The sequence below is a fragment of the Enoplosus armatus genome, chromosome 19 (assembly GCF_043641665.1).
Source record: "Enoplosus armatus isolate fEnoArm2 chromosome 19, fEnoArm2.hap1, whole genome shotgun sequence".
In the NCBI taxonomy this organism is placed as follows: domain Eukaryota; kingdom Metazoa; phylum Chordata; class Actinopteri; order Centrarchiformes; family Enoplosidae; genus Enoplosus; species Enoplosus armatus.
The window spans coordinates 4,781,737-5,070,094 of NC_092198.1; the positions used below are offsets into that span (position 1 = coordinate 4,781,737).

General features: G+C 40.1%; 25 protein-coding genes, 1 non-coding gene and 5 pseudogenes across 27 annotated transcripts in view; 9 read left to right on the forward strand and 22 right to left on the reverse strand.

The window, feature by feature from the left end:
- Positions 1-593: 593 nt before the first annotated feature.
- Positions 594-38,060, forward strand: tnfrsf21 (tumor necrosis factor receptor superfamily, member 21). Its single transcript, XM_070926078.1, has 6 exons — positions 594-620; positions 10,585-11,290; positions 14,358-14,924; positions 25,869-26,134; positions 35,306-35,570; positions 37,831-38,060. Exons 1-6 carry the CDS (start codon positions 594-596, stop codon positions 38,058-38,060), a joined length of 2,061 nt encoding a protein of 686 aa, XP_070782179.1.
- Positions 38,061-52,424: 14,364 nt separating this feature from the next.
- Positions 52,425-75,564, forward strand: LOC139302598 (uncharacterized). The gene is made up of 44 exons (XM_070926301.1): positions 52,425-52,526; positions 52,644-52,695; positions 52,873-53,025; positions 53,657-53,821; positions 53,942-54,097; positions 54,433-54,576; positions 54,660-54,830; positions 55,120-55,272; positions 55,612-55,782; positions 56,089-56,133; positions 56,259-56,411; positions 57,108-57,278; positions 57,383-57,427; positions 57,521-57,673; positions 58,236-58,400; positions 58,502-58,537; positions 58,788-58,856; positions 59,982-60,041; positions 62,507-62,578; positions 62,798-62,860; positions 63,197-63,250; positions 63,720-63,791; positions 63,911-63,979; positions 64,113-64,184; positions 65,244-65,312; positions 65,572-65,643; positions 65,752-65,820; positions 65,946-66,011; positions 66,534-66,602; positions 66,702-66,764; positions 67,317-67,544; positions 68,495-68,611; positions 68,706-68,760; positions 68,844-68,983; positions 69,067-69,282; positions 69,755-69,959; positions 70,068-70,225; positions 70,322-70,497; positions 71,438-71,602; positions 71,725-73,125; positions 73,255-73,296; positions 74,098-74,157; positions 74,340-74,406; positions 74,481-75,564. Exons 1-44 carry the CDS (start codon positions 52,425-52,427, stop codon positions 74,549-74,551), a joined length of 6,075 nt encoding a protein of 2,024 aa, XP_070782402.1. The 3' UTR covers positions 74,552-75,564.
- A 1,330-nt stretch (positions 75,565-76,894) lies between these two features.
- Positions 76,895-77,746, reverse strand: LOC139302213 (trace amine-associated receptor 1-like). Its single transcript, XM_070925835.1, has one exon. It carries the CDS (start codon positions 77,744-77,746, stop codon positions 76,895-76,897), a length of 852 nt encoding a protein of 283 aa, XP_070781936.1.
- A 4,637-nt stretch (positions 77,747-82,383) lies between these two features.
- LOC139302336 (trace amine-associated receptor 1-like) lies at positions 82,384-83,388 on the reverse strand. The gene has a single exon (XM_070926007.1). The coding sequence runs from the start codon at positions 83,386-83,388 to the stop codon at positions 82,384-82,386; it is 1,005 nt and encodes a 334-aa protein (XP_070782108.1).
- A 5,418-nt stretch (positions 83,389-88,806) lies between these two features.
- Positions 88,807-89,658, reverse strand: LOC139302214 (trace amine-associated receptor 1-like). The gene has a single exon (XM_070925836.1). It carries the CDS (start codon positions 89,656-89,658, stop codon positions 88,807-88,809), a length of 852 nt encoding a protein of 283 aa, XP_070781937.1.
- A 6,947-nt stretch (positions 89,659-96,605) lies between these two features.
- LOC139302411 (trace amine-associated receptor 1-like) lies at positions 96,606-97,550 on the forward strand. The gene has a single exon (XM_070926089.1). The coding sequence runs from the start codon at positions 96,606-96,608 to the stop codon at positions 97,548-97,550; it is 945 nt and encodes a 314-aa protein (XP_070782190.1).
- A 1,658-nt stretch (positions 97,551-99,208) lies between these two features.
- On the reverse strand, positions 99,209-100,219 carry LOC139302599 (trace amine-associated receptor 1-like). The gene has a single exon (XM_070926302.1). It carries the CDS (start codon positions 100,217-100,219, stop codon positions 99,209-99,211), a length of 1,011 nt encoding a protein of 336 aa, XP_070782403.1.
- A 4,231-nt stretch (positions 100,220-104,450) lies between these two features.
- LOC139302265 (trace amine-associated receptor 1-like) lies at positions 104,451-105,659 on the reverse strand. The gene is made up of 2 exons (XM_070925913.1): positions 105,618-105,659; positions 104,451-105,464 (listed from the first exon to the last, which is right to left on the reverse strand). Exons 1-2 carry the CDS (start codon positions 105,651-105,653, stop codon positions 104,451-104,453), a joined length of 1,050 nt encoding a protein of 349 aa, XP_070782014.1. The 5' UTR covers positions 105,654-105,659.
- A 1,975-nt stretch (positions 105,660-107,634) lies between these two features.
- LOC139302298 (trace amine-associated receptor 1-like) lies at positions 107,635-108,648 on the reverse strand. Its single transcript, XM_070925956.1, has one exon. The coding sequence runs from the start codon at positions 108,631-108,633 to the stop codon at positions 107,635-107,637; it is 999 nt and encodes a 332-aa protein (XP_070782057.1). The 5' UTR covers positions 108,634-108,648.
- Positions 108,649-112,414: 3,766 nt separating this feature from the next.
- On the reverse strand, positions 112,415-113,407 carry LOC139302363 (trace amine-associated receptor 1-like). Its single transcript, XM_070926044.1, has one exon. It carries the CDS (start codon positions 113,405-113,407, stop codon positions 112,415-112,417), a length of 993 nt encoding a protein of 330 aa, XP_070782145.1.
- A 2,116-nt stretch (positions 113,408-115,523) lies between these two features.
- Positions 115,524-116,516, reverse strand: LOC139302327 (trace amine-associated receptor 1-like). The gene has a single exon (XM_070925995.1). It carries the CDS (start codon positions 116,511-116,513, stop codon positions 115,524-115,526), a length of 990 nt encoding a protein of 329 aa, XP_070782096.1. The 5' UTR covers positions 116,514-116,516.
- Positions 116,517-119,410: 2,894 nt separating this feature from the next.
- Positions 119,411-120,440, reverse strand: LOC139302372 (trace amine-associated receptor 1-like; annotated as a pseudogene).
- A 2,193-nt stretch (positions 120,441-122,633) lies between these two features.
- LOC139302409 (trace amine-associated receptor 1-like) lies at positions 122,634-123,660 on the reverse strand (annotated as a pseudogene).
- A 3,550-nt stretch (positions 123,661-127,210) lies between these two features.
- Positions 127,211-128,224, reverse strand: LOC139302420 (trace amine-associated receptor 1-like). The gene has a single exon (XM_070926104.1). The coding sequence runs from the start codon at positions 128,207-128,209 to the stop codon at positions 127,211-127,213; it is 999 nt and encodes a 332-aa protein (XP_070782205.1). The 5' UTR covers positions 128,210-128,224.
- A 2,184-nt stretch (positions 128,225-130,408) lies between these two features.
- LOC139302379 (trace amine-associated receptor 1-like) lies at positions 130,409-131,438 on the reverse strand (annotated as a pseudogene).
- A 2,849-nt stretch (positions 131,439-134,287) lies between these two features.
- On the reverse strand, positions 134,288-135,317 carry LOC139302365 (trace amine-associated receptor 1-like; annotated as a pseudogene).
- Positions 135,318-138,863: 3,546 nt separating this feature from the next.
- Positions 138,864-139,893, reverse strand: LOC139302380 (trace amine-associated receptor 1-like; annotated as a pseudogene).
- Positions 139,894-142,960: 3,067 nt separating this feature from the next.
- Positions 142,961-143,947, reverse strand: LOC139302317 (trace amine-associated receptor 1-like). Its single transcript, XM_070925977.1, has one exon. The coding sequence runs from the start codon at positions 143,945-143,947 to the stop codon at positions 142,961-142,963; it is 987 nt and encodes a 328-aa protein (XP_070782078.1).
- Positions 143,948-146,820: 2,873 nt separating this feature from the next.
- On the reverse strand, positions 146,821-158,669 carry LOC139302600 (trace amine-associated receptor 1-like). The gene is made up of 3 exons (XM_070926303.1): positions 158,654-158,669; positions 152,999-153,067; positions 146,821-147,680 (listed from the first exon to the last, which is right to left on the reverse strand). The coding sequence occupies exons 1-3, from the start codon at positions 158,667-158,669 to the stop codon at positions 146,821-146,823; spliced, it is 945 nt and encodes a 314-aa protein (XP_070782404.1).
- A 1,618-nt stretch (positions 158,670-160,287) lies between these two features.
- On the forward strand, positions 160,288-171,077 carry LOC139302601 (adhesion G protein-coupled receptor F4-like; the record flags this gene model as incomplete). The annotated part of the gene is made up of 15 exons (XM_070926304.1): positions 160,288-160,417; positions 160,514-160,543; positions 160,688-161,422; positions 161,500-161,588; positions 161,722-161,783; positions 162,830-162,951; positions 164,094-164,312; positions 164,483-164,602; positions 164,702-164,880; positions 166,438-166,614; positions 166,714-168,081; positions 168,235-168,276; positions 169,187-169,237; positions 169,330-169,396; positions 169,823-171,077. Coding segments are annotated over 15 exons (3,450 nt in total), but the record flags the coding sequence as incomplete, so codon positions are not given.
- A 4,681-nt stretch (positions 171,078-175,758) lies between these two features.
- adgrf3b (adhesion G protein-coupled receptor F3b) lies at positions 175,759-188,476 on the forward strand. Its single transcript, XM_070926198.1, has 17 exons — positions 175,759-175,812; positions 176,066-176,078; positions 176,803-176,937; positions 177,962-178,114; positions 178,330-178,391; positions 178,493-178,551; positions 179,401-179,525; positions 179,827-180,051; positions 181,500-181,739; positions 181,910-182,050; positions 182,227-182,426; positions 183,821-184,006; positions 184,501-185,805; positions 186,144-186,185; positions 186,485-186,514; positions 186,600-186,680; positions 187,844-188,476. The coding sequence occupies exons 1-16, from the start codon at positions 175,759-175,761 to the stop codon at positions 186,666-186,668; spliced, it is 3,039 nt and encodes a 1,012-aa protein (XP_070782299.1). The 3' UTR covers positions 186,669-186,680; positions 187,844-188,476.
- A 175-nt stretch (positions 188,477-188,651) lies between these two features.
- Positions 188,652-194,632, reverse strand: mep1a.2 (meprin A, alpha (PABA peptide hydrolase), tandem duplicate 2). The gene is given in 15 exon segments (XM_070925415.1): positions 188,652-188,802; positions 189,520-189,724; positions 189,881-190,054; positions 190,618-191,064; positions 191,275-191,490; positions 192,041-192,187; positions 192,886-193,107; positions 193,421-193,596; positions 193,759-193,876; positions 193,959-194,034; positions 194,119-194,156; positions 194,255-194,308; positions 194,397-194,421; positions 194,517-194,602; positions 194,605-194,632. Coding segments are annotated over 15 exon segments (2,163 nt in total).
- A 1,964-nt stretch (positions 194,633-196,596) lies between these two features.
- Positions 196,597-201,935, reverse strand: mep1a.1 (meprin A, alpha (PABA peptide hydrolase), tandem duplicate 1). Its single transcript, XM_070925533.1, has 14 exons — positions 201,842-201,935; positions 201,728-201,752; positions 201,591-201,635; positions 201,398-201,438; positions 201,077-201,152; positions 200,823-200,940; positions 199,708-199,883; positions 199,304-199,525; positions 198,962-199,108; positions 198,635-198,850; positions 197,640-198,104; positions 197,071-197,244; positions 196,906-196,990; positions 196,597-196,815 (listed from the first exon to the last, which is right to left on the reverse strand). Exons 1-13 carry the CDS (start codon positions 201,899-201,901, stop codon positions 196,941-196,943), a joined length of 1,815 nt encoding a protein of 604 aa, XP_070781634.1. The 5' UTR covers positions 201,902-201,935; the 3' UTR covers positions 196,597-196,815; positions 196,906-196,940.
- A 1,434-nt stretch (positions 201,936-203,369) lies between these two features.
- On the forward strand, positions 203,370-203,451 carry trnas-gcu (transfer RNA serine (anticodon GCU)). Its single transcript has one exon. It is a non-coding gene; the product is annotated as a tRNA-Ser (tRNA).
- A 134-nt stretch (positions 203,452-203,585) lies between these two features.
- Positions 203,586-205,188, reverse strand: LOC139302366 (protein FAM177A1). 2 transcript variants are annotated; one of them, XM_070926047.1, is made up of 5 exons: positions 204,985-205,188; positions 204,556-204,717; positions 204,412-204,466; positions 204,206-204,300; positions 203,586-204,069 (listed from the first exon to the last, which is right to left on the reverse strand). In XM_070926047.1, the coding sequence occupies exons 1-5, from the start codon at positions 205,003-205,005 to the stop codon at positions 203,857-203,859; spliced, it is 546 nt and encodes a 181-aa protein (XP_070782148.1). In that variant the 5' UTR covers positions 205,006-205,188; the 3' UTR covers positions 203,586-203,856. The 2 variants fall into 2 exon arrangements, with proteins under 2 accessions (XP_070782148.1, XP_070782147.1); XM_070926046.1 differs by having other exon boundaries at positions 204,979-205,188.
- A 1,357-nt stretch (positions 205,189-206,545) lies between these two features.
- On the reverse strand, positions 206,546-214,871 carry brox (BRO1 domain and CAAX motif containing). Its single transcript, XM_070925542.1, has 13 exons — positions 214,795-214,871; positions 214,159-214,278; positions 213,810-213,916; positions 213,123-213,219; positions 211,889-211,984; positions 211,677-211,749; positions 210,915-211,020; positions 209,940-210,029; positions 209,710-209,795; positions 209,483-209,564; positions 208,786-208,936; positions 208,117-208,276; positions 206,546-207,981 (listed from the first exon to the last, which is right to left on the reverse strand). Exons 2-13 carry the CDS (start codon positions 214,257-214,259, stop codon positions 207,898-207,900), a joined length of 1,233 nt encoding a protein of 410 aa, XP_070781643.1. The 5' UTR covers positions 214,260-214,278; positions 214,795-214,871; the 3' UTR covers positions 206,546-207,897.
- A 2,130-nt stretch (positions 214,872-217,001) lies between these two features.
- On the reverse strand, positions 217,002-218,704 carry LOC139302529 (alpha-1,6-mannosyl-glycoprotein 2-beta-N-acetylglucosaminyltransferase). The gene has a single exon (XM_070926236.1). The coding sequence runs from the start codon at positions 218,540-218,542 to the stop codon at positions 217,226-217,228; it is 1,317 nt and encodes a 438-aa protein (XP_070782337.1). The 5' UTR covers positions 218,543-218,704; the 3' UTR covers positions 217,002-217,225.
- A 40,269-nt stretch (positions 218,705-258,973) lies between these two features.
- On the forward strand, positions 258,974-260,622 carry LOC139302671 (thrombomodulin-like). Its single transcript, XM_070926375.1, has one exon. It carries the CDS (start codon positions 259,018-259,020, stop codon positions 260,620-260,622), a length of 1,605 nt encoding a protein of 534 aa, XP_070782476.1. The 5' UTR covers positions 258,974-259,017.
- A 2,381-nt stretch (positions 260,623-263,003) lies between these two features.
- Positions 263,004-265,118, forward strand: LOC139302352 (thrombomodulin-like). The gene has a single exon (XM_070926030.1). It carries the CDS (start codon positions 263,099-263,101, stop codon positions 264,758-264,760), a length of 1,662 nt encoding a protein of 553 aa, XP_070782131.1. The 5' UTR covers positions 263,004-263,098; the 3' UTR covers positions 264,761-265,118.
- A 2,997-nt stretch (positions 265,119-268,115) lies between these two features.
- On the forward strand, positions 268,116-272,684 carry LOC139301887 (toll-like receptor 5). Its single transcript, XM_070925379.1, has 4 exons — positions 268,116-268,163; positions 268,441-270,733; positions 271,109-271,197; positions 271,938-272,684. Exons 1-4 carry the CDS (start codon positions 268,116-268,118, stop codon positions 272,181-272,183), a joined length of 2,676 nt encoding a protein of 891 aa, XP_070781480.1. The 3' UTR covers positions 272,184-272,684.
- Positions 272,685-276,830: 4,146 nt separating this feature from the next.
- disp1 (dispatched homolog 1 (Drosophila)) overlaps positions 276,831-288,358 on the reverse strand; it is a 24,936-nt gene continuing 13,408 nt past the window's right edge. The window contains exons 2-9 of the mRNA XM_070926006.1: positions 285,534-285,563; positions 284,688-284,811; positions 284,060-284,187; positions 282,065-282,159; positions 281,557-281,654; positions 279,855-281,444; positions 279,404-279,667; positions 276,831-279,244 (exon numbers count right to left, since the gene is read on the reverse strand). Coding sequence (XP_070782107.1) covers positions 277,409-279,244; positions 279,404-279,667; positions 279,855-281,444; positions 281,557-281,654; positions 282,065-282,159; positions 284,060-284,187; positions 284,688-284,811; positions 285,534-285,563 — 4,165 coding nt within the window. The 3' untranslated portion in view covers positions 276,831-277,408. The remainder of the gene's footprint in view (positions 279,245-279,403; positions 279,668-279,854; positions 281,445-281,556; positions 281,655-282,064; positions 282,160-284,059; positions 284,188-284,687; positions 284,812-285,533; positions 285,564-288,358) is intronic.

Here is a 288,358-nt window from a genome sequence, read left to right on the forward strand (position 1 = left end):
TGGCTGTGGATCTGTGACTGTGAATAAAATCATAGTGTTGTCCTGTAGTTCCACACAGCACACCGAGGGCAAGTCATTCTGGGCTTCGACCCGGGTTCACCTGCAGGACACATCCCAGTATCTCCAGTCTGAGAGGGCCCGACACACGTGCATTGCCTTTGAGGGGCTGCGATTGGCCGAGACGTGTCGCCAACTCCCGCCCCCTCTGTCCCTACGTCACCACGGCAGTGTCCGCGGATGCTCTGCAGCGCTGAAGGAGAGCCGCACTGCACACTGAACGAGCCTGGACGGGGCGAGGCGGCGATCCCGGTGTGGCCCTCATCCATCATCGCTATGGGAATTACCACTGCGTTCTTCCTGAACCAAGCCCTGATCCCGTACTATCTGAAACCGGTTCACCTGGAGACACGGACTATAAAACACTGCAGTTGAGAGTGCCGCTGCACCACAGCCCGGCTCAGCTTCTCTCCTCCAGTAAAGCTGAGGAGGAGGAGGATGATGATGATGAGCAACATCTAGAGATGAGAAGTGCTTCTCCAGCAGACAACTCGGACGTTCGCTCGAGCCTCATCTGTATTTTCTAAACCAGGACGATGCCTGCCATGTGTGTGTCCGCAGTGGTGAGTAGCCCACATTACATTTGCTTGTTTGTATTCTTTATTCTAAGGACTCCTCCAGCAGGTTCTCCATTTAAAGGGCCAGTGCCTGTTTTTCTTCGTCCCAGACTGAACTTCAAATCAAGTATCCAAAAATCGTTTCCAAGTTTGACTGTTAAATAAAGTCCAGAGAGCCATTTCTTTTTCCTTTTAGATTTAACATCTCAGCAGTGTGTCATTCATTCCTCTGTGGGTGAACAACACAAAAGAGTCTCCAGTGGAGGGATGGAGAAAGAAAGGGCTCTCAGCAGTCCATTGTTTACCCCGTTGCACTCCCGTTGTCGGCCAAACAACTGGAAATGTCAGCTGACTCTCGTCTGTTGACTGTCAGACATAAATTGGTTTTAGAAATAAACAAAGAGAAAGGAAGTGGAATTAATACATTTACACAGGCCTATTTAGCAACATGTCAAGGCTGGATGGAGGGATGTTTCTGTGCCAGTAATCATGATGTCAGACAGGATTTCCCGTGTTCACATGCTGGAGGTGTCCTTTTGTTATGTGTTGGATATAGCTGGGTGAGTGGTTGGCCCGAGCTCGAGGTCTCATCATCCTCAGTGAGTCACTCCAGCACAAAGACTTTGCCTTTGTCTCCTCTCGCAGAGCAGGAAGGCTGCAGATGAGCTGGGGTTGCCATGTGTGTCAAGCAGACGTCCGGTTCACTTTCAGTGACGTTTTTCATAAAATTCAGTTTCAGTTTTGTTTTGGTGTTAAGATACACATACATACATAATGTTGACATAATCAAAAATTTGTTTTTATTCATTATCTTTTCAAGTGAAGAAATGGATGTGAGTTCGTTGCCAAACTGTTGCTGCATCAACAAGTGTGCAAAAACCATTTGGGAATTATTTAAACTTTTTGTTTTGTGATCATTTTTACAAACTTTTAAGAACTTTTTTTAAACCCTTAAAAATACAGAATAAGACATACTTTAGTACAATGTAGAATGCAGATTGTTTGATCACGTATGTCTATGCAAATACCACAATGTAGTATAAACTAAACTGTGTCCGCTGTCTGCATCTGTTTTTGGACTATATCTGCGCCTTAATGCGTTGAGCTCTGCTGCCGGACCCAATACCCAAACCCAAAGGGTCCAAACAAAGTATGGACTTTCAGGTCAGGTTTGGGCCGTTGTGTTGTTGGATAAAGCTTTGGGCTTGTGGCCGGCTTCTGGTTTGTGTATAATAGGAATTGCAAAGATGTTTTTGTACTTTCTCTCTTTGACTGTGCCAAATGCTCATGCCTGTCATGTGTTGCAATGACCAGAGGGAGCAGAGAACAAGACAACAGGCAATCCATTGCATTTGCCTGCCAAGATAACGAATGATTATAGATAAAATAAAGGTAAAAATATAGCCTTACGTCTGGGGTCGGGTTTGGGCAGTACAGGTGTTAAAGATGCAGGTATATGGTCCGGGTTTGGGTCTTAGATTTAGGCCTGCGCAGACCTCCAAAGGCTTGTTCCATGAAAGACAGACTAGTTATTTCAGAGTTCACAAATGTATTTGTGGCAAAGCTATAAAACTACTTAATAGATTTTGATACTCCTGGATCACTGATCTTAATATGAAGCTGCAGTCCGTCAGAAACACTTTCATACACTTCAAAGGAAATTAGGAATCAAAGTGAAAGTTGGTTGTCCAAGCAACCCATTTCAGTAATGAGACATAGTTCACACTGCAACGTTAAAAACCCAAGTAACGTCAGTGGCACCACTTAAATCGATGCCTGCATGTAACCTGTTTCATCTATCTGGTTAATACATTTTAAGTGACATAAAACCTCCTGTATTGCCACTGAACACTAGAACTAAATGAGTTGTGTAATTTTTGTTTCAAATAATCTTTAAAATGTACTATTTTGTCCATACACATTTATCGCTCAGTTCACTTGACAAATGCGCAACAAAGAGAATCTGTCCAAACCAAGACTACAGAGACCAATGTTTGCAGGTTATATTATCACAAAGGGTGAGCTCAGTCCTTCCCAGTGCTCCCTGCTTCACCCATTATTAGTAGCCTCAAACATCCACACAAATAATCATAGCTGGCTATTGTCAGTGATAAATTCAGCGCGACTGAATTCAAACAGAGTCTCTTTCTCTGGGCTGAAATGTGCTGCGACCGCACTGCTGGAGGACACGAGGACACACAGCAACAGGTGCTGCTTGGCTGCCCGGTGTGTGTGTGTGTGTGTGTGTGTGTGTGTGTTCGGGGGAGGGGAAGTGCATGTAGGAGTGCACGTGTGTGTTTTTTGTGCCAGTGTGTGCGTGTACTTGAGGTGCGCCCTGCTTTAATTGGATAGTAATTACAGTAACATATTCTGCCACACACTCACCAACGCAAACATCCCACCCACACCAAGTGTTTGTATGCACACACCTCATTATGTAACACACGTGGTCCAACACACACACACACACACACACACACACACACACACACACACACACACACTCAGCCCCAACAGTGGCTTGATTGTTTTCTGCCATGACCCACTGCGTACAGTAAATTAAGTTATTCCTGAAAACCTACAAAATGTTCTAAAAGAATAACGATACTGAGCCATCTGAAACTCCTCTCAGACCTCAGTCCACTATCTGCCCTGTGGTGAAGTTTGTTGCTACTGAGCACGAATCACACGTCTTGTCACATGCGACACAGGTTGTGTAGCGACACTGTGATGCCTCGCTGACAGACGGCTCTTCCTTGATGTTGACAGGATGTGTACGGTAGCATGTGCACGTTAACTGCTTATTTTAGGATGTTGCTCAGAAATGTGAAAACACTCGAAGGTGCCTCTGTCTGTTGTCCATATCAAGTTTTAGGTGGGGGGTTTCGTTTGCCCTTTGTGTGGTAGTCATGAGGCTTACATACCAAATTTTAGGCAGTGGTTAAAAGTGCTGCAAATGGTATTATAAAATCAATTACAACAGTGTTTTTCAGTAAGTACGGTAGGGGTCGACACACATCACTGCCTTTCCAATACAAACAGAGCTGCAGGTGTCAGAACGTCTCACAGTAGCAGATACCAGAACGAATGAATCAACCCTGGTGAAAAAAAGTCATGATTCAGCAGTTGTGATAGCAGCATGCACAATAGCATTTTCCCATAAAACACATCCGGCATCCTCTTTTGAAAGGTTCAAGAGAAAACCTTGAACAAATAGACAGCACTCGCTTTGTTAGAAGAGGGTTTTTTTTGATTTCGCAGAAAAACAACAGCTGCAGAGGTTTAGCATTGCGTTTCCATAAAGTTGAAGGACTTGCAACAGTTAAAAAAAAAGAATGGTCAAAATCAAAGCGGCAGAGGCCGTGATATCCTTTTTAGTCCCTAATGGGGTTCAAGTTCCAAAAACATTGGATCCTACATTTCCCATAATGCAACTTGATGGTGTATTTTGTCTCGAGTCTCCCTGCCTGGTAAAGGCCCATGTCTTTCAAAGTCCACAACCCCAGTTTGTAGCACTTTCTGTTTTTTTTGTACCTGACACACAAAAGACATTACACATTGGCCCCTACTTCATCAGTTGGATTAAGATTATATAAAACACACCCTTCAGCATCTGTATCACCATTACTTTTTGTGCTTTTCATAGAACCATGACATCATTTCAGGCATTAAAACCAATCCACCCCATCAGGAGCTTCAGGTTTAGCCGGCTGTCACCTAAAATAAAGATTTGACCTATCAGCTGTACTTCTGCTCTGATGCCTACAAAGAAACTGGGTCCTGGGCGTGTCTCTGGATGGCCTGTAGCTACTGCTGGAGGTAGAATTACAGGGTGTTCTGCTCAACCTGTCAACCAGCAGGCAGGGAGTCACAAAGTTGGGGGGGTTGAGATGTTTGTTTCAGTGAGTGATTGTGTGTGTGTGTGTGTGTGTGTGTGTGTTGCGGGTGGGTGTGTTTAGCAGGAACCTGCTCTGCAGTGGTGCAGTGGTGCCACACTGGTGCCTATATGATGTAAACAAGAGCTGCCTGACTGACGGCTCCACCCTCAGATCTCTCCCCCTCCACCCTGTGTTCTGTCCTTTTCTCTGTCAGTGAGTCACAGAGGCATCAGCTGAAAAGTCCCACTGTGATCCCCTCCACATTTTCCACTAACAGATTAAACACTGGGATACAGAAAAAATCAAAGTCCTTGGGATTGAGTTCCACCAGCTATTCATAAATAGATTGTAAAAATGATAGATTCAGACTGGAGATTATGGCATTAGTTTGCATCATTCACAATACAGGGACTACTTAGTAAAGAAATTGGTAATGTGTAAATCAGTTACTAAACAACATCTTTAGCTGCGTACGCTCATAAGGCTGCCCTCCAAACGACAACAGCAAACAATGCACATGTGGCATAGTCGGAAGATTTAAAGAAAAAACTATTTTTTTTCCACCCATCTGTTTGCTTTAAGGGGCACTGCAGCAATTTAGTGTTGCACTTCCTTAACATTGTGGTACTCACGATAAAAGAAATTCATAGCAGCAGAGGCAAAGATATCCTGACTTTTCTGCTGTGCTCACGTCATATGGGACGGATGGAAGAGATTCCCATGTTAATGACTTACACGTTCACTTCATCAGACAGATGTGTGTTACAGAGTTGGTCGTGTGCGGGTTAAAAACACTATGCTAATATAAGAATATATCCATTCAATTTGGGTTTAATTCTCCTGAAAAACACACTTGGGCTAATGGGCACATATTATTAAGTCAAGTCTGACATATTATTTATGACTTGGATGTTGATGTGAACGCTAATTACAAGTCGAAAACTTGTAATTGTGATCATTCTTATATGACACGGCATTAGCAACTTAATAGCATGTCTTTATTGGGCCCTTTCTTCCTGGTAAACGCCCATGTCCGTTAAACTCAGGCTTTCTGTCTCTGTAAATTTGTAGTCTCCAAAACCAAGATAACCCAGATGATATCACTATGACGTCGTTATTCATTTAAGAGCCACAGAAGACATTATATGTAAGAGTTTCACAGGCTGATCTTCATTTGTAAAAGAATGGAGACCCCCTTTAACCATACAGTGAGAATAGGCGAAGCAGGTGTAAAGTAAAGTTTTGGTCACGCCTTCCAACAAACGCGATTGGTCGTGTCTGCTGGGGATTAGCCATAATGAGGGGTCTCATCCTTTTTTCTGCGCCAGTGGTTCAGGTTCCTGCACTGTGGGTGGTAGAACTGAACCAGGGGAAGTTCTTATAGCAAAGCACATCATCTGACAGGTGATAGCATGTATCAGGTTGGTAGCACATGGGTCTGTATACATCCCCCAGGCCATCAGTAGCGATAGCTGTGACAAAGACTGCAGTACATAAGGAGCTGGACATACCAGAGTGGGAGTAAAGAGGGGATAACGATAGCCCAGTCATTGTCCACCTTGTGTCTGGCTGTCTGATTGGCCGGCCTGTGCACCAGGCACATGATGTAGTTTATGGGCAGTGCGGCAAGACATAGAGACAAAGTTGGCATAATGAGAGGAAGGCTGGCAGCGCTTAGATTGAAATTGATTCATGCATTGCTGAGCTGCAGAAGTAGCTGTGTAGAGAGGCTCTAGACAGTGTCTGTCGTCTGTGCGTGCGTGTGTGTGTGTGTGTGTGTGCATACGTGTGTGTGCAAGCAGGAAAGTACTGACAAAGTGCCAGCACTGCACTTTGTCTCCTCCTTCTGCTTTTTGTGTTTTATCTTCCTAATGGCAAACAGGAAATGCAGTGACACAAGATTGGTTGTTTGTGTCTGATTGCGAGGGAGGAATGCTCACAGAGCTGGTCAAGACACAACCACAGAGCGACACACACCGACCAAATGCATCTATTTTGCTGCCATTAGATTACTGCACTCTTTCCCTGACATTTTGAATAGCAGCCGTCTCAGTAATTATCCTCATTGGCTTAAAACCATCGCTGCAGATGGAGCTGGGACGGTGTGTGTTCGGTTTTCACTCACCTTCCATCGGCTGTCCTGTCTTTCTTTGGTTTCAAATATTATAATGCCTTATGAGCTATGGTATAGTGGAGAGGGAATACATGTCGACTCAGCGTAGACAGCTCTTTATTTGCTGTAAAATATTTCCAGGGTGACATAGATCATCATGGCATGTAAACACCTTGCAAGGTAACAGCAAAGGGGTGTAACTTCAATATAAACAAGGGACTGTATAGAAAATAACTGATTAATAATTAACATCTATGTGTAGGGTTACAGTGAATGGCTTTCTTGGTTACTATAGCTAAGCTGCTTAAAATACCAGTCCAGCTGGTCAATATGTAACTTTAAACTAACTTTCTTTCAATGCAGACTGTACTGGGTAAACAAAAAAAAAACAACTCCCACCTTTGAATACCTTTGAACATTGAATTGTTTACCCTTTACCTAGCCGAGCTAGCTGTTTCCCCCTGCTTCCAGTCTTAATGCTAAGCTAAGCTAACCACCTGCTGACTGTAGCTTCATTTTTAGTGTACAAACATGAGAGTGGTATCAATCTTCTCATCTAATTCTTGGCAAGAAAGCAAATACATGTATGTCCCCTGGTCTAAACAATTGCCTTACTCAAAAGAACAAGTCGCCCTGTTTTAGCTTGAACACTGTTTTGATGTGAGATTTCCAGTCACAGGCTATTGTTGTCTAACTGTCCAGTAACATCCACACAACTCTGTTAATACTCAGCTATCACTCTAACTAGTCATGTCATGTCGTCAGTGTTCATGAAGTGCATCACAACATTCAACATTTGGAAGGACCCATTGTGCTGTTAAGTTTGTATTTCAGTCAGAAATAGCCTAGCTTGCTAACATTAGCACTGATTTCCACTAGACGCTACTTTTCGTTGATGTTATTGCAACACTTGTTGAGTCCTATGTACTGTACGGTGTCATGGAGTTAAGTTAAATAAAAATCCTTCTTTTTGGCCAATTGTTTTGACCAAATGCATACACAAGTCAAAACAAACACCAATGATATATATATATATATATATATATATATATATATATATATATATATATATATATATATATATGTTGATTTTCAAGCAAAAAGTAATGTTAATGTTAATAATGTAGCATCTCTGCTCTTTCTCCCTGAAGATTAATGTTATATTTCAGGGTGATCACTTCTTGTGTTAGCGGAGGTATCACCATAACACACTGTGGGAAACCCTGACATGCACATATGTTGGAAGACACTGATGGTAACATGTATGCATTATGACTAGCCGACGTACAGCACTCTGTTCATGAACAAGCTTAAGTATGTTTCAGGCTTTAGATTGAGCAATAGAGGGATCATGCAATTTTCTCTGACAGTGTTTGCCTAAACAAAATTAGTTATTAAGCTCTTTTCTCATGACTAGGAGATGCCTGGTATTTTTTAATGAGCCTGCTTCCCCAAACTAAACACAATCTGCACAGTGGGGGGAATGGCATGAAAAACATGAGCGTCCTATAAGAAAGTTCCTGTTTAATACCGCAGCATGCCTTCTCTTCCACAGCCTCACATTAAATTGTGAGTGATACACCTCAAATATGGTAATGTTCAGGACATGCAGTTCCAATAATAACGTTCTACAAACAAGCGGAAAGAGCAACAAGGGGATGACCCATTGTCCTGTAACAAGCAGAATGTTCCCATTTACCGCGTTCTCCACAAGCGCCTCACTTTGAACGTTGTGTGAATGAACGCATTGATGTTACTGACGCAACTGAGTTATGAGCAGCATGTCGAGAACATGCTCTGATGTTTATTGATGAGGTTCTGGGAATGAACACAATGGGTGGGGCGGTGAAAGGGCAATGGAGGGTTGAAAGAAAGGACAGCTTTATTCTTATTAGCCCGAATCATAAAATGAGTTTTTCCTTTTTGACTGTTTAATTAAGAGAAGTTTGAAGGAAAATGTATTTCTGCATGCTGCTGTCCTACTTCATGTCTCGAAAAAACCTAATTGAGTTTTCTCAGGAGTTGCTTGCATTCAAACCAAGATATCCAAAAAATTTGAATACATCAAAACACAATTCATGATTTATATGTGCGGTCAGTCCGAAGGAAACCTGATTGGTATGACACTAAACTGAAGATTGTCTTTCTTTCTGTGGAAGATTTGGATCGGTCCTCATGGGTGACCAACATTTACGTGCGTCATCAGCAAAATTCCCCCCTCAGTGCATCACTTCAAACCCACCAGCCCTGTTTGTTCTGTATACACACACACACACACACACACATGAGCTGCTAATCTTCTTTCACATTTGCCTGAATACACACACTCGGCAGGGAAGAACACACTTAAACACACATATTTGCACACAGATCCACATTTTGTCTGACCTTTGTTGCCACCGTGCTTGTCGTTGTGTGTCTCCTTCTTCCTCTTCTCTCAACCCTTCTCCCCCTGCTTTTTATTTATTTTAAACCATTATAGTGGGTGATCCTACGCTAAGTTACAGTTTAGACTTCTCCAGGCCTTACTGATATTGTTTGTCTGTGATACTTATGTCCCAGATCAGACTGACAGATCAGTGCCAGGGTCTGACTTTACTGTCAAGCTGGAACCCTTCATCTTCCCTCGGTGGCCTTTCTTTTTTCCTTTCCGTTTGGTAGACAGAGGGTTAGTTTGTAGGTAGCAGCATTCATATTGGGTGTAGAGGATGACATCACACCCAAGGGTGATCAAATGATTACAGGTTCACGCAAATGAAAGAAAACATCATTCCTTTTTGGCCTCGCCATGTTTACAGTTGAGCACGGAGGAGTGTACTGTGCTGCTATTGGTCAAGATTGTGGAACACGTCGTAGAAGTTGTCAAACTAGGCGAGAGAAGGCAAAAAGGAGAAGTTTTGTGTGCTGGTCTCATACACAATACACAAGGCGCGTGAGCAATTGTCCCTCCCAACGCTCATTGTTTGTTCGCGTCACCACACGTCTGAGGGGTCTGACGAGATCGTGTAGGATGAACTACAGACTCAGAGATTGAGATTACATAAAGAAAAGGATAAACAGAGCACAGGTATAGAGTTAAAGCCACTATCTAGATACAATGCACATATACTGTCAATTACACTGAAGTTCCCATAATAAGTAATAAGTAAAACAAAGTGGTAACACCAAAAAAGAAAGTGTGGCAGAGAGCAATGCATGCTGCTACCAAATGCCCTCATGTTCAAATGTTTCTACAAGCAAAAACGTAGTTAAGCACTTCACCAGTCAGGATTCCTGATGTTATTGCTCCGACATGTGGAGTTATTCCCCTAAACTTAGTGAGCTGTCGGCTTCCCAGCAGAGGTGAGGGGGAGCCTGAAAAAACACTACACAAAACAAAAAAAAACACAGAGTCATATGTGGTTGCAAAGTGAATATGCACTCAACTTATGATGCCCATGATGAGTCGGGGGGGGGGGGGGGGTAAATGACATGACGTTCGATTAAATGGGTTTCTGAAAGGGATATTTCCCTGGAAATCTCATCAAAGCAGCTTCATACGTACCTAAATGGCAGCATCGGAAATTGGACTTTCCAGAATCCATGTAACCTGACACACAGCACACTCATGTCCGTCTGGCCTGTGATGTTTCATACCAACTGAATCAGTGAGTAATCAGAAATTGGTGACAGATTGGTCTGGGTATGTAAGGTTTGCTCACTGCTGGTCAGGAAACAGCTTTGATTTCATGCTTTAGTTTTGTGGGTCTTTTGCAAACTGATTATGAGACAAACAAAAGAAAACAAAAATGAACTTGAACAAACATAGTGAACAGTAGTCTCAGTTAGGTTGCGATGGGGCACTTTTGGTCCTTCTGTCTATTCCTCCATCTAGCCAGCTGTCCATCTGTCTGTCCATCTGTCCAGCCCCTTTGATTAAGAACTTTAAATACGATTGATTAGATGTCTATTTAACTTCCACTCTTTCTTCTCTTCTCAGCTCTTATGTACAGTGGTGGTTGACATCTCAGCTCGGGTTTTGACCACAACCAGCCCAGCTGATCAGCCCCTCCTCTCTCCCCGTCACTATCAGCACACCGACCCCGGCTCGGGCACCCAGCTGGTCTGCGACAAGTGCCCGGCAGGCACCTATGTGTCCGTCCACTGCTCCCAGGCAGCTGTGAGGGAGTGCAGCCCCTGCCCTGAAGGCACCTTCACACGGGGCGAGAACGGGGTCCAGCAATGTCATCGGTGTCGGGCTCCGTGTCCTGCGGGCTTCACTGAGAAAGCTCCCTGCACGGCCACCCAAGACCGAGTGTGCAAATGTCCCCCCAACAGCTTCTTGTCGGTGGATGGCGGCACAGAGTGTAAGCCCCATTCGCTGTGCCCTCCAGGGACCAGGGCGAAAAAGCGGGGCAGTGAGACAGAGGATGTGGTCTGTAAGCCGTGCACCAAGGGGACTTTCTCAGACGTGGAGTCAAGTGTGGTGAAGTGCCGAACCCACACGGACTGCCAAGCTCAGGGGCTGGTGCTGCTCACGCCAGGGACTAGAGAGACAGATAATGTCTGCGGACCCCCTTCTACAGCCCTCACTTCCTCTTCATCTGTCTCCACAACCACCCTACTGGGGCCTGGACAGGCTGTGCTTGTACAGGAACCCATGACTTCATCCTCTCCATCATCACTGACTGGGCGTGTACATAAAGGTGAGACCAAAGGCCGCTGCTTCTTCTGTTGTTAATTAATGGTAATTACTGTCAATATCTGTTTTATTTGGCTTTTCAGGTAGCTCAATATCAAATAGCGTGGGTTGCTAGTCAGAGTTTGTGGAGAAATAGTTACAACACATAACTACTCCTAAAACCTGTACAGAACTGCCTCCCTGCTCCACTCCATACATAACGTTAATTTATACTTTTCTGACATGATATTTATTGTTGTATGATTTTTGTGTGTGTGGACAGTAACATAGCATTATTGCTGAAGATGCTGTTGCAGCATCATTACATCAATGACACGTTTTTTTCCTGTGGTAATTCCTAAAAGGAAGGACATTCGTAGGCATGGAAACAAACTGGTGGCAGCTCCCTATCTCAGGAATGTTACTATTTGTGGTCAGGAGGAGTTATGGGTATTTCTGTCTTCCTCCTTCACCCTCCTTTTTCCCTGCTCCCTCCCTCCTTACCTGTAGATCAGAGAATGTGAAAAATCCTTCCCTTAACCGTTTGTCTTCCTGTTCTCTGTCTTCATCCCTCCCTGTCCATCTCACTTACTGTTTTTACTTAAGTCTCAGCCGGCCAGCCAGTGATTTCTCAGAATCAACCATCCATAGCCAGCATATCCCTCCTCCCCACATAGACCCCCACACCTATAATACTGTCACCATTGTTTGTGTTGGGATGGGATCGATGGCTTCTCGGCCAGTTAATTTGACCCTGTCTGTGCTGTAAGAGGGGAAAGCGGGGGTGGGGGTGGGCGGGGGTGGGTGTTACGCACTCATGACTCTCATTTTTCACCCGTCCTTTACTGTCAGTAGAGAGGATGGGAAGGACCACCTCCGAAAAGGAGCAGAGAATGAGTTGTAGAACAGCAAAATGTCTTTAACCACTTTACACAGCAATAAAAGCCAAACTGTATTCACTGCATTTCACTTCATATAAATCACTGGATATAAAGAGCCTTTGACATAACATCACAAATCTCCTAGCAACCGTGGATGTCCGGCAGAGAATTTGCTGTGAATGTTTAAATATATATCAACTGGGTCCAAGGAAGGGAGATACCAGTACCTGGAAAACAATGACCATAACTGGACTGGACACAGCACCATACCAGTATATACACACTTATAATGGCAGAAGGTGGAGAAAGTAGTGTGTTGTTTTCAACATAGACAGAAAAATGTATCCTAAAAATCTGTGAAAACTTTTAAAGAGTAAAAGCCTTGTGTTAATGACATATCTACATAACCCTCATCATGGACTAGAGTAAGTTTTTATCCATTGGAAATGTATTTTAACACAGTTTCAATAATTACCAAGAAAATGTCATATATTTTTTGTCAACATAATCATATTGAAATGTATTACATTTAATATTGGCACATGCCCAGTAGAGTGGCATATCATAAGACCCAGAAAACCGCATATTTTATTTATTTATCATGGTTGGTTACACACTTTACTATTCTGGACAACTGAAACACTGAAAAAATACATTTATTGCTGGAAGTAACCATCTGTAAGAAATATTTTTTCCTGCACTCAAACTGTATTGTGTTGTGATAAAATGCCCTTTGATTTATTTACGAAATCAGTCGGCCATCTGCCACTCCACTGTGTCATGCCATGTTATATGCTGTCCATGTCAGCAAATCGCCAACAAATTGGAAGATTGAAATTTAGATGTATTCACCTTTATGTTACTGATGGCCACTTTTCCTTGATATTTGCTATGGATACTCTTGTTTCCCAAAAGGATAAACCTGTGTGACTTTGGCCTTCAGGCATATTAACACCATGCTCTAAGCATTCTTGCTCCCTAAAGGAAGAACCATTTGGAAATAGAAGTTGTTTTACACTTATGCGGTCTCATTTTGACCTTACGTTGTTCAAGATATTTAGATAAAGGCATTCAACATGACAATTTCATTAGTGTGAATACATATTACATGTAGAATCACATATATCCACAATCACTGTTACTTAAAAGCTGAGGACTTCCACTATGGCTGCAGAGGGCGCATTATATCCCCTGAAATTCTGCCATCCAAAACATCAGCCTTAATTTGGGGATTAGACCTGCACCTGTCTGTGTACCTGTCTGCTGATAAGAGGATGAGAGGGATTAACACGCATCTGGGCGACAATCCTAAAAAGCAGCAGCCCATTTATGGTCTAACGTCATTAGCGGCCACATCCATAATCAATAGCTCAATGACGCACTAACATCGACTGACCATTACAGTTTGTTCCCATGTCTGAAAAACACTGTCTCTGCTGTTGTTTATGTCAACTGGGACAATCTTGCTTGTTCTTTTCCCATTTTAACAGATTACAGAGATTTGTTTGGCTGTAAAGTGTTAGCTCATTGACCAATCTCTTTTTTTCTGAACTATTCCTGCCATTGAAGCCTAAGTCTGATTAGATTTGCCCTCGCTCGAGCTTAATCAAGGCGCAGACTGTGGGGTGAGCAATTCGGAGCTCATCTGCCGTGAGATTACGAGGCGGAGCACAGCTGGCGGTGGAAGGGAGTAGGGGCAGATTGTACTTTATCTGCAGTTTAGGGAATAACCCCAGATTTCAATCCTGTGTCACCTCTTTAACATAATTGTACGCTATATTGACCAATCAAGTCATCAAAAAAAGGGGCTGATAGAAACAATTGTTTTCGGACTTTTTAACAAACATCAATGTCAAACATCAATATTGTCCCCAAAGATCCAGTATCGGTTGGGCCCCAGTTTGAAACACACTGGATGGAGGAAGTCAGCAGGGGAAGCTGAGAGTGAAAAAGAGAAGAGGGAGATTTTTGTGTGCCATATTGCTTGCGTGGATTAAAGTGTTAGGATTTCCTTCCGTGACGCCTTCTGTTTTCATTGTCTGGGTTAAGAAAATCTCTCAAGTGAGTGGATTTAATTCCCTCTCTCTCTCTCTGTGTTGTCTCTCATCTCTTACGTCTGTACTATCTCGTCTCTTTGCTCACTTTGTTCTCTCTTCTTCTTGCCTGCTCTTATCTTTGTCTCCCATCAATCCCCCTTGTCTCTCATTACAGGTGCCTACAGCCAGTCAGCAGCTTCAATTCAACTGAGGGAAAACCTGGGTGGGGAAGACTACCTTGCAGAGGGGCTGCTCCTCAGCCGGCCTGGTGCTCCCACCCCACCGAATCGCCATCCCCCGCGAACTCCGCCACAACTGATGGACCGCGAGCACCAGCGGGGGCAACCCAATTCCGACCCAGTGCCTGGCCCCAACAAGAGGGCGATAGAGGGTCTGGAGGGTGCAGAGGGAGTCAGGGTCGGGACAGGTATCGGCAAGGTAGCCGGGCAGGGGAGTGGAGGTGGGGTCTCCAGCTACTACAGGCCCACTCGAAGGGGGTCCCCAAGGCCGAGCACCCGTAATCACTTTGACATCAACGAGCATCTCCCCTGGATGATAGTGCTGCTGCTCCTGCTGGTGCTGGTGGTGATCGTGGTCTGCAGCGTGAAGCGGAGCTCTCGCGTGCTGAAGAAGGGCCCCATGCAGGACCCTAGCAGCATCATGGAGAAGGCGATTCAGAAGAAACCATCTGTGCCTCCAATGCAGGTCAAAGAGAAGTGGATCTACTACTCCAACGGACAGGGTAAGCCCGCTGTATCTTTGATTTGGGTGATAAATTCAAGGAAAAACCAACATAAAGTGTGTTGGGCCACCACAGGCCTCCAGAACAGCTTCAGTGGTTCTTGGCACGGATTCTCAAAGTCTCTAGAACTCTGCTTGGGGGAAGAACAGCATTCTTCCATAAGATTTTCTCTCTTTTTTCGTGTTGTTTTCGAAGCTGTTATGTGTTAGCCAGGTTTCAAACGCTGCCTACATCCCTGATGTGTTCAGCGATTCGAATGGAACTGGTGTTGGGCCAACTGACGGCTGTTTCACCCATCAGAGTGTAGTAAGTGGAATTAAGAATACATAGACAGTCAGGCTAATGAAGAAAGTAAAAAATAAATGGAAATTCAGTCGGATTATCAGGTAATTATGTGTGCAATTTGAAAATTCTTGACTCAGACTACCATCTTTATGACACCTCTACACATTTAAATACTGCATAAAGAGTGCCACGCCCCCTCAATAAACACTCATTATGGGGTCTTTAGATTGTAAAATGTCCATTATCGAACCTCCTACAGAGCTCCACTGAAGATTACATACAGTATATGGCGTCAGTGTGACGTCCTCAGCAACATGCAAGACATATATTCCCTTAGAGAAAGTGTCAGCTCTGCCATGGTGTTTTTGTAATCTCAGGACTGGCAGCTCTACATGGCCTACATCTGCAGCCAACATGGGAGGTCATGGACTTTCAGCTGCATACTGGATGTCCCAGTCTGGTGTAATGACATGCGTTAGTCCTGCTCCTGAGCTGTGTAGAACCATCTGTTGATGTGATCGCACCACTGTGGGTATCCGATCCAATCAATTCTGCCCCACAGCACATAGCATAGAGGGCAGTGGTTACACAAGCAAGGACGTGACCCTGTTGTAGTACCACCCCGCTGTCTATATCCACCCCCAACACACACTCAGGTTGCCTTACTGCTCTTAGTTCTCCAATTTCTTCTTGGTGTCTCCTTCCTTTCCTCATGTCTCTTGTCCTCAGTTGTTTCCCTCTTCCTTTGTCACTTCTCTGTACCTTTATTTTCTCTTCTCGTTTTGTTCTTTCACTCAGTCTTTTTGTTTCTTCCTCTTCTGTTTCACTCACTGTGCCTTCTTTTTGTTTTACCTCTTCCTATCTACAACTTTCTTATCTCCTTTGTATACCTCCTCTCTTTTTTGCCTTTCTTGAGCTTCATCTCTACCCTCTTTTGTAGTGCTGCTACACTTTATTTTATTTCCTCTGATGCTTGTTGTTTAAACTTTGGATTTCACTCCTCTCTCTATTACCACTGGTACCTCCACACTCCTCTTAAGCTCCCGTCTGTTGACACTGTGGCTATCAACAGGTACATTTTGCACCACAGTCGGGCTCGATTTCACACTTAATAGAGAAACAGACCCAAACCCAGGGGGCACCTGCTGCCTGTGGCACTCGACTCTCCCCTTAAAAACTGTGTGTGTGTGTGTGTGTGTGTGTGTGTGTGTAGGTGCGTGCACGCTGTGATGAAGCTGAGCCACCCGCCACCCTCTCTCTCTGCTCCCTGAGTGCCTGACCACAGAGAACTGGAATAATCTGGTTTCAGCTGCATCAGGGTTGTTGTTTGGTTGGCAAGGCACATTAGTGGGTCAGTTGGGTCTCTTACAGGGTGACAAAGACAGACATAGACAGAAGGAAATGAAGAGAGAGAGAGTAAGATGGAGCAGGGGTTGTGTGTGTATGGGGGGGGGGGACAGGGGAAAGTGTTGTATTGTACTGTTGTTGGCTAACCACACAGGGGTTTCCCTGCCGTTACCTAGCAGCCCTTGTCAGCCCAGATACTTCAGATGCCTGACAAAGAGCGGTATGGAGATAGAGGGAGACATATAGCTTTTAAGCAACTTCTTTGACGTAATAAACGATAACTTCAGGCTTTCACCAACCCTTGAACTGTATGTCGTTACACAAAAGAATCTGCTAGGTTAGCAAAAGTTCACACTGTAATCGCTGTATGTTAAATGCAAATGCCTAATCAAAACAAGTTTCCTTAAAGCTGCACTAATGAATATTCTTTCATTAACAATTGATCAAATTACTATAAGTAATGTGAAACGGGTCTCTTGAACTCACATAGAATTATCACCCACCTCTGCAGTTCCTCTCAGCTCTACAGAGCGCTTTAGCATCTCTCAGCTCAATGTTTTTTTGGGTTTTTTTTTACAGCTCCCAACTTTACTGTTTTGGTTCACTCTCACTGCTCTCATCAAACTCTTTTTCAGCAGCTGGCAGCTATTTTCAACTGAAATTTGAACATGCAACGATACCCCTGACAACTACAGCTGTGCATCGTATGATCTGCTGAAAGAACCTTTAAAGCATTAGCATTATTGATTAGCTCAAACACACAGATAAAGATTATGATGCTCGGGCTGATCACCTATGCTTAGTACTGTTGCCATTTCCAGAAATATAGAAAGACTAACACTCAGTTTTTTATGTGGCAGAGGATATTTCCTGGGAAAGGCTGGGTAAATCATTGTGGAAACATGCCTAGATGAAACCCTATATGATGATCAGTGTTCTAAGACTTTAAGGCATTTAAAGACTGATTTTTAAACTGACCTTTTTATATTTGAGTGTGTGTGTGTGTGTATAGGGTGCACGTGTGTTCTCCCAGTTGGATGAGTAATCCTGCGCCCATGTGTATGTATTTACGTGAAGATGTATGTATGCACATGCAACCCAAATAGCCATTTTACACTGCTATTTACTCTGGAACATAAAACAAAACAGCTTCTTAATCCTTCCAAGGTGCGTGGCTGGCTCCCCTTGAAGGTTGTAATGCTCCTTTACTAGAGCAGTTAAAACACTCGGGCAATAATGGAAACAAGAGAAGGGAAACGTCAAAGCACAGATCACACACATACAGTACTTGGCATTTGCTCAGAGCCGGTCAGGAAGTAGTGAAAACTGCTACTCCTCCACAGCAGGGCTGAATGGAGCTTTCCAGGGCCACCGGCCAGATTGTTATTGCGCAGGATCTGAACAACTTATTTGTTTATCTGAAACAAGGGTGCAGCAGTCAAATTAAATAAAAGAGAATCACAAAAATGTCATAAAAAGGTTAGCTTGAGGCTGCAGTCTATAACAGGCATTGCTGTTATACCCACCTTTGCTCTAAATTTTTGACCTCAGCACAAACAACTGTGTCGTTTACAGTGTTTGTTATGTAGCTAGCTGTTTAGTGGTACACGGGTTCTGTCATGTAATATTTATTTTATAACTTTGCTCTAGATTCAATGCTTTCAGTGTTTGAAATGACCTTTCAGATGTTGAAATTGGGGGTGGGCCGAAGTTCAAGTTTGGTAACTTTACCAAACAGACAGGTGTGCAGGGTGAAAAAGCAGGCGGGGTTTGAACGTCTCTCTCAAGCTCTCTCTCTGGTTTTGTTTTCAACACATCTACTTCCGTTTCTTTTTGTTTATATTTAGTTCGACCAGGTATGATACCTCCAGGGAGAGACTGTCCCAGAGCGTGCTTCCTTATCCCCATTTATTCATCGTGTCAAGATACAAAGACAAATCCACCACAAAGCAAAAAACAGAGAATTGTTGGAGAGAGATCAAAAAGGCAATAAGATGCAGCCAAGAGGAGGCTATGACTACGAGCTTTTTGCACAGCCTGTAACCATTCGGAACAAATATAAACAGAGTTGCCTGAAGCATACTGAAGCCTTAATGGACCATGCTGGTGGTTTTATATATCTCAGCCTATACTGCATAAACATGACTAAGTTCTGTATTAAAACAGCACAGAGAGCTGAGTTGGTGGGGGCGTATTGTTTAATGTACCGGTGAGACATGAAATATAATCCAGGAAGTCCAGATCCATGAGTCTTAAATGCTTATCAGGTGCCACAACACTGCACAGTGGTTTGTAATACTCACAGAGAGGTTTTATAACTCTGTAAAATCATCATGGCAGCAGGTATTTTATCTTTCGTCGCCGAATGATGTTGCGTTACAGCAAAAATTCAAGATTTCTGCCGGGGGCCCCCTGCATTGGCACCCCGCTGCGTCAACAGACTGGTCTTTTCATGCATCTTTCACCATGGTATGAAAATCAACTTGCAGAGACTTGAAACTTGGTTGAGATCAGAATCCATCAGAGTGAGCATTTTATTGGCTACATTTTTTGTCAAAGTCACTTTTTGTGGCTTGGTAATACTGTTTTCATAGCCCTTGTTGATGGGGTGTTCAGAGACACTGGGAAATCAGACAATTGGGAATGGGCTGCCAAAAAGCATTGCATTTAGGAGCCATGCCATCCAAAAATAAAACCTGGAAAGTAAACAGTAAGCAAAGGTGGACATAATGGGAATTTGGTTCTATTTGGTTTTCAAAAGGAAGCTTATTGGCAGCTCACTAAAATCTCAGATTTCGGATCATCCTTCAGCTGTCTCATTAACACAAGGTAAACACACAGGGATGGCGCACTGTGCACCCTCATTGCTGATGCGCTACCGTCCTATTTCCCAGCATCCATACATGTTGACGCTCCAGTAAAGCAGCAGTTTTGTCTCATTCACTCTCCCGGATCAGCACTTCAGAGTTAACATACCTTGACTTCTTCTTCATTGTGTATCGTGTGGCCGGACTGTGACATGTCAAGTGATGCGACCGTGTGTTGTCTTTTACACCAAATTACTTATCAACACACTTATGACAATGAGCAGTAGAAATCTGTAGTTAAAGACATAAAATCAATATAAAACATAGAAAACAAACTAAGGATTACCTTTGAAATGAAATGAAATGAAATCTTATCTAAGTTTTAAAATGTCACTAAGTTGACTTTCACTCCTCAGTGAAATTAATAAAAAGACTGGCAGCCTTGAAGGAAGCAAATCAATCCAAAACCTTATGGCATACTTGGGAAATGTTCAGCAGTTATGTAGAGTGTATGCAGTTTGTAGTTAATGGTTATAAACATGGAAAAACACCATAATGGTCCTTTAAGAGAACATCAGATAGAGGCGCTTGGTGTGGTCACCAGCCATATTATTTACAACATATATTTCCAAAGTAAGATGCAGATTGTAGAGGAAAACATGAAGGAAAACAACATTCCACCTGCCCACCATCCTCCCTCGTTAAACATCCACACCGTTAATAATGCCAAGTTCCACATCTAAGCCCAGCGGGGAGCCACGTGTTAGAATATACTGCGCTGTGCAGTACCAGGGTGGGCCGAGGTAGCCTGCTCTCAGTTCAGCCTGGGTTTGATTGTGAAGAGCAGAGTTTTGGGGGGTTGTTGCCTGGTTGGAGGTATATAGTGCTTGTTGTGCTCCCACAAATCCACACACACACATTTCACCAATTTGTGTTCCCAAATTGTGATTAACAGAATGGTATTTTTTATGGTATTTTTAAAGATGCTGACGCACACAGCACCCTGCTTCACATCATGTTGCACACAATAACAGGGTGCTGAGTTGAGACCACTTGTTGGATCCATGTTTTTTCCCTCACTTTAAAATTTCTAATTTGGGTGTTTAATTTTAACACAACTTCATTGTGTCTCAGATAATGTAGCAATACAAAAGGGTCCGACTGTGGTCAGTAATTAGTGTTATTAGTGTAATTTCTGTTGCAGACAAATCACATTAAAGAAAGGAGCATTTTTCCTTGTAGCATGTGAGATCCACACTGACCTGCGATATCTTATTCAGCTTTGCTCTGATGTTGTGGACTCCAGTTAACTATTGGTAATTATGAGGAGGGAGTAGGAGAGTTTAGAGGATCTTAATCAAGTGGCACCTGTTCGGCTGGTTTGGTGGCTCACTGTTGCTCTATACTGAAACTATAACCAGCTTAATTCTCATCACACTTGACAACTGTCAAACGAAAAGAAAATGCCCATCACAGGTTCTAAAACCCAAAAATATTCACTATGATATAAGACATGAGATAAGAAACGCAGCAAATCCTCACATTTGAGAAGCTGGGCAAATGTTTGCATGGCACGAGGGATGGCAATGCTGGTTGATCCAGACTGAAGTATCTCGACAAATAGCTATTGAATGGATTGCCATGAAAGTGTGTACAGACATTTGTAGTACTGGTAAAACTAAGATGGCAACTATAGCAAACATGACCTGCTATGTGTTAGCTTAACGGAGCTGCTAGTGTGGTTGTAGATGTTGTCTAGTCTTGACCTGTGCCACTTATCTACAAAGATATACAGTATTCAGTAACCTGTCTTTTGAGTACTGGCTTCCCTTTCTTTAATAGGAAGAAATTTCCTGATTACAATGTTTAGCACCCTGAATTCAGAGCACCAGAAACTTTCGATAGTTACTTTGCAACAAAAGTGGCCAAGACAATTGCCTGCCTCTGTTTGGTGCAGTAAACTAAAAAGAGTCATAGCTCTTAAGTTTTTCACGGTTGAAGGAAAATACAAAGCAATTAGCGTCACAACAGAAGCCATTATCACCTGCACTGCCAAATAGGATGAGTCAGTTTCCAACACGTAATGAGTCTAGGATAGGACATGGCACTTTTGTGCTACTTTCCAACACAACAAATGTTAACAAAAACAGTGTCTCATTATGTGCTGTAATACAGGCAAAAACTGTTTGTCATATAAAGCACGATACAGCTACCTCGGGGGGACAGTCTGACAAAACACGTCAGTTTGGATTAATACAAGCAACTAACAGCAAGTAGCTGCTGTTTGACATTTCAGTTATTTATAGTGTGGAGAGCTTACAAGTCCACATATAATGCAGGGGCAAGTACACACAAATAAACACACTCCATCCTACTACTTCCCCATGCAAACTCATCTGCAGGCTGACATACTGAATCATCACGAGACTTATATAGGTCATTTAAACGTGGTCAGCTAGCAGTAGCAGTGAGGCATGCAGAGGAGGGGGATTTCTCTTCTGTCGTTGTGTGTTATGGGGAGCAGAGTGGATGAGAGTCGACAGGCTCTCAGTCCAGAAGGCCAGCACGCGAGGTCCCCTGGATCCCTCCAGGATTCGCAAGTTTATTAATCTTGAGCAGGAGGATTGTGTGTGTGTGTGTGTGTGTTTGTGTTTGTCTTGTCCTTTGAGTTTTTAAGCCATTTTGAGTGAGAACACTTTGCGAAATGAGGTCAAATGAAGCTGGTTTTCACTTCTACAGTGGAAATGGTCAGTTTAGGATTAGGTCTCTGGTTTTGGGTCATTTAGTTTAGTTTTAGGGTAAGAGTCAATGGTAAGGTTAGTTTAGATTTAGGACTTGGGCTGAGGGTTAGAATAAGAATTAGGTTTAGGTTTAAGTAAAGGTTAAGGTTAACCATGTAGTGGTTAGGGTTCATGTAAGGGTTCGGAAGAGGAGGAGGGGAGGGTGCTGTTGCATGCACGAAGTGTATGTGGCATGTCAGGGTGTCTGCAAAAGCCTGTGTGCATGCTTCATATGTCTATTTATACATACCCTCTCGGCTTATGTGTGCTTGCATTTCTCTGTGTGTTGAATTCATGTACACGTGAGTGTGTATATGTGTGTGTCGAGTCATGAATTACTACCACTGGCTTACATCCATTTTATCTGTCTGGTCCAAGCTCTCTGAATAATCCGGATTTATGCACTTAGCATGTTTGCTACACTAAACATTAATCAGGGATCAACCTGATGCTGATCAAAAGTGCTAGAATAAATTCTGTGTTGATGTTCTGGAAGTGTAACGGCCATGTAGTACAGGAAGCTTCAGTGGGTAAAACAGGGTTTGGTGAAGATCAATTTCACCATTTTTATTCAAATTTGATGGAAGATTTGTTTAAAGATTTCAACTAAGCCATCATACTGGTGACTAGAAACTTGGTGACATAGTGACTACTCACAGGGCTATTTGGTGAACTGCTCTAGCTGGCAAGCTAACCCTTAAATTGCTAGTCGGCTCGGCCGGGCTAGCACTAGTCAGTCACAAAAGCTCCTGAAGCTTCTCTCTATTTCCTCTCTATTGTTCTGTTTACCAGTATTTTGTTCACCATTGCATGCCATTTCTTTCAAAGAAAAAGAGTTATTGAAGAGAAAGCTATAACAGGATGCTAAAACAAAAACTCATTCAGGTAATTAGGTTAAGAGATGCCTCTTGACCTAATTGTTCATATACAACACCACCATCCTACTTCCTAAATCCTCCAGAACCATAAGCACCATTTCCTGTCATGCCAAACCTTCTGTTGACATGTACTCATTTCATGCTGACGTGCGTATCAGTCACTAATTGTTGTCAGGTTTCTGTTTCGTGTGTGGCTCAGTGGACGATGTGACATCAAGCATTTGTATGATAAAAGCATTGATAATGCATACACACACACACACACACACACACACACACACGTCAGCCTCGCCTTTCCTGTGCCACGCAAACCAACTCAGATACTTTAGTTTTGCTTACCAGACTGATGAGTCAGCACTGATATTTCCAGCCAAGTCACTGTCAAGTCACATAACAGTCAGTGAGGAAGTGGAGCACAGAGTGTGTGAACAGGCAGCAGAACGTCTGAGGGGAAGAGCTGCTCGGGAAAAATCAGTATTCATGGCAGAAGAGAAACGCCAAGTGGTGATTGTGTGTTTCATGAGAGAGATTGTGAAGTGTGAGGCTATTTGAGATGCATGCTCTTACTGTGACACACTCACAGTTAAAAGCATAGACGAGTAATTTCTTAAAGCCATTCTGTACCGATAACTTGAAAAGGCATCTTAGCTTTCCATGGCAACTGGCTCCAGTAATCAGATACAACCCTGACAGCTGACGGCACAACTGTGACTAGTTGACTAAACAAAACCAATCCAGGTCACGTGTGCGTCTTCTATAAACCACAGCTGTTCCTAACTTTAGAAAGGTGCCGTCCCTCAAAGGCCACTTTCTGTCCACTTTGTTATAAAAGTGCTGGCATTTAACAAAACACGCAGAACACAGTCAACGTACGCTAACAAGTTACAGTAGTCAGCAGTTAATGTCTGCAGGTCAGAAGAAATATGCATCCATAACAGACACTTGCATTTTGGCCCCGTTTACACTCAAGTGTTTCAAATGCAAATAAAATCCTGATGAAATTTACTTATGACTCTCATTTACACTTAACAACATATATCTGTCTCTATTAGCTAGATCGCAAATGTGATTGCAATCCATCTTTGTTTTCCCGGCTTACATGCAAATCAGGGTCAGGATTAGGCTGTAAAAGCGTAGATGTTGTGAAAGAAATAAGTCAACCAGCTGCAAAGTCTTTTTGAGTTTACGCAACTTTAGGAATAAACTTGTTGTCAGATCTTAATCCGTTTCTAATGGGTCTTGGTCATGTTTACACATAGCTTTTTTTTTTTTTTTTTACTGTGGATGGCTTGTACATGGAGTATGAAACCCCTATAAATAGTTGCCTTGCTCTTTCAAAGGAAATGTGACCCATAACAGAAATGTGTAGTTTTGACTGCTGTCGATTTATCAGCATAACTAGATATATATGTATCATCTTCATAGAGAGACTATCACAGCAAAATGACTCAATGTCTTCCCTGATTTTCATGTTCTGGTATTTCTTAAGTTATACTGGTAACCCGGTATGAGCACCAGATAAGTAACAAGTGTAGACAGGTCCACCAGTCCATCATGCTTAGCAGGGACTGGTAAAGAATTTTTTTGACCACTCCCCATACAATCTTTGACCTCCTGTACTGGTTAGACAACAAAACACTTGGTGAGTCCACCTGACCCTGGTTTTCTCTGAAGGACAGCGGTAGGAACAAAATGTCACAAAAAAGGTATTAATCACAAAAGCTTTTAAGAATCTGATACTTCTGTTACCACGGCAGCACTGGCTCAACAGCTGTCTGTCTTCAAGATACATGACTCTGTGTATTCACAGCAGGTGTGTCTGCATACTAAAATAAGAGATTACTCCAACTGATCCAGGGAGATCCAAGACTAATGGCATGACATGCCACCTCTTGCATCACTCTGTGAGTTTGTATGTGTGTGTGTACGCAATCCTTGGCATGTGTGTGGAAAGTTGAGGTGTTGGCTAAGAGGTGGATCTGTTGCACTGTGTGGATTCTTTGAGCTCCTCGAGTGCCACTGACCTCATGACTTATGTCGTGGTGCAGCAGAGCTTTATGTCTGAAAGAGTCTTGTGATTTCAATCATCCAAATAATTCACATTACAGTTTGAAAAGTAGTAGTTCAGTGTGTTAGCATGCTAACATTTGCTAATTAGCACTAAACACAAAGTACAGCCGGGGCTGATGGGAATGTCAATATTTTTGCAGGTATTTGGTCACAAACCAAAGTTTATCATAACCTCATTATGGCTGTCGATAAAAAAGATCCCCAAAGTTATTCTCACCCTGCGGGGGGGCATGACCAAATCTTCCAGGACATATTACTTTCCAAGGGTCTTGGTCAAAATCACACATTTAAAAGAAAGCCTACAGACTTCAGGACTATGAATGTTCTTCATAACAACTTCTAATAACATAGTTAAGAGGCCCGACGAATTTTGAGATGGAGGTCACAACTGTGTTCTAAACAGACTTAACTTACACAGTTACTAGATACGCAAGCTGAAATAATATTATTCCAGACACACTCTCAAACACACACCATAGACTGCAGATGTTCAGTGTAACTGACAGAAAGAGAACAATGGTGTATTGTGTGGAGCAAAGCATGGTGGCTTCATCAGGTAGAAATAAGGCAATTGTTTGCTGCTGCATTCGGTTAGTTAGCACAGCTTACAGCTACTGGCCTACATTCTTCAATTTAGAGGAAGTCCAGCAATCATCTCAGTCTCATTTTCTGTCCCTTTTTGTGTTGAATGGCTGGTTAAACACATGATCACAAGCCCTTTTCTTTCACCTTTAAGCTTGGGGTCTCTAACTTGTCTTTCACTCTCTCTCTGCTCAGGGGTGGATATCCTGAAGCTGGTGGCCGCCCATGTGGGCACCCAGTGGATAGACATTTATCAGTCGCTGGCCAACGCTACGGAGAGGGAGGTGGCCGCCTTCTCCAATGGCTACTCGTCAGATCACGAGCGAGCGTATGCAGCGCTGCAGCACTGGACCATCCGGGACAGCGACGCCAACCTGGCCAAGCTGATCAACGCCCTGCACAGGCAGCGCCGCATTGACGTGGTGGAGAAGATCCGCTGTGTCATGGAGGACAACCCACAGGTAGGCTGGATGGACCGGTGGAACGAGGCATTCAACTGCCGCTTTGCCTTGTTTTGAATCAGTGCATATCGATGGAAATATCTCTGACCTTTCCTTTCTTCACATCTTTTCCATCGTCAGCTCTGTCAACATCATTGGCACAAGCTGTAGTACACACTGTTCTTCGCATCTCTCTCCCACTGAAATCTAATCTGTGAGGAAAACTGTCTGCTGCGTTCCTCTGGAGCCAGTCCCTGTGGTTTAGCTGCATTCCTCACATTGAAGCGACAGTTCACTTTGGGAGAATGATTTGCTGTTTAAACAGTAATTACTCTGTTGCAGCCTCTGTCTGCATACTACAGAGGTTTGGGAAGTGCTTGTTGGGATGAGTGAGTTAGTGAGGGAGGAAGTGGTGTTACTTTGATACCAGATGTTTGTCTGTTTGAGGCCAGAGTGAATCTCCAAAGAGGTACTACGACATCACCGAGGCGGGGACAAAGTGGGCAGCAGAAGGCAAACTTCAAACCCTAGATGGCAGCATAGTGAGGCTATTTTACCTGTTTATTCTGTCGATTGGGATATATTAAAATTGAACTAATATTTTGATATATTGAAGTATTAGTGGGACATTTTTTTAGACATATATCATGGTGTAGAACATTTTCTGGAAAATCATTTGAGTCACTGCTTATGGATAAAAACACAGACAGGAATGTTTGTTTTGGAAAATCCAGTGAATTAAATCTGACAAGTCAAGGTACTTCATCACATTGATGCAAAAATGTAAAAATCCAATGCTACCACAGAACTAGCCTGATAATCATACTGAATAGCCATTTTCATACTGAATTAGTATTTCTTTTTAGAATTTCTTGTTGGGAGGGAGGGGTATTTTGTTTGGTTTGGTTTTGTCCTAACCAGTAGCGAGTGATGAATCTGTCCAGCCATCGCCATTTTCAGTCGACATGGAAGCTGTGGTAGCTGTTGCTAAGAGTTAACAGTTCTCACATTGATTAAAGAAATACGTCAATGTACGAGTTGTTATTTCTGTGTGTCAACTTGTCTGTACAGCTTTCTGTTGCTCTTTTTCATGGATGTAGTTAGGTAGCTAGCTATAGGAAGATGACCATCCCCGTTCTTAATCCCACCTTCTAAACTCTGATTGGTCATTTTCTAACCAGCGGACACATCCATCATTAAGCACGACACCCAACTTTTTTTGAATCACGGAACAAATCTGTGATGTGGGTGGCGATTCAGTGCTCTGGAACCAGGCCGAAAACAATGACAACATTCGCTTCACACCTTTAAAATGGTAGCTGTTAGTGGTCCTGCAAAATGCCTCATATGGAAGAAATCCAACCTCATTACATGTTACTTGTTACATGTTAGCTTGAATTCACAATCTAGATTGTAATTAATTTTTAATAAATATTCAGTATCCCAAATCAGCTTCATGGGGCGTTGCGGTTATCAAGAATATTTGCTCATAAGATAGCAGCACTGATATTTGCCAGATATTTTGTTGTACATGTGATCTTACTGATACATGATACAGTTTGCGTCCCATTAAGAGTTCGAATTCGTAAGGCAGAGACCACCTTATTCAATTTTGTAACATGTTATATTCTGACATAATGTGACTATTTTTACTACAAATAGCCAAACAGTTAATAGCATGTTTTCCACATGTAAACATTTTGTTTCCCTTTGAATGCATGGCTTGATATTTGACTTGATTTGTTGTCTCCTTTGATAAAAGGTGAAAAGTAACATTTTACATTTTGCATCTTTGAAGGAAAGAGATACAGGAGGTAGAATGAAATTAAAATAATGTTGCGTCTCCTTGACATGTATGATGACTTTGGTTGATCAGCAATAGTGGTTGACCACAAGCCACTAACCTTTATTTATGTGCAGTACTGCATGTTCTCTAAAAGCAGTCTAGTCTCTGTGCTTCTATAAATGGCCCGTACAGGGACCAAGCTATTTTTATTGCACAGTGCAGTTTCACAAACACAGATGAGATACTTCGTCTCTTTTCTTCCTCTCAAACCTGCACACATATATTGACATGATGCAGCATGATGCATGCATGCAGCAGGATGATTGTTATTCAGTAAACAACTCACATGTCCAACCTAACTCATGGACCCCTCGTGAGCAGCCTCATGCTGTAATCTCCTTGGAGCACACACACACACACACACACACACACACACACACACACACACAAACCGAAAGCCATAAAAACACGGGACACAGGGGACACACAGAATCCTTCATCACCATTTACTTTCTTCCGTCTTACTCTCTTTTAACTTTCGAGAGATTCGTATCAAGTTAGTGCCCTTGACTGCATTCTCCAAGGTCAGCGCTGCACAGTTGCAGCCTTGTTCTGGTTTAAAGTCGTCTGAGCTCAGTGTCTCGGCTCTTTAGTTGTCTTTTGTAATTTGGCCTTTCATAACAGCTTAATAACGAGCAGATCATCTCCGGCAATAGTTTTATGTCGGTCTTACTGGATTGATCGAATTACTTGGGTTTTTTTTTGGCTTTGCTACAGTTTGCTCACCTTTCAGAGCATTTCAACCTGTCCACTATAACTACAGTCCACAGAATATAAACATAACCACGATGTAGTCATGTAATGGCACTGAACACATACGTCATTATTAACAAACACCTCCACATAGGGGAAAAGTTGATTTAACAGTAGGCAAACTGAAAATGCCTGACGAATGGTGTTCAGGTACTGACAGCAGTACTGACTGTAGGAGGTTATCAGTATTGCGGTTCTGACCAATCAGGAGCCAGTACCAATCTAAGAGTAGACCTCAATACCCATCCTTATTTGTAGATCCAAATCACATCTCGGAAAACGTGCCTAATTCAGATCTACCAGTACCTGGACAACATGAAGAAGTTTCATAAGTTCCCTCACTGTGGAGGGAAGCTTCAGTACAGGCAGAATGGCGAAAGCTGACCAAGGCTATAGCTCGAGGCAAGACGGGAGACAAACGGAGAGAAACAAAAGGAGAGCGTGAAAAACAGAAAAAGAAAGTTGTGTGCAAGACATACAGAGTATAAAACTTTAAAAAGGTCAGGTTCAGTCGATGTACTGTGTGTTTTCACACCAGATCAATGCAACTCACTTCTGGGAAGAATGTCAATGCATCTGTTACATCAGAATCAGAATCAGAAATACTTTATTGATCCCCGGGGGGAATTATACATGATGACATAACAGCATTGTATGACATTGATGTGTGAAGACTCAGTCGAACAAAAACATTCACTGTGTCAATGGTATTCCCATCAGAACAACTGAGTGTCAGATGTCTGATGGATGTTTCTATTTTTATCTCTGCTGCTGCATGAGAGTTGAAACCAGACAGAAGAGTGACGGAAATGGTTCCTTTTCTCTTTACTCTCATTTCTGTTCCTCCTCACTGTGAACTACGAGGAAGTGAATTTGCAAAGCGCAAAAATATGACCTTGAATAGGTGTAATCGCCACAGTGCAAAATATTTACTCAGTACAAAAACAATTGCTAACATATGTAGTGTCTGTGACAAGAAGTGTCTTATTTTGCACTTAGACAGCAAGTGAACTTAACTCCTGAGATTATAGTCAACTTCAGTAAAGTCAAAACATACATGTTTTATTCATGCATTGAATGAATGTTAATAGAGATACCGCTGTGCCTGCTTGCTTTTCTGGCCCGGACGTCTGTACATACAACTAAGTGATTAAAGAGCAGCCATGCTGTTTCATTTCGATAAGTCTCCTGTGTGTGGCTAATGAATGCATCATGTCAGAGACTGCAGCAGACGGAGCTGCTGTCCTCGGGGAGGGAGTGAAAACAGAACAGATTTTTTTGCTGTTCTGTCTTTTCTGTTTATCAACACAAAGCAGAGTCAAGTATAATAAAATAAATAATAAACCACCACAAGAGCAGCTCTAGGAAAAATCATATTTGCTGTTGGTGAGAATGGGTCAATCATGATTCTTCTCCATACCTCATGTGGAATTAAGTATTATGTGAATGTAGAAAATGTACAGTGTTGATTTTTGGCGTCTCGACTCCAAAGGAAGCGCCAAGCTCAGCTCAGCAGGGTGACGATAATACCTTTTCCCTAGAATATAGACTCTACAGGTGGATGCTGGGAGGTGGGGCTTTTGCGGGTTTGTGGTGACTTCCTGAACTGGCTTGTAGGCTTTGTTCATATGTTTGTGTTGGACTTTGGTATAAAAGGAGGGAACATGGGTTACTATCGTAACTATAGTGCTAAAATGTAATTACCAATGTAAACCATTAGTATAAAGTGAATGTACTCTAAGCCTTCTAAGCTCTCTGCCTTGAACAAATACTTGCATATGTAAATAGGAAGTTGCTGCCTTAACTTTATAAAAGGTGACCAAATAATAAGTCATATAAAGATACACATGATTGCTCCTGCTGTCGGCCATGTTGGGATTCTGACACTGCAGCCAGCACTGACTGTACAATGATATCTGTCCTGGATATAGGCTCTGCAGTAGCTGACGTTAGGGCTTTCTCAAGTATGCATTCTTGTCTGTACTTGTGTTCTTGTGGACATTAGTCATGGCCCCAGTACTGCTCCAATTCAAAGTCTACATTGAGCCAAGTATGGTTTACTTAGAAGGGTCCCCTAGAAGTGTTCTTGTTCCACCAATTGCATCCAGGATGCTTTGGGAGCTGACCTGAGTGGATTTGGGAGTTCTGGCAGGTTTGGACACCCAAGTTCAACTTCAAACTGCCAAAATGCAAGTTCAAACTTGGTGTACTCTGTATTGAGAAAGGCCTCTTGACTTGTGTTGACCAAGTATTTCCCTTTGTGGGATAATTGCGGTCAAACATGGGTTGAAACTGTTCAGTGTCCTTTGTATTTTAAAGTGGCCTAATACTCTTACGGGTCTAAAGCACAAAGAAACAAAAAACACTGCTGCAGTCTGTTGATGGGATTGTTGATCAATACCAATGACTCAACGATTACTTGGCCAAGTGCTGAGAATTCTGGCTCTAACAATGTAATTTCACTCTGTTTTGAAACAAGATGTGCCCGGCTAATTGGAATTTGAAGATGGCCCATGACCAACAGCTGTCTGCTCCTGAGTTATGTGTCTATGTTGCAGTGTGAGGGGAAACACTGAAGAGGCATGCCCAATCTTTGCAGTTGAAATACAATAGATAGAAACACTATTAATTGTATGGAAGCCTGTGTTGATGTGCTTTTCCTGCTGTGACAGATTAAAGAATCATTTCTTACTACTTGGTTTTGTAGTTTTGTTGATCATTTCTATCCACCAAGTTGATTTTTAAGAAGGTAAAGTAGCAACATGGCAAAAAAGAAGTCAAGCAGCAAATATGAACAGTAGTTATGCACACAGTTTTGCTGTGTAGTGCCACATCATTACCAACATTTCGGATGTGCTCACTTTCAGTTGTACATCCAACTAAAAAGATAAAAGATAATGTCTTAACGGCAGGCTTGTTTACAACAGCTGCTCATCTGACGTTCTGACATTTGATTGATGATGTTTAGCAGGTATAATGTTGTCATGTTCACCATATTAGTTTAGAATGTTAGCATGCCAACATTAGCTAATTAGCACTTAATACAAAGTACAGCTGAAGCTGATGGGAATGTCAATAGTTTTGCAGGTATTTGGTCATAAACCAAAGTATTGGACAAATTGAAACTTTGACCAGATGATGGCGCTGGGTGAAAATTTAAGGGATTGCCAAAGTTATTACAGTTCATCCTGAGGGGACTGTGAATGTCTGTACCAAATTTTGGGCCAATCCATTTAGTTGATGTTGAGATATTTCACTGAGTACATGAAAACATTGTCCTTCTGGTGGTGCTAGAATAAAAGTCAGAGGATATCCCATATCAGTAGAATTCATCCTCTGGGGACCATGAACGTTTTTACCAAATGTCATGGCAATCCATCTAATAGCTATTTGTGGAGATAGTTCAGTCTAGACCAAAGTGGTGGACCGACAGACCCCCAGCCACGCTGGTAGCATGGCTAAAAACAGGAAAAAGGCCAGATGAGTCAGGAAGACATAGGTGAATGTAGATGATTTGTTTGGAGAAATACACTGTACCAATACATATGTTATTATATTAAACACAAATTCACTCAGTGTATTTCCTCCATGAGATTTGAAGGTTACTGTCTGACTGAGATGATTCTTAATGGGTTCCATTTTGAAAAACAGGTAGGTTAGCAAAAAAGGCAAATCACATATCTGAGTAGTGCTTTTAAGGACACCTTGCATTGAGATTCAATGTAGTCTACCATGTGAGCAGCCCAAGAATCAACTTTTTGTTGTGTGCATTACACAGTATTTTTAAGAAGAGTCTGGTTTTTCAGTGATTAGATTATTCAATGGAGGCACACAAGGCAAGAGACAGATACATACAGACAGACATAATCTTTCATCTTCTCTCTTTGTTTGTCCTCTTCCCTCTTCTTCCTCTTCTTGACTTTCTGAATGCACAAAAAAACTGCAACATAGTCTTCTTCCCTTCCTGCCACAATGATGCACAATCAAGCGCAATTTCTTCCCTAATTGGGTGTTAATGACTCAGGTCCCATTAGACGCCTTTCAGTCCCTTCCACAAACGAGCCCCTTAAGATGATAAAATGAAACCACATCCATTACTTTAAGGGGGAAAAGGACAAAAAATTCCCAGAAACGGCATTGATTCTTTTAAAAGTAATTGAAAGAGATTGCCTGCATATGTTTGAGTGTATTTGACATTAAGTATGTCTGGGAGCAGGCTTAGCCATTGAACTTACCATGACATCATAGGGTTTCTAACAGTGGGATTGAAGCTGGGCGGACGAGTTCCTGTCTTAGAGGCATCTTAGTTAATAGCTCATCTGTTTCGGGAGTAATTACAGCTCGGTGAAACTCTTTGCTGTGACATTTTTGATGTAATTAATCAAAATATCCCCAGTGTGTGTGTGTCCCCTGTGCCCTTCACACTGCAGCAATCTGCCAACTCTGCCAGTAATGCATGCTAGCTCAGTCTCTATGTGTGTGCACATATGAGTGTTGGACTGTGTGCCCAATGTGTGTGTGTGTGTGTGTGTCTAAGTCGCTGTCCCTAGCAGGGCCTTGTGCTATGCTGACAGGAGTAGTCAGCAACTCAGCCTGATCCTTTTCTCTCTCCCTCTCACACACACACTCACACACACATTTCTGGAACAGCAGTGCTGTTCTTTCTCACAATGACCCCTGAGCCCGGAGCTGTTCAAGGCTGCCAGCATAAGGAAATCAGACTCCATGTGGCTTGAGGAGCAAAGAGCTCTACCTGGCTGGGCAGAAGGGACAGAGCTTTTGTCACTGACAGTGTAATCTACTGTATGGTAATGATTACAGTGTCAGTGTAATCACAGCCATGTCAAAAACATGATGTTAAAGGTTCAGGTAGGTCAAAAAAAGACAAAAACTCTAGTAGTACAGATATCTGTCTTTGAGGTTTCTACCCCCACCCTAAGACAGTGAAGGTGTCAACACTGAAAAGTGACAAAAAACAACAACTTGTCTTTACAAGAAACAACGTTCAGGCTAATTTGGACAATCCACTGAACACATAAGGTAACCAAAGAGGTAAATTTGAAAAAAAAAGAATTGAATTGAAAGTTCTTTTTGAGCCAAAATGACTTTTTGTCCCCTGAGGCCGCTAAATTTGTCATCCCTCGTGGGTCTCTGTGTTGTTTGTTAAACGCATCTGCTCTTAAAGAATATTTGTTCCAGTTACATCTGCTGCTGTGTGAAAGTCAGTGTGCCGTTGTCACGTTGTGTAAACGTGTCTGTGTGCTTCTGTGCATGTATGTATTCACGCCATTGTGGGAGAGACAGAGCGTGTTTGTTCAGTCAGAATCACGTAAGTTGTGTCACGCTGCAGCCCAGTGACCCAGACATTATGGAATAGAGAAAGAAATCACAAGAGAACAGCGCTGGTGTTTCTGTGCCACGTCCTGTTGGAGCTCATTCATCACGCCTGATAGTGAACTGAAACAGATTGAATCCTCCACTGCATGAAAATAGATTTTCATCAAAAGAAATGTTTTTAGCCCAGTTGAATTTACTTTTTTTCGTTTATGTGTTTGCTGTTCTGTCCAGTTCTCCCCCAGCTCCATTTTCCATTTCCAGTGTGTGTGGTGAATGAAATGACCTCTCTGCTGCTGCGACCTTTAGGCCCGGCTGTGAAAAACAAGACGTACTCTCATGATCTCATCCTCAAACCAGTCACTACTGGTTCCAACCACAGGTTCATTACCACACCAAAGAGAGAGAGGGGGTGAGAGGAGGGGGGGGGGTTGAAACGATCGAGGACGGAGAAAGAGAAAGAAGAGGCAGATGAAGCGATAGGGAGAGACACTGAAATGAAATGAAAAGAGATGAATCTTTAAAGAGGGAACAAGAGAGGATGAAAAGATGAGGGAGAAAGAATAAAAAGGTGAAGACGGAGATGGCGAAAAAAAGCAAGGATTGGGGATTGAGGAGACAAAGATGTCAGAGAAGGACTGAAACCGATAGGGTTGAAGGGGTAAAGAGAGAGGACAAAGAGTAAAATGGAAGCACAGTGAACAACGGATGAGGAGACAAATATGAAAGGACGTGGAGCTAAACAGATGACAACATACAGAAAGAAACAAAGATGAAAGAAAGAAGAAAATGACATAAAGAAGAAAGGATGGGAGCTGTTAAATGCAAAAAAAGTGACAGAATCTAATATGTACAATATGTGCACAAATACAGGTATTTAATAGCAGAAAAAACACAAAAAGGCTCGGACTGGCAGCTCCTCTGAATCGTGCGTATTTGTATATAGTTCTCTGTATAATGAGAGTCCTGACTGAAAGAGAAATCTGATACAATCAGGAGAGGAAGAAAAAAAAAAGGATGGCGAGAAAGAATGAGGTGGACAGAGTGGAGAGAATGAGAGAGATGGAGATATAAGTTGATGATGATGATGTTGAATTCAGTGTTCAGTCCTAGATGGGGGACAGGAGTACATGTGGAAATATCAGCCTGTGTGTGAGTATTGGTTTGTCACATTGGTTTGTATTGGTTTGTTTTCCTCCTCTTCTTGCTCCCCTTCCTCATCTTCTTCCTCTATTTTGTCTCTCTGCTTCTATGTACAGTTCGACATCAACCAGCTGATGACCTCAGTGAATGTAAGCCAAAGCCTCAGTCCCATCCACAAGCCGCTGGAGTCCCCCAGCAGCGTCGGCAGCGGCAGCAACAGTGGCGGTAACGTTGGCGGGGCCGGCGGCGTGGGCGTGGAGCAGTCGCCTGTGGACCGTACCAAAGGCTTCTTCCCCGACGAATCGGAGCCCCTGCTTCGCTGTGACTCCACCTCCAGCAAAGACTCCGCCCTCAGCAGGAACGGCTCCTTCATTACCAAAGGTGATCGAGTTAGCCGCAAAACTTAGCGTATCGGTATCAGTACCCAGAAACGACAGTGTGCCACCAAAGATGTTCTGTTAAAATGACTCCATTCTCTGTCATGATAGACTGAGTATTTGGTATTATTGTACTGTTAGCAGTTTAAAAAGTAGACCTTTATTAGTGTTAATAAACATGAGCCAAGGCAACCATAACTACAATTATAACCGAGATCATAACATCCATAGAGAATCCTCCATCATACATCAAAATCAGTGAGGAGGAATGGAGCATGTTTTACCTCTACATATCTGAGCGGCAGGCGTTTGGCGACTCCCTGCTCTTTATGAAAGTTTTATTATGATAGAATACTACCTGGCCCCAGATTTGCTGTGTGGCAAAATGCCTTAATTTATGAATATGCTGAAAAAACTAAAATAGTGAAAGTCTTAAAACAAGATTGTGACACAGGGCCCTTTTTCAGGGTAGCGCTTCAAGATCAGGTAATAAAGAAGGACCCACCTTCATGTCATTTGATATGTCCGTGGTGATGGATTCCCAAACAAAATTTCTGTAAAATTCGCTAAACAGCTGACCTACAGGACGTTTTGGGGCTGTCAGGGCACCTGGAGTTCAGGAGCATTTTCCTAGTTGACGGCAGGAGCTCTGATTAAAAATATATAAATTATAATTAGTTTTCAGTTATAGATCAGTGTATATTTATGTAAAGCAGGCTTTCAAAATTAAGTCCACAGTTAAGAAAACATTTAAGCAACACCTGTATTTGTTACTCTATAGTATGCTTCATGTTGTCAATATTAAATGTGCAATTTTTGTATGTTGGTGCCCCCAACTGGTAACTGACTGAAACTATCTGACTAACACAGACAACCATATATCTTATAACATGGCATCAATAGACTACACACAGTATGACCATGTTCACCAACCAGGCCAGTCTGTGTTTTTATACCTGAGGGAACCGAAAAGGTGACACAGGGATAATATGAACAGGGATTTTATGCTACTCCATCATAGTACCACAGTACTTATGACATTCAATGCTTTTCAAAGTTAAAAGAGACACATTTAATAACTAATCCCCAAAGTAAAAAAGCATCCTTAGACTCGCTCCCACATGTCCCACATTTTTATCTGATAAGGTATTTTGTGGGAACCAGACAGGTCGCTGTTCTCAGAGCAGTTTCACATTCTTCACACCCCTAGCAAATGATTCAGACACTCTCTAATGTGTCTCGCACTTATTGAAAATTATGTGACAACAGTGCACTCAGTTCAAACACGGATGTTTGGATGCTGACTGCCCCCATGTGGTCTGTGTGGGTATTGCTGGGTGTTTCTGCATTTCCTTCCATCTAATAGCATATTAGCAATAATGCTATATTTTAATCCACAGCCACAATTCATAGGACAGTTATTTAGAAACATTTCTACACATTTTAATTTTAACATGTACTCCTTTGAAGATTTGTTTTACCTGTGTGACGGTTGAGTGGGGTTTATTGGGGCTGATGATTGATTGATTTACTAATACTATTGCTGTTCATTATTGTCTGTTCTACATAAGCTGCTAACAATGATAATGAACTTTGCACACATTTCTTAACTGTTTGTACTCTACAAACAATAAAACCGGACTAATATTGAAAGCAGTTACATGTGCAATTAAATTAAACTCAAAACAAGTTAAAAAATAGAAATACAATGAGCACAATTACAGAATCATTTATTATTATTGTCATTTATTCCTCTCATATCCTTCTGAGATTAGTATGTTTGGCCTGTTCATGTTAACAAATATGGTTGTTAAATACAATTACTTTGTATTGTCCTTAAACCTGCATCAACTGTTTCTGGCAACTTGCCGGCAGCAGAAACAAGATGTAAACACAACATATTATCTCAGCTGACAATAGTAAACAGTAAACAATTGCTTATTTATACATCCAGCAGACACAGAGCACCATCGGTATTCATTTTGAGTTGTGTTTCTGTCCACTTGATGAATGTAAGTCAAATATTCACTCACCCTTTTAGCTCTGCTTTGGTTTTCAACAACTCTTGAGGGAAATATCTGGCGGGCCAGAAAACCAAAACAAAGAGCCGAAAGTTGCTAAAACGCTCCATAGAGCTGAGATGAACTACATAATAATATTTCTACATGGGTTTGTCACCACAAACGAACCGCCATTTGATCCATTGTTAATGTAAATATATTAGAGTAGGTTTAAGATAATCACAATAACTGTTTCCCCTCCAGAAAAGAAAGACACTGTGCTCCGGCAAGTGCGCCTGGACCCGTGTGACCTGCAGCCCATCTTCGACGACATGCTGCACATCCTGAACCCAGAGGAGCTGCACGTCATCGAGGAGATCCCGGCTGCAGAGGACAAGCTGGACCGCCTGTTTGAGATCGCGGGAGTCAAGAGCCAGGAGGCCAGCCAGACGCTGCTCGACTCGGTCTACAGCCACCTCCCTGACCTGTTATAGTGGAAGGAAGGAGGAAGAGACCACACGGACGAGAATCGGCACAGGGATAAAAAGGAATGTCTCAATGGGAGGGATGAGTAAGATCTGGTATTGTTCAGATTAAGCCTGGGTTGATATTTGATCTGATAGAGTCTGACTCGTCATGTCGCTTTGTGATTCGAGCCAGGTGTTGTAGATATGGTGGCTATCTACTCCCTCCAATGACTTTCAAATCTGTACTGGTACTTTACACCTCTTTACCCTCCTATCTCCCTCTGTTGTCTTGTGTGTACACACTATTACTCCTTCAAAACACCTCCATCCTCTATCATGATACAGGGTCAACGCTCATTGTAATTACAGCATTCTGAGTGTCACAACGAGGAGTACTTTTTTCACTTTTCGTAAGTATGTTTAGCCTTGTTTAAGATGGTATTACACGAGTATTGTGACCTTAACAACGAGGCTAAAGAGCCTCCAAACTTGGCTGACTACATGGAAAAACATAAAAAGCAGCTTTATCTTAACTGGCCAATGCCTTCACTTTTAAAGGATAATACTGGTGTTTTGTTAGTTGTGTCAATCATCCAGGCTTCCCTTGCCTTCAACACGATTTCATTATTAAAAGAAATCAAATTTAACATGGTGGTTATTGTTAAATGATTGCAAGAAAGGAAGCTACACATAGATAATAGTCAATAAGCTATAACTCTAAATGACACTGATTATTCTTATGGTTTTAAGGTTCTTGTAAACCACATTAGCAGATATTTTGTCCAGGTAAGAAGTGACCCTTAAGTCAGGTGCCTGAGCATGTTATATGTCCCTTTTCTCAGCCTGATGAGCCTCCTTTTTTTTCTTCCAGTTGCACCTAGACCAGCAGGGGGCAGTGTTAGATTAGAGGGCGGACCTGCTGCTCTGGAACCAAAGCCATAAATGAGAAATACTGGATTACACATCAAAATAATCCAATATTACAATACTGGAGGGATATTTACCGTATCTAATATTACGATATATGGCTTTTAACTGTTTGCTTTTGAGTAAAGGCTTCAGCACCAACAACTGAACAGGACAGGCGCAGTGTTGAACGCCCCTGCCTGCTTCTCCGGAACCAAAGCCATATATCTAAAATGGTTTAGATATGTCGCTTTGGAAGCTCTCTCACTGTTGGACTCATCGACAGTATATTTGTTAATAAATACTTCTACTAGTACGCACATTCAGATCTCTGCTAGCTAGCCCTGTTCGCCTCAACAAATGTAGCGTTGATCAAGTGTTCTTGATACATCTTGGAGCTTCATGTCGGTGTGGTGGGTGTTTCACTACTATAGTAAAAATAACAGAATACAAGTGATTCTTTTTCATGCAGTTGTATGTTGCTACATGCCAGATGTAGTTGATATTAAAATGTAATACTGATGCACTAATTCTATTTTCTATTGGAGAGGCAGACAAGTATTTTATGTGTCCATCATTTTCTCTTTCTTTTATTCTGAAAATGCCGTTAACTAACATTTTGATTTTCTTGTAATGTTTTCTACATTTACTTTGATTTATTATGTTATTGTAGCATCTCTTTGTTAGAATTTTGACTTCTTTTGTATCTCATGTCATTTCATGGGCATTCACATGTATTTCCCCCTGCTTGGCGCGACGAGATGACCTGGCTGGGATGTAAGATATGCATACTCCATACTCTACTTGAAGTACTTGTGTTACTTGATTTAAATGAGGAAGAAATAATGTGCTCTTTCAGTTCCTTCCAAGTTCAACGTTCTTAAAAATAATAATATAACTGAAAAGCACCACCAAAAACTCATCAACGTTTGGAGAGGATTTTGCAGGCGTCATGAGGGCAGCGAATGATGGACTCTGTTTTCACCAAGCCAGTTACTGTACTATCAAAGCTCCTGTGGTGCTAGATGTGAACTCTCACCAGTTGGCCTGACACAGGGGGTCTTAACCCTGGACTAATGACTTTTTAAAATATTCCAGACTGAGTGAAGAAGAGTGTAGGTTGTGCTGCTGTGGACTGTGGGATGTTGACAATGATAATGATGATGATGATGGTGATGATGAGAATGTGTGAGCTTGCTCTCTACGCTGCTGTGGAGACTCAAACTGCAGGCTGTGTGCTTTTTATTTTCTAAGGAAGGTGCGAAGTGAAACGCACATGCGGCTTGAGTGGATGATTTCATCAAATTTCACGCGTGTAACCAGTATGTTTACTACTATGTAACCTCTTAAAATCAACCAATTAAAGCTCAAAACATTTGTCATAACTTTGTGTGTAGTTGTCACTTATTCAGATTGAATAAATTCTTTGTTTGGATATTAACATCAATCTGCACACAGACTGTAAATGAAGACTAGCCATTTGTTTAAAAGTGGCACATTTCTGTCACAATTAGGCCAGTTAGTTTGTATTGTCCTAGAATAAATAAATCAGATAAAATAGAGTTAAGAAGAGATTACAGTATCTGTTCAAACTTTGGGGCACAGTGCTGATCAGAAAATAGTTAGGATAAGTCTTTTAGTATGTGAGTTTGGAGAGTCAGCACTGACATGATGGGTCTGACTTTGGAACCTTGCCATCCACCTTTTTAGGCATAAAATAGACATAAAGAGAGGAGTGGACCAGTCAAAGCTATGTGAGTGAATCACAGAGAAACGTCTGGAGAATACATTCATTTATGTCAGACAAACAATAATTTCCTGTTTTTTTCAATATCCAGCTTTTATACTGGATGTGCACTCTGGCCTTTTCTATATAGCTAATGCCTAGTGGTTCCAATTATCAGTTTTACAAGGTGTTAAGCATGGAAATACCTCTATGAAATGCATAGTTACAAATCTCTAACATTAATAACAAGGCACATACAAAATAAATACAGTTTAAAAGTAAAAAATACAGCTCAACAAACTTTTTTGCATGTTGACAGAAATACTGGCACATTTCAGACATTGTTACTCATGTCTACCATGAAAAAGGCCAATTGCATATTTATGTCTCACAACTTACATAATGTGCTACCTACATTTTGTCTTTATTCTTTACTTCTCTACCTCATTCCTGGCAGTGAGTCACGCTTTCTTACAAATGCACATACACACACATACAAGTTCAGTCTCCAGTGTGTCCTCATTCTTGTAAATCCCTCACTTTGGCCCTGTTCACACCTGACATTAGCATGCGTCTTTGGTGATCATTTCCCCTCACTTCCCTGCTCTATGTGCAATTAAACACGGACATCATTTCCGTTTGTAAAGACCAAATGTGTTGTCTAAGAAGAAGAAATTTGCAAAGACCTTGGTGCGCGGGCAAAATCAATCAATACAGACTGGCAAACCAAATCACCCAAGATATTTGACGCACTTGTAATATATGTCCCTTCAAATGAGTATGTACTTCTGCAATATGCGGCCTCCAAATGTGGTCATAGCAATGGGATCTCAATGTGTCTTGGGTGCATTCACATCTGTACTTAGAGCTGTCCACTTGGGACCAGATCACCAAAGACGCATTTTAATACCAGGTGTAAACAGGTTTCTCATTTAACTGCCAACAATGGGCAGCAGAGAAGGTCAGTGTGGGTGGGTGCAGTTTTTGAATAAGATTCTTGTACGTGTTTTTGTGGGGGTGTGTGTGTGTGTGTGTGTGTGGGTGTGTGAGTTCACTGTATGTGTGTGAGTTCACTGTACCAGGCCAACGACCTGCCAGTTTGAGTCACAAACATGTCTCTGATCTCCACCACACCACAAAGGACATTATTCTCGGACGTTATTCAGAGCAAAAAAGAAGGCAGGCAGCTGATGTAACGTATCCTCTGGCAGCCATATTGGAGGTCTTACAGTGGCTGAGGACAAAAACCATCTGTCCTCAGCCATTGACTTGTCTGTCTCAACTGAATTAAACAAACATAAATAATTTATTTGCTTCTCTTTGATAGTTAATTGACTTAGCTAACATTAGCTAAGTACAGGCAATGATCACTTTGCTGCTGTTACTTACATATAGATAAAATAGAATAGAATAGTCAAAGGTAAAAGCTAGTAATAAATGTGAGCAATGCTAAAATTACTATTTATAATGTTGTTTCTGTGTGTACATCTTGTCTGTTTTAACTGAATTATATAGACATGATTCATTTCTTTGCTTCTCTTTGATGGAAATCTGTGTAACGTTAGCCAAGTACAGTCGATGACAATCACTTTGCTTTTGTTATTTGCATACTAGATAATATATATTATAGAAGGTAATGCAAAAATTATAACATTAGCAATTCATAATGTTCCTTAATTAGGCTATTAGGGTTGTAGCTACCTAACAAATCCGAAAGCCAATGCTTTTGACTGCGCTCACTTAATCCTCAGCATCTGAAGTCAGAGAGGGATATCTTTGCAGCTCAAATTGCAAAAGAATGAAGAGTCTGAGGAGTATAACTCTCAGCAGGCTACAAGCTGTGGGTGGGCATCAGAAGGAAACATATTAAGAACATTAGAACAATTTTGATTACATCGTCGCAGATGGTTTCAAGTCTTCTTCAACACAGCATTATGTTCATTTTGTAAATTATGGTCCCATTCAGTGTAAAATACACAAAGCAGGGTATGCTTTAGGGTGTTGCTACCCTGTGATTGACAAGTCACTACCACGGTGATCAATCAGGATAGAGACGTTAAGTAGAACTAAAAGACACTCTTGAACTCTTAGCAGTGACTTTGCATGGTGTAGCCAGGAGCCAGGTGCAGTAAGGTCACCAGTATAGGTAGGCGTGCATAGTGTCCTCGGGTTCTCAGATTCCCCCAGCTCCACCCTCTTGTCCAAATATGGTAATTTCTGGCTTCAAAAAAACAAGATGGCGGCGGCCAAAATACCAAACTCGAGGCTTCAGAATGGAGGTCCACAAACCAATGAGTGCAGTCATGGCGGCTATGTCCACTTCTTTTATACAGTCTGTGGGTGTGATCGATGTGCCCAAAGCCTTTTCATTACAGTCAAACAACTATATTATCTTAGTTTCTTTACTTCCTCATGTCTCAAACTGCTAACAGCTTTGCTGCTAACATGGCTCTCATTAGCAACAGGTGTAGGTGTGTCACATACACCCATGAACTGTTCTGATCTGAGCCTGGTTTTAACCAACCAAACAAATTCCAGTGATTTAGAGCATGCCAAAAATGTAACCTGACACATATTTATTTTCCTACCATCATTCTTCTTCCTACAAAAAAAGAGTAAAAGCACCGTCTCATATCTTGTTTCCTTGTGCTGCAGCTGTAATCACAGAAATAAATTTCCTGTTTGCTTTCTGCTTCTTTAAGTCAGGGAAGCAATTGTCACAGTCACCACAAGTTCAAAAGTGATTTTACTCTATCTATATAGTTTGTATGGTTAAAATTGCCGTGGTGATGTGTCTTATAATACAATTAGATATGTAATTTGTTTCTGTGAGTTATACTCTCAAATGAATGAAGTGTTTCACCTGCTTAAATTACTGACAAACTGACCTCATGTCCGTCTTGCAGACACTGGACGTGTGCTGCTGCATTAGTCCATTCATTGTTGCTACCTGTTGACCTCTTTTTGCTTTTAGTCTTTTGTTATGAGAGACTAACACTGAGCAACAAAAGCATTAATTTCAGGGATTAATTAATTTGTGGTAGGTTGCTTTAAGCATTAGTCTCATTTACGCTAGTCATAAAGAAGTCTAATGCTTAATGCACACTAACTCAGCTGTACAATCCACAGCATAAGTCCAGCATAACTATAACTTTAAATTGTCATATTGAATGCTCAATATAACCTCGAAACACTAACCTTGTATGCACAAAAAACAATTAGACAGTAGACATTTAGCAGTACATTGAAATGCTGCTGCTGCAATGTGTCTTGCATGTTTTAGATTCTTGTTTTTCTTGTTGGCTTCTCAAAGCAACACCTCTTTGTTCCAACTTGTTATGTAACTGACTTTAATGAATCCCTTCAGCGACAGATAGAATCATAGAATAGAATCAAGCCAACCAGCAGAGATTGTGGAATAAATTAACACCCAAATGTTACACTCTGTCTTCAAGCTCCAGTGGTGGAGGAAGTATTCAGATCCTTTACTTAAGTAAAAGTACTAATACTGTGAAAATACCTTACTACAAGTAAATGTCCTGCATTCAAAAACTTACTTAAGTAAATAAGTATGATCAGCAGAATGTACTTAAAGTATCAAAAGTAAAAGCACTCATTCTGCAGAAAAATGGTCCCTGTCAGTGTTACTATATATATCATGTTTTTGGATTTAATATTACTGTGGCATTAATGTGTATGTTGCATTTTTACGGCTGTAGTTGTTTAAGGTTGTGCTAATTTTAACTACTTTATATACTGTTATTTTATAATCTGAGAAATAACTAGTAACTGAAGTTGTGAAATAAACCTAGTGGAGTAGAAAGTATAATATTGTAGTGGAGTAGTATAAAGTTGCATAAAATGGAAACAAGTACCCTGAATGTGTACTGTTGTCGAGCTTGACACCTGAATGCCGTAAATGTAAATATAAATACAGTCTTTATCAAAACACTGTGTGTGCATGTTCTTTGCTTCAATATGAAATACAATATATTTCCCTTGGAAGTTTGCTTGCTTGCTTTTTATGAAGCTTCCTATATTACATTAAATTCTCCTATGTTTACTTTACTATTATACTAAATTCGTCCTATATTATAAAAAAAACTGATGCTAAGTGAGATATCAACCAAGCAGACTACTCAGTTTTTACCATGTGTATACAAGATTCCACCACTGTTTAAACTACTGTCCCAAGCTGTAGTAGCAGTAGGATCACCAGTAGACCTGTAGTAGTTCTGGTTTTAAATTGCACTGAATGACAGACGTGAGAAGAATGTCCTGAGCGGCATCAAGTCTCAGATTCTTACTGGAAGAGCTGTGAAACCTGCAGAGCAAGTACTCCAGCCTTGGTGCTGATTGGCATTGACACATGGCAAAAGGAAACACAGCCACCACAGTGTACAGCGTCATTGCAGCTATAGAGTCTGTTGCTGTGATTGACCAAACACTATAGGGGATGAGGTGGGGGCTAGGTGTCCTGCCTTAGGGCATTTTTACAGACACAAGGCAGATTAAGGGATTAAACTTGCAGGCTACCTGCCACAGGACTATCTATAACCTCTAAACCACATGTAAATAATGCAGCTCTACTCAATATATAGCCAATTGTAGATAACAGACAGCCATTTCACACTGAAGATGGTTTACTATTCTGCCAGGTTGTGTAACGTAATCTGAAGCCTCACATTCAAAATAAACTCTATAGAGAGTTAGAGAATAGCGCTGAACATCCCTTGGAAAATGATAATTGAGGAAATTGGTGTCGTATTTCTGATTTCCCAGTTCAGTGATCATATCTCTAACTAAAGAAAAAAACATTGAAATATCACTGTAACATTATACATATCATTCTCATCTTTTATAGTCTGGTTGCACTTTTGATTATTTGATTTATTCTGTTTTTTACAGTCTTCTGCAGTATCAGTAATCTGCAAAATATGAGTTTACATTCAAATTGCAGTGGGGATATGTCTTATAATACAATTACATATGTAATTTGTTTCTGTGAGTTATGCTCTCAGGTGAATTAATACTTAAAGTGTCTCACCTGCTTATATTACTGACAAACTGACCTCATGTCCTTCTTGCAGACACGGGATGTGTGCTGCTGCATTAGTCCATTCATTGTTGTTATCTGTTGACCTCCTCACAACCCCTCAAAAATAATGCTAGGCAGATGTAAAACCTAAACAATATTGCATTTGTGTGACACTAATTGTTGTTGGCTTCATAAATTCTTAAAATTATTTGAGCTACAGAAATCTAACCTTATACGGAAGTCGATGACTTTAAGGTGACCAGGCCTTTGCTGTCTGGGGATCAGCTGGGGATCTCAGGCAGGCAAACTCAGTTACTTTAAAATCTCTTCATAAAATTAATTTTTTCTTATGGCTTTTTCTTAACTGTTGGTATTTGTTGTAATCATTTAAATTATTTTATTTTGTTTTATATTTTCGTTTTGGGTTGTATTTGCTTTTATTATTTAATAAATTATATTATACAGAGTACGGTCGAGACCAGCTGTATATTTAAAGTGTCATGATATAACTGTTGTTGTGATTTGGTGCTATATAAATTAAAACTGAATTGAATTGAATTTATTTTTATTACAATGCACTTATTATAATGTAAATTTGTTTGGAGGGACTATATAAATAAAGTTAATACTATTCAACCATTGTTGAATGTGTACATAGTCGTTCAACTTGCGTTCACGTCCTTGTGTTAGTTGTGAACAGCAAAGCACACAAGATGGCCACTCTTGTAGAAGGAGAAAGCAGGCCAATTAGCACGTGATGTCTGTTTGATAAAACCTTAACAATAGCTGCACGTTGCCATTGTACAATATTGTGTTGTTGCTTACTTGTTCTTCTTGACATTAAAAGTATGCTGGCTATCTGTTAACTGGACTGGTGTGGATGGTACCCCATACTCTGGGGCCATAACCAAAGTGAGACCTGTGCCCGTATCCTCAGCAATTCGAACATTATTTGGGTGGGTGTTGGACTACGCCAGGATTCTCCCTAGTCACCGATTCTGTTTGTGATATTAAACCACAGCTCAGCTAATGACAACCCCAGGTTTTACCCAGTTTCACTTTCCCTGCACTGTTTATAGATAAACAAGGTGATGCCAGCAACAGCAAGGGTTGTATACCTAGAACCAGTTCTGAGTTGGAACATGTTCCAAGATGTAAGGAGAAGAGCTCCTCCTCCTGAAATTGCTATCTACAGCAGTGGAGCTAGCACGAAAAAGAGTGGCTAAGCATCACAAAAGATGATACAATAAAATGTAATCAGTGTGCAAAGATACGCAATGCAGTTTTGTTGATAACCTCAGCTGTGGTCATCATGCCCCCGAATTAGTTAATGCAAGTGTGTCCAATTCAAACAATGACAAGTACAAAAGAGTGAACATTCAACATGTGCTTTTTCTCATTTCCATCCTCTCTCACACTCAAACAAACAATAACAGTAGCTGTGTCCAAAATCACTCCATATTTCCCACCTGGTCTTTAGTTTCTGCTGTTTTATTTGAGTGTCTGCATTCTCAGTGTAAAATTCATGCACCGTATTGTAAATTCCCACAATGGCACGAAAAAAGTAGTGTCCATGGCATGTACACCATCCTTTATTGCAATATGTCACCTCTACACCTGTCAGTGAAGACACAAACTGATGCCAACAGTTAGAAATGTCAATGTACTGCACACTATGAAGGAAACTATTGAGGGTCTGCTACCTAGGGAACACTGAATGATTTCGGTCAGTCAGTGTCTAGCTTCAGTCATCAGACTTGAGCATGCTTATCTGGGCTGCGTGCAAGTTAGATGAGCTTGTTTGACATACACTGTTAAGATTTGGCAGGTGTGGTGCCTGCTGTTGACTGTTAAGCGTCTTGCTGAAGGGCGCTGAATGTTTGGGCTTGGCTTTGTTTGTTTCCCAGAGGCCTTAAATTAGGTGTCATTTATTGCACAGTTTTGTGATCGCTCGGCTACACCTAAATCGTTCCCAGATGGCATTAAATTAACAATGTACTTTCTGTTAGTTAATTTAGGTAACACATTTTACCCTCAGTCGCCTGTGCATTATCTGTCAGTATGTCTGCTACACCTTACAGTGGAGTTATCTGGATCTAAATCTGGCTGCCGCTGTGTTTCACACTGAGTCACTGCCTCCCTGGAGCTTTGTGTTATCGTCTTACCCTCGAACTGTGTTTTCAGGTTTTCTCTAAGAATCTTGTCCAGTGAATTATTAAGGAGGAAATCAATACTTTGTTCTTTGATATTCTTCTCATCTATCTTCTTTCTTGTGAGATTATGATCTTTGTTTCACACATACCTGCAGGTACAAAGACAAAATACAGGTGAAATCAGACAAGGAAGCTGAGGAAATAATTAAACCTGTTGAGCCACTGCCCGCAGTGTGTCTCCCTTACTATATTTCAGGAAGCAGCATGTTTCCCATAGTTCCACTTACGAGTTGTCAGCCTCTAAAAAACACACTTCATTACAGAAGTCTACAGAGTGTAAACACAGATGGGACAATTACAGCAGAAGACAGATGAAAAGAGAGCTAAGGTAAGGAAGTTGGCTGATTTATATGTCTGTGAAAGTGCTTATTTGTGGGGACTTTATTGAATAGGTTTTTTTAGAGTTGGTGTTTTTCAGGAATGGGCTCACTGAGGGAGCCGGTTGTTTACAGAGTGACCTCTTTTCTCAGAAATCATTTACTATGGCGCCTTTTCAACAAACCATAGCTTTGTACATGTCTGTGTGTGAGTGTGTGAAATTGTTGATTAATAGTTTTCCCTGATAGTCAATCTGTTTGCTTTGACTCATCTGCATTTTGGTTGCAGATGAGTCAACAGTATTTGTTGTGTGCTTTGTGCAAAATTATGTTGTTGTCTTAGTGTGGTTACCAATGCCTTTGTGGACTGACAAAGGCAGTAACCATACACAATTACTCCTTGACATTGAAGTGGGTCAAAAGAAATCATGTTTATTTGTCCTCTGGGATAAACGTGTGTTTCTGAAAGTTAGAATATACTAATTTAGAGTGTGCAATATATGTGATATTTCAGCAGGTTGATACTGTTTATCATTACCGGTTCAGTTTTTCACAGTTTAGTTCAATCATTAATCTAGCAAAAATAAAGGCGCCATTTCTATTGACACTTCTATTCTCAATACTTGGCTGCAAAAACATTATAGTAAAACATTTGGGTCACCAAACATTACAAGTGGTAAATAATGACATTTATACTGATATTCATCTGAAGCTATACCGTATGTTTGTAACAGATTTTCAGATCATAGTACATGTGAAATATATATGTGCATATGAAATAATGTGAAAATAAATAAACATATAGATATAATAAAACTATAGATCAACAATAGTTGAATATTCTTTAAAGCTCCCAGTTTCTAAGTCACCAACATTATAAATGACTAAAGATTAGAGCATTAGACACTGATATGGTTTTGATTTTAACATATCGACACCATCTTAAAATAATGGCCTAAGTCATTTTTTCAGGTTTTTCAGAAAACACAAAAAATTGAACCAAATATTGAATATATGATATTTATTAATAATTTCACTCAAAAAGGTTATGACAATAGATGACTATTGACATACTAATAACAATGTCTGTCAATTATATAACATAAGAGGAATAAATGACTTAGGTTAAATTTTTGAACATGCCTTTGTGACTTAAGCAATTTCAAACCTTCAACTCTGATTACTAATATTGTGTTCAAGTGAGATTTTCATTAAATAAATACACAAAAGTAAAGAGGATCCTTTGTAATGTTTTTGTAATACACATAATTTCTAGCTGTTAGATTACAATACGGTATTCAAATCTTTCTTAATTAGATCATGTAATGTGGAAAAAACTGTAGATGAAATATTGTTTGAAAAGACAGAAAATAGTTAACAGAAAGCCTTTCACTTGTAACAGCCACAGATCCTGGAGCCTTTCCACTCTTTGCTAAATGCTAGCTTCATGGACTTAGTTATTTTGCTGACTAAAAAGACTGAATAAAAAGACTAAATAACTACGCAATATTTATAGCCTAGCCTATATTATAGTAAACCTCATCACTTACCAATAGGGGACGAGCCCTGAATCATTGAAATAACTTCAGTGGCTAGGTAGATTTTCGTTCTTCTTGAAGCAGCCGCCATCTTGAAAAGCTTGTAAAATTGCCTAAGTCACATTGTCTTTTGAATTAGGCAAAATAAAATGGCTTAAGTCACACTCTTGACACTCAGGCCATTATACTACAGGGGTAGACTCGCATGATCTGTTCAACTGAGGATGCAGGCGATTTTACCAGAGGTGGCCAGCATCATGAGGAGGTGATTTAGGCAAAAAAATCATTTTTGTCAAAAAATGACATAGGCCATTATTTTAGGAAGGTGACGATATATATCTCTCTGATGGATGGATGGATGGATGGAAGCATATGTCCAGTGAGAAAGGCAGAACTTTTATATTCCCAGGGACTTCATCTAATACCAAGACTATATTTTTCAAGGGAAACTTAGCGAGGAAGGCAGCAACATGACCAACAAGTTGGCAGAGAATATCAAACAACTATTGTTAAAGCCTAACTCCATGATGATTTGGGTTCTCTATATCACACCTGTGACCTGTTCTCCTACAAAACTTCTTCTCCTACTTCACTTACTGAAAATGTTTATATATAATGAGCAAATCTCATCTTTAAAACTTTTGCTTACGAATATCTGATATGCAGCCCCAAAACTGACAAAATGTCAGTAATAATAATTAATTAATTGATAATAATAATTAAAATGGAGCGTAAAAAGAAATATAAAGCGGTGGTAATCTTTTATTTTTATTATTAAAACTAATTTCCAATTTCCCTAATGCTTATATGATAACGAGAGAAGTGTGTCCATGTATGACTAGGCAGGAATTGTTGCAGGCCAGGGTGTGTGTGTGTGTGTGTGTGTGTGTGTGAGTGTGTGTAAGCGTGCAAATCAAGAGTATTGCTGTGTCCAAAATAACTCCTTATTTACTAAATAGGTCACTATATTTGCTTTCCACCATTTCATTTCAGTGTCTGAGTTCTGAATGTGTAAGCAGTGTCCGTGGCACATTACTTTCACTGTACAGTTTGTAAAAGTAGCTAAATCATTTTAGCTAGCAAGCTAACACTAACAAAGTTAGCTAGTTAACACTAATCAAAACATTGTAGTTTCTGATAACCTTTCACTGCTTTTTGCCAGTTTCTGGGTTCCATAATCTGCTAAATATATCTCAGTCCTGACAAAAGTGAGGTGGAGGTTGTTGTGACTGGCGGACGTAAAATGCCGGAAGTCTTGAAGATATTTTTTTATCTCACAACAGAGAGAGACTAATCAGACTTTAAATCATGTGACAACAGGTCCTTTGTTAAGCACTGCACCTGTGAACCAACTGGTGTTCCCTCACACTAATGCCTTCTAATGGCTGTCACTGCCATTAATGTCCTCTCTGCCATGACAATGCTGACAGTACACATCATGTCTTTGAGCCTTGTTAAATCATTCATTTTTACATACATTTCTAAGTATCGTCATTGAAGTACCTCCATGCATCTCACACTCACTTCTAATTCTGAACAGGTCTACATTCTGGCATCTTAAAGAATGATAAATCTTCTGCTGTTGTGCCGTCCAGCAACACACCATCTTGTTGACTCACAGCCAACAGTATGTGGAAGCTTCTCTGTCCAGTGCAATTAAAAGTTACCTTGAAGGGGACACGTCTCTAAAGGTGTGTATAGACGAAAACAATGTGAGGTTTGTGTTTATTGTGTCCAAATTAAAATCTACGTCACAGATATCTACGTCACACTATGGGCCAGGAGCACAAACAGGCCTGACGTCTGTGTGGCCTGCGTTTACCCAAACAACAAAAAAAAATGTACTCTCACTCTCTGGCCATGCAGACAGTTATGGTTTTATCTTTCTTGGTTTTTCGGATCTCTGTCTCTGCCACCAGCCCCAGTACAACAGTTGAATGAAATTTCTATTTACTACAGAAGAATTAGTTCTGGGGAAACTGTCAACAGTTTGTATTTGTATGGCTTGCAAATGTTAGCACTTCCCACTTGACATTACTTTTTGTTTTCAACACTTGCTGAGTCATCGGCAGCTCCCACACACTGTTGTGATTGACTCACATTACACAAAGCATTGGGGTCTAGCTAGCGTTAGTCTGTTCATTTGCTATCACCACAAATGGAGAGACAACTGTCAGGACTCACAGGTAGTGCTGCAACCTCAACACCCCGTATGTTACCTTGTAAGTCACGACAGAGTAACTAAAATCACAGATGCAGCAAAGTTGCCTGTCGATGTGTTTTAAGTGACACAAGGAACTATTTTAAGTCGCCAATACAGATGTTGCACATTGTCAGGCAGAAACCAAAAATTCACACCACTTATTTCCCCTTAGTGTCACGTTTCAAAGCCCATAGAGATTTCGACGAGCCCAAAGTTTGGAATTTTGATAACAAAGCTGGTAAATGATTAACATGTAATGATATACTAATTAAGAAATCCTACATGCATTAATAATTTGCTTGACTGATTGTTAAGTAGTAGATGACGGAGTTATGACTAATGTGAGAAGTTCCACACCCATTGTCTGTGTAAGTTTGAATGTAAAGTTGGCTGGAATCACTATATAATTACTTGTTTTTTTTCTGTCCCTCTCCACCTTTCTTGAAAGGAATGGCAATATCTAAGAATGGCTTGACCATCTTTGCCCTTCTATTGACATTTATTATTTCGGAAACAGGGAACTTCATTGAATTTTCAAGTCCGGCTTTACCGGTAAGTCCGCTGTGTTTACGATACTGAACAGAAAATATGGGACTTGAGCCAGATCACAGGTTTTGATAAATAACACAAAGCAATTATTTGAACCTGATACCATTATTTTTATCTCAGGTGCACTTTGACGAAGAACAACTTCTACCTCACACCAGGGAGAAAAGAAATGGTTAGTACGATTAATTAATATTATTGAAAAGTAAAGTACTATCAGCCCTCACAGGAAACACATTTAAGATTTACCTTCAGCACCACATCTAAACTATATGCACAGTGATCTCTCTACAGTGATAAGTCCTGAAACCAAAAAAAAGAGACCCTAAATCATGTTGTATTTTTCCCACAGCACCACTAGCTCAGAATGAGTACACAGTAGATGTGGAGCTGAATGTTACAGATCTTGAGACAGTGCACTACCTGAGGAGTCTCCTAGACAATGGCAGCTTTTCCCTGGCCTTGGGTCCCGCTGTGAATTTCACACACATTGGCATCACCACAGGTAAGAATGGAGCTTCCTCTGGTCTGAACACCATGGACGTATAAAGAAGTATGAAGTAACATAAAAACTTTTAGTAGTACTGTAGTAGGACAGTAGTGCAGGCTGTACCCACTTGGACATTCACACAGTGTTTTGGCTTTCTGGTCCAGCACATTATATCTGTTACCAGGTTAAAGTGCTGGCTTTCACATTTAATTTGAGGAGGTTTACTTTCAGACTGGGTAAACAGTGTAGGAACTGTAGCTAATTCATTGTCCTTCTGCATGTTTAAATACCTTCAAAGATAATCTGCTCTCGAACCTCAGTCATTGTTTCAGTTGAAATCAGGTGAACTGGATTACAGAACCAACAGCGCTGTATGTCAACAGAAGCACAGACAGGATACTATCAAGGCCTGTGAACAATATAAAAACCTGCATCACTGGGCAGAGTAGGAGAACTTACCCAGGCCAGTGACTGCAGTGACCAAACATAGGTGGCCTATCAATGATTAATCTAATAATTGTGTTTCATTTTACTCATAGTTCTCAGCCAAGTGTGCAGTGCATGTCAAGTAGCCTGTGAATGTATTAAACTACTGCATATATCTTAAGACCTTTAATCACTGACTAGTTTGCTTTTGTTTTTTTAGTGTGCTACCCAAACGGTACCAACTTCCAGTGCGTATGTGAGGATCAGTATGTTTGGTCATATCAAAACTGTATTACATACGGAGCCTGTGATGAGATCATTGACGACACATGTGGGTGCATCAACAGCATTCCATCTAATGGGCAATACTGTCAGCCAAAGACAGGTGATGGAGACTTATTTAAGGCTTATTATTAAAGGTGTACTTAAACATTTCAACAGCATCTTGATGCATATTTGAAATATATAATTAAATGCTTTTTCTTGTTTTTCTTTTGCCTGCTAGAAGCTGTCCAGCAGTATGAATACAAACTTGAAGTTGAAGTCATCGTCAGTGACATTGCACTCATAGAACAATTAAGGGACATTGTGGAGAACATTAGTTTCCCTGTTAGACTCAACGACACAATCAACATCACACAAATTGACATAATATTTACTGGTAAGAAGATAATTCCTGGCCCTGTAATCTCTGTGGGATTATCAGAAAAATAAATGAATGATGTGATTTTAACTGAAGATGACCTCATATTCTACATGTGAGACTACATACATGAAGAAATGCAAAAAAAACTACAAGCATGGCAGTTCATTCTTGACCGGCATATCCAAAAAAAAAAAAAAGATCATAGGTCCACTAGCATTCAGAGCTTTCAACTGCATCTCACAGTCTTCATTCAGCAAATGGAGTTAACTCATGTGTCATCACTTAACCTAGATTTGGATCAAAATGATGACCAAAAAATTGTTTCTAATTACACCTTCTTTCTCAAACAGTGCCTCCAGTTGTTTATGAATACCAGATCTTCATTGAAGTGAACACTACAGGCGCAGATCAACTGAGAAACACCTTGAAAAATATCCCTTTCCCCGTCCGAATCAGCACGCAAATAAACATTTCAGATGCTGATATCACTACAGGTAAGCCCTCAGAGACTACGAGTTATTGTGGTGTCTATCTTTGACCTTTTTACAGGAGAAATGTGTTGTTGTTCTTTTTAAAGTTTGCAGTCAAGATGGCACTGGGTTCCAGTGCCGCTGTGAGGATGACTACCTTTGGCCTTGTGACAAGTGTGCCACCTATGGGAAATGTGATGGTGATACAAACACCACATGTGGGTGCATCGAAGCTGTTCCCACAGATGGACAGTACTGTCAGTCAATACACCAACAAAGTGAGTACTATGGTCACACAGTCATTTTTTAGGTTTTTAAAATATTTTCTACTATTTTAAACTTTGACAACTTTTCACCAACAAATCTTTGTTTCTGTCTACAGACTTTTCAGTGTGTCCTCTGACAACAACTTCACCAACAACAGGTAAAACTAAAAAGATGCTGCTGGTTTTAATCAGGAAAAAAACACACATAAACAAGAATCAATTTGATTTCTGTCACACTTTTCTTTTCTGTTAATGTGATCAAACTGAGTTAAGGTGTCCACTTTATTTTCTGCCTCTGCAGCTCCTCCAGTTGTTTATGAATACCTGATTTCTGTTGAGTTGAACGTCTCAGATGTTGCAGCAATAAATTACCTGAGGACCATTCTGAGCAACATCAGTTACCCCATCACCATCAACAACCACATACAAGTCTCAGATGTCAACATTTCTACAGGTACAGCTAATTTTTCATTTTGGGTTACTTGATTCAGAGCTTTTGTACAGTAAATATGTCAAATACATTTTTATTCTATATTGTAACCCGGACATATGATATTTTGAAGCTATAGTCTCATTTCCAGTGTGGTCTTTGACTAAAAACAAATTACATCTGCTTTTACTTTGTTCATGCACAGTCATTTCTGGCTTATTATTCAAATTAACAGCCAGATATCAATATGTCACAGTTAGAAAAACTCATAAACAGCTACACACATCATGCTTGATTTTACAGCTTTATATTGAACATGAAGTTTCTTCATTAATTAAATTCATTATGTGTTTTCATCTCCAGTTTGCTCTCCGAGCAGTGGTGGGTTCCAGTGCAGATGTGAGGATCAGTATCGGTGGTCATGTGACCAGTGTTTCCTGTACGGATCCTGTGACAACATCACTGATGACACGTGTGGATGCATCAATGCCATTCCTCCTGTTGGACAATACTGTCAGCCTGTGGATCAGCACAGTAAGCTGTGCTCCATCAAATATATTGTTTTGTAAAAGAAATGGCCTGTGAGCAAAAAAAAGTATTATGACAGTTCTTTTTTTTCACAAATAATTCTTCACTATACATGACTATTTGAGGCCTGATAAGAAGGTAAAGGGTATTATTGATTTAATTACAAGTATCTTTTGAGGCCTTTTCTTTTGAGATGGAGAATGAGATGAACACACATGGTTGTTTTTCGCCCAACGTAACCCCAGAAAATAAAAGTGTGTCGACATGTGTTCACATTCAGCAACTACTTTTCAACTCTCTTTTTCCTTACAGACTTCACCTCTTGTCCTGCTACAACACCCTCTCCATCACCAACAAGTAAGACTAAGAATACAGCATTTAATATATGAAGAACATTAAAATTATCGTCAAAATCAATACTTTTGTGTTTTTAACACCCACACATTTTATTATGCCATGTTTCTTTTAATGTCTCCCTGCAGCTCCTCCCGTAGTTTATGAATACATCATTTCTGTTGAGTTGAACATCTCAGATGTTACAGCAGTAAATCAACTGAGGACCATTCTGAGCAACATCAGTTACCCCGTCAGCATCAACAACCACATACAACTCTCTGATGTCAACATTTCTACAGGTGAAAATAATAACTGAATCAATTATAATTTCAGTGTTGGAAGGTATGAAAACAATTCTCTACCCAGTGTAAGCAAAGCAAAGTTTATTTTGCATGCACACAAACAATACACAGTACACTGAGTGACCAGAAGAATGGGACCAGAATGTATATGCCAAGTTCCTTTGTGTAAATATTTTGCTTTAAAAAACAATTAAAGCAAAACAACAACTTTTTTCTTAATTTCAAATTCGCGGAGACACATCATTCAATGAGAATCACTGTTGACTCTGATGAAAAAGAATATTTCATAGAGGTTGAATACACTGGTTTGCCTTAATCGCTCATTTGTGTGTTAGCCATCTTCTGCACCTTTTGTCATCTTCCGATGGTGTCTAATCTAAGATCCACTCTGGTCTAATGGACCAACCAGTACGGGTATGGGCGGGTTCATTTCCCATTGATAGGGAACTTTGCTTGATAACAATGCAGCACTTGCCATCTGTTGTATATTTCACATTCTACATAAAGCCTAGAATTTACATTTGCAAGCATGAAATCAGTCTCAAATGTTAGTGTTTTCACTAAGATTACTACATTTGGTGATCACATTTATATACCATGCATAATTTTATGCATAAGTTCAAGTTTCTTTGTGCAAAAACAATACAAGATTTCTTTATAGATAATCCTCATATGTTCAATCACTATCCCCAGTTTGCTCTCCGAGCAGTGGTGGGTTCCAGTGCAGATGTGAGGATCAATATCGTTGGTCATGTGACCAGTGTTTCCTGTACGGATCCTGTGACAACATCACTGATGACACGTGTGGATGCATCAATGCCATTCCTCCTGATGGACAATACTGTCAGCCTGTGGATCAGCACAGTAAGCAAGTTTTGAACTAGTCATGTGGAAATAAGCATAAAGTGGTAGAAGTGTCTCAAAATGTGTTCTTTTTCAGCTATGATACTTTTCTCCTTTTCCTCCAGACTTTACAACTTGTCCTGTTACAACACCCTCTCCATCACCAACAAGTAAGACTAAGACAGTGCTAAATCAATTATTGTAACATAAATACCAAACATCTAGCTACATTATCTCATATTCCTTTTAATATATCCCCACAGGTCCACCCATTGTTTATGAATACCTCATTTCTGTTGAGTTGAACGTCTCAGATGTTGCAGTAATAAATCAACTGAGGACCATTCTGAACAACATCAGTTACCCCGTCACCATCAACAATCACATACAGATCTCTGATGTCAACATTTCTACAGGTAAGAATAGTAACGCATCCATTTTGTCAAGGTTGGGAGTGCGGGCAAGGGATTGGACCCAAATGCAGACACAGTAGGCGAATTCGGTTCAGTGAATTCATTAACAAGAGACACAAAGGCTTACGGGATAGTAAGACAGGCAGGGGTCAAAACTGGGAAAGCAGTCCAAGCAGGCAAACAAGACCGACAAGGAGCAGGTAAGAATCAAAAAGTCCGATAAACTGTTAAAAAGTCCCAAACGTAAGATCCAAAACAGGAAATGCAGGAAGAAAATAGGAAACAGGGAGCCAAGACATAAAACGCACAGCACCATAACATACAACGAACTGGCAAAGGAATGACGGGAAGACCCAGACTATATACTAAACAAGGGAGGGAAAACAAGACCCAAGACACAAATAAAAACAGGAAACATGAAACACAAATGACTGAATGGACTAAACACATAACTAAGAAAGCAAACTGTGACCGAATTAATTAGCACACAATGAAAATCATTGCCAAGTATGCCATCTTACATTTATGTACTAATGTTTCTGTTTAATTATCATTTTCTGTGTAGTCTGTTACCCAAATGGTACAACATTCCAATGCAGATGTGAAGAACAGTATCGTTGGCCTTGTCATATGTGCTCCACTTTTGGCAAATGCGATGATATATTGGACAACACTTGTGGATGCATCAATGCCATTCCTCCAGATGGGGTTTATTGCCAGACATTGTCAGGTAGGAGATGCAAGCCTCTTTTGAATTACTTTCATACATCTGTTACATTTAAGATATGCGCACTTGCTGTTTGTTTTCAGAAATTACTCTTTTCCAAACAGATCTCTTCGTTTGCCCATCACCAACTCCTCCAAATGGTATGAAATACCAATATATTTTCATAGCTGTATTAATTGTAAGGTATTTATTTTATGCTAAACTAAGTGTAAATACCAAGTTTTTGGCTATAGCCCCACTAATTTTTCTACCTCTTTACTCAACTTACTCTCTCTGATACACTATTTTTTACAATTGTTCTTGTTGTCATGTGCTGTTGGTATTTCAGCAAACAACAGTCTTTGTTTTGTTTGTTTGTTTGTTTGTTGTATTGCATTTTTAAAATCGCAGACACCACAACTGTTGCAACAACACAGAACACTACAGCAATCGTAACACCAACCCCTACTGTCATAACTGGTTTGTTATGTTATGTTTATTTCACATAGAATATTGACTTTGACTTTACTTCTTCATGTAATGTTTAAATGTTAAACAATCTACAACCACCACAACAGCTAATGTGATAAATAGATAACACTGGCTTAGTTTATGTCTATATTGCTATCATCAACTCCCATGCATGGCATTGCAAATAATAGTGTAATCAATTGTGTATGGTTACTCCACTAAATTGATTTTAACAAGCTGATATTTAAAGACTCAACACATGTTGCAACATATCTTAAAGGCCCTATATTATAAAAAGCGATATTTCCATGACTTTCTTTTATTAAAAAGCAGGTCTAGGTGCTATATAATTAGTGTGAAAGTATCAAAACGCTCAATCCACAGAGAAATGCACACTGCCCACAGCTAAGCTAATAGGACAGCTAAGCTGTATGGCTAACTAGCTAATGGCAGCTACAGTTAGCAGCAGTTGGTTACTTAAAAGCTATCTGTACATCAGGAAACTCTAAATCACAGAGAGTTGAGGCAGAGTAGCCGGAGGAGATCAGAGGGAAAACCAGAAAATATTTTCTCCATAAAATATGATCCAGTTTCACCAAAATCAGTGAATACAGTTAAATGTGTGTGTTTTTGTACAGTAATCAGTGAGGCTGGCCCCCAGAAACATATAATTTTTCCAAACTAATTCTTGTCTAATTTGTGGTCTGATATACAGTCAATACATTTAATTCATCAAAGTTACTGTAGCTGTCTTGTGCCATGTCATCTGCCCCTCTGTAGGCTTCTGTAAATTTGTCAATTAGAACAAAGTGAGCTTTTAGGGAGGGGGGCCTTAAAGAGACAGGAGCTATAACAGCTTTTTTCAGACAGAGGGTGAACTGAAGGGCAGCATAAAGGGCAAGATAAATAAGGACTTTTTTGAACTGTGAATCATGCAAAGCTACTCTAGTGGAGTCCCAGAATAAAAATGTAGAGATGGAAATTAGCATAATATGGGACCTTTAACATTATGAGTAAGTAATTGCTTATAATTAATTGTTGTGATGCCATTCATAGTTGGAACAAAAAAATGTAGGGTTAAAGGTAGGATTAATGTTGTCAGTAATAACACGTGATTATAAATTGTCTTTTCAGACACAACACCTGTTACTACAACAGATCTGAACACAACAACACCCACAACTGTAGTGACCAGTAAGTATTTACAAATAAGGGATAAGTAACACTCCTCTGATCCTCTGATGAATATTTAAAAATGGTCTTTTCAGCTTCAACACCTGTTGCTACAACAAATGTGAACACTAAAATAGCTGTAACAACACCAACAATAACCAGCAAATCCTTAAAAATGTTTGATATAGCGCTAGATATAATACAGCGGATTGTTTTTAGGTTTTATTTATGTGACAGATTTGTGTAGTAAACATGTCGTAAAATGTAATAAGTGATATAGGCTTAAATAATATGGTTTCTTTTGTCAACACTAACACATTATTAGAAAATGTTTTTGCAGATTCAACAACAATTGATACAACAAAACTTAACACCACAACAGCCACAACTTCACCAACACAAGACTTACTCAGTAATTGAATTGTTTAAATGTCTAAATGCTAATGCTTAATAACAAGAGCAGTTTATTTGAGATTTAATCCCAGTTGAGTGTTGTGCTAAACCTGTGCAGTCAAAATACTACAACATTACATTGGGCTTGACTAATTTTGCATTCCATTTACACATGATGACAAAATCTTCTTTACAGACACATCGATTGTTACAACAGACCTCAACACTACAACACCCACAACTACACCTCCAACTGTAGTTACCAGTAAGCATATAGCAATAAGGGATGGGTTACAGTCCTGAGGTTAATATTTAAACATAGCACCCACAACTAAACCAGCAACATTTTAGGATAATGGTGTGGATGAAAAGTGTACATCGCATTAAATGTATGCATCGTGATCTTTACCGTATTACTTGCAGAAAAGTATGTTTAAATATGTACTGTAAATTACTTTTAATTTAATCATTTTATTGTTTATGTCACAAATAAATAACTGTAAAATGGTCATTCTAGACTTAACATATGATAAATAATTATGAAATATTCCACTTAGATTCTACACCTGATGCTACAACAGATCTAAACACCACTACATCTGCAACAACACTTATGACAATTGTAACAAATAAGAGTAATTGTAGCAGTATAGTACTATTACCTTTTTAAGTGGACTTTTTTTACTGTAATATGTAAAACATGCACAGTAGAAATGCTAAATAATTACTGTTTGGGCTCGAATGATTTTGCATGAACATTGACACATTACTACCAAATGTTCTTTACAGATACAACACCTATTGCTACAACATATCTGAACACTACAACACCCAAAGCTATTCCACCAACCATTGTAAACAGTAAGAAGTCAATAATAATAGTAAAATAAAGTAAATTTAGTTTTGTTATCACCCTCGTATTTCTAAAAGTTATACCACTAGATGTAATGTGTGTTAAATGAAAAAAAAACATTAAGTTAATATTGTTATCATTCTAGATTCAACACTCAACACTACTACACCCACACCAACTTCAGTTAACAGTAAGTTTTTTAGAAATAAGAGATGGACACAAGTAAGAAATCTACACATGAGACATATTATTTTATCATTTTAAAACGTTCTTTTCGGATTCAACACATATTGCTACAACAGACATGAACACTACAACAGTTGAAACACCAATAACATTTGTAACAAATAAGTGCTAAAAACAACTGTTACACAACTTTATTGTTGAAACTAGGGTAAGAGTCATAGAACTGTATCCTAAAACATGTAGTAAGTTTACAGTATGTAACATATGGGCATGAATCATTTTGGTTTGTATTGTCAGCAATAACAGATGATATGTCAAATAATGATCAAATTGAGACTTCGTAGACTCAACACCTTACAGCAAATCTGAACACTACAACATCCACAATTTCAAAATCAGTCATTGTCGTGAGTAAGTTTTTTAATTAAACGATAATTGCAAAAAATTCTGTTGTTTTTCCGATTCAACACCTGTTGCTACTACAGATATGAACACTACAACTGCTGCAACACCAATGCTTCTAACAACTGCTTGGAAACAATTGTTCCTTCTTATAATTGCAGTTACAGTTATTCATCTTCAACATGTTCAAAATGCATAACTACAAAATAATTTTTTCAGTGGCTACAACATATGTAAACACAACAGCAGTTCCCACACCAACAACTATAACAAGTGCTTAAAAATATAACATAAAATGTACCTACAATATAATTATTTGAGTAATTTTAATTAATTAATTATTAATTAATTTTGTCTGTATTCATACATGATTACAAAATGACAGCTATTATTGAGCACTACAACACACACAACTACATCATGAAATGTTACAGTGGCCTTCCTTATACCAAGGCAGTTAGTGTTTAAGTTAAGGTCATGTGGCATACTTCTGCAGAAACATTTTGTAAATTGTTAGAGTAAATGATCTGAGCTTGAATCATTTTGCTTTGTATTGTCAACTGTAATACATGATTTTAAAATTGTCTTTGCAAACTGATTTTACTTTTCAGTTATTCAATCATGTATAATTTACAAAAAATGGTCTTTTCAGATTCAACACCTATTGCTACAACATATCCAAACATCACAACACCAACAATGTCACCAACAACTGTAGTTACCAGTAAGTATTTAGATAAAGGGATGGTGTAACATTCCCAGAGTAAACACTTGTTATAAATACAACAGCTGCAACTCCAACAGCAAGTATAACAAGTCAGTGCTTGAAAATACTAGCACTTACACTACATTAGCTTTTCTAAATGTACTTGAAATATGTCTATAATTTCATTTCATTTCTCAGATCAGTTTAACATACAGAATTATACATTCTTCTTTCCAGATTCAACAACAGATGCAACAACGGGTGTGAATACAACCACAACACCGACAACAATTGTAACAAGTGCGTAAAAAGAATTATTATAGTCTAAAATGTAAAAATAACCAACGGAAGATTCTAAAAAACACTAACTGATTTTACCTTGAGCTAATTTTTCTGTTGTAAGCTGTAACTCTTGGTTATATAATGGTCTTTGCAGACTCAACACATACTGTTACAACACATATGAACACTACAACACTAACAACTATACCAACAACTGCATTTACCAGTAAGTTTTCAAAATAAATGGGAGGGGCAACTCTTAAGATTAATTTAGAATTGTGTCTATAATTTAGCTTCACTTTTCAAATTTTACATCTCAGTTTAGCATGCAGAATTACTAAATATTATTTTCAGATTCAACAACATCAACAGATGTGAACACTACAACACCTACAACAACTGTAACAAGTAAGTGCTTAAAATAATGAAGTATAAAAAAGTAAAGTACATAAAGTAATTGATCTGGGCTTCAATCATTTTGTTTTTTTATTTTCTGCTATAAGACACCATGATAACAACATTGTTGCTGAATCAACAACTATAGTATTGTTACAACACATCTGAACACCACAACACCTATAATTACTATGATTTGTTCCAATGACCTTTGTTATTATACCAAGGCAGTTAGTGTTTAAGTTATGGTTAAGTGACATACTTTTGCAGTAAAATTTAGTAAATCTTTAGAGTTAGTGATCTGAGCTTGAATCATTCTGGCTTTGTATTGTCAACTGCAATACATTTTAAAATTGTCTTTGCATACTGTAAACAATTCAACAACCTAAATAGTCTTTTGAATTGTGTTGGTACCTTTTCTTAATTTGTAAGATTTTACTTTTCAGTTTAAAATGCATAATTATAAAAATGTTTTTTCCAGATTTAACATCTATTGCTACAACATACCCAAACACAACATCACCCACAATGTCTCCAACAACTGTAGTTACCAGTAAGTTTTTATAGATAAGGGATGGTGTAACATTCCCTTAGTTAACATTTGTTTTGAATTTCTTAACAATTTTATCTTCCCTTGAAGGATTTTATTTTACGCATTATGTTTTTTTGTAGATTCAACACCTGTTGCTACAACAAACATCAACACTACAACAGCTGCAACTCCAACAGCAAATATAACAGGTTAGTGCTTGAAAATGATTCTTACACCACTTTTGCTTTTCCATATGTCTTTGAAATTTGTCTGTAATTTATTTTCATATATCAGATTTTACCTTTCAGTTTAACATACAGAATTATACATTCTTCTTTCCAGATTCAATAACAGTTGCAACATCGGGTGTGAACACAACCACAGTTACCATAACACCAACAACAATTGTAACAAGTAAGTGCCTAAAAAGAATTATTATAGTCTAAAAATGTAAAAAAACAAAAACAAACGGAAGATTCTAAAAAACATTAACTGATTTTACCTTGAACTAATTTTTATGTTGTAAGCTGTAACTCTTGGTCATATAATGGTCTTTGCAGACTCAACATATACTGTGACAACACATATGAGCACTACAACACCAACAACTATACCAACAACTGTATTTATCAGTAGGTTTTCAAAATAAATAGGAGGGGTAACTCTTAAGATTTGTTTAGAATTGTGTCTATAATTTAGCTTCAATTTTCAAATTTTACATCTCAGTTTAACATGCAGAATTACAAAATATTCTTTTTAGATTCAACAAAACCAAAAGATGTGAACACTACAAAAGCAACAACAACTGTAACAAATAAGTGCTTAAAATAATTATTAGGTGTAAAAATGTAAAGTAAATTAATTAATTTCTCTGAGGTTCAAGCATTTTGTTTTTTATTGTCTGCTATAATACATGATGAGAATATCATTATTGCCAAATCAACAATTGTAGTATTGTTACAACACATCTGAACAACACACCTGTAATTACTATGATTTGTTACAATGACCTTTGTTGCTATACCAAGGCATTTAGTGTTTAAGTTATGGTTAAGTGACATACTTCTGCAGTAAAATTTAGTAAATCTTTAGAGTAAAGTGATTTGAGCTTGAATTATTTTGCTTTGCATTGTCCACTGTAATACATGATTTTAGAATTGTCTTTGCATACTGTAAACAATTCAACAACCTAAACAGTCTTTTGAATTGTCAGTACTTTTTCTTCATTTGTAAGATTTTACTTTTCAGTTTAAAATGCATAATTATAAAAATGTTTTTTTTCCAAATTTAACATCTATTGCTACAGCATACCCAAACACAACATCACCCACAATGTCTCCAACAACTGTAGTTACCAGTAAGGTTTTGTAAATAAGGGATGGTGTAACATTCCCTTAGTTAACATTTGTTTTGAATTTCTTAACAATTTTATCTCCCCTTGAAGGATTTTATTTTACGCATTGTTTTTTGTAGATTCAACACCTGTTGCTACAACAAACATGAACACTACAACAGCTGCAACTCCAACAGCAAATATAACAGGTTAGTGCTTGAAAATGATTCTTACACCTCTTTTGCTTCTCCATGTCTTTGAAATGTGTCTGTAATTTATTTTCATATATCAGGTTTTACCTCTCAGTTATAGTGTATTGTCAACTGTAATATGTGATATTAAAATTGTCTTTGTATACTGTAAACAATTTAACAATGTAAACAGTCTTACATTTTGCAAGTACTTTTTCTTCACTTACGATTTTATTTTTCAGTTTAAATTGCATAATTATAAAAATGGTCTTTTCAGATATAACACCTATTGCTACAACACATCCAAACACCACATCACCCACAAAGTCATCAACAACTGTAGTGACCAGTACGTTTTTAGAAATAACAAATGGTGTAACATTCCCTTAGTTTACATTTGGTTTAAATTTGTCAGCAATTTTATCTTCACTTTTTTTTCACAAAATTTTTTTTGTAGATTCAACACCCGTTGCTACAACAAACATGAACACTACAGAAGCTGCAACTCCAACAGCAAATATAACAGGTTAGTGCTTGAAAACTATTCTTCCTCTACTTTTGCCTTTGCAAATTTCCTTTAAATGTGTGTGTAATTTGTTTTTCATTCATCAAATTTTACTAATGTACAGAATTATACATTTTTCTTTCCAGATTCAACAACAGTTGCTACGAGTGTGAACACAACAGTTACCACAACATTAACAACAATTGTAACAAGTGAGTGCTCAAAAATAATTGTTTAAGTCTAAAAGTGTACAAAACACACACACAAAAAAACAGGAATTGATCTGAGTTTGAACTCATTTTTAAGTTGTAAGCAATAACTCTTGGTCATATAATTATCTTTGTAGACTCGACATCTATTGTTAAAACACATATGAACACTACAACACTCACAATTACCATGACTTGTTACTATGGCCTTGAATCGTTTTGTTTTGCATTGTCAACTGTAATACTAGTAATATGAAATTCGCAAACAAATTGTTCTTCATGAACAACTCTTGAAGAGGAATGAGTTAACTCGATTCGCAAGCAGGAGTGAATACATCGGCGACATGCCTGAGTTCAGCAAGCTACCCAACATGAAGCGTGTACCCATTGAGCCAAAGAACGAGTCATTCATGAACACACACCAACTGAGCCAAAGAATGAGTGAGAGTTGGGGCTCAGTTTTGAATTTCTCAGCAATTTTATCATCACTTGAAGAATTTAACTCTACGCATTGTTTTTTTGTAGATTCAACACCTGTTGTTACAACAAATATGAACGCTACAACAGCGGCAACTCCAACAGCAGTTATAACAAGTTAGTGCTTTTGCTTTTCCAAATTTCCTTAAAATGTATCTGTAATTTATTTTCATATATCAGATTTTACCTCTCAGTTTAACATAAATTTTCTTTCAGAGTCAACAACAGTTGCGACAACAGGTGTGAACACAGCAACAGTTGCCACAACAACTGTAACAAGTAAGTCTTATACAGTCTAAAAATGTAAAAATAAAAGAAACGGTAGTTGATCTGGGCTTCAAAATTACATACATTAAAATTACAAAGCTTGAATTGAATTTTCTGTTGTAAGCAGTAACTCTTGGTCATATAATGGTATTTGCAGACTCATACTGTAGTGATTGTTAGATTTATTTTGCTCTCAAAGAGGAACAAGTTAACTCTATTCGCAAGCGGGAGTGAATCCGAAACCTGCTTCTCTATGGTGAATGCGCAGTTGCGCATAAGAGCCTCGTTCATTCTGCATGCACCCTGTGAACTGAAGAACATGTCGTTCATGAGCAAAACAAGTACGAATACAATATGTTTACATGCTATAACCAGGCATTTATTGTTATAATTAAAGTAATGCGAAATATGTATGTTATAACAAAACCCACTGCTGTGTCTTGTAGTATTTACAAATTGTTGAGAAATTAATTCATTAATTTATTAAACTTTGTACACCTTTCATATATATTTACTTATATTGTATATAAGTAAATTTACTTACGTTTAAACTGTCATTTTCAGCTACTAGTGTGACCAGCCAAAAAACCACAGTTGTTTCCACAACATCAGAAGTTGCCTCTACCCCAGCTCCAACCACAGCCCTTACAACAACTACTAGTACCAAGGCTACCACCACTATCCCCACCACGACCACTGCCAGCACAACTGCTACCAGTACCCTTTCAACAACCAGGGCAACTACTACTACATCTTCAGTTACAATACTGCCTACTTCTACAAATGTTATAGGTATTGTTTTATTGACAAAAAGGGCTTGCCCTATGAGCCATCACAAACTCTATCTTGTATTATGGATTATAGTTTACCTTATATCAGCTACACACCACTGTTCCCGTTGTGCCATTTGGTGGCTATTATTATTCTAACATTTCAAACTTAAATGTGATGTTAATTGCACCACAGAGGATTGCTACATTGGGTTAAGGAAGAAGCAATGGAATCCCAGTTGCTCTTCAGTATAGGTACAGAAGAGGACAGAAAGAGTTTAGAATTTCAGGCACTAGAAAGTCAGACGTATGTTAAAAATCCTCATTCATGGCTCCAGAGTTCATTGATTTCTTGAGCATGGTATCTGTGGAGCTCAAAATGTCAAAATCTTACCATATAGTTGACATGCCAAATTACACTGCCCTGTGTTATTTGGGGCACTAAAAGTAAAGACATTTCATATTCTATAATGTCTTATATATCTTTTTAATCACTGCCCCAAGAAGCACCAACTTAATTTTATCATGCAGGCCTGCAAAACATTTTGACTTACCGAAAGTTGTATGGCTCCAAATATGAAGGAATGAGCATATGATGCTCAATTAACATCTGTCAAAATTTAACAGATAGTGCTCAGTTGATAGAGACACGAGATACTGTATGTGTTATGGTCTGCCAACTTGGTTCTACACATTGGAATTAACTGCTGATATGAGACTTAGAAGAAGAAGAAGAATAAAAAAGGGGGGCATAGCTACCAGAGTACTATCAAAGCTGTAGTAACAAAATAGTTTAAAAGGATATTAGCAGTTTTCAGAGTAATACACCAATGATCTGCACTGGCAATGCAAAATTCTTGTATATTCTTTTGTGTCCTGTCTACCTCACCTTTTTTGTGTGTGTTACTTTACATCACAAAAAATGGAGATGTTTACTCACAGCTTTGCTCATGTTTTTCATCTTTTTTAAAGAAACAGGATTCGAAGTGGAAATTTTAGTCAGATTAGACAAGGAATACACAGCAGAGTTAAATGATGCAGCAAGTTCTACATACAAGGAGCTTGAATCAAGGATTCAACCAGTGGTAAGTTCATTGTTAACACCATATCCAATTCTAACTTGTATTTTCAGTTCTTGGTGTACTAATGTTGATATCATTAACCATATCTCTCCCACAGTTAGAGGAGCAGTATAAAGGAATCACAGGGTTTATCAGTGTTTTTGTGAGGGGATTCAGGTATGATAATTCTGGCTTTAAAAACATTTGGAGGCAGGAATACACATTTTACATCACAACTATGGCTTTTTTTGTTTTTACAGCGAAGGAAGCATAATTACAAACTTTGTTGTTCAGACAACACAAGTTATTCCGGATGAAGTGGCCGAGGCAAATCAAAAACTCCCAGAAGCAATGCAGCCTATTGCCAAAGTCATTGGCTCGGTTTCTGCATTTTACAGCAGTAAGTTCAATAAAGCTAGTAGTGTATTACTTTTTGTTTAACTTGATTGAATTCCTAACTGATCTCTTTTACTTTCTTCAAAGGTTCAACTTCAATCAGCATTCCAAGCCTCACTTATACTGGCAACAACATGATTTTGACGTGTGGGCCCCCTCCTAAAAACATTAATGTGGGAGAAATTTCTGGTTTTGAGTGGATATTTAAAGACCATACAATTAAAGACAGTGAAAGGATTAAAATAACTTTTTCTAACAGTAAGTCTGTGCTTACAGTTAGCAACGTCATCCTTCTTGATATTGGTAAGTCAAAGCTAGCTTATTTTGTTAATTAATAAGAAAACAGTAATCAAGAAATCATTATCAATTTGAAAACAGTAGTTACCCAATTATACACGATATAAAGCTGGGTTCTACATTTCATGATACTGTGAAATGAGTTTGGGATTTGAATTATCAGAATATTGTGAAAAAGCTTGAATGTTGTCTTTTCCTGTGTAAAATGACAGTTCTCTGAATTGATTTTGAAGCTAACAGAAATGAATTCTTCTGCCTGCTTAACCTTCATAAGCATAAAACAAATAAGAGACCATATCACTCACTGCTACTGCATCTTACATTCAACGTTGTACTGAAAGCACCAACAGTCATACAAATATTGTCAGTCTATCAGTATCAAAATATGTACAGCTATAGCTATAGTGAAGTATCTGTTTTCCTTTATTTTATTCAGTAAACCAATGCAATCATTAATATTGACTTCTCTTAATCGCAGGACGTTACAAATGTACTCTGAGGGGCAGAGTAATGAACTTCCTCCAAGAAGGAGTTGTAACAGGAGAAGAAATCAAACAAGCTCCCATTTTGCGACTGCAGAGTAAAGTTAACATTGAATGCAAAGAGGGAAAGATACAATCACTACAGTGTTGTGTGCAGTCCTCCTATAAAGTGAGGTGGTTTCAAGAAAAACCTCTTATACCATTAGGTAAGTATGAACTGATGTTGAAAACTCCTCAATCTGATCATGCTGAGAAACAGGACACAGCTATTAACAGTTTATTTTATTAACAATGCTGTTAAGTGTCCACAGATTTTACCACTGACAATGAAGAAACCTACTGCATCAAGCACGATTACGAGATAGAAAGCTGCAGCGGATCAGAGCCAGAAACAAAAAAAATTATATGTAAGGTGGATGAACCAAAGGGTTATGAAATGACAACAGAAATGACCATTTTTAGAGATGGTAAGAGCAACATCTGAAATGTGACCCTATTGTTCCTATGCTGTTTTTACTATCTATTTGTGTAACACTATTGACTATTGACTATATACTCTTAAGGTGTTACATGTGACGATCCTCAGTATGGGGTTGGACGAGAAGGTGACGTATCAAGCACAGGATGTGATAAAGGTCAAGAAGGGAGCAAGACTGCGGTCTGTCAGGAAACACAGTGGAAACTTATCGAGGACACTTGCATCATAATACAAATCAAGGAATTATTAATTGATTCACAGGTAGGTGGTCTGGGGATAACAAATCAACCCCATTAGAAACATTACATTGGCCATTACCAAATTAACTACCCGGTTTACAGCTGTTTGGTGCTGGAGAGAGTACACGCATTTGTTGTTGATGGTGTTCACGTCAATTCACCGTTTGTATGGGCCAAGACTAAAGATTTCCAACAATATTAAACAAGTTTTTAAAATTAAATTTTATTGAAACGTCAAGACGAGAAAAAGACATAAGACATCCTGAAGATAGCTCGGACTGAGTTTTAAGATCACCTTACATCAAACGATTGAGATGATGCAGCGCGTCCCAACTCCAGCAAAACTCTCATGATTTTACTCTGACATTGGAAATTTGTCTGCGACTGTGAAATCGTTTGGTGTAAGGCAGGCATAACTTGACAACAGGCCAACGACTCGTCCGTTGTCTGATTAAAGGACAGTTGGTGTCTGTACTTAGACAAAGATAATTTGTGAGGGAAGAAGTGTTTTTGTAGTTCCTAAAATTCCTCCAGGGTGATACGTCATCTCTCTAGATGATCACGTCACGTCAATTTCAGCAGTCACAGTCTCCCAGTTAAACTTTTATTCATATCATATCAATAATTTAAGCTTATTAACTTTATAGTTCAGCTCAGAACCTTCAGTATTTGGAAGAAGAAGCTTGTGAAAAATAAGGTGTGTCAGATTTAGTAGCTGCAGCTGTTATGCCAATGTGTCAGATACATATTTAATCAACATTTAAGTAAATATTAGATTGGCATCAGGGCCCAAAAAAACTTAATCGGCACATCCCTAATACCAGAACTTTTAGCCTGGTGCACAGCTTTTTTCTGTTGCTTCTAGTAGTCAGATAGAAACATCTCTGCATGTGCCATGAATAGTTTGCAATATTTTTAATTTTGTCATACATTTTTATGTTTTTAATGTTTCATTCTTTCAGGATTTGGTTGAGGCGGAAGTGCCAGAATTTGTGGGGAATCTAAGTACAACTGTCCAAGAAGACCAAACAGAAATTGCAAATTCATCTGCAACCATATCAGCTATTGTTGACATCCTAAACACCATTGCAAATGTTTCCACTGATGTCGATCAATCTGTCATGGAGGTAGGTTAAACCTTCGCCTCGGTAGCCTCTTGGTAAAGGATATATATGTTATGTCAACAAATGTTCTTTTTGACTTTCTGATGAGGTTGTACCCTCACAATGAAATGTCTCTTCATATGCAGGATGTTCTTCTAACAGTTGACGTCATTATTGGCAATGATGCAAGAGAGTCCTGGGTAGTTCTCAATGCAAATGAAACCCGCAATGCAAGCTCAGAATTACTGGGTTCACTGGAGATTCTCTCTAATGGGTTGGTCGGAGAGTTTTTTATTGCAACTCAACGGATCCTGCTCAACAAAACCACATTTAACAATTCCTTCAAGGCAGATTTGAACTCCAGTATTGTCATAGACATTCCAAACACCAACATTAACAACGTCTCTATCACCACCATCACCTTCTCCACCCTCAACAATGTTATGCCAGCACGGAACTCCAGCTTTAACGTCAGCCTCTTCAACGCCACCAGCAATGAAACTGTCAACGATAATGCCATCAATGCTGCTGTGGTGCTAGTCCAAGTAAATCCAATAATTCAGAATGTCACTCTGAGCTATGACAAGCTAAACAACAACCTGTCACTACACCCACAGTGCGTCTTCTGGAACTTCACACTCTTTGATGATCTGGGTGCTTGGGATGATGAGGGGTGTACGTTTATTTCGGACATAAACAACACGGTAACCTGCAGCTGCAACCATCTCACCTCCTTCTCAATTCTGATGGCAACGGACATTCCTCCAGAACTGAGAGAAGCCTTGGATATAATCACTTATATTGGAGTTGGGATATCTCTGGCAAGCTTAGTTATATGTCTCATTATTGAAGGATATGTTTGGAAAGCCATTACCAGAAATAGCACTGCTTTTATGCGTCATGTTTCAATCATTAACACTGCCCTGTCTCTGTTGATCGCTGACATCTGTTTCATCATTGGTGCCTCTATTGCTAAGAACCCCCTTGAAAACCCAGGGGAGGACTATGAAGTTCCAGTTAACTCATGCAGCACAGCAACATTTTTTATGCACTTTTTTTACCTTGCCTTGTTCTTTTGGATGCTTGTGTCAGGCCTTCTGCTCTTTTACCGGACAGTCATGGTCTTCTCCCACATGTCGAAGTCAACCATGTTGGCCATTGGCTTCAGTTTAGGCTACGGGTGTCCTCTGATTATAGCCGTGATTACTGTTGCTGTCACAGCACCAGGAAATGGATACATCAGGAGATACGATGCTTGTTGGCTCAACTGGATTGAGACAAAGGCCCTGCTGGCCTTGGTGATACCTGCCTTGACCATAGTTTTCATTAACATTGTAATTGTAATTGTGGTGTTGTTCAAAATGCTGAGAAGAGGTGTGGGAGACACAGCCCAAACAGATGAAAAGCATACGTTAGTGGTCATTACAAGGTGTGTTGTCATTTTGACTCCTTTATTTGGACTGACGTGGTCTTTGGGAGTGGGAACCATGATATCGTCAACAGATAGAGGAGTCCACATTGCCTTTGCATTCTTCAATTCACTACAGGTATTTGCATCCATTGAAATACAAGGTTGTAATTTAATGCTTACAAGACAATATTTTTGTTTAATAAAACATTTTGTGTTCTTTCCTTCCGATGATAAAGAAATGTGCATGTCATCTGTCTTTCCTCAGGGTTTCTTCATTTTAGTGTTTGGGACACTGTTCGATTCAAAGGTATGTTGACTTCAAAAAAATATTTTTACTTTTTTGAAATACACTTGATTTGTTGCTGAGAATTAGATGAGAAAATCGATATCACTCTGACAGTAGTGGAGGAAGTATTAAGATCCTTTAGTAGTAGTAAAGGTAGCAATACCACAATGTAAAATGCTCCATTAAATGTCCTGCATACAAATTTGTTTTCTTGTAGAAGTATTATCAGCAAAATGCACTTAAAGTATCAAAAATAAAACTACTGTAGTTGGCTTAGGTGGAGATCATTCTAACTACTTTATACACTGTTGGGTGGTGTGACCATAGCAATCCATCATATTTTCATACGTTTTGAATGAAATCTGCAAAGTAAGTGGTAACTATAACTATTAATAAGTGGTACTATAAAATGTACTGTACTTGAGTAAATGTACTTTCCACCACTGTCACTCTCATGTCTGTGCGCTAAGTGTGATGCTCGAGACAGGAGGCAGGGGAAGCAGCTAGCCTGGCTCTGTTGTTCAAAAATTTGCCAACAAGATCCTAAGCTCACTAAATAACATATTAAAGTTTTATAGAGATTTCTTGGCGTCACACAAGATACAATATGTGCATTAGTAGCTTGATAGTGTAATTGCCTCCTGGCTTTAGCTTCATACATGAGAGTGGTATCAATCTTCTCATTTAACTCTTGCCAAGAAAGCAAATAAGCGTATTTCTCAAAATGTCAAACTATGAAGTTCTTTTAAAGAGCCGATATTTCCCAAATTGCACAGTAGTTGAGTACTATTATATTTGACATAAACTTGATTGTGCCTGTAGATCCGTTCTATCCTCTCAAGGAAGTTACCTACATTAAGCACAGGCTCCAATCCAACAAGAGTAAGTCATTGTTTTTATATCCCAAAACTATTCAATAAACTTTTACAGGAATACTCCATTAATGTGTCCTACCTGTAGTTGAATCTACAGATCTGTTAAATGCTACAAACATTATTGCATTAAATCTCAATGAAAAAATGGAATCACTTAATTTTACACTTATGTATTTGTTTATACTATAGAGTACAAGTGGTGGCATTTCCTCTCTCAGTGGACAAAACTGGATAAGTCGACTGCGCGGAAGAAGATGTAAGCTGTTGTCTCAAATTAGCAGATTCTCAGTTCATTTGAATCAGCTTATTAACAATCTATTTTTCTTTCAGATATCTACCGTGTGTCAGAAGCCGCAAACTCAAGCAGCACTGGTGCATCTGAGTCATTTGTTAATATATGAATAGTACATCGTACAACAATCCTGTACACATACAATTTATGTCATTACTGATTCAAAAGACAGGCCAATTATTGTAAGAGTTTTCAGTACATAATCTGAAACTGTTTTGTATGACAAGCTTAAATTCCCTGGGTTGATTGTAAACGCTGATGCCCCAAACATTGTCAATTTTGATGACAGGAAGAAAATGGTGTGTTACCAAACAGCAGCATTATAAGGTGTTTGCATGGTAATGTTACTGTGCCCATTTCTATAACAAGAAGCCCTAGGAAGGCCAGTTTGACATATCCAAAATGTAAAGTTCAGTGAAACAATATTGTAAATGAAACTGTGACATGGTATTTTTGAAACAGTTGCCTCTAAGTATAATTGCTAAAGTGTGACGGAAGCAACTTGTAATTAATGAATGTCTCATGAGTCGATCCTGAATAACTCCATCAATGACTACGCAAGTAATGATACATTTTCTTATGTACAGACAAGTAGGCCTTCACACTCATAAAAACATCAAATAATTAAAATAATTCACTTTTGGATTGGTAATGTTTTTGCCAATAATAAAAACTGTACCGGTGTAGATAAATGACTCTTATCTTGTGAATAAATTCTCCATGTATGTATGTACACTGTTTGGAAAACATTGTCAGCTAAATGCTAGCCTCTTAGCTTGCCACTTGTATTTACACCCAATAAGTTACATTTTGTTAAATCACTACATTTAAGTTTAAGTCCTGTAATAAAAATCACAGTCTGTAGGCTTTGTGTCAGGAAATCTCTAATGCACATTGGTGTGGAAAGGCAAATTGAGATTTTGTAGTGGTCAATGCAAACACATACAAAGGTCTGCCATCTTTGTTGTAGTTCACACATAATTCCAATGCTCTCCCTCCCCCACAGATGGCTGTAATGTATTTACATTGTTGTGTTGTTGTTTTAATTGCTCATTCGACGTTTGGTTGAGGGCTAATGTGCATTGTGCTGGTAAAAAAATAAAATTAAAGAATGAAAATGCATCAATATTTTATTACTTGAATTTGATTGTACCCTGCAAACAAATTTAGAACTGCTTCAGGCCAATGTGTACGCACAAATGATGACGGCCAGGCTGTCTTAGAAGATGTACACACACCTTTTAACTAAATGCAAAGCATATTAAAACCGCATTCATTTAAAAAGGCTTGAATAGACAATAGACAATATTTCAAACTATGAATTTACTAATGCATTGGCGAAAAGTATTAAATAACTATGACATTTCATCCTCATCAATTATTGTCATAATGAAAATAGTCAACTATAAATACTGAGTGTCCCGGTCCTAGCTTTTGTGGAGTATGAGAATGTCCATACCCAAATGTAACAGTTTTAGTTTTCATTGTTTTAATTGACTTGGCCTGTAATGATCAGCTACTCCCACCAATTTCTAGTGCCATGATATCATCACTTTCACCCTCACTTCTTGGAAATATCCCACTTATGGATGTTTGTCCAAAAAGTGTCTCAAAATAGTCTCCCATCTTGGACTGACAGATCAGGTGGTCATTTTCTTCTGGTCTGTTATTCTTTTTTTCGCATCAACTTTAATGTCAAACCATTTCATTTTTACCTGAGCCACAGTCTGTATTTCTGGGGACACAACATTCACTGCCTCAGTTATTGCAGAAGAATTATTCTGATTCACAAAATTGGCTGGTGCGCACGTGTCGTGAATCCCACGGTAACTTAATGCCCAACGTAAGAACTATGCACATATTAGTGAATGAGGCCCAATGTATCTCACCTTGGAGGGACGAACCAATTAATATATATAGTGTTACGCATTTAACTATTGTATGGAATGAAATGACAGTAAAGATGTCAACTATGGCAGAACACAAGTAAAATGAATTGGTTAAAGGGATTCCAGATACATCTTCATTTAAAAATACTATTTGAAACATTTGAATATTTGAGGGTGAGGATCTTTTAACACCCATACTTTCAACAATCCTTGAGGAACTCATTCTTCCAAAAAGGACTCTTTGGATGAAAAGGGTTCTTAATGGAACCCTTAGTCCTACAAATAACCCTTAAAAAATCTTTGTTTCAAAAAGGGCTCTTAATGGAACCAAATAAATGAGACACACAATGAGATATATAGACCCTACATTTATTAACAGACATTCACATTGTAATTGAGATTACATACTGTTTAAGTGCACTGAGTTGTACATACACACACTGTATGCATAGTATAGTGATAATGTTTATATAAATATATGACATGCTGTGAAAAAGGGATGTTAATCTTAAGTGTCAAACTTCATTGTTCATTAGTGACATGACAGCACCTCAAATAATGATTCAGAAGAGCTTTAAATTAGTAAAATCACCTTGAAATATTTTCCCAGAAATGATCATTCTGAAAGCCGATCGAAACCAGCTGTAAAAGAAAGCATAGACAAATGGATTGAGCATTGAATTTGACCATCCAAGCCACTTAAATGTTTCAATCACAGGAACTGGTATTGCGTAATTACTCAAAGGATGAAAGGTGATACAAAGAAAGAAAGGAGTCCAACAGATGAGAAAAACTCCCATAACGACAGCCAGAGTTTTGGTGGCCTTTCTTTCCATCTTACTGACAGCTGCTCCAGGCTTTGTTTTTTGACAGGTTGTGTTGTGGATGCTGAGTGCCTGTCTCTGTGCCACCATTAAAATCTTTAGGTAGATAGTGAACATTATGATAGCTGGGAGGTAAAATGCAAAAACAGCTCCCGTAATTGTTGAACTTGTATTTTGAAAAAAAACGCACCTCCTGTTAGATTGTCCTTGGTTCACCCCCCGAATTGTGATGCCAATTCCAATTAGAGCAGAAACAGTCCAGCTTACCAGTATCATGATCCCAATAACACAAACATTCATTTTACTCCTGTACTTCAGAGGCTGACAGACTGCGTAATATCTGTCAACAGAAATAAAGCACAAGTTTAAAATAGAAGATGTGCACAGTAACATATCAAAGCTGCCTCGTACCTTACAGAGTAAATCTTCAAGATACCAACATGAGCTTACAGCCAGTATTGTGCTAAAAGGCAAAATTAAAACCCCAACAAGCAAGTCAGCCACAGCCAGAGAGAGGATGAGGTAGTTTGTAGGAGTGTGGAGCTGTTTGAAGTAAATGATGGAGATTATTACCAGAAGGTTTCCACACATTATAAGAACCGAAAAAGAGCCAACAAATATACATAATAAATATGTAGTGGTGACTGTTTTTATGCCAGGCACATTTGCTGATTCATTACAGAGATGTTTGTCCTCAAAAACATCATCAGACCTGTTGACAAAGAATTTAGGTTCCATGCATAAATTATCATTAATGCTGACCAAACATTTGGAATAACGTGCCTTAAATCAAGAAAATATAACACAACAGTATCCAGTTTGCTGTAGCTCAATTTTCACAACATTTTAGTTCTCTGTATGTTTCTCGCCATGCCCATTAACCCTGGTGCATCTGTACTGATGGGGGTATTTGGTGTCTATGTATCTTTAGATTAGCCTCATTATTCTGGGCTCATTAGCATGTCATGTTCGTCATATCATGTAGGTCAATATGACGTAAGTAATCATACTCCTAATATCTCCTTGTGTGTGTTCCTTAAAAAAGTAAAAAGAGAATTAAAGTTTGGGGCTTTGTACTTTAGACACCTTTACAGACCTGTTTGACAACTGCTGAAAATATATATATTTTTTGACTTAGTGTGGTTTAACTTTTGCAGTGATGCAAAGTGTACTCTAAGGTGAGTCAGTACACTGTGACCTCACTGTTGGGTATGGTTACAGGTGCAACAGAGCAGACATCTGAACACCATCAACAGAATTTTTAACCAGACAGGGCTCTGCTTTTCCACCTGCTGTTAACTTAGGGCTTATGTCCACATAGCGTTTTTTTCTATCAGAAAAGCACTGGGGTGGTGCTGGGGAGCTCGAGATGAAGCGCTTGTGCGGTGAGAGAAAAAAAAAACTGTATGTGGGTTTTGTTTCTATGACAACGATCTCTTAACGCTACGTTGGGGGGGGGGGGTTGACCCAGCTAACAACAAGTTTGCAATGCATACGGTGATTAAAACACCACACTCACCAGCAACATTCAGTGTCAGACCGATCTGCTCCCACAAATGGGATTTTCTGTCTGTTATGATGGTTTGGGACATCAAAGTTTCTGACATAAAACTCGGGATAGACAGACATGGCCAGGGTAAGCTTAACCTCCATTGTCATGGTTACCAGGGTGACGAATCCCACCCTATATAATAGGCCTATATGATTGGTTGCCTGAAAAGGAGCACTAGCGCCTTCCTGAAAAGTTCAGAGATTTTCAGATAAGAAACTAGCACTCAGCTGTACAAAAAAGTCGGAGCGCTCTGAAAAAAGATGCTGGTGCTATATGGACACAAGCCCTTACTCTTTAAAGTGGCAATAGACAAGTTTTTTGCGTTAACATGTTGATTGCACAATGTAATGGGGCCCTGAAAGCCTCGCTTTCACTGTGCAATTCTGTCTGCCACCGGGTACATTCTCCGGGGAAAATTAAGGCTTGATTCAGGCCACAAAAGAGGTGCGTCAACCATTGTGCAACCAAAACAGAAAAAGGATAGCGCTTACCATTCTCTTTATCCATCCATGGCTTTTACATAAGTTGTTGTAAACTTGTTGTATAATTGTTTCAGTTCTTATGTTTTCCCCAATAGCTATGGTAGCCATGTAGCAGATATTGTGGACATAGGAACAACTGGAGTGACTGTGGAAACCACCCGGCAAAAGAAGAAGAGCCCTGTTGACGGAGGAGGCAAAGAAGGCCAAGAGTGAGAGTGATAAGAACAGAGGTACAACGAGTGAACCTCGGACGGGCATTCACTTGATGGAGAGAGCTGCGGGACATGAGAGGCTTCCAAACCAACATTCAGTTGTCATTCTTTCTACTAGATCGGTGAGTAACGAAACCAGCCTACTTATTAATAATACCGAGATCGGAGTTTCTAGTTCAAATTGGGATTCTTATGGTTCCTGCTCTGGACAGTAGCTAGGCTTCTAATGGTAGTTACTATGGCAATACTCAAACTATGTTATTACTCAATATAAAATTTATGAAAGTTCAACTTTACCTCTTCAGTGAATATGCTTCTTTATCTGTTATTTTCAAAGTGGTAATGATAGTTTCTTCACGGAAATTTGGAAACAAATGCAGTGTGTCCCGTGTTGTTGGTAGTTGCTAGGCTCTAAGGAAGACGGGAAGGAAAGTCGGCCCTGGCATTTTTCTCCCAGACTGGCCCCCCACAATTGGTCAAACACCACCCTCCAGGACACCATCCTTGCGGTCTCCTTGAATATGCATACTGTACTATTCCCCCAAACCACCACAAATCTGAGTATTAAGTGCCGTGGACCAGTGCACTCAATCACTCCCTGGTGATCATGGTGGCATGGAGAACACAATATCCATACTCAAGTAGAAGTACAAGTACATGTCATAAAACAGCTCTGCTAGAAGTCAAAGTGTCATTTCAAATTCATACATTAGGGAACTATACTAGGCAACAAAAACAATGCCAAACAGCTTATGCTATGCTATTGCCCCTCTCTGCTCTTGTTAATTCGGTAGCGAACCAGAGCTTCATCTACAGTGAAGTGGTCCTGCAAATGGGAATCAAAACAGGGGCTGGGTGGATCACAAGACTGTTGACCCGTGACACTCTTAGGTTGCATTCAGACCAAATCAGGCGTGGCAGCAATTAGCACGGAGTTGTGCGACCACGCGGGAGCTCTGGAGCGCCGACGTCGGGTTGCGTCCCTCCAAAAGTTGTCCAATCCATTTAAACTTTTCTCTGCAGCGGTGCTGCGTTTTTTTCCACTGGTTGGAGGGCACTACCAACCCTTCATCGTGTGTGGGCTGATCATAAGAACCTCTCCTACATTCAGTCAGCTAAGCAGCTCAATTTACACCAGGCAAGGGGGCTTTGTTCTTTGGAAAGTTTAAATTCACTCTCACTAACCAATTTCATTTGTCACATGCAATCATGTAAAGTACACTAACCTCAAAATACAATCCCCCTAGTTCCTTCAAAAAGAGTTTAAAAAGAGTGATAATAATAATAATCTATATGTACTGGGGGCAGTCTTCGGCAGTGACTTAATTTAGGGTCCTAGTGGCCTGAGGGTGGAAGCTTCTCAGTGCTGGCTTTGTGTCCCCGGTATGTTCTTCCTACGCTCTCGATGGTACAGGAGTATAAGTTCCTCAATGTTTGAGGTGAAACAGTCTCTGCCTTGCTTTTCTCACCACTGAGTCTGTATGCAGGTCAAGTCCTCTATGATGTGGACACCAAGGTAATTGAAGCTGTCCACACTCTCCACCGAGGACTCGTTGATATTAAGGGGGGCGTAGTTCCTTCCCTGCTTCTTCCCAAAGTCCACTATCAGCTCCTTAGTCTTCTTGGCGTTCAGGAGTAGGTTGGAGAGACAGAGTCAGACTGTCTGATGTCAGCAGGAAGATTATTTCAGAGAGGAAGGGCATGATGATTTCTAAGTTACCAGAAGCAACTTGAAGTCTGATCTGACATGGATAGGGAGCCAATGAAGTGACGCTAAAATACGTGAACAATAAAAATATATACAGTAACACTGTATATGTATGTGGTTGTGTGTGTGTGTGTATATATATAGATATATATCTATATATATCTATATAGATATATATCTGCATATATACACACACATATGTAGTGCATTCGTTGGTGAAAAGATGTTTTCCCTGACCAGGAATCGAACCCGGGCCGCGGCGATGAGATGGTGATCAACAAGAACAAACTGTTTGTTTCAGAGTTTCACCGTGGCATTACCTTTTTTGTGCCACTATGTGGTAGTTAATGTGACACTAATGACTCTACTGTGCATGCATTATGGTAATGGTAATGGTAATAAGCAGGGGCAGCATTCAGTATATTTGCTGAGCAGCTTTCATGTAAAAAAAAATGTCCACCATGTTTGGATTCCTCATCAAAGTTTTAATACATCGACGGGATACTTTTGTCTTCCAAATTCAGACAAAAGACGGCCATATTTGTTTGTAATGAAGGTACAACAATGATAAATGTCTAGCTTTTAATATCACCTTTCTAAATCTGACAGGAGGTGTGCTGCTGGAATATAATAACTTCTCACATTTTAATCATGTCATCACACACCATTTCTATGGAGAACTTTGCTCATACTTCTCTGATATATTGTAGTTTATTTTGACCAAACATGTACTTCAAGTGGGTGTACTTGCAAGTAATATACTGTCACAATACCTTAAAAAGAGATTCACATTTTAAAAGTTATAATTTCCATTAAGTTTATTATTTAGATTATTTTCGTTGTCAGTTCCTTGTATAATGCAGACTCTGTTATATACCAAAGTAAAATATTAGATCTATTTAAAATTAAAATGAGTGAAAGTTTTTCATCAAAAATTACAACTCAGCTGAATTTAAAGCAGATGAGCAATGCATTTACTATGCCAATTACATACTGTAAAGTAAGAGTGTTCCTTAGTGAACAAGAAGTGCCATACCCAATGTCCAGAGAATAATGTTATGTGAGAGCTGTTACCGCAACAAACCCAATAACCAGCTTCCTGCACATTGCTGCAATTTCTCCTTGTTTCCAGGTTTATAGTTTACAGTCTGAATAAACTAATTAATTTAAAATCTCTCAATACACTCACCATACTCCTTTCATTAAGTTATTGGTGTTTACAATTTAACTGTGTGAAACTGTTAAAAATGTACTACATTTGAGCTACTCAGTCATTACAGTTTTGAGTGTGAGAAATTGTCGTTAAATATTTTTCCAGAAATTATGATTCTGAAAGCTGCCCGAAACCAGCTGTAAAAGAATCCATAAACAAATGGATTAAGCATTGAATTTGACCATCCCAGCCAAACAAGAGTTTCAGTCAGAGGTGAGGGGACTGAATAATTAGCCACAGGATTAAAGGTTATAGAAAGAAAGAAAGGAGTCCAACAGAAAAGGAAAACTCCCATTACTATAGCCAGAGTTTTGGTGGCCTTCCTCTCCATCTTACTGACAGCTGCTCCAGACTTTGTGCTTTGACAGGTCGCGTTCTGGATGCTTCGTGCCTGTCTCTGTGCAACAACGAAAATCTTTAGGTAGATAATGAGCATTATGATCACTGGTAGATAAAATGAGAAAACAGAGCCAATTATATTTGAATTTGGAATATTAAATATGAAACACCTTCCTTCACAGACAGTATGTTTAAGTCCTACAAATACGATGCCAAATCCAGATAGAGCAGAAACACTCCAGCTCACCAGGATCATGATCACAACAACACATCCATTTATCTTAGTTCTATACGTCAGTGGCTGGCACACTGCATAATATCTGTCAATAGATATACAACATAAGTTGAGTATTGATGTTGTCATTAGTGAAATATCAAAGCTGCGTCGCAATTTACAAACTAAATCCCCAAAATAGAAACATGACTTTACTGACAGTGCCATGTTGAACAGCAAAACTAAAGCCCCTACAAGCAGGTCAGCCACAGCCAGAGACAGAACAAGGTAGTTTGTAGGAGTGTGGAGCTGTTTGAAGTAAATGACTGAGGTGATTACCAGAAGGTTTCCACTAATTGTGAGAATAGATACTGTACTGCCAATGAACATGTATAAAAATACACGTATTGTCGATGGGGTTATTGTCATTAGGCAAGAGGTATTTCCTGATTCATAACAGAGATGCATGAATTTGACATTATCAGTCTTGTTGATGATGATTTCAGATTCCATGCTTTCTGGATCCAGAAATTTTGTTAAACAATTCACTTTTCTCTAAATTATTTTTGATGCAGCTATATCTGAAGCACATTTACAATCATGTATCTTTAAGCACAGATGAAATAAATACTTTCTGGGAAAATAAGTGGTAGAGATAGTAATCTGGAGCTTCATGTTTCATTCATACCTGTTAACCATGATAAAATTGCTATTGCACGTACAGTATGTTTATGCCATTATCTCTGACTATGTAGATCCTCTGAACTCCTCACATACCTAAATATCTCTAGCCTGTCACCCCTTCCCTGAACAGCAATTGTCCAATCATAGCTTAGCAACCATAACTAGGCACAACAGGCAATGAGAAGCTTTGGATTTCTCAACATGTTGAAGCAGTGTGCATGGGGCTCTAGAGAATTTCTTGGCATCTAAAGAGTTTCAAGGGTTGCATGTTTTTATTGAGCCTTTCCAAATCCTAAAACACAAGTATTTGGAATAAATTCAACTGTACTACCTTCGGGAGAGCCAGGACAGTAACTTTGGCTCTGGCATTGAAAACTAAACCTGAACTGAAAAAGGAAACATTGACATTGAAACATTTGCATAGGAAAAAAATAGTATTGGCACTGAAACAAGGTTCACTGAAAAATAAAACACACGCATTAAAAATGATTCATATTCATGGCATTCTAATGTGTTTTTCAATGACAATGTTGTTTTCAGTCTCAACTCAAGTAGGGGTTTGAGGAGAGGGGGCAAGGAGAGTGTGATTTACGTACAATCTGCATACTTAAGAGAGAACGTCGCTCTTCCTGAACCATACATCGCAGAGGTGGTCGGAGATTTGCGCCCTGGGCGAACCATCCCTTGCCCCCCCCCCGGCCCCACAAAAAAAGGACTTACCCCCAAACCCCGCCACCAACACAACAATATATTATATTATTTGTATTATTTTATTACATATAATCTTAAATACAAAAACGTAACTAGAACAAAGAAAAAACAAGATCAATAAATAAAATACAGTATATAAATTGCACATGCTTGAAAAATCCCTGAAGAAAGCAAAAAAAAGGCAACTCTATGGAGCATAAAAAAAAGATTCCTGCAGTAAACTATTTTTCAACCTGGGTTTTTCACCCTGTTTAGAACTGGCATTAACAACAAAACAAATTTACGTAGATGATTTTTTTTTTTTACATTTTTCACATAACCCAATCAATTACGTGTAGGCATATGGGTCTATGTTAATTATGAAATACAATTTATTTGGAAGCAGTTTGTGTTGTGTGGCCAGGCATCAGTCTATCCCTCGCCCCCCTCCCCCTTGCCAACCTCTGCAGTCGCAAGTTGATCCCCCGCCCCCCTCCCCCTTGCCTCTTCGGACACACACAACCTGTATGACTCTCAGCAGCAAGTTGATGTGACAATGAGGGCGCCCCAGCGCTCACTCCACTAACTTGACATGGAAATGAGCGGTAGTCTAGAAAACTTTTTGAATTTAGTTTTTTCTTTTGTTTTGTTTTTTCGCCCTCACATAGATTGCGCCCTGGGCGGTCGCCCACATTGCCCATAGCAAAAACCGGCCCTGATCCATCGTCTCGTCCGCTCCAAAGCCTCTGGCATCTTGCTTGCTTGCAGTTTGGGAGTTCCAGGTGAACTCGTGGAAGTCATCGCTGTAGGTGTGCGGTCATGTCAGAGGATTACCAGGTCACTGAAAAAAGAGTGACATGAAGGAAAAAATCTGAACATCAGTAGTAAAAAAATTAAATCATTTTCAATGCCAATGTTTCCTTTTTTAGTTCTGGTTTTGTATTCGGTGCCAAACATTAAAGTCACTGTCCTGGCTCCATATATAATTTAAGTGTTCTGCACCACTGCAAAACTGAGCTGTATTTGTCAGTATATGGGTCAAGCACCAGTAGTCTGCGCTGTCAGAACAGTGTATTGTAGTAAGAATAGAAATGAATGATGCTGTCAGTGTTTGGTATCAACATACACAGTCACCTGTCAATTTTCAGGTTACAAAAGTAATAGTTAATTCTTTCTCAGCACAATAATGAGTCCTGTCTCATATCACTGTTTGTTGTTTTCCACATGTAACCAAAACCATGATCTTTCCCTAACCTTAACCGAGTGGTTTGAGTTGCCAAAACATAACCCTAAAAGTGTTAATCAGGCCTTAGTTGCTATGAGCGGATATTGTAGAGAACATTGTCAGAAAACATTTTGCTGATGGATATTGATATCTCGAAACTTTGCAAAATAACCTTCCGTTTATTCAGCGTGTTTCCGTACATAGTTGTGACCTTGCAGCAAAACATTTACGTATATTCTGTAAATTTCCGTATGTAATTCACATACGTATATATATTTGTAATATATATATAACACATTTCCTGTTGTAAAGTTTTGGGGAGTCAGGGTTGACTCTGGAGTTATCAGAGTCAGTTAGTACACTGTCTATCAAGTCTTTATAGTGGAACCGCACTCAGGACTAACAAGTTCGTAACAATTCCATTCTCTGTTTCATTCATACATGAAACTGTGCAAAAGGTTTTAGTTGTATTACTGGCACTAAATATTTTGTCATAAAGTCTTAAGTCTTAACTTACAGTACATTTAGTTTGGCCTTCACAGTTTGTTTACAGTCTGATGCAACAATATGACGCAAACTCTCCTCTCAGAGGTGTGAATGACTGTTGAGTCTTTGGTCCCTGAGCTGCTCTGGTGGTTCACAGAGCTCTGCTTGTCCCGAAGGTGTGTTGTATAAGCAAACTAACTAATTATCACTAGACACTTACGTAATGTTTGTATGTGAAATGTTTCCAACAAAGTTACAAGCTGCAACAAAACAAGAACAGCTAAGTAACAAGCAGTCACATGACATGGTGACAGCAAAATTGTAATTATGATGTAATGTAGGGTCAGGGTCATGTCAGGTATGTCAGGCATGTTCTACTAGCTTACGCTGCAGACAAGAAGGCAGAAGTAGTCGGCCTTATGTTTGAAAGCTGAGTATCAAATACACACGATACTTAATGGAGATAACAATGATGTTTTGTATAGTTGCTGACAGGTGGCTCTGAAAAACCTTGAGCTTTCTCTTCTGTGAAGGAGTACAGTTGTAGACAGCTCAGATTTACAATAGTAACAAAAGATTTCAATGCTGACCCTGTTTCACAGCAAAAAACTAATGTCCTACAATATGATGTACGGCAGATTTTCTTTTTTAAATAGCTGGCAATTGTGTTATGTGGAGATGGGTAGGCCTATAGTTCTCTGAGATAACTTTCTTGCCTTTCTTCTCAGAGAAACCTGCCATGCTATTCATTCTGCTTTGTCTGTCGTACAACCTTACAACTTGGGGGGGTATTTTCTGGAGGAAACATCAATAACAACACCAACTCATATCAAATTGTTCATTCTCTGAAAACAGGCATAGATGTATATTAAACCTTTTATTCTGTTGAAGGAAGTAACACAACATTCAGAGACATCTAGCCAACGGTCTTAGCAGTCGTCAGTCACCAGATTCACTGAAGACACAACTCGCATGCTACTGAAATGCTACAGCGATGGAATCTGGGAAGCGTTGTCTAATAGCAAGTACAGGTATCAGGATGAAGTAAACCGTTAACTTAATTTCCCATTCCCACTTAGTTTAGTATAGGCGCTGGTTCAGACCCCTGAGCAGGATACATAAGAGGGACATAAACAAATCCTTCAAAAAGTATTGTGTTTATGTGTGAATTATTTCAACAGTGGTGTCAGCTTCTATTACATATATATTTTTAATTACATAATTTTTTTTGTGTGTGTGGGGGGGGGGGGGACTGTGCCTAAGAAATCACCAAAATCATCAGGATTCATAGTCTGAGAACCATGAATATCTGAACCAAATTTTGTACCCATCCATCTAGTTGATGCCGAGATATTTCACAGGATAAGTGAATATTTTGACCTGATGGTGGTGTTAGAGTCAGAGGATCGCCAAAACCATTAGCATTTTATTCTTTGGGGACTGTTGGATATCTATACTAAATTCCATGGCAATCCAGCAGTTGTAGAAACATTTTCACAGCCTACCACTAGGAAATATAGATTACTCATTTACACCAACTTTTCTAAATGTTTTAAACATAACTACAGCTGTCTGATTGCTCCCCTCAATGCTCTCACCTCTCACCTAGTTTCCCTCAAATAAGCTGACCAGCCTTCTACATGCTAAAGCACTGGTTCATCTCGGCTTTTATTGTGTTGTTGAAATTGTTACGTGTTAAGCTGCTTTTTCCTCAGTGCAGTTTAAAAGAACCGGTTTGAACCAAAATGCTGTACCAACACCTTGCCTCACACTACACCATTAGAGTAGGTTGCTTGCACTAGTCTTTGTTGCCATGACAAAAGGTCTATAAACCCCCTGTCTGTATGATTTGAAAGTTTCTGACATGGTGATCTTTTGTGATAGAATCAAGCAGACAGTGGCAAACAGCAATCTATGTAATGTCGAGACCTCTAGTTAAAAACCTGGCTTTGGCCTTAAAGCCCTGTCATGGCCCAGCTGTCAATTTTAGATGGCTGCTACTGCACCTCATCTTGATCTCACATATTTCTAAATACATTTTTGCTTAATCAAGTTGCCACAAACTGATTAGTAACTAATCACACAATGTACAGAGACTGGGAAATTGTGGGGTCAATAGGAGCATATAGCCCCAGGAACTCCTAAAGGGCTAATTTGGTGCTGCCTAAACTGACAAATAAAAGTTTTGAGATAGTAGTTTTTGATGGAAACTTCCTGTTCCCCAGATTTTTCCATTACATTAAAATGTCAGCACTCAACCAATAAGGTGTTGTGTAATATCTTGAAATTCCATTCCACCATAAACAAGAAAGAATAATCGTAATGCATGGATACGGATGAGTAAAAATCAGTGACGACTGAAGACTGATAATTGTGAGTACGCATAAAATGGAAACATGCATCTGCATCTTTGTGAAACTGTGCTCACAAAGGCAAGCTGAGTCCACTCATGACTCAATGTTGTTAAGATACACATATTGCACTATGGATTCAGTAACTGGCCATTATCATAACGGACCATAAAAGCAGACATTTTCTCTGCTTAGTCTTCACAAATGTTATAGCTTCTTAAGTGTAAATGCAGAGACAGAGTGAGATCTTTTTGCTCAAAAACGTCATATGATGAAGGTAGTTAATGTATTTTACTGTACTTTTATTTTAGCATTTTTGTGCTGTGAAAACTAGGAGTTATCCTTCTTCAATGTAATGAGACACACAATGAGATATATGGATCCAATATTTATTTAATTTCACACAGTTTACATACTGGTTATGTAGCTATCTGTGCACTGAGTTGTACATACAGATACTGTGTGCGTGTACATGTCAACAATTCAAATAATGAGTCAAAAGAGCTTAGAATTACTAAAATCACCTTGAAATATTCTCCCAGAAATGATCATTCTGAAAGCCGATCGAAACCAGCTGTAAAAGAAAGCATAGACAAATGGATTGAGCATTGAATTTGACCATCCAAGCCACTTGAATGTTTCAATCACAGGAACTGGTATTGTGTTATTACTCAAAGGGTTAAAGGTGATACAAAGAAAGAAAGGAGTCCAACAGATGAGAAAAACTCCCATAACGATAGCCAGAGTTTTGGTGGCCTTTCTTTCCATCTTACTGACAGCTGCTCCAGGCTTTGTTTTTTGACAGGTTGTGTTGTGGATGCTGAGTGCCTGTCTCTGTGCCACCATTAAAATCTTTAGGTAGATAGTGAACATTATGATAGCTGGGAGGTAAAATGCAAAAACAGCTCCCATAATTGTTGAACTTGAACTTTGAAATAAAACGCACCTCCTGTTAGATTGTCCTTGGTTCACCCCCCGAATTGTGATGCCAATTCCAATTAGAGCAGAAACAGTCCAGCTTACCAGGATCATGATCCCAATAACACAAACATTCATTTTACTCCTGTACTTCAGAGGCTGACAGACTGCGTAATATCTGTCAACAGAAATAAAGCACAAGTTAAAAATAGAAGAAGCACACAGAAACATATCAAAGCTGCCTCGTACCTTACAGAGTAAATCTTCACGATACCAACATGAGCTTACAGCCAGTATTGTGCTAAAAGGCAAAACAAAAACCCCAACAAGCAAGTCAGCCACAGCCAGAGAGAGGATGAGGTAGTTTGTAGGAGTGTGGAGCTGTTTGAAGTAAATGATGGAGATTATTACCAGAAGGTTTCCACACATTATAAGAACCGAAAAAGAGCCAACAAATATACATAATAAATATGTAGTGGTGACTGTTCTTATGCCAGGCACATTTGCTGATTCATTACAGAGATGTTTGTCCTCAAAAACATCATCAGACCTGTTGACAAAGAATGTAGGTTCCATGCATAAATGATCATTAATACTGACCAAACATTTGGAATAACATGCCTTAAATCAAGAAAATATAACACAACAGTATCCAGTTTTCTGTAGAGATAAATTTTCAGTTATTTTTAGTTCTCTGTATGTTTCACACCATGCCTATTATCAAAACTGGTGTGTGCATCTGTACTGATAGGGATTTTTGGTGTCTGTGCGGCTGAGCAGTATCTTTGGACTAGATTTATTATTACGGGCTCATTAGCATGTCAAGTTCAAGGGAGTGGCATTTAATGTAGGTCAATATGATGAGTAATCAAACAACTCCTTGTGTATTTGTGTGTGTTTAATCTCTCACACCCATACACAATTTTAAGTTAGTAGAACCTATGAATGGAAATTCACAGACAGGGCTCATCTTAACTTAATCTTGATTTTCTCCTTGAATTCTCAACCCCTTTCATTGATTACTTACCTGAAATTGTGGTCTTTGACAATTCAGGATATTTATTCATGTTTGTGTTTAAATTATCAAGACCATAGCCTTTTAAAGGAATACTCTTACAATTAAGTATTGCACGTAAATAAAGTTGGGGGACTCACAAGAGACAGATTGAAACAAGAAATCAAAGCAGCAAAGGTACATATATACAGATATCCTGACTTTTAGTCCTTAGTATGGGTCAAGCTCTAAAAATGCTGGATCCTACAATTCCTATAATACAACTCAGTACTGTCTTTATTTTACTACTTTATTCTAGAAGGTGAGAAATATGACTAATAATAGCAATGACAACTATACTAACAATAGAAATATGACTAATAATAATGGAAGCCTGCGAAACGCAGCCAGGCAAGATGAGAAAGCACAAAGAAACTCCAGGGAAGATGCAAAGTTAGCAACATACATTAATGGGTCAGGCGTACAGATAATTGCAGTTCATTCAGGTTTTTATGTCCTTAAGGCATGCTTGAAGTTTAACTAACTGATTGGTTTCATCTTGATTGATAGATATAATTGTGTATCATCTGCATAACAATGAAAGTTTATGGAATGTTTCTTCATAATATTGCCTGAAGGAAGCATATATAAGGTGAATAGTATCTGTCAGAATCAGAATCAGAATCAGAATCAGAAATACTTTATTGATCCCCGGGGGGAAATTGTACAGTACCGGTGCTCCCATTCAAGAGTAGAAAGTAGCATAATTTAGAACTAAAAGTTTGTACAAAATATAAAAATAAGAAATACAAAATACAAAATATACACATTTACAGTATTTAAGTGAAATGAGGTGAAATGAAAAATGAAATGAAAATACAAAATATACACATTTACAGTATTTAAGTGAAATGAGGTAAAAATATATACAATAACAATGTATATGTATGTATGTGTTGCACTAAAGTGTGTGACTATATATGTATTGCACTTAAACATTTTGAATAAATAGTGAGGTGGTGTATGAACAGGTGAGGTAGATACAGATACGGATTCCAGTCTCTTCCTGAGTGTCTGACATTCAGAGAGAGGAGTTAAACAGTCTGATGGCCACAGGCAGGAATGATTTCCTGTGTCGCTCAGTTGTGCATTTGGGAGCAATGAGTCTGCCACTGAAGGTGCTCTTGTGTCCGACCAGTACGTCATGGAGAGGATGTGAAACATTGTCCAAGATGCCCCGCAGCTTAGACAGCATCCTCCTCTCTGACACCACCGTCAGAGAGTCCAGCTGCACCCCCACAACGTCACTGGCCTTGCGGATCAGTTTGTTTAGTCTGTTGGAGTCCGCCACCCTCAGCCTGCTGCCCCAGCATGCAACAGCATAGAGGATAGCACTGGCCACCACAGACTCATAAAACATCCTCAGCATAGTCCGGCAGATGTTGAAGGACCTCAGCCGCCTCAGAAAGTAGAGACGGCTCTGGCCCTTCCTGTAGAGGGCATTAGTGTTCTTTACCCAGTCCAGTTTATTGTCTATGTGAACTCCCAGATACTTGTAATCCTCTACAATGTCCACACTGGCCCCCTGGATGGAAACAGGGGTCATCGGCGCCTTGGTCCTCCTCAGATCCACAGTCAGTTCCTTTGTCTTTGTCACGTTGAGCTGTAGATGGTTCTGCTCGCACCATGTGACAAAGTTGTCCACAGCAGCCCTGTACTCCTCTTCATCACCCTTACTGATACATCCAACTATTGCTGAGTCGTCAGAAAACTTCTGAAGATGGCAGGTCTCAGTGCAGTAGCTGAAGTCCGTGGTGTAGACGGTGAAGAGGAAGGGAGAGAGGACAGTCCCCTGCGGGGCCCCGGTGTTGCTGACCACTCTGTCTGACACACAGTGTTGTAAGCGCACATACTGTGGTCTGCCAGTCAGGTAGTTGACAATCCAGGACACAAGGGGGGCATCCACCTGCATCTCCGTCAGCTTCTCACCCAGTAGAGCCGGACGGATGGTGTTGAACGCACTGGAGAAGTCAAAGAACATGACTCTCACAGTGCTCGCCGGCTTGTCCAGGTGGGCGTAGACGCGGTTGAGCAGGTAGATGATGGCATCCTCCACTCCAAGTCGGGGCTGATAGGCGAACTGAAGGGGGTCCAAGTGTGTCTTGACCAAGGGCCGGAGCTGCTCTAGGACGAGTCTCTCCAGGGTCTTCATGATGTGGGAGGTCAGTGCCACGGGTCTGTAGTCCTTGGAGCCACTGGGTCGCGGCGTCTTTGGAACAGGAACGAGGCAGGACGTCTTCCACAGCACGGGGACCCTCTGAAGACTCAGGCTCATGTTGAAGACGTGGTGAAGTACTCCACATAGCTGGGGGGCACAGGCTTTAAGCACCCTGGGGCTGACACCATCGGGGCCTGCAGCCTTGCTGGAGTGGAGTCTCCTCAGCTGTCTTCTAACATGGTCGGCAGTGAAGCACACTGTAGAGGTGACCGGTGGGGGAGGGGTGGTGTCGTCAGGTTGAAGAGTGCCGTCAGCCTGGGGACTGGGGGACGAGGTGTGAGGAAAGCTCTCACAGGGGGGTGGGGGGCTGTGAGGAGCAGGAGGGGGAGGGGGGAGTGGAATAGGTGAAGGTTGGAGGCAGACAGCAGAAGAGTCATGGGGGGGTTGAGCAGGGCCCACAGAGTCAAATCTGTTGAAAAACAGATTAAGTTCGTTGGCCCGGTCCACACTGCCTTCAGCTCCTCTGTTGTTGCTCGGCCTGTAACCCGTGATGGTCCTCATTCCACTCCAGACCTCTCTGGTGTTGTTCTGCTGGAGTTTCCACTCCAGCTTCCTCCTGTACTTCTCCTTGGCCTCCCTGATCTTTACCTTCAGTTCCCCCTGGATCGTTCTCACCTCGTCTCTGTTGCCAGCTCTGAAGGCCCTCTTCTTTTTGTTCAGTATGGCCTTGATGTCCTTTGTCACCCATGGCTTGTTGTTAGAATAACAATGGACAGTCCTTGCTGGTACAGTGGAGTCCACACAGAAGTTGATGTAGTCTGTGATGCACTCTGTGAGCCCATCAATGTCCTCTCCATGCGGCTCACAGAGCGCCTGCCAGTCAGTCACCTCAAAACATCCCTGAAGTGTCTCATAAGCCTCCTCTGACCATCTCCTCACTGTCCTCGTGGTTGCAGGCTGGCTCTTGACTAGAGGCACATAACAGGGGTTGAGGTGCACTAGGTTGTGGTCTGACCTACCCAGAGGGGGGAGGGGAGAGGAGCTGTATGCATCCTTAACGTTAGCATACAGCAAGTCCAGGGTCCTCTCCTCTCTAGTGGGACAGCTCACATACTGTGTGAAGGTGGGAAGTGTCCTAGCCATGGTGACGTGGTTGAAGTCACCCGAAATAGCAATGAGTGCATTCGGGTGTTGAGTCTGTAAACGGGCTATGGCGGAGTGAATGACGTCACACGCCGACTTCGGGTTGGCAGAGGGGGGGATGTAAACAGTCACAACAATGGCATGTGAGAATTCCCTGGGCAAATAATACGGCCTGAGTCCAACAGCCAACAGTTCAATGTCCGGGCAACATACACTATCCTTGATGGTGATGTGGGAAGGATTGCACCACCGGTTGTTAACGAGAACGGCAAGTCCCCCTCCTTTACGCTTACCGCTCCCGGTGCAATCCCTGTCGGCCCGGACGGTCTGAAAGCCGTCGATGGAAACGTTGTCGTCGGGAATGTCCTGGTGCAGCCATGTCTCCGTAAAGCACATTAAACTACACTCCCGGTACTCCCTCTGACTCCTGGCCAGCGCCGTCAGCTCGTCCATCTTGTTTGCCAGCGATCTCACGTTGCCCATGACGAGAGAGGGGAGACACGGTTTATATCTCCTTTTCTCCATAAACCTCTGCTGTCTCGACCCACCTCTCTTCCCTCGTCGCTTCGTTCCCCCTCTGCATCCTCTGCGTGTTTTTCTCCAGATTTCAGCGGGGATCTCCGATGATCTGGTCTCCAAGCCGGCCGGCTTCAGAGCGATCAGCTGATCTCCGGAGTAAACAAAGCGGCCCAGAAGTTGCTGCGCGACTGTCCGATGTTTGAATGAAAGTAATTCCAGAGTGAAAAAAAGTACCAGAACTCTCTCCACCAGCATGTTTGAAGAGGGCACAACTTCAAAAGTCAGTACTTAAAAAAGTTCTGAGTTAAATAAAGAAATAAAGGAGAAAAAGTAAGAGAAAGACGAAAACAAACAGGAGCGACTGTAACAGGCTGCATGCACGTCGGCGCATGCGCACTAGTGCAATGCCACCTGGATCTGGACTTGAGTCCCATTGATGCAGCCCACAATGCCAGGAATGCCGAAAGCCTGGCAGAATCATTGTTTTATTACTGCCGACTTTGCTTCAGTAAGCATACAGTGTAATGTGACCAGTGACACCCAGGCGGTGGACTTGTGGATGCTGATCATGTTTTTTTACTTTACACAAGCATAAGATTAGAGAGAAGGTTTAAGCCCATATGGTGCAACAATCTTAACTATTAGCTTGGACTTAAAACAGCAAGTTAGCACTTAGCTTAAGACCAGGCATAAGCCCTGTTGTGTTTTCCCAGTTGAGAGAACTTTAAAGGCAGATTGTACATGTCTCAAGTGTCTCCTTTTTATTCTAGGATGGGTAGAGATATGTCATTAAAAAAGATATCCATATCCTCATTTTTGGATAGCATTCAGATTTATACAAATTAGAGGAAACCTCTTGAAAGGCTAGATTACTTTGTTTTGGTTCACATGTCATGGACCCATTACAGTTGTATATCGCTGGAATATAATATTTATTTATTTTTATGATATAATTTTCCAGCCTTGTCTCCAGATTCAAAATGTTTCTTGCATAGAGAAATGATGTCTCCTCATGTAGGATTGCTTTCATGTTGGATCTTATCAGTAATAGTGAATTCCTGAGTTTTTTGGGCTGAGCATATGTTGCATATCTAAAATCTAAAGTTCAGTCATTAGATTTCTTTTTTGTCAAACAGCGGTCACCATTGGTGTTATTATTTCTCCTTGGTTCCAGTGCACAGCTTCACAATGCTTGACAACAGTGTTAGTCCCGCCTGTGGCACTGATTGGCTAATCTTTTGTCCCAGCTGCGCTGGATAATCGCTTTTTCAATTGAGTCTCATGCCATGATGCCAGACCAGAATCAGTCAACTTGGTTGAGTGGGTGGATTCAAAGATCTGGAACCAGGCAACTTCATCTGTATAAATATATGTTCTAAATATACAGTATATATAAATAGAACTTAATACCCAACAGCCATTGGTTTTTGTCACATTCAGCTGTTTCAGCTATGCAGTTTCAGCCCTCTTTCACAAAACCGTAAAGCTACTTTGTTGCAACTGGACCAAACTTTTCCCTGTAATGTGAAATGGGTGCCAGTCCTACCCAAAGCTGCAGCTCTGTGGCGCTTTCAGCCACATGCCAGCTCATATTGACTAAGGGAATGGGTGCACCCTAGACAGGCTGCCAGTCTATCAAGCAGACACATTCATACTCACATTCATTTGCATTTTCAACTTTCAACTTTTGTCCGACCGGGGGGGACAAGTTTGACCTGGTATGACCTGTTCCAATTCAAATTTACAGTCTAGCTCAACAAACCATTTGAAGTAGTTTGCCGTGTGGTCCAGTTGTGGGTTCTTAAAATTCCTTATCAGCTCACTATTGAGTGCCCCATAGACCCTATATACTAAACAGTAACTAATTTTGGGTTCTACTACCCAGATAGCAAAAATGCCAACAAAGACCTACTAGATTACCACGCCAGAAACGAGTGCAGCAACATCAACTATACAACTTCTTCTGATTGTCTACTTTTTGCCCTACTCATCGTCAGGACTCTTGCCAGAAGCTCATAAAAATGCTGTCACTGTTACTGTCACTGATAACAAGATTTCTATGAAAGGATATATGACCCATTGGCATTGTTTCAGGAGGTTTTCAGTACCTAATGACAGCACTTGAGCCACGATGTAAAATTCCAAGTCGCACTATAATTGTGGGGGAAAGTATAAAGATTACAATGAAGGGTAATACACTATCTCTGACCATCTACAGATGGACATTGCTGACCACACATTCTTATGGGACAGTCACAGCTCACGCTCACACCCAAGCATTACGTTCATTAATTAATTCAAAAGATACAGCCCTATTGGAAACCGACAGTGTTACGCCTGCTCCTAACTTCCCAAACCAAGAGCCAGGAGAAAATGGTATAAAACTACAGGTGTGTAGACTACCTGGAGGACTTCATGATGTGTAAGAAATGGGTGAACATGAACTGAAATTATTTGCATGTCTTTCTTTCTTGTGTGTTTGAATTTCAGGAGCATAGAAGCATGGAGCATTTCAACATTACTGATGTTATGAGCATGCATCTCTGTTATGAATCAGAACATTTGTCTTATATATTATGTATGTTTTTATATGTTTTTCTTGGTTCATTAACTATTGTCACAATATGTGGAAACCTTCTGGTGATAATCTCCATCATTTACTTCAAACAGCTCCACACTCCCACTAACTACCTTATTCTCTCCCTGGCTGTGGCTGACCTGCTAGTGGGGACTTTTATCTGTCCTTTCAATATGGCATTCTCTCTAACCTCATGCTTGTATCATACCAGTTTAATTTGCAAAATACGCGGCAGCTTTGATATAGTGATAAGCACATCTTCCATTCTGAACTTGTGCTGTATTTCTGTTGACAGATATTACGCAGTGTGCCTTCCTCTGATGTATAGAACTAAAATAAATGAGCATGTCGCTGTGATCATGAGCCTGGGGAGCTGGGGTGTTTCTATCCTAACTGGAATTGTTCTCTTAATAAGATTGCTTAATCTAGATACATGTGAAGAAGAGTGTTTTTTCATGATAATTATGGCATCTATTTTAGCATTTTACCTCCCAGCAATACTTTTGCTTAGTATCTACTTTAAAATTTTCCTTGTGGCACAGAAACAGGCACGAAGCATCCAGAACACAACCTGCAAAAAGTCTGGAGCAGCTGTCAGTAAGATGGAGAAAAAGGCCACCAAAACTCTAGCTATAGTTATGGGAGCTTTTCTGATTTGCTGGACTCCAATCTTTCTTTGTTACGCCTTTCAGCCTTTGAGCACTACAACATTAACTTGGATTGAACCACTCAACTGGCTCGCGCTGTCAAATTCAACGCTCAATCCATTTATTTATGCTTTCTTTTACAGCTGGTTCAGATCGGCTTTCAGAATGATAATTTCTGGAAAAATATTTCAAGGTGATTTTGCAAACTCAAAACTGTACTGACTGTCAATAATGATAGCAATAAAGAAACAGTAAAGAAGCAAATCTTTGTTTTGCTCTTTCTTGTTCGTTTCTGGCTTGTACTGTATAACTAAATTGTCACTGTTTGGTACTCTGTTTAGGAAGTCTATGTACACAGAACCTGTATCCAGTGTCTGAGGTCAACAGTACACATTCTGTCAAATCATGACCTTATTACTGTAAATAAAAAGGTTATATAAGATATGAGCCAAGAAGATGAAATCAAAAACAGAAAAACAAAACTAATTTGACAACAGAAAGCAATTATCTGCAGCTTAGGACAGATAAAGAAAAACTTTCAGTATGTATGAAACTTCTAGTCAGTTATATAATGTTAACAGTGTTGAAATTTTTATATATTATTGTTACATTTTATGAAACTGGGTGAGGTAACAAACACGATATGCTTATGTAATATCAGCCCATATACTGTACAAAGGTTATAATGTCTGTTGTAATAGTCAATAGTGAATATCTAATTTGGTGGAATACTACAAGCAAATATGGTCTTTACCAAAACAACACATTAAACAAAAGGCTAGGAAATAGACCCAGATGAGGAGAAAGAAGAGAAAGAATGAAAATATCAGGGATTCACAGGTTTATTTTCACACATATGTATGTGTAGTGAAAGCCAATGTTGCATGCCACGAATGTTGTGCTAACAGACTAAAAAAATAAAATACAAATGAATTATATAATATATATATATATATATATATATATATATATATTGATGATAAGAAATTTGTAGAATATTGCCAGCCTTGATTTTCTTCTTTTTTTAGATTTTGATTATTTTTTGGCATTTCTGCTATATTATGACAGGGATAGCAGTAGAGAGAAAGGAAAGGCAGGGGAGAGAGAGAAGGAATCAGAATCAGAAATACTTTATTGATCCCCGGGGGGAAATTACACAATTAATGAATGACACAATATGAATCGAACCGGGCCAGTAAGGACTCAGCCTTAATATAGTACGCGCTCTACCATATAAGCTACCCCTACTGATTTTCATAATATATATCAATACGTATTTCCATAAACAACAGTTGGACTTCATACAACATCTATCAACCCCTATCTCATTAGCTAAATTAAATGGCTGTAAGACCCAAATGCAGACAGCACTCAGCAGGATGACTTCAAAGATTTAATGGCAGGCAGGCAAGAATATAGCCAGGTCCAGGAAAACAAAAATACCATAAAGCAAACGAGAACACAGCCACTAGGAATGAGCTGGCACTGGAACAAAGGAAATGGACCAGTATATGTAGGAAGTAGCTGATAAGGGGATTTAGAACAGGTAAACAGATGAACGGGCAAAAGGTCAGGTGACTGTGGGGCTGATGAGGGAAGTGCGAACAGGTGAGCAGGTGAATGAGGAAGTATAGTGGAAAAGTCAGAGGGCATCTGGTGCCTAGCTCGAGGATGGCAGGTCTGGGGAGTTAGAGGAAAGTACATGGTCTGGGAGAAGTGAGCAAGGGCTGGAAACAGGGACCGATAGAGGTGTGGCTGCAGGAAGGGACTGAGAAACAAACTGTAACAATAATTCATTTTGCCAACAGAACTGGAATAAGATATATTGTATATCTTATTTTGTACATCATCAATCACAAAAAACAAACGTTTACAAGAATTTATGCTGTACACAACAGTTTTGAGTTAGCAAAATCACCTTGGAATATTTTTCCAGAAATGATCATTCTGAAAGCCGATCTGAACCAGCTGTAAAAGAAAGCATAAATAAAGGGATTGAGCATTGAATTTGACAGTGTAAGCCAGTTAAGTGTTTCAATCACAGGGACTGGTGGGGGATTATAGGCGTATGGCTGAAAGATGACACAAAGAAAGTAAGGAGTCAAACATAAAAGAAAAACTCCCATCACAATAGCCAGAGTTTTGGTGGCCTTTCTCTCCGTCTTGCTGACAGCTGCTCCAGACTTTGTGCTCTGACAGGTTGTGTTCTGGATGCTGCGTGCCTGTCTCTGAGCAACAAGGAAAACCTTCAGGTAGATAGAGAGCATTATGATCGCTGGGAGGTAAAAGGAGAAAACAGGTCCCATAGTGTTTGCCATTACAACATCAACTGAGCACATTTCCTCACATGTTCCTTGGCTGAATCCTGCAATTATGATGCAAATTCCGATCAGAGCAGAAACACCCCAGCTCACCAGGATCATAATCAGAGTAACGTGAACATTTATCTTAGTTCTATATGTCAGAGGCTGACACACCGCATAATATCTGTCTATGGAAATACAACATAAGTTCAGAATTGAAGATGTGCACAGTGATACATCAAAGCTGTCTCTTATTTTACAAAATAGATCTTCATGATACAGACATGAGGTTACAGTGAATGCCATGCTGAAAGGAAAGACTAAAACTCCAACAAGCAGGTCAGCCACAGCCAGAGACAGGATGAGGTAGTTAGTAGGGGTGTGGAGCTGTTTGAAGTAAATGATGGAGATTATTACAAGAAGGTTTCCACATATTGTGGCAACAGATAATAAGCCGAGGAAAATATATACTAAAACACACAATATAGAAGGGTTGCTTGTAAATACGTAAGTTGTATTATCTGATTCATAGCAGGGATGGATGTCATTGATGGTGTAAGTCCCGTTGACAGTCAATTCTGGCTGCATGCTTCTTGATTTCTGCAATAATAATTTATAATATTAAGAACATTTAAAAGATATTTAGTTCACCATGAATGTACAACAACAGCAATATTCTAAAGGAAAGACTTCCCATTAAACACCTGGTGACACCTCAATATAGTCCATGCAAGATCAGTGTTGTGTGTCCTTAGTCACAATGCCACTGTGAAGAACCTTTGGACGTGGTACAGTATTTATCAACCCCTTTCTCATTACCTAAATTAACACAAACCATGGTAATCCAATCAGATGTGGGTACATCCTGTTTGCATAAAACACAAAGATACAAAATGATACACCAATTGCGGGTGTGTGCGCAAGTGTTTTAAAAATCTCCAAAAGCTTTTCAAATGGATAATTTTATAAGACTGAAATAAGTTGAAATACAAAGCACATATCTATGAACGTTCTCCTTGGAAATTAACCAAAAAGGCCAGAGCCAAAAGGATCCTCCTATTAGAAACACCTCTCAGTAGGAGGCAACACCTGTCCAAAACACTTACAAAAAAAATAAAGATCATAACCTTCATGAAGGTTGGGTATATTGCAGGAGTGGCTGCATTAGAAGTCATTAATTGTAGTTATGTGTACTGAAAATGCTGGCATAAAATGAGCAATTACAGTTTTAGAAATGACCAACAGAGGTCAACAGGCACATGCAGAGAGGTACTGGTGGACGCAAATGGCTAAAAAAACATAAATAAAAGGAGGAGGAAAAAACTGAAGAAAATTTGTTTGGTTTGGTTGTAAAATGTAAGTTACAATTAAGAGTAAAGCTTGCTATATATCTGTCTTGCTATATCTGATGTTGACATAAGTTCTGGTAGTTAAATCTGCAGTTATGTCTTACGTGTTGGACACTAACAGTGATAGAAAATTATAAGTCCAAGATCTATAATGCATTTAGTCATTTAATTTCTATATATTAAATAAATAGCCTTATAGTATGCACTATCCAAGTTGTTTTTTATAGTCAAACTGACAGAGACTGACAGAGGCTTCAGTGAGAGGGACACAAGACGGCCACCGCTTACCAAGATTTGGATTTGGATGCGTTGGATTCTTTTTAAGGTTTAATAACTATAAGGGGTCCCTAACTGAGCTAAGCAGCAAATATATTATAAAACATTTTTGTTTCAAACTGCTACATTTGTTTTAACTTGTGGTCTTTTTACCTTTATTCGTGAAGCCCGTACTACCTGTGGAAGGACTTATTACTGTGACAGAGATACACTCATTAACGTCGGAAAAGGAAGCGCAGGGACTGGATTGAGTGCAGTGGACCTTGAGATGATCACTGCCCATGGCATCTTACGATCATCCAACCAGATCAGCCGGACCACCGCTGCAGCCGGGAGAGCAAGCTTGGACCTGCGGCTATTCTACTACCCAGTGGATAAAACGGATGAAAGGAGACTCAAGCTAAATCAGAGACTGCTGTGCTCACATCTTTATAGATACCTGGCTTCATCACAACATCCCGAATCAAGCTATTTCACTCGATGGGCGGACAGTTTTCCGCGCCGTCAGAACACAAGATTCCGGTAAGATGAGGGGAGGCGGACTCTGTGTTTACATCAATGATACTTGGTGCTCAAACATAATCAAAAAGTGGATGGACAATGTTCCCCCGACTTTTTTAATATTAATAATAAATAATACATTTTATTTATAGAGCGCTTTACATGGTACTCAAAGACACTTTACATAAGTTAAAAAGGTGATAAAAGCAACATATTAAAGGGGGAAAAGGAGTGTGGTGGGGGAGCAGATCAGTGAGCTAGGAGAGGGCCTGGTTATGGAGGGCTTTGTGAGTGAGGAGAAGGACTTTGAATTGGATCCGTTGTTGGACAGGGAGCCAGTGGAGGTTGTGGAGGACAGGGGTGATGTGGTCGCGGGAGCGGGAGTGGGTAAGCAGGCGACCAGCAGAGTTCTGAATATACTGGAGTTTATTTAGGACTTTGGATGATGTGTCATAAAGGATGCTGTTGCAGAAGTCAATTCTGGATGTGATGAATGCATGAATCAAAGTTTCAGCGGCCAAGAAGTTTACGGACGACACCACCGTCATCGGTGGTCATGGCCGTCTCACATCTCTACCCTGGTTGAGAGCACATTTGCATGTGCACGGCCGGTGGGTGAAAACGGCCCAGAACACCTATTTAGCATCAGTGATATTGGTGAGATGAGGTGTCTGCATAGAGCCCGAAGGATACTAAGAGACTATACCCACCCCTGCCACAGCCTCTTCACCCTGCCGGGATTGTAGCAAGGCACGACCACAGCGTAGCCAACCTGACAGACACAGGAGGTGACTGAGAAAGAAGAGGGACTTTTTTGACAAGAATGGACCAGTTAAAAATATGCTTAGGGTCATGTTTATATGAGTGTAGCGAAGTGAAACACCAGCTGTTACGCAGGCTATGTAGACAGCTCTATTGATTAAAACAGGAGCGTATCTGTTTCGTCAGATGAGCATGAGACGGACAGCTGAAAACCACGGCTGAAACTCCTCCTGGGTAGACAAGCTGTGAGACTTTACAGCAATGGCTCCAGAGCTAAGATATTACCATGAGATGTTGTTTTTGTGTGACTTCTGTGGCAATAATTTTGATGTGTTGTGGATAAAAAAACTGTGTTAATCCTTTTAGGCCTGTGTCCCAAATTGTACCCCTTTTACTATAATGAGTAAATGGCTTACTTTATCAGACAACACTATGTTTCTAAACCAGGTTTAACTGAGTTATTCCCTTAGGTCTGATTAGGTCAACATCCAAAATCAGACACTTTTTGCAGTCTACAAATGATTAATAACAGCACAAATGCTTCTTCTACATAATGTTTGTTGTGTTGCTATGTTTGATTGTGTACGCAGGGTAGCAGGACACACAGGGAATAGGACCCAAATTCAGACACTGAGGCAGAGCTGAATGAAGGTAAAAGGTTTATTATAAAAACCAGGGGGACAAAGACTTGCAGGATGGTGAGGCAGGCAAGGGTCAAAACTGGGAAAGCAGTCTAAAAAGGCGAACAAAACCATCAGGGAGCAGGAAAGTATCAAAGTCCAATAAACAATCCAAAAGTCCAAAAAGTAAGGGGGAACACTGGGAAAACAAAGAGCCAAGGCAAGTAACATACAACTATAATATACAATAAACTGGCACTGGAGAGAGGGACGCACACAGACTAAATACAGAGGCAAAGTGGGGATAATGAGGGGCAGATGAAACTGATCAGGCCTGGTGCAGACAATCACACAGGCGGGACACACACAAAGGCAGGAAGTGAAGTAGACAGAAATGAGAGGAGAGGTAAGTCAAAAAATAAAACAGGAAACATGAAACACAAATGACCAAATGAACCAAACACACAATCCAGGAAGCACACTGTGACAGTAACCACCAATGGAGGTGGTGCACGAGGCTTGAGGCATCTCTGTATTTGGATATTCATGCGTTCTGATATTCCCAGTGTGCTGTTTTGAAAGGATAGGTTCATATGTTTTCAAGTTGTCTTAAAACCATACTATTATTCTCCAATAAGATATAAAAATATTTACTGGTCCCTCACTTTTGAAGATACCAACTTGATTTGACTAACTAAGACACATAACCTACAGCTGAAATTTAGAGTGCATTTGTGCCCTTTTTTTGTTGGTGTGTGTGTTTCTTTTTTTGACCCCCACCACTTACAGTGTAGTTGCTCTATGTAGAAACCATCTCACAGACAGTGCAGAGATGAGGAATGATTACAGCAACCAATAACTGTTTCGAAATACATTTGGGTATTTGATTTTGAAAATAAATTGTGGAGGTGTGGAAGGGATATTTTATGTTTTTCTGTTGGCCAGTACAAAGTCAAGCATAATGGCTTCAGGGAAACACGTCTAGTGAAATAATGACATTGTCTTACCTGATTCCCTGTCAGAACATATACATATACCCTGAATACCCTGCCTGAGTAATTTAGGCTGGTGAAATAAACTCCTTTTGTAAAATAGCTTTACAAAACGTTCTTTTACACTACATTGCATTATAACTTTAGTAGATTACAATTTTATCTGTTATCTGTTGCGTTATTGTTTTGTAAATAATGCCAAATAATGTTTTTATTTTACTAAGTATTGTTAAATAAGAAATACCAGTGTATATACAGTAAATTTGCTCAGACAGTGAACAGTATATATTATAGTGGTTTGATCATTCAAATCAACAAGTCAAAGGAGTTTTGTGTTAGCGAAATCACCTTGAAATATTTTTCCAGATATTATCATTCTGAAAGCCGACCTGAACCAGCTGTAAAAGAAAGCATAAATGAATGGATTGAGCATTGAATTTGACAATGTAAACCAGTTAAGTGTTTCAATCACAGCAATTGGTGTTGCACTATATGTTAAAGGCTGAAAGATGATACAAAGAAAGTAAGGAGTCCAACATAGGAGAAAAACTCCCATAACGATAGCCAGAGTTTTTGTGGCCTTTCTTTCCGTCTTACTGACAGCTGCTCCAGACTTTGTGCTCTGACAGGTTGCGTTCTGGATGCTGTTTGCCTGTCTCTGTGCAACAAGGAAAATCTTCAGGTAGATACAGAGCATTATGATGACTGGGATATAAAAGGAGAAAATACATGCCAGAGTGGTCGATATAAGAGCATCAATTAAGCAACTTCCTTCACATTTTCCTTGATTAAAACCTGCAATTATGATGCCAATTCCAATCAGAGCAGAAACTCCCCAACTCACCAGGATCATGATCCCAATAACACGATTATTTATTTTACTTTTATAAGCGAGAGGCTGACACACCGCATAATATCTGTCTATAGAAATACAACACAAGTTCAAAATAGAGGCTGTGCTCAGTGTAACATCAAAGCTTCCTCGTACTTTACACATTAAACCTTCATGATACCAACATGAGGTTACAGTGAATGCCATGCTGAAAGGAAAGACTAAAACTCCAACAAGCAGGTCAGCCACAGCCAGAGACAGGATGAGGTAGTTAGTAGGGATGTGGAGCTGTTTGAAGTAAATGATGGAGATTATTACAAGAAGGTTTCCACATATTGTGGCAACAGATAATAAGCCAAGGAAAATATATAATAACACACATATTATAGAAGGGTTGCTTGTAAATACATAAGTTGTATTATCTGATTCATAGCAGGGATGTGTGTCATAAACGGTGGAAGTCCAGTTGACAGTCACTTCTGGTTCCATGCCTCTAGATTCCTGCAATCCAATTTTCAAATATTAACCAATTACAATTATATTAACCATTACAATTTTTACTTCAGCATATGTAACCACAACAACAATGTTCTTAAGGAACAAAGACATTAAGTTAAAATAACTTGTAGACTTGTAGTTTATTAAGTTTCATACCATATGCCTCAAGCTAGCCGACACATCAGTGTTCATGTGTGTCTGTATCCACTGTGCCACTGTGCAGAACCTTTACGCTTGATGGTTACATAATCAGCTCCCACCTAATTACCATAATTAATTCAAAGGTCTGTTGTCCAATTAGATACACAACATTCAAGTTTGCATGTGATATGAGTAGTAAGAAACTAACAGTGTGCGTGTTTCAAAGTAACTTTTTATCTTTTCTTTACTAGAAAGCTAATATAAGATATACTGCACTGCATACAGATGCAATGCAAAGCACTACTAAGCTCTCATTTCTCTTCATATCACACCTTACTTATAGATCCACTTTATTATAAACATTAAAACCAGCAGTGTTACTCGTGCTTGTGCTAGTGAGCCATAACTATTCCATAAGCATCTTTCAATTGTAAAAGATACAAGCCATCTCAAATCCCAAATCAAATTCCGTTCAATATTTCATCAGCGCCTTCTCACCATAACATTCTCCACTCCCAAAGCGCAGAGGAGAGGTTGCTGTATACTACTGACACTCGTGGTCAGTTTCAGAAATAATCTCTGTCCATACTACACGCATGAAAGGGCATATCACACATCGTGACCATGGGCTTGCGCAAAAAGTAAGACCAGAGATTTCTTTGCTTGGAACGACCATGAGGTGGAACTGTTACTGAAAGTAACACGACGAGTATAAGGCGGTCAACATGGCAAAAAAACATTGTTTGGGAGTCGTCATGAAGCAAATATGACGACGTAGTAGAGCAGTACTGAGAGCATTATCCATCGCCGGAGGAAGCCATGGCAATGGGAAAAGAGTACCCACACAAGACGGATGAAATCACAAAGGATATGTAGGCCTAGCTATAATGTTTTGGCTTGTGCCAAATCCATTATAACTCGTTCAGCTATAATGGATGATAATGTGTGCACTTGACTGCGATCTGTGCTGGGTTCACTCATTGTCTTACACAGTATGTAAGAGTTTGACACATGGAATAGCAGCTTGTTTTGTATTTCTAAAATGTATGTAATTTTAAATATTATAGCGTCCTGGGGGGGCATGTAGGGACAGCCTCCTGGTTTCCTGCAATGTTAATGAAGTTAGTGTGTTCAACAGTGTACTGTGCTATGTTCCCGTAGTTTCACATGCATTTATTACTAGCAGAGGTGTTACACCATGAGTGTGGTTAGGCGCACTATCTGTGACATTCCTTCTCGTGTGAGTGTACAGTGATTTTGTGCTTGTTGCTTTTAAAAGAGTCTGTTCAAAAAAAGAGAAAATTGCCTTGCTGATTTCATCATGAGTGAACCACAGTTCGCCACAATATAAAGATTTAATGCTGCGTTTACAAGAACTACTTATGTAACAGTACAAGAAAATAATTTGCTGTTTGTCTAGTTAGGGGTTAAAAGACAAAGTGGGTCAGTCATTACAAACTACTTTTGTGTGGACAATATTTGTTAAAACCCACAGAAATATATATATATAAAAAAGATCAATTATAGTGCCAAAGTTTCCAAAGATACCAAATATTTCAGGATGAATTTTATGGAAAGATTACAAAAATGTGTACAAGACACACAGAATATTTCATATTCATATTTGACATGATGGTATAAATGTTTGCCTGAGGAGTTATCTTACATTTACTCACCTTTACAAATATATATTGTCAAGTTCTGCAGTAGCTCTACAGTACTGTGTAAATGTATATTGCATAAATATTTTGCAAAAATCCCAAACATTTGGCATTATATACTATACTATATACATCATTGTTAATAGTTGATCAAACATATTGTGACGTGTTTTTCACTTTGCAATGAAGATTTTATTGTTCATAAAAACTTATAAAACTCTAATAATCTGAAGTTGAGCACAGTGTAAAGTACAGTAGCAGTAGAAATATACATGTATGACAGAAAGCAAAGACCTTTATTATGCCAACCTTTATCATTACATATAATCATTGACAAGTTTATATTCAAATTCAGCTTTCGAAACAAGAAGTCAAAAGAGCCTTGTGTTAGCAAAATCACCTTGAAACAGTTTTCCAGAAATGATCATTCTGAAAGCCGATCTGAACCAGCTGTAAAAGAAAGCATAAATAAAAGGATTGAGCATTGAATTTGACAGTGCAAGCCAATTGAGTGTTTCAAACACAGGTACTGACACAGAATCATAACTAAAAGAAAGAAATGTCATACAAAGAAAGAAAGGAGTCCAACAGATCAGAAAAACTCCCATAATGATAGCCAACGTTGTTGTGGCCTTTCTCTCCGTCTTACTGACAGCTGCTCCAGACTTTGTGCTCTGACAGGTTGTGTTCTGGATGCTGCGTGCCTGTCTCTGCGCAACAAGGAAAATCTTCAGGTAGATAGAGAGCATTACGATCACTGGGAGGTAAAATGACAAAATAAGACCCATAATGTTTGCTAATAGAACATTATTTGAACAGTTTTCTTCACATGTATCTTGGTTTAATCCTGACATTATGACACCAAGTCCAATTAGAGCAGAAACACTCCAGCTCACCAGGATCATGATCACAACAACATGATCATTTATTTTAGTTCTGTATGTCAGCGGCTGACACACTGCATGATATCTGTCAATGGAAATACAACACAAGTTCAGGATAGAGCACATGCACAGTGATATGTCAAAGCTGTCTCGTACTTTGCAAAATAGGCTTTCATTCCAACATGAACTTACAGAGAATGCCATGCTGAAAGGAAAGATTAAAACCCCAACAAGCAGGTCAGCCACAGCCAGAGAGAGAATAAGGTAGTTAGTAGGAGTGTGGAGCTGTTTGAAGTAAATGATCGAGATTATTACAAGAAGGTTTCCACATATGGTGACTGCAGATAAAGAGCCAAGTACAACAAATAATAAAACACAGAGAGAAGAAGTACTGCTTAGCAATATATAAGACGTATTACCTAATTCATAGCAAGAATGTATGTCATTAACAACATGGGTTATGTTGAAGATGGACTCTGGTTCCATGCTTCTGGGCTCCTGCAAGTTATCAATAATACTGAGAATGTGTTTCAAGCATTTAAGAAATTCTTCATTACAAGCTACAAGCTTTCTAGGATAAGAAGCACAACTTTCAGTTCATCTCCATTAGATTTCATATAATACCTATATAGTTGCACAGTGTTTGATGGGTCACTGTGCAGAACCCGTGGATTTGCCTGACTGGTTATCAAGTTCTATCTCATTACCATAATTAATATTGATGTTATGAAAAGTTAACTCCTAATTTTCCACACCAGAAGAAGTCACAGGAGGAACCACTCAACCTGTGAAGAAGACTATGTAATGTCTTATTTGGCACCAAATTAGAGGGGTGGAAAAACAGAATTGGTCCTCGGGTTTATCTTGGCTTACTGGAGACTAAAGGTTTGAAGTGGAAAAGCCTAACTTACAAACTTTGTTAGAGGGTTTGAAAGCGTTTATACATGCTGGCAATGATGATTTTTTTGTAGAAGCCATTCATCAGAATCAGAAATACCATTCATTCAATGTTAGCAGATGCGTTGACACATTCACATAGACCCTCAATACTGTGCCTGTCTGAGTAGGGTTCATGATTACTGAAAGAAATTTAGTTTTTCCATGAATATCTAACTTTCGAGTGACAAATGCAGTGCAGAGGAAAAGGCAAGAAAAGAGAACAGTCAGTCAACGCTACAGACGAGACTTGCTTCAGCAAAATAATCTTTTTTGACCTTGTGACAATGGAAAAAAAACAAAACAAGGATGAAACAGTCCTTTAAATGGAAAATTGGGGGGTAGAGCAGAGGCAGAGCAGGAGACCTCAGGCAGGCAACCGGGAGGCAAAGCAGCTCTGGACGACAGCCTGGATGCTGCCGATGCAGACAGAGCCAGTCAGGAGGAAGACCAAACAGGCTGTGCCACTCTGGAAGCCAGCGACAAGGCTGGAGTCAGGAAAAGCAGCTGGCACCAGAAGACTTGGCAATGGCAGAGCAGGCTGCTGGATAAGCATCCGGCATTGGGAGTGCAGGGCCAGAGACCAGTGGCTTGAGTGCAGAGCAGGAGGCCGGTGACCGCTGCGAGAAGCCAGGGAAGCAGGAGACTGCTGCAGCTCAGAAACAGCTGATTGTTGCAGCACAGGAACAGGAGACGGGCAGTTGTACATTCATTATAATATGAAAATATGATTACACTTGGGTTTGGATGTCTCTAGCAATCCAGGAAACAGTATTTCACAATGTGTGACACAAAACTAATGCTATGAAAAACAAATTGGGTTAATTTTGGGTTAATAGTAGTTTTCTGTGAAGCGTAAGTTAGTCTCTCACCAGACCACCATTCTTGCTCACAGGTAATGAGAAAGATCTAAGTTTTCTGAATTTCTGTTACTATAATGTAATGTATGATGGATAATGGGATGAGCTCTACTCTAGCTGACACAGTTAGATCCCGCGTAACCCCTGTTCAGGCGGTACTGGAACAGGTCTCTGTTTAAAGGGTCCAAGTTCACAGCCCTACCGGTATCACCAGGTTAGGGTGGCTGAAAACTATTCAAGTTGGTGGCGAGGAGACACACCTAGCTGCTCACTGCCTTCATCCGAACGTCCACCCTGCTTACTCCGGTGTTGCACCAGGCTGAGTAGCCCTGTGCCTGATACTGCCACCACATTATACCTTTAAGACCACAGTCCTTAAGACAGGATAAAGCCAATGTCCACAAATTAGGCTTTAATTGCAGTTTAGGAATTCATTGCAAAAATAGGCAGGGCAAAACATACAACTCAAAAATAAATGTATAACAAATGATTGGAAAAGACTGGTAAAATAGTAACATTTTGTAATTCTGAGAACATACAAAAACCTGATCAAATGAGTTTATGCTGAACAGTCCAGTGTCCGTTTTGGGAGAGAGGGAGGGAAAGACAGCCAGGCCTTGCGATCCTTCCTTTATTGCCAAACTGAGGAACTTGTAGAAAACCTTATGATCTTATCCAAAATCCACCAAGTATTTCAAAGTCCACAGTTCATGTTGGCAGAGTGAGCATAAGAACTCTGATAATCCCAAATTGTAATCCACAACTGGTTGGAAAATGGTTAATCCTCCTGATGCTCGATCTTCTCTATTTTACAGCTATAGATTTTTATCAAAGTCCTTTTTGGTGCTCACCAGCTCCGTCTCGTGAAATGAACCAAGTCTGGTAAAATAATCCTCTGAAATGGTCAATCCAGTAAAGTAATCCAAACTTGCTCGAAGATTTCCGAGAGACAAAGAACAAGGACCACTCCCGGACTCGATCTTTTATACTATACATCGTCAACAAGATTTACCTAGTTGTTTCTAGAACATTCTATGTGTATTTGTGTGTTACAGTTACTTTGGCCGATTTGTCCTCCCGGACTTTCCAGCCGTACGAAATCATGTACAGCTCAGCATACACTCTTGGTCACAGGTCATGATAAACTCTTGGTCACAGGTCACGATAAACTTGTGATTCTGATCTAATCACTTTCACCCATAAGTTCAACTTCTTGTTTTTATACTTTTTATATTATAACTTCAACAATACAATCGGTCAGTAAATCAGTGAACATATAATCACATCAATGAATCATTACAGTTAAGTTTTACTCTTGATACAACGACTTGTGCTTAATCATCTCATACACTTGTTTTGTGGTTACATGTTCTGTGTGGACACTATCTTATGCAGTAGGAAATCACCTTGTACCCCCAGTTACAGGGCGAGTGTCCCTTAGGCCTTTTCATGGAAAGTCCCAAGAGTTTTTATGTGTGTTTTTATCATAAACAGGCTTTTTGTGCTGTTAGGGTAGGGAGAGATCTCAACTCACTTGACAACAGTCACACACTAGATTCCAGACAATCATTATGGATGATATAATGTGGTAAGAGCTTCAGATGAGTTCACACTCAAAGGGTTCCCAATTTGAGACACCCATTCATGCTACTAATAGAACTGTGGTTAGAAACCAATAGAGTGGTACTGGTTGTCAGGAAATGTTCAGCCCTATTTACTTCATAGCTATAGTTTTATTTTTAGAGTAGTCAACACGCAGTGCCCATTCAGTCATCCAAAACTCATGACAAATAGTTTGATTAGCATTTTATTTGTATTTATTAATTTCTTTAGTTTTGAACCTTTATTCATGTGTGACTTTTTTGTTACATACTCTGAGCTACTTTGTGATAAATGATGGACAAGCACATACCAAATAAATATACATATATGATACAGTTGTTGTAAGCATCATTTCCTCTAAGCATCATTTCTTCTATGCAACAAATTCATAATTCAAGGGGTTACAAGTATTTCATTCTGCACAATATTTCCTATGAAATCAAGTGTGTTTAAGCCCTTTACATGATTTAGTAAAATGTTGGTTCACTTTAATGCACCTCTTTTTCACTGCATAGAGTATTGCTGAAACAGATGCTGTCACATTCAGGCTTTGGAATGCCCTACTTGCCCTACTTCCTTACAATAACTTTCCAAAGTAAACTTTACAGGCAGGATTTTTGATAAATTTGATAGATTTTGTGTTTTTACAAGTTACAATAAATAATTTCTAGCATTTTTTGTTTGCAAATATTGACAGAATTATAAAAAAAAAAACATAATGTTGGATTATAAAAACATATCTGGTGTCAGGTAGAACACAGTATACAGAGGCAAATGGCAGCCTAGATATAACATAGAGAATCTTTATTTTGCAGCCTTTTCTCAATATTGGTACATCCACAAGCTATTTCAGCACTCCACATATGATGTTAAAATAAGTTTGAGTTAGCAAAATCACCTTGAAATATTTTTCCAGAAATGATCATTCTGAAAGCCGATCTGAACCAGCTGTAAAAGAAAGCATAAATGAATGGATTGAGCAGTGAATTTGACAGTGTAAACCAGTTGAGTGTTTCAATAACAGGAACTGACACCGCATCACTACGAACAAAATTAAATGTCATGCATAGAAAGAAAGGAGTCCAACAAATCAGAAAAACTCCCATAACAATAGCCAGAGTTTTGGTGGCCTTTCTCTCCGTCTTGCTGACAGCTGCTCCAGACTTTGTGCTCTGACAGGTTGTGTTCTGGATGCTGCGTGCCTGTCTCTGAGCAACAAGGAAAATCTTCAGGTAGATAATGAGCATTATGATCACTGGGAGGTAAAATGAGATAATAATTCCTAAAGTATTTGCTAGTACAACATCAATTAAACACTTTTCTCTACATGTATCTTGGTTTAATCCTGCAATTACGAGGCCAATTGCAACAACAGCAGAAGCACTCCAGCTGACCAGAATCATGATCATAACAACACGACCATTTATTTTAGTTGTATATGTCAGAGGCTGACACACTGCATAATATCTGTCAATAGAAATACAACATAAATTCAAAATAGAAGCTGTGCTCAGTGTTACATCAAAGCTTTCTCGTACTTTGCAAAATACATCTTTATAATATAAACATGAACTAAGAGAGAATGCCATGCTGGAAGGAAAGACTAAAACACCAACAAGCAGGTCAGCCACAGCCAGAGAGAGAATGAGAGAGTTAGTAGGAGTGTGGAGCTTTTGGAAGTAAATGATTGAGATTATTACAAGAAGGTTTCCACATACTGTGCCAACAGACAATGAGCCAAGGAAAATATATAATAAAACACATACTGGAGAAGTGGTGCTTGTCAGCATGTAAGAAAGATTATGCATTTTACGGCAGGGATGCATATCATAAACAATGTAAACAGTAGATTCTGGTTCCATGCTCCTATGGGTCATTAAAATTAGATTATCATTTAAGATTAATAATATTGACAAACAAAAAATGTGTATTTAGTTCAGCAGATTAAAGATAATTTCATGTTAACGCTCCCAGAAGTTTCATACCATCTTTAGTATAGACATATATGATGGGTTTCTCTGTTCACTGTGCCACTGCAGGACTTTGACTTGATATTTATCAATGTCACACTACAAACTTTGTCCAATCAGATGTGAAAAACTGCAGAACAACAAAGATGAACAAAGATTCACCAAGCCTGTGTGTGTGTGTGTGTGTGTGTGTGTGTGTGTGTGTGTGTGTGTGTGTACAGTGCAAAGTACATTATGAAAACCCTGTTTCTCCCTTTTGTCCAAGACACTGAAATCTTTCCCGACACATTGACCAGCACCAACGCTGGTTGGGACCAAGTGAGGTTGTGCTGTAATTTCTTGTCATTTAGTCTGGTTTCATTGGGTGTCATTTTATTTCTAATTTCATTTTGTCAGGTTACTGATTTATATTTCCCTACATTAGAACGAAACAATGCAAGGCCTTTCCCCGCATACTTAAATCTATTTTGTTTTTAAAAATTTGAAGTTTTAAAAAATTGAACTGGAAACCCTGTTATTCATATTTAACAAGACTAAGGGTATACATCTGTGCTGGTGGCTCTGTGAGGCTGTACTTTGAGCTAAATGCTAATGTCAGCATGCTAACATGCCAACAGTGACAATGCTAACATGCTAATGTTTAGCAAGTACAATGTTTACCACCATTATAAAGCAGTTCATGTTGTTAAGATTCTGCATTCAAACATGTTATTGCAAAGGTTTCCTGGCTTCATCCCCATCTGGATAGGCATTTTTTATGGAAAGCCAGCAGTTTGGAGCTTGCAGGGAACAGACCCCTTATAACCAGCATCAATTACTTCCTGTTGAGCGCATTGCTGGAAGATGTGTGGTAAACATATCCACTGTGTATTTAAGTCAGACAAGAGAAAGGGTGACTATAGTGATGCCACTCTGCATGGTGGTTGAGATTTAGGATAGTGTACTAAGCTCTGTATGTAAGACTGGAGAGGTGAGTTTTCAGTTCTCAGTATTGTAGCCCAGTCCATGGAAATAGACATTTTAGCCCTTCAACCCCCTGTATGTATGAACAACTGTAAAAAAAGATTTTGAACAAAATAAATGGAGAAAAAAACAAACAGTTGAAGAGGTTATATTGGTGCGTCCACTGCTGCTTACTCACGAAAATCCCTCTTTTCATGCAGTATCCTCTTAAAGCCCTCCACATCCACAGTATTGCAAATGAAAGGCAGCAATGATGTCAGAGGCAGGCCACCACCAGACAATTTGCATCCATGTGCTTTAGTATGTGTAGGAGCACAGCTTTTTCTTGCAACCATCTTGGTGGGTCAATGTTGGACAATTATGGTGTTTCTGCAAACAATTTTGTCTCTTCATTATCCAAAATTAGGTTTGTAGGGCCTGAATGATCAATTCTTGGTCAAATTGTAATTTCCATGTAAATATTTTTTCTGGGGCATATTTTTCACCACCATGGCATCTCATTTATTGCCTGACACACTGTCCAATTATCTGGACTGACTGTGCTTAGTTCACTAAGACTTCATTACTGCAATGTTCCTTTTACTTGCCTTAAACAAAAAGCCTTAGATAGGTTACAGGCTTTTTAAAACTCCACCTTACAGATTTTAACCATACACCTGTTTTAGCCTTTTTACACTGGCTGCCTGTTCATTCTAGTATTATTTGTTAGATTTTACAGCAAAAGGAAGACAGCAAAAATGACGCTAGATGTGTATGAGCGCTTCGGCTCTTACAGCAGCACTCAGTAAATTGATGCCAACATTGCATATCCTCAACTGTGCCACTTCACTCACTTTTGTGTAACACAAACCTTACTGTCAGATCGAAGACCTTTTGTATGTCATGTTGTACCAGTAATTAATCGTTCACATATTCTTTTTATTATCATTATACACATGTAGCTTTTAAAGGATTTTTTCAACATGTGGTTTTGATATTTTTTCTAAGGTGTACAGTATTGTGTATATACTGTTTATACATATTTGTGTGTGTGTGTGACAGTAAATCAGAGCAGTTTTGAGTTTGTAAAATCACCTTGAATTATTTTTCCAGAAATTATCATTCTGAAAGCTGATCTGAACCAGCTGTAAAAGAAAGCATAAATAAAGGGATTGAGCATTGAATTTGACAGTGCGAGCCAATTAAGTAATTCAATCAAAGGAAGTGGCATATGAACATGACTGAAAGAAAGAACGGTGGTGCAAAGAAAGAATGGAAGCCAACATATCAAAAAAACTCCCATCACAATAGCCAGAGTTTTGGTGGCCTTTCTCTCCGTCTTACTGACAGCTGCTCCAGACTTTGTGCTCTGACAGGTTGTGTTCTGGATGCTGCGTGCCTGTCTCTGAGCAACAAGGAAAATCTTCAGGTAGATGCAGAGCATTACAATCACTGGGAGATAAAATGAGAAAACAAGTCCCAAAATGTTTGCCAATACAACATCAATTAAACATGTAGCACATTTTTCTTGGTTTAGTCCTGCAATTATGAAGCCAATTCCAATCAGGACAGAAACCCCCCAACTCACCAGGATCATGATCACAACAACATGATCATTTATTTTAGTTCTGTATGCCAGAGGCTGACACACTGCATAATATCTGTCAACGGAAATACAACACAAGTTTAGAATAGAAGATGTGCACAGTGACACATCAAAGGTGCCCCTTACTTTGCAAAACAACACATTGTAGTAAAGACATGAGCTTATAGAGAATTCCATGGTGAGAGGAAAGACTAAAGCCCCAACAAGCAGGTCAGCCACAGCCAGAGAGAGAATGAGAGAGTTAGTAGGAGTGTGGAGCTGTTTGAAGTAAATGATCGAGATTATTACAAGAAGGTTTCCACACACAGTTACAGCAGATAATAAACCAAGGAAAATATGAAACAATACACATATTGCAGAAGGGTTGCTTGTCAGTACGTAAGAGACATCTATTTTATAGCAGGGATGTATCTCAGTAAGAACAGCACTCCTGTTGACGCTGATCTCCATTTCTTGTGCGTTCCTGCAATTCAGTTGTCCATACATACAGTATGAAAAATACAATTAAAAAATCAGTTCTACTGGATTTACAAAATGTTATGTTGTATATAGTATGTATTATTAATGCACAATTCGAACATTTGTTTTCTTTTATCCTAGCTCTTCTTACATTATCATACCTCTCTGCAGGACTTAGACTTAAATATTTATTAATTGCTATCTCATTACCATAATTAATGCAAACCTCCCTTGTCCAATCAGATGTAGGATACTGCATCCCCTGGTGTATGAACCAAAAAGGTCCTCAGATACTGAATATCTACATTTTTACAACCAACTGACTGATTCAAACCAGTTGACGTCATTTATTTCTTTCCTTCCAGCCATGACAAGGTGCTGACGCAGCTGAATTCCACTATGATCATCAGACCATCAGTATCCCTAAATGTTCTGCTTTCATTAGGTCAAAGTGCTGATAGTATGATGGTCCAGCAAAGCTTTGACCAAATAGGAAATAAAATAGAGTCACAACCTTACTTGTCTTGTTGTTAGCAATGCTAGCAATGTTGGTCAGTTGGATCCGTCTGTTGGTCAGACCACCAATTTGGTCCAGACTACTTTAACCAAATCCAAACATGTTATTTAAGATATATTTAACTCAACCTACAGATTATAGCTTTTGTGTGTTTATTTAAGTTTGAAACACAGTTTCAGACCTGATCCTATCTTGGTTGGGCTATACACCCAGGATAATATGTTTTTTTAACTTTTTTTTAGCAATGCTGGCGGCGTGGCTCTAGGGGCGGTAATGTCGGTCTGTCCAGACTGAAATATCTCAACAACTATTACGAGAATTTTCTACATGCATTAGTGGTTCCCAGAGGATGAATCCTACGGACTTTTGGGACCCAAAGATCTTTTATCTAGCGCAAACATGAGGTTGACATTTTTGGTTTTGAGTGTCATTTTTCAATTGGACACGTGAAATTCTGTGCGTAAAGGATGAATCCCAATTATTTTGGTGATCCTCTGACTTTTCATGTAGGACCACTAGTAGCTCAAATGTTTCATTTATTCTGAGAAGTATCTGAACATCTACTAGATGGACTGGCACAGAAGTTCAGACATTCATGGTTCCCAGAAGATAAATCCTACTAGCTTCCTCTAGCACTACCATGAGGTCAAAATTAATGGTTTTGATTTAAATATCTCGCCAGAAGTATATCATTCTTGTGAAAGAGGTTCAGAAAGGGGCCAACAATTACATATAGAGTACATTTAATTGGCATCAAAGGAACCGCACTAAGCTGGTTAAAGTCGTATTTATCAGATCGATCTCAGTTTGTACATGTTAATGATGAATCCTTCATGTACGCCAAAGTCAGTCATGGAGTTCCACAAGGTTCTGTGCTTGGACCAATACTATTCACCTTATATATGCTTCCTTTAGGAGATATCATTAGAAAACACTCATTCATTTCATTGCTATTCGGATGATACCCAGCTATATTTAGCGATCAAGCCAGAAGAACCTCATCAGTTAGCCAAGCTCCAAGCATGCCTTAAGGACATAAAGACCTGGATGACCTGTAATTATCTGATGTTGAACTCGGACAAGACAGAAGTTATTGTTCTTGGCCCTGAACACCTCAGAAACACAGTATCTAAGGATATTGTTACCCTAGATGGCATTGCCCTGGCCTCCAGCGCCACCGTGAGGAATCTCGGAGTTGTCTTTGATCAGGACATGTCCTTTAACTCCCACGTAAAACAAACTTCAAGGACTGCCTTCTTTCACCTCCGTAACATTGCAAAAATCAGGAAGATCCTGTCTCAAACAGATGCAGAAAAATTTGTCCATGCATTTGTTACGTCTAGGCTGGATTATTGCAATTCCTTATTATCAGGGTGTCCCAATAAGTCCCTGAGGACTCTCCAGCTGATCCAGAATGCTGCGGCACGTGTACTGACAGGAACCAGGAAAAGAGATCATATTTCTCCTGTGTTAGCTTCGCTGCACTGGCTCCCTGTAAAATCTAGAATAGAGTTTAAAATCCTTCTCCTGACTTACATAGCTCTTACTGGTCAGGCACCATCATATCTTAAAGAGCTCATAGTACCCTATTACCCCACTAGAGCACTCCGCTCCCAGAGTGCAGGGTTGCTTGTGGTTCCTAGAGTCTCCAAAAGCAGAACAGGAGCCAGAGCCTTCAGCTATCAAGCTCCTCTCCTGTGGAATCGGCTCCCAGTTTTGGTCTGGGAGGCAGACACACTCTCTACTTTTAAGAGTAGCCTTAAAACTTTGCTTTTTGATAACGCTTATACTTAGGGCTGGCTCAGTCTGTCTGTCTGTCTGTCTGTTGGTCTGTGTCTTTCTTCTGTCTATCTGTCTCGGCCCGAGGCTTAGAAGCACCAGTATCAGTCCTGCTGGGGGAATGCCCTCATCCTGCAAGTGTTTGTAGATGCTTTTGAAAAATCAACCATTGATCTAATTCAGAACACTTGATTTTATTACAGACGATTATTTTTGCTGTGCATTTATAGCATTGATACATGTACTAAATTAAATATTTTTCATGAAAAAATCATTATCTTGACGAGTTTACTGTAAGCTGTTTAATGTGAATGTCATATACCTCCATTAAAAGTTAGAATAAGCACAAACAGAATATACAAATACGTTTCTACACAGCATCTTTAACTTGCTTACAGGATCACATTAACTGACAGCTCATTATGATGCACCTCTACACGTGTCTCAGTCAGTGTTTCACCTTAATGTGTATTTTTTATAGCATAATTATAATAAAACAGGTTGCCGAGTTTAATGACACACAATCTTTATTGTGCCAAATTTGATCAGTACTGACTCATCCGTTGAATATTTCAGCACTCCAAAGAATATGTCAAAGCAGTTTTGTGTTAGCAAAATCACCTTGAAATATTTTCCCAGAAATGATCATTCTGAAAGCCGATCTGAACCAGCTGTAAAAGAAAGCATAAATAAATGGATTGAGCATTGAATTTGACAGTGCAAGCCAGTTAAGTGTTTCAATCACAGCGATTGGCACTGACACATGATTCAAAAGCTGAAAGGTAAAACAGAGAAAGAAAGGAGTCCAACAAATTAGGAAAACTCCCATCACAATCGCAAGAGTTTTGGTGGCCTTTCTCTCTGTCTTACTGACAGCTGCTCCAGACTTTGTGCTCTGACAGGTTGTGTTCTGGATGCTGTGTGCCTGTCTCTGAGCAACAAGGAAAATCTTCAGGTAGATAGAGAGCATTATGATCACTGGGAGGTAAAATGAGAAAACAAGTCCCAAAATGTTTGCCAGTAAAACATAGATAAAACACTTTTCTTCACATTTTTCATAATTTAATCCTGCAATTATAAAACCAAGTGCTACAAGAACAGAAACACTCCAGCTCACCAGGATCATGACCGCAACAACGTGAACATTTATCTTAGTTCTATATGTCAGAGGCTGGCACACTGCATAATATCTGTCTATGGAAATACAACATAAATTCAAAATAGAAGCTGTGCTCAGTGTTACGTCAAAGCTGTCTCGTACTTTGCATAATAACTCTTCATAATAAAAACATAAGCTTACAGTGAATTCCATGTTTAAAGGAAAGACTAAAACACCAACAAGCAGGTCAGCCACAGCCAAAGAAAGGATGAGAGAGTTAGTAGGAGTGTGGAGCTGTCTGAAGTAAATGATGGACATTATTACAAGAAGGTTTCCACATATTGTGGTAACAGATAATGATCCAAGGAAAATATATAATAAAACACATATCATGGAAGGGTTTTTTTTCAGTATGTAAGAAACATTATCTATTTCATAACAGGGATGTATGTTATGAACATAAGTGCGGTTGACAGTCACTTCTGGTGCCATGTTTCTGGGTTCCTGCAAATCAGTTTTCCATTAATGATTAACAATATACAAAATACAAAAACATATGTGTTGATTTTAAAATATTATGCCTTGCATGAATGCAAAGCTACAATAATAGTTCTCGAGATGAAGAAGATTTTCAGTTCATGTCATACCTTTTAAAGGCTCAAGATAGTCCACGCATCAGTGTTCATTACTGTGCCACTGTGCACGATCTTGATTTTTATCAACACCTGCCTCATTACCATAATGAATAAATTCTGTAACTGTCCAATCAGATGTGGGGCTTTTCATCTTGATGACATTAGATACCAGAGCAAAATACTACACTGTAGATGAGAACTGTAGAAGTTCTGTTTTTTTTAGCAAAGCTAGCGGTGTGGCTCTAGGGATGGTGATGTCGGTCTGTCAGTCCGGACTGAAATATCTCAACGTCTATTAAAAGGATTTCCATGAAATATTCTACAGACATTAGTGGTCCCCAGAGGATGAATCCTACGGACTTTTGGGATCCCATGACCTTTTCTCTCGCGCCAACATGAGGTTGACATTTTTGGTTTTCAGTGACATTTCTCCAATGGGTGCGTGAAATTTTGTACCAAGAGGATGAATCTCAATTAATTTGGTGATGCTCTGATTTTTGGTGTAACACCACCAGCAGCTCAGATGTTTCACTTATTCTCAGAAATATCTCAACATCTACGACATTGCTGATCCCTTAACTTTTCCTCTGGTGCCAACAGGCCATCATCAGGTCCAAAACTTTGATTTATGACGAAATACCTACAAAACTATTGACATTTCCATCAGCCTTAGCTGTATTTTGTGTTCGGTGCTGATGAGCAAATGTTAGCATGCTAACAAGCTAAGCCAAAATGGTGAAAATGGTAAGCATTAAACCTGCTAATATCGACATGTTAGCATTGTCACTGTGAGCGTGTTAGCATGCTGAGAACAGCATTTAGCTAAGAGCACCACTGTGCCTAAGTACAGCCTCACAGAGCCACTAGCATGGCTGTAGACTCTTAGTCTCATTTTGCTTGTAGACGATAAACTAGGCAGCCAAATTCTATACATTCTATCTAATAAATGATGACATTTGAAACTAAAATGTTATGGGCTTAGGGTTGATAAGACTACAGAGAAATGGGGTTGAGCGTCCTCCACAAGCAGGAAAGTTACTAATTAGGTCATGGGCTTAAACAGTCATTAAACTGTAACTTAAGTTTTAGACTCCATCACTTGATATTATTTTCAATTTCACCATTGTTCTTCAGCTGTTCTGCCACTGTGTTGGGAACAAAGGAGGGTTTTGGCTCCCCCTTACACACTATGTGCATCTATATTCATAATATCGCAGCTCTATGGTTCTGTCATGTTTGAATAGGGCCACTAAAGAATATTTACATTAAGGAAACCTATGCTTTGCCTCCTCAAGCTGTTTGACACATGAATGTAGAGATGATGACACAGTGTCACGCCTAAAGTTCAGGTTACGTGTCCAGCACTAAAGTATTGATTGTGGTGATGAAGCATAATTTCTTCTTCTTCCTGCTTGTTTCTTACCTTTTTAAATGAAAGTGTTCATGAAATGGCCCCATAGTGCAGACCAACTTCTCTCAGTAGAAGTAAATCATTCTTGTCAAAGAGGTTCAGAAAGGGGCCAACAATTACATATACAGTGCAACTCTCGACAGGACCGGACAGTTTGAGGCCCGAGGCTTAGAAGCACCAGTATTGATCCTGCAGAGGGAATGCCCTCATCCTGCAAGTGTTTGTAGATGTTTTGGAAAAGTAAACCACTGATCTAATTCAGTACACTTAATTTTGTTAAAGATTATTAGTTTTGCTGTGCATTTAAACATGTACTAGATTAAACATTTGTAATAAAAGATAATCAATTTTATATTGAATGTTCCATCGTAAGCATCTTAATGTCAGCGTCATATAACTCCAATAAAAGTTGGAACAAGCACAAACAGAATATGCCTGTACATCTGTACATAGTGTGTTTGAGCTACTTTCAAGACTGCATTTAACTGACAGCTCATTATGATGCACCTCTACACGTGTCTCAGTCAGTGTTTCACCTTAATGTGTATTTTTTATAGCATAATTATAATAAAAAACAGGTTGCCGAGTTTAATGACACACAATCTTTATTGTGCCAAATTTGATCAGTACTGACTCGTCCGTTGAATATTTCAGCACTCCAAAGAATATGTCAAAGCAGTTTTGTGTTAGCAAAATCACCTTGAAATATTTTCCCAGAAATGATCATTCTGAAAGCCGATCTGAACCAGCTGTAAAAGAAAGCATAAATAAATGGATTGAGCATTGAATTTGACAATGTAAGCCAACCAGTTGTTTCAATCACAGCAGCTGGCACTGACACATGATTCAAAAGCTGAAAGGTAAAACAGAGAAAGAAAGGAGTCCAACAAATGAGGAAAACTCCCATCACAATCGCAAGAGTTTTGGTGGCCTTTCTCTCCATCTTACTGACAGCTGCTCCAGACTTTGTGCTCTGACAGGTTGTGTTCTGGATGCTGCGTGCCTGTCTCTGAGCAACAAGGAAAATCTTCAGGTAGATACAGAGCATTATGATCGCTGGGACGTAAAATGACAAAATAGGTCCCAAAATGTTTGCCATTAAAACATCAATAACGCATTTTTCTTCACATTTTTCATGGTTTAATCCTACAATCGTAAAACCAATTGCTAGAAGAACAGAAACACTCCAGCTCACCAGGATCATGACCGCAGCAACGTGAACATTTATCTTAGTTCTATATGTCAGAGGCTGACACACTGCATAATATCTGTCTATGGAAATACAACATAAATTCAAAATAGAAGCTGTGCTCAGTGTTACATTAAAGCTTTCTAGTACTTTGCAAATTAAATATTCATAATAAACACAATATATGGCGAATTCCATGTTTAAAGGAAAGACTGAAACACCAACAAGCAGGTCAGCCACAGCCAAAGAAAGGATGAGAGAGTTAGTAGGAGTGTGGAGCTGTCTGAAGTAAATGATGGACATTATTACAAGAAGGTTTCCACATATTGTGGTAACAGATAATGATCCAAGGAAAATATATAATAAAACACAAATCATGGAAGGGTTTTTTTTCAGTATGTAAGAAACATTATCTATTTCATAACAGGGATGTATGTTATGAACATAAGTGCGGTTGACAGTCACTTCTGGTGCCATGTTTCTGGGTTCCTGCAAATCAGTTTTCCATTAATGATTAACAATATACAAAGTACAAAAACATATGTGTTGATTTTAAAATATTATGCCTTGCATGAATGCAAAGCTACAATAATAGTTCTCGAGATGAAGAAGATTTTCAGTTCATGTCATACCTTTTAAAGGCTCAAGATAGTCCACGCATCAGTGTCCATTACTGTGCCACTGTGCACGATCTTGATTTTTATCAACACCTGTCTCATTACCATAATGAATAAATTCTATAACTGTCCAATCAGATGTGGGGCTTTTCATCTTGATGACATTAGATACCAGAGCAAAATACTACACTGTAGATGAGAACTGTAGAAGTCCTGTTCTTTTTTAGCAAAGCTAGCGGTGTGGCTCTAGGGATGGTGATGTCGGTCTGTCAGTCCGGACTGAAATATCTCAACGTCTATTAAAAGAATTTCCATGAAATATTCTACAGACATTAGTGGTCCCCAGAGGATGAATCCTACGGACTTTTGGGATCCCATGACCTTTTCTCTCGCGCCAACATGAGGTTGACATTTTTGGTTTTCAGTGACATTTCTCCAATGGGTGCCTGAAATTTTGTACCAAGAGGATGAATCTCAATTAATTTGGTGATCCTCTGACTTTTGGTGTAACACCACCAGCAGCTCAGATGTTTCACTTATTCTCAGAAATATCTCAACATCTACTACATTGCTGATCCCTTAACTTTTCCTCTGGTGCCAACAGGCCATCATCAGGTCCAAAACTTTGATTTATGACTAAATACCTACAAAACTATTGACATTTCCATCCGCCTCAGCTGTACTTTGTGTTCGGTGCTGATGAGTTCGCCTACAGAGCCAACAGGTCTGTAGACGACGCCGTCAACCTGGCTCTACACTTCATCCTCCAGCACCTGGACTCCGCAGGATCCTATGCCAGGATCCTGTTTGTGGACTTCAGCTCTGCCTTCAACACGATCGTCCCGGCTCTTCTTCAGGACAAGCTCTCCCAGCTGAACGTGCCTGACCCCACCTGCAGGGGGATCACAGATTTCCTGTCTGACAGGAAGCAGCACGTGAAGCTGGGGAAACACGTCTCAGACTCGCGGACGATCAGCACCGGCTCCCCTCAAGGCTGTGTTCTTTCTCCTCTACTCTTCTCCCTGTACACCAGCAGCTGCACCTCCCGTCACCAGTCCGTCAAGCTCCTGAAGTTCGCGGACGACACCACCCTCATCGGAGTCATCTCTGGAGAGGATGAGTCTGCCTACAGGTGGGAGATTGACCATCTGGTGACCTGGTGCAACAGCAACAACCTGGAGCTTAACGCTTCAAAGACAGTGGAGATGGTTGTAGACTTCAGGAAGAGCGCAGCCCCACCCGCCCCCATCACCCTGTGTGACTCTCCAGTGGACACTGTGGAGTCCTTCTGTTTCCTGGGCTCCATCATCAGCCAGGACCTCCGGTGGGAGCTGAACATCAGCTCCCTCATCAAGAAAGCCCAACAGAGGATGTACTTCCTGAGGCAGCTGAGGAAGTTTAACCTGCCACAAACAATGCTGGTTCACTTCTACACTGCCATCATAGAGTCCATCCTCACCTCCTCCATCACCGTCTGGTACGCTGCTGCCTCCACCAAGGACAGACGCAGACTGCAGCGTATCATCCGCTCTGCAGAGAGGGTGATCGGCTGCAACCTTCCATCTCTTCAGGACCTGTACTCCTCCAGGACCCTGAGGAGAGCAGGGAAGATCGCTGCTGACCCCTCCCACCCCGGACACCATCTGTTCGACCCCCTCCCCTCTGGCAAGAGGCTGCGGTCCATCACGACCAAAACCTCCCGCCACAAAAACAGTTTCTTCCCCTCTGCAGTCAACCTGACGAACTTACATTGACCCCCCCCCCCCGAACACAAACACTACTTATACGTTATATTAACGTACATCACCCCTGTCCCCCCTGCGTTACATTAACGCACCCACCCCCTACTGGACACTTTACCTGGACACTTTACTTTATTCTGGTCACTGCACTGTTGTTATTTATCTTATCTTATTTTTATTTTTATTCTTATTCTTATTTTAGCTTTTATATTCTCCTTATTTGTTATCAAAACAATAGCACTTCAGACCACAGCAAATTCCTTGTAATGTATGTTACTTGGCAATAAACAGTTTCTGGTTCTGATTCTGATTCTGATGAGCAAATGTTAGCATGCTAACATGCTAAGCCAAAATGGTGAAAATGGTAAGCATTATACCTGCTAATATCAACATGTTAGCATTGTCACTGTTAGCATGTTAGCATGCTGAGAATAGCATTCAGTTAAGAGCACCACTGTGCCTAAGTACAGCCTCACAGAGCCACTAGCATGGCTGTAGACTCTTAGTCTCATTTTGCTTGTAGACGATAAACTAGGCAGCCAAATTCTATACATTCTATCTAATAAATGATGACATTTGAAACTAAAATATTATGGGCTTAGGGTTGATAAAACTAGAGAGAAATGGGGTTGAGCGTCCTCCACAAGCAGGAAAGTTACTAATTAGGTCATGGGCTTAAACAGTCATTAAACTGTAAATTAAGTTTTAGACTCCATCACTTGATATTTTCAATTTCACCATTGTTCTTCAGCTGTTCTGCCACTGTGTTGGGAACAAAGGAGGGTTTTGGCTCCCCCTTACACACTATGTGCATCTATATTCATAATATCGCAGCTCTATGCTTCTGTCATGTTTGAATAGGGCCACTAAAGAATATTTACATTAAGGAAACCTATGCTTTGCCTCCTCAAGCTGTTTGACACATGAATGTAGAGATGATGACACAGTGTCACGCCTAAAGTTCAGGTTACGTGTCCAGCACTAAAGTATTGATTGTGGTGATGAAGCATAATCTCTTCTTCTTCCTGCTTGTTTCTTACCTTCTTAAATGAAAGTGTTCATGAAATGGCCCCATAGTGCAGACCAACATCTCTCAGTAGAAGTAAATCATTCTTGTCAAAGAGGTTCAGAAAGGGGCCAACAATTACATATAGAGTGCAACTCTCGACAGGGCCGGACAGTTTGAGGCCCGAGGCTTAGAAGCACCAGTATTGATCCTGCAGAGGGAATGCCCTCATCCTGCAAGTGTTTGTAGGTGTTTTGGAAAAGTAAACCACTGATCTAATTCAATACACTTCATTTTGTTAAAAATTATTAGTTTTGCTGTGCATTTAAACATGTACTAGATTAAACATTTGTAATAAAAGATAATCAATTTGATATTGAATATTTCACTGTAAGCAGCTTAATGTCAGCGTCATATAACTCCAATAAATCTTGGAACAAGCACAAACAGAATATGCCTGTACATCTGTACATAGTGTGTTTGAGCTACTTTCAATACTGCATTTAACTGACAGCTCATTATGATGCACCTGTACACGTGTTTCAGTCATTGTTTCACCTTAATGTGCATTTTTTATAGCATAATTATGATAAAAAAACAGGTTGCCGAGTTTAATGACACACAATCTTTATTGTGCCAAATCTGATCAGTACTGACTCGTCCGTTGAATATTTCAGCACTCCAAAGAATATGTCAAAGCAGTTTTGTGTTAGCAAAATCACCTTGAAATATTTTCCCAGAAATGATCATTCTGAAAGCCGATCTGAACCAGCTGTAAAAGAAAGCATAAATAAATGGATTGAGCATTGAATTTGACAGTTCAAGCCAGCCAAGTGTTTCAATCACAGCAGCTGGCACTGACACATGATACAAAAGCTGAAAGGTAAAACAGAGAAAGAAAGGAGTCCAACAAATGAGGAAAACCCCCATCACAATCGCAAGAGTTTTGGTGGCCTTTCTCTCCGTTTTACTGCCAGCTGCTCCAGACTTTGTGCTCTGACAGGTTGTGTTCTGGATGCTGCGTGCCTGTCTCTGAGCAACAAGGAAAATCTTCAGGTAGATACAGAGCATTATGATCGCTGGGACGTAAAATGAGAAAACAGGTCCCAAAATGTTTGCCAGTAAAACATTGATAAAACACTTTTCTTCACATTTTTCATCATTTAATCCTGCAATTATATAACCAAGTGCTAGAAGAACAGAAACACTCCAGCTCACCAGGATCATGACCGCAACAACGTGAACATTTATCTTAGTTCTATATGTCAGAGGCTGACACACTGCATAATATCTGTCTATGGAAATACAACATAAATTCAAAATAGAAGCTGTGCTCAGTGTTATATTAAAGCTTTCTAGTACTTTGCAAATTAAATATTCATAATAAAAACATAAGCTTACAGTGAATTCCATGTTTAAAGAAAAGATTAAAACACCAACAAGCAGGTCAGCCACAGCCAAAGAAAGGATGAGAGAGTTAGTAGGAGTGTGGAGCTGTCTGAAGTAAATGATGGACATTATTACCAGAAGGTTTCCACATATTGTGGTAACAGATAATGATCCAAGGAAAATATATAATAAAACACAAATCATGGAAGGTTTTTTTTTCAGTATGTAAGAAACATTATCTATTTCATAACAGGGATGTATGTTATAAACATAAGTGCGGTTGACAGTCACTTCTGGTGCCATGTTTCTGGGTTCCTGCAAATCAGTTTTCAATTAATGATTAACATTATATAAAATATAAAATATTATGCCTTGCATGAATGCAAAGCTACAATAATAGTTCTCGAGATGAAGAAGATTTTCAGTTCATGTCATACCTTTAAAGGCTCAAGATAGTCCACGCATCAGTGTCCATTACTGTGCCACTGTGCACGATCTTGATTTTTATCAACACCTGCCTCATTACCATAATGAATAAATTCTATAACTGTCCAATCAGATGTGGGGCTTTTCATCTTGATGACATTAGATACCAGAGCAACATACTACACTGTAGATGAGAACTGTAGAAGTCCTGTTTTTTTTAGCAAAGCTAGCGGTGTGGCTCTAGGGATGGTGATGTCGGTCTGTCAGTCCGGACTGAAATATCTCAACGTCTATTAAAAGGATTTCCATGAAATATTCTACTGACATTAGTGGTCCCCAGAGGATGAATCCTACGGACTTTTGGGATCCCATGACCTTTTCTCTCGCGCCAACATGAGGTTGACATTTTTGGTTTTCAGTGACATTTCTCCAATGGGTGTGTGAAATTTTTTACCAAGAGGATGAATCTCAATTAATTTGGTGATCCTCTGACTTTTGGTGTAACACCACCAGCAGCTCAGATGTTTCACTTATTCTCAGAAATATCTCAACATCTACTACATTGGTCATCCCTTAACTTTTCCTCTGGTGCCAGCAGGCCATCATTAGGTCCAAAACTTTGATTTATGACTAAATACCTACAAATTATTGACATTTCCATCAGCCTCAGCTGTATTTTGTGTTCGGTGCTGATGAGCAAATGTTAGCATGCTAACATGCTAAGCCAAAATGGTGAAAATGGTAAGCATTATACCTGCTAATATCGACATGTTAGCATTGTCACTGTTAGCATGTTAGCATGCTGAGAATAGCATTCAGTTAAGAGCACCACTGTGCCTAAGTACAGCCTCACAGAGCCACTAGCATGGCTGTAGACTCTTAGTCTCATTTTGCTTGTAGACGATAAACTAGGCAGCCAAATTCTATACATTCTATCTAATAAATTATGACATTTGAAACTAAAATGTTATGGGCTTAGGGTTGATAAGACTAGAGAGAAATGGGGTTGAGCGTCCTCCACAAGCAGGAGAATTACTAATTAGGTCATGGGCTTAAACAGTCATTAAACTGTAAATTAAGTTTTAGACTCCATCACTTGATATTTTCAATTTCACCATTGTTCTTCAGCTGTTCTGCCACTGTGTTGGGAACAAAGGAGGGTTTTGGCTCCCCCTTACACACTATGTGCATCTATATTCATAATATCGCAGCTCTATGCTTCTGTCATGTTTGAATAGGGCCACTAAAGAATATTTACATTAAGGAAACCTATGCTTTGCCTCCTCAAGCTGTTTGACACATGAATGTAGAGATGATGACACAGTGTCACGCCTAAAGTTCAGGTTACGTGTCCAGCACTAAAGTATTGATTGTGGTGATGAAGCATAATTTCTTCTTCTTCCTGCTTGTTTCTTACCTTCTTAAATGAAAGTGTTCATGAAATGGCCCCATAGTGCAGACCAACATCTCTCAGTAGAAGTAAATCATTCTTGTCAAAGAGGTTCAGAAAGGGGCCAACAATTACATATAGAGTGCAACTCTCGACAGGGCCGGACAGTTTGAGGCCCGAGGCTTAGAAGCACCAGTATTGATCCTGCAGAGGGAATGCCCTCATCCTGCAAGTGTTTGTAGGTGTTTTGGAAAAGTAAACCACTGATCTAATTCAATACACTTCATTTTGTTAAAGATTATTAGTTTTGCTGTGCATTTAAACATGTACTAGATTAAACATTTGCAATAAAAGATAATCAATTTGATATTGAATATTTCACTGTAAGCAGCTTAATGTCAGCGTCATATAACTCCAATAAAAGTTGGAACAAGCACAAACAGAATATGCCTGTACGTCTGTACATAGTGTGTTTGAGCTACTTTCAATACTGCATTTAACTGACAGCTCATTATGATGTACCTCTACACGTGTTTCAGTCAGTGTTTCACCTTAATATGTATTTTTTATAGCATAATTATGATAAAAAAACAGGTTGCCGAGTTTAATGAGCCACAATCTTTATTGTGCCAAATTTGATCAGTACTGACTCGTCCGTTGAATATTTCAGCACTCCAAAGAATATGTCAAAGCAGTTTTGTGTTAGCAAAATCACCTTGAAATATTTTCCCAGAAATGATCATTCTGAAAGCCGATCTGAACCAGCTGTAAAAGAAAGCATAAATAAATGGATTGAGCATTGAATTTGACAGTTCAAGCCAGCCAAGTGTTTCAATCACAGCAGCTGGCACTGACACATGATTCAAAAGCTGAAAGGTAAAACAGAGAAAGAAAGGAGTCCAACAAATTAGGAAAACTCCCATCACAATCGCAAGAGTTTTGGTGGCCTTTCTCTCCGTTTTACTGCCAGCTGCTCCAGACTTTGTGCTCTGACAGGTTGTGTTCTGGATGATGCGTGCCTGTCTCTGAGCAACAAGGAAAATCTTCAGGTAGATACAGAGCATTATGATCGCTGGGACGTAAAATGAGAAAACAGGTCCCAAAATGTTTGCCAGTAAAACATTGATAAAACACTTTTCTTCACATTTTTCATCATTTAATCCTGCAATTATAAAACCAAGTGCTACAAGAACAGAAACACTCCAGCTCACCAGGATCATGACCGCAGCAACGTGAACATTTATCTTAGTTCTATATGTCAGAGGCTGACACACTGCATAATATCTGTCTATGGAAATACAACATAAATTCAAAATAGAAGCTGTGCTCAGTGTTACATTAAAGCTTTCTAGTACTTTGCAAATTAAATATTCATAATAAAAACATAAGCTTACAGTGAATTCCATGTTTAAAGGAAAGACTAAAACACCAACAAGCAGGTCAGCCACAGCCAAAGAAAGGATGAGAGAGTTAGTAGGAGTGTGGAGCTGTCTGAAGTAAATGATGGACATTATTACCAGAAGGTTTCCACATATTGTGGTAACAGATAATGATCCAAGGAAAATATATAATAAAACACATATCATGGAAGGTTTTTTTTTCAGTATGTAAGAAAGATTATCTATTTCATAACAGGAATGTATGCTATAAACATAAGTGCGGTTGACAGTCACTTCTGGTGCCATGTTTCTGGGTTCCTGCAAATCAGTTTTCCATTAATGATTAACAATATACAAAGTACAAAAACATATGTGTTGATTTTAAAATATTATGCCTTGCATGAATGCAAATCTACAATAATAGTTCTCGAGATGAAGAAGATTTTCAGTTCATGTCATACCTTTTAAAGGCTCAAGATAGTCCACGCATCAGTGTCCATTACTGTGCCACTGTGCACGATCTTGATTTTTATCAACACCTGTCTCATTACCATAATGAAAACATTCTGTAACTGTCCAATCAGATGTGGGGCTTTTCATCTTGATGACATTAGATACCAGAGCAAAATACTACACTGTAGATGAGAACTGTAGAAGTTCTGTTTTTTTTAGCAATGCTAGTGGTGTGGCTCTAGGGATGGTGATGTCGGTCTGTCAGTCCGGACTGAAATATCTCAACGTCTATTAAAAGGATTTCCATGAAATATTCTACAGACATTAGTGGTCCCCAGAGGATGAATCCTACGGACTTTTGGGATCCCATGACCTTTTCTCTCGCGCCAACATGAGGTTGACATTTTTGGTTTTCAGTGACATTTCTCCAATGGGTGCGTGAAATTTTGTACCAAGAGGATTAATCTCAATTAATTTGGTGATCCTCTGATTTTTGGTGTAACACCACCAGCAGCTCAGATGTTTCACTTATTCTCAGAAATATCTCAACATCTACTACATTGGTGATCCCTTAACTTTTCCTCTGGTGCCAACAGGCCATCAACAGGTCCAAAGCTTTGATTAATGACTAAATACCTACAAAACTATTGACATTTCCATCAGCCTCAGCTGTACTTTGTGTTCGGTGCTGATGAGCAAATGTTAGCATGCTAACATGCTAAGCCAAAATGGTGAAAATGGTAAGCATTATACCTGCTAATATCGACATGTTAGCATTGTCACTGTGAGCGTGTTAGCATGCTGAGAACAGCATTTAGCTAAGAGCACCACTGTGCCTAAGTACAGCCTCACAGAGCCACTAGCATGGCTGTAGACTCTTAGTCTCATTTTGCTTGTAGACGATAAACTAGGCAGCCAAATTCTATACATTCTATCTAATAAATTATGACATTTGAAACTAAAATGTTATGGGCTTAGGGTTGATAAGACTAGAGAGAAATGGGGTTGAGCGTCCTCCACAAGCAGGAAAGTTACTAATTAGGTCATGGGCTTAAACAGTCATTAAACTGTAACTTAAGTTTTAGACTCCATCACTTGATATTATTTTCAATTTCACCATTGTTCTTCAGCTGTTCTGCCACTGTGTTGGGAACAAAGGAGGGTTTTGGCTCCCCCTTACACACTATGTGCATCTATATTCATAATATCGCAGCTCTATGGTTCTGTCATGTTTGAATAGGGCCACTAAAGAATATTTACATTAAGGAAACCTATGCTTTGCCTCCTCAAGCTGTTTGACACATGAATGTAGAGATGATGACACAGTGTCACGCCTAAAGTTCAGGTTACGTGTTGTGAGGAAGCACCAACTCCCTCACCAACTATTTGCTAAACCCCCTCTTTGGTTAAAGGTGGAAAGAATTCTCATACCATTTTCTTTCTTTTCTTTATTTAATTTATGGTTTCAACATTCATTTAGAAATACAAACAATTTAACTCAGTATTAAAATCTCATATCATTAAGATTTTCTTAGGAATATATTAAGGCATGCTGGCAAAGCCATAACCTGTTTGAGTCCTTTGTGGAGGCCATCTTGTGCTGGTGCTTAAGAGGAAGCACGCCTCAACTATAGCCCTTTTTATGTGGTGTATGAAGTGGGCGGGTTCTCCACTTTAATTGGTCAAAGGATATGTGATAAATGACAGTGCTGACCTGATAGGCCAGTTTGAACGGGCAAGGCGGCCCTAAAAGTATAAATGTGAGTGCAATGAGAGAGAGAGAGTGACTGGTTGAGGAAGAGCAGCACCAGAATTGTTTGAGCAGAAAATGAGTAAGAAGTGTTTTTTTCTAACTCTCTTTTGTGTCATTTTTGTTTGTTTTTCTTTTGTTTGTTTTTTGGAGACTGAGAATAAAAGTCTACCGAATCTTTTCAGCATAACTCCCTGCCTGTGTGATGTTTTTTTGTCCTCCATGAGTCTCACCATGCTTCCCTGCACTTCACCTTGCAACACGTGTCAAGCACTAAAGTATTGATTGTGGTGATGAAGCATAATTTCTTCTTCTTCCTGCTTGTTTCTTACCTTTTTAAATGAAAGTGTTCATGAAATGGCCCCATAGTGCAGACCAACTTCTCTCAGTAGAAGTAAATCATTCTTGTCAAAGAGGTTCAGAAAGGGGCCAACAATTACATATAGAGTTCAACTCTCGACAGGGCCGGACAGTTTGAGGCCCGAGGCTTAGAAGCACCAGTATTGATCCTGCAGAGGGAATGCCCTCATCCTGCAAGTGTTTGTAGATGTTTTGGAAAAGTAAACCACTGATCTAATTCAATACACTTCATTTTGTAAAAGATTATTAGTTTTAATGTGCATTTAAACATGTACTAGATTAAACATTTGTAATAAAAGATAATCAATTTTATATTGAATATTTCACCGTAAACAGCTTAATGTCAGCGTCATATAACTCCAATAAAAGTTGGAACAAGCACAAACAGATTATGCCTGTACATAGTGTGTTTGAGCCACTTTCAAGACTACATTAAACTGACAGCTCATTATGATGCACCTCTACACGTGTCTCAGTCAGTGTTTCACCTTAATATGTATTTTTTATAGCATAATTATAATAAAAAAACAGGTTGCCGAGTTTAATGACACACAATCTTTATTGTGCCAAATTTGATCAGTACTGACTCATCCGTTGAATATTTCAGCACTCCAAAGAATATGTCAAAGCAGTTTTGTGTTAGCAAAATCACCTTGAAATATTTTCCCAGAAATGATCATTCTGAAAGCCGATCTGAACCAGCTGTAAAAGACAGCATAAATAAATGGATTGAGCATTGAATTTGTCAGTGCAAGCCAGTTAAGTGTTTCAATCACAGTGAGTGGCACTGACACATGATTCAAAAGCTGAAAGGTAAAACAGAGAAAGAAAGGAGTCCAACAAATTAGGAAAACTCCCATCACAATCGCAAGAGTTTTGGTGGCCTTTCTCTCCATCTTACTGACAGCTGCTCCAGACTTTGTGCTCTGACAGGTTGTGTTCTGGATGCTGCGTGCCTGTCTCTGAGCAACAAGGAAAATCTTCAGGTAGATACAGAGCATTATGATCGCTGGGACGTAAAATGAGAAAACAGGTCCCAAAATGTTTGCCAGTAAAACATGGATAAAACAATTTTCTTCACATTTTTCATAATTTAATCCTGCAATTATAAAACCAAGTGCTACAAGAACAGAAACACTCCAGGTCACCAGGATCATGACCGCAACAACGTGAACATTTATCTTAGTTCTATATGTCAGAGGCTGACACACTGCATAATATCTGTCTATGGAAATACAACATAAATTCAAAATCGAAGCTGTGCTCAGTGTTACATTAAAGATTTGTAGTACTTTGCAAATTAAATATTCATAATAAAAACATAAGCTTGCACCGAATTCCATGTTTAAAGGAAAGACTGAAACACCAACAAGCAGGTCAGCCACAGCCAAAGAAAGGATGAGAGAGTTAGTAGGAGTGTGGAGCTGTCTGAAGTAAATGATGGACATTATTACAAGAAGGTTTCCACATATTGTGGTAACAGATAATGATCCAAGGAAAATATATAATAAAACACAAATCATGGAAGGGTTTTTTTTCAGTATGTAAGAAACATTATCTATTTCATAACAGGGATGTATTCTATGAACATGAGTGCGGTTGACAGTCACTTCTGGTGCCATGTTTCTGGGTTCCTGCAAATCAGTTTTCCATTAATGATTAACAATATACAAAATACAAAAACATATGTGTTGATTTTAAAATATTATGCCTTGCATGAATGCAAAGCTACAATAATAGTTCTCGAGATGAAGAAGATTTTCAGTTCATGTCATACCTTTAAAGGCTCAAGATAGTCCACGCATCAGTGTTCATTACTGTGCCACTGTGCACGATCTTGATTTTTATCAACACCTGCCTCATTACCATAATGAATAAATTCTATAACTGTCCAATCAGATGTGGGGCTTTTCATCTTGATGACATTAGATACCAGAGCAAAATACTACACTGTAGATGAGAACTGTAGAAGTCCTGTTCTTTTTTAGCAAAGCTAGCGGTGTGGCTCTAGGGATGGTGATGTCGGTCTGTCAGTCCGGACTGAAATATCTCAACGTCTATTGAAAGAATTTCCATGAAATATTCTACTGACATTAGTGGTCCCCAGAGGATGAATCCTACGGACTTTTGGGATCCCATGACCTTTTCTCTCGCGCCAACATGAGGTTGACATTTTTGGTTTTCAGTGACATTTCTCCAATGGGTGTGTGAAATTTTGTACCAAGAGGATGAATCCCAGTTAATTTGGTGATCCTCTGACTTTTGGTGTAACACCACCAGCAGCTCAGATGTTTCACTTATTCTCAGAAATATCTCAACATCTACTAGATTGATGATCCCTTAACTTTTCCTCTGGTGCCAACAGGCCATCAACAGGTCCAAAACTTTTATTCATGACTAAATACCTACAAAACTATTGACATTTCCATCAGCCTCAGCTGTACTTTGTGTTCGGTGCTGATGAGTTCGCCTACAGAGCCAACAGGTCTGTAGACGACGACGTCAACCTGGCTCTACACTTCATCCTCCAGCACCTGGACTCCGCAGGATCCTATGCCAGGATCCTGTTTGTGGACTTCAGCTCTGCCTTCAACACGATCGTCCCGGCTCTTCTTCAGGACAAGCTCTCCCAGCTGAACGTGCCTGACCCCACCTGCAGGGGGATCACAGATTTCCTGTCTGACAGGAAGCAGCACGTGAAGCTGGGGAAACACGTCTCAGACTCGCGGACGATCAGCACCGGCTCCCCTCAAGGCTGTGTTCTTTCTCCTCTACTCTTCTCCCTGTACACCAACAGCTGCACCTCCCGTCACCAGTCCGTCAAGCTCCTGAAGTTCGCGGACGACACCACCCTCATCGGACTCATCTCTGGAGAGGATGAGTCTGCCTACAGGTGGGAGATTGACCATCTGGTGACCTGGTGCAACAGCAACAACCTGGAGCTTAACGCTTCAAAGACAGTGGAGATGGTTGTAGACTTCAGGAAGAGCGCAGCCCCACCCGCCCCCATCACCCTGTGTGACTCTCCAGTGGACACTGTGGAGTCCTTCTGTTTCCTGGGCTCCATCATCAGCCAGGACCTCCGGTGGGAGCTGAACATCAGCTCCCTCATCAAGAAAGCCCAACAGAGGATGTACTTCCTGAGGCAGCTGAGGAAGTTTAACCTGCCACAAACAATGCTGGTTCACTTCTACACTGCCATCATAGAGTCCATCCTCACCTCCTCCATCACCGTCTGGTACGCTGCTGCCTCCACCAAGGACAGACGCAGACTGCAGCGTATCATCCGCTCTGCAGAGAGGGTGATCGGCTGCAACCTTCCATCTCTTCAGGACCTGTACTCCTCCAGGACCCTGAGGAGAGCAGGGAAGATCGCTGCTGACCCCTCCCACCCCGGACACCATCTGTTCGACCCCCTCCCCTCTGGCAAGAGGCTGCGGTCCATCACGACCAAAACCTCCCGCCACAAAAACAGTTTCTTCCCCTCTGCAGTCAACCTGACGAACTTACATTGACCCCCCCCGAACACAAACACTACTTATACGTTATATTAACGTACATCACCCCTGTCCCCCCTGCGTTACATTAACGCACCCACCCCCTACTGGACACTTTACCTGGACACTTTACTTTATTCTGGTCACTGCACTGTTGTTATTTATCTTATCTTATTTTTATTTTTATTCTTATTCTTATTTTAGCTTTTATATTCTACTTATTTGTTATCAAAACAATAGCACTTCAGACCACAGCAAATTCCTTATAATGTATGTTACTTGGCAATAAACAGTTTCTGGTTCTGATTCTGATTCTGATGAGCAAATGTTAGCATGCTAACATGCTAAGCCAAAATGGTGAAAATGGTAAGCATTATACCTGCTAATATCAACATGTTAGCATTGTCACTGTTAGCATGTTAGCATGCTGAGAATAGCATTCAGTTAAAAGCACCACTGTGCCTAAGTACAGCCTCACAGAGCCACTAGCATGGCTGTAGACTCTTAGTCTCATTTTGCTTGTAGACGATAAACTAGGCAGCCAAATTCTATACATTCTATCTAATAAATTATGACATTTGAAACTAAAATGTTATGGGCTTAGGGTTGATAAAACTAGAGAGAAATGGGGTTGAGCGTCCTCCACAAGCAGGAAAGTTACTAATTAGGTCATGGGCTTAAACAGTCATTAAACTGTAACTTAAGTTTTAGACTCCATCACTTGATATTATTTTCAATTTCACCATTGTTCTTCAGCTGTTCTGCCACTGTGTTGGGAACAAAGGAGGGTTTTGGCTCCCCCTTACACACTATGTGCATCTATATTCATAATATCGCAGCTCTATGGTTCTGTCATGTTTGAATAGGGCCACTAAAGAATATTTACATTAAGGAAACCTATGCTTTGCCTCCTCAAGCTGTTTGACACATGAATGTAGAGATGATGACACAGTGTCACGCCTAAAGTTCAGGTTACGTGTCCAGCACTAAAGTATTGATTGTGGTGATGAAGCATAATTTCTTCTTCTTCCTGCTTGTTTCTTACCTTCTTAAATGAAAGTGTTCATGAAATGGCCCCATAGTGCAGACCAACATCTCTCAGTAGAAGTAAATCATTCTTGTCAAAGAGGTTCAGAAAGGGGCCAACAATTACATATAGAGTGCAACTCTCGACAGGGCCGGACAGTTTGAGGCCCGAGGCTTAGAAGCACCAGTATTGATCCTGCAGAGGGAATGCCCTCATCCTGCAAGTGTTTGTAGATGTTTTGGAAAAGTAAACCACTGATCTAATTCAGTACACTTCATTTTGTTAAAGATTATTAGTTTTGCTGTGCATTTAAACATGTACTAGATTAAACATTTGTAATAAAAGATAATCAATTTTATATTGAATATTCCATCGTAAGCATCTTAATGTCAGCATCATATAACTCCAATAAAAGTTGGAACAAGCACAAACAGAATATGCCTGTACATCTGTACATAGTGTGTTTGAGCTACTTTCAAGACTACATTAACTGACAGCTCATTATGATGCACCTCTACTCGTGTCTCAGTCAGTGTTTCACCTTAATGTGTATTTTTTATAGCATAATTATAATAAAAAACAGGTTGCCGAGTTTAATGACACACAATCTTTATTGTGCCAAATTTGATCAGTACTGACTCGTCCGTTGAATATTTCAGCACTCCAAAGAATATGTCAAAGCAGTTTTGTGTTAGCAAAATCACCTTGAAATATTTTCCCAGAAATGATCATTCTGAAAGCCGATCTGAACCAGCTGTAAAAGAAAGCATAAATAAATGGATTGAGCATTGAATTTGACAGTGCAAGACAGTTAAGTGTTTCAATCACAGCGATTGGCACTGAGACATGATTCAAAAGCTGAAAGGTAAAACAGAGAAAGAAAGGAGTCCAACAAATTAGGAAAACTCCCATCACAATCACAAGAGTTTTGGTGGCCTTTCTCTCCGTCTTACTGACAGCTGCTCCAGACTTTGTGCTCTGACAGGTTGTGTTCTGGATGCTGCGTGCCTGTCTCTGAGCAACAAGGAAAATCTTCAGGTAGATACAGAGCATTATGATCGCTGGGACGTAAAATGAGAAAACAGGTCCCAAAATGTTTGCCAGTAAAACATGGATAAAACACTTTTCTTCACATTTTTCATCATTTAATCCTGCAATTATAAAACCAAGTGCTAGAAGAACAGAAACACTCCAGCTCACCAGGATCATGACGGCAACAACGTGAACATTTATCTTAGTTCTATATGTCAGAGGCTGACACACTGCATAATATCTGTCTATGGAAATACAACATAAATTCAAAATAGAAGCTGTGCTCAGTGTTACATTTAAGCTTTCCAGTACTTTGCATATTAAATATTCATAATAAAAACATAAGCTTACAGCGAATTCCATGTTTAAAGGAAAGACTGAAACACCAACAAGCAGGTCAGCCACAGCCAAAGAAAGGATGAGAGAGTTAGTAGGAGTGTGGAGCTGTCTGAAGTAAATGATGGACATTATTACAAGAAGGTTTCCACATATTGTGGTAACAGATAATGATCCAAGGAAGATATATAATAAAACACAAATCATGGAAGGGTTTTTTTTCAGTATGTAAGAAACATTATCTATTTCATAACAGGGATGTATGTTATGAACATAAGTGCGATTGACAGTCACTTCTGGTGCCATGTTTCTGGGTTCCTGCAAATCAGTTTTCCATTAATGATTAACAATATTCAAAATACAAAAACATATGTGTTGATTTTAAAATATTATGCCTTGCATGAATGCAAAGCTACAATAATAGTTCTCGAGATGAAGAAGATTTTCAGTTCATGTCATACCTTTAAAGGCTCAAGATAGTCCACGCATCAGTGTCCATTACTGTGCCACTGTGCACGACCTTGATTTTTATCAACACCTGCCTCATTACCATAATGAATAAATTCTATAACTGTCCAATCAGATGTGGGGCTTTTCATCTTGATGACATTAGATACCAGAGCAACATACTGCACTGTAGATGAGATTAACTTTTTAAATCCTTTTTTGGAACCAGACCAATTCGCAAATGCAAATTAGTCTTGAACCTCTTGAACCTAATCTTCAATTTCCAAGGAACGTTATCAACAGGCTCAGACCAAAATGCCTGTGCCTTCTGGTTCAACATGATACACAGACGTTTGACATGACATGATTTAAACGACCAACACTTACCATTTGTATGTTACGTGAACTACCGTCCAGTTCGTGAAATAATAATTAATAACATGCTGAACGTTTCACATCAGCAGTAGCCATCTTGGTTGTTTAAGAAAATGCCACAAAGGCGCTTGAGGACGGAAATCTGCCTGAACGGTTGGGGGGCCAGAGCAAATAAAAGATGAGCTTGCAGATTAATTCCCAGGCTAACAAAATATATGATATCCTCTGGGCACCATGAATATCTGTACAAGGTGTCATGGTAATCAGTCCAGTCATAGTATTAGCAGATATTTCAGTCTGGACCAGTCGTGGACTTCCCAGCAGAACAACATTGCCATCCACAGAGCCATGCCACTCGCATGGCTGAAAATAGACTGATTTAACTTCAACCTTGATAACAACCCATTGATACATTTTTCTTTTACAATTTCTGTTTATTTTGCATAAAGCGTCAACCTTGGTGATCATATGATTTTTGTTAAAGGGAAAACATTGTTCTCTGTAACAGCTGAAAGAGCTTTGGGTGGAGCCACAGATAAAACATCATATACAGTAACCTCAGCCTAAGCCTATGTTTGTCCCTTGTTGGACTACGCTGCTGGAGTATGGTGATTTAAAACCTGCAATAGATGTGAACATGTTCAAATAACCTTCTATGAGAAGTTTTCATGGTGTAAAGAAATTTGCTCCAACCACAGCTGTAACAGGAGACATGGGGTGGGATCTCTTTGAAGAATGAGTTGAGTGTGGTGGTGGTTATGAGCAGTGGTAGACTACGTAAGAATCTACTCATGTGGGACACACAAGCGGTCCTTTCAGAGCGTACAGGGGTGCCTCCAGAGATTTTGGACCCCATGAAAGAATATAATATGGGCTCCCATAGATCACCCATGTGGGCTACATTGCTGTAACAAACCACACCTGCAAAACCCATTTGACGACCCCAAATATTAGCAATAAATGTATCTTTGCAGGCTGGAATCTCTACTGTAGTCCAACGTTAATTACCTCATACATAGTGATAATAATATAATATACATAATATACCAGCATTGAGCACTGGTGTTAGTGGCCACAAACCTGGGTCATGAAACCAATGTGCATGCCTCAGTATCTGAAGCATCCTCAAGCTGAGCCTCACTTTGTCCCTTGCATGACTTGCTCCTCATTGCTTCATTGTGATCTTCTATACTGCTACTACTAGCACTGTCCTTCCTCCATTTCCTCTCTTGCTTCATGGCTTGAGAAAGCCTGGCTCTAGAGTATGATATATAGTGTATCCTATAATAGTATCAACATCATAATTTCAACTTTTTCAACATTTTCTCATGACTGACTTACAACACTGTACAGGTCTGCACATACTACTTATACATACTAATACTATCATTTTGTACATGGTATACTATAATATAGTAATATATATAATATCTGAGGAACTACTTTATGTTATTCGATGCCATTGTCATTCTGACTATTCGGTTGGCAGTAGCCTACTGCAATGTATTGACAGCAATGTGATTATCCAGTCAGGGAAAATCTCACTTGGAGTTAAAAGCCCTTATCTGCCCATCTTCCCATTTCCGGCACCCTGATTTTGGTTTTGAGTTTGCCATTCTGTACAAACATCTCTACACACAGACAGACTGTCAGCTAGTTTCCACTGTTCCTAACTCAGCTGTATAGCTAGGTAGGACTGAACCATTCAATGTTTGTACTGAGGGGTTAGAAATTAAATAAATCCAATGAATGAAATAATGTACAATTGAATATTGATTGTTGATTACTTAGCCATAATGATTTTCAGATTCTAGCTGCAAATTGTGAACATTAAGTAAGCTACCATTCAAAGCCTCCTCGGCCAACAAAAAGTGATTACAGAGCTCTTTTGAAGTTAATTCTGTTTAACCTGTAGTTACTTTCAATTATTAAGCTAAACCTCAGTAGAAATTATTGGGGATTCAAAATGTTTTAAATTCAAAACTGGATTCAGATTTGATTAAATATTTTTGCACCCCAACCCTATTCAGCCAACAATCTCCTACCCAGAGCAATAAGACTAAAATGTAGACATCAAGCCCAATGACAGCAAATGCATCAGTTAAAATGTCGGACTGATGTGTCACCTGCACGGTGGACTAAGAAAAACGTTACAGGTTTCTGATTTAAGCCATCTGCATCATCGCATATGCTAACATCTCCCCATGATGTATCTACATTTCAGTTTCCACTAGTGTTGAATCTAAAATACAGACAGGCCTTTGGTATGCCCTGCCTGAGGAGTTAGAGCCTTAAATGTGCTTTTCAAAGTATCAACAGAAAGGATTTGGTTAAATTAGTTTGGTCCTTGCTCAGTTTTATTTATATGTAGCCATGTTGAATAAAAGACTGCCCTCAGAAGCAGTGATTTTTACAGGATTTTATACATAGCTTACACTTCCATTACCAATAGCTATGTGATGCTTCAGAAGAATCCAGTAAACTGTGGCAATTTCTGTGTAAATACAGTCACTTTTGTTGTGTTTACATTTACTGTACCATTATTGACATTTCCATAGCCTAAGCCATAGTCAAAGAATAAGTCAATGCAAATTTGAATTAGCAAAATCACCTTGAAATATTTTCCCAGAAATGATCATTCTGAAAGCCGATCTGAACCAGCTGTAAAAGAAAGAATAAATAAAGGGATTGAGCATTGAATTTGACAATGTAAGCCAGTTAAGTGTTTCAACCACAGAAACCGGTACAGAATTATTACTAAAAGGCATAAAGGTGATACAAAGAAAGAAAGGAGTCCAACATAAAAGAAAAACTCCCAAAACAATAGCAAGAGTTTTGGTGGCCTTTCTCTCCGTCTTGCTGACAGCTGCTCCAGACTTTGTGCTCTGGATGCTGCGTGCCTGTCTCTGAGCAACAAGGAAAATCTTCAGGTAGATACAGAGCATTATGATCACTGGGAAGTAAAATGACAAAATAGGTCCGATAGTGTTTTCAATTAGAACATCAATTATACACCTCTCCTCACATTTTTCATTGTTTAATCCAGCAATTATGACACTAATTCCAATTAGAACAGAAACACTCCAGCTCACCAGGATCATGACCACAACAACACGATGGGTGATTTTAGTTCTATATGTTAGAGGCTGACACACCGCATAATATCTGTCTATGGAGATACAGCATAGGTTCAGAATAGAACATGTGCTCAGTGATATATCAAAACTGCCTCGTACTTTGCAAAATAAGTCCTCATGATACAGACATGAGCTGAGAGAGAATGCCATGCTGAAAGGAAAGACTATAATCCCAACAAGCAGGTCAGCCACAGCCAGAGAGAGAATTAGGTAGTTTGTTGGAGTGTGGAGCTGTTTGAAGTAAGTGATGGAGATTATTACAAGAAGGTTTCCACATATGGTGACAACAGACAACAATATAAGGAGAATATATAACAATACACATAAAACGGAGGGGGTGTTTGTCAGTGTGTAATTGAAATTATCTATTTCATAGCAGGGATGTATGTCAGCCCCAACGGCAGTCCTGTTGACAGTGACTTTTGGTTTCATGTTTTAGGGTTCCTACAATTAATATATATAATATAATACAATAATTACGATATAATTATTAATAATTAGCAATATAGAGAACATTGAATTGAAAAGAAACCATATACAGTGTCAACAATGTAATAAAAAAACTGAAATTAATCTGTTTATTTTTCATATAAAACCTGTGAGACCCTCAAGATTGTCCATGCATTAGTGCCGATGGGTGTTCTGTACCACTGTGCAGAACCTTAATACTTATCAACATCTATCTCATTACCATAATTATCGTCCAATCAGGAATGAGGAACTGAATCCTGTTGGTATGTGATGAACATACAGCAAAAGAACAAAGTTGAACAATGATGCACTGTGTGTGTGTGTGCCAAACTTTGACTCTCAAACCAACCTAAATGACCTCACAAATTTGTTTCAATTCAGTGTTGCCAGATTGGGCAGGAAACTGCCTGATTGGGCTAGTTTTTATCAGTTTGGGCTGGAAAAAGTGTCTTGGGCGGGTTTTGAAAAATGGTTTTTTTTGCGCCACTTTTTTTTACTGATAGTAAGTAAACACAACGATCATTTTTAGGGTCATTAAACACAACACTGTGCCGTTCCTTGATTCACCTCAACTTGATTAGTTACTCTAGGTTGTGGCTAGCCTATCCATTTAGGGTAAGAAAACTGTATCATAGCAAGCACTATAGTGGTGCTTTCAGGCGTGCTGTCTGCAGAAATTCACGTGTGCTACAGTTGATGACACCACTGACAGCTAAAGTCTGTACAATGCCAACAAGGGGAAAATATAAGAAAAACACACACATGGAGTGTTAAGGCCATTACCGTAGCCACTACAAGCCAAGCTGGACAGGACTCCATCCAAGACAACCATTTAAAATAAGGATAGTTGCATATGTGACATGCCACACAACAATTAATGCTGTTGACAACTTGTCAGACATTTGCAAGATGAAATTGGACTGTCATTGCCCCCTCTTGATGAATCTGAAGACATAACAATAAACAAACTACTGTGTATGTGCGTCAAATACTGGTTAAAGGGTGAGTACAAAAATATGTGAGAAAAAAATAATGGAGGCCTCTCAAAATGATATAACCAAGTTCAACCTGTTGGCTACAGCAGACTGCACTGAACAGATTGCTGAGCAAGAGGATGTGTTCAGACGGCACTTAACACTGTTTTTCAGGCTTTTAAAAGACTTCTTGTTCATGCATTTTCTCTGGTCTATTCTTGTGGAGATAAAATCTGTAAACAAATACTTTTAATTAGAAACGGGAGACTCTCTAAGAGTTTTAAACTATCTGGAGAGACTGAGGAGAGATGTGAAGCTGAGCATCCATTTTTATTCTTATTATAAATAAGAATCATTAGTTTCAGAGGCACAGTGTGCACAATGTGTGTTGTAATTTAGAGATTTAAAATCACACCCATTGGTAGAGTAATATCCTATAAAATGATTTATAAGTTGTAGTACCAGTAGCAACCAGTAGCCCACTTATGTTCAATGTGGACTCATGGTAAATGGTAAAATGGTAAATGATCTCACTTATATAGTGTTTTTCAACCTTCACAGTTCACAAAGCGCTTTACAGCTAAGTCTCATTCACCCATTCACTCACACATTCACACACCGATGGTGACCGAGCTGCCATGCAAGGTGCTGGTCTCCATCGGGAGCAACTTAGGGTTCAGTGTCTTGCTCAAGGACAGTTCGACATGACGGGGGCAGCCAGGGATCAAACCCCCAACCTGCTTTAACCAGCTTTACCTCCCGTGTGACAGTGCTAACCACTGCGCCACCATGCTGCTTAAACTGTTTACTATCCATTCCTTTTTGTTAGCACTTGTTCTTCCTTTGGGACAGGACAGCTTTCCATATTTTGTAGTCAGAGAGAGGCAGCTGTGATTTGGACCTGTCTATTCCAGAAGAACTAATCTCTATATATCCATGCAATTTCCATAGAGGAGATTCTCAAAATATATATGCACTATGATTCCTGCTGAGTGGTATGCTAGTTTCATGCAGGCAGCAGACGACAGGTAGCTAGTTAGATATTAAAGTTGCTGAAGTCCCTCCACTCTTTCTTACCCACACTGTAGGTCTTTTTTATGGTACTTCCTGAAGGAAACATTGAAGGCAAGCGCATTCTCCACTGTTCATGACGCTGTGGTGTCACTGCACTGCTTCTGTCATTTCCAGTCATGGGTTTAGTTCCATTCAGCTCAATACAGAATTCTATCAGCACTGTTCGTAAAGGAATAGTTCAAAAAATTTTAAAATATCACTTCTTAGAGTTTGGTGAGACTTTCTCCAAAGTGTAGAGATAGGTCTGGCTATGCGAGACTAGTCCAAAGGTAACAAAATCCAACGACCAGCATCTCTGAAGTGAACTAATTAAAATCTTTAATCCATACAAAATTGTAAAAAAAAAAAAAAAAAAAACAATTTATGGTTTCACAGGGGCTTATTTTTTGGGACACATCATTGTGGTAAATGTGGTCAACTTTTAACCTGGAAGTTACATGTTACAGGTAACAGTTAAATGTCAGACATTCACATTCACCACTGACAGCAGCTCCATTGCAAAAAAGCTTCTCATTCAGTCAGTGACTCTATATGATTCAGTTGTTTAATTTTCAAGGATTGGTGTTTGTTTACAGATTTGTTTGTTTATGTGCAGAACACCTCGACTTACTACAGTTTAATCAATATCATGATTTTTATGATGAATATGCAAACACGTTAAGTACAATGTATAGTATAGTAATATGTACAATGTACATGTATAGTATAGTAATATGAGTGTAAAAAAGAATCATCTTCATTGTGCCAACCTTTATCATAGGCAATTTCAGTGATTCAAAGTCAAAGTCAAGACAGTTTTGAGTTAGTAAAATCCCCCTGAAACACCTTTCCAGAAATGATCATTCTAAACGCTGATCTGAACCAGCTGTAAAAGAACGCATAAATAAATGGATTGAGCATTGAATTTGCTAGTGTAACCCAGTTCAGTGTTTCAATCACAGGTACTGGTACTGACTCGTTACTAAACGGCACAAAGGTGATACAAAGAAAGAGAGGGGCCCAACAGATCAAAAAAACTCCCATCACAATAGCCAGAGTTTTGGTGGCCTTTCTCTCCGTCTTGCTGACAGCTGCTCCAGACTTTGTGCTCTGACAGGTTGTGTTCTGGATGCTGCGTGCCTGTCTCTGAGCAACAAGGAAAATCTTCAGGTAGATACTAAGCAGCACAATTGCTGGTAAATAAAATGAAAAGGTAGGTCCCAAAGTGCTTGGTAGCAGGACATCCATAGAACAGCTTTCTTCACATTTTTCATGGTTTAATCCTGAAATGATTATACCAATTCCAGTTAAAACAGAAATAATCCAGTTTACCAGGATCATGATCACAACAACATGATCATTTATCTTAGTTCTATATGTCAGAGGCTGACACACCGCATAATATCTGTCTATGGAGATACAACATAGGTTCAGAATAGAACATGTGCTCAGTGATACATCAAAACTGCCTCGAACTTTGCAAAATAAGTCCTCATGATACAGACATGAGCTGAGAGAGAATGCCATGCTGAAAGGAAAGACTATAATCCCAACAAGCAGGTCGGTCACAGCCAGAGAGAGAATAAGGTAGTTAGTAGGAGTGTGGAGCTGTTTGAAGTAAATGATGGAGATTAGAACGAGAAGGTTTCCACATATGGTGACAACAGCTAATAAACCAAGGAAAATATACATTAAAGTACATACAACAGAAGGGTTGCTTGTCAGTACATAAGAAAAATTGCGTATTTCATAGCAGGGATGTATGTCAGTCATAACTACAGACCTGTTGACATTGGCCTCTGGCTCCATGCTTCTAGGTTCCTGCAAATCCTGGACTCTTCCTCAGTTAATTATTAAATAATGGAAAAACATAATTTGAAATAATATTCACCACAAATGTACAATCTCAAAATCAGTTTTGTTGAGAAAAACAAGATTAAAAGAGCTTAAAAGAGGGGGTCTAGTTTCATACTATGATAATACAGCATTGGTGTTCGTCCTTGGTCACTGTGTCACTGAACAGTAGCTTTGGACTTTCTCAACCCCTGTCTCATTACCATAATTAATCATCTCTATTATTATGCTCCAGTCATCCAATAAGATATTACAAACAATTTATACATGTTTCATGAGACGCCCAAACAACAACGCCATGATGGTGTGATGACAAACTAACTCTGTGTGTGTGTGTGTGTGTGTGTGTGTGTGTGTGTGTGTGTGTGTGTGTGTGTGTGTATGTGTGTTATTGGCTCTGTGCATTTGCATGAACAAAAATATAACTTACATACAAACCTCTAAAGTAAACAGATTCATTGTGAAGTGATTCATCCGTCAGTCGACATAAAATAAATCACCCACTTCTCTGATGAATGAATGGTCAGGAAAGCAAAAATGTTAAATATTTTCAGTCTCCAGTTTATTTAATGGGAGGTTTTGCTGATTTTCTTGTGGTCCATTTTATATTGTAAATTGAACACATTTGGGTATTGGACTGTTGTAAAACAAGTAATAAGTAATAAAGCTTCAGAAGCTTCTTCGGTGGATGCAGTTAGAAGAGACAATCCATATTCACCATTTGTTTGAGGATATACCTACAGTGAAAATGCCGGTCCTCCCATTCATTTTGAATGAGTATAGTGGGTTCAGGGTGCGGCGGTGGTAACCGCTGGGGGTTACGAAAAAAACGCAGTTGAGATGAAAAGTTGAGACTGATTCAACTTTTGGAGAAACGCAACCCGACGTTGGGCCATGGGCCACCAATCAGACTGGAAGACGCCCATGAGAAGAAGAACCATGTTTACCTTTTACCGAAAGTAAATGAGTGTTTTTAATGTGTTGATGCAGACAGACGATCACTGAAAATCAGGCAAAACAATACTAGTGTCAGTGTTAGTGCCAATTCAGCAGTCTCACTGTGAATGACAGGAATGCTTAAAATGCTGTAGTGGCAAGTTTTATGCGGACGTCCCACTAAATAGTCACAGAGTGTCTTCCCTGCTGCATCTGAACAAGACATGAACACTACTACAACAGGAACCTTGGTCACTGTCATAGTGATTTTGTCAAAGAAATGTATCTTTGTCTGGCTACTTTATGTAGTAAGGTAAATCTGGTCAAGTTATGTTTGCTAAGGTCACCTGAATCTTAACACCTGATAACAATTGATACCTTACCAGCGTGCTTTAATGTGTTTCTCAATCTCAGACTGCATGAAAAGTGTCAAATTAAGGTGTCATGGAAAATATCTAGTGCAAGAATCTGTGACCTGAGAGTGAAGTTCAGTTTTAACAGAGAATTAGATCTGTTTCTTCTCATTGAGATGTGGCTTTGTGTCCTCACTGTCACCTCTCCATCTGCTGTTCCTGACACAGCGTAGGTGTAGGAAAAAACACTGACTTAGGAGTTGAACCCAGAATAAACTCCGAGTTAATTTTTTAAATAGAACATGTGGCAATAGGTTTGTAAATCCCCATAAAGGCTACCATTTTGGGGTACACCAGTGCAGCTAAAGTTCCAAGTCCTTCATTCACCCAAATGTAAATTTCCAAGGGTTTCGCCGTATTAGCAACTTGTATTAGTTAGCCAGGGCACCTCGCGATTAAGCTGTCATGTTACGCTCACCTGTCGAAGCTTCCAGTGGCTTCATGGTCCAGACTTTAGAGTACAAACTAAGCAGATCTAACAATCTGAATCATCAGTGTGACCAAATCTGTCGTTTTTTGCACTGAAAGCTGACTGAAAGCACTGTTATCAGCTCAGCCATTATATACAGTATGTTACTTAAAGCTTACTGTGGGAATGCAAAAGCCACAGTAATACTCCTTGCATGGGCCCAGTTTTGCACAACAAGTCCTCCAAATTAAATGACAAAATACGTTGTATCTGCAAAATCCTTTGACTGTGGTTCATAAAAAATCTGTTTTATGACGTGACAACGCACTGGTTAGGTTAGGTTTGGTTACGTTTAGGCACAAAAACCACTTGGTTTGGTTCCTTAACCCTCCCTACATGGACTTGTCGCTCTGTAACAACATCACCTTGACTTCCTCCTTTGCTCCCGTCATAATTACTACGCCACTGGAGGGCTTTGTCACTTGAACCTAAACATATGTCGTTTTTGGGCACTTGCTGAAATGACTGATGCTGTCACTCATCTTGGAAGGACAGTCAGGTTTTGTAATGAACTAAACAAAAACAGTTTGAACCAGCAGAAGACTTCACTACTAAACTGAACACAGTGAGAAAAAGCACTGTAGCATTTTGAACGATGATGCCAGCTAGCTCAGAAAAAATGAAGGAAGTGATTATGAATCTTTGAACTTCCTTTCTAAAATGACTTTGCAGAATAGAGCACCAGACCGCTTCTACAAAAACTTCTTTTCATTCTATTCTTGTTTGTTTTATTTGTATTAAACTGTAACTGTATTTGTAGGTTATGGCTTTACAGTTTGTTTCCCTTAACTACTTTTATCACTGAAATGTTTATTTTTTTCCTGATATTGCTATCAGTGGTGTCTGTTATTAGTATGTTGTGTTTTATGACCATTTTAACTTAGGTAAAGTGTCTTTGAGTACCCTGAAAAGCGCTATATAAATAAAATGTATTATTATTATTTCTATCATGGTTTGAAATACAAAGCGCTCTTATGACATACTTTTTAAATCAAAAGTTTAAAGCAAGTTGATGCAGATGCTCACTTGTGTGTTCATAATTATGTCTCCAGTTAGATGATGTGATGCAACAACCTTCAATTAGAGGTGTGAATGTATGTTGTGGTTGCTGGTCCCTGGGCTACCTTTGTCACACACACACACACACACACACACACACACACACACACACACACACACTCTTCCTGCCTCCATCATCACACCTCTTCAACCTGGGGCCTTACTGTTTTCTAGCAATAACAAAACTAATAGAGCAAAACAAATGCATGGCCACTTAATGATGTGAATAATGACGTAATGCACCCACAGAGTCCAATTTAATGAGGAACAAGGAACAAACAAGAAATGTGACAATAGCCCTCCTTAGAGTCCAGGGAATACATTCTGTTTATTCACTGAATATCAAGACAGAAGTTTTCTTAGGTGTAAACTTCACTTAAAGGATGATTCAGTCCGCATGGAATTCTTCCATTTGCATCATGGTGTTATGTGACTGCACAGAAAAAAAAACAGTCCAATTGATAGTTTCCAGAATGTCGATGAACTTTGATAGTCCACTGGTTAGAAACACTCAAAGCACCATCATCCTTTACTGACCAGTTGACAGCCGGTGGCAAAATAGTTAACACTAGCTCAACTTTAGAATCTATGTAGCATCTATAAGACTTTCTCACAGAAAGGCAAACAGATAATATTGTTATAGTGTTGATTGTGCATACTGTATAGTTAATATGTACTGTAAATATGTGCAATGAGAAGGCCCAGTGTTCTGGGTTATTCTTCTTAATAACTAATGATTGTAAATCCACACCAGATCACATCACAGGTGTTTTCCATCAGCTGTCAAGGGTTTTGGGTGTGTCTAGAAGAGCAACATGCCAGAGGGTTTTTATTTTTGAGGGACAGGGACGTTTCCTTGATATTACATAATATTAACTTCTCGAAGGGAACTTGAATATTTTGATTGACTTTCTGATCCACCACCTCTACCGTAAAATACTGCTTAGGCTTAAGAAACTAAAACTGCCTGGTGAAGGGTAGGGGAAAGATTGCCTTTATGAAACCAACATTAGTCAAGTTTCCATCCAACAACAGGTCCTCGTGGCGAGGGTGGATACATCAAGCCAGCACTGAGAGACTCAGGAAGAGCTTCTACCCTCAGGTCACTAGGATCCTGAATGAAGTCACTACATTTCACTGTGCCTTATATGATTACATGTGACAAATAAACTTGATTGATTGATTGAAACAGTGTGTTTATCAGCTCTAACGTAAGTTGCGATCATTAGCATTTCCAGCTAACTAGCTTAGTAACTGAGCGTGACTTTCAAGGCCCACAGCATCAACTGTGTAGTGCTTCCCCACTGTCTGGAAACCAGTCCTGGATACTATCAGAGTTGAGGGTAATGTCAGCAGCTCTGTCCTGCTCTTCATTGGATTTACGGAAGTTTACGTTACAGATACCCTTGCCAACGTTACCCGAGATAGTTTTACATTTGCAGATAGTCCTCATCCTAGAATAGAGTGACCATATTTTCAAAACCCCAAACCGGGACCCTCAAGTGTACTGCATGTCCATGCACACGCTTATACATGGGTAAGGTAGCTCATTCTGTCAGGTAGGAAATATCTATCAGAACGGATTACTATGTATTTCCTACCTGACAGAATGAACTACCCTACTTTTAATCCTATTTGTCAGGGTTGTATGTCTGCTTCTTACACATATATGACCTCAGTAGCTACTAAACAATGGTTTTGCTAGGATAGGTCATTACGAGTGAGATGCTTAGTTCATCACCCTAGAAGGCCTCTCTCTTATAATGTTGAAAGTGAAAACGTGTTTACAAACAGTATGTAAGTATGTCAGCTCAGCTATGCAGCCAGACAGGGTTGTGTTGGAATGAAATAATCAGCGTGATCTTACATTTTTCCTTATCATGCTTACATGTGTCTTCAATAGACCAGCACACACAGAAAACGACACAGCTCTCCATTGCTCAATGTTATACACAGCACTCCTTTTACACAAGCACATCCCATTGTCTGCACAATTACCTCAAAGTGGTTCAGTGGTTCTCAAAGTTTTTTTTTTCAGTGATAAAACAACGTCACCCTACTTCTGACTTTCATCTGCAACACAGTGCTTTGTTGTTTCTGGAGAGGATACTATGACCACAAGAGGTGACATGTCTGGTATCTGTTGAAACAAATGACTAATGCTGTCGATTACTGCCACAAGAGGCAAGCATGGGTCCCGTTCTTTGACTCATGAGTCACTGGTGAAGCTGGAAAAAATCCAACTGTGGCTGACTGATGCTCAGTACCCAAGTACTGAATGAGTAAAAGGAAATCCTAAGCTCCTCTTTAAAACTAGTCTGGTCTGTAGTCAAGCGTAGTCAAGACACTGAATGTGGCGAGTTTTTGATAAATTCTTGTATTGATGAACTGTCTGTTTTTGATGATGTTGGGATTGCTGATGGTCTGCTCCCTAGTGGGAATTTAGTATTGTTCTTCTGTTATTTGTTTCAGGGTGGTCGTTATTTTTTGTTCGTTTTCTTGTTTTTTTGTATGGTGTTGTATTGTGTCTGTGTAATGTTTTGATTTACTATAACTGATTATCTCTGTAACATGCCGGTCACTCTTGGCCTCCGCCCAGGGACTACAGCTTCTAGCTATATCTTCTACAATACATGTAATGTGCATCGTCCCTGCTAAATAAACAATAAATTGATTAAAAAAAAAAAAATGTTTCCGTTCACCGTATGGCCCAAAGTAAAATGCATGGTTTTGCTTCGTAGGTCATCCCAGGAAAAACATTTAAGATATGTGTGCACTTCATTAACTGAAAAAAAGAAATGGTTGTGGTTGACCTCTTTTGTGTAATTCAGAAATACATTGTTGATTCTTAATTCCTCCCTTTAAATTGGCAGCTGTCCAAAGGCTTTTAAAACTGCCATGCCTCAAACAGTAGCTGTTCCTTTCTCAAGTGGTTTTGGACCACAACATAGAAGAAGAAAGAGCAGTATGTAAGAGGAACCATTGTCTTTATTATTGTTTTTTGTAACACTTATTCTCGAAAAACAGTGTCAAGGAGGGTTGTGTGCTGTGTGATATCAAATTGAAAAAAAGCTACCTGGAAAAATTCCAGTCTAACTTTAGATCACATCATATTGTAGACACAGCCCGGGTCAGAGTACACCATGATCTGAGACAATGTTCATCTGTACTGGTCCTACGTGCTACTTGAGAAATGATTTGGATGCTAACATGGCTCTAAACTGTTTACAGTCACACTGAAAGAAAACTGTATAGTATACTATGACCAAGTGGGGGCCCTGTACAAAATGTTGTTTGGGGGCCCCTATTTTGCTCACAAGACGCAGCTCCCCTATACATAAAAAAAAGGCTAAGATGGCAGCTTGGGTCCCCCATAGGGCCCCCTGGTGGCTTCGGGCGTCCTATGCAACCACATACTCCGCATATAGCAAGAAACAACCCTGATGGGAGTATAAATGATGAATGCAGATGAATAAATGACCTAAAACAAAATCATGATCGGGACTGTTTGAATGCAAAAATGGGATTTTAAACATTTGAAATGTCTTCCCGCCCCACCACAACCTTCTGTCAGCCACCTTTGGATGCTGAACAAAAACATAAAACTGTATACACATAAAATAAATATCATCACGCTCACAGTGCTCTGCCATACAATATTCACTTATGCCGAGGATCAGATCACTTAACTTGCCAGACAGGTGTGTGACTCAGACAAAGCATTCCAGGAAGTCGACTTTCTCGTGTTTCTCTCATGTTTGATTATTGGTCAATGTATCTGAAGACGGTACAATAAAATGATCGTTCCCTTTTTGGAAGCCAGAAGACAATGAGAGGTAAACAAATACAATTAACATTTTAAAATGTCTCTCTTATTTTTTATCGGTGGTTAATTATCATGCTGTCAGGCAAACTGTAGAGGAGTAAAAGAATTTAACACTAAACCAATTTTACTTTGAACCCATTTTACTAAACAGGCGAAAGTATTTGGTGAAGGTGAACAGATACTATGAATGGAACATAACGATTTTTATATTTTATTTATAAATACTACATTTGTATGCCCTTTGGGTAGATTTTATAAGAGGAAAAAAAAAAAGTATTTGCTTATAAAAAGTTGTTCTATCTTGGTTAGAATGTTGAGGTGATCAAATTATATTATCTTTCAAATGGACATTGAATGTAGAATATTAAAGGAAAACCTAAGTATCATGTTTTAGCCTGTTAGGAAGACTGGCAAAAGAATCCTTAATGGGAAACACATCATGTAGCCAGGGAAAGTAAAACAACGACTATCTTAAAAACGTAAAGCTGACCAGGTATTCACATTTTGCTTTTCTTACTTAAAGTTGACGTTGAAGTTCTCCAACTAAATTCACATTAATGTGTGAATGTGTGAATCTTTTCTGTAACTGGAAACAAAAGAACTTGAACTCTCTGTTGTGTAGGTTTAGCAGCATTAGGCGTTGTTCGTGCATAAACTAATGCTTTGAATAGTGAATCCTGTTTTTAAAAGTAGCTTTCTCAAACACATTTAAATTTGTTTAGAGCATCTACTCCTTGACCATAGAGTCCTGGAAAATGACATTCCACTAGCGAAGTTAGTCCTCATACACACAGTGCTGACATGAGGCTGCTCATAAATTATGGAAAGGTTCACAAAAAAAACCCTAATTTGGTTGGATTGCAACATTGGAAAAAAAAATGGTAAAAAAGCACATTCACAAAAACAGAAATTTCAAATTGTGTTGATATGTAACAAATGTGAAAGTGACTAAACTAATTAAAAATGAGTATTATCAACCATTCTAACATGATATCATAAGCTGTTTTCTCAAAAGAACCTTAAGTCTAAGATGATCATCACAAAAACGGTTTGAACATTGGATTTGCGTAAATGAACGGTTTCTGTCGCCATCGTCCTCCTCTCCCGCCTCTCGCGCCTGTTATTATGTATTATATATTATCTTAGTTTTTTTTACGGTGAGTATGATGTTTGTCACATGCTTACACAGTAGTCTAATACATACATGATGACAGAGTGACACCTATAGGAACCGTCACGTTTTGATTTTTTTTCAGTTTAATATGAGCTCAAAGAGTAGTGTCAGTCAGAGTTTCCTCCATCCAGTAACATGAATCATAAAAGGAAAAAGGGTGAAATATGTAGACTGTTGATCGTGTGTTAAGCTACATTTTCAACAGTTCCAAGTATAAAACAGTTCTTGGCGTCATTTCCAACATTTACACTTTTATGTATTTTTGATGTATAGCACAGCTTCCAAACAGTCAATTGCACAACGTTAATTTAAAGTGTCCGCTGTCTGTTCTACATGCATGTTCTAATGCAGGGTAGGTAATTAGAAGAACTTCTAAATAATTCTTCTAAAATGAACTGGGCGCCGGCATAATGAAACTAAAATTGTAATGTAGAGTAATGTAAGCAGACCGTTTTAAACAAGATGGAGCCAGAGAAAAGTCAGAAACAGTGGTCTGACGGGGAATTCATGAAGACTTGGATGACTTTCTCACTATGACGAGGTAAAAGGAAGCAGGACTGAAGCAGTTTTGTAATGTGACTAAAACATAGACATAACAGAATCCTATACTCCTGCAAACTGGCATCACATGGCTAAATAAGGAGTTAAATAAGAACTGATAGTCTGCCGCGATTGTTAGGATTAAAAGCGTGCCAAAGTCTGGGAGGTAAATCCTCGTCTTGTCAACAGCGGAGATCTGGAATACCGGCCCTGAAACATTGGCTCACATACTTCAACATTCTGGGAAATATGTTTATTTGCTTTCTTCCTGAGAGTTAGATGGTAAGATTGATACCACTCATGTCTGTAGGCTGAAGCTGGAGCCAGTTAGCATAGCTTAACATAAAGATTGGAAACAGGAAGAAACAGCTAGCCTGGCTCTGTCCAAAGGTAAAAAAATATAACTTGTTATCACTTTTTATATCTTGTTTGTTTAATCCCCACAAGGACTAAACTGTAAAAACAGCGGTTTTACTACTCTTGAGACACGTGAGGCAAAAATACCGCTTGAGGTGAAAGGGACAGGTGCATGCAGGTGTTCAAAAAAAACCCCAGAAAGTTAGTCATTGTCATTTGGCCCGTGTACCAACACAGTCAGCAGCAAGTTGCAGGCAGCAGCAGCAGTGGCAGTGGCAGACTTTGAAAACCCCAGCTTTAGGGGAAGCTTTTGCTTGTGTGCTGACACGTTGAACAATAAACACTCACCAAAGTTATGTGAATGGCAGCATGCCCTCAAACTTGACTAACAACTAGTTATCAGGAAGGTGCTACATGTTTTAAATTGTTGGCTTCCTGGTAGCATTTCGAATAAAGCTTGTGTGCCCGCAGAGCCTCAGCTGCAAGCAGCTACAAGTTGATGTCATCAGCTGTCAGTTTATGCCGCAAGGAATAAATGTATATATTTCTTCTATATATTTCTTCTTCTGGTAATGAGAAATCATTGTGTTTCTTGCATTCTCTCTCCAGTCGGGATGGCATTACCAAAGGCAGCAGGATTCACGGTTGTTCTTCTGGTTATAGGCTACAGTCTGGAGAATCAGGGATACTCACCTTCTCTGAATGTGTTCTTTGGGGTAAGAATATGAATAAGTAATAGCAGTCAAGCTTGTAGCGCTATACCATGAGATACTGCAACTGCGGTAACTCCACTAAACATATGAAACACTGTATATTATTGCAGTATGACTGTTCAATAGTGTGGTTTTGTGTGTAATTAGTATTTAGTTACAGTTATTGTCTTATGTAGACAAACTGTACAAGTGAACTCATCAGATGGAAATGGGGTTTTTTTTCCAGGCATTGATGGGTGCAAAAGCGTCACACATTCATACCAGAGAGAAAAGGGCGAGTAAGTTCCATTTTGATGATATCAACAGGATGTGTCAACTGTATCAGCAATGCTGTTAATTATGTCTGTGTGATCATTAGAGTGAAATGACAATCTCCCCTTTTCTTGTCATTGAAGTATTGACTGTCACTTCCCCATGGACACCGTATCTGATCATGTCTGTTTCATACCTTCCCAGCTACCTTAAATTCCTCTGAATATGTGCTCCAAGCTGTTATAAGAGCCGCTGACCTAAAGAGTCTCCAAACACTTTTGGACACATTCAGTCCTTTGCTGATCAACAGCACTGCTGAAATTACCAGCATTGACGCCACAACAGGTACAACAGCATGCTTTCATTTTGTGGCCCCATTGTCTTGCCAAAATATGTTGTGACTTTACCAGTAAACATGTCATTAAGCCTTGGTTTTGTGTGCTGCTGCTTCTTCTTCACATAGTGTGTTCACCAAATATGACTGGATACCAGTGCAGATGTGAGGAGAGCTTTGCTTGGTCATACAACAGCTGCATTAACCATGGAGCCTGTGATGCCATTATTGGTGACACATGTGGATGCATCAATGCCCTACCAGCTGACGGCCAGTACTGCCAGCTGAACACCAGTCAAACAGGTAGGACCAGCGCAGCCACAAGAGACGATTCTTCACTCAGTACGTATTGTCATCACACACTGGCATGAGTATCATCTGGGGGGGGGGGACCACATGTTCATCAGAGAAACATTATTGAGTACATCAGTGATGGAAAGTAACTAAGTACATTTACTCAAGTATTGTACTTGAGTTCACAGTACTTTACTTTACTCCATTTAGTGTAGTTACTTTGTAGATGAAGATAAAAAAAAAAACCTATAATAAGTGTGTAAAATACAATGCATTGTTATACATTACATCAAACCATCCAACAGTATATAAAATGAGTAAAATAAGCTCTGCTGCCGCCGGCTACAATATTAAAATGCTACTTACATGCATCAATAATAATAAGCCAATAGTATAATACATAATAATGTAACACCGACCACTGACTGAGCCCATTTTCGCTGCATAGTGAGTACCTTTACTTGCTACTTTCACTTAAATAAAAGAGTACTTCTTCCACTTGTTCCCCAAATACTATGCATAAGAAGAGTATTACCATCTGATGATACTTTATACTTCCACTCCACCATTTAAAAAAAATAATGAATCCATTAGTAGTAATATCAATTTGATCATAAAGACACTGACACTGATCTATCTAATGAGGACTTATAATACTAAATATAATAATAATAAAAGTACAGAATTATTAGTTAGGCATTTTAAATGCTGGATTTTGTGGTATTGCTCTTCATTCCTCCACCAGTGGTGTTCATTAATTGTTTGTAATCCTGCTGCATTGAAACGACAGTATGGGCTTCCTCGTTTACTCTTTTGACTCCTGCTTTAGCATGTCAGCTGAAGATCTAACCGTTCATTATACATTTGTTAGTGGTATCTTATTCTGGATACTGTTGAAAAAAAATGTGAATGACCATAAATCTGGAGCATTTGTGTGTGGGTGTTTACAGTCTTCTATCAATTTGGCATTTTTGGGCAACTACCTCTTTTGGCCAGTAGATGGTGCTTTTTATTCATCAAATCTCCAACCGAAATGCTCCATTTATGGCTGTTGTAGTGTATTGAACAAATGCCTTTATAGTTTATTTTGTTTTAATGGGAAGCTGCTACCAGTGTTGGACACGCTAGTTTTTGTTTCCCTGAACCACAAAACAAGGAACCACCTGTGACAGAAAAATAAATGCTTCCTCATGGTCTTTTGCATGAACTTAATCAACTTTAATCAGATACTTGGTTTCAGCAATGCCTGAGGAAAAATAATCTGTCACATGCAAACCTCTACTGGGTTTCCTTGTTATGTGATACCACAGATTTGATTGAAAAGATAACAGCTGTTCTGCTCCATGACCTCAAAGAAAAATTGGGTTTTTCTTTGTATGGAAAAAGAAGAATAGATTATTTAGTTGTAGTAGAAACTTTCGTTAACATATAACAGACATCTAGAATATGTGCTGATGTTTGTTGTTATTTTTCTATTTTTACAGCGCCAACACCATCTACACCATCGCCTTCAACGCCAAACGGTATGACACATGAAATGTTCCATATGTTTTCCTCTAGGCTCATACAACTTACATAAACCATGTAAAGTTTCAATTTAAGCAAAAGGGTCAGCTAAAAGGTTTGATAAACAGGAAACATTTGCATAAACATAATTCATGTCCTGATGACTGCACATAGTGAAAAGTGTTGTGTATGATGGTGATAGACTTCTATGATGGATTTTCCCCTGTTCTCCTCCACAGACCTGGTGGACATTGATGTAGTCCTTGACTTGCGCATCCCAGTCTCCAGTGTGCCATCAAATTTCACTGATCTATTCAGGGACACTCTGAGACATTTTCCGCTCCCCTACATCATCAGTCAGTCTTTAAATGTAACAAGCTTACATTTCACCACAGGTAAGAGCTTTTTCTTGCTTATTTGTTTCCTTATGTCATTTCTTTGGCTGATTTAATGCTGTTTTATTGAACAGTGTATGATTTGTATAATATGGCTTGAAATGTCTTTAAAAGGGTGCTATCCAAACTCCACTGGAGGACTGCAGTGTCACTGTGAGGAGCAGTTTGCTTGGTCATGTGACAAGTGCAACATCTACGGTGTGTGCAGCAATGCCACCAACCAAACCTGTGGGTGCATAAATGGACTTCCTTCTGGTGGAGAGTTCTGTGAACCAATCACAAGTGAGCGTTTCTGTTTTGTAGCTGTTCCAATGAAAGTGAAAGTTTTCCTAAGCAGAAAAGTGGTTTAATGATTTAATCTCCAATGTTGCTCCACAGATATCACGCAATGTCCAACCTCAACTCCTGGTACGGGAAACATTTTCCTTTTGTTTTGCATGGATCAAGTTGAACAGTCTGTAGTAAAATTTGCATTTATTGATTTATTGAGATTAAAATGTATTTTATTGTTTTTAACTGGGATGACAACCACAATGGCAATGACGAACATAGCACCATATTCAACAACTACGCCAATGATGACAACAACTACACCAATGATGACAACAGCACCAAATACAACAACTACAGCTATGACGACCACAACACCAAATGCAACAACTACACCAATGATGACAACAGCACCAAATACAACAACTACAGCTATGACGACCACAACACCAAATACAACAACTACGCCAATGATGACAACAACTACACCAATGATGACAACAACACCAAATGCAACAACTACGCCAATGATGACAACAGCACCAAATACAACAACTACGCCAATGATGACAACAACTACACCAATGATGACAACAACACCAAATACAACAACTACGTCAATGATGACAACAACTACGCCAATGATGACAACAACACCAAATGCAACAACTACGCCAATGATGACAACAGCACCAAATGCAACAACTACGCCAATGACGACCACAACACCAAATGCAACAACTACGCCAATGATGACAACAACACCAAATGCAACAACTACGCCAATGACGACCACAACACCAAATGCAACAACTACGCCAATGACGACCACAACACCAAATGCAACAACTACACCAGTGATGACGACAACAACACCAATGATGACAACAGCACCAACTACAACAACTACGCCAGTGATGACGACTACAACACCAATAATGACAACAGCACCAAGTACAACAACTACGCCAGTGATGACGACAACAACACCAATGATGACGACAACAACAACAGAGGGTATTGCACTTAAAATGTAGAGAATTAAGTTATATCATAAAATTGCGTCTTTGTAACAACAACTATTTGTATTGTAGAGCGGAGCTTGACGTTAACCATGGATATGGATTTTGACTCTTCATACAATGATGAAACCAGTCAAGTTTACAAAGACACTTATGACTCTGTAAGTCCTGATGTGTCTTCTGTCTGTCTCATTCATTTTTGTCACAATGTTGATGCGATGAATTTATGTGATATTTGATCATGATGTAATTGTAGAACCGATAACAAGCAGGCTATGTCACTATCTCAAACAGATCAAAAAACAATGTGATCAGCACATCTTAACTCTACAAACAGTAAAGTTAAATGAGTTCCGGTAAGTCAAACTTTATTCTTTTGATTTTTCTTTTTTTAAATCAAAGATTATATACTTTTCAGTTTTCAGACAGTTTTCAGGTTTGTAGCATACTATATTACCATAGTGCCAGGGTAATGTTGCACAAAAAGTTGCACAGACATTCATGGTTCCAGCATGATGTATCCTAATGACTTTGGGGAACCCCTGACTTTTCCTCTTGTGCCACCATGAGGTCAAATTCTTCACTTTTTCCATTGAAATATTTCAGCATTTACTTGATGGATTGGCACTACATGTGTTCCAGACAGTCATGGTGCCCAGACAATGTATCTTAATGACTTTGTTGACCCCTTGACTTTTCTTTCAGTGCCACCATGATGTTGATAGTTGTGGTTTTGAATGAAACGTCTCAACAACTATTGGATGGATTGACATTAATTCCAGTTTGCCTAAATTTCAGTTTGCCCAATAGTTTGGTTTAATAATACCAAATACCTAATGGCATTCCCATCAGCCTCAGCTGGACGTTGTGTTTAGTGCTAATTAGCAATTGTTAAGATCCTGGATTAAGTTTGCACCTGCCTGGATTTAGCATGTTAGTGTTGTCATTGTGAGCATGTCAGCATCATGGATGCCGTTAGCATGGTGAAGTTAGCATTTATCTCATCTGTGCAGCCTCACAGAGCCACTGGTATGGCTGTAAAATCTTAGACATGTTTTTGGATTAATCACAGTATTGATACAGTTTACAAAGATACAGCTAATTTTAATATGCCCAGTCAAATATGGCACCATATAAAAGTTTGCAGTCTCCCTTTGGCCTGGTATTGTTCACTTACTTGGCCTACTCAGTAAGGTGTGTGAAGCTTCAGTACCTAACTGGTGAACTGAACTAAAGTTGGTGCAAAACAAGTAACCATACAGTGTTAAAGACCTTTTTGTAGGTGGTTAATAGTGGTTAAAATCGAGTTTCCAGAGCAGATATAATACGGTCTTGAATGGAATTCATTATACCTGCTTGTGATTGGATTTTTATTGGGATTCAAATCAATTTTGTATTACAGGAGCGGAAGCACCATCGCCGATTATACTATAAGAGCAACCTCTTTTCAAGAAACGGAAATTGAAGCAGTAAAAACAGGGATATTTAAACAGCTGGCAGAAAAATACCCTATGCTGTATGACAGTAAGACAGTTTTACTCATTTCTGAACTATTTTGAGACACAAAATCTTATGTGATTTTTATCAGCAATGTTTGTCATGTCAGGAATATCTGATCATTTTGTACAGATGTTTTTATAATAACTGTCTGACCTTTTTGTCCATTTTTTTAAAGGCTCAGAACACTTAACGTTTGATCCACCTCAAGTATTTTTTGGGAAAAGTGTGACAGTGATATGTCGTCCTCCAAACAATTTTAGTACCGACTGGATTGCAGAGTGGAGACGTAACGACAAGTTAATTCTCAAAGATAATTTACACGACTTTTCAGAAGAGGGTGGAGCAGCAAGATTAACTGTGTCAAAATTTTTCAACACTGACAATGGTAAGAAATAGACAACATAACAACATGGTGCAGTAAATAAATTTTTTTTTCCTGTCTCAGCTGACATTTATAAATCATACACATTTACAATGCAAATGCAGTCTTGGACTTTTCTCCTTGTTCTCTGACCTTGGTGGGTGCAGAACTCTGATTGGTTAGAGGGTATGTCTTAAAATGTGAAACCAACACCTACACTGTGTCCATTGTTTAGCCTGACCCACCAATGCCAAATTTTGACCGAAAATGTTAAAACATTTAGACATGGTTTTACTCCATATAGCTATAGTGAAGTATAAGGCTGAAATTATTCTGGTGGTAACCACTAGTTTTTTGCATCAGTTTAACTTGAAACTCCAAGTTAAAGATAAAACATTCTCCAGATTGAAATAAATCACAGAAGAGGCAGAGAAATGATTTTCCTGCTGACAGAAGCCTTGATATGCATTCTGAATAATGGCGAACAGCCATAACTAGACATGCCCCAGTTTTTTTCTCTCAAAGGAGAACACAAGACATGTGATTTACAGAGCAGATATGTATCCTGTAGCAGCAAAAAAAAGCAATTTAATTTCAAGTCTCCTGAATCAAAGCTTACAGCACAAAATATTTGGAAACTGTAGAAGAATGCTTCCGCTACATCTAAATCTCTGTCTGTATACATAAATACTGATTTAGGTTGTTGCGCCCCTTGTAACCTGATGATGGTGTCATCCCATATATTTGTTGGTAACAACAGCTTCACATTGATTCAACGTAAATTGATGATCCCCTTTAATTTCAGGACTTTATGAATGCAAGCTGAAAAACCAACAACAAACTGACAAATCAGTTTTCAGACAGAAATCCAAAGGATCATTCTTTCTCAAAGAGACACCCTCGATCCGAGTGACACCAGTCAGAAAAAACGTCAAATGTGAGGAAGGACAGCAAGTGCAAGTGCAACTGCAGTGCTCTGTCAACGGGCCCTATGAGGTGAAGTTTGAAGGCAACACTGCTGAAGGTAAATCTGAAACAAAAAAAGCACCAAAAAGCAGCCATTGGGAAATCTTTAATATATTAACATAGTTCTCAAATAACTATTTGAAATATGTATATGTATACATATACTGTATATTAGTGAATGTTGATACTCTTTGTCCAAGCTCAGTGTTGTTTTTTGTATTTGTACAGATGTTAATATCATTTATCCGTTTAATGCCACCTGTGAAAGGGGGGAAAAGAAGTTCACTTGTCATGAGAAAACCTATAAAGAATTTAAAGAAGAAATAACACTGATGTTATTCACAGAGAGTAAGTATGGCTCCAGACATTAGAGCAGTTAATACAATTCAGGCCAATATATTTTTTCCTGTGAGTAAAAATATAAAAAAAATATTTCTTTCTCTCCAGCACCTGATTGTGAAGATCCTGACTTTGGTGATGGAATTGTTGGTGACAAGGCTATAGCTCCCTGCGAGCCAGATGAGGTGGGAAACAAGACAGCAATTTGTAAGACAAGTCGTAAATGGGAAGATCGACAAGACAACTGTATCCTCCAAGTGGTTCAGGAGCTGCTCGAGCGGTCTGAGGTGAGCTACTTCTTCAGCTGTTTCTAACACCAAATGATGGCATGGACAGGGGTGGATTTTAGGAGTCTTAGGCAGTTATACCACGCTGAAAAAATAAAAGTAAAGTAAAATACTGCATTATCAACAAAATGTACTTACATTTACTTAAAGTCTCTTAAAAGTGGGGCTCATTTGAACTAGTCTTGTTTAATCTATATTAATGAATTGGTTGGTCATATATTTTGTGTACGCTATCAGATAAAAGACATAAAAGGGATTGAATCCCTGCTAGTAGGAGTGGAAAATAAGTTGCATAAACTGGGGGCACATTGCGCATTGACCATGACAAAAGAAGCACTTTGAGGTTATTTTTAAGTTATAACTTATATGAATTAGAATAGTAACATCATTTCTTATATCTAAACATAATAATCAATCTATAGCTGTTAGGGGCCCCTTTTAGTTGGGGGCCTCAGATAAAGTCCTGGGCCTCTGGTAAAGTCCTGGGCATCAACATCTACAGAAGAACCTGTGTCAACTATGGGCAAGGAGAGAGAGATATTTCCACGGGGAAATATGTAGATGTCAGAAAGGCAAACGTTAAAGAGTACCCTAACACCAAGATAAAAAGCAGTGTTTCACTGCACAAACGGCTGGTTGCAAGTTTCAAGCAGCTTTTCACACAGAATCACTGCTGGGTGTAGTTGGCTGTGGTCAAAAGTGTGCTTTGTTGCACCTGAAACTAAACCCAACAGTGAGGTCACAGGGTGGAGTACACCTGTACATCACTGCAGCGGAGGCACTGGAGATCAGCATGATTAGCGAGCTAATACAGTAATCCAAAGACATTCTTGGGGCTTTAAAGGTATTCCAGGGAGGCAAGCAAAATTACAAAACTGACAAAATAATCTTAACTCAATGTCCACCCACTGTATATAAGTGGACCTTAGGTTTTGATTATTATTAAGTGTGTATGCATTAGTATATTGATATTTGTGAATCTTTAGGGTTAGGGTGATCATGTTCAAAGGATGATTCATTTACTCACTCATTTTTTCCTACTTTCATTTGGAGTGAAATAGTCGCAGTGTAGTGGCTGGCTGTCATGAAGCAGAGCTACGCTGCAACATTAGCTGGCTGAGGTGGACAAAACACATTTATTTTAACCAATACCAATCCATGAAAATATGCCCAGATACTGATCCTCTGGACTGGCTAGGGACATCTTTAATGTTAATATTTGGGGTGATGTATATTTGTATACAGTATATAATATACCTCAACTCCACCAGCTGGTACTGTAATAATGTATTTAGCCTCACTTCCACATGGTGCCATACTGCGCCAGGACTGCGCTACCGCCAAAAACTAGCCATGTCCACATTGCAGTGTGAGTGTTCAGCAGTGTACAGGTGAGAGATCGGACCAATTTCACCACGATTGTTTGATTTTTCTACAAACAAAAAAATCATTCGATGAGAATCATTTCAAAGGTGCTAAAAGTGAATAAAATGACCTTTTTATCTTGAGATGCTGTTTAATGCTACTGCTTTTTCGTTTTTCTTTTAAATCTCACAGAACTTGAATAACAATTCATTGCCAGACTTCTTGGAAGACCTCAGAAATGTCACCATCAGCTTGACAGAGAAAGTGGTTAACTCCTCTGCAAACATTAATGCCATTGTTGAAATACTCAACAATATAGCCAACAGTTCATTGTCATTAAATATCCCGATAACTGAAACTTCAATGAAGGTATGTAAATTAGCCTGCTGAGGTTTACACATGTCCTACACAATGTACACTTTCAACACAATTTCACGTGATCTAATATCTTCTTTCCTTTCAATTTAGGATATCCTATTAACTGCGGGTGTCCTCACCACAGATGGGGCAAGGAAATCATGGGACACTCTAAACACCAACGACGCCATCTCAGAAACAAGAAGTGACAGCACCACAGCTGAAAGTGTCAGCTCAACATTATTGCTAGCCCTTGAGAATATAGCAGATGGCCTTACCAGTGACTCTTTTGACATTGTCACACCTTCTATTCTCTTGAACAAAACTAGATTCACAGACACTTTCAATGGTGACTTCAACTCTTCAGTGGAGATAGACATACCAGAGTCTGATGGAAGACAAAAGTCGATCACTGTGATAACATTTGCCTCAATGGATAATGTACTCCCTGCAAGAGACGAAGACAATTCAACCTTGAAAGTCATCAATGGGAGAGTCGTACTTGTTAAGTCCAGTGGCACCATCAATAACGTTTCGTTGACATTTGATACTCTAAACAATACTCTGAGGAACCCTCAGTGTGTTTTCTGGAACTTCAGCCTTTTCGATGGTCTCGGGGGATGGGACAACGAGGGCTGTACGTTGTCATACAACAACACCGTCACCTGCAACTGCAACCACCTGACGTCGTTCTCTATCCTTATGTCACCCTACAGCCCAAATGACCATGTGTTGGATATTATAAGCTACACCGGGGTTTCCATATCCATGGCTTCCTTGGTCATATGCCTCATCATTGAAGCTGTCATATGGAGAAAAATAAGAAAGAACAACACATCTTACTTGCGTCATGTTTCCATTGTTAACATCGCTGTGTCTCTCCTGATTGCGAACATTTGGTTTATTATTGGGGCAGCCATATCAGATCCAGAGAAGCAAAACCCACCAGAATGCTCTGCAGCAACATTTTTTATCCATTTTTTCTACCTAGCCCTGTTCTTCTGGATGTTAGCCTCGGCTCTGCTGTTGTTCTACCGCACAGTCAGTGTCTTTGACGGGGGTTTGTCTAAAAAATCCATGTTGGCTATTGGATTCTCTCTAGGTTACGGGGCACCTCTCATCATTGCAATTATAACAATAGCTGTAACTGAACCCAGAAAAGAGTACATCCGAGGAACTGGGGTCTGCTGGCTCAACTGGCATGAGTCCAAAGCTCTACTGGCATTTGTGATCCCTGCGCTGTTGATAGTCTTGATAAACCTTGTAATTCTGCTTGTGGTGATATACAAAATGCTAAGGAGAAGGGCAGTGGGAGACGCTGCACAAGCAGCTGAGAGGCATGTTCTTGTGGTTATTGCTAGGAGTTTGGCTGTCCTCACACCATTTTTTGGATTAACTTGGGGTCTGGGAGTTGGAACCATGACCACACCAGGTGAAAGAGGAATCCATATTTCATTTGCATTCTTCAATTCACTGCAGGTACAAATACAGTAGTTAATAATACTGATCTATATGTTACCGTATATTGTGGTGCCTAAATTCTATCCTTATTCTATGGATTCTGAATAATGAGTTTGCCTTTTGTCATTGAAGCCCTCTTATCTGATGCTACTCTGTGTGTCTTTCTTAAAGGGCTTCTTCATATTGGTGTTTGGAACGCTGTTGGACAAAAAGGTGTGTATGTCTCAATATTCAAAATTGTAACCAACTGCTCACTTAATTAATGGGAACATCCACTCTGAAGTAGAATTCACATTTGTTATTTTTATAATATTGTTTTGCTAATGTGTAATATATGTTGCTGCACGATCCTGAGTAGCAGACATGATCAATCTCAAGAGACAGTGAACAATGAAACAAATTCTAGGACATTGTTATACCAACCATTGTGATTTTAGTGAGATTTCGAGACATTATCTAAATTCAACATCTCAAATAAAAATTCTTACAGGGTTAGAAAAGGGCACTGCATTTAAAAAACAACATGCAAATTTGGATGTGTTGTTACTGGTGCTAGTGGGAAAGGGATATATGATTCAGCAAGTCGAGTTTGAATATTCCATCCAGTTTTGGACGGCTTATCAGACACAAAAGGTTTTATCCTTTGTCTTTACAATTAGAAGTAAATAGTAGAATCACAGTGTGAAATGTGTACTTGCACATATTTGATTAGCCAATGCAGAGCTTCTAACTGCTCACTAAACGTGTTAACAGGACATTTAGTACATCCGTTAATAACCTCTACTGACAGCATGAATTGCAACAATACTGCTGCACCTACTCAAGTCAAACAACACCTTTTAGTCGCACTTGCCTGTTATAAACACGGATAATATAATGGCAGATGAAAAGGTACTACAGTATGCAGTAATACTACTGTTTTGGCAGCTAGCATATTAGCTCTTGTCGCTAGCCGTCCTCAGCTTTCCATAAGAAATCCAGAACACTTATAACACTCTACCTCTTCGAACTAAACAAAATCCTACTTGTTACCCCTAATAACCCTATAAAAACACATTTTCACTGAAACAAACTTGTTTGAGTTTTGTAGCAGTGTGCTCATTTTTGAAAATGTACTTCTCAGGTGCGGTCAGAAATAGCAATGAAGTCACAAACTTCCGGAAGTGGGACAAGGGTAAGGACAGTTTTCTTAATTGTGTCATTATTTTTTGTTAGCAGATTCAAATATTGTGGTGATTAATGTCTTTGCTTATATTCTTGTTTCAGAGCACCAGCGCTGGAATCTCATTTTCAAGTGGATTGGGCTTTTTCCGGAACTGGAGAAAAGGAAAAGGTATAACAACAATTAAGAAAAGAAAGAAACAAAAAGAAACAAAAAGATGTCGTGTTGATTCATAAAAAATCTCCAGTATGCATTGGACCAGTCTACCTTGCTTACTGTGTCCCACAATGCAAAGGTGGACTGCCATTAACGTTATGTAAACTTTCACTTATTTCACCTTAGCAGTCCTTTGCCGATCCCAGCTGACAGCTGCATGATTATTACTAAACCAGCTAAGCCTGGCCGGGCGTACTGCAAAGTACATTAATTTGACAGTTTCATACTGCATACTGATATGAAAAGCAGTATGTAGTACATACTGGAGACTCGGTAGTGTGTAGTAGGCGGTTTTAAATACAGTTTTGTCTTGTTTTAGTATGAGTTGATGTATTGTTTTGCCACAGACTGAATCACTTTGTCTTGTTGCTGTTTTTTCAGATGGTTACAATATGTCATCTAGTGCCTCCGGTGAATCTCACTCCTTCACCAACACTTGATGATCTCTGGTCAGTCGGAATGACAACCAACCAAGCAACCCAGCTGTCTTCTTTTTGTTTTCTTTCTTCAACGTAGCTATAACAAGTTAAATGTATCAAGGTTAGACTTGAAGTATAATGTAACATCCACGAAGAGTCAGGCTTGTTATTTGGAAAGCATTAATACAGTTATATATTGAAAGTTGTGTTTCGTCAAAGCACAGCTCGCAACAACACTATGTAATACACACCAGCAAAAATATGTATTAGTGTTACATAATGTATGTTGGATGTATAGTAATAATTGTATTGTAGTAGTAACTGCCTTTAACGATTGTTCATCAGATCACAGTTGTTTTTGACAAAAAGACAGGATAGATTTTATATGGGAAGTTCTGTAAAAGTAGATGTAGTTGCATGTGTGTGTGCGTGTGTTCATGTGTTGACATGAAAAGTATTCATCAAATCCTTTTCAAACGAAATGTCCACAAAGTAGATGCAAAATATCTGCAGTTTTGGTTTACTTTGCCAATCAAATCAGTTAGACAAGGCAAGGCCGCCTTACACAGATCAGTGAACTTGTTTACTCAGGGTGGCGTCACAATGACAAATTGACTTGGACAGGACTACCAGTCAAATAATATTCCTTAGCCACTCTCCACTCTACCTTACCCTACCAGATCTCAGCATAGTCCTGTCAAAGAGCCCCTCAACGCAGTATTGTTTTCGCACATCCATAATGTCAGTACTACATAACAAATAATAATATTATGTAAAAAAATAAAATAAAATAAACTACGCATCCATTCATGTTTGTATTAGAAACATGTTAACATTTGTATGTGTGTGTGTGTGTGTGTGTGTGTGTGTGTGTGTGTGTGTGTGTGTGTGCGTTCATGCGTGTACAACAAATGCTACTTATTATATTGTGTATTTTGTGCACTAATCCTGTATAGCAATGCGTGATATGGATGTTAAAGTGACTCAAACCGCTCGGCAGTCTTTATTAAAGCTCCATCATATACATGTAAAACAAGTTTCCCACTAATCTTCCAGGCAACCACAGGCTCCGCTGTCAATGTTGTGTATTATGCATGTTGCATTATACTATACTTTCTATTTAGAAAGAAATGACGTGTTGAATTTGTAATACAGCAGATGTATCATTTCTATAGATTATGTGTTTGTGAATAAAATTGAACCCTTTCAAAAAGCCATCTAACCTTGTCTGTCAGTTCGTGCTTCACACAACCTGTTACCTGCACTATTCTAAAAGAGGTTTGTCTACCTGTTAACAGTATCACTATGCCTTTAAATCAGCAGTTTTAAAATATGATCAGTATCTAGGTGTGATTGAAATGTTTCTGAGGTCGCATGAATGAAGGTGTATGATCAGGTAACGGCGGATAGTGGCATGTGATATCACATACACATTGATATCACACATGTTCTACATGTTAGTCAAAATAGACGTGTAGGAGCTTAAACACAGTTCAACTCGACACTTACAGACATACTCCTCTATATAAATGTACATAATGTTATTGGTTCTTTCTCTACTCTCTCTCAGACAGTAACACACTGTGTTTATTTGTTTGTAGCTTGTCTTTATAAGGCTGTTGTATGATTTGCATAGCCTGATATTTGTTTCTCGTTCCCAACAACAATGCACACCAATGTATCCAGCTGCACTAATGTGGCCACAAAATGTTGACTGAGATGAATCCGTTTTGGTGAGCTACTGTAATGTTCTCTACACTCACAGTCTGGATCTCCGTGGGGCCTCATATAAAGTACATCTTCTTAAAGATAATGTTTAAGTTCTCAAACCCAAAATGCAACAGCAGATTTACTCAGAGGAGCCGCCTCTAAAACAGGAGTTCCTATTACTTTACATTGCCTACACCCAGGCTGTGACGGCCCGATCGATGGCCGACACCATACATTGTTGGTAATTTACTTGTTTTTCATTTCAGTACATAAGGTATAAACAAACAAATGATAAACAGTTTTTGGTGAAGCAGGTGCATTTTTATTCTGGTCTACATTGTGACATTATGTTTCCAATTTGAGTGCATGCATTTTAGTTAACAGTAAATGGTCATAGGTTTATCAAAGTGGTTTGGAATCTGTTTCTCCACATGCTGCTGCGTCGTCTGTCCAAACGATGAGCTGGAGTTTGAGGCAGCCTTTTATGCTAAAACAGGAAAAACAAATCAGGTCACAGTATTTCTGAAGACAGTATTTCTGAAGAATTGCCTTCTTTCAAATGAATGCCACTACTGTTTTATTGGACAGTGAAAAGAAACAAAAACAGTACAGGCCTACCTAGCGACACAGCTGTTTGTAGCAGAGCTACAAGTCTACAAGGATCATTAAATTATGTTTGCTGCTATGCAAATACCCAACATGTGTTAGTTTGCTAACCTAAAGTAAAGAAGGGATCATATTAAAAATAGACACGGTGAATGGTTGTTGTGTTTGCTCTTGACACAGAGGATGAGTTATTCCAGGGTCAAATGCATTATCAACAGTCAATGTTACTGCCCTCCAGTCAACTCCGTCTGACCATGACTTCACGAGTGGCGTGACTTAAGTTAAGACATTTAAATGAGAAAATGCAAAGACCAGAGTTTGCAGGAGATGTTGTCATTTTCCCTCTGGTTGGATTTGTTCCCCTAAATCAGGAAGTTGTTCAGCTAATTTTGCTCATGTCATGTACTGTTGGGTGGTTTAATTTACTGTACAACAATACTTGTATTTCATATGTTCATTACAGGTGTTTACACAGCTGTCAGATAAACGTAGTGACATCTGTCAATGTGGCATGATTTGACTTGTTTGTTGGCAAAGCACCATTTCTTCATCGCTGGATTGGAACATCTTAAATTAGGGAATAAACAGCTGTGTGTTTATCAAGGATCTTCGGTGCAAGGTTTTATGAGACTCAAATGGAGTTGAACCAACTGAAACTGGTTTCAGGGGACTGGCTGCTGCTCTGTGACCTCCTGAAGGAGAATGCTTGATTTGGTAAACAAATGTCCATGGAAAGCTATGTGGATATGTTGTCTAGTCCAGCTGGCATAGAGACATGCCATCCATGCAAATGGTCTTTCATCACAAAGTCAGGACTTCACAACCATACCACCCCAACACACACCCTGTCCAGCCTTACCCAGTCTTTCTGACAGATGTGCTCACTCACTTTGACTCTAATTCTGATGTGTACCTGATAGATATGGAGTACAGACGGATTTTTGATTGCTAATTGCAGCAATGCTGACGGTTGAATCATCTGCTTTCTGTACAATGTAAAGCCAAGGTAAGAGCTTTTTATTAATGTATTTTTATCTTCGTGAGAGCTCTTAAGAGAGGATAGATCTTAGGCACTTAAGCACGTAACACTTAACTGTATTATAGACAGTATTATCCCGAATACTGTTATTAGTGTATTCGTTTTAGTGTAAATAGCATCTTAAAAGCATATATATTATAACATTTGTCTGACTTGATGAATGTTGTAACAACTGCCCCTGAACTTCCTCCACACAGTACTTTCACACTTTAGATAAATTTTGCTACTTACGTACTTTTACTTAAATAAGATTTTGAATGCAGAACCTTTACTTACTAACCGAGTATCTGTAATTTGTGGTATTGCCTATAATGAGCATATGAAATACAAGGCATTGTTGTACAGTAAATGAAACCACCCAACAGTACATAACGTGAGAAGAAATGTGCCTTTCAAAGTCAAAATGAAACGGTTTGCCAGTGTAAAAATGTACATGCAATTCATGCGACAAGGAGCTGTCCAGCTTGTATACTGTTAACAGGAGAACAGAGAGCTAACACAATATTTTGTGATATCCTCAAGGTGGACTGCATGGATATTTCTCTACTTAGATAAATAAGTGACTGGCCGCAAAGAATCAGAGTAAGTGAGTGGGCAGTTTACTCTTACTTTAACGGGGGAAATGGTTCTTACACAAAGTTGTACATGGGGGGTGAAGACTTTTCTCTTTCCTGGGAACACCCACACTGAAAGGAAGCAGATTTAACGTATATCTTCAATCATTGAGGTAATGTGTTGAATGATGAATGATCTACAGATTTAAACACCACAAATACATCAATTCTGAGCTTGGACCTCTACTTCTGTGAAGTTTGTGAAGCTTATAATGTTTAGTTTGGTTGAAACCATGTTTATAGTCTATATGCAATTCAAAATAAGAAAACCACTTGAGGTTGAAAAAACACCACATCAACACTTTTGACGATCTCAACAAAAATGCAAAGCAATTATTATCATTATTACTGGGGTATTTTATAATAAGTATTATGGGTATGGCTATTGAGCAGGTATTCCTGTTATTGTGTCCAACCCTTGTGAAAGAACATGCACGCCTTTCATGTGCTGGCTGGCAGTGCTGTTGTTCCAGTGTTACATTACCACAGCAGAACAATAGCCAAAAGACAGCCATGTCCTACCTCAACAAGGAAATGAGGTGGGCACGAGCTGTACCACAGCAGACATACTGGGCGTATACCGCCATTGATGTGTGCAGAAGTGACCAGCGCACTGTTACGAGAAGCAGGGAAAACCACCAACTCGTTGTTTGTCCACAGTCAAAGTGATGCAAACAAGTTGTGGAGCTAAAATATGAGCCACCCATACTTTGGAAGGCAAATCAGATAGCTGCTGAAAAGAGTGCCGCTGAAAAGAGTGTCATGAAAGCATTAGTATAAACATGTTATAATAGGGTAGATGCAGCACTGTACTCATAGTCAAATGTAGACTGGCTGATGTTGAAACAGATGACACACAAGTCAAATAAACCTATATGACCAAGAGATTATGTGAAAGTAAATACTGAGTGGCTCTATTAGGCCCTATGTTGTTGTTTAACCATGCTGTTAACCATACCAACAATGATAAAACATATTGCGAAAGGTGTTGCTCATAGTGACAAACCCGCAGAAATAAACTAAATTATCACTTTGCAGTTAATCCGCAGCTCAGCTCAGGGGATTTAGCGTCTTTCAGGTCATTGTTTTGGTTTTACACCTTTATTGGTTTGATCTACTCTTGCCACTCTCCTCAGCCCGGTGAAATAGCTCTGATAAACCAACTGTGCACAACCTGCCCAGCACCAAACAGCAGGCAGACAAAGTTAGCAACTAGCTAATTAACATAGCGGAGCACTTAACAGCCAGAGAGCCAGATATTTTTCCTCAGGAGTTGGCAAAGATCAAAACAGAGCTAGAATGACTGTTGGACTTTGTTTGGAGTTTGGTGACCAGAAACACAACTCCAAATGAATGCTAATTTTTGGTAATAGACAACTGTATGCTAACATGTTCACCAAGTGGAAAACTTCGCCTGATGAAGGCATTAGAAGAAGGGTCAGGGGGTCAATCCACAGAAGTTTTGATGTGCATGGTGATGTTTTAATGATTCAACTTATGTCATTGTCTTTTCTGTCTGAAACCTCTGTCTTGTCTGTCCAAACCTCATCAGCAGCATTGAGTGCTTTTGTTGACGTCAGTGCAGAGGATAGTTCATTTGTTTTTCCATTTGCTTAGCTCAAGTGAGCACTGGCTTAATGGCTGCTCTGTGCTTCCATGAAGGTAAAGTGCACCATTTCAGTTCTTATAGGTGTATAAAAGCACTTACCCTTCACTACACCCCTGCTTGTGATGCACCATAGTGCTGGTCAAGGGTAAAATTGGTCTAAAGCGAAAGATCAGATCACTCACATCCAGTTTTGTCTAGAGAGGGTATATGTGTGTGTGTGTGTGTGTGTGTGTGTGTGTGTGTGTGTGCATTTGTGAGAGTGTGCATTTTCAGTCTCATTGTTCCTTAATTGGTGTGTTTTTCCCCCCACCAGAGTAAAAATGTATTCCAGGGTGTTCATGTTTCTGATTGGAGCTGTGTACATCTACTATCAGGTACAGATGCTTCTCACTCTAATGCCTTATATATCTTTGGATAGGACTATAACCAAGTGAATCTTGTTTAAATTTCTACTTTAATTGAATTTTTATATTCTAATAGTCTATTTTAGTGCACACAATTTAGAGTGTTACAAGTATATAAACTGACTAAAAATGAAAATGACAAAATCCAACTTTGTATGATGTATATCCATGTTTATTTGACAGAAAGGCTAATTCTGTTGTTTGCCTGTTCTTGCCATTGCAGGTCCTTGCCTCAGGTGAGTTGCTTGGCTACATTGTCATATAGGACACTTCCGTAAATACCTCCGAAAACATCCACAAATTGGGTTAGAATTAAAGGCCTGGTCTCACCAGCACTGAGTTTAACTTTGGTAACCCACAAATTTGCAACGTTGACCAATAAAAAGTTGTCGTGACAGTGCTGACCTTTGAGGGGACAGAGAGTCCAAAATCAAGGAAAGCTAGCGTAGCCTATTAGGTGCGTTGCACGATCTATTTTTATTTAACATCCTCTGTCGGAGTAAAAACTGTCCCACAGAGAAATTGTTTGCAGGCAGCTGTGAGACAGGCAATAATAGGAGAGTGTTGTAATGTAATGTAATGTATTTGTTGTATGTGTATGCATATAATGGGGCTAATAAATACAGTGGGGATTCTGACCTAATGTAAGTGAAATTGGTGAGCACAATAATAATAATTAAAATAATAATAATGAGGGCAGCAACACCATATCAAAATCACATAAAAAAGAGTAACACTGTCTTGCTATGAGATGAGATTTAAAAGAACTAGATGAGGAAAAAAGAAGAAGAAATTATAAAAAAAAAAGGGAGAAAAGGCCGTTATTCGGGTGATTGGGATCCTTAATGATTCTCCGAGCTTTATTCTTGCTGGTGTAAATATCCTTTAGGCAGGGTAGAGCACCACCTATTGTATGTTCAGCTGAACGAACCACTCTTTGCACAAATGTTGTTGTAGAAGATGTCTACACTGCTGAGCTGATGGTGGAGAGTAATGTAACGCTGGACGCCCAGACCATCCTGTCAGCTTTGGAAGGAATTGTCCTTAATGTGAACGATATCACGGTGACCCTCTTAAACAATACACTGATAGCAGGTAACATGCTGGAGCACTTTCTTCTTTCTTTGGTTATTATTCCAAACAGTTCTTCTTTAATACAGTGAGGGGGGAATGGATGGAGGTAGGAGGCATGCGACACTCCTCATCATGCACTGCACAGTTATTGTAACGTGAAAGAAATCCATATTTCAGCAACAAAAGGCACAGTGCGTATTCCATATCTTAGAGTTTCGAAATGCCAGGAATCTCAGATAATAAATGATTGCTATTGATCAGCATACCTATCAAGCCTAAGATGTGAAGTTAAGGTTGAAATGAAATACGCCCTACACAAAGTTTCACACAATCATCTTTGTCGGACGGAGATTCAGGAATTCTAGGTAGCATGTAGAGGCTTATTGGAGCTACACACATACTGGGGGAAGGATAGCCAGTAGCCATGGGTTTGGCCCAACACCTAACACAGAAGTAAAACAAAGAACCAAGAGTCTACAGTACTAATTAACATGGTAACTGAACTCAAGACCCAAAAGCCAGAGTTAACCCCAAAGCTAGCTGGCTAACCCACTAGTTCTACTTTGCCAGGTTTGTTTTTTCTTTGCTGTAGTTTCTGGTTTAGTAACAGCTTCCTGTTAAACACTTATTTTTGAGAAATTAGCAATAGCTGTTTGTATGCAGATACAGTTTCTTTTTTCCTTTGGTATTATCAAAGTTCATGATAGTAAATCAAACGATGGTCCTCCATGAAAGATGATTTATGATTTCTGTGCTCTTTGCTCTGGTTGGAAGTGGGTAGGACTCTGTTAGAAAAAGGTGATGTCATGTCTTTCCATGCTCCAATCAGAGTTTTGCAACATTTGAAAATGTGCAGTAAGTTGTAGGGTTGTTTGCGTATTTTGCCACGTAACTGTCTTTCAAATGTGATCACACGGTCCCGATGAAGCTTTTGAATGTTCTCATATTCTCTCTCTGACTAAATAATATAACTTTGATTGTTGAATAGTTAGTAATTATATTCATTGTTATAGAGAAAACCAATTTGTTGTGGTTCTCTTTCTAGAGTGCCTGATTGTTGGAGAAGAATCCACTTGCAACTGCTCTGACGGGTACATTTGGAGCAACGAAGTGTGCTATGATTACGGCTGTTGCCGTGACTCTACTTGCACAAAAAATGTGTCCCACATCGCACCCCTCTGCATTGCCAAAGTCAACGGTAACAGTCCTAATGCGGGTCAAATTTTCCTCCTTTTTTGTAGTATTTGTACCATTATATTACTCCTTTAATTTAATATAATTTAATATAATGGAACGAGAGTCACTCTAATCTGAAAGTGCTGCATACTACTGTGTTGTGTCTTTTCCCGTATGGACAAATATGCTTGTTGATATCACAACTGAAACTAATGATAATGTTTGCAATCAACACAGTTCAAATCAATGGATCAGTTATATTGAGTGCATACACCTGGGATACCACCAAAACTGAAATGGTACGTTATCCTCTCATCACAAATGTATACTTAAATATTTCTTAAAGACGTTTGCCACTGTAAGTCAGATATAAATTATTTAATGCTCTTTCTTTTCAAAGCTTGTAAATGCCTTTGGACAACTGAATGGCTTTGAGTACCTGAATGTAACCGGTCAGAGGTATTGTACTTTAAAAGATATCAATCTATTCATTTGACGTGTCATTTCTTTTTTTAACAAAGAAGACCTTTGACTGAAGTGAATGGTGTGGCGGCACCTTTAACCATATGTGACCTAAATAATTTAATAGGTACAGTTTTTTACTCGATGCGGTGCATTTGTCTCTGGTATATTTACCTTCTATTCCATTATTCTTTATTAAACAGTGACCAAGAGTTTACTGCCCTCACGTTTCCAGGCCTCTTGTCAAATCCTGTAAAAACAAGACCTTAGAAATGGACAATGGACAAAAAGCATATAAAGTCCATGCAGATACAAGTGGACGCCCGGACGGGAATTCCAGTTCAGGAAATGTTACATTCATGTGCCACACTGAAGTTGCAGGGAGGTAGTTGGGAGGACAGTGGGTATACAAAGCACAGGACTTTGACACTGTGGTTCCGCGTCCTGCATGTTCCTCCAGGTTTTAAACACACCAATTTCTCAACCAGCTTCTTCCCATGAGTGATGGGTAATTATATGAACTACATTTGCTTGTGTCTTATTAGTGGTATATAAATGTCATTTTTAGGACACTCAGTGACCCAGCCGTCATTTGACATCAGATAAAGGGACTTGGCGAAACCAGTGCTCGCAAATAAAGTTCAGTATATTCACTATAATAATTTAAAAAAAAACACCTCTTTCTCAAATAAGTGAATTGAAACCATTTAAACACAAATTAAATTCAAGATTTGACAGCCGTCACACCTTGGTTTTAAGCATTCCAGTTGCAAATCTCATGTTACTTTTATCACAAACACACTTTCTGTCCCACTGACCAATGATCTTTCATTGATCCCCTTAAAGGCAAGAGGACAGCATTGCTGACTTTGAGGCAGCAGTCAGCGTCAAATTTGCCACATATAAACTTCAAGGCATAGTGACTGGCCTGGAAACCAACCTTTCAGCTACACTTTTGGTCGACACTACAGGTCAGTCAAAATATAGTTTATTGTCATTCATTTAGATCATGACGACTGTAACTGTTTCTTAGCTGTTACAGTGCATGCTCTCAATAGACCACTATCTGCTGTATTTTTTGTTCTGCACTCTGACTATGTAATGTGGCCATGATGCATCAGAATTAGGATTAGTTTTTATTTAAAAGAAATCCAGGAATCTATATGGGTTTCTTTTGAATATTAGAAATAACAATTAATCAATGAAAGGGTATACCTCCTACTAATCATAAGTACTGCATTGCCGTGACTATATGTTGCCTTCTTCACACAGGATTGGTCACCATAGAGTCCCCGGCGGTAGTGTGCTATGAGTCCTCTCCACAACTGAATTGCACATTTGAGGAGGCGACGGACAGCTCTGGCTGGAACATGAGCAGGACGTATGAGCGCTTTGAACTCAACACAGGCATGGTGGTGAAAATGTACAACTGTCCCACAGAGGTATACAAGTCCTGTGCTGGAATTACACTCCAGGGGGTGACGGGCATCTGGGCAGGCAAGTACAAATGTTTCACGTGATTCTTGCTTAAATTTAAGTGAAACTAAAATTAAAATTTTGCTAAGATATGTGTAGCCTACGTATTTGGTTGAAATTGTAAAAGACGAAATTTATATTGTTTTATTTATCTTTTTTATTTATATTCCTGCCATGATAGCGCACCCTACATTAATGTTCTCCAGGTGACAATTACCGTACTGGAAATGTGATTGGTGTAATATCTCTGTGGGCATGGCACAAAAAATTGTTTGGAATATCACTTCGTTGTTAGCTGTTGCTTAGTCCCATCTTTGAACTGAATACTTCCTACATTCTTCCGCAACTTCGTACGTCAGTTACTGTGTGCACCAAATAGTACTTAGTAGTATAAGCACAAGTCTTGCACTTAACTATCATTTAGAGGTACTTGTACTTGAGTATTTCCATTTGATGCTATTTTCTACTTCACTACATTTAAGAGGGAAATATTCCACTTTTTACTCCACTACACATATTGACAGCTGTAGTTGCTTTTCACGTTAATATTTTACATAAAACAATTAGTGATAAGCTTATAAAACACAATCCGTTTAGATTAAACCAGCTGTTCTCAGCCTTTTTGGCTTGTGACTTCTTACAGAACAGCACTTAGGGCAGGTTGGGGCCCTTTGTCACATTTCAAATGAGTTGTTAGCAGTTCCACCAACAAGACATTTCCCTTCTAAATGTCTCAGAAAGTTTCATTTCAATAACTGTTTGAGGTCTAAACAAGTAAAACTATCCAAGATGTTGCTAAAAAAAAGACAAGTTTATAGAAAGGTTTTTTGAAAATTAATACAGATTTATGATGCAGAACTTTTGTTGTTGGGTTTTTTTTTCTTTCTCTTTCCTACCCCGTTTGTCACATCACAACCCTTCAGATTTATCTTGTTTATTAATCTTTATGTTGGGAACCACTGGACTAAATAGCTAACTGTATAAAGTAGTTATGAGAGTAAAATGCTGCTTACACATTGCTGCATCGATATTAACATTATATCAATATTAACATAATATAATATCATATACAATAATAGGTCAGTCATGGGACATTTTTCTGCAAAATGAACTTACTTTTACTTTTGATACTTTAAATTACTTTAAATTAACATTTTTGCTGTACTTCTGTACTTTTACTTAAGTAGGAATTTGAATGCAGGACTGTAATGGAGTTTTTTAGATTCTTGAATTGATAATTTTACTAAAGTAATGGATTTAAATACTACTTCCACCACTGCCAACACGTAAGTTGACAGTGCATTTCTATAAAAATTAAAAAAACATACCCAAAAAGTAAGGATAATTCAAATTTGAGTTTGACTTTAAGGGTGTTTAATTCCAAGACAGGTCAGCTGGTGACACTTCTGATCTGAGTCATCTGTGAGAGAAAGAGCTGTTTACTATATTTACTTAAATGTTCCCTACAGGCATATACGAGTGTGGATTCACTCATGGGTCAGTCAGGCACACAGCCAAGACACAACTACGGGTGGCACTCCTCCCTGATGAGATCAGCCTGACGATCAACCCTCTTACTGTTGACTGTTCGGGAAAGCAGAGCACTGATAGCGTTGAAATTGCCATCACTGCCACCATCTTAAAAAGCATAGAAAGCTTTGAGGTTTACTCGATCTACAAGGGTGAAAAGAAAAGTCTGTCCAACACGTGTAAGACAAACCTACAGTATCTCTCAAATCTGTCCTCTTTCCTTCTTTCTGTTAGCTACAGCATAAAACACTACTTTGACAAAATCTAATTTAAATTCACATTGTACCTTCAAACTGCAGGTAAAATCCACAAACCTAACCCTGAAACTAATATTGATCTTTCTTTACAGCTGATGGAGAGCACCTGGTCTATGAATTCAATGTTCCTGTTAGCTGCATGTACACCACCGAAGCACAAGCTGTTAATGTCACTTTTAAAAACTCAAAGGGGCAAGTCAAAAGTGCACAAGTGCTTATCCCAGTAATTTATGGTAACTGATTCTTTAAAATTTGTAAATTCTGTATATTCAATTTAGCCTGCCTTATTTTCAACTTAGTCTATGATATAATATGATATTCTCATATACTGTAGAATAATATGTTACTTTGTTGATTACAATTTATTTGCATTGTCATCAACTAATGATTTCCTGTATTTTTCTCCAAGGTGGTAAAGCATTTTGCAGTGCCGAAGTACTAGATGGAGATTATTGGCCTAACACCCCATCTAAAGACACAGTGATTAATCGAACATGTGCAGAGGGACGGAGTGGCTTTAAATCACGCACTTGTGACGGCACTACCTGGCAGAATGTGTACTCCTACTGCGTCAACGAAGAGTTGAACAAAGTTTTAAATGCAGCAGATGTGAGTGTGGTTTCACGGCTCATAATAACCTTAATTATAAGGTTCTATCTGACTTTTTGTCAAGAATTACTTATTCAAATGGTAATATAGGTTTTTAACATTTTGTGTAAGTTTATTTTGACTTTTATGCAATAATGGCCCTAAAATATGACAAGAGAAAAGAGTCCAAAGTTATTCTAACTTGCCTCTATAGCATCCTACCAGCAGACCACCTATCTACCTTAGTGCTCAGAATGTACACAAGATGACCAATTAAGTTTTGTCTCTTCGCTGTGTTACCTCTCTGCTCTGAGATTTGGGTTGAATTAGCTTACAAGATCATTAAAATGTTGCTCAAAATTATACATTTATTGTTTCAACTAGTGAATATTTTTACCATTAGGTACCATGCTAGACAGCTAGTTTGCTAATGTTAATTACAAAGCTCACACTGTTTGTTAGTAAGATTTAATGTTATTGGTAAATTAATTTACTGTGACTACTTCAGAGAATACTGCAATGGAGGCCAACATTTTGATATGTAAGAATCAGAGATGAATTCAGGTTTCCGGCTAGCTAATTACTGAATATTTTAGCGATCTGATGCTAACTCTACCGTCTCCATGGCACGGATTTGTGCCTGTTTAAGACTTGCGTACTGCAGCACAGTGATGACAATGACTAAATTCAGTGTTCAGACTCTGATAGTGATAGATAGGCAAAAATAGAAGTAAATCTGGAAGCAGAAAAGTGACAGAAGTTAGCAAATTAGCTAACGTGCACTACATAAAGTAAATACGCAGAGAACATTTTTGAATGTTTTTTCATTGTTTTCATTTGCTTTGACAGTAAAACTTAACTTCAAATCTGTCAGTGAAAGTCTTTGATGTGACTAAATGTGTTCAAATTTAAAACATGTATCTCTGTGAATATTCTCAGTCATTCGTGTCATAGTATATCCAGAAGTCAGGAATCTAAAGCAAGTTCAGTTTCCCTCAACTAAACCCCTCTGGATGTAAATTGTTGTCTGAGCCCAAATATCTTATACTGTAACTTTTTTCAGGAATCAATATATTGATGTGATGTATCGAAACAAAGAGATTAAACTATTAATTCGGTCATTGATTAGTTTAAAGCCTTAGCAGACCGAACCTTATTCCAAGAGGAAAATTAGTTCTCAGAATTAGAAAGTTCTATTTGTCCACCTGACCATTTAAAATGTGATAGAATTATATGTGTGCCTTTAGGATGCCTGTTATTGCCTGTTAGAACTTTATATTATATCAGTTTTGCTGTCTGGGATGTGAAACCTTTGAACCTCAGTCTCAAAACCTAACTGTTTAGACCCTGTTAGACTGTTTAGATGTATTATTTGCGCTATTGTACACACATGGAGAATTTTCTTTTGTTTCTAGAACTTCCTGAATGGACTAGGGGCTACCCAGGAGGTGGCCAGGGATATATTTGGAGGACTTAAGAACAGCTCTACACTCAATACTGACTCCAGTGACACTCTGGCTGACATCAGCGCTTCCATCAACATTCTCAACGTGATGGCCAGTGCATCAGAAAATGTTGTCTTACAGGAGGATGTCTTTCCTGTAAGTCCCTGTTGATTATTATTACCTTTACTGTAACACATGTAGAGTTTTGAGCTTGAAGGTTCATGCTTGACCTCGGAAACAGCAGTTTGAACAAAAATTCTCAACACCAGGTCCTATGTAGGCTTTTTGTTTTTAACCAAATCTCGAGTTGCTCAGTTGTCACGGAGGTGGTTTAGTTGTTTTCGGTCATCTGAATTTCCTTACATATATCATAACAACTAAACCATGTCCATGACAAGGTCCCAAGATGTGTTTAAAAGCTTCACTTCACTAACGCACACTAATTTTCATTCACATATGCAGTGAAATGCTCGCAGTGTAGGCTGTGGTAAAGGAGAGCAAGACTAGCAGGCTGAGGTGGACAAAACACAGCACAGTAAAGAAAGGATGTGTCGTTAAATTATGTTCAGATCAGCACCAATACAGATTCTCAGGATCAACTTGGGATGTCACTACATAAAATATGTATTTTTTAAATTCTTCTGTTTCAGGATTTTGTTGACGCAGCTAGCAATATGTTGAACAAGACCTGGGATGCTGTCAACGACTCTGCAGTTCATGAGATGTCAGCAAATTACCTTCAGTCTGTGGAGCTTCTGGTGAAGAATATCAAGGTCAACCAGAGCAATGGATTAGAAAGTCAAAACTTAGATCTCAAATTCTGCTCAAGTATTGACTGTAATGTGTCTGTGTTTGACATCAATGTGAATATCAACAAGAGCGCTGGAATGATAAAAACCGTTGCTATGAAAAATCTAATGAATAGATTAAGAAACAACTACCGCAAGACGGTGATTACCAGTCTCTTACTATCGGCCACACTAGAGGACAACAATAATTCGTCCGTAGTAATTACACTGAACTTCCCCAACGAGCAGCTGGAACACACTGAACCTTTCTGCGTCTTCTGGAGCACCACAGCAAAGGACTGGGCAGATACAGGATGCATTGTCAAAATGAGTGATGGAAACCACACACTCTGTGAGTGCACCCATCTGACTGCATTTTCTGTCCTCATGGCCAAGGGTGATATATCTACTGATGACCTGGATATCATTACCAGTGTGGGCCTGGGTGTGTCCGTCTGCTCCTTGCTGATCTTCCTCATCATTGAGTCTCTAGTGTGGTCAGCTGTGGTCAAGTCCAACCTTTCACATTTCCGTCACACAGCCCTGGTGAATATCGCCGTGTTCCTCTTGCTCGCCGACTGCAGTTTCTTGGCTTCCACCTCTCCTGAGACTCTCAGCGACACCTGGTGCCTAACTTTGACCGTATGCAAACACCTGTTTTACCTAGCCATGTTCAGCTGGATGCTGTGCATGAGTGTCATGCTCGTCCACCAGCTCATCTTTGTCTTCAGCCCGCTGAGGAAAAGAGTCTTCATGTTCTTCTCCAGCATTGTAGGCTATGTTTGCCCAATCCTTATAGTGGGATCCAGCTATGTGTTTTGCAAATACACCAACAAGTCCTACCACAATCCAAAAACATGCTGGCTGGTTTTTGAGAGACTCTTGGAGGGCTCTGTGCATGCTTTCCTCCTCCCTGTGGGAACTGTAATTTTGACAAATCTCTTCTCCATGGTGGTTGTCATTGTCACTCTGGTGAAGTCCTCAGTCCCTGACGGCAGCAAGGCAGATGACAAGGAGACAGCCAAAAGCATCATTAAAGTGGTGGTTTTTCTAACGCCTGTCTTTGGAGTAACATGGATTATTGGCTTCGCTCTGCTCATATTGGATGAACACAATCCCTTCTTTGTTATTGCTAACTACAGTTTCACCATCCTCAATTCATTTCAGGTAATTTGAAATTAACCATGTTTTAAAATGAGTATGGAAATAAAAACCAATCTGGGGGGGTGGGGTTATAAAGAAGTGACCTTACCAGACCTCTGTAGCCCGCTGCTTATCTCTGCTTGAGGCAAGCAAGCAAACCCAAACTCCACACCCTTACTGTAGTTTTTATTGCCCTGTATGAACATCAGATTACTTCCTGGTGCAAAATCTTGTCATTGGACACAAACAGCTAATGCCGATCGAATGTGAATGAAGTTCAGAAGAGAAATGCTATGAAATGTATGAAAAAATATCTGCATAAAAACACAGAAACCTGTTACACTTCACCTCTTCTCTTGCAGGGCCTTCTCATTTTGATAACAGGGTGTATTGCAGAGCAGAAGGTAGGTTTATCTTTTTATCAATGATAATATCCATCATGTTCAATCAATGATTTATTGCTAATCTCTCAAATGTCCAGTTGTCATAAGCAGGGAAATACTTTGAAACAGCTTAAATGACTGAATCAAGCCAAATAATACACCAACATACTGCACTAATGCCTTGTGTGTTGTAATTCCATAGGATGCATGAGTTTGATGCCCGGGGGCCCAACTAAAACTAAAACCAAAAATGTCGCCAATAATTATGTTGCTTAGTATTTACACGACCATAAGCAATCTACTGTTTTTATTATCATCAGGTTCGAGAGGAACTGTTAAAGCTCATAATGGTAAGTTTACCAATAAGGTCTGTCTAGAATTACACCACAAAATGATGGAAACATGCATCATAGCTCTGTTTGCTTCCACCCTCAGGCAAAATCAAAAGGAAAGAGTGAGAGCACGAAGAATTTGACTTCAACCACTTACACAAAAGACAAATGAAGACTCTTAGAGGTCAGTCTTATATGATGTCGTTAATAGTTTTTTTTTTTACTTGTGTCCATGCATATGCTGCGTCTTAGATACACAAAGTACAGCGGAGGCTGATAGGAATATCATTAGTTTTACAGGTATTTGGTCATAAGCCAAAGTATTGGACAAATTGAAATTTTGAAATTGAAAACGCTTCGTTGTTGCAGTTGAGTTCATGCAAAATTGTCCCAGAATTCAAAACTGAATAGATTTAAGCTGCACATTGTGTTTTCACTTTTCTCAACACCCTAATCTTTATAGTTTCTGCCTGCCACTGGCAGCGCACACAACAGAATTTTAGGCTCTGTGATTGGATGTTTCTCTGCAATGCACCTTGGGAGTCATAGTTAACTCTGATTTTTACTTAGACTTTTTATCAAAGAACCAGATATTTTCTAGCAAATTTGTACTGACAATTCAACAGAGGGAGTGTCATACCCATCCAAGCCTTGTAAAATAGATTTTTACCTCCGGAGCCAGGGTGCCCAAAATAGCTCCTCCCATTTTGCAACTCCATAGTTGTTCAAACATTTCTCTCAAAACTACAAATGCAAACCTCATGATGGTGCGAGAGGAAATCGCAAAGAGATCACCAAAGCCATTAGGATACATCGTCTGGGAACCGTTAATGTCTTTACCAATTTTTATGGCAATTCATCCAATATTCATCTAATTTCACTCTGCATTGTGATACCCAGAGCCATACTGCTTGCATGACTAACAATCCTTAGCTATATATCATTATTTAGACACCATGTTTTTTGGTTTTGTTTAATTACTGTAATTTCATAATTTCATGATCGATGAATCAGTACACTTGAGCATTTTTAAAGATTAGAAACAGCAGCATTTCTCATGATTCAAATGTTTCTTTATTCTGTGTCAGCAATATACAGTTTGGAGATGTGTTATGAAGTATGACACATGTTGTGCAGTCGGTCACACAACATGGTCCAGTGGCTAATGCTGCTGCAATAACCATAGCAACCAGCAACTTAGCATGTTACCAAGTTACATGAAATCGGACTGCCAGTTTAAATAGGAACTAATCAGTTCTACGCCACATGTAAGCAGAAAATATATTCAGTGAGTTAGTGAATCCAGTCTATAAAGGTTCTAAATACTTGCTCATCTCTACATTTCAGAGTGTGGAGACGGAAACAGCAACTGACATGTATGCAGCTCCACTTGCAGCCAACAGGAGAACGCGTCTTAGAGTTTGCTTTGTGTTAGATTATAGTTCCTAGACAGATAAAAAGGCATAGACGGCTGTCCTGAAACCAGGTGAATTGTTAACTAAATCTTATTAAATAGAACACTGGTGTTTTGATATTTGATATTTATTAATTTGACAGAATTAGCCATTATTAGTAGTAGCACTAGCATGACTGTCATCATCCTCAGTTGAGGCTGACAAAGATTTCCCATTAAATCAATGTTTTTCTTAAGATACAGATTTTGTTCGATTTGCATTTTAAGTGCTAAAGAAGTGAAACACAATGCTGAACTGTCACTGTATAGCTTTAAGGAGAGGCTTTAGCTCCACACTAACTCCCATGTTGGATGTTGTGCATTCTGTGCGCCCAGATTTTAAGTGCTGACTGTATATAGAACAAAATAGATTTTTTATGAGAGAAGTTTGGCTTGGTTTGATAGTTTTGTTTAAAAGGAAAGTCTGTAAAAGTACACTATTTGAACCATAACCTGTATACTACGTGTGCCTTACAACTATATGTATCTAAGTTATATGTATATGAAATAATATGAAATGAAATAAAAACAAGGAAAGTACTACTGAGACTACTGATGCTATCCTCCTGCAAAATGTTGCAAGTTTAGGGGTAAGTTTCAATTTGAGAGTTGAAGTTTCCCCTGTTGTTGTTGGGGTTGGGCTTTTGCTGTGATTTCAATGCTGAATGGATGCAGAGGACACATTATTCCTGTGTTTGTGTTTCACTGAGCTCTCGTGATGACGGTGAAGATGGCCAGTGTCAGAACTACAGTCCCTGCGGCACCACCAACCAGAGCTCCCAGAATGCTTCTGTCTATGTTCAGTTCCTCACACATCTTACCAGTGTAGTAGGTAGTTTGGCTTGATGCACACCTGAAAATAAGCAGACAGAATTATTTTTATTACGAAAAATTACCACATACACCGAATTTACTGAGTCCTGTGTCACCTGGCTAGCAAGACTAACTTGAGCAGTGGGCAGCAATTTGTATCTACCAAACACCAGTATTCAATTTAGATAAATGGGGTATGTACATTAGGAAAGACATTAGTACATTAGAAAGTGCATTAAGTCCTATAAAACTATAAAAAAGTCAGTAGGCGATTAGATTAGCTTAGCATAGCATAAAGACTTAAAGCAGGATGTATGTATTGCAATGTCATTTAAGAATAAGTAATAGTGAGGTAGTATATGTAGAAGATTTCCAGTCTCAGTTGTACATTTGGGAGGAATGAGTCTCCCACTGAATGAGACATTGTCCAAGATGACCCTCAGCTTGGACAGCATCCTCCTCTCTGCCACCACTGTCAGAGAGTCCAGCTCCACCCACACAACGTCACTGGCCTGTGGTGTCGATCTTCACACTTAACTCTTTAAACACTTTTGGGTGCAAACCTGATGTAAGTTCTTACTCTAGCATTAGCCTGTGCCTAATTGACATTGGATGTAAATTCATATTTTTTGGAAATGAGGACTGGCCAAAATAGCCCCAATTCACTAAAAATAAAAAATAAAAACCAAATATTACGCGTATGGTAATGCAAAAACACATGTCCTGTATATCCACCCCTGCAATCACAAACACACACCTGCATGAGGCTTTCCCTTCACTCTCCACACACACGCCTCCATTAAAACAAGGGCTGGGATGACAGGGGTTGGCAGCACGTGCCTCTCTGTGTTTTGGAGCCTCCATTCTCATTTCCTCCTCGCTGATTGGCTTCTCATCTGTGATGTCATGACTTGGCGCGGCCGGTTTGACAGGCACCTCAGTGTTGATCAGGTGGGTCAAATCTAACGAAACAACAGGTTAATAAAAATGTTTTTAAAAAAGACTGAAATATGTAAGAGAAAAGTTTAAAGTTGCAAATTTGTGAGAAAGATTTTTAAAAGTGTAGAAAATTAGCTATTGTTCGCCAGACTTGAAGAGCTGGTATTTCTGATTCTCACCATTGAAGTCGGCAGTGATAATGAGGTCATTGTTCTTGAGGAAGCTCCTCCTGTGCAGATGCTTGTGAGAAATGAATGTGCTCCAACCAAAGTCTTGACCGCGGAAGCACTGGCAGCTGCCATCCCACACTGCTCCTGAAGTAGCTGTTGGTTTGTTCCAGCGGGCATCAGTGTCTGAGGAAGGGGGGGGGGGGTAGTAAAGACAAAGACAAAAACATATTATGCATTTCTGAATTCTACATATTTGTGGTTGAAAGAGGATGTCACGTTGGGTGAAGTAATGCGAAGATAGATTGTCCAAAATGAACAGGTTTGGTCAGAACAAACAGAAAATGAGGGACAACTAGTAAATTACAGTTACTCAGACACAATCAAAAGATTTCAAAGGTGATACACATGGGTGTACAATGTGATGGTTTTGTTGGTAAAGAAATTGCTGTACAAGATGTTTAAAGCTGTTATAGTGTGGCTTATAGTGATGAACACAATTTCTACGGCGCTCCACTGTATAGTGTCTTTCAGCTCAGTGTTTTGGTTTAATGGACGGCAACTTTACACATTTTTTACCATCATAAGAAATTCCATTCACCTCCTTTGTAATGTGGTGTAGCAGAAATCTCCAAACCTGGGCAAATAAAACCAAAACTATCTGCATGGCTATATGCTACTAGCTGTAATTGAGTTAAACCAACCCTTTCATCTGGCAAGTTTCCTAAATGCCAGTAATGTGGGCCTACCTGTGGTGAAGCTTCTTGTAGAAGACATCCTCAGTTTCACATCGGGGTCCTGGTCCATGGCAGCAATGGTTGCCTGCCTGTTTTGGGCTGGCCACTGCATCACTGCATCATTGTCCCCACTGCAGAGGTGCAAGCTCATGCTAACATAGTCTGGGTAGGCACTCTCTCTACCATTTGGGTAAACGCTGATCCCGAATGAGTAGCCCTCCGAGTTGTAGAAGCACTTGCTTTTAACCGGACTGCCGACAGGAGTGGCGGCGAGAACATTGGTGATGTTGTGGATTTGCCAGACAGCATTGGGGCAAACGGTCTCAGTAAGAGTGATGTCATCAATTAAGATGGCGCCCGAGGAGCTGGATGACCCTCTGATGGCTTGGAAGAAATAGCGGAACTTCTCTGTCACCTTGAGAGTCACATGGGCTATTTTCCAGGCAGTATCTCCATTACCTGAAAGAAAAAAAGCAGGTGATTTATTGGGAATAGATTTTCATTCAAAGAAAATATTATAGCCTACTCAATACTACAGGGTGTGTTTCAAAATAGTCAACCACTGCATGGATAGATTGTCACGTTTTTCATTAAAAAAAAATTAAAATGCACTGTGCAATTAACACAGTGTGTATTCTGTGCTGACATATGAATGATAAAATCAAATACCTGTAATGGTGTGGATCTTCCTGACACTGCGCACAGTCCCTGTCCCGTCATCAGTCCTGATCCATATCACAAGTTTGTCCCCGGCTGATCCGGTCATCTTGTAGAAGAACTGCAGGCACTGCTCGTCTCTCTTGGGGTAGAGGATGCGTGACTCCAGCAAGGCACTGCTTCCAGCTGCGCCGGAAGATGTGTCAAACTTCATGAAGTAGCCAGAATCTAAAAAGACAAGCGGCCAGTTATAGTGAAGACTGTAATTAGCACATAATGTCATTCAGTATTTACCCAAATGGCTAAAAGGCTAAGAAGCATTTTAATAGTGTGGTAAGAAAAGCAAGTGAATGAGATTTTAGCCAATACGGGACAAGAAAGTCATTTATGTAAGTCAGTCAAATTTGATCTAATTACTCGCCATTCTGTTGCATTGAGGCTACATGCTATTATAAGTAAAAATGAATTATTTAGTGTGCATTTTGATGAGCAATGTGTTGCTTTTTTAGAAGGGAAATCTGTACTGTTGGACATTCAGATTAAGTTTTTAATGATTTTAAAAAGATTATTATTCATGAGACATACAATAACATATCATCTTATTCTACAATTGACCTACCTTGCTATTTTTGTGTACTGATATGTATTAAGTATCAAGTTTTTGGGGGGACTAATAATATTTGGCCAGGCAAATATTTGCAACACCCTCCTCCCTAATTTCTAACTTTTTTGTCACAATTTATTTGACTACAAGATGTATATGAAATTTGCTCAGTACCTCTGCATCGTCCTGCCAGGGTGTGGTCGGTATCGGCTGGACTGCTCAGCGTCTGGACCCAGTCTGCGTTGTCGTCCTCGTTCTGGATCATTCCACAGATGTTGATCAGCTCAAAGGAGCACTGGTCCAGGAGAGTGTGTGTGTTGGCTGGAACGGGACAGTTATCAACAGTCAACCTACAAAGTTTTAAGCACTGCAGAGACGGCAAAGAGGAGTGTGGGATTTTTATGTAAAAATCTCTCTAGTGTGACTCAGAGCTGCATTTATCGCCTTATATAGTTGATATGTCAAATGTGTCAGCAAACAATTGTTGTTGTTTTTTTCCTTTTTACACATCTAGCAGACACAGAGCAACATTAGCATTCATTTGGAGTTGTCATTATCACATAATTCAGCTGCTAAATCAACCACCATGCTCACCAGCTAGTTGCTAACTTTGTCTGTCTGCCGTTTGGCGCTGGGCAGGAAGCGGCCAGTGTGTTTATCAGAGCTTGTTTGCTAGCTGGTAATGGGGTGAAGGTGTGGGCCTGAAAACCAAAACAATGATCCAGAATAGACTAAAAAACTTAAGCTGAGGGTACAGATGGCAATTCTCTCTGGGTTCGTCACTATAAGCGACAACTTACATACTTGATCCATCGTTGATCTAAAATTTCTGATTAGTGCATGAGAAACAAATGTATTTCACGTCTAGTGTGACTGCTCCCACAGCATCACACAAATACACACCTGGAATTTACTTGTTGAGCAAAGTGGTACTGATTCTTAACCACTTTCCCTGCCAGGATATAGTCAATCAGCTGCCTTTCTCTAGCATTTAGGCACTTGGATAAGGAGACACTCACCACAGTCATACATGCGGTTGAGCCTGATGATATCCACAGCACTGAAGTCCAGCCGCTGGCCAATGACCTCGTTAAAATACGGTATGGTGGTGGTGATTGTGGGGATGCTGTCGTTCTTGTTGAAAGACAGCGGTCGGTAGTGCATGATGGACTCATAATCATACGGTGTGTTCATGTCAGTGATGAAGTCATCCTCGTACTTATTGAAATTGTGCTCCATCCCTGTAAGGAGAGAGTAACGTTAACATGTAGATAGTCAAGTGACATTTTACACACAACACAACATATGGATATGTAGAGGCTATAAACCCTGTAGCTATAAAAGCGATACTGTAGTTTTTTAAACTTGCATGACAGATTGTTTCAAATAAATGCATTAAAATTAGACTCTTTGACCAAAGAAATAAGATTTAGTTTTTAGCACCCGACCAATTTTACAGAAATTATAATTGTATATTTAAGGCAACAGGACAGCTGTTCCTAAAATCAAGGCTGCAGCCCTGAATAAAAAAAAACTGAAGTAATTGTGGCCCACCTTCTTCAATCTGGTCCCACCAGATTTTGACGTAGTTGTCTCTATCTGAGCGAGACTGCTCATGGTAAAAGCCCAGAGCGTGGAGGAGCTCATGCTGCACAATGGCTTTAGTGTCGCACCTGGCCCCAATGGACACATTCTGGCCCTTTCTATCGTCTCCAACATATGACCAGCATCTGAATCGATGAGATGGAAAATGTGAATGACTACTGAGCTTTGAATAGCATTTAATCACATCATGTTCTTAATGCCTTGAATTGATGACTTGATAGCGTGGCCCGTAAAGTTGTGCAACAGCCGAGATCACTCCTGAGTCAGTGTGGCTTTCTGCAGCTCACCCAGAAAGCTTGGTGAAGGAGATGTAGCTGCTCTCTCCCTCATAGGGCTTGAAGTCCACACAGGATCTTAAACGGTATTCCTCAAACGCCTGGAGGATCACACCTTTAGCATTCAGTTCTAGAAAAATGGAAATGAATGAATTCACTGTTTCATCTATTCATCAAATTATTTGCTGGTAGAAATGTATTCTGCTGTGTACCTAAAGAATCGGTTAAGATGTAGGAGATTGGAAACTTCCATCTTCTTGTTTGATCAAGGATCGCATTTCTGCTGGGCTGCAAGACGCATTCACAGTGTTGAGAATATGCTTTTGAGTTCTTGACAAACAGAATCTCTACACAGATTCTCTGTATACTTACGTTACCAGCGATGTCTCCCTCAAACAGGTGATTTAGCCCTAAAAATGTGGAAAAATACACGTTTAGTATATATGAATATCAGTCAACAAAGCATATGATCACAGTGCATGTAGAGGGTAGGGCTTAAAAAGTATACCTCTATTGATCTCAAGTATGTCGTCCCTCAGTTCACCAGCATCTGCATTGTCACCTGGAAGATAAATGTATTGTCACAGCAAAAAAGTAACAAACAAGCTTGTTTTATGTGCATATGATCAGTGAAGTTAATAGGAACCAACCAGTAGGTGTTGGAACGGCTTGCACCTAGCATACAGAAAGAGATACGTCTCAATTTAAACTTTCTACAGAGAGATTTTTTATATATGTTTCTCAGTGCGATTAAATTTCAAATACCCTACCTTCAAAACCACAAAGACTCCAATCAGCGCCGCAATCTTTGTCAAACGGTCTCCAGAGCCCATGTCGTGATCCGGACAGAAATGTGTTTCTCTGGTGCCAGTGTAAACATGCCCATAAAGACAGCAGCTGGAGGGGAACTTTGATCAGGATTATAGTTTTTAATGAGTAACAGGCATTTCCCACGTGTCCTCGCTGCCGACTGACATTGTTGTCAGGTGTTCTGCCATGTACAGGTGATGACAGCATTAAAGTGTCGACCCTGTACAGAGGCAATGGAATCAACTATAGATTGAAGATAAGATAAGATAGGATAGACTTTATTTATTCCACAGCGGGGAAATTTACAAGTCACAGCAGCAAAGACAGAAAGGTGTAGAAACACACAGCAGACAAGCACTGTGTCAATAAAAACCAGAAGTATTTTTTTTTTAAAGCAACATACATAAATATATACACGGAAAATATAAAATATGTACAGATGTGCAGATTTATGTGCAGTTAAACAGTCTTATAGCAGTCGGAATGAACGACCTGCGGTAGCGCTCCTTCTTACACCGTGGGTGTAGCAGTCTGCTGCTGAAGGAGCTGCTCAGGGCCCCCACAGTCTCGTGCAGGGGGTGAGAGGTGTTGTCCATGATGGATGTCAGCTTGGCTAACATCCTCCTCTCCCCCACCTCCTCAGTGGAGCCCAGCGGACAGTCCAGAACACAGCCGGCTCGCCTAATCAGTCTATTGAGCCTCTTCCTGTCCCTGTCCGTGCTGCCCCCCCAGCAGACCACAGCATAGAAGATAGCCGAAGCTGCCACAGTGTCATAAAAAGTCCGGAGCAGTTTCCTGCACATTCCAAAGGACCTCAGCCTCCTCAGCAGGTGGAGGCGGCTTTGGCCCTTCTTGTACAAGGAGTGTGGTCAGACCAGTCCAGGTTATTGTTCAGGAGAACACCCAGGAATTTGTAGTTCTCAACCACCTCAATGTCCATAGTTCAGTGAGAAACTTTGTTGTTCAAAAGCATTTTATGCATGAACTGATCTTAAGTCCAATAAAACAGGCAATTACATTGTTTATGGGTTTGACCTCTGACCTCTCTGTGACCCGGGGACAGTTGTCTTTTACCAAGTCCTGCAGGCTACTTCTTCAGAAAGCAACCTTGCAATGCAGGCCAGCAGGAGGGGTTAGGAGGGGTGAAGACACTGCTTGTGCAGTTCATTCAATGTGAGATTTATTACAGTGATGATGGCTTCAAGGTGAACACAAGACCATAAATAAAGACACTTCAATCTGTCGTGCCATAACACGTCTAATACCCTGATAAGGTGCTATTACATTGTCCTTATCTTACAATTACTGCCCTGTTATGTATCAAATGTCACCACAGCTGAATAAGTTGCTATTAAAGGAGCACTTGAGTGACTTATTATTGCACTTCCATAAAGTTCAGGGACTTACAAGAGACAGATCTGAAAAAAACAGCAGTCAAAGCTGAAGAGGCAGAGGTCAAGCTAGCCTGATAACTAGACGCTTCATTCATTCAGCCTGACATAAGGGTCCTGTTAGCCGATTTCTTGTCGGGGGGATTATTTTGTTTTGTTTTGCCTGGAATGATCAATTGCTTTCTAAGTGGGGGAAACAGACATCAGTAGGCACTCCACCAGGTCTATTTGAAACGCTGTACGAGTCAGGCTGTGATTCAGAGGTTTGGAACCAGGCTTCTACACAGCTGGATACTACATTTCCCATAATACAACCAACAGTCTCTTTTTGTTGGCCGGCTGATGAGTAAACCGATCTTAATGTGTTAAATTGGTGGTGTTCCCCTTTAAGAGTAATAAGCAATCAAGGATAAAACATCTAAATCATGTTGATTATTGTTATTGTATTATATTAATTTATTACATCCTTTTATAAAAAATTAAAAAAAAACAAATGTAAAGACTAGTTTATCGATTTAAAACTTAAAGTATACATTCCTCTGATTTCCCGGGCTCTAATGGCCACTCACATGGCAGCCATTTTGCATCACAAAACAAAAGAAAGTTATATATATATATATAATACATAATCTTTAATCTTTATTGGCAGTTATTAAGACAATAGTTCAGTGAGAAAGAACTTTGTTGTTCAAAAGCATTTTATGCATATACAGTGCCTCGACTTCTATATCTAGATTATATATCAAGAATAACTTTACATTCAAGGTTTTGGAAATTATGTGTATGAGTCTGATGTCACAGCAGTAATCGTCCATCCTTTCTTCATCTTCACAGGTTATTCTTCTTATCCCAGCTGCATATGTTGCATCTGATTATTTCAAATGAAAAAAAGCAAATTAATTTCACTTGATCATGCGCACGTACAAGTGTGATGTAACCTTTAAAATAGATGTCTTACCTCCAGTGAGTCATGATATAAAATCATGTGTGATGTTACTCCTTTGGCTTGATGGGAACTTCTGTTTTGATCAGGGATGTTATGTCTGTGGACAAGGAAATTATTACTTGTCACGTCTGCATCCCAGCACGCAACACACACAAATATTGAGCACAGACTACTGACCCTCGAAGTCGATGAAGATGATGAGGTCGTCGTTCTTGAGGTAATTACGCCTCCTGAGGTCAAAGTGCTTGACAAAGTTCCTCCAGCCAAATGATTCACCTCTGTAGCAAGAACAGGAAGGATCATACGTCCCCACCTTGGAGGGATTGTCCCAAATCAACTTGCCATCTGACGCTAGAGGACACAAAAAGACAGAGCCACCATGTGAAGAGGGATCCCACTATTTGAATGATACTGTATTCATGGAAGAACAATGCCCGCGACTAAAACATTTGGAGATGTTCAGTAGTTTGTTAAACAGCCCCACAGTTGATTGTTGCTGTTACTTTATGCTTTGGAAAGCACTTTTTATAGCATTTCCTTGTTTAAAGGGATCAATAAATAAAGTTTTGCTGTCCAACGGAACATGCTTACAGTTTATGAAAGATCTGACATACACCACACTGCAAGCACACTTTTAACTATGTTATATATTTATTGTACTCCCCGTTTAATTTGTATCGTAGTGTCATCGTAGTGCCCTGCTCTTGTCTTAATCCCTCTGTGGATAACAGATAAGGAGCACTTACTCATCCACATATCAGTCGTGAGGCTGCGAGCGGTAGACATCCTCAGCTTAATGTCTGGATCTTGGTCCATCACCACCAAGGTGGCCTGTCTGTTTACCGCTGGCCACTGCATCACTACATCATTGTCCCCGCTGGCCAGGTGGAAGTACAGCCCAGTGTAGTTCCCTGTGTAATCAGTGTAACTCGACAAAGGCATGATGCGGACACCATAACCGTAGCCTTCAGGGCTGTAGAAGCGAGGGCTGTCAATGACCGTGTTGATGTCAGCCGTTTCCATGATATTGGAGAAGTTCTGGATCCTCCACACGGCATTGGGGCAGCGTGTCTCGGACAGGCTGATGTCATCGATGTAGATGCCACCGGTGGATGCAGAGGGATCACCTCGCACGGCTTGGAAAGCATAGCGAAATTTCACCCCGACCTCCAATGGGACATGGGCGATCTTCCATGTGTGGTCAGAATCAGCTGTGTAACAGGGAAAGGGACAAGATGTCAAGTCTTACTATGTGTGGCAATATTATTTGTATGTTAAGCAGTGGAATGGTGAAGTAGTGAGACTTTGCTTAACATTAGCCTTTAGCCTTCATGATACAATAATAACCGTAAAGGAATAGTTCACCATCTTGGGAAAGAGTTAGATGAAATGATACCACTCGCATATCTGGCCATTAATTATGAATACAGAACCAGAAGGCGATTAGCTTAGCTTAACATAAAGGCGAAGGCATTGATGAACATGTTGGGGAGTTAAGTGCTGGAACTACTTCTTTGCCAGGCCAGGGATTTCCTAGAATTGCCTGGCAACAGTTAGTCACTGTCTAACTTGTATGTTTTGTGATGTCTTAAAATCACTTGATTTGAATAATTCTCCAACTACTGAGCAGCTAAACAAATGTTCAAATTCATATTTGCCTAGAGGCAAAGCTGTGTATTTCGGCTCCAGCAAGCTGCTTTGAAATACGTGTCCTCCATAAACATGGCCACTTAATAAGTACCATAAAAGGTGTGTATTTTCTTCATTCTACGAACGGTGCCTGTGCCATCATCCATCTTGACCCAGATCACAAGCCTATCCCGGGGGCTTCCAGTCATCTTGTAGAAGAACTGCAGACACTGAAGTTTCCTCTTGGGGTAGAGGGTTCGGGATTCCAGCAGAGCAGACTCCTGAGGATTCCCAGTCATGGTACTGAACTGCATGAAGTACCCAGCATCTAGAGAGTCAGACAAGCTATTACAGCACACAACTTATTTTTTGCTTATTTTGTCATGCTGTCTGAACCGAGAACGAGAATCAGTGGTTAGAGACATTATTCAACTCGAACCTCTGCATTTGCCCAGGAGTGTGTGATCCTCTGCACCCACGCTGCTCTTGGTATGGACCCAGTCCTCATCATCAGAGGAGGCCTGGATCATCCCGCAGATGCTGGCGTACTCAAAGGCACACTGGTCCAGCAGGGTGAGAGGACCAGCTGGGGAAGGAGGGGGGAGGGGGAGGATTTGGAGAGTAATTTAAAAGTTTTGGCCCATTTTGTGCTTAGCAGACTTCCTAAAGACTCAAGTAATAAGTAATATTGAATTCCGTCCATTGTCAACTTTTTAGAAACTAAGAAAAACACATATCAAAATATCAACATATGAAATTATCTCTTGCAACATATACATACAGCAGTTGTACATCCGGTTGAGCCTGAGGGTGTCCATCTTGCTGAAGTCGAGGTACTGCCCAATGATGTTGTAGAACTCTGGGATTTTGGTGGTGATAGTGGGGATGGATTCGTTCTTATTGAAGGAGAAGGGCCTGTAATGCATGATGGACTCGTAGTCATACGCCGTGTTTTGATCGGTGATGAAGTCATCGTTATATTTGTTGAAGTTGTGTTGAAGTCCTGCAGAAACACAACACACAAATTGCAAAAATAAGGGTTAAAGCCATGCTGTAGGTTATCATTTCTTGGTTTAAGATATCTAACTAGATAACATTACATTTCGAAGCATTACTCCCAATAATAAAATATTGTTTCACAAAATATGGATGGCGAAAGAAAGAAAATGATGGACCTCGACATACCAGGTCTAACCTGATCCAGCCAGATGTCGACATAGTCATCTCTGTCTGTGCGGGACTGTTCATGGTAAAATCCCAGAGCGTGGAGTAGCTCATGTTCAATCACCGCCTTGTGGTCACAGCCTGACCCCAAAGACAAAATCTGACCAGTCTGCTGGTCACCAACGCTGGAGAAACACCTGTGACAGTAGAAGCATTTGATTATAGTTGTGATCCAAAATCCAAAGAAAAAAATTGAAGGGACACTCCAGTGACTAAAAAGAATGGTCAAAAGAGGCCGAGGTCTTCTGACTTTTAGTCTCAACTATTGGTCAAGCTCTAAAAAGGTCTGGATGGTTCCCATAATGGAAGCAATAGCACCTTTTCATTTGATGCTCCCTGCCTGCTAAACCCCCATGTCTTTCTATGCCCTAAGTCTTCTTCTTCAAGCCCAAATAGATATAGTTATCAGAGATAACCCTGATCACTTTTCACCCAACTTTTTTCAAGTAGTACTGAATAGTACATAAACTGATCTTAATGTGTAAAACTGGTGGATTTCCCCACTAAGGGTTCGTATGGCCCAACACAGTTATAACCAGACTCTCTTGATACACAGTAGAAACAAGAGTTTGAGTTAATATAAAGTGTTAATCCCAACTAAAGGTAAAGGCGAAACTTTTTACAGAACAAATATCATATTCTTCCTCTTAGAAATGAAAAGTTGAATTAATAATTAATAAACCGTAGAACACACAGCTGAGTTCAGTACATTAGCAGTTTTTCTGCTACAGCTTTACTTGGTATGGTATGATCGGTAGCTTATTGCAGCCAATGTTAGCTAATGTTAGCAAATTTTGCTGTATCACAGACGTTACTGAATCAGTTTCCTGACTTTATAACTCCATTTGTAATAGTGAGATGCTACATTATCACATAACTGTCAGCTGTAGCTGCAGTGACCGCTGTTCAGCAAAAGTGACATAGTCTCACCTTTTTGGGATATTTTTTCTCTGAGAACTGTAGCCTAAGTTAGACACACCAAAAACTTGAATCCATGATTAAAGCTGATTTGAATGGACAGAGACCTGCTATCTATTCCAACGCGGTAAACACACATAAGACAGCTAGAACCATACCCTCCTTTCTTTTGGAACTTGATGAAGGTCTTCTCTCCCTCATAAGGCTTGAAGTCAATACAAGACTTCAGCCGATACATTTCAAAAGCCTGGTGGACACAGCCCTTGGCATTCAGATCTGAGGAGTGAAAGAAACATAAGGGGACAGAATATTATTTCATCCAGATGTTTCGAAGGGTCTTTGAACACCGTATTAACAGTAAATACTCACTCCCGAATCCTCAGAGTCTACTGAATATGAAAAAGAAACTCACCTAAATCATCACCCAGAATGTAAGGGATTGGAAATTTCCATCTGAATCCTTTGTCAATCAGGGCATTTCTTCCTTCCTGCAGCATAAAAGAAGAATTTAAAAAAGTGATGAAACATGATCATAAACCTAGTAAAGACTAATAAAAACACGCAATAAAACGCCACCTGTTATCTGAAATAATTGCTATGTAGTTACTCAAGAGAGAGGACCAACAGTCCCCACAGCCAGACATGTGATCACATACGGCAACAAAACAAAGCTGCCAACAACAATACATTTTTCTCAAAAGTAAGAAAATATCCCCAACAAAATACAACTTACAGGAATTAAAATGTCCCCTTCAAACAGGTTGGCATCTGAACCTGCAGCAAAGGCACACACAACAAATCATATTTCAATCAGCAATAAACACACAGTTTTACTCAACATTTTACATCTTATGCCAATAAATACGGGACCACTGTGTTGATGTGTAGGTTATGGAGCAATCAACAAGCGAAATGCTGCAGCTCACCCAGGTTTAGGATGGGGTTCTCATCCTCTCCATTCTCATACACCTCTGTAACACAAATACAGACGTGGCTCAGGGTCTATTTTCACAGCCTTTCAACAACTGTTATTCATTTTAAGAAAGTTTTGTTTTTTACATACCATGCACCTCAGGGGAAACAGGTATCTGAATAAAACAAACCCAGTGAAAGTCATCACGCAGTTAACCGCCATGTCACATAATGCGTGCTAAATGATTTATTAATAAATACTTACAGTATATGAAGCGGCTAGAGCCACGAGCCCAAACAATAACAGCGCTCTCGCAGTCATCATGCCGAGTGTCACCAAGTAAATGTTGCTGCTTTGGTTTAAATGTGCACGTTGACAAGATATGACCTTTAGCCCTTGATGAATGTTTATGTCCGCAATGAAGAGTAACTGAGGGACTTTGACTCAACAGTGTTACTGATTGGTGAGCTGATTTATGAAGTGTTTGTGCATGTGCACAAGGCTGCAGTGACACTCTCTTCTTTTTACACTACCTGTTATCTGGCTTATTATCTGATTTTGTTCACATAGCACCCCTGAATTCATTAATTTCCTGATGTTGTGTTATGTTTGTCATGTGACCTAAAGGTTGATGGTTCACTTGAAATGTTTGTGTCAAATGACCAAGTGACCTGCTGGCCCTGGCCTTCTTTTTTTTTTTACATGGAGTTTGCAACCTCTCCCCATGTTGGCTTCGGTTTTCTCCAGATGTTTCAATTTCCCCAACATTTGAAAGTTATGCAGATGTTAGAGACTCTCACAGATTTGAAAGTGACTGCTGGATATCAGTGTAACTACTGGTTCTCATCTCTTGTGTTGTGATTCCAGTGAAGTATGTTACGATTATTTAATGCAACCACTAGATGGCTGCAAATAGTCAGGCCAGTACCACTCTGCACATAGTAGAAACGTGAAACTGGATTTTAAGGTACAGTGACCAAGGAGGTAAGATAGCCCCCAAAACCAGCAGTTGGTTTTATGGTTGTGGATTAATATTTTTACATATTTACATTTTTCCAGCGCTTTTGCTGCAGTGACAAAGTTTTCACAATACAAATATCTAAATACAACATAACTTGATAAAAAGGAAACTGTCAAGTGTTTCTAGCATTACAATAACTTGCAATACAATAAGCAAATCTCACTCAAGCAGAATATAGTAAGTTAAGGTCATTTAGATAAGTTATGATGTTTGAGATTTTCCAAAAACAACTCTGTCCATAGCTTTTGTTAATATTCAGTAACGTTAACGTCACCGTGACTGCAGCTATAAGAATAACCGTTTTATATCGTTTAGCTTGCTCAACAAAGTGAGGAATGAGTTAGTTCAACAAGATATTCAGAAATGAATTATAGCTAGGTTAACCAACAAGTCATATTTAGCTAGTTAGCGGCGTTGCAGGAAACTTAAGCTAACGCTAACGTTACCTTTTCACGTCGCAGACCTAACGTTACTCAAATGTCACCGGGCAAATGTCTTGTACTCGTTATGGAAGAAAGATAGGATAGTGGCATAGACTGTATAAAGTAAGTAACGTAATGCACATGACACAGACATGTTATCCACAACTTTTAAAATTTCAGTCGAAGCTAACGTTAGCATGGCTTATTAGCACAAAAGCGTGCAGTCCTAGCACGTTAGCTAAAGTTAGAGAGGTACACCAAGTGTGTTTACCAAGTTTAGCGAAATATGTGATGACAATAGTATTACATACTATTTATATTGATATTGTGTTAAAAGAAGTGCACCGCGGACGAGGTGGCCGAGTGGTTAAGGCGATGGACTGCTAATCCATTGTGCTCTGCACGCGTGGGTTCGAATCCCATCCTCGTCGGCATGTTTTAATTATTTTATTCTTCAGCAATCATTTACGCTTAGTTGTTGCTGCAGTATATTTTATTTATCACTATATTTTATATTCCCCTTTCGATATTTTGGAAACAGCGGGGGGGGGGGGCTTACACAAGATGATAGGGAACTCGATTTATTTTGGTTGTTACATAAACAAAATTGCAATCTTGCACCATCCTTTACAGCATTAGTCCAACACTGAAATCTTTTAGCGTGTAGTTTTGGTTCTTTTCTTCACATAGTGTTGCTGTAACATTACCGTACTACAAACAGCCCCACCATACTGAAAGCATTATTGCATTCATTTTTACACAGTGCACTTTAAACAACAGCTTTCACATCACATCAAATCACAACCCCTCATTGCTTTGCTTTTCTTCTTTTTGTTTTATTCCAAATAATCCTCATCTGCTTGATAGCCTCCGTTGTGACATCCCTCTGAATTTCTGTCCATGTGTTTCTCATCACAGCTCTCCTGGGAATCAGCAGGGCATCTTACGTCTCCTGTGGCTCCATAATGGCTCCCATCCAGTCCAGGAGAGAGGTGTATCATCTCTGCCTGTCCTTTCATGACGTTGTCTGTGGCTTGGCTGCTTGTTGTCTGTGAGTGAGATAGAGCAAATACAGATACTAAAATAACAAGAAAACAACCATCCAGCCCTGACAAACCACACTATTAATGAAGTCTCCCAGATGAGACGGTATAGTTTATTTGTTGCTCTTGAATTTTACATTACCTTGTGGTCACGGTGATGTTGGTCTATGGCGTACTGGTATTTGGCTGCATTCAGTCCTAGTGCACCAGCTAGTCTCTCTCCAAGGAAATCGCAAGCTAATTTTGGAAACAATGACATAGAGACTCAGTGACACTCTCTTCACGGCTAAAATTAGGCTGCTGCATATTTAGTGTGCTTTGGGTGTATTTAATTATCACATTACGTACTCAGCAGTGAAATCCTCCCAACTAGAATGGCCACATTCCTGAATGAGAACTTAGTCTGAGAAGGACGAGGCAGAAAGAAACAGATTATATGACGACTTCTTGGTGACGTCTAACATGAAATGTCTTCCTTAAACAGTGTCCCACCCTCTCTGCAGGCTCTCTGAAGGGTGGTCTGTTTGGTGACTGTTCCTCTTCCTCCTCACTGTCTTCCTCCTCCAGAGTTTCACCGCTGGAGAAGTGGATGATCCTCCTCTGTTTGGACACGGCAGGATCCCCAAACTCTGTTTCCTGGATGTCTAGTGATGTCTGGACAGGTATACACATGTACACACTTTTTGTTTGTATTCTCTGTGACACGTTGTCTTCATGGCACATTATCCGTGTCCAGCATGTTGTCATTGTATAGGCTTTTTTTAAATACAGACTGCATCCAGCTCCAGAGTGAAGATTTACCCATGGCTAGTCACAAACAGCTGTTGAAAGTTAACTCAGAAGTTTGCCAGAGTGTTACTGAACACAACCTAAGCTAACATGTCTGTTGGTTTTGCTTCATTATCACACACTTACACTTACTTCCTGGTGGCTGTCGTTCATTCTTCAGATAATATAAGTCTTTCTTTATCGCTCCAGTGCAGCACCGTTGATTCTTTCTCATGCAACAGCTTTACTGTATATATCCATCCACGCTGACTCTGCTATGTGGAGAAAAACAACTACAGGATACAGGATCAGTCTTGAAACCTGAGACGACCAAAATACAGCAGAGCAAACGTTATCACGGGCAGGTAGTTAAGAGAGCTGTCGCTGTAATGCAATCAGTTTCATTCTTGGGCTTGAGGGGCTGGGCTTGTTGCGGTGTGTAGAATGTCAAGGTGTATTGCCAACTTTAGCCACTTAAACTTTGTTTCCAATATGCCACTTATATTTGTCCCTTAGGTGAACCGAAAGTCAGGTAAAACATTTGTTTTGTTACACGCTGTTTGATATCACATCTACATGTTGTATATCCGCTTGTCGCAGCACTTCACTTCACACTAAAGTGAAATATTCGAATCCAGGAGACCACTTTTTCTGGATGTGTGCCTTGAACTCTGCCTGACGTGTTTGGTGTTGTGAAAATCTAAAATTTATTTGAATTACTGAGCCCTGCCAGCTCAGACCAGTGCTGGAGATAACGTGGACCACAAATTGGGAACCATACTAACATTTTGAGGCCATGTCCGAAGTTTAGAGTTAGGGTAAGTGTCTGAAGTCCATACGACCAACTCATTCTAAGCAGGTTTTGAGTTCGTGGTGTATTCCCACTGGGGTTAAGTCAATGTGATGCACAAGAGAGGAGCTGCTCACAGCTGAAATTTTAAAATAAATTGTGGCTGGTGATGACATCCAGGCAGATCTTGGGGGTAAAAAAAATTATAAGATCTTAAGAAAAGCTACTGCTGAATGTGCATTATGAGGAGTAGTACATACTGTCTAGATTCAGTACGTAGTATGGATTTGGGACATATCTTTGAAACGCAGGCTTTCTGTCTCCAAGCTCAGGCTGAGATAACACTGATTACATCACCATTGTTATTTTCTTAGGTTTGACGGAGGACATTATACAACTGCTTGCACAGGCTAAGTAGTACTAACCATAACCAGTAAATTAACAGATAAATAGATGGGATGATGCTTACAGTATCTGTAAAAATATTGAACTTAGTAATTGTGTTGACATATATAAGCACACATGGAAGAGTGGAGTTTTATGGATGATTTAATAGCGTTTGAAATACATTTTACATGAAAGACACCATTAGAGGAAGAATAACGAGTGTACATTGCAATGGTGATCTGACACACCCTTTTAATAAACAGTTGCCTTGAAAAGGACAGAGGACTGGTATTTGTCTGATTTCTGCAATGATAAATTCACTGTTCCAAGTATAATGAACAATGATTTAACGCCTTGACCGTTATGATTGCATTAGATCCCCACTGAAGTCCCCACTCAACTGAACAGAAAGTGCAAAGGTGTTACAATGTGCTATAATAATGAAGTTTAGTGAGAAAGTTAGCTATCACTACTGTTGGGGCCTCGCTTAGGTAAGCCAATATACACGTAGGGGCATAAATGAGTACACGTGAGCAGTATGTTTTATACAGTTTATACACGTTTACAGTGATTGATAGTTCTGCTTTAATCAACATGACTCTATTTTCAAAGTGGGAGAGCGGAATAAATCTGGAATAAATCTGGAATAAAAAGCTGGAGCAGCTCTTCAGCAGCACGTCCGAGAATTGAAGACCAGGAGGATTGATCTTTGTCTTTAAGGAAGGAGATAACACTCAGTAAATGTACAGTACATACATCGTGTCAACTATTGACGACAGCACTCTCTCAGCAACAGAACAGTTTACAAGCTTTTTACTGTATGTATCAGTGGGTATTCTGGTGTATCCACTGAAACATGACATCACGAAAAACATATGATTGGCGCTACACAGAATTGTATGCTGACATGACATAATAGAAATAAATTAAGAGCTACTTTTATAAAAGGGACATATCACAGAATCCTGAAGCATGTTAAAGAATGAGTCAGCCTCGTCCAGAAATAAAGTTTTCTTAACTGAATAGTAGAGGTAAAAACAAAAAAAAAAACGGCTACGTCATGTCAAAAAGAACAGTACATACATCATGTGATCTAAATCAAATATTGATTGTAAACTGCTACAGCTAAAACAAACCAAATGCACCAGCCATCACACATGCAGTCTTGTTCATTTTGTATGTCCACTGTTGATTTACATTTCTATTACCATATGTTTGTTTTAAGAGGAAGTTCTGAACAAATCTCATCATCTGAAAAGCATTGTAGTATACAGGCGGATTGTGGAAAAATGCATTTTCCCTACATTTACTCATTCTGGATGCTTGCATCATATTCCATGTAGTGGTAAATATTCATATTATTGTGTTTTTAATCATTTCAGTTGCTACTACGTTTGCAGCATGTATGCCTGTTTCCATTATTTGAGTCATCTATAATCAGGCCTACAAGAAGGTTTAACACCAGACGGCCACAGTGAACAGGTTTACATTGCAACCAAAGGCACCATCAATAACTACTTCACCCATAAGGCTTATTTATAATCGTTGTACTTGAAATCACCTCATGTAAAGACCAAATTTAAAGAAATCCTTTCAGCTGACAAATAATTACTAACAATAACCTGAAAGAACTTTCCTTTCTATATTTTAATATGTTTTCCTTTACTTTATAAAGGATGTGACTGGCTCTGGTTTAGATGGAAGGATAATGGCTGTCATACTCAAATACAATACACACGTTTCAGCATAAATGTAAAACACCATGGATTAATATTACAAAAAAATACATTTCTTTTCCTATGGAGGTTTACATGGAAAGAAATATGGATGCCATCATTACAATAGATGGTACTGAAGCATGAGGCTGATAATGTGAATCTGTGGAGAGTTTAGGAGACGACACAGCCTGTGTCCTTCTGAGGCTTCAAATCTGGCTCCTTCACTGGCTTCACCTCCTCCTCCTTGGGTTTGGCCTGGAGTTAAAGCAACAACAACACAAATATGAAACAACACCGCCTCAGAAACCGATGCCAACTATTAGTCTTCGGAATAAAGATTTCAGTTTGTCTGCCTTTGTTGAAATTAACTTTTGAGGTGAGCCGCTGTACCTTGTCGTTTTTGGCTCCCTTGGTCAGGTCAAAGGTGGCGTAGACTTCAGCAGTGCACTGCTCAGTGAGAGGCGGCAGCTCGAAGGGGATTGGCTCAGCCAGGCCATAGCTCGCCTTCAACTCCAGCTGGGGCGCCTCAGCTGGGACCTTGTGGAAGTATCTGGTGAAATAAGTTACAATTTAAGGATGGGAAGGAAAAAAAGTTGATGTTTTAAGTTTTGATAATCTCCGCCACTTAGTGCAATATCACAGAGGCTTTAATGTTGCACCAAAGATCTGTTTAGCAACCAAATATGTTGCAACGGGGAAAGATACAGTGTGTATAGGCAAACTTGTGTGCAAACTTTTCAGTTGCCTGTTTCAGTTGCCTGTTTCAGTAGCACTTATTAACATACATTCTCAATGATACAGTATGTGTTTAAAGTAAACTGCTGCAAAGTGTGTTGCACTGTTTCTGAGAGGTAAGAGATATTGTTAGTAACTGTTACTACAACCAGTTGGTGTTAATGTAAACACACAGTTAGCCAGTATTTATAGCAGCTAACAGTTATATACTGTAAATACTTCCACTAAAACATGACTGTTTGCCACTTTGTCGGGGATACAGATGTTTCCACCTAAGAACAACAGTGTATGTACAGTATCTTGTGTCTGCCCTGACTCACTCACATGAAGCCATTTTCTCTCTGGCACTTCTCCAGTGTGTTTTTGATGACGCCGCCCAGTTTGAGGAAGAACAGCTGCTCTGACGGTTTGGCCGTGGTGCCCGGGCCCTTGGTCTGACGATACTCTTTACACAGCGCCTCTGCACGGGAGTAGCCTAAACAGAGAAGTCTTCATGTTAGTGCAAAAGAAAGCCAGGTGGTGAGCAAGGGAAGCAAGGAATAGACCAGATGTTTTATGAGATGTGTGCAAAAATACTGCAGCAACACACAGGAAACAAACACACAGGAAATGCCTGTGTCATGACCTCATTCATTACACTTCAACTAAGTGTTACTGAGTACTAAGTGAGCATATAATATATTCTATACATACTTAAACGTAACTGCATACTTTCAACTATAACCTTTAGACTAATTAGATGCATGCTGTGATATGACAAATTGAACTAAACACTACATGCATTTATAATAACATACTGTACATAATGTAACAACACGCTTACGTATGTCACATGAACTGTGACTGTGACTTGTGCTTTCAGTGGCAAGAAGCAATGACTGTATTAAAACCAATCCCAAGAAGAATAAAGTACTTTTCATGAATGTGTTAACAGACAAAAAAACATATGTACAAATACACTAATACAGTACGTGGTAAAAAAAAAAACATTTTTAGGTGTAACAATCCAAGCTATACATACACTTTTCTGCCTCCTGGAGAGATCTTATAGCCTCGCCACACTTGTCACTCGCCAGCAGTGTCTGTCCATGATAGCAGTATGCCTGCAAACAGAATTGATGAGTATAATCGGGAGCCTGATTTGTCAGTTTTCTTCCATCTTCGTAAAAAGAGTAGGTTTCATCCAAAGCACATACACTTTGTGAGGTTCCTTCCCATAAATCAAAGCACCGATATGCATTAACTTACATAAGCCATGTAAAAGTGCTGCTTCAGCTGAAGATACTTCCTCCACTTGCTACTGCACTCTGGCTCCAAGGTGTTCAATGTGTGGTCTGCAAACAGGAATACTGGCCTTTAATAGCCTGTTGTAGCACACTCTGATAGTTGATCAGGCTCTCTTTGCCATTTAAAAGCTGTACATCATATTGCTGGTTGAATGCAGAAATTTTCTAAATCACAAGTGCCAAAATACTGACCAGCTTTTTGATAGAAGTTTGCCGTCTCAAATGCCAACGCTGCGATGAGTGTGGCATTGTGCTTCAGCTCAATCGCTCTGGCAATAGTCACTGTGAAAAAGAGAAATAGATGGTAAAGAACTAAAATATGGATACAAATGAATACAATTTGGATATGATAAGGAATTATTATTGATGAGTATTTGCCATCATTTGACTCTCAGCTCTTTCATTTTCGAAAAGCATAAGTCCTGATGTGTAGTCCTTTGTATTGCCAGATGTCAATAGAAATTTAAATTCAAATACAACAGAGGCACACTGCATATAGTTCCTATAAAACACATTACCTTACCCGAGTTTAGAATTATTTTGTTTCAGAAATATTCTGTTACTTCATACAACCATTAATATTAAGTTTGTATTATTTCAGGTTATGATACGATGGATAAGATAAACTTCATTGCCATATAAGGGGACATTATGTCTTGGATTTAGATCTGCTAGCATTGACACACACAGGATTTACTGAACAAATATTTAACAACATAAGACTGTCTCTGTAAATAATATTATAAAGAGTACGGTCTAGACCTGCTCTGTATGTAAAGTGTCATGAGATAACTTTTGTTGTGATTTGGCGCTATATAAATAAAAACTGCTTTGTAGACAACAGACAATATCATCAATGTAAATCATACAGATATCAAAGTACACAGATATCCCCACTATTATGTCACAGCAAGTAAAGGGAAATACACCAAGCAATGTGCAGTTCTAATAGTGTAAATTAAGAAGATAAAATACTATTTTTCCCCAAAAAGGCAAAATTCCAGATTTTAAATAAATCAATGGAAAGAAACAATTGTAGAGACACAAAAATAGTAAAAAAAAAGAAATAAGTTGTTTTAACCTAATAGAAATGTGTCTGAATCACAGTGTGCCAGATGCATGCTAGTTATGGCTAAAATGAGTAAAAGTTTATAGAGTCTAGATTACCTTCTTGTGCCTCTGCTTGGCACTGGATGATATATGCATCAATCACTCTGGGCTCCAGGTCTCGGCCCTTTTCGGCTGGGGTGATGAGGCGAGGGATGTGGATCTCCTGTAGCACACATGCCAGAGAATTAGCTGTTTCTATGCATTTCTTTGCTTTTGCTTTGTGTTTGAGAAACTGTATTAACCTGAATGGGGCTTGTGTGCTGCTGGGGAAGTAAAGGAGTGTTGTTTCAGGGTCTTAAGCAAAATCCCCTTGTTATAGACAGAATTGAGACAACTGCGCCCCACCCACAAATACTCCCCTCCCCCCAGTCACTTTATTAGCTGTGGGCTAAAAACTTGAGCCTGGTTTTCCATAGCCTATATTTTAGTTTACATTTTGGCTAATTGGCACCATAAAAAGTACGCCTAATTAGCTATTAGCAGTTCCTACTTGCAGTGTACCTTTAGATGTACAGACAACAATCATCTGATTACTTTGATACTGAAGAACATTTAATTTAGTTCTGGCACATTATAAGGAGCCTCTTTTTGTATGAAGCAGATTTATTCATAGATATCCTCGGAAGGTGTAGGTCACACTGAATTTAAAAATATAGGTATCATGTCTGTCTCTTCTTATTTGAGTTATGATTAACAGTGAAATTAGTTATTTTATATACCATAGAAATACAAAATACATATCAGGAAATACTAATAGTAAGAATGGGAAGTCCCACAGCTATATAATAACTTAGGGAGAAGACTGCAGATGTGTCTCACCTTCAGGTTTTTGAATATACCAGCAGCAACTTTCAGGCTCCGGTGAACATCTTTCGCTTCCGGCTCCGTTATGCTATTGAACAGGCAAACATGACAGTAACAAATATTTAGTATAGTAACAAAGCAATATATGATTCAAAAAATTAATCTATAATTAATCAATAAGCGTGATATAAGTGATTACAATCATACAGATTAAAAAAAATACATACTTTTCTTTCCCCGCTAGTCTCGAGGCAAACTTGGTGTACCAGAGAGCTACATTGAAGGCCATGGAGACCAGTTCAAAGATTGCATCCTGCTGGGCACTGGGAGGAGAGCATGGAGAGACAGCGGGTTATACAGACTGGTATAAGCACACAAGTCAACAATGCTAAGATAAACAAGACTAGGTCGAAACCTAGTATGTGGCTGGACCGTGTGTGGTTAATGTGCTATATTGGGGACAAATTGTTAAACTAATAGTGGTATTGTCTATGAATGCAGTTGTAAGAACAAAACTTTCCACTCACACCTTAAGATGTTTAATTTGACAGAGAACTTATTATAATGATAACAATTCTAATTATCTATTAACTCCCCCTGCTTATTTGTTTTTCTATGACTATTGTTATTTGTGGTGCTTTAACTGTCCGCTCTCGGTGCATGGTGAGCTGTTTTCTCTTCTACTGTTACAGTGCGTAACCATCGTCTCTATTTCCCTCAGCAGTTATGTTGTTTTCCAGTTTCATTTCCTCACAGTGAAAATCAGGTGTTGTACTCTGTGCCATCTGTGCACATGATACTGTGATGTGCCATTGGGCTGTGACGCATTGGTGAAGTATGGACTGGTTATTGATTTCTCATGAAGTGGGTGTGTGTTTGTGCTTGTGAGCTCCAGACGGACCTAGTGGGGCATGGACCACAACCTGCGTAGCTTTTATCCCACAAGCAATAGCCTTAAAGGGCAAAGCCTATACGAAATAGAACATTAGTTACTTACCTTAACTCCAGATTCTATGAGTAGCCTAAAGGTGCAGCCCTCTAAGGCTGTCGCTAGTGGGTTCCCACGCTCGCGCAGCACTTTAGACTTTTAGTCTAACTTATGCCCACTTACTACGTGGGTCTCTCCTATGTCTCACCTTGTGTGTAAGCTTTGCTGAGACCAGAAAATCGGTTCCCAAAAACAGCTTTTTCTTTGCCTAGTAAAAGGAACCAGTATGACCCACAGCTTAGAGGGCGGCACCTATACTTACGGTATATAACTAATGATCGCGTCATCATTTTGAAAGAGCAACAGCAAAGTGGGGAAATTGCAACCAAACGTGTAACTTCATCACTCACTCAGTAAGTCACAAGCAGACTTTCATGTCTATAGGGCTGGCCCTATATGAATGAAAACTAAATAAAATGCTACCACTGACTATTAGACTGGAAGTATAGTATATAGTACAGTCTGTGTTTTACCTTGGTGTGTTTCCTTGTAAGGTGTCAGTCCACTTGAAGTTCTGGAAGAACCTCATCTTATTCTCCTGTGTAGTTCCATCCAAGGATAAGATAAAGCCTATTGTATCATAAATCAATATTTTAAAGAGAAGCAGCTGGTTAGGTGCAGAGCAAAATCAAAAGAATGAACACAATGTTAGATGGCAAACAAAGAGAAACACAATTCACAATAATTAACAATACAAAGTCAGTATGCAATTACTTTCACTTACTTGCAATTACAGTGTTTTTGGGGAGTGAAATGCCAAGACTATGCCCAATAACTGTTCAAATGTTAAGTATTAGCATAATTAACTAGCTTTTAATTCTTTAGCACTCTCTTTAACTCTAGTTTTCCCACCCTCTTTAATTTCTTAAAGGTTGGGAAAATGATTTTATTCCACCCTGTCCGACAGTATCATACACAGCATATTCTCTATCTGCTTGTTACAACTCTTTAGTGAAGCAATGTGATCTCTAGTGGCTGCACCACTTCATGCAGATTATACACATTTCTTTCAAATTCAGCCTGTCCTGTTTGGTATCTTAGGAAATTAAAGTAAGTTCTGTTGGTATGAATAATGGCGGGCGACACTACATTTTAAGGGGTTGAAACAAGACAGAGAAAAGAATAGATAAGTTCACTCATTTGCTGGAATGTAAACATACCTTGTAGGAGGGAGAAGTATGCATCTGTGGCATTTTTCATGATCTCAGGGTTGCAGGTAACATCGGTGAACATCTCCAGCAGTCTCGCCCTGGTTGTCCTCAGGTCACTGAATGTGTCAAACAAATAGTGATCAATTGATGCTCTAATAATATGGTGATCATTACATTACATATTGCGATTTTGTAAGGTAAAGAGATGACTGTGATCAAATTACAGTAGGACATTACATCATTACGAGAGCAGGTATGGAGACAAGGCAAAAACAATGTACAATTTTTGTCTGTGGTCACAGTCACAGTCTGATCTGATAATACTGTTCTCAGTGTATCAAATGGAGATAAGACATACTTGCATATCTTATTGGCAGCGGGGCTCCCTGCCACTCCATAAAAATTAAAGGACACAGGCGCTGTTGCCTTCAGTGGGTTTCTGTGAAACCAATGTGCCATCCTGTGGATGAGGACACGCCTAGAGAGGTTGAAAAATACACGATGACAAGCAGTTAATGAATGAGTTGTATTTCTGGTATAAATATATTTTGAATATAGGGGAATGGATTGGCCTCCCAAACAGTCAAAATATTTTATTGAGGTATTTATTAAGTAGGCAGCATTAGCTAGCCTATGTGTCATCTCGGCTAACGTCATTTTACCGATACCGTCGCTACAACTCGTTAGCCGTGTTAGCACTCTCACAAGGCATTCCTTGCCCCTTCCCACTGTTACCTTGGTGGAAAATGTATACAAAGTCTCTAACGTTACATTGGGATACCATGAATGGTGTTTTTAATAATTATTTGTATGTCTATTGTAAACAAAAGTCCATTACGTAAGCTCCGGAGAGCAACAGCTAACGGCTAGCATAACACTGGCTACATCTAGAAACATACACATGATTAATTGAAGCGACGTGACAACTGACTTATTATATGACTATATAAACTGATTGAACTCGTTTGGATATAGTATACGTTTCACTGCTTACCTGTCGTTCCGGCGCTGGCTATTTGAAGTTTATTACTCCTTATGGAAAGTCTGACACTGACAACAACTTACTTCCGGAAATAAACACGGAGTGGAAGCTGACCAATGAAAGCACACGGTTCAGTCACATGGCGTGCGTCCGGAAAATACCTCAGATCTCCGATCAGCTTCTCTTTTGTTCAGGGATCAGTGGCTCAAAAGGCCTTAAACATGCCATGAGCTGACTATTTTATCATTAACTGATACTTTGTCTGGAATTCCTCGTTATTTCCTGGAAATAACTAATTTGGTACTAATCATATGCAAAACAAAAGACAACGTTTTGTTTTATTTGAGTTTAGTTTGTTGTTCATTGAGCTCATTGAGTTCATAAGCAGCTGTTGACTTTTAGAAGAATTTACTTTAAAGAACCGTTAAAATAATGGATGACTGAAAAAACTGACAGAGATCCAAATAGTATTGTATGCTAGGCAGATTTTATATTTGTGTATGTTCAGTCAGCCTGTTGTCTAATGACCTACAACCTCCAGGCTGCATTAGGAATTAACTGAGGTGTACCCATTGAACACTGTCTCAATTAGAACCAAATTAAATTGTTATCTCCAGGAAACCTCTATAAGAAATCAGTTATCAGTTAACTTCTACATAAATATTAAATATGTTACCAGTTATTTTTTTATCCATGATGAGACACACAATGAAAATCCAGCCTTTTATTTTTTCCCATTTGGCAAACATTAGGTGAACAATGAACAGCTATTTCAAGTGATATTCAGAAAGAAACAAGAGAACAAACCAAAAAAAAAAGTTGGTCTCATTCTCAACAACTGTACATCTCACCAACTAAGGAATCATTAAACAACCCACACACATACACACGTCAGAGAAAGTGTTCCTTAAGAATCCAATGTGCTTTTCAACATAAAACAGAAGGTAATTGATTTCATTATCACATTCATTTCATATTTCTTTACCAGGAACCTCCATAAAGCACATTGACATGCTATATCAGGAGCCACTGTCACCTGGTAGAGAAGAAAGATAAAGTGATGCAATCATTTTACCTGCTTATACAATGAAGATTTATGAACATTCAGATTCCATTGTCCCTCAACATCTGATGAACAAAAACACAACCAAAACCTATTCAATCAGGGGAACTGTAAGTCCCCCACCATTGATAAATGCAAATAAGTACTTGGTCAACAACAATGTTATCAGTGCACCTTTAAAAATCTATTTTAAAACAAAGCACAAAGGAACAACCAGAAGGCACTTTTGGTCAGCTTTAAGGCAATATTAGCATCAATATGCTATGTGTTCATTTTCTCATAGTTTACACTGTAAAAAGATAACGTCAGCTATAGTGAGATATTTTTATCAGTCTTTCCTTTTTATAAAATCCAAATGCAATTCATTATGTTCTCATTTGGATGTTATAACCCAAAATAAAGTCTAACAAAGAAGGTGCAGCTATAGAAATACAGAATCACAGATGACCCTGATGTTTACAGAACGAAAAAAAAACTTGAACAAGAGTCCAAACGGTCACTTTCCACCTATCAGAAAGCAAACATACAATCACAACCAAAAGGGAAAAAAAAGAAATCATTGCAACCAGGGGTCAACACAGTGATGAGTAGGAGACTGATTAAGTAAGTGGTGTCAGTCGACATCATCTCAATAAAAAGACCCCTGGTTGTAACAAACAGAAAGTGAAGGTTACATTCAGTGACACAAATTCCATTATGTGCATGAAACCATTTTGACATTAACTTAACAGTTGCTGTGTAAAATACAACTTTCCCATTATATTTAAGATTGTCATATTCATTTTGATAAACCAGTCTGTACATTACCTGTGCTTTTTTGTTGTTGCACTTAAAAATCGTACCAGAAAAAGCACATGTAAAAAAAACATTTGCAACTGAATGGTTCATAGAAGCAATGCAAGACATTAATTCCCTCCACACTAACGCGTTGACCTTCATGTGAACAAACAACATCCTGTGCAGTGTTCTCAGTCAAAGAGATATATTTGCAAATATAATTGCAAATTATTGTGTGTGTACATGCACACTATGATATAGTTTACTTCCATTTCCCACCCCTGTGCAATACATCTAATCTAATGTTTTGGTTTGTAAGGCACCAAGAGATAAACAAACCTAGCGAGCTAACATGCATTATACACAACACAAACCCGAAGGAAGTCTTTGGCAAATGTGCAGCTTTGGTGATTAAACATTTTGAAGATTTCAAAACAAGGTGAAGTCTAGCAGTGTACATGCAACATGCTTGGACTTGATTTGGTCCTCGCTGGAAGTGAAAACGCAACCCACTGCAGCCTCTGTAACCCTGAAAAGGTGTGTATGAATGGCATATCTGCAGAATACCAATAAACATTTTACCCATATGAGTTAGAGCAAAGTTCAAAGGCGTTTGGCGTAGTTATTGCATAGGATATGGTCTCGAATATCTCCCCATCCTCCGTTCTTCATGTGTGCCTTGTGCTCCACTGCTTCTGCACCATTAAGGACAAGAGATGGAGGAAAGAGGCCGTCTTTGGCCATTTGAATGCTCTCCTCAACCCTCTGTGAGGCCCATTCAGGCCTGCAGTTTTCCTTCTGGTGAAGGCCACAGTCTCCTGTGTGGAGAACCCTGGAGCCCTGTGCCACAAGCACTTTGAGGGGTTTTGATATGCAGGCTCCAGAGAGGTGCTGTAGAGTCCAGTCCCAGTTGTAGTCATCATAGGTGCAGAATTCGTTGTTGCAGCCCATCAGTTTGTAGTACACCTCCCTGGAGATGGCCATGCCTATGTTGTGTTTAGTGGACATCCACCCAGTGGTCAACACCTTATTTGACAGTCTGGTAAAATCAGTCAGGCCATTGTGGTTACCCAACGCCAGCATGTCACAATCTGGACAGCTGCTCTTCCTGAACTCTATCATTGATTTATAGAAATGGAAAAAGTCAGGTAAGATGTAGTTGTCTTCCTCCAGAAAGATCACAAAGCCGCTGTAGCCCTGCATCGCCTGCACTCGCTCCCACACAAAGTGCAGTTTCCACCACCAGTGGTGTTTCGTTTGCGTGATGGACGCCTCCCTGTAGTGTCCATAGGAGTCAGGGTGTTCTGCATTGAGGCATCCTGTTTTGAGAGCGTTGTCCTTGGATATGTCTCGAGGGCAGTCTTGTGGATCCTGCCCAGGAAACTCACTGGGATACAGCTGAGTGCTGAAGGGGAAATAAATTTGCAGTACTTTGCAGAAAGTTATCCCTTGCACAATGGCGTTTATTTCCTCTGAAAAATAGTCATGGCTAAAGATAAGGAGGAAGCTGTGGACCTCAGCAGCTTTCTCCAGCGACTTGATGAGCAGTCTGAGGTACTCGGGCCTGTTGTGGACCTGCACAACCAGCACCAGTTGAGGCTCCCCTGGAAACTTGTACGCATTGTGAACACACTGCTTGTAATTGGCATTGTAAACGGACTGAGTCAATTCTGGCAGCGAACCGAAGTTCAGCTTCACCATGTCGCCAGAGTGCGTGCCCTGGTTTCCCTGAACGACATTATTATAATAAGGTCCCCTTGTGTCATTATCGGGAACTAATAACACACGTGTTAAAAACAGGAGAGTCACGGCTACAAAGGCAACACCCAGCAGCGCGAGCAGATTCTTTTTAAGCAGCCGAAACCTCATTTTTCTCAAAGTAAAAACGAGACTTTGCAACACGACAGCAGTGGCTCTCATTCACCTTATCGCGCGCGTCCTCATTGTAAACTTGTTTGCAACACTGTTTGCTCGCGCGGCGAAACTCTCAACTCTTGTTATAGAAACAGTCCGACGTCGCGTGACGTGTCTTACACCAAGTGTCAAACGTGTCTTGATGGCTGCTCTTCCTCTCGCCGGACGGGCTTTCCACTTGAAAAACCGTGTCATTTGCCAAGCAGTCGCTTCAGCCGCTTGTTGTCGCCACCTGTAGAAGAAGTGGAACAAAGCGAACCGGGTAAGTGAGAGTTATACACAAGTTGTGTGCGAGTTTGCAGTTAATAAAAAGACTCCCCCGCGGTCTGCTCAGTCTGACTTACCTCAAACTAGGTGCAATGTGTCAACGCGCTCATACCAGGAAGAGGATCAGTGAACTGTGGTACATCTTGGCTACAACTTATTGACTCTGCTGACGTGTACAACCCAGCCAACCGGGGAGAGACGGAGCTCCTGCTCAACGAATCACTGTCCTACCTACGGTTGTGTAATATGAGAAGATGAAGATGTCAATCAGGCACCATTTGAATAGTGAACAGTAAGAAATTCATAGTCATAATCATAGTGTTAAAGTAATCCTAGTGTGTAGGTCATTTAAAGCCTTCTAGTCATTAGGCATTACAATGGGATGGCCACATTTTTGCTTATAAAATGTATTTAAAGGATTAGTTTTCCTTTTTTTTTAAAAAAAGGAAGTATTACCCCCCCCCCCCAGGTTCAGGTTTGACTGGTTGAATTGGAATCAGTTATTTCACCCAAACACATAACAAAAGGGTCTGGGATGTAATACCTGTAACTACACGACAGGGAAAACCTGATACTCTGATAGGAGGGGACTTTACAACAGGAGATGGAACTAGAGACTCTGGGACTGGTATCAGACTCTGGGACACTATTGGGCCTCAACAGCACACTGTAGTTTGGAGAATACCTGTGCTATTTGCTAAGTAATATGTGTAATATGCTGAGATTCAGTGGTGATGACTCATAAAAATGGTTTGTTTTACACTACTTTACACACTATTTAATGACCTAAAATCTTATCAACAATATTTCCAATTCACTCTGGCTTACATTGCTACATAAAGTGTGATATATAAGTAAAATTTGATTTCATTTCCTCCACCACATGTCTGTCACATGACTGTCTGTGAATGAGAAGCTTTAATATAGCAGTTCATACATATCGATGTACTTTTCCTTTGAGGCTACAAGTGTTTATTGCAAGAATGCAAATAGTGGGCTATTAAATGTGATATTTTCTCTTTATAATCCCCCACCAGGCTCCAGTCCTGGTTAATGACAGTTCACCCCTGTTCGCCTGTTATTGCTGAAGCTGCTGGACCACTTCCTCCAGATAACAGAGACTGGGTGTGTGATCCAGTGAGATGAAATGCCTGAAATCATGTTGCCAATGCAGAGAGCTATCTCCAATTTCAGGAAATAGTTTTGGCAAAAACAGTTTTTTATCAGGGAGATTCTGAACACAGACAGACACCGCTCTGAAGCTGCAAATTTAATGTGTTTGGAAGTCTAGTGCAAGTTAGAGCACTGATAATGTATCACAGATAAACAGGATTTTAGATTTTAGAAACATTTATAATGTTTGTGTACACTGCAAACTTTTTATTCGGAGTAGTCAAAATGGAAAGATATTGCATTGCTGTCCTGTGTTTTCTTCATCTTTCATATAAACTACAAATAGAGGCTGAAAGTTTTATTTAAATTAAAAATTTTAATCCAATTCTATTATGTGTAACCTTGGGCCTCCCTCTGGCTGACCAGCAGCACAGCAGATAATACAAACCCATGTTGTTTACCACAAAACAAATAAGTCTTTTTAGTGCAACAAAAAGAACGTAATGGAGGTCACATTCACCTTGCCGTACTTTCAATTACTGTACAACTGTACACAGATAGGCTAAAAGCAATCTGGGAAGTGTAGTTTGAATTTGGTAAAAGTGATTTTGTGCTTGAATGGACTTTATTGAATTAAACCATGTGTTTATACTTTCTGGAACACTTTACAAAATGAAAACCATCCATCCATCTTTAATCTACACTTCCTAATATAGTCACAGGGGCTGCAGTCTGTCAGTCTCAACTGACATATCACCGTAACTTCCTCTGAAGGTTACCTGAAAGAAGTGTGCGATTTGATACTAATTATATTATTACTTCCTTGGGCGTCACTGTGGTCTACTGACTGCCATGTAAACCGCAACATCCCTGCGGTCTAAATACAGCCAGGGAGTTTTGTTGGATGTCATCCCCCCTTGTCTCTCTGTGTTTCCTGTCTGCCCCTCTATAATATAAATATTTAATATAAAGGCAATTGTTATTACTATTTAAAAAGAATACACTGACACGTCATTCTAGTTAATCAAATCTCTCTTAATGGTAAAGTTTCCTGGTTTCCTGGTCACTCTTTTACGGCTCAAAAATACACTTAACATTCAGAGCTTGATACTTTATAACTTTTCCTAATTTTAAATGTGATTGTTGTTGACAGTACTTTTCTTTTTACACAGCATTACCCCTCCAAAACAAATGTGGTGGTTTTTGTGGATGGTGAGGACTACTACAGGCTACATCTGGCAGTTTAGGATGTGTATCTGAACTGTATATGTTGTACATTTGGACATGGTTTGAGTTGAGTGTCTTGCAGAGCGCAGGACCTTCTTAAGTGTGGTGTATGAGAGAGAGAGAGTCTATTTGGATTTCTGTTGGAGTTTTATAACAATTTGTTCATAAGAGGCATCAAGTTAAACCTCTCTGGGGTCTAACTGACCCCAAACATAAGTAATGTCACTGTGTAGGAGAACATACTGTAGATTTGTTTGTCTGTTAATTAGCATAGCATGCCCTGCTGAAGAGAAATGACAATATTTGAAAAGGCACTTTATGTTTGATTTACAGAGAGAAGGTTGTCAAAAAGCTGGAGTCACTCTCACAGAGATCTGAGATCTGTTAAATCCCTCCATGCATGTTTGTCTGCGGCCACTAGGGGGTTCAGTGTGCGTATGTGTGCACTATATTGTGCCCTCAAAAACTCACACAACACAGTACTTTTAATGGATGTAAAATTACAGTTAAGGAAACACTGTCAGTGGTGCAAAATGATAACTTTGACTTGGATTTAAAGGATTTGTGTTATTATCTAATATGCTTCACCACATGTTTGTATCCCTTTGCCTCCAATTTTACATCATTTTGGAGCAAAAATTGAAATTGTAGTAATAGTAGTAGGAAGCAGTAGTAATATAAAATATATCTTGTGTCACATAGACATATTATAGCACTCAAGTGGCAGTTAGAGCAGGCCATGCACTGGAGTCCTAATCTTTCTTTCTCATCCTCTTATTTCCCTTCAGGGCGCAACATTCACTCAAAAATGCTCGGCTTCTTGGGGGGGGGGGGGGGGGGGGTATATCCTGGGCCATACTGGTCGCCAGAATCTGCTAAGTATACCCAAATGTCACAGCATCGACCTTGGTGCACAACTTCTTCAAGGTTTTGAACACGTGGTGAGTTGTCCCATTTCTGGTGTCCTTGTTAAATGAAAAAAAAACATTGACTTGGGTTCATTAAAAAGTCACTTTGGCGTTTTGGTACAAAAAAAGTTCATTGATGTATTATCTTCCACTCTGAAAGATGTAGCTGCATGTGAATGCTTTGTAAAAGCTGCAGATGAGGAACAGCTACCTCAACCTTCCAGTTTGGGATCGCAGGGTAAGGCCTCAGCTGGATTTTTATTAGGATTTTAGGCTACAAATATAGAATCATGTCGGAGTTTATCATTTTGATATTTTAAACATACACCGCTGTTTCCCTAATAAAATTGTAAAACTTTCATCTTTTCTAATTTTTTAATGAAGGTGCAGACTGGATTTTGCTATTTGTTGTTGTTAACTGAAAATGTATCTATTATTATCTGTAAATGTAATAAGGACAGAAGTTTGTGGAAGTAATTTAAGAAGAAGATGATCATCTGTTTGTCTAGTTTTTTGTTAAACCTTTAAACCCTCAATAAGCAGTATTGGACTTAATTAAGTAAAAGTTGAATGCTGATTGTTTAATGGATGCAAAGACCAGGCTTTTCTGTTTTGCTGTTATTAATTCAAAGTACGGACTGAAGCTTGTTCAAGTGGTTTAAAAAGTTGATTGTTTTTAAGCTCTTAATATGTGCTGTCAAAGTTTCAGTAAATGGTCTCTGCAGTGGTGGCAGTTAAATGCAGTTTATATTCTTTCCCGCTCACTGTTGTTGCACCACGTTAAAAACAAAGCTAGCCAAGTTAGCAGCAGCCACAAAATGAATCTGCGTCTGGAGTCAAAGTCAGGCGCTCAGTTCCTCAGCTCAGAGCAAAGCGCTGAACCCGCTGAAATGCTCCCAATTTCAAATCAACCTAAAGGGTGTAACCGAGGCTGACGGACACCATAAGCACAACATGGAAGAGCACCTGTTCCTGGATGGCACCCTGCCACTGCTCTCTGCCTGCCTGCTCTGGAGGCTAGCTACCCACTGATTAGTCTAAATTTGTGTCTTCATTTATAGGCTCACAGAGTGCCCACTGTGCATTACTGACCAGCTTTTAAAACCGCATGCCTTCTTTGGAGTTTATTAGTTAATACAGTGTTGGTATGAAATAACCTCTACAGATAACCAACAACCCTCTCTCTGGCCTTAACAATGAACTGAGGCTGATGTGACATATTTTAAATATAATTACACACATTTGGATCACATTTATTTGTGTTTGCTGATGAGATCATATGGTGAGATACTAACCAGCTCCCTTATTGTCATGTCATGTCATAATTATGACTTATGGAAGGTATACATGCTGGAATTGGGGTCTGTGTGCTCTTCATTCTACCAATTTATCCAGAAAACATACATTGCACAGGATGTGACACATTATAAGAGCTTTGTATATTTCTATTTGTCTAGAACAGGAAACTGTGTTGATTCTGTGACTCTAATTTGTCAGGAAAGACCATGTAATGCCCGGGCAGATAAACACAATTAACTGATAAAGTGAGTCAGACGCTCCAAACGTATGAGTCAGACTCTCAGTGCAGTTTTGTATTGTAGCCACTAGATGGTAGCAGGGGCATTCAATCAGTCTTTTTGACCATAGTGACAAGAGATAGGACTTCTTGTGATGCTCCGTATCTTCAGAGTGGCTCATCACCGTCTATATCGCTGTAATTCGGAATTAACAGGGTTCCTTCATGTGATTTTTTCCCTTTTCCTATGCGAAGTGAGTTCTCCTGAGTGTAACTAGCTGTAATTTGAGAAATGATATAAATAGGTTTTTATACTTTGTTGACACATTTGTAAACTTTGAAGGTTAGCCTGGCGCACACATGCACTTAAACAGGACTGGAGGCCCCTGTGTGTCTGTAATACTTGCCACGCAACAGCTTTTTCCAATCTCAAATTTGGATCAGAGTTTCACACGACCGGCTCTCAATAACTGTTACCCTTTGTGAGTTGTATACACTATATATTTTCCACAAACCACTGCATTAGACAGAGAGCAGACATTGCAGAGTTGCACAAAAACCTAGATTTAAAATAATAAACATGCAGAGGCACAAACAATAACAATGATTATATACTTCTTATCAACAGGGAGCCCTCCATCTGCATACTGCATGTTTGAAAAGTACACTATGTCCTCATGCTCAGAACAAAAAGAATGTGGAACTAATCAATAGATGGCATCAGCTCTGTTCCTCTCTGATGAAGCAAGGGAGCGAGCCATTTGTCATGCCTTAGATTTACACGCTATTTGAGAAGACACCCATATGGGATACAGAACAATTCGATTTGATATTTCATTCCTACATAACACAATTTATGTATTCAATCTAATTTTCTGTTTTGGTCTGTCATGCATTTGTTGCATTTGACTCGACAAGGGTGGCTGCAAACTAGTTCTACTGATTTCATGATTTTTCGTCTTTTTAAATGTTCTAACGAAATTAGTTAAATGGGTACTCCAGAAATTGAATATTGTACTTCTTTAAGGGTGAAAGACTCTGGAGCATGGATGGATTACTGAATTGGATTACCGGGCACAGGCCCAGGGGCCCAAATGGTCAGGGGGTCCCTAGACCAGTCCCTAGACCAGAGCATGTGTCCTTTATATTACAGCTGCACAGCATTGAAATACAGTAAAATGAGTTAGGTCATATAAAGCAGAACAGCAGAATAGCTCTGCTTTAAAAATATATATAACCTGTATTTCAGACTTTCTTTGATGATTTCCTATAATGTTTTGTGTCTTGTGCTGTGGGACTTGGATCTGTAGGAACTGTCACTGTGGATCTGCTGTTTTTGAATCAACAGCAGCACCTCAGTGTATAGTACACCTGCAAAATGTCACCGAAAGAGACCCACAGTAACCACCAAGAGAAGCAAATCAACAAAAAAAAGAGAGACACAAAAAGACAACAGAAAGATGCAAAATGACTACAAACAGACACAAAACAACTTCAGAGAGACACAAATTCACCACAACAAGAAGCAAAAAGACAAAAGATAGATGCAAAATGACTAATGAGTGTGGGGGGCCTTTTACAGGTCTGTGTCCAGGGACAATTGTCTCACAACCTGTCCACATATGCAAGAGACAGATTTACAAAAATGGTCAAAATCAAATCATCAGGATCCGAGATGTCCTGCCTTGTAGTCCCTAGTATAGGTCAAGCTCCAAAAACACTGTATCCCACATTTCCCATTCTGCAACCACAGTCTTTTGTGAAGCCTCCCCTGCCAGGTAAATGTCCCAGTCTTTGAAACTCAACAACCCCAGGCCCAAGCCCAACTAAGACCACCTCATTCAGAAATCAGAAAGCTCCCTTCAGAGCCTCAGAAAACATTAAACAGGCTGAGTGGTACTCTTCATGACAAGTAAACTACTCTCACTCATGTGGAGTGCCCCTTCAGTTTACCCCTTGCCTTTGAAGTCAATGTGGTCTACCATCGTCATACTGTTAAAATCCTCCATGTATGCGCCTTTCCTTCAACAATCCTAGGAGGTATGACAGCAGTGCAATTGAAAGCTATGTTAGAATTCAGGTTTCAAGGCTGTGTGTTTACAGTTTAGCATAAAAGTTTGGATAAAAACACTTGAGTTGCACAAAGGAAGCAGCTTAAAAGGCTCTCTTTAGACACACTGTTGTATTTAACCACAGGCAATGTTAGAGGATTGGTTTCTTGGCTAAATGTATGCTGCTGCTGTATCTAAACATGATGGCCAGCACAAACAGCATTCCTCTGCAGGGAGGCCCCCACATCTGAATGAACTAATGTCAAGGTCTCCTCTTACAGGCCATCCCAGAATGCCAAGTAAAACTACTATCAAATACTTTATGTTGAAAGTGCTGTACATTTTTGACTCTTGGCCAGCAGTCTTAGAGTTACTGTCCATCCTTCAGGTCTTCACATTGTTAAAGACACATTCTCCTTCAGTAATTGTTGCAATAAACACTCAGTTAGTGGGTGTTGGAGAGACGCCTGCAAGAATAAGAGAACAATTATCCTGATGCACATGCTTCCTTCTGCAGCAGAAGGCATTTAACTACCCAGCTTGCACATAAAACAAACTGGAGACTGAAGAAACAACAGGATATGAGGGTGGAAATCATTTTGGATTATGTCAGTTTGTCGCTCTCTGTGTCTCTCGCTCTCCTCTCGCATGGGGCCGACTGTTAATGTAACATGTGAATCAGGTTACGTGTTCGTGTAACTGGTGGACGTCTGCGTGTGTTGCTTAGTTTGGAAAGAAGACGCCGTAACACCTGGACCTTTATGGTTGACCTCTGTTTATTCTGACAAACAAATAGGGAAATACAACCTCCAGCTCCTGCACAAATAAAACAAATATACAAAAAGGAAGTTAGTTTTGCTTCCCGACATTTTAAGCTAGCAGCACTCACTCTTAAAACAACTATATCTAGACATTATTAACGATTTTGTATAATTGTGGCGCAGATTTGTTTTTCCTTTGTAAACCACTTTGTAACATTGTTTTGAAAGGTGCTACACAAATAAAGTGTATCATTTCATTAGTATTGTTGTTGTTGTTGTTGTTGTTGTTGTTGTACTGCAAACACTTATGTGTGCAAATATGACAAAACAAACAATCTGAAGACATTACCTTGAGCTCCGGGAAATTGTGATCAGCACTGTTTGCTATTTTCTGACCCGTTTTAGACTAAACAATTAATCATACAATAATCAATAGATCAATACATAGGGGAAATAATTATTAGTTAAAGCCCTATGAATCTGAGCATGGTGCCTTTGCATGTCAGGGGTCCCATCATATTTGTTTCATGTTACATGTTACAGTAAATGCAAAATGTAAAAAGTTACATGATACATTTTTACATTTGTATACATAAACTATTTCTTTTTTTATTCCATTTTTATTCTTTTGTGAATACAGAATGTGCAGTTTTGACACTATTAGTTTCTGCTCCATTTTATGAATTTTCCATTTGAATGGAACAACAAAGTCAGCAAGCAGTTTTTCTTGCTTCTCTCTTGCCAGTAGATCATTTTCACTCTGTTACACAACATTTAGAGGCATCACAATGATTGTAAAATTGTCACGAAAGTTTTCAGTGAGGCCTTGTCATGACGCATTCAACATCCTTTACCCTCAGTATTTAAGTATTCCCATATGCACCAAATGTAGAAGAAGAAGATGACTGTAAAACCCAGCAGCCAGGAAACTCTTTCACATCAAGGAGTGAGTTCGTTTTGGTCACGGGATCCATTTAACAGTAGCTGAACAACACATACACATTACAGAAGATATATAAAACTGTAGAACTGCTGGTCCACAAATAATTTATGACCATAAAACTGAAATATTATTTATGTGATAGTAAGAGAGAGTCAGAGAAAGTCAACCCATGCCTTATGTACGTTCATTTTATCATTAAAACCATGACCCCTGTGCTGTGAAAACTCCAGCTGTAAAGTATCCAACCAAGTAACTTTCCAATAGGATTTATGGTCCAAAGGCAGTGTCCAGACAGACCACTTTTACCACAATTCTTACTTTATGAAATTTAGATGTTTCAGTGGGATAGAGACACAGCCAGCAAAAACCAACTCCAAACCTAAAACAATCTCAGCCCCCCAAGTTTTTCAGCCCTCTGTGAACACATTCCTAAATGCTGAAACAAGGCTGAGTTAGGATTTACTATTGTACTCATTACACATGAGACAGATTAAATGCTGTTTCCAATTCATCGTAATTAACCAGTTGTTTCCACAAGTTGTTTAAAGGGAGATAAAAAGCTGAACATGGATCTGCCAGGGGACACTCAGAGGACACAGAGAGGAGCTTCCCTGCTGTAACTCTGGCTGTACCTCCCTCTGATTACATCTGTAACAGCAAATAACACCGTCAGGACAGTGCCGAAGACCATGAGGAAGACTTTATGTTGAAACCCGGCCTTTTGTATTTTGTGATTGTACTCTACCTGCACGACACTAAGTGGCAAACAGGCAAAGTTAGCAGTTAGCTTTTCAACATAGTTGAGCATTTAGCAGCTAAAGAGCTGGATCATTCTCTCAGGAGTTGGTGGAGACCAAAACAGAGCTAAAAGACAGTGAACTTGGACTTATATCTCCTCAGAGGGCCAGAAACACAAATCCAAATAAATGCTAACATTGCTCCGTATCGGCTGGATATGTAAATATATAAGTGTTGGCTAGCATGTTATCTTAGCTTGTCAACTTTATAAGACCAGTATGTTGATGTTGCTGAGTCTGAGTTATTAGCAGTTCTACAATGATTTCTTATATGTTTTCATACAGTACAAATAATTCTTAGTATTCCAAATAGGTTTTTACCTCTCCAATATTTCAATCTAAGAACTGAAAACAAAGAAAAATCTGTGTATCAGAACTTTGTTTTTTCTTCTTTTCTCCTCCAGTAATCATCTCACGACCCCTCAGATTTGTTTTGTGACCCTTTGGAGGGGCCCGACACCTTGGTTCGGAACCACTTCTTTAAAGTATCAAAACATCAGTAGAAACCTTTAAAACCACTCCTGCAGCAAAATGTACTTTTCTGCTGATAATTTGCATGCTCACTGTGTTACAAAAGGTGATATTTTCACCAAAATATGACATAGATTAGGCTTTAGGTGGAGTATCACTTTAAAAGTCACTTTCCACATTTGTCAAATATTTGTGGTTGTTGTAATTGTCAACAGTTGTTTCTGATGTTTAAGAGGATTTCTTCAAAGTAGTAACTGCATGGAAAAGCCTGGATTTTAGCTTTCTGGATACATCAGGAGTTGACATAGCAACCAGGGGAATAAAAATTAACAGCAGCACAGCTGGAACGTGTTCTTGTCCAGTCCCATTGGTTGAAACCTCCCATTGTACAAATTATGAAAACATCCCTTGCGTGATGGCCTGATGATAAAACCGATGACCTCATCGTGCTCAAAGCCACAACAGTGAAACTCAGCCATGTTGGCATTGAAAGCAGCTGGTTCAGCTTGGAGAGAAACTGTGAGCTAACTGCTAACGTCATGTGTCTGTATGGCGATCAGACACACAGAAAATGTGTGTATCCTTGACTTCATACACTTACCTGTGGTCAGGACTTAGAGTATAATTAGCATTAGCTTAGTTGAGGGAATAGGGCTTAAAGGTACCTAGAGTTATGTGTACATTTAGTGTTTCTTTCTCAAATGCATTGTATGTATCCTTGACACCCAGCTAACATGTTGGATGTATTTCCTTCCTCATGAAACATTTGCAAAGCCAGTTTTTGAATATTTTTAAATCTGCATTGTTTACATGTATCAATGTTACTAAGCGTACAAAAATAGTTCTATTTGTACAATAATTTAGCCTTTGTATGATGTAGGATCAATAATTGAAAAAAAATATCTTTTTATAATAGTGAAATGGCATTATGCTGATTTGGTGCTAGCCTTTTTATTATTCAAATGTTAACTATGTCAATAATGTAAAGGACAAACAGATCCTGGGTCTGCCACTGTCACCACTCACATGATTTTCTCTGTGACTGTGTTTTACAACTTTTGTTTAGTACGATTATCATCAAGTTTTGTTTTGCATGCGACAAGAATGCTGCCTGTAACATATTCTCTTTAATGCAAGGATGCATAGTGTGTCCTGCAGCCTGCATAATAAATGGTGGTCTGTAGTTGGAGCCCACTGCAGTCAACCAACACACAATCGCTGTAGCTACAAGCTAAAACAGAAGAAAATAGACTTGAAGAGTAAAGATAAGCTTGGGGTCATGTACAGTCCAATCAAACAGCCTGTCCAGACAGCTGGACTGATTCAAATAGAAGAGTGTCTGTCCGACGGAAGCACATGAGATGGACAACTGAAAAACACAGCTGAAACGCTTCCTGTCTGTGTGCAACGCACCATTTAGCATCTGTTTGTTTTGAGTGTTGGTGTGTGAGTGTACTAGCATTTCGTAATTTATGATTTTTTAGCCACGTACTTCCCCCCGGCCACCTGTTTCGCAGCCTTTGTTGAAATTAAACCCAATGCGGGTAAATAGCCAGGGTCCTTGTGCATTTAACCTGACTCATTGCTCTTGGCCATGGCTGGATTATTCAATGGAGGAAGATGTTTGCTGCTTTCCCTGTCGAAAAATTTGGGGCCACCGATGATAAAGCTGCTGTGTTTACAAAGTGAGGCTTTAGCAGTTGGAAAAGTGCATTGGAGAAGGACAGGGCAGTGGTTTTACCATTCACTGTATAAACTGTCAGTGAGGAGGAAAAATAAACCCACATTTAATTAAAACATATGCAAGGTAGTGTTTTGTTCAAGCAGACTCAAGTTCATTGTTATTGCATTTAGATAAAAAAAATGTAAATGACGCACAAAGGCATTATTATAAGGAAAAGACAGATAAAAACAACAAATGCACACACATAAAAAGCACAAGGATAAAACAAGTGCGTGTTGACTGTAACAGTATGCCTCCCCTCACACGCTACATGACACTCACGCTTCCTAATTACCACTCTTCTTCTTCCTTTTCCTGACAAGTTTCTTGTCGTTTTAACCGACGCCGACTATCAATCAATGGAATAGCGTGAGGCCATCGGCTGGAATGAGTATTGCCCCTCCCATGTGCTCCTGCACCAGAAGCAAAGAAAATGGGCATCCGCTCAGGTCAAAAACTTCACAGGGTGAGTATGAAGCATGTAGTAAAGTTGAAGGAAAACTCCACCCTTGGATGCTGTTTAAAGGGAAATTCTACACATGAATATCAGTTTACGTGTCACAAAGGAAGAATGCCCTGCACTGAATTTTAGTTGGGTCAAAGAAAGGACTGTAATATGTTTGTTTTGAAGTAAATCATTTTGGTGAATTTTTGACTGACAAAACCGACTTGGAAAGTCAGTGTTAGAAAGTGGGGCCAAGGAGTTTGAAAGATATGGCCATTTACCAGGGAGGAGGAGTCCAATGAAAGACTGTGGGAATTGTAGTATCTACAGCGGGCGCCGGGGGGGCGCCAGGGGGGGGGTTCAGGCTGTGAGCCTGAAAAATAACCTGTTAGATTCAGTGTGAGTTACACTTCCAGAGGACATCATTAGAATAAAGGCCCAGCCATCCATTTCAAAATCATAGAAAAAGACACTCCTTATATATCTTTTCTTCAGTATCAAAGAAATCCAGTGATAGTTGTGTACATCCATGAGTATACTGCAAACAGGAACCGCTAATAGCTAATTCGGCATACTTGTAATGGTGCCCATTTTCCAAAATGTAAACAAATATAAGCTAAAAAAAACAGGACTCAAGCTGTAGCCCACAGCTAACTCACGTTTTTGGAGCTCAACCCATATTAAGGACTAAAAGCCAGGAAATCTGGGGCTCTGTTGCTTTGTTTTTTTTCCCACAAGTCCCACGATCTTATGGAAGCACAGTACTAAATCACTGGAGTACCAAGACTGTGAGGCATATTTGCCAGCTAATGTGTTACATGGGGTGGATAAATGAGAAAGAGACGTGACAAAGGGTGTTTGTTAAACAAAAAAGGGAGAAACAGAGTTGACAGAAACATCAGAAAAAGAAAATCATGGAACAAATGCAGGCCGAGGAGATCCGGACTTGGAAACATCTACAGCGAGCCACGCAGCGGGTTGCCGAGCCAGTTGTGCTGTGTGCCAGGGTCATGACATGGAGAATGGAGAGAGGTAAGTGAAAGCAGATGAGACGCCCTCGTCTGACACCTCAGTTTGCCTCTCATGCCAGGAAATGAGAGAATGTGTGTGTGTATATTTGTGCATGTGTGAATGCATCTGTGTATATGTGTGTGGGTGTGAATGCAGGGATCAGCGGGGGAGTTGGTGGTGTGTTTAGTGGGATCTTTTCTCTTATCAGACAGAAATGTGAGTTGTAAGTAAGTTGTTTCCAGTTAAGTCTGTCAACACTGACAATTTCCTTTTCATTCCGATGATCTTCTCTCTTTTACTGCATGAAGAGTTTCTTAGCATACTTTTTGTTAAAAATAACACACCAGACCTCACACATCCTGCTCCAGAGATCCCTCTTATCCCTAACAGATGAATTGAGAAACCAAACAACTGTGGATTTAGGGTCATTTCCAAGCCCGCCTGTGTAAAAACATAAAAACATCTGATTCTTTATTCAACCTGAGGATTTCTACTAGTGCCAAGAATATTCTGTGGAGATCATTGCTAAATCTGTGCAGGGGGGGTCAGCTTGGGAGGAAAAACATTTAGCTTTTCCTCAAATGTCTCATCATTTTAGCCTCCCAGAGCCTCCCTTCCAAATTCCTCTGTCCTTCAGTAAAGGAAGATGGGGTTTGCAAAACTTGACTTCGATCTAATTATCACAAGACTACATAATGTAACATAATGACAGTTGTAATATGTCTTCTAGGAGTGTCCTGGTTTTGAAGCAGCAAAGACGTAAAGAGCAAGTGAAGGCGTCGTCTGTAACGCCCAGCCATTGCATCAGCTTCATTATCAGAAAAGAAGACATTAAAAACTGGGTAAAACACATTATTCTCAGTTCTGGGATCAAAGGCTTCTGACTGCCATGTTTTTTTCACCATTGTAGTTGATGCTCATCATATGTTGAATTCTGTTCATCATAAATGTACAAGAATCTGCCGATTAACTATTTGTAACAGGCTAATCCTTATAGTATTATAATCATCTCTTTTCTTGGGATGAAACTGAGCTGTACATGCTCAAGACAATGGCTGTGGCAAGTTTTGTGACTTTCTCTTTTAGATCCAAATGTTAATACTTTCAGAAGATATATATTCAGGGTTGTAGCTGCCAGTTTTGAACACTCGTTTCTACTAAAAATAACTGTTATTTTGTCTTTTTAGCCAACAAACAGTGATGAGAGATGTGGAATTTTGATGGAATATAGACCTTCCAAGACCTGTATTTACCAATTTAATAAAAGTTAAAATCCTTCACTTTTACTCCCACTCACAAACTTATAAATAGAAGCTATCAAACTTATTAAATTAAATTTCTTTAAATTAAGAGAGCTCCAGGGGGTCTCTTAAGTTGGTCTCAGATGAGAGGTGAGGTAGAGGAGAGCACACACCTCTTGAGACAGGCTTTGCAATAATTGTGCCGAACATTATTGGTCTTAATGAAAATAATCTGAAGCAGTGTGTGGATTTCAAAGTAAGGTCATCTTGCTGCTGCTTTTCAAACACTAAAGCTGCTCTTCTCCAGTACTGTGTCTGACATTATGGTACCAAATCCCCCAGAATCTTTTTCCCTTCTCAGATTGCTGCTGTGCTTCATGTAATTATGAGTGTCTTAAGCTACAGCGGTCATTTGTCGTGTCTATTTCTCTGGATTTTGGAGCAGAAAAGACAAAAAAACCCTGCAGTTTCAGTCTGTAAAGCCCAGTCATTGTGAGATTTTTGGGGGGCAAAACATCATCCAAACATACTCGTGACTCTCCCTTTCCATTTGAGCAGAATTTGATTACACAGAGTCCAACAGACAGACTACAGCTTTTGTCCATCCACTTTCAACAGCCAAATTCGAAGACGCATGTTCTGGATCCACCCTGCAAATTAGGTTTAACTATTTAGTTTATCCTGGTTGAAAACACAGTTGATACTCAGCTGTGGAAAGTCGAGCCACTTGTCTGCTTGCCATTTGCGGATTTCATACCAAAAAAAGGGGGCTTTTATCAGAGTGTGTGAATTAGAGAGCTTACGTTTTCCATAAATATCACTCATTTCTGTCATCAGTAGCAAATCAAGCTTCGGGGTTTTAAGTCTTGTGTTTGTTGGCGCAGTCGAAGGGAACGGTGATTGATGAGATAGGACACCGTGTAACGGAGGCTCCACATCTGGTTTCAGGCCTTTTGGATCACACCGAGGGGCTATGGGCCCAGTGTCAAGAGAGCTTTTTTGCTGATTCCCATATGCTAATGTTATGAGCGTTGGACAGACAGCTGTAAGGCAGAGAGATGTTGAACTGTAACCCAGTGCTGTGGGTCACCGAGCCGGAAGAATGTTTGAAAACAAATGGAGTGTTATTGATGGCGATGGAGGGGAGACCAGGAAGTGTTTGGAAGTGGTGGCAGGGGAGTTCTTGAACAATCAAGACCAACAATTGAGGAAACAAGTGGGGAAAAGTGTGCTTGTTTGTTTTTAGTCAGTTACCATGGTGTCCAGCAATATGTGATGTAGTGTTTAAGATGGAGACTGGATTGTAGTTAGGTACTTCATGACTGATTTTTTAAAACTTTTAAATATGTTGGGCCTGCTGTTCATCAGTCAGCTATCATTAATGTATCCTGCAGCTGCAAACAAGACCGAGAACTATGCAATAGTCCAATAATCCAAGATGATTGTAACTCCTGCTGTGTTGTTGTGCACTTTTTAATCATCAAACAAATTCAAATCAATCAAACTCATAGACTGGTGAGTATGACATGACTCTATTGTTGCACTGATTGAATTAGTGCTGTGGAAACATACATTAAAATCAATTTATCACAACAGGTTTAACAACAGGTACACATGGAGAACAATGTCAACAGCAAATTAAAGCAGGAGCAGAACAGAAAGACATTAACTGTGTTTTCATAAAGTATTGCATTAAAAAAGCTGTATGGAAACGAAATCAATTTGCACAAAAAAGTTTTTACACTCGCTTGAGAAACGGCTTTGTTGAAAAAGAGTTGATTAATTATTGGGGTATGGAAACATGGCCAACACCAGCTGGCATGAAAGAACAATTAAAACTTGTTGTTTCCGGTCCACAACCTCTACTTCTTCTTCTGTTTACTGGCAGATCACAGCCATGTGTAGAGCGTAGCCTACAAAACTACACTTTGCAAAAAGCCCAGTTTAGCCTAGTTTCTTGCGACATTTCAAAAGTTCGCTTAAAATTGTCTTGACAATTTAATGGAAACACGGCCATTTAAATATGAAGTTCAATTGTATGTGTAATTGAAATAAAAATCGTAAAAAGCTCTTTGTTTCAGCTCCACTCAGCTCATATCACAGCTGGACACAGCTGGCTCCCACAATTTCAACAGCTGAGTTTTGAGCGGGTGATGTTGATCCAGCAGCATCCAATAATCTTCTCTTCATTGAATCTGATAGAATTACAGTCATTTGCAAAACATCATGAATCTTTTTTTCATCTTTGAAAGCAAAATTATAAAAACAATAATTTACAACCCAAAAGAGAAATGATTCAAGATGCAAAATATGAAACTAAACCAACCCACCACGTCACTACAGAATAGATACAACATTAAAACCTCTATTACCTTCACTTTTGTAATGGATAATCTTTTATTTGGAGAGTGATGCGTGTTCTAGATGAGACTATAATCCAACGTAATCAAAACACAGAGCAGACAGAGCCATTTCCCCTGGCGGCCATAAGACTGTCATTGCGCATTAAACACAATAGAGAAATTAAACACACTGGCAGGCATCAAAAAGACTCTTCCAGTTGTCTTCCAGTTTGAATAAACAGACGTCTCTGTCTAGACAATGGCCAGTGTCTTGGAATATAACTGTGAAAAGGAGTTGTGAGCACATCTTGTCTTGTTTAGAAGTTTAAAAAGATGTGTCCTCAAGTCAAGCCTGCCCTGAGCGCAGCTGCTGTGACACTTTGTTTTAATAACACTGGGTCTATGTGTTGTTATGGATTTACAGCCGTTTTATTGGTATGTGATCTTTATGGTAATCCAAAAAACGCAATGTTAGCACCTGTAGCAATTTCCCAGAACCGCCGTCTGAGCAGACATACCAAGACTGACAGACAGCTGACTGATCCCACTAAAGAAAACAGCTGGAAGATTACTGAGGAAATACCAGCTACTGCACAACACAGCTGGGGTCAGTGTGTGTGTGTGTGTGTGTGCGTGCGTGTGTGTGTGTGTGTGTGTGTGTGTGTGTGTGTGTGTGTGTGTGTGTGCGTGCGTGTGTGAGTTATGGTGCATAGTTTTTGAACGTTTGTTTTTGTTTGTTTTCTCCTCTAACATCATTATTTTTGTCTTTACTTTGAGTTCTAGTTTTAATATATGAATTATAATACAAAACAATCGTGTATTCTATCGTCATCATTGACTTTAGTTTATCCTTAATCTACTATAATTCTATGAATATTGCGCATGAAATTGTTTTCCGTTTGTTTCAAGCTTATCCTCATAAGGATAGTCTTCTGTATATAGATCAAGCTGTTATGTGACATGACATTAAAACACACCTTCAAACATACACATATGAAGCAGCTTGAACCCCATTATATATATGCAACATTCGTTAAGCTTTACAATGATATTTGTTTATTTTAGATCTATACAATGTTGTCAATTTGTAATAAATGATAAAAGAAAATGAAAATTTGGATTAACTAAAGTATGTGCTGCCTTTTCAGCAGGGTTGCCCAGAAATCAGTATATATAATCTTGCTGTTTGCTTTGACTTGTGTACTTGTTGGGTAATATTTTATATTATTTCTTTATCAATGTGGACGTTTACTGTAAATAAACAATTGAGAGAGCGAGATGAGTTAATGAGTTTAACCTGTGATATTCGTGTTCATGTAATACAGTGATGCATACATTTCTGTACATCCACTGTGTATCATTGTACTATGATACAATCTAGCATCCAGAGACACACAGAGAGATGGAGAGACATGGAGAGCAGCTTGTGTTTGATACCATATATGTTCACTGTTAAAAAACAACATCATCATTAATTATAGCTATTCTGGTGAAGCAGGGAGGCTACCAGCCATCAGCAGGATCATAACTTTCTGTGGGCTGGATGAGTTCCTGAAAATCATTTCTGTTCATGGAGGCAGAGCCAAAGTGAAGGAATGCTCACAGTGATTATAGAGTGTGGCTGAGGATTAATTATCACTCCCCAAATAATTCTGGTGAATGCACCAGACAGCAGGCCAGGGGTGGAGACTGGAGGCAATGTAGATTAGGCGTGATTGGTTTAACTAGGTTTTGTTTTCATAACTGAGTCATTTTCATCCAAAACATTATGTCCTGACATTAAGTTGCTAGTTTTATGTCATTTGTCACTGCAGTAATTTTGAACACACAACTCAGTGTGAGGTATTTCAAAAATGAGCAGAAAACATCCTTCAGCCCCTTCCTGAACCCTAAGGATGGATTTCAAGGTATGCAGGCCCCCCCTTTGCCTGAGCTATGCAGCACATTCAATGCCAGAGTCCAGCAATGTAAACCATGTGGTGACCGTGGTTATTTCACAAGGCCGGATTTTATATGAGCATTTAAAAAGTGAAAGGCGACTGAAGGTAAAAAAAAAACTCTGTGAGGGCTTTGGCACCTTCACAATACAGTGTCTATTGTTGTGCTGTTGCTGAAAATCCTGGTTGGTTTCCATTGGTCAGGCCTGGTACTGTGGGCCCACACCCCAGAACCATGAATACAAAGACTGATTCCCCACATGTTTTGAATCTGGTCAGGTCACCCAGAGAAACAGAGAACAACATATCCTGCTGAAAATTGAAAAATTAAGAGAGGATGAAGAGGTCTGACTGGAATTTCAAAAGGGTGTTTACAGCAGTGTCTTCTGTCTTACTTTTTCCTTTTTCTTTCTCTCTCTTCTCCAGACATGATGTGAGAGTGAGAGCACAGACCGCAGCTGCTGCTAATGTCACGCCAGTACTGAATGTTCAGTACTTGGAAATACCATTAATCATTACAAATAAATATGAGAAAATACTATTTTATTGGAAAGTTCTAAAACTCTAAAGCTATTTTTAATCCAGATTGCCATCAGGACTATATTCACATGCACGCAGCGACCCGGCCGCTGGACACACTCCAGTCAAAGTCTCTTTCGGGTTAAGTTGTTTACATGAACCTTTGACATTATGCGCTTGACTGACGTTGCCTTAAATAAACCAGTTAGCAAAATGTCCCTGTTCTCCTTCACGCGGTTCTCATCATGTCATGAGTTGAATGTGTGTCGGCTCAAGAACAAGTTCATTGTCGGCGTCCGTGCATGTAAACGTAGAAGGTGACGATATGTCAGTAACGTGTTCACAACTTGTTTCCACTGCCCCCCAGTGGCCAATAAAATATAGCTAGTCATTAACTTTAATAATGTTAGGTGTTAATGCAACTTTGACAACTGCATTAATTCACACTTTTGTTCAATTGGGGGCAGCAGAACATATATTGACATATTATCACCTTATAAAGTTACGGCAAACCAACAATTAGCCAACAGTTGCCTATTTACACATCCAGCAGACCCGGAGCAACATCAGCATTCATTTGCAGTAGTGTTTCTGGCAATTCACTGTGCTTTCAGCTCTTTTTTTGGTCTCCACCAACTCCAGAGGGAAATATTTGGCGCCTTAGCTGCTACTTAGCTCCACTATATTCACCAGCTTGTTGCAAGCTTTGTCTACAGTAGGCAGGTCGTGTAAATTGCATTCATCAGAGTTTTTCACTGAAAACAGCTGCCAGCTGCATCTGGAAAGTAGTTGGAGAGTGAACCACGCCGTCAGGTTGTGGGCCGTAAAAACCAAAACAGTGAGCTGAAAAATGCTAAAACACTCCGGTGAGCTGCAAGTGAAAAGTCTGTTTACGTCACTTCAAGCGACCCCTTCAACATAAGTACGATTTTTATATTAACCATTGTTAATATAAAAATCTAGATTAGTGCAGCTTTAAAATGTTGCACTTTTTTTTTTATTCTGTTGGAAAACAACTCGTAATGATTTCAAACTCAGGAACTAATCTAATCTCCAACAACCAGTTCTCAGAACAAAACAAGAAACAGCTTATGGCAAATAAGGTTAGGGAAAGATTGTGGTCATGGTTAATGTTAATGTGTTGGAAAGATCGCTCACTGTCGGTTGGAGGCGAGACATGAACCCTGGTATTAAGTGAAGCATTTTGAGTAAGAACATTACACTCTTTCCCGCTCTCCAGCTGAACTCAAACATAGGTCACTTTAACCAGTTTGAACAAATGATAAAGGCTTCTGGAGAAGGAGCATAAAACTAAAACACATGAAACTAATTTACCAGATTTACTTCCTTAGCTTTGCAGAGAAGATGGGTTAGGCATGGGTTAAGTTCCATACACGCACAGTACATGCCACATTCTCATACTACGTATGCAGCAGCCTTAAATGAGCGTGCCATTAAGTTATGTAAAGGCTGCTTGAGCAGGTAGCCGAAGGCAGAATGCGCCAAACGTAACCACTCTCCATGAGCTGTCAATATAAGAGTCAAATTCTGCTGGTGAGGGTGAGGGTTTTATTCCAACCCAAGAAATTAACAAGGCAGTGAAAGAGCTTCCGTGTGTCTTTAAATTAAGGCTGGCTCATGCTACTGAGATGTAGCTTTAAAGGAGATTTATAAATTGGTCCTCTGACTGGGCTCTTTGTTTTTGGATGTTTGCAGTGGGAATCAGTTCGGCTTCGACTTTATACCGGTCCAGAGACCGAGCAGAGTCCTTTCCAAAGCAGAGTCCTTTCCAAAGCTGTGGTGTTCCGGGAAGTTTTATAAGAAGACCCGTCATGCCAGTTAACCAAACCCTGCGCTTTGGAGAGTTTAAATCATCATAGCACGTACGCCTGATTATTCCACTAAGCAACTTCAGTGTGACACTTTTTTTTCTTTGCCATGATGACTCTTTTTTGCGGTTTGCCTTGTTGCAAATGCACCATGGAGTGCTTGTGGTCTCCAAAAAGAAACACGTAAAAAAAACAAGCAAAGGCTGACGTCCATGGGAAGCCTCAGGAGAACATCCATACATGGAACAGAGTACAACTGGCACAGCAGCAAGCTACTGTCACGCTGGATTTATGACTTGGCTTATTACTGGTGTATTTTATTAAAGTATCGTTGCCACAGCTATTATGTGACCTCTACAGTGACACAAACAACATTGCTGCCAAAGGGGATGTGCGGACAAAGACACATTTTCCTCTCAAATCATCAGCTAATAAATGATCATATCCAAGTACTGTATGTTAGTAGGACTGTGAGAAGCTGCTTTGCCAAGGCCTTGAATATGTTGACTAACAAGCATTGAAAAATTATTGTCACTTTTTGTTTAACAAGAGCTGGCAAACGCTACAACGGATAAAGGCTCAAGGCCACTTAGGAGAGCCAACGGCTGACAAGGTGGAACCTTAGCGGCTAAAAATACCCAAGAGGTCACACACCTCATGTTTCAATGGGTTTGCTTGACATGCCAAAGAAATACAAAGAACATTGAGAGCGGTGACATATTTGTAATGGCAAGATGGAAGCACTTTTCACTGTAACTCATGGGAATTCATGGTATACGGGAATTAACAAGGGATGGCAATTGTTTCAGCTCTGATTAGGAGAACAATACTGGAAGTCCTCTCCAGAGAGAACATTATACTTGGTTCTAATAACGTTGCATTATAACTTTCTTTATTATCACTGTGTAACTAGACAATATTTGGTTTTTATATTGGCAGAGACACAATATTCCTAATTTGACAAACGTGTCATACACACATCTTGTGAACTCCAGATTGCTTCAATTCTAACAGGCGTTTGACCAACAGCTCATCTGCTAATATTACTTTAGAGAGGATTATGTTTCAGGCCGCAGCTCGGCCTGTCTGCTGTCTGCATGCTGGTGCACTTGGCTCAGTGTGTTGTTGTTCACAGTTCTGCCCATCATTCCTTCATATTAACACTGTACTCACCAAGTTGATTGCTGAGATCTGGGAACACGGCACCATCGCTAAAAGAAGTCTGACAGGGCAAAGAAAAACAAAACAAAAACGAGTGGTCAGGTGATACGTTTTGTGTCAAGTCCCACCCTTCTGTGCTGTGATTGGCTAGTGCTCGTTACCTCGAGCTATGAGCGCAGTTGTGCCCCTAAGGTGAGGATCTGTAGATATAAGGATTTAAACATATATTTATATTTGTATTATTATTATTTAGTTATCGTAACAGACAGATGTTAGCTTCATTGGCAATCACAAGGACGCGTCAAAGTAACGAGCTGACCAATCACAGCACAATAGGGCGGGACTTGATGCAAAACGGGTGGGAAGAAACTAACGCCTGTGGGACCCTTGTGTTGCAGGTGCTGGTTCAACTTTGACCTACCGTACTTACTGTAGTTGTGTGCACACAGTTTGCACGTGTGATGAGTATTACCGACATTTCGGGGGCAGTTTTACCTACAAACAAAGCTGTTTAGATAGTCCGCCTACACTGCAGGGATACGTACCTGTCTGAGCGTCTGCCTGCTGGTGTTGGTGGCCCCGTCAGACTTCTTGGGATATGCTGCCATGTTCCCAGATCTCAGCACTTACTTTGGTAAGTATAATGTTAAAACTATGACAATAAAACCCAAATTGTAATAACTGGAATTATCGCTTAGCAATAAATTAGCTTAGTGTGTGTTTGCCGTTTCCTTTTTCTCATGCCTGTCGCACTTTGTCGTCCTCCACCAAATACTTTAAAAATACTTTTTGGTAATACTTAAATTTAGTTAGGCTTATCTTTCTTTTTTTTGTTTTTGACAAGTGGTTTTTGTGATGAGGGGAACAGAAATGAAGTGCAACTTGACACTAAATTGAACTGTCTCATGCTCGCTGCCAGTAGACTGGTTTCCCAGGATTTTTTTCCAAAATGGAAGATCCTCCACAAATATTTTAGATTAACTTTCTTGATTCCAAGGTCAACATAATCCCTTGTGGCAAAATGAGCGTTTTGTCTTCATTACATCTGGAGTAGGAAATTAATCATTTACTGGCAAAATAAGACACAGCCCTTAAGAGTATGTCCCTTTCTATGGGAGTGACTTTTCTTCCTGTTAGTAAAAAGGAAGTGCGTCCCAAAAATTCGTGATGTAATTCTTGACGTCAAATCATCTGTCTGGCACAATTTCAAATAAATCGATGTTATTCTTAATACAACATATCTGAAGCATGAATTGCACATTCACTCACAGACACTGACACTCACTCTTAGTCCTCACACTCTCTCCACACGCAGACTAAGCGAGCGTTCGCTGACACATAGTGATCCAGGCCAGACAGAAGCAGCAGGTCACAGATGACGCCAAAGGCCTGCCAGTAACGTTTTCGCTCAGGGGACTTTCTCCTCTTTGCTTTGCTTTGTTTCTTCTTTTTTTCCACTGCTATCGTAAAGATGGTCGCCAACTCAAATACTACTCACTGTTCAGGACTTTGGTAGCAGAACACCACGCACATGGAAATTTTTGTGCCGCACAACTGAAAACACAGACATGATGATGCCCACTGACCCCTGAAGAGGAAACGCTGTTGTTGCTTTTGGCGCAAAGTGTTCTGCATTTCTAAATAAAATACGTATATAACGTAAAAAAGTCAGAGGCTATGACAAAGTATTAGGATCAATGTCAGAAAGAGACTTTGAGAACAAAGTTGTAATTTTACGAGAAAAATGCAAAAATGGTAATTCTGCCAATATTAGATTAGCTTGGTTACATGTGCGTTTCCTGACAGTCCATGCTGTAGCTACAGTTACTATTTTTACTTGCAAAAGACTTGGACTGCAGTGTCACTTTCCTATGAAGGGTATGCAGCCCTGGCCTGTTGCCTCTGCCCTGTAAAATCTCATAATATTACAACTTTGTTCTCAAGGTATTCCAACTTTTTTTCTTGTAATATTAGAACTTTTATATTGAAATATTTCGACTTTAATCTAGAAATCTGGCCCTAATAAACAGGTCACTCTTAAGGTCACCCATGTACTAACGATCTCTGGCAGCGTTTTTGTTGAATATTACATAAAAGCATTGCAATATTTGATGAATATATCAGTGAGTTGCTGAGACATAAGAGGTTTATGCTACAGTTAAATTCATTGGATCTTGTGGTCAACATTGAGCAACAATGAAGGAGATTCTGCAATGATATTGGTATGGTATTGCCATAGTAATTATGAGCTGTGCTGTATGACTCTCAGATCGTGACGTTGATACACTATTAATCATAAAATGTTTTGATAAGATAAGATAGTCCTTTATTGATCCCTCAGCGGGAGAAATCTGCATGTCATGGTCATGGAAACCACAAGTGTCCCCGTAATGTTCAATGTGATGTCAGAATTAGATTTTGCAACATTCATTGGGACATTGGAGCGTCACCAAGGACAACATGGAAGTTTCCTATCATTACAGGATGTATTCATATACATTTTGTATCAAAGCATCTAAACAAACTTTGTGTGAACCTAAGAAATGATGACTAAATAACAGCTTTTGTGTTGTATTAACGATATAAAAATGTAACAAAACCTCATTTATATTCATAGTGTTGTTAATCTGTTTGAGCACAAATGCCAATAACATTTATCTGTTATGTTACAGTATATTATTTAAGTAATGTTATGTCAGTGATTCCAACCTTTTCTTGCTATTCTAGTGTATTCACTCTTTGCTGCCATTTATCCATTAGTTTTAAGTTAACTATTTCAACTGTTTCTCCATTATGTTTAGCGATCTAAACTGTTTATCCTAATTATTTGAACAGTTAATTATTTAAATTGTTATATATTTCAACCGTTTATCCATTATCTTTAGCTAACTGCTGAGACGTCTCTGCTCACCTTCTAACTAGTTTTTATGCACTATGAGTTGTAGCATGTAGTCTTCAGGGGTTGCAGGTGACTCAACATGTTAATATATATTACTTTTTTCAAATTATATAAGCTACTCCAAAATCTTTACATGTATCCCCCAGCAACTAATTACCCCTGTTTGGGAATCATTGTGTTATATTATGTTGTGTTGTGTTATGTTATCTTAACTTATCTTATCATTCTCATATTAAGTATTTACGGGGCATTTTGTGCCTTTATTAGACTGACATGGGGAGTGATACACAACTATACTGGAAAAATAGAGAAACAATTGAAACTGACAGTTTTCTCTGATAATATTCAGGTCTTTGTTGCTTTGGAATTGAATATAAATGCTCAACTGATGCACAATTAAGTCCCTTTTTGACCATCATCAGTCGGGCGAAACAGAGCAACCAGCCTTTTGACTCTTTGTCTGCGGTTGACTGACTCCTCTAACTCGGCGGGGGCCGCTGGCAGCAGCCGTGCCTAACCAGCTGAGTCACACACTAGTGTTGTAGTACAGTCATCTAACAAGGTTATTAGATGACTTGCGTCACAGAGGATTTGCAGTTGCATCAGACATCGCCTAGCAACCATGTCATCACAGAGGTCCATTGGTAAAAGAGTAAAAGACACGTTGATCCTAATGGCTGGACATGAACACATATAGAAAAAAGCAATCTCACACAGTCAGAAAGTAGACATGTCACGTTTCTGACCAGCAGGTCTGTAAGAGTGGAGGACCTCCAATATGGCCACCGTCTCACTTGCAAATGAAATGTATCTTTTCTCAGAGTCAGTCTAGAGGTTTGGTCCGGTTCAAGCCTCCAGGTTTTCAATGATTTCACCTCTCTCTCTCTTTCACTTCTCTGCAACTATCCAGACGCACTCTTCTGTCTGACAGTATCTCAGAAAATATTTTTCTTGCTGATGTATTATCTGCCCACTAGTTATTCGACAGGAAGCGGCCACTTTTGTGAGTTACTGAAGTTAAAGAGTTTGATTTGGTCTTTGGGACGTAGAACCATATATACTTTCCCAACACTGTTCATCCAACCTTGTCATCTGCCCAATTGTAGTGCATTTGTTTAATGCATTGGTTTAATTATGAATTAGTTAGAATTATAGGGTTCCTACACTTAAACAGTCTTCATTTTACAATCACTGTATTTAATACTGGTGATTCTACAACTAAAATGGACATATTTGAGCACCATTATTCATCTATTTCTGTTTACATATTTGAACGTGTTTTTGCTTGTGTATTTCATCCACTCTCTTTAGCCCAGAGCCATTTTAGTTATTTTAAGGTCAAGACATTAAGTATCTTATTTTATAGGAAGTAAAAGCAGCACCCGTGTTTTTATTTTCATCCGCTTCTGCAATTTTAAAAAGCTCTGAGTGAATGACCTTGAAAATGAAAATGTCTCAGCACTTCCATGTCAGAGTGATGACTGGGGTAAAAGGTTGGCCTCCGAACATCTTACGTCAAGTTATTAAGATCAAGTGCATCCAGCTGCCACATGTGCTTTCCTCGATTCAAATCAAGACATAATTTACATTTTTAACAACATGTGTTATGTCTCCCTGCTTGTTTAGAATATGATGTTTCTCATCCAGGCAGCACTTGAAATATGTTTGTATTTGAACTGAACTACCTAACTAATTCGCCATCTGGAGTCCTGTCCATTTGTTACAACGCAGGCTGAACGAACGCCAACTCTGCCTTGCATTGGAAAAAATGAATCAACACTTTTTCTTTTGTTAACTTTAATTTTTATTGAGTTCAACATACTTAAACGTGCAAAAAAAAAAAACAGTCCTGTTTACAATCAAATTGTCTTTCCTGTCATGTGTGTTTCTGTTTGAGTCTTAAATATTGTCAACTTATGCCATTTTTGGCATAGTTGTGTTTCCTGCAAGCTCAAGACATGTGTCAAGAAGATTTCGTGAACGTTCCATCAGACTTGCATAGGGGGCGTCCACTGTTGTTGCCAAACTCTGATGCATTTTCTGCACTGGCTATTGAAAATATTTTGACTAGATATCCATCCCTTCCCTCTACAGTTCCTGTAGTAAAGTTGAAACACTTAATTTAATCAGCACACTTCTTTTTTGTAAGAAAAACCTTCTCTTTTGGCACTTCCTCTGTTCAAACTCACTGCATATGCCAATAATATTTCCAGACAGCGACTGAGCCAGCGTCTCGGCCTCCTGTAGCCCTCAGATAGACATGAGAACATAAATAGAGGGAAACACGACCAGGAACCAGTGTGTTTACTAGACAAGCAGAGCGGGCCAAGACAGGGAGCACACACTCAGACAAAGGCGAAAGAATTTAGAGAGTATTTAGTATGTAGAGGCTCAGTTGTTGGCAAGCAATAAAGGAACTGAAAGTCTGCTTTTAAATAAGGTGTCAGCTTGTTAACATGTGATTAGACAACTGAAAGCTGGGAAAACCACAAATTAGCTGCCAGATGTTGCAATGAAATGGGATGTATTGTATTGTGTATGCTCTATGTGTACTTCATTTAGTACTTCTTTACTTCGCATTTAAGCCGAATGTACCGCTGCGCTCATTTTAAAGCTGCAATAATAATTTTATGATAACAATGCACCACATTACTATATGTAAAGTAAAAGGTGTTGCTTATAGTCAACAGAGAATCATGACCCAACAAATACTAATGTTGCTCCCTATCTGCTGCATGTGTAAACAAGCAACTGCTAGCATGTTAGCTATGACAACTTAAAAGGTGAAATAGTTTCATACTATTACATTATTTTGACAACTAGTTTCTTTCAGTGGCTGTAAAATATCGACAGAAATACATAATAATGCTCTTTAAATCCCTTTCTGGCTTCTAAAAGAGCTCAAATGAATTTTAATCTGCGGAATATGTAGAACAAACATACGAAAGACTCTTTTTGGGATGTTAAACCAGATGTCAGTTCATAAATTAGTATTAGCAACAAGGCTGCTGCCTCGGGGTGAGACTGAGAGCTGTGGCCTCTCTCCAGATGTGGTGAGTGGAAAAAATATGGGCTGAGAATTCACTGCTGTATAACCAGAATGAAACTGCGCAGTGCCACAATTATTTAGTAGCTTCTAAACAACATCATCCAACTCTGAATTATCTGCTCATATTCTCAGTAGGTTCCTAAACACTAACACCATTTTCATCCTCTTGAGCCTCAGTTAGTCCTGCACATCATCAAATCGGCCTTCTTGGTCAAACAATGGTCCTCGCAGCCTTCGTCCACTCAGTGTCACGTCATGCCACTTCCAACATGACCTCACCGCCCTCCTCCCGTGATATCGCTCCATCGGGGGTGTTTAAGGACAACTTTGATTCTGCTTTACTTCACTCTGCAGCAACAAAGACGAAGCTGTTGCTCAAGATTTCCATTACGCCCACTGAATGTTGTTGCCACCACCTTTGAACTTTTGTGTAACAATACACCTGTTTTATTCGCCTTCAACACAAACTGTGCCAGAATAAGAGAAGAATACAACATTTTTAGCCTCGCTGGCATACACGCTTATTCTCCTTATTATTCCAAGCCTTTTTTTTTCTGTTTTTGAATCAGAAACAGTTTATGCTGCAGGCACCATTTATATATTAATATGTGCATATGTACATTTTAATCATTATCCCTAAAATATGTTAAAAGGTTTAAATATTTTTGGTACTTATCTCCTCCTACAACTTTTATGCTACCAAGATGACACATAATGCAGACAACCATTGCATTTCTAGCTCTGCACCTGCATGCAGCACAAACTCCATTCAAATTTCAAAATGCTCACTATTGCACACTGATCAACCTATACAGTCTGAGTGAGTGTTCCCTATATAAATCATATTCTACTGTTTTTATTCCTTACAATGCACTGTTATAGTGACGTGGTTATGATTATTGTTAATTGTTTTTGAATAAAAAGGTCTTTCATTGCCTTGGGTACAAGTATACACAGGCTTTTCACTGTCTGCAGTCATTACACCTACCAGCATATGAGCACATAAATCATCATTTAAGGCGAAAGAGCTATGTTCAGAGGCTTAAAGTGTGATTTGATATGATGGACAGCAACTGAAGTCTGCAGTCAACCTGACGAACTTACATTGACCCCCCCACCGAACACAAACACTGCTTATACGTTATATTAACGTACATCACCCCTGTCCCCCCTGCGTTACATTAACGCACCCACCCCCTACTGGACACTTTACCTGGACACTTTACTTTATTCTGGTCACTGCACTGTTGTTATTTATCTTATCTTCTTTTTATTTTTATTCTTATTCTTATTTTAGCTTTTATATTCTACTTATTTGTTATCAAAACAATAGCACCTTCAGACCACAGCAAATTCCTTGTAATGTATGTTACTTGGCAATAAACAGTTTCTGATTCTGATTCTGAAGTAAATAAAGGTGTTTTTTTCCTAATTTGTAACCTTTACTGTGTTTCACAGCCTTTGTGAGAGTTTAACACTACCAATAATACATAATACATACATTCTTGGCCTCACATCTGTCCAGCTGGAAGGAAACCGTTTGCAAACAGGGACTGTCTCTGCGCTGCAGGTTACTTCCTTGCAGCTCATATTTGTTTGAAATTCTCGCCACGAGCAAAATGTATGACAAAACCAGGCTGAGAAAGAAGTGCAGCCTTCCCAGCGTTCTCTGTGACCACATCTAGGTCAGAGCATTAGGGAGAAGGTTGTTTTACACAGGGGGTTTATGGGGAGGCCTTGCTGTGTGGGTCAGACCAGGTCAGACTCACAAATACATTGTGTGTAAGCGAAGACTGACGGGAATCGCGGCCCCTTCCCATGTCCCAAGCCCACGAAGAGCGCACATCCCCAACAGGAATTACTAAGCATCTTCCAACTAACTGACTTCCCCACAGGTTGCTGATCTCCAGCCACGACATCAAGGAGCTTTTTGTGAGACTAATCCAAGCAGATGGGTCATTTCCCATTGAGAAACAATCCGTTTAGTTGTCCCCCTGTATTATCTCACACATGATGACACAAGATGTGTGGGAATAGTTTCCCTAAGGACACGACTGCATGAACGTGAACTCTAGATGCTCTCCAGTCATGGAAAATACATGGATTATTTGGAAGATTAGCTCAAGACCTTCTAACCCACCATCTCCACCACACACACCTCCAGACCACTAACAGCTGACACATGTGAAATAATTCTCAATAAAGTTCCTTTTTGCAGATTGACCCCCGTCCCCTGGACTTCATACGTCCCTCCACATACATATGTGCATATCTAGGCATGGGACTGGGCACTAAAAGGTCAAGGGTTACATAAATAGCTGTGCTGTATAGGAAGAGTCAGTTTATTTTTAAAGGGGGAGGGGGCAGCTAGTTTAACTTCCCCTAAAGTCTGTTTAAATTCTGAAGACTCAACGAGACGACGTAATTAAAAGAGCTCCAGTCAAACCTCAAGTGGTGGAAAACCATGTAGAAAACACATATTTGTGTCATGTGTTCATTTGAGGAAGATTACAGCCTCCTCATCGCTCCACAAACATCTGATGTTTTCTTCTGCTACAATTTTTTGTCTCTTCAGTTGAGCAGAAGGTTTTGTGGTCGCTCAAGTCGTGTGCTTCAAGTACATCATGATTTCTTTACAAAGTCTGTTGCATTTGATCTTTTATCGATACTCCCCAGCCATTTTTTAATGCATGTAAATTATTGTTGAAACCTGAAGAAGCAGAGACATCGCGAGACACTGGCACAGATGTTTACACATGCAGTTTTACAATGCAATGGATGATTATTAAGGACATTTCGGGGTGTGTGTAGAAAAATTAAAAATGAGTGTGTGTGTATGTGAGACTGGTACTTACACCCTCCCTACAAGGGTCCAGGGTGTTTGCACTCGTTTCTGGGGTCGTAGGAAGTTCAGAATATTTCTGTCAGCGTGCCAAGATCGCCTCCTCGGGGGGGCAGTCTTATTTATGGCAGAAGTAGAGAGAACAGAGGGGTGTTCCTGTCCAATCCTCCATGCATCCATCCTTCACCATGAGGCAGCCTTCCAGGTGGGACTGGGAAGAGCGAAGAGGAAAGCTGAGGGGAAGCGCTGGTGTTACTGGGCTTTGTAAGGAGGCACAGGGGAGGCTGAGTTTGTGGCGCTGCAAACACAATGAAATGGATTTTCCTTGCAATCAATCTGTCAAGATCAGCATGTTGGGGAATCGATACGAGAAACACAGAGCTACTGTTATTCTAACAGTTTTAACAGAATTGTTTTGCAGAGATCATTTAGTAGCATTTCTTTTCTGCAAAGAAAGTCTGTACATAGTCTGTTCAAACGAAAGTTATGTCATGGTTTTGTTCTTATTCAGATCTTAACCAAAAGCATTAAAGCAAGACTCTCTGGGGTCATTTGCTTTAAAGCTGCATATATGATCTTTGTTTGTTTGTTTGTTTGTTGGTTTGTTTTGGCCACTTTGGGGCAGCCGAACATGCTGAAAACAACACAACATGGACATTTAATCTCCTAATAAAGTTGTTGTGGTGAACAAACCTGTTTCCACATATAGCAGAGGTTATTATAGAGAATATTAGCGTTTCTGGCAACATGACGAATAAATAAATGAATGAAATGAAAAGCTGTTTTGTTTTTTGCCTACTCCTGAGGGGAATATCTGTCTCTTTAGCTGCTAAATGCTCCTCCATGTCCACCTGCTAGTCACTAACTTTGTCCATCTGTGGTGTGGACCTGGGCAGGTACACTGAGTTTATCGGAAGTGTTTTTGCTAAACAGCTGCTCCCAGAAACAAGTCCACGATCCAGAAAACCAAACCAATAAGCTAAAAGGCGATAACATGCTTCACAGAGCTGAAGGGAACTGCAGGGTCAGTTGATAATTCTCTGTTATTTAATCACCATGAGCAACCCTGTTCTCATTACACAAAATTATATGATTCATTGTTACTATGAAAATATTGATTAGTGCGGCTTTAAAGAGATCCTCTTTAGGCAATCTGAGCAGGAAACAGTCATTGTCCTACTGCTACGGTGTGTTTACGTCTTGTTGTCTATGATAAAACCACTGCAATGTTTATCTGCGACGTGCTAAAATGTAGTGCAACAGTAGCACAAGAGTCAAAAAGCAGTAATAGGCTGCTGTGCAACTGACGTTACTGACTAAAGATTGCTAGAATTAGCAAACATTAAAATAATGGTCAAGACCAAGTCAGGCCTTTGCAGCAAAACTCTCCAGTATATTAAAATGAGCAAGTGTGTTTTATTACATGTGAAACCAATTTTATTTGTTTGTGAGGTAGATTATGTTATTTTAAAAGTTACATAGACTCATTTTAAAAATAGGCGTATTTAAAATAAGGAGAGCAAATTCACATTACATTGAGAAGGAGAAGAAACCCCAATGTAAGGTCTTAGCTGTAGCTCAGATAGCCGTATCTTACGTGCTGGCATGGTCACTTTACAATGCGAAGTGTCTCTGTATGTTGCACAGAGAGTTTTAGACAGCATGTTTTCAACCGCCCACTTACTTTGCTCCCTTTTGGTTCAAAACACAATAGCAGGAAATGGAGCGAACAGTGGCATATGCCAATAAATTGTGCCTGAACATGCCCCTGCACTGTTTTCCGAGCCGTAAATGAAAACAGACAATAAACTGCAACTGTCTCGCTGTGATTTCCTGTTGGACGGAGGCGATGATGGGACTGGGTCGGGAGCTTTTGAGAGTCTTTGGGAGAACACATTCCTCCGGTTGACTTGTCCCCTGCTTCTCTCAAAACCACACAGGCCGGTGCGAATAATCTGTCTTTGTGTGAGACGAGGACCGTGCAGTTCAGTGGATTCCAGGAATGAGCTGAAGAGAGAGCGGCTGCAAGATCCCATGCAACAGAGAGCAGGAGAGGATGCCCTCAGCTGTATTTAAAACAAATTCTCCACTGTCCTATGCTTCATCTATTCTCCATCAAATATCACAGGGCCAAATTGTTTTTTCACTTCTTTTCACAAGTGCTCCGACCTGAACAGCAAAATATATTGTTAGAGCTGCACTAATCAGTCATTCTGCATTGACAATGGATCAAATAGATTTGAGAGGTGTCACCCACGGGGAGGTATCACGCAACCCTGCAGTCTGATACCATGATGAATTAAGACACTAACACTCTCTTAACTATACTTCAAATATATATATTTACTGCAAGTTAATCATGAAATACATAGAAAAGTATCTGAAAACAATTACCATGAAATAAATGTTAAAAGACTTCCTGAGTGGAGCAACTATTCAGCTTGTATCCATACTTCATTTTACATATTCACAAACCCAAATACTTCTTAACCACACATAAGGCATATGAGCACAGAATGACAGCATAAATAACCACCAATGAACTATATTCTGATTGATTTACACGTGAACCTCAGTGGCAACCACCTCAAAAAACACACTCCACAGAGTCAGAAACTTGCTTAACTGGTGACGCACACAGGTTCTGAAGGCAGAACAGGTAGTACTGGATGATGCCTGCAAACTCTCAGTAGACAGCTGACTGATGAAGTTAGCGACTAGCTGGTGAAGGAGCTAAAGAGACAGATATTTTTCTTGGGAGTTCGTACAGACCTAAAGCAACGCTAACAGAGAGTGAATCTTGGACTTAAATTCATCAGGTGGACAGATGACAAATGCTAACGTTGCTCTGTGTCTGCTGGATGTGTAAATAAGCGTTTAGTTTGCCATACCAACTAGATGAACGATAAGATGGTAATATGTCAATGTTGTTTTTACAGCTTGTTGCGCTGCCATCAAGGGGTTCAAATAATCAAGTGATGCAGCTTAAAGTTTAGGAAACTAGGACCAATATGTTGAGGTTAGAGAATTATTGCAGTCACGGCTAAAGCAAACATATTTTTGGGTCACTATTATAGAACTTATTACAAACCTTCAACTTGATGCATGCAGGAAAACTTGAGCCAGATATTTTCATGCAATAATTTCCTGTGTTCTGCTCAAAATGTCTTTCATAACTGGAAGAGATTCTGTTCCAAGGCAAATAAAATCCATCAGTGTCAGTCGCACAAGAACCAAGAATTTCAGCTCTTGATAGGTTGATCTGTTTTTATTTCACCATTTTATTCATCTGTCAATGCACTGATAATCTAATTTTGATTTTTAGTACATCATTAAACTGCTGCTACTGCGAAGATACAGTTTGAGTTCATCCTTATTTCTTTCATTGTGGTTCGTGTTCCAAACAGAGTCAATCTGGAGTGAAAACAAAGATGTCAAAGTTGTAATATGTTTTGCTTGTTTAACCTGAAGGCTTGCGATATCACCCAGGAGTCCCGAGGGGGCATTTCCTGCCATTGAGGCGGTGGATCTACCCCCCAGCTCCCCCCGCCCCTCAACACAGGACATGATTTACACCGCCGATATTTATCTATGTGTCTCAGATGGTGAAACACAATATCCTCAGAGAAAGTTCCTCACGGGTCAGCGAGGATCAGAGAGAGAAGGGGAGACACATCCTTGCCAGAGTCTCAAAACCATAGCTTGGTTTAAACAATGGCCAAACAATTTTTGTTAAGATTACATCAGGTTTCAGTTACCTAGATGACAAAACAGTTTGATCTCAAAGCAGTCCTCCCATATTTTCAAGTAGGTATGTTTTATAGTTTATTGGGCAGTTTTTACATGCTTGACATTTCTGAAATCAGTATTGGTGAGTTTCTTTCCACAGTAGCTTTTAAGAGTTGACAAAAGTCTCCTATGTCACAACAGTACTAATCATAACCCCACTGATTGTGACAGAAATTTCCTGTGAGGTCACCGGTGATGTCAAACAATATTTGTAACGCTGATCTTATCTTTGTAGTTTTGGCCATCATTCCCGTTGGTAAAAAAAATAACATTGTGCACAACACCAAGTTCATAGGTGAGTCCAGGGAATATGGCGACACTGCTAACAAGATGTGCAACATGGCAGTGAGACAGGTTTTAAGCTAATTTTCTTGTAAGCAAACAATGTTACGTTTACATTCTGTGTCAAGTCATTCTGTAAAAAGTAAAGTTTATTATAGCCCAACATCACAAAATATGTCTCAAAGGGCTGTACATAAAATAAAACAATGATAAAAAAATATTTAAAATATCTAAAAAGTGAAGTGGAATACAACATTACACAATATTTGGTTGTTATGTTCCACTGAAAGAATAGTAATTTGTTCCTGCTGTATAAACACGTATAAACCAATGACAGAGCATCTGTCATCATTGTTCTGTAACACAAGTGTCCTACAGTGTCTCTGGAAAGCTCCACATGTAAGAGGTTTAACTGTAACCACAACAGATGACAACATGATGTACAATTGTACACTTTGGTCTTTTTTAGTGCATTGTTTAAATTATACCCGTCAGTGATGATCACTCATATATGAATTGTGCTTGTTAACTTAAAACCAAGCAGTAACATTTCGGCTAAAAGGAGACTTTCACAGGACGTTACTGCGCCATTTTCACAGTAACTTATAGTCAAATCAAATTACTGCGATGTAGCAGTATGCTGTTGTGAAATACTGTATTGAAGTGTGTGGCTTGAATTTTAGTTTTTCAGTATACATTGTTATGGTAATGAAACTTAGTAGCCAGTAATTTGCAGAATATTTCCACCTAAAATGATAACGTAAAATACTCTGATTTAGACTTTTTCACCATTTTTATCTGTTAACATATAACAAAAAAGGTTAAAGACAAAAACAAAATGAATTTGCAGTTTTATGTAAACTACTGCATTTGTATTTCTATTATTTGGTTAGGTTAAAATTTTTAAAGCTTGACACTTGACACACAATAATCCTCATCAAGTCACACTTGAGACACAAATTAAAAAAAATCTTTATCTAATTGTGCATTTATAAACTATATATATATGTATATGTATAACACCAATGATCACTTTCTGAGCCAAGCAGTCCAGAAATATGGCATGCAACAGAGCAAAAGTGCTGCTGTGTGTAATAGTAACAGAGCTATGACAGAGCTATTCACAGTCCAGAGACACGAGTTGCTGTGTGATGGCGTAAAGCTTTGCTAATGTAGACATACAACTTGACACTGGGAGAATGAATCAGAACTAACATTTACAAAATGATTAAAACCCCAAATAACCAATGACAGAACAAAATCTGATAAGAAAAATCAACTTTTGGAGATCTGTAATGTTTTTCAGGAAACGTAAGATGTTGTACTTATCTCAGAATATCCTTTCAGTGTGTGTGTGTGTGTGTGTTTACATAATGACCAACTACTCCCTGGAGAGGATGAGTGGCATCGGAAAGGTCATCTGGGTGGTCATGTGCTCCATGTGTGCCCACTGGTGCCACCCATGACATAGCAACAGCACTTAGTCAATTCCTCAGGGAGTGGGTGGCACAGAGCAAGTGATAAGTGAAAGTGTCATGACTGTGTGTGTGTGTGTGTGTGTGTGTGTGTGTGTGTGTGTGAGGCCATGGGTAAATTAACCTCCGCACTCCTTCCCTTTTATCCTCATCCAGGACATGGAAACACCTCCCTTTTCCTCCTCGGCCGGTGACAGCTCTCTCACACTCTCTGTAGTCCTTGGCCCGTTGGCAACCGCCAAACTTAACTTTGGGTTAAAGGTCAGGAAAACACCGTGTTCATGCTAAGATACAACAGGGTCCGCGCTGTAAAAACCAATTCATCAGGTACAAAAGCTGCTCTGCAGGCAGAAATAACATCACCGTCTTGCAGCCTTTTATTTCACGAAGCTCTCGCCAACGACTTAAAGCCAGACCGAGATTTACTCTTGTCCGGCCTCTTGCTCGGTCACTCTCTCTTTTTCTCCTCTAAGCTTCCTCCGTCAACGTCCTCTTCGCCTCTAACGTGATGTCCGTACTGAGAATACAGAGCTAGACTCATGAGTGATGAAGTGCCGTAAAGCATTTCGCAGCTTCTCACTCAAACGGATCGTACCTGTTCAACCCAAGTCACATAGTGAAAGAACAGGCGTTTGGGGTTAAGGGGGTTAAGGTTAAATAGTCACATAATGTTGCTTTAAAGTTACACAGAGGGTCTGTGGCAACGCAGGAGGATCAGCCAGCTAATATTATCACACATAGTGTTCCTGCAGCTAACAGGGAAAAAATGCAATCCGGGTTCATTAAATGTACAGTGCACAGAATGTACACCAAAATGTACCTCAAATGTGTACTTAATGTGTACTTTCTGTCATATATATACGATGTTACAATGTTGGATATTCATATTAAACAAGTTTCAAATAATAACTTTGTGGTCTGATAAACAGTAAGTTCATCAAATTCAGTGGCCAATGTCGTTATTTTTCAAGATAAGTTACTGTAACAGTGTTTTCCGGGTCAGTAGCGTTCTCCAGGTCAAAAAGTTCACCAAGTTGAACAAAATGTGCGTGGATCTTTACTTCGCGACGGCCGGTTGGGTGCTCATAGTCTTTTACAGGCAGCAGGAAACCAGCGAGGCCTCCACAGGTCAGTCGAGGCGAAGCTGCTTTAACAACTTTAAACAGAAGTATGAAGCAATGTCACAAATATTGAATGAAAAACACGGCCCTGCCGAGGATGTTGTTAGTGGCACTGACACCAAACCCTTGTCAAAGTAACGGCGTCCCATGGTTTCACTGTGAAAACACAGTGATGACTGGAAAGAACAGGCTATGATTTTGGAAAAAGCTAAACAGTCTTCAGGCACGTCTTGAACGCTCCCCTCTGTAAACTAATGGAAGATTGATATCAGAATAAAATATTCGGCGCGGTCCCTGTCGCCAAGCTGACTGCATGTTAAGATTACACAGAAGTGAGTCTCACTGTATTGGACTGAATCCACGCCGCCCGCTGCTTGGCGTCTTGGCAAAGGTTACAATCTTAAAACTAAACGTTCACATCTCAGATAGAAACGCTGGACTGATTATTTTGTTTCTCCAGCGTGAACAAAGGATTCCCTTCCCTGTTAGCCTTGGTCACATCCCCTCGACCCCGTTCCATCCCACCACACCAGTTTCATGAGGGAAAATAAGGAGGCACTGAAATAGCATTGAGCCCGTACCGCCTCTGAGAGTTCCTCACGGCGACGAGTCGGTTTTCAGGTGTTTCAGGTGAATATAATATATATATATATATATACTCATTTACATAATCATTTTCCTTATGATTATATACTCCACTGCTGAAACATGTGGTTCATCTCCCATTCCTTGCGCTGAGTCACTTTGGGAGGGAATCATTCGTACGTGATCACATTCCTTCAAATCTACTCAGCCACAACTTCCACCTGGAAAACTCAGCAGCTCAACAAGAACGTAGGTTTTACGTAACGCAGTTTTTGTCACCTTCTTGTTTCTGCATCCTGTGGCTGTATAGGAAGTGGATCCAGCCCTCTTGTTCTCACTTCCTCTTCAAAGTCCAGTCACTTTCCCCCCCCCGAGGAAAGTCAGGCACCTCTCTTCCTCCTCGGCCAGCCTCACTGACCTGAGAGAAGACGCTGAATAATTTAAGAGTGTTGACGTATTTAGATTCACCTCGAGTGAGACAAGTGTCTCTATACATCTGCAGCCACTATTGTACCTGAAGGAAGTTCATCCGCTTTCGGAATCCATGAGTCATCGTCTCTCCTGGAAGACGGGCTTTTCTTAGCTAATGTTTCTATTATTAAGCACATTTTAAATATTACTGTAGCTGTTGCGCAGTGATTTGTACATGGTACTCAAGAAAGATGACACAGCGTTGGGAGTGTTCACATTCTTTACTTACCGCAAGTAAAACAATTCGCACGAGGTAAAAATACCTTGTAGTGCCTGCACACTTTTTCTTATTTACACGAGCAGTGATGGATCTGAGGTGAAAATATAAAGCCGCAGGAAAGAGAAATATGGACCACTTCCTCAAAACTCCTCAAAAGTACAGTTTTATGTTACGTAGTGTGGACAAATCTAATCTTCCATCATCTTGACTTCAGTCATTCACTTAACCCTTTCACACATAGTGGTCACTACAGTGGACAGCTATTCAAAAGCTGTTTTCTTGTATATGCATGGGTTTTAATGGTATAGTTGCACATCAACCACCACAGTGGACGCTAGTGCGTCATCCCATACACTGCCACTCACTGGCCAGCCATTGTAAGCGCAACACAAATGTCTCAAAACCAAGATGGCCAACGGAAGGCCAGAAATGCTGAGCAGCTCAGGAATAACTTGCCAATCCTTCTATAGTAGGAGACCCTTGCAGGTAAATAAAATTTGGTAACATCAAGTAACAACTAAGGAGTAATACAATTGTTAAAATTTCCGTTTTATTAATTGGTGTGTTAAATACATATTTCTTCAGTTGAAAACTCAAATGCATGCTGTCCACCCGAGTGGACATGTGAAGAACTTTGAAAAATGAGCGTTTGAAAAAAATGAAGTTAAATTGTTTTTTTCATGCCTAAAGAGAAATAAAAACATTTAGGAAAAAAATCCTGACTGAGGCTGTCATAATTCATGCATGAAAGGGTTAATTGGACCGCTCACACACATCTTCCTGTTCCCTCAGTTCTCCTGCCTCCAATCTAAAAATATGATGGTCAAGATATAAAGTCAAACTGATGCTGATCTGGGTTCAGCCTCTAAACACTGACTCACCTACAGGTTTATCTAAAGCAGGAGTTTCTTCTTCTTTTTGATGCCAAATTGTGACATGAAGCGGCATTTTGCAATAAATTATATAATTATTATATTTTTTGATGGACTATTAATTACATATTATGTATATATTATAAGGACATGCCAGAAAACAATAGTAATGATTATACATGTGTGTCAGTTTTGTGAGAGTTTGGCAGAGAGTCTCTCTTCCCATGAGGCTTTAACAGGAATATCATCTAAATCGAGGAAGGGAAGAGTCACTCATGGGGGAGGACTAAGGGATTTCCTTCATCCTTCTCTTATTAAAAGTTAATGTACCCGCGCGCGCGTGCGCTCTGTCCGAGTATGCGTGTGTGTGTGTTTTGATGGGCCAGTCTCTTTGAGATAAGAATTTTGGACAGGGTGGGGGCTGAGCAAGCAGACCGGGGCTTAACCCACTGGTCAGGACGGAACTTCCTTCCTCGCCTGGTCCGACCAAAAAAAATACAGTCGGAGGCTTTTATAAATGGGGGCTATGCTCGACTTGCAGTCGCTGTATCAGCTTCGGATCGTCGAACACATAAGTTTGTTCCACCGAAGGCAGCTTTTCTAACCTCGACATCATGACTCCGACAGCAAACGCAGTGCTTGTGTGCGTGGTTTTCCTCTGTGGGCTGCAGGAAACGGTCCTCTCTCAGCGCGGACACTGCGCCGGGAATCGGTGTTTTGCGCTTTTCCAGGAGCTCGAGGACTTTCCAGGCGCACAGAAAAGGTGCGGGGACTCCGGTGGGCAGTTATTCGTGTTCAGCCTGGAACACGTAGTGAAGACATTGGCATTGAGTCCACCCGGTGGGCTCAGCGGTAGTTACTGGCTGGCGGTGCACGGCGCCGGAGGGACAACAGAGGAGGCTGCGGCAGGTATCCAGAACTGCTCCTCCATCCCCGCGTCGGCGGGACGGAACGCCACAGTGTTGTGGGAGCCGTGCCGAAACCTGAAAGGATTCCTGTGCCAATATGAATTCGAGGAGCCTTGCGGTGCCTTGCGGGCAAACGGGGGCGCGCAGGTGAAGTACACAGCGCATATGGACTTCGAGGTGTATGAGTCGGAAACGTTTCCACCAGGAACCATCGCTGCGGTGGAAAAGGCTGGCGGTAAATATCCGGACTCCAGACATGTGTGTTTCTCGAGCGGTTGGACCCGAGCTCCCTGGAGGTGCGAGGTGCTGCGGGGCGGCTGTGAGCACAACTGCAACTCCACAACGCACACCTGCACCTGTCCCCCAGGGCAAACGCTCCATCCCAACAACATCACCTGCACCGCAGATCCGTGCGCAAGCTGTGCGCACGAGTGCCAAAAGGAGGGCGACACATACGTGTGCAAGTGCCGCAAAGGCTACAGGCTGGCGCAGGACAGGAAGCGCTGCGTGGACGTGGATGAGTGCAAAGAGGAGAACCCCTGTACAGGTGAGGATGAGGAGTGTGAGAACACCCAGGGACTGTTCGAGTGCAGGTGCAAAGATGGCTTCATAAAGGAGGATGGAGTGTGCGTGGACGTTGCGATCTGCGAAAAGTGCGAGCACCTGCTTTGTGAGAAATCCAATGGGGTTTATGGGTGTCTGTGTCGGCAGGGGTTCAGGGTGTTAGCCAAAGACCCCACCAAGTGTGAGCAGCACTGCACCGAGAGAGACTGTCCAGCCAAATGCATCCCAGACCCTGACAAGCAGAAGAAGGACATGCTGCAGTGCTTCTGCCCTGAGGGCTACATCCAAGACATAAAGAACAGCACCCCGTTTTGCACCGACATAAATGAATGTGAGATGGAGAAGCAGTGTGATCACAAGTGTGAAAATGTATTCGGCGGGTACAGATGTCTGTGCGATGAGGGGTTCAAGCTGCACGACGAGTACATGTGTGTACCCATCGAAGACGAGGAGGACAATGGATCAGGCTCCACTCCTCCATACCCCACACCAGCCGGCGCTCACCCAGCCGCGGTGCCCTCTTACATCAAGACCGGCAGCGTCCTGGGCATCGCTGTGTTCCTGGCGCTGTGCGCAGCACTGCTGTTCTTCTTGATCCGAAACCTGTCCAGACGTTGCAGGATGTTTGAGCTTTCATCCTTCAAACACCCAGATATCGACATTTTCTACCTGCAGCAGGTGACCACGGAGACGTACAAGAGGCTATCCTTCGACAAACAGCTCAAAAACGACTTGCAAACGCCTTAATCACACCCACGAGGAAGACTGCTGCCTTTCGACCCTCTTCTCATGTCACATTGCATGGTTTTCTTTCCTCAGAGGCGTCAGATATACACTGTGGAACCTTTTCGCAGTTATCCATATGCACTGTTAATGGGAAACTGTATATTTATCTTTTAAAGCTGCAATCGATCACACACTGTAAAGGCTTAGTATACATCATGGTAGTGAATGCACCTAAAACGAAGATGTGGGACTTTATAGGAAAACAGCTTCATGCTTTGTGAAAGTATAATAGATTTCTATATGACATTGAATAACAATTCACATCCTCAAATCCAATTAAATAACCTTTTTGTTGAAGAAAAAAAACGATCAATTAGGCCAAACTTTGGAGTTATATACAAATAAGATGCTGTTACACAAGAACAAAGAGTCTAATTGTAATGGTACTGAAGGTTAGTATGGTCACTAACTGACCTGATTATAGTGCAGTTTTCTCAAAGTGTTTGTCAGTGTCATGAATGACAAGATCTTCTCATAACAGAGCCCGTTTAGATTTCGCTTTGTTGCCGTCTAATTACACTGTATCCACGCCTCTCTGCACTGTGAGGTTCTCAAGCGTAAAAAGGAAAACAAGTAATGTAACCTTCCACATGTTGGTCGTAATATAGACTGTTTTACTTTTTTAATCTTTGTGGTTTTTAATCTTTTGGTAAAATAACACTTTAACCATTTTTTAACCATAAAAGGATAAAAGTTCTTTTTAGTCAAATGCACATTCTTGCTCGTGTTTGTGTGTGTTACGCAGACACAATGACCACTGTGGCTGATGTCTGCCAGTGAAATATGTTACATGGTTTATCACTTGCGACAGATACACTGTATATCTAGTTTTGAAGCGGACCACCATTTGTTTTGGGACGTACTGGTTGCTATGGGAACTGTTTCTGATGCATACTAACTAATGGCAGCGTGTATTCAGGCTTTAAGGACCATGTTCACGTTGCATATACCCGACGGGTGTCACTCCAAAATGGCAGATCTACATTCTGAAATGTCCGATGTGTAAACTAATGGATATTGGTATTTCTGGGTGAGAGAAAAAGTCCACCTTCTGCTCTATCTGAACTTTGAGTCATGACGCTGCCGGGCATCAATTCCTCCTAACACATTACTGTGTATATGCTGTAGATAGTATTAAATAAAACAGCTACCGTTCAGTTTGTGCATCAGAACATTAGGAATGTAATAGAATCACATGTTAGCATATCCACTGATGACCCTGACGTGCTGTACTGGCTGTTCGTGGCTACCACTGACCCTGACATGAGGTCGAACGTTCTTGACTTTACTGTATTACTGACTTCTCTTGGAGAGATCAACTAAACGTGAATGTAAAACTGTGCTGCTATGATCCATGTATACGAAAACACATTCGCACCTCGCTGTGAGAGGCCCAGCCGCTGTACGTCTGTATGACTTATGGCTTATCTCTAGCTTTCACTTGTTGCAGTGTTTGATTTTTTTTTCTTTGTAGGTGAATATGTCACTATTGAATGATAAATTAAAAGACTAAAAGTTGAAGAGAAGAGTTGTATTGTGTTTTTGTTTTCTATTTGCATGTCAAATATAAGTATATATCAAGTTTTGTTTCTGTTTTTTTTTTCTGTTTTTTTGAAAGAAATCTATGTAAATCTTTGTTTACTTTACTTTTCTGTTCCGTTGTCTCCTGTTAACTTTGCACTCAAACTGCATAGTTGGTGTGAGACTCACAAAAGCTCATTTATATTTGCATTTACACTATTAAAGACACTTCGCTGAGTCTATTCAGAGCAATCTGCAGTGAGGGCAACACTGGAATAGGCATTATAGAGGCAATGAGGACTTGGATAGGAAGTGCCTTATATCCATGTCACATAGATAAGGGAGTGGAGTCAATGTCATAGAAAATATCCATCTTTACAATTACAATTTTCTCCAAACAAGCTAGCAAAAAAAAGAAAAAGCTGTATATCTGCATTTGACTGCTGACCTCTTGTCTCAGGTGAAACCAGCACATCTTTCACTTTCTGCCTTGCTTTGAGACACAATGACGGTCATATTCAGAAAAGGGTCTGAAGCAAGTGAAAATGTGGTGGGGGGGGGGGGGGACTGAGCGACTCGCGCACACTGACACTGTGTGTGGAGTGGAGTTGGGAGGGGCTACTGAGAATAGGGGGCGTTGGGTAGACCCCATCCCCCTTGCGTGCGCGCGGCTTCGTTGCGTACGTCCGTAAAGGCCGTGCGTAATTGGGGATGTGGTCCCGCCGTGCCAAGGAGAAAGTTTGTGGAGGGGCAGCGAGCGGGCTGCAGGCGGATTACGAACGACTTCCTTCCTCCGCCGGGGCACTAACATGGAATCGGGGGGTTATAAATGCGAGCTAAACATTTTGCCAAACAAACAAGCCTATAGACTGCTGGAACGCGCAAGAACTTAAACGGACACAACCGAGGTTCAAACATGAAGGATGTTGCGGGGCTGTTTGTCGTCGTGTTGACTTCCCTGATGCGAAGAGCCGGCGGGATAGAGCCGAATAGCGGATACTGCATCGGGAACCAATGTTTCACTGTGTTCCAAGATCCCAGCGATTTCTCAACCGCGCAGCATCAATGCGGAGACGGAGGTGGCCACTTAATGACGGTGCGCTCGTCTGTATCCCATGATGTTTTTTTCATGTTGTTGGGGAACTTTACGGGGCGGTTCTGGATCGGCTTACAACAGACGGCCGGCTGCCCAGACGCTGCTGCTGATCTGAAAGGCTTCCAGTGGGTGACCAAAGACAACGAGAGTGACTTCTTCAACTGGGCGCCAAGTTTCGACAGCAGCTGCTCCTCTCATCGCTGCGTCTCGGTTTCCCAAGATGACGAGTTTAAATGGACCCAGGAGCCATGCGACGAACGCGCGGACGGCTTTCTCTGTGAGTACACCTTCAATGAGCCGTGCAAAAGTCTAGCGGTTGCAGAGGGCGAGTCTGTCACCTACAGGACCCCCATGGGGTTTGGGGGCGAGGACGTACTGTCTCTGCCCCCTGGAAGCACCGCTATCCGGATGCCAGCTGAGACTAAATACGTCTGCTTCTCCGAACAGTGGCTGCAGGCGCCCTGGAGCTGCGAGATCCAAGAAGGTGGGTGTGAGTACAAATGCGCAATGGACCCCAAAAATGAGCCCTCCTGCTACTGCCCGCCGGAGAAATCAGTCAACCCCGCAAATAAAGTCACCTGCGAAGTGGGTGAGCAGTTCGCTGAAGACCCGTGCCTGCCCCTGCGCTGCGAGCACGCCTGCTACAAGAGCGGAGACTCGTATGCGTGCGTGTGCGACCACGGCTTCAAGCTGGCGCGGGACGGCAGGTCGTGTGTGGACTTCAACGACTGCACGGACGAGCGGCAGTGTCCCGGTGACAACTTCGTGTGCGTCAACACCGTCGGCGGGTTTCAGTGCATTTGCAAGGACGGATTCAAGGTGACCGGCGCCCTGTGCGTCGACGTGAACGAGTGCGCGTCCGCTCCATGCGAGCACAAGTGTACCAACACTGACGGTAGCTACGCGTGCTCTTGTTATGATGGATATAAAGCGGACCCGAAGTCACCGAATAAGTGTAAACTCCACTGCGGGGAGGAGGAATGCGCCGCCGAGTGCGACCCGAATGACAAGTTCCAGTGCTACTGCCCCGACGGTTATGTAGCAGAGGAAAGGGCCGACGGTACGGTTTGCATCGACATGGACGAGTGCTCTTCCTTTTTTTGTGATCAACATTGTACAAACACATTCGGCGGCTATGTGTGCGCATGCTCCCCAGGATACACACTAGTTGACCAATTCAGGTGCGTAAAAAACGAGGATGATACGGACACAGACGGGGGGTTGGAGGGCTCCGGAGCGGCCACGACTCCAGTCATCCTCATAACGACACCACCCGTCGGTCCAGATCCAACGGGGCAGCCCTCAGCGGTCACGGTGGGGGGTCTCGTGGGGATAATAGTGTGCACTGTCTTTTTTATTGTGTTGGTGGTTTTCCTGACTCATCACATCCTCAACGGCAGAGGGAAGATGGAGAGCGCCGGTGCGCTCAAAGCTCCGGAGGGCGAGGCTCACGGTCTACATCACGTGACGAGTGACACTTAAAAAGGACAGGGCTCGGAGAGACAGCTGAAGCACGACGTGTGAATGTACAGGTCAGGACCCGAAAACAGACCCACAGAGACAGTTTGGGACGGGGTTTTGAAGGATGTTGCTTCACAGGAGAATAGTAAGGACATACATGCGGTGGTGCCATCGGAGATGAGGTCACTATAAACTCACAAGACAACAGAAGTACTATGCAAATATTAACGTTTTCTTCACGGAACACTGCCTTGGAAGACTTTTTTTTATCTACCACTCAACTCACATACACCAGATGCAATGTAACAAATAAAACGACAAATAACTGTTTTTTAAAAAGTTTGTGCTGGAACATTAAATTATAAAAATGTGAACGAAAGATATGTCTTGTTTTTTTTTTCTTCTGAAAACTCTCAGCCATGTTTGCCTCTGACACAGGCCGACTGCCCCACCGTGCGGACAAAGGAGTGAATTACAGGTCATCCACGCAGAGACCCAGCCGCAAGACACAGGGTCCTACTATAATGAACCCTCCGCACACATCGCTCATCACGCACACATAACAACACGTTAAGTGGATATGTGTTGATGTATTGGAGAGGAACATATAAAATGTCACAAAATCTCCAGAAAAAGAAAAGGGAATAAAATGTAGAAACTATTGACAAGGAACAGATAAAAAATCCATCACATTTATTATTTCATATTATGGAGACACTAGTAGTAGTAGAAGCAGCATTAGCAGTGATAGCATTTGTAGTAGTACCAGTAATAGTTGCTGCAGTAGTAGTGGTATAGCAATGATAGCAGTAGTACTGTAGTAGTAACAGTTGTAGAAGTGATCGTACTAGCAGCAGCAGTAGTCGTGTTGTAGTAGCAGTAGTAGCAGCAGCAGTAGTCGTGTTGTAGTAGCAGTAGTAGCAGCAGCAGTAGTAGTAGTCATACAACAGTTCTGCTGCAACTAGTATCCTAGTCTGTGGCAGCATGTTACCAAGTACATTTACTCAAGAGCAGTCCAAAAATTCAGTTTTGAGCTACCTCATTATTTCCATTTGAATGTCACAACCCCTTTAGAAAAAGGGAATGCATTAATAGTTGTAAAATAAACAGCAGTATTAATACCACTGTAGTAGTAATAGTAGTAATAGTAGTAGTAGTATGGAAACGTCCTTATTTGAATCACTTGGTTTCATGATAAATAGCAAGGCCCCTTTACTTTGTATTAATCAGGACTCTGGTTTCATTCAGGAATTCTCTGATCTTTTCGCTTTGAGTCTTGAGTTTAAGTGATTTTAACACACATGCGCGTCGCCCCACTGGTTCCTCTTTTACTATGGCTTTTGTCAACATTGTGACATCTTGTAACCTCGCTCAGTTGAGGGTGCCACTCACTCAAGGGGACACACCCTGGACATTGTTGTCTCCACTAGTTGTATTCCTGAAAGTATTGCTCTCTGTGAGGCTAGCTCTATTGACTCCGTAATTGACCCTCCTCCTAGCCAACAAACTGAAGCCTCCCCCTTGACCTGTGAGCATATTTCTGTCCTTCTCCACCAACAAAATAAATTAAACAAAACTTCAGATCAGACGCACTGCAACCCCTCTGCCTTGCTCAATAATTCTGAGACCCTTTCCCTGTGTGCTTAAAGGACACATTGACAAACAAAAGCCTTCATCGAGTCTTTTAGATGTTATGCCTGCAAGATTTCCCCAAGAAAGTGTTGGTTCCACTATTTTATCTATTGTAAATACCCCTCTGTCCACTGGCTGTGCCTCCAACATGCAGTAGAGCAGCCGCTGCTCCAGAAACCAAACCTCGACCCTCTGGATTCAAAACAGTTTTATCAATCATGTCATATAGCACTAAAACTGCCCTCATCAAAGTGACAAACGACCTTTTACTCACAGCTGATGCTGATGAGTGTTCGAATTTAATTCTTCTCGATTGGAGCTCCACATTCGACTCTGTTCATCGCTCTATTCTATTGGCTCGCCTCGAGAAGGCTGAGTTGGCATCAGGGACCGTGCTCTAGACTGGGTTAAAATCCAGTGAAGAAGGCAATTTTTCTTTTATTATCTTGTCTGTCAGAAATAATGTCCGCTGGATGTCCAAAAAATGTTCTCCAGCTACATCAAAACAAATAAGAAATAAGCCCATCCCTGTTTTACCAAAACATCTGGCTCCCTGTCTACAAAAGTCAAACCTGTTATTGCTTTTTTACTGTTTATGTTACTTTTGGGTATTTCATTTCTGTTTCATTCTTGTATTACTGTATTTTTTTCATTGCAGTCCTGAAATGTTTCTGTTCCTTGTTCAACCATTTAAAGCTTTGTTTTGAAAAGTGTTATGAATAAAGTTTATGATTGTTATTATTGTTATTATTATTATCAGCAGTACTACTACTACTACTACTTGTAGTACTATCAGTGGCAGTAGTATCAGAAGTAGTAGGCCTAGCAGCAGTAATATTAGCACTTAGCAGTAGTAGGAGCAGTAACAGTATGAGGACCCACTGCAACAGCTGGAGCGCTACAATGAGGAAGGTTGTCTTCGAAGAGGAAGGAGATGTTTGGTCATTTGGGAAATTGCGACATTCCTCTGTGTCGCCATACGGGCAGAAAATCAAGGTAGGCGAGTTTACGGGTCTCAGAGCAGATGTTTATTAGCAGCAGCGGTCCAACAGAGCGAGTGTGGTGGTGAGCAGCAGGTCTGCGGGCAGGAGGAAGACTACTGCACCGAGGACACGGTGAGCTGCACAGGTAAGACTATCACTCCATTATCACTGCGCACCACACAGTATAAAGAAGAGCTCTGGCCAGGAACGTTTATGACTGACTGGCTTACTTTGGTCTTGAAACACGGTGTTTTTCCGGATTGACTAATCCAAAGAAATGCTGATGAAAACAACCTGCATGGTGCAGTAAAGCCCGTCCATCAGTCCGCCTGTTCAGAAAGAAACTGGAGGCGTGCTCGACAAGTGAAGTCCAGCTCGATGACACTTTATGTTAACTTTTAGAAGCTTGTAGACGTCAATGTGACACAGATATAGAGGTTAGGGTGTCAGGCGATACGCAGGAGAAGAGCAGTTCATGATTAAAGTTATAAACGTGGCGCAGTTCAGCTTTATTTGAGCTTTATTAACACAGCTCATATCAGGCATGAATGGTTGTGTACTGAACAATGTGACGCTGAAGCTGCAGCAGTGAACCATGAACCTGGCCAAAGCAAACAGTCTGACACGGTTTCCCTTCATACTGCCACAAACTAACTGCGTAACTGCCTGTCCACACTTGTTCTGCTGAGTCAGTGCATCCTTTAAGCATTGCTAATTGTTCACTTTCTCTTTGGACGTCTTGTTGGGGCACAGAGGACAGAATGTGGACACTGGCTCTTCAGTTGGTTTTCACTGGTTTATACTTACAGGTACGTGTATAACATTGTGCTCAAAACTGATCAGTTGTACTTTGTTTTTCCCATATTGAACAGTTAGAAGATAGTAAACAGAAGTTAAAAAGAAAACATATATATATAAAGATAATCTGAGATTCAGAGATTATTTTGGGAACTATGCTTATTCAAATTTAAAATATGCTCCATAAGTTTCTTGCTGAGGGTCTGATGAGAAGATTGTGTATTTCCAAATACAAACAAATCCTTTGACTGCCGATTTACAGAAATAATCTAACCTTCCTACCTGCAGGTATCCACGTGCTACCCATCATGCACTCTGTACGGCCTCGAAGCTGCTTGCGCCTCCCAGCACCACTACTGGGTTCCCGCTCTGCCTCCCAACATCACCCACCTCTACCTGGAGATGAACTACATCAGTGAGATCAACAGCACCTCGCTCAGAAGCTATGACCAGCTGCAACAGTTAGATCTTGGAATGCAGAACGTGCCTCTCGTCATAAGAAACAACGCTTTCCTCAGGCAGAGAAAACTGACGAGGTTGGTCCTAGGCCACAATATCGGCCTTCAGCTGGAGCCAAGGGCGTTTGCAGGACTGTTCAATTTACAAAACCTCTTTTTGGATTATTGCAATTTGACAGACTCCATACTGGCCGACATCTATCTGCAGCCGCTTTGGTCCTTAGAAACGCTTGATCTCTTTGGGAACAAAATAGTGAGACTCCGACCTGGACTGTTCTTTTCAAAACTCACCAAGTTCACACAACTTAACCTCAAATTAAATCCGATCGAAAGACTTTGTGAAGAGGATCTTGTTGGTTTCCGGGGGAAATACTTCACACTCCTAAACTTGGTCTCCAATCACTTATACAGAACGTATAGTGGAGATTTTGACTGGGAAAAATGCGGGAACCCATTCAGAGGGATGGCCTTTAATGTCCTTGACTTGTCCAGCAATGGGTTTGGCGTGAACACATCAAGACAATTTTTCAAAGCAATAGAGGGGACTCCAATTGCTCATTTTATATTCTCATATGAGCAAATAGGCAAAGGCTTTTCACATGACAACCTCCCCGATCCAGCTGAAAGCACATTCGAAGGCCTCATGAACAGTGCAGTTAATGTTTTAGATCTGTCTAATAATTGGATATTTGCTTTGCAGAGGGCTGTTTTAAGTCCTCTAAAAGATGCAATAATTATTGACATTTCCAAAAACAAAATCAATCAGATTCACAGAAATGCCTTCAATGGTCTTCAAGGACATTTACGAATGCTCAACCTGTCATCCAACCTCCTAGGAGAAATATATTCTCACACGTTCACCAATCTGACGGACCTTAGGGTGTTGGATTTGTCTTACAACCACATTGGTGCATTGGGATACAAAGCATTCACTGGTCTTCCCAAATTACGAGCGTTATATCTGACAGGAAACTCACTGCGAGACCTGGGTTTTCCCATGTCATTACCAAACTTAGATTTTCTTCTTTTGGGTGACAATAAGCTGAAATCACTAAGCAGTATCGTTGACTTGGGAATGAACAGTATCCATGTGGACGTTTCAGACAACAGACTAACAAACTTGGAGGATATTTACGTCATTTTATCTCATTTCAATCGTCTCCAGAATTTCTTCTATGGTGGCAACTTCATCAAGTGGTGCACTCTAAGTCCGAACGTTGAAGTACCTCATAATAATAGTTTGCAAGTGCTTGATCTTCATGACAGTTCCCTGCAGATCATTTGGGAGCAGGGGAGGTGCCTCGACCTGTTTGATCATCTCGAGGATCTGCTCGGTCTAAATTTAAGCTTCAACTCACTTGCGACTCTCCCACAAGGGATTTTGAACGGTCTCAGCTCGATTATAGAGATCGACCTCTCGTCTAATGACTTAACGTATCTGGAGCCAGATGTCTTTCCAGTCAGCCTGAAAAGACTCGACCTTTCAAAGAACTTCCTAGCATCCCCGAACCCTAGGACATTTCAGTCTCTCGGCTTCTTAAGCATGGCGGCAAATCGGTTCCACTGCGATTGCAACCTGGAGAACTTTCTGGAGTGGCTGAACGGGACGAATGTAACCTTCCTGAGCCCAATTGAGGAGTACAGATGTGAGTTTCCAGCCGCTCTCCATAACCTTCCTCTGCTGCATTACTCCATGATCATTGAGCCGTGTGAGGAAGATGACGAAAAGTCCGTTCAAGATCTTAAGTTTGCTATCTTCATCTTCTCTGCTCTCTTCATCGTCACTGTCATCCTCAGCGGGATTGTTTACGCCCGTCTCCGAGGGCACATATTCATCATCTACAAAAAGATTGTTGGCAGGGTTCTCGAGGGCCCAGAATCGACACCACCTGTGGACAAGATGCAGTACGATGCCTTCTTCTGCTTTAGCGACAGTGACTACGGCTGGGTGGAGGCTGCTTTGCTGAAGAAGCTGGATAACCAGTTTTCAGAAGAGAACATCTTCCGCTGTTGCTTCGAGGCCAGAGACTTCCTGCCAGGTGAGAATCACCTTTCCAACATCAGAGATGCCATCTGGGGCAGCAGGAAGACTGTGTGCATCGTCTCCAAACAGTTCCTTAAAGGTACAGTATTAGCTACACTATGTCTAATATTACTAATATTTTTCCCTTTCTTTGAAGGAACAGTTCGACATTTTGAGAAATACACTCATTCCTTTTCTTGCTGAGAGTCAGATGAGAAGATCGATACCACTCTCCTATATCTATGTTAATTTAACACTTCTTGTTATGTTAACTAATCAAACTAATCCTTTAAAAAAACAACGCTTCTGGGAGCTAGCATGCAAGCTAGCACCATGGCCATAGTGAGGCTCTCTCTCTCTCTCTCTCTCTCTCTCTCTCTCATTTCTTTTTATTCTGGTCTGAATCACAAAACAAATAACCAAATGAAAAAATTAAACAGGTAAAAGAAACTAACAGGGTCGTGCCTCTTTCTAGATGGTTGGTGCTTGGAGGCGTTCACTTTGGCCCAGGGCCGGATGCTGGAGGAGCTGACAAATGTCCTGATTATGTTGGTGGTAGGGAAGGTATGTATTACTTTCTTTACACCCATTCTCTGGGGATTGCTAAAAGTCATATTAAGAAATTTTGGATTTCTATGTGTGGATAGATGTTTACTTAAACTTAAACTTGACAAATGTCCAAGTCCAGTATGCACTCTTCTTTTAGTTCTGGTTCTGGTCTCAAACATCTCGTGAGGGAAATATCAGGCTCTTTAGCTGCTAAATACTACACTATGTTCACCAACTAGTCTTGCCTGCTGTTTGGTGCTGGGCAGGGAGTGTACATTGGGTCTTCAGAGCATTTTTGCTGAAAAGATGTCTGCTGCCAAAAACAATGCTGATGAGTGTGAACCAAAACGTAAAGTTGGAGCCTGTAAAAACCAAAACAATGAGTTGAAAGACACTATAAAGTTCTGTAGAGATGAGGGGAACTGCAGATTCGGGTGATAATTCTCTGTGGGCTCATCACCACAAGTGACAACTTTCATATACAAGTAGTCATGTGACCCATCGTTAGTATAACAACATTGATTATAGGCATCCATCTGCTATTGGCTCGTCTTTGGTGCAAGGTGAGTGACTAAAGCGATGGATAATAGGCAATTCAGTACCCACTTTTCACCAGTAGATATCAGGCTTCACACGCATTGTATACATAGGGCAGAAAACTGGTGCTGTCCACTTTTACTGAATTAAAATGGAAATGCAAGCTCTTGACCTTCCCTGCTAACCGATTTCTCCATTCTAATACAATGCACCTCAAGGTGCCTCACTACCAGCTGATGAAGTGCAACGCAGTCAGAGCTTTTGTCCATAGGAGAGAGTACCTAATCTGGCCAGAGGACCCTCAGGACCTGGAGTGGTTTTATGAGCGGCTCGTCACACAGATACTCAAAGACACTAAGGTGAAAAAGTTTGAACCTGAACCTGAAGACGAACCTGAACCTGACATTCAACCTCAGAATGAGGACGGTGTCGAGCTTGAGAACATCCCAGCAGCTGCCATGTGAACTCTGACTGTATGTTAAAGAAAACCTACTTTAACCAAGATAAGCTGCTGATACCAACATCCACCCAGACAGGATGAGGAAGAACCTCTCCCTTAAGAAAGGCCTCTGATTTACCTTCAGAGGAAGTGAAGGCCCAGATGTAGAACCTGCCAGAACCTGCTGATTCTGCTCTTCTGTAGAGAGTCCTGAACAGTTTTGCGTGTAAATACCTTTGTGATTTTAGGTGATTTGTGGCAGAGTGTTAAATCAATTTATACGTCCTATGCATTTACAGTACTCCATGACCCAATGACATGTACTGTACAAAGAAATGATTGTTATTATGTTACTGGAATTAATGTAACGTTAACTGGGTGTAATTTGTCAGATTAATCAAGTGAAATAACAATGTCTGATAAGCCTTTGCTAGTCAACTAACCCTAACCCCTAACCCTAACCCTCACTCATATCAAATGTTGGTGCAAATACAGCACTGTTCACCCTAATAGCTTGCAGGATGAAGCAAATCCCCAACACTGTTTTTATTAACTGAGTAAAGAAGCCTTTCGGCTGGTCCATCCTGGAGTTCCTGTTTCTTCAAAATACTTTGCTCCACAACAATCCATATCTCTGCCTTGTGTTGAGTCATCAGAAGTGCAGCTGTCATATATATATATATATATATATAACAGAAATACAAATTTAAAAAAATGAAGGACGAAAAGTTGGGGTGACCGTTCAGGTCCCTGGGGAAAATTCTGAAGGACTCTTCTGGATTTTTATTTGCTGTTTTCACCACCAGATGGCGAGTGTCAGCCGTCTTTATTGGCTCTTTTCGTCCGTCATGAGTGATCAGTGAAAACCCAAAGTTTTAATTAGTGAGATTTTAATGTTCAACGCATCAAGACTGTTTATAATTGCACTGGGTGTGTCACATTCGACAGGGATTCCCTTTAATGACACCATTTTATTACAACAGCAACTGCAAATGATACCATCTCTCTAAGCACTTGGGTTTGTTAGACTGTAAGATGAGAGTGAATCTGAGGTCAACCGGTTTCCTTTCATTTGAGCTGTGTGTCTGAAAACAGGAAGCTACTGGGCAGAGGAAAGCTTCCGTCCTGTTGGCCCCGGCCGCCTGCATCCTCCCAGCCTTTATGAGCCAGCTGTTCTGAGCATTACGGCCCGTCTGCAGGCTCCTGCTGCTTATACACTGTGGACAGTCCATTAATCTGAACACAGTGCAACATTAACATCTGTCCAGCCTGCCGTATTGTGCAGTTGTTCATGTGTTGGACTTGAAAATGCTGTTAGTACCCCCAAAATGTTGTGGGTATTATTTGGATATACATAGATTTACTTGCTATATGAAGGCCCCAAAAGCCTTTTGTGATTCTTAAGTGAACTTCCAAATGTCTTTTATTTTAGACTCTGTTCATGACTGACAGGTAGGATTGATAAATACGGAGCCCTAAAAGTGACAAAAGGCAGTAAAAGATTATCAGACAATTCAAAAATATAACAACACATCAATAAATATAAAAAAAATTGTAATTGTCCTATTTTTGGTCTTGGCACACGTTTAATGTTCTCAGTTTCAACATTTCTTGTTTTCCTCACCACATTTGATGATAATGACATCGGCTAAATGTATAGCTAGCTAGCATAACTGTAAATACTGGTGGCTGAGCACCAGCCTTTTTCAGCTAGCTACCTAGCTGTAGCTAAAGTCCTTCATAAAACTACCCCAGCCAGTGCAGGTAATGTTTATCATCCTTACATTGTACTGCATACTGCAATCACTGTGTGTAACAGAAGATAAAGCTAACACTAACAAAGGTAGCTAGCTGACACAATGATAAGGTTTTAGTTTAGTTAGTTTAGTTCTAGTTAAGTTTTAAGCTTCATATGTTTTACATTCCATTTAATTTGTTTGAGTAACATTACTATTTGTTTATTTATAAGTTATATTTTTGACTTGACTTTATGTGTTTTATTATCTTTTGTCAGTTTCGAGGCTCCATACATAAAAAGATGAATAAAATAAACTTCTGCTCCTCCTCAGATCAAACGAGAAAGAAGGAAACCCTGTCTCACTTCCATAAATCTGAACCAGTCCAGCGGCTCCACCAAAATCTAATTTGAAAAGTGGAAGCAAATGTTTACCTTGTAAACAAGCTCTCCAGCTCTGCGGCCTCTTCACAGTTATTTCAGGCCTGCAGAATATAGACACACATGCTTCTGAGATTCTCCCTCGCAGGGAAATGTAATAAACCCTGCCCCATGGCCATAGCTAATATTTGACCTCTGTTTAAGCCAATATAATTACAGGGTTGCTCACGCAAGCCTGAGGAGGGATCCTCTGAGGGAAGTGGACTCATCTTCACTGCAGTGATTGAGAAGAGGAGGAGAATAAAGGCAGCCATGGGGGATCTGAGGCTGAGTGGAACACAAACTGATCTGTATGAGCCAAAATAAGATCTTTCCTTCAACACTGAAGCATCAAGCGAGCCCAGTGTGGGTGGTTTACTTACGCAATGTTTTATGGGGCTTGTTTGTTTGTGGAAGCTTGCTCTGGGGTTAAGGGGGTGTGACGGGGATGCGGGGAAAGAACCAGCAAAAGCATGGTGGTACTTTTCCTCCCTTCTCTCTGGCACCATTTGGAGTGAAATGTTTTCAAGCTGGTGGAGCATTTGTGCATCACCCATCCATTTTCCAACTTTCTGGTTGTGGTGGAAAGTAGCATCTCACATTGAAACTAATGCCTTGAGATGAGTTAATCATGTTTCCACAGAAGCGCCCCTCAGCAACCACAATGTGAGAAGTGTCTGGGACGCAATGATGAAACTAAATTGGAATGTCAAAGCAGCCCTTGAAGATAGCGAGAAAAGGATTGGCTCTGAAATTCCACATCAAAAGAAATGCTGTGAAATATGGGATCCCTGAAGTAACTTTAAGTTAAGAAGTTTGAAAAAGACCATCATAGAGCCAAAAATAGATGACTAACTTTAGCTTAGTGTTTCAGTAGGAATTCCCCTGTCCCCCAAAACACAGCTCCAGTCCGCTGTGGAACTTAACCTTATTGAGAGCAGATCAGCCTCCACATTCCACGCTGGAGGAAAGACAGGGAGCAGAAAGAGGATTGGAGAGGACAACTGCCTTTTTTCCCAACTGACCTCTGCGGAAACAGGTGTTTTCTGCACTTGCTTAGAATGGATTTAGTGGCAGAAAGAAAGGGGGAGAGTGGGGTTGAAGGGATCAGAGAAGGAAGGTGGGAACGTCTGTCACCCGTTAAGACGGACAGCTCAATGAGGGACAGCTTTGACTTCCAGCTTTGAAATGTGCACCTCCATTAGCCAGAAAGTGAGCATTAGCAGCCACCGTCAAGCAGCTACCAAGCAAATTATTTAACCACCAACTGCACCAGTGGAGCTGCACAGTTGAGGACTGGTCATACTGGGCAGCACCTGCAGATTTTTAGCCACTTGTTAGCATACAATTATCTATTTACACATATAGCAGATACTAGCTTACACTTTGGTGTAGTGTTTCTGGACACCCGATGAATGATGAATGATGCAAGTCTCCCTTTTGGTCTCTACCAACTCCTGAGAGAAACAGCTAGCTCTTTAGCCGCTAAACGCGACACTTTCTTCCCCAGCTAGATGCTAATTTTCTGTCATTTGGTTCTGAGCACATACCGTACAGTGCGTCAATTAGAGCCCTTCTGCTGAAAACAGCTTGCGGCCTGCCAAAATGTTGCTATAACAGCGGTGAGAGTAAACCAAAACAGCTAAGTGGGGGCCCGAAAACCAAAACAACAAAGACGCTATAAAGCTCCGTTCAGCTGAGGGGAACTGCAGAGTTGGGCGATAATCATCTTCATCCCTACAAGCAACTCCTTTCACATAAATCATTTAATCAATTTTTATTGTAAACATATTGATTATAGCTGCTTTAACAGTGAATGTGAAAATCCTCTGTGCTCCTTTAATATTCTCACAATAGTATGCAAACTGCAGTCACAAATAGGTCCTGTTTAAAAGAGAAAACAGTCAGCAGATTTTGTTCCAATGTTGCTCTGGAAATTTTACAAAACAGTAACTCATTCAAAATATATATTTGTTAGACAAGCAAAACCACTGCTGATGGCTGCTGGGCTGCTTGCTTAGTGCTTTGTGCCAGAGTGTTGTCTCCCTGTAATTAACTGTCTGCCTCAGCAGATCTAAAAGTTTAGAGCACTTCTTTCAGTTGATGCAATGCAGCACACAACACAAAGGTTTTTTTTTTTACCCATCTATTAACCCGGTTCCTAAAATGATTCCTGAGTAGAAATGCAGTAGGCTGACTTGTAGCTTTGAGAAGATGAGATCTGTGTCGCAATCAGTAATAAAATATGATTAATATTCTTGTGTAAAGAATAAAGAGCAGGTGAGCCCAGCCCAGTTTAAATCCAGTCATTGACCTCAGGCCAGATGTAACAGATAGCACTGAAGGCGCCATATGAGACAATGAAACAGGTGTACGCTGTTATGATTTAAGACCTACTGTCTTCCTGCAACAGACCCTCATCGAATTTTATGGTGCAAGTGTGTGTGTATACAAAAAATGAGACGAGCAGACAATAGGAGACAGCAGGACGATAGTGATTTAAAAAAAAAAGGACATTTTAATCATACAGTACATCTTTTATCTGAGGCATGTGGCGACTTGAACACAAGAGCACACTGAGAATTTAAAACTAGCTCCCACAAATACAAATAGTGTCAGGCAATGACTTTTTATCAGCTTGTAAAATGTGGCACGTTTGTTACGGTTGATGGTGATCATATTTGACAACATATATTGATCATAACACACAATATCACAATATAGATACTGTACGATTTCATGTCGGTGCAAATGGCTGCTGTATGAGTATATTTAACACTTAAGTTAGCAGAATTTCATGGAGGTGTCTGTGAAAAGAGACCATTCATTTCCCATAATGATATAGCTTTAACAATAGTGCGGGTTTCCCCATAAAAATCTGGTACGTGAAGACCTGGTGAGTACAAAAAGAAACATGTAAACAGAATATACTTAATGGGTCCGTGCTGTTTTATGAAACACACTGAGGCACTTGGTCAACAAACATCACATCACAAACCTTGTTTGATTGCACAGAGACATTGTATGTGTCATTCCTTTTTTGGACATTTGCTATTTGTTCTGGATTGAGCTTTCATTAAAATATCAATTTATCATTAACATAAGCTTTCCGAAGAGGGGTTAGTGTTTATTGCAAGAGGCACGCTGGTTTCAGTTTTTGGGACGTTAAACTCTGAAGCTGAATTGCACTTCACTTTCAACGTCCTGTTAAAACAGTAGAGCTTCTTTGGAGAGGCGGAGGACGCCCGCTGTCTTTTGGAGGTCCGCTTGCACTTTTTGACACTTTCCGCCCGTGTGATGGGAACACTTTCGAGCTTCTCCTGGTTGCCAGGGGTTTTACAACAAGCATCCATTTGCGTTGTTGTATCTGTGGTTGTGGTGGACACATGGTTATCACCACAACAATGGTCACTGTCCCTTGCCTTCTGTCTTTCATGACTGGTTGTATGTGGTGAGCCCGGTGAGGGGGATGGGCATCGAGTCTGAGGTTGTGTCGGGGCTGGGGCACTGATGTTTGGGCTACTGTCAGGGCTTGAGGGCCTCATCTCATGTCTATGATCATCCTCGTGTCCCACAGGCTCTGAACCAGGTGCTGGGCCTGTGTCCTGGTTCAAAGCTGTGGTTGTGGATCTCTGTTCTCTGGCTGAACCAGCCTGCAGGCTTGCAGTGTGGACACAGTACTTCCTGAGATGGCAGCTGTGGGCAGGTCCTTGCCTGGGGGCCACTACTCTTCCCTGGGAGCAGTGGTGGAAATGGGCAGGGGGACAGTGGACATAGTGCATACGGCACTCCATGTGTGTGTAGACTGGGTCCAGGTTTGTAGGTAACAGGGCTGCATTTTGTTTGCTCGGGGTGTTTCCTGAGAGGGCGAAGAGCTGAGGGGTGGGAGGGCAGGAAGAAGAGTCCTGGGGAGGCTGAGCACAGGAGTGTGGGGTCCACTGCTGAGGCAGGTGAGGAGGAGGAGGAGGAGGGTCCCCACATGTGCAGTTAATGTTCTGAGAGTACTGGCACCTGGATGGTGTGCTCAGGGCTGATACAAGCCCATTCTCAGGGCCAGTTCTACCAGTCTCAGTTTTGCTCTTATAATGGATGTGTGAATAAGGGGCGGTGTGGTGGTGAGGAGGGATTCCATTATAAAGCTGAGCACACACCTCCTGCTCCTCTCTGGGTTTATCTTCAGTTTTCTGACTGGATGCCAACGGCTCTAACTCATAATGCTCGACCTCCCCACCCCTGCTGTCCAGCTGGTACTTCCCCAGGCCGGAGCCTTTCCCTTGAGGTGAGGGGTTCATCGATGTGACCTCAGAGAACACCTGACACTGCAGCTTTTTGGGCAGGGGGATCTGGCCACAGGTCCCCTGGGGTCCCAGGCAGCGACACATGCACTGAAAGAAAAAGGTAGCAAAGGCCCAGCTGATGCACATGATCAGCATCATGAACGTGCCCAGTTGGGTGTAGGCTAACACGGTCGAGGGCATCATCATGGCCCCAGCAACAAAGGTGGTCAGTGCCGCCATCGCGATAGCAGAGCCCATGCGGCTGAGGGAGAAAATCACCTTTCCTTCACGGTCAGGCTCAGGGGCGAGGCGGTAGGCCACGCCGTAGTGGACAGCGAAGTCCACAGACAGCCCCACTGCAACAGAAATGGTAACGGACTCCAAGACGTTCAGCTCCCAGCCCAGAAGCACCAGGGAGCCGACTGTGACAAATATGGTCCCGGCAATCGACAGGATGGCGTACAGACTGATGATGACGTTCCAGGTGGTCAGGAGCATGACGCTGAAAGCCACAGCCACTGACAGCGCCATGGCAACCAGAGTGCCATCTGACAGACTGTCCTGGAGGTCGTAGAACTCCAGGTTGCTAATGAACCAGCCGTGGCTGAGGCCTGCTGGGGCGTACCGCAACTCCTCAGTGATCCAGACGTCCACCTACAACAGAATCACAATCATAAATGTCAGGAGAATCATAGCAGAAACTTAAAGTGACACCAAATAAGTTAGTACAGTACGTTAGTACAACTTATTACTTACTACTACTGGAACAGTGTGTACAATTTAACATGAAATGTGAAATACTACAGGCCCTACCTCACGGTAGAACTGGTACATCTTCTCATAGGCCAGTGTGAAGAGGTAGGTACTCTGAAACTCTAACACTATGGCTCTGATGGTGTCATTGATGTCGAATCGAGGTCCTGGGGTCTTGCTGTCTAGATGGTAGTTAGTACTCCGATCCAGTTCCATGATGGCTCTCTTGATGCACAACTCAAAGACATCTTGCTTGTAGGGGAAAGTGGACTGACTGCAGCAGGGGTAGACAGAAGCCTCCTCACAGTCCTGGTTCTCCATCCACTGTTAAAATAAGGGGGTTGTTTATCCAGTAACACTTTTCAAATACTTTTCAAGAAACTAGGGTGTAAATTAGGTCGCATTCAATTTCTTACTTTGTTTTGGGCAGTGTCAATAAGATGTCCTTCAATGTTTTACTAATATACACATCATTACTTCAGTACATACTTAGTACACATGCAGTACTGACCTGTTTGAATGTCTCGATGAAGCAGCTGGTGAAGTCCTGCTCCTCTGACTGATGGACAAAGCTCTGATTTCTCAGCTTCTGGCAGAAGTTGAGGATCCACAGCTGCGATGCTGGACTGGCAATGTTGAAGCTGTTATCCAGCATCAGCTTTCCCTTGTTTTTGGGGTTCAGGGGGTCCCCATTATCCACAGGTGTCACGCCCCAGATGATGGTGATGGGCATGTGGAGATCCTCGCCATGATGAACCCTTTCGAACATGAAAAGTTTCTTGTATTCTGCATCGTAGCGCTCAAACGGGTGGGAGGATCGGAAAACCTGAAACTCCGCCAGCTCCAGAGACGGGAGCTTCATCTTTGGGTTGACGCAAACCACATAGGCCCCGCCCACTGTGATGGCAAGGAACCAGAAAAGCCATAGGTAGCGCAATTTGATGACGATGCAGGGCAGCACCTTCTCAAAGAAGATCCTAGATGCCTCAGACACCGTAAACAGGCATTTGTTAGCCTTCTGACAAAGACCTGCCCAGAACATCCGTGTGCAGTAACCTCTTTCCTGGTGCGGAGGCTTGGAGCAGGGGAACACATTAGGCAGGTAGCGTTCATGTAGCACCACCACAGCCGGGAGCCATGTCACCATGAGAATATAGTTCACCAATATGGCAGTACCCGCATAGACACCAAAACAGCGTATGGCGGTGATGTTGCTGACGTAATTGGCATAAAAAGCTGCAGCAGTGGTGAAGCTGGTGACAAACATTGACAGGGCGGCATGTTGTAGGGTCACACTGACTGTCTCTGCCAGCTCAGCATGTGGCTTATCAAACTTGGTATAGTTCCACACATCACAAAGCACAAAGGCATCATCTGCCCCGATGCCTACCAGGATGATGAGGGCCGTGAGGTTCATGAAGGGGAAGAACTCAAAGTTGAAGACCATTCGGTAAAGAAAGTAAGACACAATCAGTGAGCTGATGATGGCTATTATTGTCATTAGAGTGATGAAAACTGAGCGCGTGTACACACACATGACCAGAAGGACGATCACTATGGCTATGGCGGGATACACCGTGTCCGTGAGGAGGTAGTCCTGAAAGAGGTCGTGTTTGATGCCAAACTCGATCCCCGTGATTGTTGTGATGCCGTCTGAAGAGTTCCAGTTCTCAAAATTGTCTACGTAAATGTTCATCATGGACTCTCCTTTCTCTGTGGGGGAGAAGAGCATGCTGTATTTGAGCACAGGTGGAGGATACTCCAGGCTCTTGGGACTGAGGAAGTCTTTGTCCACCAGGAAGTGAAGGATTTGGTAGACGGCGTTGTACTTGGTACACTTCCGGGGAACACTGGCGCACTTCAGCTGGTCTTTCCGTCGCAGGGCCATGTCCCAGCAGTCGGGTCCCAGCGTGCCATTGTGGTAGTACTTGGCACACGAGCGCAGGATCTTGAGCGTGTGTGATACATCACGCTCTGTGATCTTCTGGCAGGACGACCTGTTGGTGAGGACGGCAATGTAATTGCCAAGTGTCCAGCTGGGGCAACAGGAGGCGTCATTGGTGCGCTGACAAAGACTCCAGTAGTCGCGATGGGAACGCACCTGGAAACAGAGACAAATAATAAATGCACATATAAAAAAGACACAATAGCCAAGCCTGATATCAATACCAGTCTTGACCATGGCAGAGGATTGTGCTGTTCTATATACGTACCCTTGAGTTGTCCAGATTGCACATGGATTTGATGGCCTGAATGCTCCACAGGTTCTTCCCCTCAGCTGATGTGAACACCAGTCTAGAGTAACTGTCACCTGCATAAAGGAAATAGTTTTATTACTCAAATGGGAAAACCATCTTTTCCTGGATTAATAAAACTTAGGAAATATGACAGAAAGACAATTCTACCATCTGACTGAAGAAGATCTTGTGGCTGAAAAAAGCTCTTACCAAGGCTATGCAAAAGATATGCAGTGCTACCTTCTGCTTATTTGGGTAAACAGTGTATTTTTAAATAAACCAATCTCTTTTCTGATGAATTTTTATTTTAATTCCACTCAAAATACCTCCTTATTAAATAAATTAAATCCGAGTTTGCCCAAGATCCTTTGAGGGTAGTGTGGGACTTATTTATTTCAGAGAGCTTGTTGTTATTCTTCATCATCTGGACTAAGCTGGAACGGTGTCATTTCAGTATTCTCTCTTTCTGTATTCAAGATCTTACCTGGAACATCACAGAAGAACTCTTTGCTGAAGTCCCACTCTGCTTGCCGTTTGTCTCTGTCAAAGTGGTCCTCAGGCCACCTGGGCTCTTGGTGGCTACAAAACAATAAAATAGTATGTTTCATTTAATCAGCCACAATGGCAACTTAAAAAAAGATGGCAATTCACAATCTTCAGTTTAATGGCATATTCAAATCATCGAGCAGACACTGTTTGCTAAGAGTCTGATCCTGCTTCTTAATGAGTCTTTAATGAGCTCTGACTATTAAAACCTTTGCCAGAAAATCTTTGCTTTATACTGTGTTTATTTTGTTCCTTTAGTTTTACAGCACTTTATAAGGTTGTTGGCAGAAAAATGACACAAATCATTATCATCATTTGTAAGAATGTTTTTTTTAAAGGGCTGGAGATACAACAACACTGTGCCCCTGGAGAAGGAAACGGTACCAATGCTAATCAATCCAATCCGAGAAGGAAGAAAAGAAGACAGTCTGTTTGTATGATTTTATAAATCACCAAACGGTGGACAGAGATGTTGCTTTGTCCAAGTCAGCGTGATGACAAAATGAAGGAAGCAGATCTGATGCCTCGTAATGAAATAAGCAGCCATAATTGCTGCCCCCCCACCCAAAATCAGAATGACTCACTACAGTACTATACTGGCGTCATTATTATAATAATCATAATAGTGGCTCTGATTGAACAGGGGACCTGAAGGGGGGCAACGTGCAGACAAGTCTTTGGCATATATGTATGTATTGTGTGTTTTTTTTTTTTTTTTGCAAGAATGATGCTGCAGCTGTGCTTTTGAGTACTATAGTGCCTACATTGCTACTATGAGCGAACGAGGATTATGGTTCAGACAGGCCTTCTTTCTGTGTGTATGTGGGTTTTTTGTTTTTTGGGGGGGGGGGGGCTAAATCCTCCGTTAGAAACAGGAAGGCAGAGTAATCAGGTGGCTGTCAGAGAGATACTGAGGGGTTGACAGACGGAGGGGATGAGGCAGGGAAGCCTGCTGACAGCAGCGGCGGCCTCTCGTACACCGTGCGCACATAAGTAGACAATTACATCTGCAGACAGACACGTGGAGCGAGACAGAAAGGAAGACAAAGACAGCCACAGACGCAGCAGGAGACAGAGAGATGGAGACACAGAGGAAGATACATGCTAGAGCTGAAAGGATCCATTTTCTAATCAGCAGAGGGGCGCTGCAATTTTTAGAAACTATAATCTTAACCACATGCATCATGGATCCAAAATCTGATTCAAAGGGTCAACATGCAGCGTCAATGTCATTCATCAGAGCCAAATAGGTGACTTAATTGATAGGTTTGGGAGGTGCCTAAATTCAGTCTGAACTAAGGCAAATATGTTGGCATCAATACCGTTTCTGCTTTAAAACCAAATCAGATACTGTATGAGCAGTGATTTGCATAAACAGCACAAACGCCTGAAGAGTGAACAGTCAGAGATCGAGACAGAGAGAGCTGGTCTTGATTAGTGAACAGACTCCCACTGACAGATCACAGCAGATGACCTTGTGGATAGATAGAGCTCTACTTTGCTCCCCTTTTCTTTCAGAAGGGGATTCAGGCTTTTCAGCATGTCTGTCAACAGTATCCTTCAACTCCTCGCCCCCCCATTTCTACCTCAGTCTCCAACCCCGGCTCTCCCTCGACGCCTCAATGAGAGGGCTGAAATTGTGGGCTGGTATTGTGAGGCTGCATTTTAGCCGCCATACGCTAATATTTAGCTTTTGTTTGTAGTGCTGTTGATTTGTTGCCCTGTTATTGAGGAAAAAAGCTCTACAAAAAGCTAGCTACATCAACGGTAGTCCTTTGTGGGTGAAGTTACTACAAAATTGGAACAAAACGCAAGTGCTACAAATAATTTTGTGCTGTCCTGGACTCTCCAAAAAAGTGCATCTTCAATGTTGACAAAAAGAATGTAGGAAACTAGCATGTGTGGACAGTGAAAGAGATGTGTGCGTAGTTACTTTTTGGCCTGCTCATCAGCATATTTGAAGGGGTAGTTTGCCAGTGTGGCTTTGTAGCCTGTGTTCTTCACCATGTTGTTCCATGTGACCAGTCGCTGGCCAATAGCTGTTCCCCGTGGCTCAAAACCCTTTTGGAAAGAAAGAAAGCAACAATAAGCAAAACAACTTTTGATAGAAGAAGCAAGTTACTGTCCTCACGATGCGGATACAAAGTTATGGTATAGATGATGCAAACATCCAGTATGAGCTAAGAAGGCAGTCACATATCTGCATCTGGATCACTTTCAAAGTGAGCTGGGTTGTCAACATTACTTCTAACACATAAATGGAAGCACACCTACTCAGTACTCAAGGAAAACCAAATGGAACTGATCTGATATTTAATACAGAATACTGTGAAAGTGCTGGTACTCTGGTTTATATGTGCAATGGAAAATCTCTGTCTAATAAAATTTGATTTCTCTTTGAATAAGTACACTCATATTTTTAAACAACTTCTGGGCTGAAGCCATTTTGTTCTCCTTGTTAACGCCAAAGACCACACATCCTCAGTATTCAGGTTTCTGTGTGTTGCAGGAGGGTTAATGGTATTTATCTTGAACGGAGAGCATCATGGGTCTGTACTCACCAGCAGCGGGTCAGAGAAATCAGGCAGGTCAGGCACCAGGATGCCCACCAGAGCGCACACCACAATGAGCACTGTGCACACCCCCAGCACGACCACTGGCCAATCAGCTATCAGCTCGGCGTAGCTGGAAACAAGGAGGAGACTGTAAGTTAGTGAACACAGTGGTGGCGATACAGGAACTGTGACAACAAGTGTTTCTTGGCGACGACAGTTAATTCCATACAGTTTATGTCTCCAATTATAAATCTAAATACACACACTGTATATTCCCTCTTATTTAGCGAGTCAAATAGAACCCATGAGAGCCTGTTGGCACATGAGTAATTCAAATCGGTAAGAAAAGGATGAACTTGTCCAAAATGATTACATTTGAGGGAAAAAAAGGGGGCATGAGAAGGAAATGGAAAATTTTAGATATGGCCTACTCCATTTCGGCTTTGCTTAAGGCTGCTGGATTAGAAACAGTGTTAGTAGCTGTCTCAGATCTTTCTGTGTCTACTGAGGGTCTCCATCCCTATGCAAAACACATAACACTTGTGATTTTGTCGCTAAACCTTTCTGAAAGCCCGGAAAAAGCCTTAATCCTTTATTAAACAGTCTCCTGGATTAGGTTTGAGAGTTTACTGCAGTGTAATGGAGATATGAGGAGATGCAAGCTGCTGGTTAACAGGCCAGGTACAGAAAGAGATGCACAACTCCCATCGATAACTCTCATGACTCACTACTGAGGAATGGCGGCTCCATAGGAGCAGTGATGGATGGATGACAGAAATAAAGGGAGGAGGAGGAGAGAGTTTTGCAATCCAGAGCAACAACACAGGAGAAACCGTTTTTGGCAGGTCTTACCTTTTGGGGAATCGAAAGGGCCTTGCAGGGCTGAAAAACAAAAAGAGGGAGATAAATCAGGTTTACATTTTAAAGTCAAACAGCCAATCAAAAACAGATTTGCAGAGACTTTTGAGCGAGAGTGGACATCTTTTCTTCATAATCCTGTCTTTTCTTTTTCCAGCAGCAGTAGCAGCAGCAGCAGCACATACCTTGGGTACTGGACCACTGAAAACATTTAAACTGACGTGGCTGTCAAAACCACTTTCCAGTGAACTTATCATATATAATACTCCTTGAAACATCCCTTTCAGATGTGACAGACAAGCACAGAGTATGTGTGTTTCTAATATACATGTGCCACACAAAGACAACCTAGGACATACACAAGAAATAAACTGACCCTGAAGGATTTCTGACTGAACCCAAACCAAATCTGAAGGGGACGTCAGCTTGAACCCAAGTAAAGCCCCAAATGTTCCCAATAGCTGTCAAACAACATTTTTCTATCTGATCTGAACCTGAACCCATGAATCTACATCAGAAATGCACGACAACTTCACAAAACCTGTTCAAACTATTCAGATCAATCACTAAAGAGCTATAATACACACTAGGCCACACCAGCTATCGTTACATGTACACACACGTTAGTGAGACTTCTTATGTATTGTATCCTGTAATGTGGCCTCCTCCTCTTCCACACACACACACACACCAACACACTGCTCCTTGGGATCTATCTGGACTTCTCGTCAGCTCCTCCTGGGAGCGGTGGGGGAGCGTCCGGTATGCCGGGAACAGCAAACACTGCTCCCGGGTGGAGAGGAAGAGGTGGGAAGAGGAGGAAGTGGGAGAATCAGATACAGCCACCTGATCACAGCAGGAGCTGCGGGAGATAAATGATATAGGCTAAAGGAGTCGGGGTGGATATGAGAACTATGAGAGCGCTCAATGTCTTTCCATTTACACCTGGTATTTGGGTATAGTCTGGTTATCACACTTGTGCCAGGTCAAGGGAGGCCGAGGAAGGGGCTGTCTTAGTCGGCAGGAACGGGTGGAGTTATGTGACCTTACATCCGATCCCAATCAAATGTGGTCTGGCTGATCCAATTGCATTGAGATTCCAATGCGTTCTGCATACATTTACACCTGGCAGGTGTTTATCCAGATAACGTATCCAGATACAGTTCGCCTTTTAATGCTAGGAGTAAATGGGGTATTAGTGCCTTGTTTAAGGATACTTCTTTTGGCATAACATGGCCAAATGAAGGGCAACTGATTCAGATTTGGGTCTAGCTACTAATAATACACCCTAGCGTTTTATAGCAGAGATTGTCCACATCCCCTGAAAAGAAGACTACCTGCACTAACATGTATATTAAGTTGATGGACTTTTATGAGATCATTGATATGATATTTCATGGTGGAAAGCCATTGATGCTCAATACAGGTGGTGGGGAGGTATTAAAGGTGACAAGGTAGAGGACAGAGTAGAGTAGAGTCGACGACATTAATAACCTTCCAGACGAAGGGCAGAGAGAGCAGAAGGGCCACTCCTTGGATGAGACAGACATTTTTGGATAAACTCTGCCAGAGATTTGTGTAGATAAATGGTCTGCTTCAATAGCCCTAACTAAAAGCCAAGTACATTTCTCAGTGCATCACAGATTGTATTCACGTCCCCACTGTACAAGAAGTGGCCTTAATTTACCCCCAAAATGGCACAGAGGAACAGGAAGTAAGATCTGAGGTCAACCTCTGTGGCAGCCAATCAGGTTATTAGCACTCAGGACATTAGTGCTGTGATTTAAGCAATCTGACCAGAGGGGCCAAAGAGGCTGTTGATGTTTTTTTTTTGTTTTGTTTTTTTTAAATCTGCGGAATGTTATAATTAGTGGTAATGGGAAGAGCAAATGAATTGGCGAGGAATTTTACTCCACGGGGGGGTGGGTGGGTTGTAGGGAAGGCTGTAAATCCCTTTTAAAGTTTCACCGGACACATTAATATGACAGCCAGATGTCAAGTGGCACAGATTTAAAGCACGGTCTCCAAATACAAGTGCACACAGAGACAGACAGGGAAGTGTTTTTGCTATTCTGGAGACACATGTGACGTATAAGAGAATGTTACAGTTCAGTACAGTACAATATTGAATTATTCTTGATTAGAATATTACTGACTTCTTCCGCAAGGTGGACTTTCCCTTCAACTTATAAAGTGACCTTTAACCTGGTTTAAATCAACAATGTCTAATGAAAAACACATTTTTCCTGCCTTTCTTTGAACTAGTAGCCAAGGGAAAATTCTGAATTGCCAATGTAATTCTTTTCACTGCGCTCCGACTCTTGGCTTTCCATGTATGGCCTTGAACTGCAGACCTCAGGACACAGATATGGCCCAAAATGGAGGAGAAGAGTTATTGGAAATACTTGGAATGAATTCATAAAAGCGCTTTCAGGCATATCTATTTGTCTACTGAAAGTCTGTTTTGAATTTTGGTCTGCAGCGCTCTATGAATCCATTTCAGCCAATTGGAAAGATGCATAGCATACCTGAGCTGGCCAATTGGCCTTAGAATTTTTAAACGACAAAGATGAGATGGATCAAGAATCCATCAAGTCAACAGCAATAATTTATCCCGTTTTCATAAAACTCAGGTGTCCTTTTCGTAGAGGTTTTCGGCGATGAACTCAAGATTTAACAAGTCGAGAACAACCTTTGTCCTTTTGGGCTCAATTTGTCTGTAGTCCATAAAACAAAGACAGAAGAGGGTATAACACCGTCAGACCTTACGCACGTGAAAATATTTGAAGAAGGTAAAGAAAACGCCATAGAGGGTGGTG

Excerpts from the sequence above, each read along its gene's own strand:
- LOC139302265 (XM_070925913.1), bottom strand. The coding sequence starts at position 105,653 with ATGAACACTGATGTGTCGGCTAGCTTGAGGCATATG. Across the intron at positions 105,465-105,617 it reads CGGCTAGCTTGAGGCATATG|GAATCTAGAGGCATGGAACC; the intron begins GTATGAAACTTA and ends ATTGGATTGCAG.
- LOC139302671 (XM_070926375.1), top strand. The coding sequence starts at position 259,018 with ATGACTCCGACAGCAAACGCAGTGCTTGTGTGCGTGGTTTTCCTCTGT.
- adgrf3b (XM_070926198.1), top strand. The coding sequence starts at position 175,759 with ATGTATTCCAGGGTGTTCATGTTTCTGATTGGAGCTGTGTACATCTAC. Across the intron at positions 178,115-178,329 it reads CTGCATTGCCAAAGTCAACG|TTCAAATCAATGGATCAGTT; the intron begins GTAACAGTCCTA and ends CAATCAACACAG. Across the intron at positions 178,392-178,492 it reads ATACCACCAAAACTGAAATG|CTTGTAAATGCCTTTGGACA; the intron begins GTACGTTATCCT and ends TTCTTTTCAAAG.
- mep1a.1 (XM_070925533.1), bottom strand. The coding sequence starts at position 201,901 with ATGATGACTGCGAGAGCGCTGTTATTGTTTGGGCTCGTGGCTCTAGCC. Across the intron at positions 199,109-199,303 it reads CAACCGGATGTACAACTGCT|CTGGTCCTCTCACCCTGCTG; the intron begins GTATGTATATGT and ends CTCCTTCCCCAG. Across the intron at positions 198,105-198,634 it reads GAAAATACACACCTTTTATG|CTGATTCTGACCACACATGG; the intron begins GTACTTATTAAG and ends CCTGTTACACAG.
- LOC139302298 (XM_070925956.1), bottom strand. The coding sequence starts at position 108,633 with ATGGAACCAGAGTCCATCTTCAACATAACCCATGTTGTTAATGACATA.
- LOC139302336 (XM_070926007.1), bottom strand. The coding sequence starts at position 83,388 with ATGGAATCTGAAATCATCATCAACAAGACTGATAATGTCAAATTCATG.
- LOC139302529 (XM_070926236.1), bottom strand. The coding sequence starts at position 218,542 with ATGAGAGCCACTGCTGTCGTGTTGCAAAGTCTCGTTTTTACTTTGAGA.
- LOC139302213 (XM_070925835.1), bottom strand. The coding sequence starts at position 77,746 with ATGTGTGGAAACCTTCTGGTAATAATCTCCATCATTTACTTCAAACAG.
- LOC139302600 (XM_070926303.1), bottom strand. Across the intron at positions 147,681-152,998 it reads TACTTGGGTACTGAGCATCA|CTGTTGTCACCATATGTGGA; the intron begins GTCAGCCACAGT and ends TTGGTTTATTAG.
- LOC139302420 (XM_070926104.1), bottom strand. The coding sequence starts at position 128,209 with ATGGCACCAGAAGTGACTGTCAACCGCACTTATGTTTATAACATACAT.
- LOC139302598 (XM_070926301.1), top strand. The coding sequence starts at position 52,425 with ATGGCAATATCTAAGAATGGCTTGACCATCTTTGCCCTTCTATTGACA. Across the intron at positions 53,026-53,656 it reads ACACATTGGCATCACCACAG|TGTGCTACCCAAACGGTACC; the intron begins GTAAGAATGGAG and ends TTGTTTTTTTAG. Across the intron at positions 63,980-64,112 it reads TCCAACAGCAAATATAACAG|ATTCAATAACAGTTGCAACA; the intron begins GTTAGTGCTTGA and ends TCTTCTTTCCAG.
- LOC139302411 (XM_070926089.1), top strand. The coding sequence starts at position 96,606 with ATGGAGCATTTCAACATTACTGATGTTATGAGCATGCATCTCTGTTAT.
- LOC139302363 (XM_070926044.1), bottom strand. The coding sequence starts at position 113,407 with ATGGAACCAGAATCTACTGTTTACATTGTTTATGATATGCATCCCTGC.
- LOC139302599 (XM_070926302.1), bottom strand. The coding sequence starts at position 100,219 with ATGCAGCCAGAATTGACTGTCAACGGGACTTACACCATCAATGACATC.
- LOC139301887 (XM_070925379.1), top strand. The coding sequence starts at position 268,116 with ATGTGGACACTGGCTCTTCAGTTGGTTTTCACTGGTTTATACTTACAG. Across the intron at positions 268,164-268,440 it reads TCACTGGTTTATACTTACAG|GTATCCACGTGCTACCCATC; the intron begins GTACGTGTATAA and ends TCCTACCTGCAG. Across the intron at positions 271,198-271,937 it reads TTATGTTGGTGGTAGGGAAG|GTGCCTCACTACCAGCTGAT; the intron begins GTATGTATTACT and ends ATGCACCTCAAG.
- tnfrsf21 (XM_070926078.1), top strand. The coding sequence starts at position 594 with ATGCCTGCCATGTGTGTGTCCGCAGTG. Across the intron at positions 621-10,584 it reads CCATGTGTGTGTCCGCAGTG|CTCTTATGTACAGTGGTGGT; the intron begins GTGAGTAGCCCA and ends TTCTCTTCTCAG. Across the intron at positions 26,135-35,305 it reads TCATGGAGGACAACCCACAG|TTCGACATCAACCAGCTGAT; the intron begins GTAGGCTGGATG and ends TTCTATGTACAG.
- LOC139302327 (XM_070925995.1), bottom strand. The coding sequence starts at position 116,513 with ATGGAGATCAGCGTCAACAGGAGTGCTGTTCTTACTGAGATACATCCC.
- LOC139302366 (XM_070926046.1), bottom strand. The coding sequence starts at position 205,005 with ATGAACGACAGCCACCAGGAAGTAAGT. Across the intron at positions 204,718-204,978 it reads ACAGCCACCAGGAAGTAAGT|ACATCACTAGACATCCAGGA; the intron begins GTAAGTGTGTGA and ends ATACCTGTCCAG. Across the intron at positions 204,467-204,555 it reads TCAGAGAGCCTGCAGAGAGG|ACTAAGTTCTCATTCAGGAA; the intron begins GTGGGACACTGT and ends CGTCCTTCTCAG.
- brox (XM_070925542.1), bottom strand. The coding sequence starts at position 214,259 with ATGGCACATTGGTTTCACAGAAACCCACTGAAGGCAACAGCGCCTGTG. Across the intron at positions 211,985-213,122 it reads TTACAAGGAAACACACCAAG|TGCCCAGCAGGATGCAATCT; the intron begins GTAAAACACAGA and ends CTCTCCTCCCAG. Across the intron at positions 208,277-208,785 it reads CAGAGAGAAAATGGCTTCAT|ATACTTCCACAAGGTCCCAG; the intron begins GTGAGTGAGTCA and ends TTATTTCACCAG.
- LOC139302352 (XM_070926030.1), top strand. The coding sequence starts at position 263,099 with ATGAAGGATGTTGCGGGGCTGTTTGTCGTCGTGTTGACTTCCCTGATG.
- LOC139302317 (XM_070925977.1), bottom strand. The coding sequence starts at position 143,947 with ATGAAACCAAAAGTCACTGTCAACAGGACTGCCGTTGGGGCTGACATA.
- LOC139302214 (XM_070925836.1), bottom strand. The coding sequence starts at position 89,658 with ATGTGTGGAAACCTTCTGGTAATAATCTCCATCATTTACTTCAAACAG.